Source organism: Centruroides vittatus, unplaced genomic scaffold (assembly GCF_030686945.1).
Source record: "Centruroides vittatus isolate TY-2023 unplaced genomic scaffold, ASM3068694v2 contig_927, whole genome shotgun sequence".
Classification (NCBI taxonomy): Eukaryota; Metazoa; Arthropoda; class Arachnida; order Scorpiones; family Buthidae; genus Centruroides; species Centruroides vittatus.
The window spans coordinates 2580814-2859938 of record NW_027122613.1 but is presented as its reverse complement, the minus strand read 5'-3'; the positions used below and the strand labels follow the sequence as shown (position 1 = coordinate 2859938).

The window sequence follows — 279125 nt, the reverse complement described above, 5'->3', positions numbered from 1 at the left end:
GAAATTTGTAATAAGATATATAATGCAATTAGAATGAAATATGCGGCCGGATGGTCGAGCGGTCAAGGTGGCAGCTTACCGCTCTGGGGGACCCGGGATCGAATAATCCCCAGGAATTTTTCGGGGGGTGGTCCGTTCGGATATGTCGGGCCCCGTCCCTTACCACCCGGTCGCCCCATTGTGGGTCTGGCCGAACCCATAATGGGCCTACTAAAAAAAAGGCCCTCTTAGTGCCCACAGGGCGGAAAGTTAAAAAAAAAAGAATAAAATATTAATTTTAATTATTTCAAACTACATTAAAATATGAAAATTTATACTGTATTTTAGAAAATTCCAATGATGAACAGCTTCCAATGATGGCACGCCACTGATAATCAATGCTTGTTTCGGGAGTAAGATGTATTTTTGAAATTATTGTACAGATGGCAACCTGACCCCTTGGCAGCCTATTTTCCTAAGTTTTATTTCGTACTTTCTATTTTTGCTAAGTTTTATTTCACGTGTTCGTCTTGATAAAACTTAGTAACACGCCTTGGTAATAACACAGCGTATATATTACATGTAAAAAAGTTTTAGTTTTTTAAATCTAAAAGTGGTTGGAGGAAGGGCTTCCCATGCATTATACATACCCAGCTGTTCAAATAATTATCCGCCCAAATATAAAATGGCAGCATTTAAGACCCTTATCAAAAGAGCATACACCCATACCAGACATAAGGGACACCATTAAAGAGTTAAACAGAATTAAAAACATCACAGTTATGCATGGATACAGCCATACCATGATTGATTATTTAATTAACACATACAACAACACCAATTCTCGCAAGAAATCTAAATACCTTCCGTTTGTAATCTCTCCTGTGACATATAATAAGTTATTAGATGACACCTATAGAAAAATCATTAGATCGAGCAGCAGAAGTATTACATATAAGCGCAACAAAACTATTTATAGCTGGTTGCGAAATGACCCAATAGACCTTGACACGACCCCTGGAGTATACGAGATACTGATTAATCTAGGTCTGGAAAACAAAACAAGCAAGTACTACATAGGATACACATCCAGAACCCTCCCTACAAGACTTAAAGAGCACCAAAATGACGTGCGTAAAGGAAAAACCACAACTGCCTTAGATATAATGGCCACTGTACCAGACAATACACCAAACTTTAACGAAGTTAAGCTTTTAAAAACAATAGGGAACCAACCGAGAAGGTATAACTCTTGAAAAAATATGCATATATATTCAGTGTTAAGAATTCGTGCATTAATCACAAAGATGCTGCTTGTTTATCAGCAGCTTGGAAATGCAGGGAATAGTGATACCAAAGACTAAAACAATTATCTCATCTATGCATTTATTTACATTATTTTTATTTTTAAATTTATTTATTTTATTCTGTGTATTTACGGCATACACATGTACTTGTATTCTTAATTTACCTATTTTTAAATTATTCTTGTTTAGAACATAATTTTTTAAACTTTAAAGAATACTATTTAAAAAATGTTCGATCCTGACAATGGCTACAAAGATAGCTGAAAACGTTAGATGAATAAAAAATAATTGCTGGAATAGGTTGTTTAAGTATTTACAGAAATGCAGTTCATGATCAATATATTTGCTGGAAACTGAAGTATTCCCAATTGTGCGATCTAGATGCTTCCTCCATTTGCATCCCAGATACGGAGCCATACCAAAAATTCAATAACCTTGTAAAAGTTTCATTTCTGTCTTTGAGTAATGAAGACTAATATTTTTTTCGGTTTCTCAAATGAGACGATGCAAATTCTAAATAAAAAAAACAATGCCAAATAGTATGAAGTAGCACTATCGGCTGAACAATCCGACTTTGGATTACAATAAAAATTAATCATAAATAATAATTCAATGTGTTATGAAGCAGCACTATCTGTGGAGAAAGAAAGACAACAAACTGACTGGTTATTACTGTATATTAACAACTTTGAAATGATTTTAGTGTTTTCCCCCTGCCCTGTAGACATTAAAGCCTTTTTCCATACTCTTCATGAGTTTAGTCAGGAACATAACTGGGTAGTAAGGGACAGACAGTCCATGAAAATTCCTATAGTTGTTCACCTGTCCTCAAGACGTAGGCTGATACCTTTATCAGCTGTCTTTAATATGAAGTATTGCTGTCAAGATGGATGAGGCAGTTAAGGCATCAACCTACCACTATACTTCAATCCTGGCTGCCTCATTGTGGGCCTGGCAAACTCACAATTGCCTTCTTAATGTCCACTGGGCAGAGAAAATAACTGAATTTCATTATAAATTATTAAGGATTTTATACTTCAATATTTTCTGACATTGTACAATTTTTATGATGTATGTTTCATCAGACAAACCACATTTATTTATTGCTTGTTTTGAATGGTAATTATTGTAAATTAGTCTTTTAAATTTACAAAAAAAGACTGTAGAAAAAAAATGTTTTAAACATTGAAATATTGAAAAGTGAACTGTTGTTTAAAATATTTTGAGAAGGGACTTTTTATTATTAAGATAATAATTTTTACTTTTTTCTTAATAAAATCATTGAAAAGATATTGAAACTCGGTAACTTAGGAAAAGTACCTCACTAAAGACAAAGTTCAAAATGTTCTACTGCTTCTGTAACTTGAAACTTCATCTTCAGGAGTAAACTCAATCTGAAATTGTAAAATTAGAATAAATTTTTTTTAAATTTTAATTTCAGATTGGATTTTTTCTTGAATATGAATTAAAGTAGTGTGAAAACATTTAAGTGTTGTGTTTTAAGATTCTTTTACATAATTTAATGGATTGTTGCTTATAATAGGACACATTGATATTTACAGTTGAAATTAAACAAAACTATGAAATAGAATGTAGTTATAATGAAAAACTAACAATTAATACAGTAGTGTATATTTTTCATGTTCTAATTTATTTCAAATTAAAACAATTTTATACTCATACATCATCATCTGACTCTTCATCTAAATCTAATTCCTTCATAATATCACAAAATACATGGTATTCTTCTAATGATATTCCACAAATTTCTGCAAAATCTTTATTTGTTGTATCAGTCATCATTTTCAATGAAATATTAGTTAATATTTTTTTCTTTGGAGATAATCTTTTAAATTTTCCACACATAGTGGCACACATATGCCTAGTTTTAATATGTAATAAAGTATGTTCTAAATACTTTCCTCTTACAATCTGCTTCTGAGTAAATCCCATAGCTTCGTGTAAATATTGAATTTTTTCAAGTATACTATTCCAATCTTCAATAAATATTAAAGGGTTTATTTCTAATAATTTATGTCTGTCCAAATTTGTAAACATCTTGTAAATATCTTTTATTCTTTCATCTATATATTTATCTTTTAATAACAACAACAAAGGGGTGTTATTAATAATCTTTAATAATTTTTCTTCACCTAATTTTTGCTCTCTCCACTTGTTAATCGTTTTATTTAAATCATGTGGTTTAATTTCCAAAATGCTTGGTTCATTCATTAAAATATTTTTGATGTCATTTATTGAAAATCCATGTTTATTTAATATTTCAATTGTGTTATTCCAATATGTAATTGGATAATTCAATAGTTGAGATTTGGTTTTCCACATGTCATCTAATTCTTCTTCAGTCAGTCCATGTGATAATAAAACAGTATTCAACTCTCTATTTTCTAAATATGTAGCATAATGTTGTTTCATTACAATCTTGAAGGTCAAATTAGAATATTTGCAAGGCACTTTTAATTGAGTTTGTAAACAGCTATATAATATATGTGTAGTATACAATCTTCTCATACACAAACTGGATCTTGCAAAATTAAAAAGGTGAGTGACAAGCTGCATCTTCATTTTTCTTTAAATATCCCTAGACGAAAATATTATTTCAATAAAAATAATTATTAATTTTAAATTAAACTGAAAAAAATATTCTTATTTGAGCAACTAACGCCCAAAACACATTAAAATCTATCAAAATATTAATTTAAAAAAGTTAATTTTGATAATGAAATTCTTAAAAATTCATGGATGAAATAAAATTGTTTGATAAAGTCTTTTGAAAAATCAACATTTTTTAGAGTCAGTAACAGTATCATTGGATCAGAGAATATTTTAAATAAAATAAATAAATTTTGATTTTTATTTACTTTAAATTTTTAGTTTAACAATTTTCAAAATAAAATTAAGCATTAAAATAATACAGCAAATCCTCGTTAGTCTAAAATTCAAGGGATGAAATAATCCCAACTTTGAATTAGCTGAGATTTACATATTTCTGTACAACATGTCTAATGCCATGTAAATGACGTAATTTAATAAGCAAACAGAATACAGCTACACATACAGAATGCTATTTTTGCTAATTAAATAATTAATAATAATGAGTAATTATTTATTTAAAAAATACTGTAAAAACTTATACATATTGTAGCCAGAATTTGGTTAGCATCATCATCAGACTGATTTGATTGATTGACGATTCAAAATGATCTGAATATAGTTTTGAGTTGTCTTTTCACACTGTCAAGCCTAATAAACATGATACAATGCAAATTGTATCAGGTTATTTTCATTCATTTTTTTGTTTGTGATACATCTTTCATGCAAAAGCAGTTCCATTTCTGTAATTCCTAAAATACATACTAAATTCTAAGCTCCTAATTTTATTATATTGTTTTATTCTAGCAGTCTCCAGAAATTGTTTAGAAACATTTACCAAGTAAAGATATCCTACTGAGGATTACTACATCATTGATTTCAAGACATTGTTTATATTTAAAATGAACACAAACAACAAAACTTTTTACGTTTTTTGCGTGTGTCTATGTCTATTTCAGCAGTTATATGATGGCATAACAGTTTATATTAGTGTTTGGTGTGTGTCAATACTATTACAATTTAAGAATCAAAAGCTAAATACAGAATTTTTCAATATGTAATTTAAAAAAAAAAATACCACACTTGTAATTCGGTATATCTATTTGATAACTGAAAAAGATATTAATCGATTCGTTATATACGTATAGCAAATATTACCTTTTGTGTGTGTCTACGTATATAAATTTTACTTATTTAAAACAAGTATTCTTAAACATGCTCCGTAAACAAGCCATGCTTATTTATATCAAGTTTAGTGTTGCCAGATTCTCGTAATTAAGTTGGCAACATTGTCCTCAGATAAAAATTTTATTTATATTCTAATAAATACTGGAGTTATCTTTTCTACTAAGTGTAAAAAATAAAAACATTTATTTACACAAATATAAAATTATATATTTTTAAAATACAGTATATATTATAGATTTAATACAGGCATATATCGCGTTTGAAGCTCACTTTTTTAAAAAGTTGATAATTGTACAGACGATATATGAACTTTATATATAATTTAAATCATTAAACGCATAAGTTCGTAAAATGTTTACATTGTACCTAATTTTGTGTAATTTGATTACATATAATTCAAATTATTGCACTGAGTGATACATTTATATAGGCGACATCATGTAAACTTGTCACACGTCCCGATCGGAAAATCTTTTCCGGAATGTCCCGATTTGTTCTTTTTTACCCGAACATATTCAGCTTTACATTAAAAACAGTCAAATAAAATTTTTTAGATGTTATCTGCAGATGTACTGTACAGTACACACATACACCGCCTTTCTTAACACATGTAACGCTTTCAGTAAATCTGTGGTGCTTCAAAATTCGTGCAATTATCGACGATGGATCAATGGTTACATCACGCCATAGTAAAAATAAAAATTAAACATTCTTTAAAATAATATTGGGCTGCAATTTGAAATAAATTGTGGACCTATAAATTCCAACTGTCGTCCGTCCGTCTGTCTTTCCTTAGTTAATTTTGTGAACGGAGTTAGATGAAAGACGAGACCAGATATGAAAACCTTTGGGGTAGTGGACCCGATTTATGAACTTCCGATATAAATCGGCAATCATGTTATTTCATTCAAAAATTTTTCTCTGAAAGGTGTTAAATGATCGGCATGACTATTGTTAAAGGAAAAGTGTGATGTACAGAACATTTATTTTAAATTAAAAATTGCAGCCCGGCACGCTGACAACGTTACAATAAATAATTGCTCGGTTTGAAAAGTAGTTATTTATTCACTCTTAAAATACAAATTAATAATACTTTTTAAAATCTGAATTTTTAAAATTATCCAATATTCTGCAACTACAACTCCATTTATAGTGGAAATGATATTTTTTATAGCATATTCTATCCTAAAACAACAGCAATTTTAAATATACATATAATTAAATACTATAAATACTTCCAATAAATAAAATTAAACCAGTTGTAACATCTATCATCATAAACAGGAAAGAATGATTTACAAAAAGAAATTCTTTTGGACATGTTTGGCAAACATTGTAAAAAGTAAGCTCTGTTATTGCTGCAGCTTCAGTAACTTCTTCATTAACTTCAATACATGCTTTATGTACTGTACAGCAGCAGACACATACAAATGATCTTGATCACTAATGCCAGACAAATCTGCATTATTATTGAAAGCATCAACCATCCCTAATTGCTTTAGAAGATTCTCCAGATGAAGATTTCCTTCTAATTTGTACTTTGGAAGGCGCAATAAAACACCATTCATTCGCATCATCTGAATTCCTTTGTTTATTCTTTCCGGGGGGGAGATATTATTCTCAAGACTAGTTAGTCCATTTTTTTCCTTTGGTAAAATAATTATCATGCTATATTGTTTTCCATAATATGAAATTTCCAGAAAAAAAGCATTTAATTCTTCTGAAAATGAATATTTATACTCATCTTCGTTAATCATCAACCATTTGTACCTTTTTTTAATTAATTGTATAAAAACGTTTCTTATTATTATTATCAATCAATTTCGATTATAAGATTAAAAAAAATCTAGGAGACGCTTTAAATATTCGTGGTCAAATTATTTTTGATAAGAAAGGCAAATTAAATTCCACGTTTCTAATAAGATTTGTGCGCGCCATTGTTGTTTATATAATTTAATTCATTGATATTGTCATAAAAATGACGATGTGTATTATTAAATTCGTACAGTCACACTTTTTTTTAAATATCATTTTTTGTCACACTATATTTTTAAATATAAAATCTTATATTGTGGTAGATTGCTTCGAAGAATTTTAATTTGATTTATTTGGAAGTAATCATCCCAAATTTTTATTTTGTTTCAAAATAAAATAAACCAGCAACGAGTTGCTCAACTTTCTCGGCAACATTTAAAATTTTGGTGGCACCATCTCTGTTATCATAATTTATTAAAACAACTTTTTGTATTTTTAACTATTATAAAGTGACAAAAAGTTTAATTTTGAGGGTAGGGATGGGTTTTATAAGAAATTGTAAATGCTAATAACGAGTAAAATCGTTATTAACTCCGACCCTATTGGAGATACACACGACCCCCATTATCTCCCTACTCACTCGACCTTTAACCACCGAAATTTAATAGCATCAATCCCCCAATAAACAAACCAACCTGCAAAATTTCAGAAATTTTCGGCAAAAAGAACAGGAGTTATTATTAAGCTTCAAAGAGAGTGAACAAAATCGTATCACGTATACGCACTCCAACATCAATACGTACAGAAAAAAACCCCAATTTTTTTTGCATTTCTTGACTTTTCAAGGTGTCCCATGTCCAAAAATGTAAAAATCTAGGGGGGGGGTCATTTTTGCCGAATCGCCATACTTTCCCTCTGTAATAACAACTGGGAAAGTAAAAATTAAAGAAATATCAAATTCGATTATTATTCTGAAAATTAAAACAACTTGCAAAACAAAAATTCTAATAGAATGATATTGAGAAAAATCTAGAATGGAAGGAATATGGGTACGTAGCACGGTCACATTATAGAGGCGCGTTTCTATGGCAAGCCAGTTAGTGGCGTAGCCAACATAACTGGCGCCCCTCTCCCCCTCCAGAAACACATATAGTTTGTTTTGGAGACCATTTGGACGCCCCTGTGCAAGTGGCGCCCAGTGCATGATACACCACCTTGCACCCCCTCGCTACGCCACTGTGGCAAGCAGCTAAGCAAGCCAATGACATGGCATGTTTCATACGGCACGAACACTCATTGGCTTGCGTACTTCCAAGGAAAGCATCATGTTGTATGCTGTATCTTGCCACTGTAGCAACTAGTGATTTTCAATGCGATCTGTTAAGCTTTAAGTTAGAAAATGCTTTAGTTTTCCCTTAATTAGGATGGTGCTGTTCAATTAATCGTAATTGAGAATTTTTAAAGCAATAATATCCGATTAACACGGACCTGTTAAATAATTTTAAAGGAAAAATTAAATAACTATTTAAAGCTATTTTTTGTATATTAGTCTTATTTATTTACGTTTTAATGATATTTCAGTTATTGGGCTGCAATTTGAAAGAAAAAAAATGTAGACCTATAAATTCCCATTGTTGACCGTCTGTCTTTCCTTAATCTCAAAAACGGAGTTAAATAGATGAAAATCTGGATAAGTATGGAAACTTTAGGGGCAGAGGCCCCGATTAACTATATACGAACATCCGATGAAAACCGGAAGTCATGTTATTTCAATTCAAAACTTTTCCCCCGAAACGTGTCAGATAGATGACCGGCACGACTGTATTGTTAAAGGAAAGGCATGATGTACAGAGGTAAGCCACTATTAATTTAAGGTAAAGAGCATATATTTTAACTTATATAAATTAAAAATTGCAGCTCGGCATTGTGACAATGTCACAATAAATAATTGCTCCTCACTTAATAAAACCTCTGGATCAAATCGCATATAATTAAATCTGACTTTCATTAGTTACATGATTTCTTTGATTCCCACGTAGAATCTTGAACATTTTCTTAACACTTTCTGCGCCATAGAAATACAAAAATAATAATTATTTCTATAATGAAGGCTAATTTTAATTATTCCATTAATAGTAGCGCAAATTGCTAATCTAACGGTTGAAGTGACAAAGACATCTGAAGGAAAGTATCCGCATTCAAATTTTCTTCATTCTCTTAGGATTTTTTCATGGATGGCAGGGCTCTATTTCTCACAATCTATTTAACCCACTTCAGATCTATTGCATTTGAAAGGAACAGAAAATAAAAACGTTACAATATATATATATATTAAAAAAAAAAAAAATATGCAAAATATGTGTTCTGTATGAACTGTTGCGTAATAGTAAAAACTCTTGTGGGTTAATGTAACCCTTGGTGTCATTGATTCCAGCAAGGAAACAGTGGGACGCACGTTCTAACCTAACCTAACCTATTCTAATAAATGACCATAATTATTACCAACAAAATTATTAGAATAGGTTAGGTTAGAACGTGCGTCCCACTGTTTCCTTGCTGGAATCAGAGACGAGCCGCCATCTTGGCACCAAGAGTTACATTAACCCTCTTGTGTTTTTAATTGGCATTGGGTGTGTTGCCCGGTAAAACAACTTTAATACAGCTGTACGAGCGAACCAACATTGTTACAAATGAAATGGGCTTACTGATCCGGTTGTATTGAAGCCGCTTTTCCACGCGTCCATTGTTTTAAATTTTTTCTATTTGACTGTTACATAAATCAAATTGTTCTAAATACTAAAATAAAACTATTAAATATATACACTTTAAATATTTCACATAAAAACAAATTGAAGATATTTTTATTAATTAGCCTTAAATAGATATTATTAAGTTTATGAAAAATTATTAATAATGCATTAATAAAAATAACCGTAAAAAACTTCTTTTATTAAATTTTTACGAACTTTAAATATAACAGGAAGATAAAATTTTAGAACCTGTAAATCAGTATTTTTCATTACATTCGGGAGTTGTGCAGTGAAGAAAACGTCCCCAATCGGCCATTAACGAAATTAAATAATGGTCGTTCGGTTGTGAATTGTTTTTATGAAAAAATTTAAATCGTGTTTATCGGTGTTTAAGTAAGTACATAATAGTAAATTAATAAATATTTTATATTTTATATACATTTAAACTGGATGCTTTTAATAATTAAACACGTAATCCAAATGTTTTAATAAAATTTATCAACAGATGGAAACAAAGTTACAAAATAAATAAATTAAAATTTGATTAAATTAATTGATGAATTTATAATTTAAAACAAAAATCATAATGTCTTTGAGCAAAATGCTAACAATTTGGTAAACTAAATTAAGGATATTTTATCCTTAATGATGTTTAAACTCTCATTTTTTAAATATTTATTCTACTTAATTAATCAACACATCATTAAGTTTAAATTATGATTAGAATTATTTAACCAACATAAAATAAATCCTAGTTATTGTGTGCTTTAATAAAACAAAATATTTTCCAAATTTTGTGAAAGTCGTAAAAAAAATTACATAAAGTTAAGATCAATGGAAAAAGCTGTGTTTATTATGATACAATCTAATATAATAAGTTAGGCTTTTTGTATTGAATTCTGATTTATGTCATAGTTACATAAATAAATCAAGTTTAATAACAATGAGATTACCAATATCAACTATTGCCTCATTATCTATATAAAATGGTTACTTTCATGTAACCAACTGTTTAAATTTTTCATGAAGGAATGTTTTCATCCCATTTTAGAACAGCTTCAACTTCTTAATGTACACAAGTCACTGTTTGAACTGAATTTGAACCAATGTCAAAATATAATAGATATTTAAGGGATGAAACAATATAAATCATAAAGGATAAATTTTGAGTAATTAAAATAGGTAATTTAGTAATGCTTAAAATTAAAACACAATAGTTGGCACTGCTATTAATACTAAATTTGGCCAGATATACTTCTTTTTGAAGTAATCCAGCCAATTAGTCTACTACTCAGCAATCCTGTCTTCTCTGTTTTGTTTGTCTTTTGTCTTCATTCAAATGAGTTTGTCATTCTTTAACTCTTTATAAGAGAATATATATATCTATCATCTTCCATTATCCTATTTCAGTGTCACTGCTACTATCAGGTAAAAATACTAGATCTGTATATGAAGCAATTTTGTTTTTGTTATATAAGATGTCCTCATTTAACATTTTTAAATTTTGGTCATCTTATTAAACGATATAAAAATTTTTTATGCACATTACTTTCGAACTAATTATCATTGACACTATTTTTGAAAATAATGCATATAATGAATTTTTTTATTAAATTTAAAGTTCTGAAATTATATTTATTATACAAAGCCCTCGGGGGTGTATAGCACTAACTCTCAGAATCATCTCTCTGAGGTAACCGAGTTTGAATGTTTGAAAAAGTCCTAAAATCGTATAAATAGTTGTGTATTAATATTGTTGCTCTCCGAACATTGCCTGTAGATGTGGCTGTCATCTCACTGTTTTGGGATTTTTCATTTTAGGACTTTTTTCAAACATTCAAGTTCAATTACCTCAGAAATGTAATTCTGAGGGTTAGCATTATATATCCCTTAGGGCTTCATATAGTAGAACCCCAATTATTTGAGGAAAATGTGGACTGATGCTATCTTGGATATCCAAAAACTTGGAAAATTGGATAGCCATGGCCACTTCAGATTAAAAATTACAAATATAAGGGATTTCTATTTTAGAGCCTGCATTATACCTTAGTGAATTTAGTCATATAAAAGAACTAAAATTTTTACATCACTTCTGTGTAATAACTGATAATAAATATACAATAATTTTAAGAATAAAAATGTGTATTATTAGAGTTATAATTTAATATCAACGATTTGTCTCACATTGAAGTTAAATGGTAAAAGGTAACAAAAACAAATTGCTTTGAAATACATGTTATCATTTTAAATTTTCTTTTATGAATTACAATAAAAGAAAAGTAGTGTACTGGGATAATGTAGAACTTTGGTTAATTGGAACTTGGATAATTAGAGTTTATGATTTATATTCCATAAATTATCAAATTTTACTTATAATTTCAAATACAGAAAAAAGTACTTATTGTAATTAATTTGGATCTTGTTTACATTGATGATGATAATTCACTAACAACATTAAGTGACATAAATAAATAAGAATGCATTTAGTGCATATTTTTGTTTTATTACTTGATATTAAAAATGCATGTTAAAACAATTATTATTTATTAGCAGTAATTTATTCAGTACTGTTTATCTATAACTTGTGTTTTTTGCAGTACCATCTTTAACAACAGTTAGCTTATAATTGAAGTAAAACATGCCAGCAATTTAAATTACTGTACTGTGAATAAATAATGATTAAAACAATTGACATTGACCATTTAAAGCACTGATTGAGACTGATAATAAATGCATGTTATCAGCCATCTGTTGAGGCTGATATCATGAAAAGAGCATAAAAATTGCTATTTATCTAAAGATAATTACTTATTTAATCAAAGTTCAGTAATAGTTAACTTTTATAAGTACTGTATATTTTTGACTTGCTTTTTTTAGACATGCTAAATCTTATAATATTAACCAACTGATAATAGTTTATAGTAAATGGATTCTATTATATATGAACACAATTTATATATTTTTAAATATTATATGATGTAACATAAATCTTATTTTATATCAAGGATAATTTTTAGTCAAACTTTCTAGTTAATAAAAAAACAAATTTAAATAATTATAACAGTGATAAATTACAATTTTTTTAATCTAATAAAGAACATTATTATTATTACTTGTTTCCATATTTCCTCAATTAAATCTGTCTTTGAATAAACCCTGGGAATAAAGATGCTGTTAAAAATGAACTCTGGGTTGAAAAGCATTGGAAAGACAAAATACTGCACTGTATAAGATAATGTAGTTTAGAGTGACAGCTCAGGTGTTTAACTAAAATTCTACCTCTTCAAATTATTTAGTGTCAGACAGCACTTTCTTCTATTCCAAGGTTCATACAAATGTTTTTGAAATAAAATTATTAATATTGTTGAGCTTGAGTTCATAACTTAACAGCTTATCAGCTTAAGGGTAATTAGGAAAACCCTGGTTTAAACTCACCATCTCTTTTGGAAAGAGACGGTGAATTTGAAGCAGAAGATGGTAGTCAAGATATTGATTCCAACAATGATACCAAAGCAGAAATGAACGACAACATAATAACTGAATTGAGTTAACGATGAAAACAGTAATTATTTTTAATGTTGTACTGTAACTCTGGCCAAATTCAAAACAAATTATTCTGTCCATGGAAAAAATAATGCATCATGCAGTAATTGCACAACCACTGTCTCACTCATCTGAATTGGGCCTTAAGGTACTTCCTTTGATTTTTACCCATCGTTTTGAGACGATGAATAAAAATCAAAGGAAATACCTTAAGACCCAGTTCAGATGTTGCAGTTGCAAAGTAATAAATCCCAGTCTTGAAAAAATCCAAGGATATGTATGTGTTAAAAATAAATTCCTCTAGGATTCAATTAAAGAAATACAGTATTTGCAGTGCCATGTATCTGTAGCCATAAATCTAATTGTGAATAAGAATTCTTAATTAGAATCTAAGAAACAATTATGTATAGCTGAATTAAGATTTGAAACCATGAAATGGTGAAGAGATTCAGAATAATATTTTAAATAACTTTGTCATATCAAAATTGCTGACTTTTTTTATTGTCTTTATTTTGTATATGTAATTGTGTTATAATTTCTGATTCTTGAGTTATTAAAAAGAAAAAGCCACTGAGTAAGTGCTTAACTGGAAATATCATTTGTTTTAGCTTTATAATAAATAATTACCAGCATAATGTAAAAATTCAAAGGAAACACAATTTAAATGACAGAAATTTTAAGTATATATAAAACTGAAAAAAAATGTGTTTTTAATGCAATGTTTGCAATAAATTTATATTTGCTAAAATTTTAAAGAAGTTACATCTTATTTTAAAATACTATCAGTAGAAGTTTGTTAATCTGGTACCCATGAGACCATAGTGGTGCTAGATTATTGAAAATGGCAGATGTTTTTATATTTTTGCAAAATTTGATAAGTTATGTGTGATCCAAACAGGGGTGCCTGTACAATGGGGCATGTGCCCCCTTTTTGTCTCAGTTGCCCTTTTCCTAATTCCCAAGAGGGACCCAAACAACAGAAAATTTGTGACTTCTAGGCTATTCTGCAAATATAAAAAAAACTAATGAATGATATTTGTCCAAAGACTGATGCAACATCGTCATATGTTGACGAAAATCCCAATCTTTGTTTTCAAGTTAGCCCCGAGTGCAACCAGTACCACCTTGTGCATCACTGATCTGACATTGAATCAGAGTTTGAAGCTTCTTGTGTGATGTATGATGCCTTTTTTTATAGCTTGTGCCCATCCCCTTTCTCATAGTCTGCAGGCACTGCTGGATCTAAACATTGCACATTGAAGACTATTATACAGATAACAATCTGAAATTATTTGTAATATTGATATTTATATTAAAATTTTGATGAGTAATTATTAAAAGCTGATCAGTATAACAATGATCTTAGGTTTGACTTTAAAACACTTTTAACTGCTAAAAATTGAATTGAAACTTGTTGTTTCCAGTTATTTACTCTACAATAACACAAAGTTTCTTCATAAAAATCTTTTGTTTTTTATTATAATTACACACTCACTCTCTCTGCGTGCTACATCAGAACATCCTGACATCGGCGGGCACCTGGCACAGGTTAATAAGTGGTTAGTAACGTGCTGAGGTGTATCCTGGAAAGTTATAACCAGAGTGGTTCCCTGTTGCCTTCTCTGGAACACAGTGTTACACGAGGGAAAATGCCTTCCAGGAGGTCTTGGAAGGGAAACTGGCCCCTATTCAGGTGTTACAGACGTGGAGAAAACCCGGAAAACTCCACATGGCCACCCGTCCGAGCGTGGCGCGAACCTGCGACCGAACTCCCAGTGTTTAGTGACAGAACCGCTTGGCCACTGGTGGGCATAATTACATTAAACACACATAGATGGTGCTTTATTTAATTTTTTATTGATATATAACAGTGTGAATCAGATTGTGTTGCAATGGTTATAGTAGAAAACTAAAGATGAATGCAAATCGTTTGATACACTGAAATAGTGTGATTAATAAACATAAGTATTTAATTGTAGGCCTATTCAAGCTTCTAAATCTTAAGAAGATTAAAAAAGAAAAAATATTAAAACAGGAAAAATCAAAATAATCATGCATCTGTTGATTAAAATATTTTCCAAAAGTTTAACAAATCAAACTAATTTAGTGTAAGATTTATGATTGAAACAGATTTATCATTAAATTTAAATAAAGATAATTAAATAATAAAGTAAAATAACTAGACAATTTAAATTATCTAACTCTTTAATAAAAGTTTAATATTAGAATAGTTCACACAAACCTAATTTGATATAGATAGAATATATACAGTAGTTATACTGTATATTTATTATATTTCATAAAGATATATTTTTATATATCAAATCTATATTTAGTTAGATACAGATAATACTGTACTATATTTTATATTCATACTTTATTTTATAAAATAATTTTATATAAATGAATGATATATTATATTATATTCAAAATGAAACTTTGAAAAATGTTTAATAAATCAATAATTAAAGCCAAACAATTGCTGTATTAAATTAGGCTATATTAATGCTACTAATTACTAATTAAATGTGAAATAATTTGGTCTCGAGGTAGTTGTTAGGTGCTATCTCTTGATACATTTAATAATTATAATTAAATAAATATTTAATAATTAATTTAGAATGTTCTGAAAGAAAAGAATTGGCCTGATGTGGGATGTAAACTAACACCTCCTGTTTGCCTTACAGATGTTTACATTTAATTAGTAATAAAGGGCTATATTAATGCTACTAAATATAGCACATTAAAAAAGAAAAAATATTAAATCAAGAAAAATCAAAATAATCATGCATCTGTTGGTTAGAATATTTATTCAAAAGTAATCTGGCAATTATTTGGCTTTCTTTAATCTGAGGCAGGTTTATAAATGTTTATATTTGTAAATCAATAACATAATATAAAATGCTTTTTATTAATTTGGTTTTTTTAAGCATAAAAAGAAATATATATAAATTATGAGTTTTCACAAAACAAGAACTCATTCTAGCAGCTTAGCTTTGTCCATGCTAAACAATAAGCAATGTATGGCATAAAATCAAAATTAACTGACACTGCAATCATGTATGATATACTAAAAATTATGTATAGGTAGAATGTATATAGATAACTTTGACATAAACATAAATATTGCATACAAATGCTAAAACAAGAATGAAAAAGTTCTTAATTATTAGAGAGTAATGCATTTAAATTGTTGATTAAGTATTATTTTCAGATCTTGAGTAGATTGAGCACGAATCTTGTATGTTAAGGCAAAAATTATTTTTGTGCTTATAAATGTAGAATAATTTAGAATGAATCCACAATGGTCTAATTTGGATCTTTTTCTAACCAAATTCTAGACATTTCAGTTTAAAAATCTCTCCTATTAGGAATTACTCAGAAAGAAAACTGACATCATCTCTGTAAGGCTTGCCGACTGTGTGCAATTGTTAGGATGGTCAAGAGGTTGAGACAATCGTGTGAAATTAGCACAGACCAGCTTACCATCTTTTCCTGTTTAATAAAATTTTAAAAGGTTTTCTTATAAACGTTTCTAAGTCTCCGTCGACACAATTTTCAAAGAGAGAATTCGGTAAAGTCCCAAATTCCGAAGAGTGTCTTCCTCACTTCCTTGCTGGTTGTCTGTAGAGTCGTTGGCCCCGGGGCACCTGGTAATACCTTGCAGAGAATGTTCCTCATAGTAGGAAAGAATCTTGAAGGATGCAAAACCTCCAGGAGAGCAATGCCACACAGAGAATGATGAAAAGACTGCTAGCAGTTTTTCACAGCAAAACAAAAGGTTTAAAGCAAAAAACCTCATGTTCTTGAAACACATTTTTATCAGTTTTTCCTCTCGATTCTGCTTTACGATTGGTCTCCCTTCATCACCTGGTGACAATTTAAACCTTTTGGGGTATGGGAGAGGTCAATTTTGCAACTAAACCCAATTTCCATTCATCTAAAATTCCTTTGACTTTGATATTCTCACAATTCAAACCCCTTGTTTTCTGTTTTGTAAGAAAGAACTTTTATTGTTTAAGATAGACTTTAAGTCTTGCTTCATTTAACTCTGAAAGGTGAGACCTTAACTAACTCACCGGATTTCATCATTTGAAACATAAAAGTTCAATTTCAGTCCGGGACCTCACATCTCTGAAGAATCTTCTTTCATTGTTATAGAATTCTCCCAATCCCCACAATACAGAAAAATCAGAGAGAATCTCTGACTTTCTTCAAAAACTGTAGTTTTTCTTTAATTTCTTTTTTTATTTTTACATATTTACATTTTTTTTTATTTTTTAAAACAATATGCATCAAATACAATTTGTATTTGATACACATTGTTTTATTGTAACCATAGCAACAGATTTTGAATTTTTCTATTTTGAAATAACTATTACCAGTACTATATTGAATATGTGGTTCTTAATGTATATTTAATACTAAAAAAAAACTAACTTTTATTTGTATTCTTTCTAATCTATTAAACCATTTTTTATGAAACTAATTTTTCTTTCTGACAGCAATTAAAAATTTGTTGATTTTTCTTTCTATTGTACCATTTATCAGTTTATGTGAAGTAAAACTCTCATGTAAAAGTGGGATGATAATATATATATTAATCAAATTAAAATATATCATGTAATTATCATATATCAGGGGTGGCGAACCTATGGTACGCGTGCCCAAAGTGGCACGTAAGAGAAATCATCTGGCACATAATGTATCATATGATTTCTGTCCTTTTCAATCATCCTTTCTGTTTATCACCTGATCATCCTTTTTTCAATCAGAGTTTTTACATTTATTCGAATTAAAGCATATACATTTAATTTCTTTAAATATCATTATTCAAAGTCTAAGACTTTGGCACGCATTAACATCTTTAAAGCTAAGTATGCTTACAATATGGCACGCGGACTCAAAAAGGTTTGCCATCCCTGTCATATATGATAATAAATGATATGTATTTATATATAAAATAAAAACAGATTATGTTAATATCATTTTGGTTTTTAAAACATAAAAGTTTATTTGTGTGATTATCAATATAAATAATAATAATAATAATAATTTGTTAAAATTTATTCTCATTAGATTACTGATATTTTAAAATCTAATAAACTTGTGTGTTCAGAGGCATATTATATTGTGAAGGAGTGTTTTTATGACTGAAAAGTTTATTCTGGTAACATCGGTACATACATCTAATTGTAAATCTTGCAAGTGTTTTTATTTATTGTATTAAGTCTATGCATGAAGATTGAGTGAAAACATTTGCAAAGTTACAAGATTTAAACTTTACAGTTAAAGTTTTCATTCCAATATCATTAGTGTAAGTGTTCATTTAAAAAAAATTTTATCTGTAAATAATGATGAATTTCAGTTGTCCTCTATATTTTCATTATTTATTTGAAAATAATAGATATGCAATAAATATATATTTTGTAAATGAAATTCACATATTACAGACTTATAGTAGGTGTATATAAATTAATTTATGTTCTTGTATAAGAGTAAATCTAGTGAAATAGTTAATATATTTAATCTTTTGATTTTTAAAACATATTTCTCTTTAATGAAAATAGTTTAAATTTCGGATGATCAAGTAATTCTAATGGACAGAATTTTTTTAAAGGAAATTGAAAAATGTCAGATTTAAATAATCTAGAGATAAAGAAACGATTATATTACAGTCTGACAGGTAATAAAATTTTATTTATTTCTTGTAATTCAGAAAAAAAACCATTGTATCTAATTATGGTAATACTGAATAATTATCAAAAGTTTATAAATTATTTTTTAATTTATTGACAGAAGGAGACAAATGAAGAAAATTCAATAAATGATGTCTTCATACAAAGATCATCTTGATTTCAATAATTTTGATGATGAAGAAGATTTGACAGATGATGAAGTATTCACACGAGGAGGAAAATCAATCCCTTTAGAAGAAAATGGAGTTAATAAACCTCTTATGGCTCCGAGACATAGGGGCCGAAATGATAATTTGCAGACTAAAGTAAGAAAGGTACCTCCGTGCCGTGTTTTGTGGGCTCCTCTTCTTTATGGATTTATTGCCTTGTCAGCAATTATTGGTGGGTGAAATGTATAAAAACCATAACAATTATAACATTTTATATTAATATATAAGAATATTATTTGTACAAAAAATTTCTCAAGTTGATGACAATGACATTGAAATCTAATTGTAATAAACTTATTAAATCCATCATGAGAAACGAAGCAATAATAAATATATTTATTCCAATAACCTTAAACAGCTTCGCAAAGTATAGTTAACCACAAACGTTTTCGGTCCCCTAGGACCTTCTTCAGGTGGGATCTGAGTTTAGAATGAAGGGTCACACTCTACTCAGATCCCACCTGAAGAAGATCCTAAAGGACCGAAAACGTTTGTGGTTAACTATACTTTGCAAAGCTGTTTAAGGTTATTGGAATAGATATAAATAAACTTATTCTTGTTCTGATCATGTAAAACCTAACCTAAATAATTAGGATAATTAATTTTTACTCTAAAAGTAATATGACAAAATAGGTAAAAAGCATCCTAATGAGAGTTTATTAACTGAAATGTCTTCACTTTTTTTAAAATAAGATTTTGTGATAAGTCAAATTAAATTAATCCTAATAATTAATCTTATTAAATGTTAACAAGAATATTTACTTATTGCCATTATTTTCCAGTTTATTGCCAATTAGATAACTACTTTAAAAAATTATAAAACCATCTTTCTTATATTTTCAGGAATTATCTGCTTAATAGTATTTCTTATCAACACTTTTATGATACCTTTGAGCTTACAAAATAAATTAGTACTGAATCATAAAAGAAAAATGACAGTCCCTTGTACCAATATTACAATTGAAGATGTATGGGTCCACACATTTCCAATGCTAACAACAGAAACTGCAGTGCGATTAAATGATGTTAATCTGGATGATGTTCCTGATGTTATCATGGGTTTTGGAACAGGTAGGAAAACTTTTTTCATACAATAATAACAACAGTAATAATATTCTTCTGCACCTTGTTCCAATTTACGTGGGCTGTTGCATTTGATGAGTTCTCTTCATTGTATACAATTTGCAGTCATATCCTTCCTCAATCCCTATTCCTTCATGTCCACTTTGACTATATCCATCCACCTCATCCTTGATCTTTCTCTATTTCACTTTTCTCCAATCTTCATATTCATAGCTAAGGTAACTTTCATCCCTTTTCGTGACATGCTCATACTATTCGTAGCCTTCCTTCTTGGGTTTTGTAGGCAGTATCAGTTAACTATACCTTGAACGTATTTCACATTCATGGTTATTGCATACATTATGTCTATCTAAAATATATCCAATATATTACATTTCTAAAAAACACTATGCAACACTGGAGAACACTTCAGACTTCACAACCCATACATCAAAACAAATAAAATACATACGATGTGAGGTGAAGCATTTCCAGGGAAATTCCTTAAGTTCATTCTGGTTGTCTTGCCTTAAACACACTATTCTATAGGTTAAACCAGTGGTTCTCAAAGCGGGTGCCGCGGCACCTTGGGGTGCCGCAAGTACGCCACAAGGGTGCCGCGAAATTTTTAAATAATTAAATTAAAATTACTTAAAATAATGGAATTAAAGTATTAAATTAAATAAATAATTAAAACAATTATAAAAAATGAATATTGGTTTTTTTCTACTAATCTTGTTACGTCGCCACTTGTCTCAGTGACTCGGTAATTGGCGATACGTAAATACTAGAAAAAAAACGAACTAGTTACTAGTTGTCTGTTCTTCTGTTCCTGCAGCGAGTAGAAGTGCAATATAAATGCGTTGAATGCAGTAATTGTTTTTATTATTGTTATATATTCAGACAATAACGAAAAAGCATCATATAAAAATATTTTTCTTCTTTACAACAAGAAAAAATAAATTATTAACGTGTAATTAAATTTTATAATAAAATATTGAAGTTAATTATGTCGTTCAATATCATGAATAATTTTTTCATTAAAAAAAGAAAACGTGAAGATTCTAATGATCAAGAAGTGGTTACTGGTAGCAAAGCTAAGGAATCAATTAGCACTAGTAAATCATAAAAAATTGAGAGCTCATTTTATCACCAGATACCTTTATAATAATAACTTTTGTTTTGAATGTTTTTGTGTTGTTTGGAAATAAACTTACTTACTTTAAAAAACTTTTATTTTTTTTCAAAGACTTTTCATCTTTCATATCTTTACTAACCGTAAAAAAGCAAAAAAAAAATAATAAAATAATAATAATAATAATAATAATAACTCTCCCGTGGTCACCACCTGGTCGTGGTGGGAGAGCCCAGTAATTTTACTGATCCATAGGGCAATGCAGGCTGGAGCATAAGCTCCTGGTAGGGACACCCATGCCAGTAAGGTCTATGGGGAGAAATGAAGCTAAGAGTGACCACGCCCACATTCTGTGGAGATATTCATCATGGTATAACTAGATCAAAGTGTGATACCGGCTCGGACGTCGCCCGGGTTAACAAGGTCCGCGTTCGTGGGTTAGGCAGAGGCTCACGTTCGAAAAATAGGCCACAGTCTCCCTTGGTTACCGGTGGCGAAAGCAGCACCGGCCCAAGCATGGCTACTGCAATGCCCTCAACAGATGTGAGGAACCAACCCAGCCTTGGTGTTTCTGTGGCAATGCATCCACAGACCACAAAGGCTGGAAAACCACGCCAACAGATGAAATGGACAGTAGAAATGAACGAGTTTATCATCCGTACTTATTACACCATCACAAAACTCGAAACAAACATGACAGCATACAGACAACAACTACACCATAAATTCACACAACAGTATCCTCATCTCACTGTCACCGAACAAAGGGTTGTTGATCAAAAAAGAACAATTATACACAACAACCTTATTCCACAAACAACACTTGAACTTATCAAACAACAGGTTGCTGATCAAATACATCAACAGACAGAAACATCTAACATTAATGAAGATCATGTAACCTGTCAGGATAATCCAGCAACAAGCATTGATAATAACACACATACAACAATTACCACTAATGATACTACAGACACTTCCTCATCCATCACTGATAACATAGACATGGATTTAGTTAATACGCTCTCACTTATATTTCAGGAAACACTCACTAAATATACAGGCACAGATCCCACACAACGACCACGAATACCAAAAATCAACACGTCAAAGGAAGTAGGAAAAACACTAAATTATGTAAACACTCACTTACTACCACACTACATTCATTCAATTTCTACACTCGCAGACATTCATACATTAGTTTATGCTGGGGCAGTCACAGTAGTGACACACCATGGACTGAAAGTACAATCACAGACAAATACACAGAAAACACAATTCTATCACAAGCCTGCCTGGCAGAGAAGAATAGAAACACAAATAAATGACATTAGACAGCAATTAGGCAGGCTGACACAATACACTAAAAACAACATAACACCCAAATTAAGGAAACAGCTCAAAAACATTTTCAAGAAAATAAAAACACACACAAAACATGAACATCACAACACACGCATTACAGAATACATTGATACACTAAAACAAAAACTTGCTGCCAAAGCACATAGACTCAAACGATACAAAACATGTACACTACGAAAACAACAAAATAAATTATTTACAAACAATGAAAAACTCTTTTACAGACAAATTAATAACAAAGCAAACACTGATACACAGCACAGTGGCACACCAACAGAAGAAGAACTCACAACATATTGGTCTTCTCTTTGGTCCAGTGCTGTCACGCATAATGCTGATGCATGCTGGATCGAGGAGGAGAACAGAAACTTGCACAACATACCAACTATGCCCTGTGTTGAAATAAACATACATGATTTCCAATACACTGTTAACAGAACACACAACTGGAAGACACCTGGTGTAGACAACATTCACAATTTCTGGTACAAAAAGTTTACATCACTGCACCAGGAACTAGCTAAACATCTAACACACATCATCATCAATCCACAAGACATGCCAAATTTTCTTACTCAGGGCATCACCTACATGAAACCTAAAAACAACAATACCACAGACCCCACACAATACAGACCAATTACATGTCTTCCAACACTCTACAAATTATTGACATCCTGTATTGCAAACAAAATATACAAACATGTTGAAGAACACGACATTCTAACAGAACAACAAAAAGGTTGTCGTAGAAACCACAAGGGATGCAAAGAACAGTTACTCATAGATTCAGTCATTCTACGGCAAGCACACAGACAACACAGAAACATACACATGGCATATATAGACTACAGAAAAGCATTCGACAGTGTTCCACACAGTTGGCTGCTACATATTCTACACATGTACAAAATACATCCATCACTCATTGCATTCTTTCAAAACACTATGCAGCACTGGAGAACAACACTACATCTCAGGGTTAGTAACACTTCCATACAAACAAACCAAATTTTTATTAGGCGAGGAATTTTTCAAGGAGATTCCTTGAGTCCTCTCTGGTTCTGCTTAGCCCTGAACCCATTATCCAACATGTTAAACAACACGCAATATGGTTACAATATCAGACACGAAAAAACAACACAGTTTACACTGTCACATCTCATGTACATGGATGACATAAAACTATATGCATCCACACAAAAACAACTTCATCAACTCCTACAAATCACACATTCATACACCAAGGACATACAAATGGAATTTGGCCTAGATAAATGCAAAACAGTTCACATAGAAAAAGGAATCCTGAAGAAAGAAGATTTTGCACTTGGAAATGGAGACATTATTGAATCCATGAAAGAGGGCGAGTTCTACAAGTATTTAGGATTCCAACAGGCCAAACTAACAGAACATACACAAATAAAGCAAAGATTAATTAAAGAATACCAAAGTAGGTTAAATGCTATTCTCAGAACACAATTAAATGCAAAACACGCAGTTAAAGCAATAAACACATATGTCATCCCAGTACTCACATATTCTTTTGGAGTTATACATTGGACTCACACAGATCTCGAGCAACTCCAAAGGAAAACAAGAACAACACTTACTAAGCATAAACAACATCATCCTAAATCCGCCACAGAAAGATTAACCCTTCCACGTAAAGATGGCGGACGTGGCCTGATTGACATAGTTAACCTTCACTACAAACAAATACAGTCACTGCGAGAGTTTTTCTACAAAAAACAAGAAACATCACAATTACATACATATCATACATATCATAAAGCAGTAACTCTAGCAGACTCGAATAACACACCATTAAACTTACACTCACATCATATGGACACAACACAACATATAAAAAGCATAGACACCATTAAGCAATCGTGGGCTCGAAAGGCACTCCATGGCAGGCATCCTTATGATCTGGCCCAGGATTTTGTTGACAAAACTGCGTCAAACAGCTGGTTAGCTCAGGGATGCCTCTTTGGGGAGACGGAAGGATTCATGATTGCCATACAGGATCAGGTCATAAATACTAAAAACTACAGAAAACACATACTCAAAGATGCAACACTCACAAATGACACATGCAGAAAATGTCACATCATGCCAGAAACTATACAACACATCACCTCTGGTTGCAAGCTCTTGGCACAGACAGATTATTTACACAGACATAACCAAGTAGCAAATATAATACACCAAGAGCTTGCAAAGAAACACAAATTAGCAGACATCCACGAACCATACTACAAATACATTCCACAGACAGTATTGGAAAACAACACGCACAAAATGTACTACGACAGAGCCATAATCACAGATAAAACAATTTACCACAACAGACCAGACATCACACTCATTGACAAACACAATAAAATCACATACATTATAGACATATCCATTCCAAACACTCACAATATACAAAACGCATGCACTGAAAAAATTAGCAAGTACACAGAACTCGCCCAGGAAATAAGGCATCTATGGAGGATGGATAGGGTGCTTATTGTACCTGTTGTTCTCTCCTCTACAGGTGTCATACCACACACACTACACAAAAGCCTGGGCACATTAGAATTGAATAGAAACACATACATCACACTACAGTAGGCTACTATATTGAATACATGTCATATTGTGAGAAAATTCCTGAATACAGACACACACACTGATACACTTCTTTAATTTCTGTTTTGGTTACTATGCCTTGACTTTGGTCCGGCATAGTACACAGCCACCGGTGTTAACCGAGTATATCTCACTTAACCCAATATAATAATAATAATAGGGGTGCCGTGAATTTTGTTTAATAATTTCAGTGTGCAACCAGACAAAAAAGTTTGAGAAACACTGGGTTAAACCAACGGTCGGCAACCAGTGGTCCACAGACCATTGATGGTCTATGAGAAACTTTGGGTGGTCCATTGAGAAATTTGGACATTGATCAACTGAAGGTTACACAAAGGATTACAAAAGAAATGCAAAATGCTTAGTTGCTTTTTTTCACTCATTGGGGGATTTTATTGAAATCTAAAACCAAATATGAAGTAACTATTATCAATAAATAATGAACAATAAACAATATTGTGAGTGCAATTGTCCTCCTTCATGGGAAAGTGCTAAGAATCCATTTCAAACAAGCAGCAATGAGCTTTAGGCTTGCATTAATTTGTTATAATTAAACACACGAGTTTCATATTAATATAGTAAATACATATCACTGACTCAACACTGGATTGTACTAACTAAAATGTTCTACCTGTTACCGGTGTGCACTCTCTAGACGACCAAAAACGAAATCAACACAAATAGTAAACACGTTAGTAACAAACTATTTGTGTTGATTTCATTTTTGGTCGTCTAGAGAGTGCACACCGGTAACAGGTAGAACATTTTAGTTAATATAGTAAAATTGAACTTTTATGATCATTGTTCTACAGATCTTGTATCATTTTAAAAAAATTCATGATAATGGTCCGCGGGATTCAAAATTGTGAGTTTAGTGGTCCGTGAGGTCAGAGAGGTTGCCGACCACTGGGTTAAACAATATTAGGGCTCAACAACAAGCACAACAGACCAACACAATACATTGCTTACTATCTTATCTTATGTACTGTACAGTACATGGACAATATAAAACTCTATGCTTCAACACAAACACAACTAAATCATCTTTCAGAAATTATACATACTATTTCCACTGACATTCAAATGGAGTTTAGCCTAAACAAATGCAAAGCTCCTCACATTGAAAGTATTCTTGAAGGATGAGGACTTTGAACTTGGAAATGGAGATATCATTGAATCCATGGATAAGACTGAGGTCTACAGATACCATGAGATCAAACTCTTAGAACAAGAACAAATTAAACTGAAACTAATAAAAGAATATAATAGAAGATTAAACTCAACACCACAAATAGTTAAATGCAAAATACATATCCAAAGCAATCAACATATACATCATCCTAGTATCCACATATTTGTTTAGAGTCCTCTGTGAAAAGATTGACCCTTTCTCAAAAAGAGGGAGGAAGAGACCTTACAGATATTTTAAATTTGCATTACAAACACAGACACTGAGTGTTTATTCTACAGGAAACAATACAATTACATAAAGCTGTAAATCTTGCAAACATAAACAATACAACATTAAACTTACACACACAACATTGACATGGGTATAATACAGTACAGAAATGGATAGACACTGTGAAGCAGTTCAGGATCTAGAAGGAGCTCTCCATCCTAATGATCTTGGACAAGATCTCATTGACAGAATGCATCAAAATGCTCAGAAAATTGCATCTTGTATGACAATTGTGAACACTTTTGTCTCTAGACAGACAAACAGATTTACAATTGCCATATAAGATCACGACAGAAATAAAAAAATAACTACAGAAAACACATTTTAAAAGATACGACACTGGATGGAAGTTGAAAGTGGAGATGTCTGAAGATGACCTGTCAATTGGGTTGAAACTAAAATTAGTGTTATTTAAACTTCATTCACTGTCAAAGGTGCATTGATTAATTCAGCTGAGTAACTGCAGTGGCTAGTTCATCCTTATTAATTATATATAGTATTTTAAAATGACATATTTATTTATATAATAATACATTCAAGATAAACATAACATTATATATTGTACTATGTTTTGAATTTTTAAAATAAAATTTTCATAACTAAAAATATTTCATATTACCAAAAGATTATATTCAAAAAATTTATTCTTTTTCTTTTTAAATTTTAGGTGCTGATTCTTTTAATTATCCAAAAGTTGTCTGTGATGTTTACTTTCCACCACACAAAGAATGTGGTGGAGGAATTCTAGCTTTAGATGGAAACAGTGGTCATGAACTTTGGAGACATTACACTTTACATGAAATATTTGCCATTAATTGTAATATTGATATTGATAAAGATGGAGTTAAGGATTGCTTAGGAGGAGGAAGAATGGCTGTGAGTTGATTAAATAATTTGATGAAATAGTTAAGAAACAATATAATTAGTAGGTAAATTCAATTTGTACTCTTCTGTTAGTCTTAGAAAAAGTAAAGTAGAATGTTTTAAAAGTTTAAACAGGGAAAAATGTAGATATAAAGCATCTGTCTTAAATACAGTTTATGTTAATTTGATTAAAAAGACAAAGAAAACTCAAGAAAAAACCCATCACAAGCCTTATATTTTTTATTACTGTTATAATGGAAGCAGTCATATTTAAATTTCCTACAAAAAGTAAGTTATGATTGTCCCACCATCTATTTTATTTTCTGTCTCTTCTAATGTAGATTTTTTGTTTCATGTGGATTTAGCCACATTTTCATTGGGAGTTGTAGTTGCAGTTTTACTTTTGTACTATACATGATTCCATTTTTATTTTATTTTAAAGCAAACATTTGTAAAAAGAAATTTGCCCTTTATAAAAAATGGAGATGATATTAATTACACAATAATGTTTATAGTATAGCATATGCAATTATAACAAGTCATAGAATTAAACTTTCACATGTTATCAAGTTTTAAAATAAATTTATCATTAATGTTATTTTTACTAACAAAAAACTAAAATATGTAGGTAAATCCAAAAAAGGTTACAAGCAGCAGCATTTGAAAAGTAATTAATGTGGAGGAAATATTTTTTCCCCAGAGTAGAGATGGTACTAGTTGTCTTACAGTGGTTGTGCAGATAGGTAGTGTAAGTTCGCTGACACGTCAGAGTGATTGAAATGGCAAGACACTTAGAAAAGTGGTCTTGCTTGGAGGTGCAAGCTAAGATTCATTTCTTATGGGTATCTGACGCAAACGCCCTGGCATGTTAAGTGATAGTGTCATCCTCCTGCATGACAATGCCAGGCCCTATACTGCTTGCAAAACTCAACAATTGCAGCAAAAGTTCAAGTGGGAAGTCTGGAGCCACCCCCCCCATACAGCCCAGATTTGGCACCCAGTGACTATTTCCTTTTTCCAAAAATGAAGGAACACTTATCTGGAACAAGGTTCTCTTCAGTGATGTGAAAACAGCTGCTGAGAACTGGCTCAATGGGCAGGGACGTGACTTCTACCAAGCTGGGTTATACAAGTTGGTCCTGCATTCAGATAAATGCCTAAATAGATTTGGTGATTATGTGGAAAAGTGATTGACAAGTATGCCTCTTAATTCCCTTTTTTATTTTCTGTCTATTATTAATAAATAATTTTTTATTACCCTTGTAACCTTTTTTTTGGATCCACTCTTGTATTTAAGACTAATTTTTTTATTAATAGCGAGGTTGGGGCCGAAGTTTTAAACGTAAAAACATGTACATCGGACATTCAGCGCCGCCTTCCTGTAAGCCTAGAAGTTTGACAATGGCATTTGGAATGTCAAGCATGATTCCACTGACTTTCCAAACACCACTGTCAAACTTCTAGGCTTACAGGAAAGCAATGCTGAACATCCAACGTACACATTTTCGTGTTTAAAACTTTGGCCTCAACCTCGCTAATAAAGAAATATTTTATGTATTTCATTTGTTCCGAGATAAATGGAAAAAGGGACTTACTCTACTCCCAGGCCTGATACAAGCTAAGATACACTGTCAGACCAAACCAACAGACTTTTACATAGGGGGAAAAGTTTGTCTCTAATGTACAGAGGTAGATACATGGGAGGTTACATGGACTTATAACCTCTCCATTGATACAAAAAAATACTAAAAATTTATTTGTTCAAACTTCAAAATGTTTCTAAAAACATTTATGATGACAAACATGGTTTATTGGATCATCTGAAATACTACCATCTTTCATACATTATTAAAAGATACTTATAATTTAAAATATTTTTTATTTTTTGAGTTAGTCCCCCCCTCTGGGTTCTTCTAGATCTGCCACTGCTAAGGTAATGCTTTTCTGCCTTCCCAAAATCTTTATATAAAAAAAGAAATTAGGTGACTCTAGCTGTAATCATGGCAACTGCTCTTCTTTTTTGTGCTAGATCACTTTCCTCTTTTTTCTACAGCCTTGAATTGATTATGCTTTCATAAATTTATAAATTAATTTTCTATACTAACATTTAGTCTCATTAAAAGCTTAGCTAGTTAGTTAGCTAGTTTACTTGGACCGAATACTCTTGCTGTGCAATAAGAATATTGATTTTACACAAAAATTTTTTTTACATAGATTATACAAATTATTCATTATATATTTTAATTTAACTGTATTTGAATATATATTATATATTCTTATTCCATTATAGTACATTATTATTTGCAGTAGTAGCTTTTAATTCATAGGGGGTAGTGAATCGTTATGGGTCTCTAAGTTTTCTCTGCGCCTGAGGAAAAATCTCCGGTTTCCCCCTCTCTCAATGAAACTGGACAATGTTTTATTTTATTTATTTATTTAGAGTAAAGTTTAAGAGAGCTGTCTGTCTTGCTGACAGACTTAGCCCTAAAGAAATGAAAGGAGCGAAGAATAAAAGTCGGAGAGTAAAGGAAAGGATAGAAGGTGAAGTCAGAGGGGATCACATGAGTCGCCTAAACCCGGCGATATTTAAAAAAAACAAAATAGCAAAATTAGAATACAAAAATCATAAAATTTACAATTGTGGCTACTTTGCCAACAACGCGATTATCAAGGTAAACATTTAAACAATTTAAGCTTAACATTTGATAGTATTTACATTATTTACACAATATCAATTCTGTTGTATTGATCCAGATGCTATTCTGAATGTCTGCCAGTCTCTTCTTGAGATGTCAGTGTCAGTCTACTGTTCATTGGGTTATCTTTTCGATGGTTTTCGCTTCTTCTTTCCTTTGGTGATGATAGCTTTCTGGTTGTTTTAATGAAATTGCAAAGATGCCTATATAGGGTTCTGTTTTGAGTCAGTTCACTCTCTTTTGGTGGCCAATTAGATCCAGCTATAACACACTGTCCTTGGAATTTCTCTCGTTGGTGTTCATATTTGCTACATTCATAGAGATAGTGGGAGACATCATCTATTTTGTCAGTATCGGTGTCGCACTTATCGTTGTTTTTTTTGCCGAAGCGGAAAAGATATGCGTTGAAATTTCCATGCACTGGACAATGTTGCATTATAGCAGGCAACCATGTACTGACCCTTTGAAAATTTGAGTTATCTTAATTAAATGCCTTTTCTATTCTCACCTTAGTGAGGCCTCCTAAGTTCCAACACATGGAAGTGATAATGATAAGTGATATGGACTGTATCCTTGAAAGTGTTAAACAAAACATTGATGAAGTATTTATAGCTTGACAGTGTCATAAATCGTTTCCATTTGATTTTTAAGCTCTTTCTAAATAAAATTTTGCCTTAATGTAATGAAAGCAATCAGTACAGGAAGTTTTATTACTTCAATAAACTTATGCAATCTGTGCAAGATGCATCTTTCAAACTTTTTGTTTTCCTCCTCAAAAAAAGAGCTGTATAGTAATCATGCTTATATATAAAAAGTTTATGCATGCCAAAGATTTAGAGTTTGAATGAAGATATTTAAATGAATAAAATGAATGCTTTTAAATAGAGTAAATATAAAGAAACTTATTAAAAAATAGGATGATCAGGTGATAAACTGAAAGGATTATTGAAAAAAATAAGTGATAAACCAAGATCGTATGATATATTACAAGCCAGATGATGTATTTCCCAACATGCCACTTCAGGCATGCGTGTCGTAGATTCACCACCTGTTCTAGAGACTTACTAATTATTTTAATAATTTCATTCATTTCCAGTATGTGAAAGGCCATTTTTAAAACTAAAAATGCTTAAAATAAGACTAAGGTCAATTTTTACTAAAGAAAATTTGATGTCCATCTTTCTTATATTTTAAGAATGAGAATTGACTCCACTATTCAGTAAAACTGCATTCATCATAAACTACAAAAAGCAACCATTCTATCTTTAAATGCAGTGCCAATTTTAGTTTTTCTAACATTTTCGGTCATTTTAAGCAGCCTTCCTACGATAAGAACACGGAAGTAATTAACTGCATGCATCAAATCCCAAAAAATCTTTGAAAAGTTGTGCACTAAAAACTCTGAAATGCAACATCTATAAGTGTTTTTACCTATAATTTTTGAAGTGGATGTGGCAGTACTGCCTCACAAATTCATTTTGAAAAATTCAGGATTAAAAGAAAAATTAAGTAAAAAGATTGAGATGTGAATTATAAAGGTCCTATAGACACCCAACAAGCATTGCACTTATGCTTGGCTGGGATTTGAACCTGTATTTCAGTCAGCTCAAGTTAAAACTTAACATGTTTGGTCTGCAATTTGAAAAACTGTACACCTATAAATTCCCACTGTCTATCCATCTATCTGTCTCAATGGTGTTAGATAGATGAAAGTCAAGACTAAATGTAGAAAGCTTATGAGCAGGAGGCCCTGATTACTATATAAAAACTTCAGGTCTAGATCGAAAGTCACATGATTTCAATTAAAAAATTTCCCCAGAACAGAGTTACATAGATGACTGGCATGACTCTTGTTTTCAGGAAAAGTATGATGTACAGGGGCAAGACACTACACATTTGAGATGAAGAACGTATACCATATTTACTTGCATATAATACGAGGTTTTTATTCATTTATCACAGCTTCAAATTACTAGGTCATCCTTTACGCATGAACAAAAGATTTTTTTGTGTTTTTTTGCAAATAATTTTTGTGAACCGTGTATTCGCATTTTTAATAAGTGAGAAAGAATAAAGTGAGAAAAAAGAATAAGTGAGAAGATAGCTGATATTAAGCTTTTAAATACAAGAGGGTAAGCATCTACCAGATGCTTACCAGATGCTCTTGTATTTAAAAGCTTAATATCAGCTATCTTCTCACTTATTCTTCTTCATATTCTCTTAAAATCATATTATATTACAGATGAACCTACAATAATTTTCTAATCTCAGAAATTTTGTTATTAAAACCACTCTCCAAGTTACATAAAATTTAATTGCTATTTTATCTGGGTCATTTGAATCATTCTTGTATATTGTCGGGAGTAAAGATGAATAGCAATAGAAAAAGCAAATCTTTTGAATTGAATTCCAGATTGAAATTCCAAAATCACATGGAAGCACAATATAAGTTTTATACTGCACTCTTAGAACCTATAGCCGGTGTGATATAAAAAAACAAAGGATGCTTATCACCACAAACGTTTTCGAACTGCTGAGAGTTATTCAGTCTCACACCTGAAGAAGAACTCTCAGCAGTTCGAAAACGTTTGTGGTGATAAGCATCCCTTGTTTTTTTATATCACACTGGTTATAGGTTCTAAGAGTGCAGTATTTTACACATCCCGGTGTTCTCCAGTGTAGTGTAGTATATAAGTTTTAATCCATTCCCATGTGAAAACAGATGATTACTCAGAAATCAGAATTCGGAGAAACTCATAAGTATAATTGACAGAGAGTGGATTCGACTGTTAAGAATTGGCAAAAAAAGGTTCCCGATTGTCCAGCTTTACATGAACAAATTACATTGTCGATTTTACAAGATTTTTTCTTAAAGTTTAAAATGCCAGTAATTTTTGTGGGACAATGTGTGCATTTACGTTCATTTGATATTTTATTTGTGATTAAACGAAATAAAATTAGAATTGTATTAATAAATCTAATTTCCTTTATTTTGATCTTTAAAGTAACACCTATATGCAAGGTTGTTTTATATGCAAGTAAATATGGTATTTTCAATTGAATGATAAAAAATTACAACCTGGGATTGTGATGACATCACAATAAATAATTGCTCATTATATTTTCATTACTTTTTAATATTTTATATTATCTTTTACCTTATATTTTTTCCTTATATATTACCCTATACTGTAAATAATCTTTTGTCTTGTTTTGGTATGATTTCTCCATCGTGGTTACTATTATGTCATGGTTAATTCCCCAGAGTTGCCCCTAAGTTACCAATTTCCCAGGTCCACTTAATGGTTGTCAGTATGCATCTGTTATCAAATGCTTTAAAATAAGAATTGTATTTGTAACATTGGTAGCAAAAAAATTGTCCGGCCATGGCCAGACATGTTCCTATAGGCTTGCAGCTCTATACCTAATAAAAATATCATATTATCAAAATATTTTCTGTTTGGTTTTCTTAATATCAGCTATCTTCTCACTTATTCTTCTTCATATTCTCTAAAAATCATATTATATTATAGATGAACCTACAATAATTTTCTAAACTCAGAAATTTTGTTATTAAAACCACTCTCCAAATTACATAAAATTTAATTGCTATCATTTTAAATATTAAAATTTTAAAATAAACATCATATGAAAAAAAAGCATGTGAAGTTGTTATATATTGATGGTTCCAATCAAGTTTAAAGATGGTTTTCTATCTATAGCAATTGATTATAGTTTTTCCAAATATGTTATAGCATTAATATGAAAATACTGCTTCAAATTAAGTTTTAATTATGTGAACATGAAATTTTAGAATAGGGACATCTACATATACAATGAAGCAAAACTACCACAAGTTCAAATATAATAACATATACAACACGATGTACAATATTGACGCACCAATGAGGTGCTGCAATAAAAAGCATTCGTGTCATCTGATTGATTTGATTTAAATCTGAGAAAATTATTGATAAAATAATTGATAGATAAACAAATAAAATACAATAGAGATAATAGTAGGAAAAGTTTTACATTATTGTAGTTGAAAAATTTTAAATTTCTATTGGATGGTTCTTTTGTGAAATAGTTGATAAGTTAAATTTAAAATCCTAAGATAGAATTATAAAAATAGTAAGAAATTTAAAATATTTTCAAAATATTATGTTTATGTTTTGTATTAATACAAGTAAAGACAAATTATTCATATAATTCATTTGAAATAATAATTAAATGAAAAATTATTATTATTTATAGGGATTTATTGCATTGAGTGGTAGAGATGGTAGTTTACTTTGGAAATTTAATGATACAAAAGTGAAAATTCCAACATCTAATTTTTATACTCCTATTTATATAAGAGATTTAGATCATGATACAATTCCAGATATTATTACTATTCATGGAGGAGATCCACTAAAAGAACCAGGTGAGTTTACATGTAATTTTTTATTGAAAAAAATTTGCTTATGTAATTTTAAATTACTAAATACTGAAAATTGATTTTATTTTATAATCAAAATGTTTTTATAATTTTTTCATAAGGCAGTGAAAAACGCTTGGTTGGAAGAATACTAGTTATAAGTAGTAAAACTGGTAAAGTATTGCAATGGGTTGAAGTTCCAGATGGTAAAGAAAGTTATTATTCACCTCAAATATATACTCAACCAGATGGTAATATATCTTTTTATAATAATTTTTAAAAATAAATTGTTATATTGCAGTTAGTCTTGTTATGTTAAATTTGATTTGATCAAAAACATGTTAATTATACAATATATATTTTATCATTTAAATCAAATGATAAAAAACATAATATATTACTATATATTAATAACTATTATGTACAATATTTATAATAACGATGTTTAATAATGCTTAAAAACCTTATTTATAATTTCTGAAATAAAAATATATTACAGTTATAAAATAATTTACAGGAAAAATGATGATAAGACTTAGGCTATCATTTTGGTTTACAATTATTTAGACTTGTTTTTTTTCTATAAAATGTTTTTAGAAAATTTAAGTTAAATATTCAACTTTTTTTTTCAAAATTTGAAAAAATTCCAAATATTCTGTTTGATTAATTTCCCATTACTAACAGCATTAAGAAAAGTACTGTTTTTTTTAAACCTTTTAAGAAATAATGAAATTTTAAAAGTTATAACTACAGTAAAACCTGCATGAACAAGAATTGCATGATTCTGAATATATTTTCTGGTTTGGCAGGTTTCTTTTAACATAGAAAATTGCTCCATTCCAAAAAATTTTTCTTGTTTATGCAGATTTCCTTTTTATTCGGGTTCTGTTTTTAACAAGTTTTACTGTATTACTATAAATATTTGATCTAATAATAACTTTATTTAGAAAATATTTTGAGAATGTTAAACTTCCAAGTTTTAATTTTGCTATATAATTTATTTACGTATATTTTAAAAAATTATATTTCTAGGTACTGAACTTTTATTATTTGGCACTGGAGGAGAAACTCATGGTGGCTCTTTGTGGTGTATTAAAGTTGAAGATTTATTAAAAGGAAATATTAGTATGGTAACAATTTCCCCTCTTATTTTAAAATTAAAAAATACTGATAATTTATAAGAATTTTAAAGAAAGTAAGAAATTCATTTTAAAGTAGTACAATTAAAATTTAGATCCAGAATTATTAAATGCAGTCATTTCCCAATTTATAATCTCTTGACTTAACAATCAGTACTTAAAATGGCTGAAACTGGTATATTGAAAAATCATTTAGGAGTCCGAACAATCAGTTGCACTCACTAAACAGCACATTCTAAACTTTCTGTGAAACCACTCTTTTTGAAATTATCATTCTAATTTCAAATTTGTAGTAAAGTTAAAGTGAATTACAGTAATAATAAGTTACCAGTAAATAAATAAAAATTGACATTGAAAATAAAATTCATTCTATATTAAAGCTGAAATACTTTCTAAATTTGATGGTGATTCATTTGAATGTGATAGTCTTCTTCATATTTTTGTGCATTTTTGTATTAATAAAATAACTTATCATATCTCATGTCTATTCCTATCATATTGCATCATTTGAATGTCGATTGATATTTTAATAGAGATAGAAAATAGGATAAGTGTGTTATAGTTTAGATAGTTATGTTACACTTGAAATTTATAAGATTTATGATATAATTGGTTACACTTAGTTACTTGAATAAAGAATGAAAGACAAATTATTCAATGGCATATCAATACTAGAAAGGGAAGAGTAAAAAGATTCCATGAAAGAATCTAAAATGTTCATAATTTAAAATGTATTTTACATTGTATTTGTTTATATTCCAGGCTAAACAAATTTACACTGATCATCAAAAGGGTATCATGACACCTCCTGTTTTAGTTGATATAACTGGTGATGGAATAATTGATATTGTTATGGCCATGTTCAATTCGAAAGTTATAGCATTTAATGGAATTGATTTCAAGCAGATCTGGTCATTTCATATTCCTTCTTCAGAGTCTTACAGGTAATTTATCTTATATATTATTATAGGTCTTATAATTTTAAAAAATCTTATTATTTGATATGAAAAATGTAATTTTTTTTCATAATTTCTCAATTTTAAATGTAGAATTAATTTTAATATATAATTGCTGATTTTATAAAAACATTTTAAAAGTTAAATTTAGTTATAATTAAATTAGTTTTTTTCTTTTGCAGTACTCCAGGTGTTGGATTTTTCAATAATGATGATATTCCTGATTTTATTATAAACTACCAAATAGGTCCAGGATTTCCTATTTATTATTATACTGAAGTAAGTTATAATATAATGATAAAAAAATATTTTAAGTACATTATTTTAAATTATTTAATACAAAAATTTATTTTAGCAATTTTTTTTGTATAGACAACAATTTTGGATGGAAGAAATGGAAAACCTTTATTAGATAATCCTATTAAAATGGTTGTTGGAACCCAAACATCTCCCCTTGTTATCAGTTTAGAAGGTTTTGGAAATGATATATTTCTATATTGGATATCTGACTGTAATGGAAAAAGAAAAAATCAGAATTTAGAATATGATTTTATTAAAGGTAAATTTTAGAAATGAAATTTAAAATTCATGTATGGTAACTATTTTAAGAAGAAGAAAAAATATTCAATTTCAGTACTGAATCAAATATCCAGCTTCCAGAAAACTGGCTATTTTTTGAAACTGATTAGTTTTCAATTTGGTGAGCTGTAGTATCGTGTAGATTGCCATGTGGCCACTTCATTTCAGTTTCCTTGGCATATGCTTTGCAAAACACTAGTTCCAGTTGCTGGCATACTGCTGTGTTAAATACAATTTTATTTACTTTCCATTGTTTATTTTGTATTTTAAGTATAAATTTAGCTTGTGTTCAGAAAACCAGAATATGTGGAAATCTGGACCACTTCCACTATCAAGCTTGCTGGCTGTTTGGTCCAGTTCTGTATTTCTCTAAAACTATTTTCAATTAATCTCAAATAGAAAAAATTTTTTTTTTCCTCGGTGTTTTATCTACAGCTTCTTTTTTCTGACACTTCTGGCAATCTTTTAGTTGTTATTTCATATGATTTGGCATTCCTGTTGAGAGTTATTTTTTATTTACATTTAAAGTTTCCTTTTCTTGTATCACCTATTAATCTTGTAGAACTGGTTATATAAACAAAGAACAAAACACATTACAGTTTGTTTAACAGAAAAGTTGGCACTAGAAAAAAAAAGGAGAATAAAAAGGTTATCATAACTAATGGTTCCCTAAGGGATTCTCATCAACTTTTTATTGATGTGATTGAAAAACATTCATTATAAAATCATACAAATGAAATCATACAGTCATAATAGATTATATAAGCAGATAAGGCCACCTTTCCTCCCAAACAGGTCATCTGTCCTCCTTCTGGAGGCTGAGGTGGTTGACAACACTGGTTGACAGTGCATCCTCCATGTGCCATGTCATGTCCTGTGAAAATGATCTCTTGCTAGCAAGCTCATTTTCAGTTGACAGTGTGTCAGGCTGTGGGAAGATGACAAGTGACTTGCTTTTCCTTTTTACCTACATTCCATTCCCTGCAATTCCAGATTGACAAACAAAAGTGCCTTCCTGTTAAGGCAGCTTAGTTGTGTAGTGTCTACAATAAACCATTATGATGGATAAGAGAAAATCAATTTTCATATCTGATATGGAAATACCTTTAAGTTCTTTAAGAAAGCATGAACCAATAATAAAGCAAGTATCTGGTGTGCAAATCTGGATCTACATTTGTATCTGTTGCAAACCATGGCAGTACTTCTCTTCACATAGAAAGATTTTCTCAGAAACAGATAGAAACCAACAAACATAAGACAAGTTTGAGAAAAACAGCAAGCTGTTCAAAAATGATTATTTTCTAAAATCTGGCTCTCAGGAGAATGAGAATGTGCATGCTGCAGAGGCAATATTCTGTTACCATATAGTTGCACATCATATTAATACTAGTTACAATACTATGGACTGTACATCATTAGTAAACTCATATATTTCTGAATCAGGTAAAATTTCTGAGAAGTCTGGAGGTTAACCCATTCTCCAACATTGAGACAGCAAGTCCGGCTCACTGGGTCAAAGAATGGTGGTCTTCTAGATAGAGAGTGGGAGGGTCAGCGAGGTCGTCGATAAGGTGTCGGCAATACATGAGTTACTACAACCATTTAAATAAACTTAACACATTTAATATAAACAATAAAAGAGATTACAGATGCAATGTAACAAGGTTTCATAGTAAGGCAACATAGTGTTAACACGAGTCTGTTTACCAGAGACAAAAACAGATAGCTACACGTGAGAACTATTTCCTTAAAGACTAAATCTAACTTAATTTCTAAGTCGATTGAGAGAGAGAGAGTTTACATAAAAACATTAAAGTCAATACCTTGTTTGGCACTGTTGCGAGAGAGATGTTTACTAATTGTATTTCTGTCGGCAAGGCGATGATTAGGTGCTCGGTCTTCTTTGGCACTCACCCCAACAATCAGGTGCAAGTTTTTTTTATATGCGTTGCATGTGAGAATTGACTCAGGTGGCTTTGATTTAATGTGGTCTAAGTTTGAGGTGTGTCCAGGTTTGGCTAATATGAGCTGTCTAGAACCGGAAAATTTGGCCGAATTATGGATACTTTCTAGCCATTATGGTGACTCATTTTACCTCATAATTCCATTCGTTTGACAGTTTCCTATCAATAATAATTAAATGTTTTGACTAAAGTTGGAAAATAAATCCAAACGTCAATATGATTGTTGATTCAGAAGGATATTTGATCGGTTTTATCTATCTGAGCATCGCGAGAGAAAAGGATGTTAGGTTTTTCCACTTCATCACTTTCCCCCACTTGACATTTCTGCTGCCCTCTGCCTCGATTTAAAAAATGTTATTATTTTACCTAATTAATTAAAAATCTGCCAAAATGTAGGTCAAATGAAAGTGGAAATGAAAAAAAGGTCAAAATCTCACAAATATCAAAAAAATTATGTGTGCTTGAACTAAAGCAGAATTATAAATCATTCAATTATAAATGATGTAATTGGCCCTCATTCCATTGATGAAGTGCTTTTTGTTAGACTAGATGTCGCTTGTCGGAGAGATTAGTAAAAACTAGTTAGACTCGCATAACTGGTTATATAACAAAGAAACAAATAATACACAAAGATTACACTGTCTTGACTCACGAAAGGTCAACACTGGAAAGGGGAGTGTGAAACGAGGGCACCAAGGAGGGAGTGTGAAACGAGGGCACCATCCCCAAGGAGTCAACAGCGCAATCTTTCATTACGTAATGGAAGAATGTTTACAAAACATTGCGACACAATTTGTTGTATATAATGATGTCATATAACATTTGACAATAATTTCAATTGTTGATTCCAACAGTTTTCTCAATTAGAAATGTTTCTTATGTGGGTTCTCTATAGATGGTTTGAATCATGCCAGTACCAAGATATTTCCCATAGACTCTGCTTTTTTCATTTCCCATAGTAGCACAGTACTTTAATTCCAAAGCTTGTTCAAAATTAGTTGATCTAAAGAGTATGAAAAATGAAAAAAGCAGAGACTATATCCACTGTAGTTAAAAATTGCCTCGAAAAGAAAGACATTATAAGTAAATGTATTGCCTTTGGAGGTGATGGCTGTAACACAAACTTTGGTGGACTTAGCAGACATGGAAAAGAAATATGTATGTTGTATATGTATGTTAAGTATTTAAAAAATAATTAAATAATTATTTTTAAAATACTTAATTTAAGTAAAGATAAGAGAGAAAGCTAAAAAAACTGTTAAACAGTGAATTGGTAGGGGATTGGCACCATATCTTACATAACTGTGTGCAGCTTGGTATGGATTTATTATCCTTTCATATTGAGAACTTTGTCTTAAAGATTTTCAACTACTTATACACTTACACTGTTTTTACTGAAGAGTTTTGCAACTTTGTAGATATAGGCTATGATACTTTGCTTTTGCATTTGAAAATATGCTGGTGTGGCTTTATTAAGTCTTGTTATTTATTTTTCTTTTCTTTATTTCCTTATACCATCTTCCTGTGGTAAAACTGTACTTCCAGCTTCTGTTTACCTAACCACACTGTAGTTAGTTGACCCATGTGGTCTGAACTGTAATAAAACAAAAGGGGGTGACACCCGATCAGTCAAGGGGTTACTGGCAGGAGAGAGGGAGATTGGAAGGAAAGGAAGGAAGATTTTTTGAGGAGAGAGGAAAGCAGGACGAGCACGTAACAAAGACAATTATTAAGGAATGGATCCAAGGTTTTTTTTTATTATTATTGCCAGTCACCCCCTTTGAACTTTTTCATTCTGACAATTCCTGTATAATTCTTATCAACCTTATCTTGCTCTAGGGCCCTTTACTTTGTAAATTTAGTTAAACTATAGTTAAGCTAGACATAAGTTAAAATAAGTCCTTTGTTTTGTCGGTACATGGGGACCAATTGGTGATATTGTTAAGGGTGGTCCCAAGTGTCTTTGTATTTTCTTAGTAAGTGTGTACAATTGTTTCTTTGGAAACTATCGGTAATAACTGTAATTAATAAACTTTTTTTTAATTTTTATCATAGCCGAGCGATTCTCAGGATTCTGTTATTTATTACTCGGCTACACTGGCTTTATCTCTTTCCAGCTATCTAGCAAATATTGAAAATTTACTGATTTAAATCATATTCCTTGCTACTATTCTGAAAAAAATTCTAACAAACAAACTGTGTGAAAGTTATCTCTGGTTTTACCATTCACTAATGTCTATATTTCACAGAGAATTCTTAAAGTTGAGAAAGAAGATAACAATGTGATAGAAGTAATTAATATTATGTAGGACAAAGTGAAAGTATTGGAAAGTCAAATTCTGTGTCCTGCATGAAATTTAAGGAAAATTTGAAACCATTAAAAAGTTAAAGAATTCCTCCAAGAAAGAACTGAGCAAGGCTTGGGGGACCATTTCAAAAGTGGCTGTATTTAAATGAAGTACCTAATTGGTTACAAGTAAAAGAGATGCTGTTTCTCTGCAGCAAAAGGAAGTGCCCATAAATGACAAAATTATTTGATCAGTTGCAAAACCTTCAAAATTATTTGGAAGAAAGTGAAAACCCACAGCTCTCCACCATACCTTGATATTTAAATTCCATTGTAGTTCAATCTTGATAGATGGAAACAATGACCGAAAATCCATACCATGAAGTAAATTTGCTCCTGTGTATAAGGTTGCAGTGTCTGGAGTAAAGCATTGTGACCAGTTATATTATCCCAACTGCTTTTATTATAATACAAGGGGGTTTCAATAAGTAACACCTTTTATTTTTTTAAGCAAAAGTGTTAATGCATATGGAAAATACAGAATATACAAAATGAAATATGTGGATTAGGCTACTTCTTGACATAACAACCATTCAGGTTCAAGCACTTTCCCAGCAGTATCCCTGCTTGAAGATGCCTGCATTGTAGAATGCTGTTTCCTGGCCATACAACCATCTGCAAATAGCCAATTTAACCTCCTCATCAGAATGGAACTTCTCTCTAGCCAGGAGTTTCTTCAAAGGACCAAACAGGACACTGAGCAATTTTTCCGATAGCATTTGAAAATGCTGTTGGAAATGCAGCGGTTACTTTGAATCGTTCAATCAACAGCAGCGACTGTTTGAGGCAAAGCTGCACTTACCGAACAATCTGACCTGTGCTTATCAATCACACACTGACAACCATTTTTAAACATTTTGCATCATCGATGGACGTTTGAATTGTCCATGTAATCATCACCATACACTTTCTACATTTCCACATGAATTTGTTCACATTTTTTGCCCCCTGCCCACAAAAAACAAATGACGCTTTGCTGCTCTTTTCTTTCAATTTGCCAGAAATGTCCAACAGGCAACACAAGTGTTCTTATCATGCAATAGCATTACCAGAAATTCAAACTTCATTTACTATATTTACATTTTTGCATACACATTAAAATGTTTGTTTAAAAAAATAAAAGGCGTTACTTATTGAAACACCTTCATATAAAGCATTTTAATATGAACATTATAAATTCAAGACAATATCCATTAAAAAATTTGTGACACACAAGCGATAGAGTAGATGAATATGAATTAGTTTTGCTTCTTAAAACTTATTAAAAAAGTTTTATGATTACATTTTTATCAACTAATAAGAACAACTAAATATGATTTGACTATTTTTATTGAAATATATAACTATAAATTTGAATTCTTTATCATCTGGCTGCTCCATTGTGAGCTAGTGAAATCTATAATGGGTGTAATTGAATATTCTGTATTTTCTTTATTCTTTGCTTAATTTTAAGAGTTTAAATTTGTAAAATATTAATTTGGGAGAAAAACAAAGCAATCTTGTGGCTTGTTAAATTGGACCCAGGTGTGGTCCAGTTTAACAAGCCTTAAAACTATTACAGCAGTATATCGTTTTTGTTTTTTATATTTATATAATTATTCAATTTTTTCTGCATAAAGATTTTGAAAACTTCAGAATTTTATTTTCTGATGATAAAGTCAAGAAAAAATATGAATAATTTTAGAAATAATTTACAATTTATATTGTTTCATTTAAAGACTTTCATTACAGGAACAAGTGTTCACGAACAGTCCAGAGCAGATTTCTGTAAAATACGTTTCAAAGAAAATTTATTTACAAAAATGTTTGGATTAACAAGCAAGATGAGTCCACCTGGAGTTAATATTTATGATTCAGGTAAGAATTTTTCAATTTTTAATGATAAAATTTAATTCAAATACAGTACTGGTACAATATATTTGAGAACACACTATAAATATTTCATATTTTTTAATGCAACAGAAATAACTGGTGGTAATTTGTGTCAGTTAATTTTTTAGAAAGCTATCACCAATTATTCCTGTAACATTAATAACGTAAGTTAAATCTCCCAAGGTAAAATATAAAAAAAATATTTCAAATTTGTTTAATTTTTTTTAATATAATATAAATATTATTTATTATTATTAAAATGATTAGTTATATTAAGCAGTTTGGTTGGTAATATTTTCCCTTGTTGTTTTTTCTCCTTTTTTTAAAAAAAATTCAGTATTAGCTAGTGTAACAGTCAATACATCATTCAAAATTGCAGACAAAAGCCATCAATTTTGAAACGTGTTTTTGAGTGTAAGAATTGAAATATATTTAAAATTTATGTTTAAATTTCACTTTTAATTTTGGTTTCGGTTTCAATATGTATGCAAATGGAATTATATATTAAATTTAAGTGTTATTTGATTTAATTTATAGTATTCTATTTGATTTCATAGATGTTCTTTTAAATTTTAATGTATGTTCTTCAATTTCATTAATATTTTATTCCATTCTCAGTTAATTTTGTTTATTGAAGACATCCCAGGAGTATAGGGTTCAAAATTGTTTCAATAGAATAAATACATTTGATTCCCAAGAAACTTTATAGTAATTTATTTAATTTTTAAAATATTTTTTTAATATTGTAGGAATTAAATTTTACTTTTGATATTTTACTTGGTATATTATATTTTAAGTTAATAACTTGTGCCTGTACATTGGGATAAATGTGTCCTTTTTTTGTTCCAAACGGGCCCTAAATTTCATTACAGTAGAGTCCCAGAAACTCAATTCTCAATAACTCAACATTCTGTAAAACTTGTCATGTCATTCAAAAAGAAAAAAATAATAATTTTTACCTCTATAACTTAACATCAGGTCAAATAAGTTATTGTTCTTTACTGGCAACCCTTTGACAATAGCACCAATTCCACATATTAACAAAGAATAGAACCCTTTTTCCAAGATGCCACTGCAAAATGCCACAATCCAAATGTCACTAACTTAAAAATACCCACTAAGTAGCCATTATTTTTTAAAATTAAAATTTAACTACAAATAGAATGGGCAATTATTTGTTGTGACATCATCAAAATGTAGGCTGCAAATTTTTGGCTCTCAATGTATAATACTCTTGATTTTAGTGATGTCTTGCACCTGTACATCATACTTTTCCTGTTAACAAGAGAGTCATGCCAATCATCTATTTAACTCTGTTCTGCAGAAAATTTTTGAATTGAAATAACATGACTTCTTGTCCAAACCAAAAGTTTGTATATAGTTAATTGGGGCCTCTGGCTTCTAAGCTTTCCATATCTTGTCTCAACTTTTATCTAACTAACTCTGTTCTCAAGATTAAGGAAGGACAGACTGCCAAACAGACAAACCAGTATGGATTTATAGGTCTGCAATTTTAAAATTGTAGCCCAAATAGTCATTTTTGGTACATAGTTAACATTTATATGAATTTGCACATATAATATATTTATGAAAATTCTGCTATTTAGAGTAGCGTCATTGCTAAGCCACAAAATTCATCATTTTCAGTACTCATCACCTTAAATAAATGTACACCTTTCACGGGTCCAACAGAACATTTAATTCTATAATAAAAATGTTTTCAATCCCTTTGAGAGATTTTCTTCAGTTATTCTTTGCAAATAAACAAATGAGAAAATTTGAATTTAAAAAGAACAAAAATTTCAAAAAAAGACAGTTATACATCTAACGGTAACAAAAACAAAAATCCGTTCTTAATAAGGTTATAACAAAATGCAAATAACAATCAATAATAATAATAGCAAGCGTGTACAAAAACACCCAAAATAAAAATAAAATTAAAACGGAAATAAATCAAAGTGGCGCTGCGGTGCCGTGGAAACTACATCAAACCCTTTTCATAAAAGGATTTCCAGGCTGTGGATAAACTGTCAGTATCTCTATGATTAATGCATTGTGTGGTGAGCTGCGCCTTGTGTATTTCGATTTTTTCTAGGTATCTCACTGCTTGTGCCAATCTTGTAGGTTTAATAATCACCGCCTTATCCCAATGAACCGTGACCTCCTGCTCCTTGGCGAATGCCGCTAGGATTATACTATCAATGTTTTTATTAACTGAGTATTTATGTTTCTCGATCCTTTTTTTTCAAATTTCTCATGGTAACGTCTACATATACGAGGTCGGAGTTGAACCAATTATCTTTCAAAGGTATAGAGTATACTCCTGTAAGGCTATTGGATTTATATCTTTCCTTATCATTTCTCAATAGCCTGTATACTGTAGGATTATGTCTATAAATAATCCTGAGGCCCCTCTTTCTGGCTACCTTCCTAGTCATTTGGTTTAAAAACGGTATGTAATTAAGCACGATTCTTTCTTTATGCTCAGATTCTTCCATCCGTGGGCTATGCTTTTGGAAGGCTTTTAAGACTGCGCTTTCTGTAACCTTGCTGTAGCACAATGTCCCATACATAATCTAACTTTCTATACGTATCATATATGCCGATGCAGTGTGTGTAAACCCTTTTTATCCACGACCTAAAGGCCGCTAACTTTATGTGTTCCGGATCCGATGAAATTCTAGGAATAATGTACGGCTGATAAACCGGCTTACGGTAAATACTCGTTATGATTTGCCCATCCTTACATATAATCTTTAAGTCAAGGAAATTAACTTGATTTTCGCTTTCCTGTTCTAGCTCCAACGTAAGGCCATAAGGGTTCCTGTTGACCAAGTTCATAAAGCGGTTTGTACTCTGCTTATTCCTCCACAAAACGAAGATGTCATAGACATACCTTGTGTAAACCAAAATATCTTCCCAGAAGAGGGGTAGGATATCGTTTTCCAATTTACGTAACACAAGCTCGCATATTAAAGCCGATGTGGGGCTATCCATCGGAACCCCACATTCCTGCAAGTATGTCTTTCCTTCAAAGCCAAAGAACGACGTATGGCAAATCAAATGAGCTAACTCTAATATGTGCTTATGATGCTTCAATGGATTCTCGATGTTATTGAATAAAAAATCCCTCAGTTCACAGAAACAAGGCAGTAATTTAATGGATGGGTACAAGGCCTTGTAATCCAACACAGTCATCCATTCATTATCCATGAACGCAATGTTCTCCAGCTTGTGCAGCAACTGTATAGAGTTCTTAATCAAAAAAGGGGAGTCGATGAAAGGTGTACATTTATTTAACTTGTTATTATACAGTTCCAGTAAGCATTTCTTTATATACTCATCACCTTCTCAGTCCACATTAAGTCAAGTTTGTGGGACTCTATTGTATCACCAAGCATCAGAAAATTTGTGACTTCTAGCTAGCCTATAAATATAAAAGAAAGTAATGAACAATATTTTGTCCATTGTTCCACGCAACTATTTTTATGTAGTTATTTCTTTCTTGTATGTGGACAAAAACCATAATCTCACAGATCAGTAAAAATTGCTATTAATTTTTATTAGTTTCTGTTGTTTTCCTAATAGGATAATAATAAAATATTTTAAAATTAATAGGCTATATTAAATTCTTAAATATATTAGTATTATATAGTAATTTATTTTGTAATTAAAAATTTTATTTTTGTACTAGATTCTAGAAAGGCTATAGAATTTGGTAATCAGCTAAATTACACAGCAATTGGTTTATCATTTAAACGGAAACAGCTGAATCATTATCGTAACCATCACATGTATAACAGTAACTCAAGATATAAGCAAACTAATAATGCTAAATATAAGTCATATGAACTTAATCATCATCCTGACTATTATCAACATCATTTACCAAATGATGAATATTTTAAAGACTCAAGATATCCATTAAACAGTTATGCAGAAGAACCTGTAGATAATGATGATTTAGAAAATATAAACCAAAGAATATTTAGTCCAGAAGATGAACAGACATATAATCAAAACCCAAGTGCATATTATCCAAAAAAGTATAACGATTATGATAAGAATGGACCAATAGATGATTATAGATATGAAGAAGAAAACAAGGAACCTGATAATGAAAATATGAAAAATTATTATAGTAAAGATGTATCAAGCAGATCTGAAAATAATTGGAAAGGATGGTATAATGAGGAACATCCAAAAATATACCATAGAGGACAAAATAGACACAATTATTGGAAAGAAAGACGACCTTATCGTAAAACAGAAGAAAACGTCAAAGAAAATTACAAAAATAATTCACCAAAGCAAAGGGCCAAAAATGGTTTGTCTTCTTCAAATATTTTTTACTTTTTATAGTGAAAGTTGTCTAGTTATTACAGTAATTTAATAAAAGTAAAATAAATATTGTATTTAATGGAATTAAAAAGATTTATAGTCAAATAATTTACTTCATAATAAATAAATAATTATTTTATATGAATGAACATACCTAAGTTATTTAACTTATTCAATATAAAATATTTTTAATTGCTTAATATTCAACTTATTATGTGAAATTTTGGTTTATATTTTTCCATTTTTGTAAATTTTAAACTTACAAAAAGAAAAAATAATATTCTTCATTAAGCTTTTATTTTTTATTTAATTATATCAGTAAGCATTAGTACAGGAAGTCAGACAGTCCTTGACTTTCAGATCTTTTCCTTCTTCATGGTCCCTTTGGCTATTGTTTTTTTGAACATAAAATATATAAACTTCTTTAATAAAATGCAGTCTTAAAGATTTTATTTTCAGTGGGTCTCTAAGTTTATCCAGGCTTAGGAAAAAATTCCCAGCTCACCCCTCTTTTCCAACAATTTTGGCTGAAATTATATGAAGGTACAAATTTAATGTACAAAAAGTAATTCAGGATATCAAAATGTGATGTATTGTGAAAAGTGCAATTGTGCCCGATTACCACTAAGGTGATAATACAACAATATTGAAACAGTAAAAAATGAAATAACAATAAATTTATTGAGATAACACAATACACAATAAAAGCGATTCAGATACCAACTCTAGGGCATTTGCCCAGCTCTGCCCAAGAACAAAAGGGTCAATCTGTACAACAAACAAAAATGTTCTCACGTTTACAATAATAAAAACAAGGGTACAATATTTATTACAAAAATTTACTTTTTTTTAAAACTAACTTATGCCTAAAAGTGTGGAATAGGAAATTAAGATAGGATCAACTTTCCTTTCTCTATTCTCTTCTTTTGTTTCTGAGATAACTATTTTATTTGATTCTCGGTGGGATTTCATTCTTTCTTTTTGGGGAAGTTATTATACACCTTTTTTTCTGGAGATAACAGAGAATAGATTATCTTAAGCCTTACAACTCTGGTGGCATGAAACTTTCAGAAAACGCCAAGATTCTTCACTATGGTCCAGATCAACCTTCTCTCCACCATCTCCCTCTTGTCTCAGTTCTCCTCTCCCTTCTCCAAAATACCGTTACTTCCCATTTTGGGCCCAGTTAGGCATTTACTCTCCCCACGGAACAGTTCAGAATGTCAATCAACAACCAAGTGAAGTAGAAATAAAGGGCAGGAAGAGTTCTAGAAACAGGAAATGATAAGAATTGAGGACAGAAACCACAATCTAGAATATTCTATAACTTAAAATTATGGTGTACAGCCACAGTATGAAAGAGTGAGCTGTCCAAAAGCCAAATAATGACTGTTTTCATATATATTGTATTTGCTGAAGTTTCCTTATTAAGGATAAAAGTGGTTTTTTTACAAAATTTATTATTTATACCAGTATATGGTAAGATAATGTTTCTTGTGAATATTTATTATTATAATAATACAACATGTAGGAATTTTCAATCATTTATTTTATTAAACATATACAACAATTAACTCTCTCATATCAAATTATTCACTCAAAAAACTCATGTATTTTAGTTTGATTTGGTATAACTCTTTGCAGAACAATTTTTTAATTTTGACTTTATTTCATTTTAAATATCTTTCTTTCCCTATTTCTGTGACAGTTTTAAGAAAATTTACTGATACATTTTGTAACCAGTGTTTACTGAATAAAAAGATTAACAGAAATCTTTAGTCTTCATATAAAATCATTTATATATATATCTGATATGACGATTCTAGAATGAAGATGAAAAATGCAGTTTCTTCCCTTGTTTTAACATATTTGAAAATGCACCATACATTATAAATTTATATAAAATAATTCTATTTTTTTGTTCTTCTAAAAGAAGACTAGACCAATGCTTAACTTGATGCAGTAACTTTATTTCATTTTTATAATGATATGCAATTTTGAGTGTCTATAGCACTCCTATTCAGTTTACAGACACTTGAAAAACATATCACCGTAAAAATAAAATATAGTTGTTGTATTAACTCAAGCATTTGTCCTGATTTCTTTTAGATAAATAAAGAAAGAAAGACAAACAGTGAAGTTCTTTATAATTAATAATAAAATAATTTTGTTTATATCATTTAATTACAAATTTTTAATAAAGTTTATTGAATAATCTTTTTCTAGGAAAAGTATGGAAACGATTTAAAAAACATGTGGGTCCTCATGATGCTGGAGGCATTCAAAGAACAATTTCCACAGGTATGTTGATCATTTATAAATATATAATCTTAATAAATGGTAGATTAGTATCATATGTTTAAAAAATGTATAATGAATTTCATATTTTATTATTAATACTATCTATTTGCAAACTTGAGATGATTATAATATTACTTATCTGTAAGGTTGAAACTCTAGATATCGTAACATTTCTCTGTTGATTATTTTATTGGTTTATACTATTAATTTTTTAAGCAAGGAATTTTAGTTTATCTAGTACTTTTAAGCTGTTTACATCTATGTAACAATGTTGCAAACAATGTACTGTTACCACTTGATTAAACAGTTTGAACAGGACAAAGACTGCTGCATGCCATTTGACTTTGCTTGAAGGTACACTAAATGGTTTTCCACTTACCTGTCACATGTTGGTTTTTTGACAAACCATCAAAGAATGATACAATAAGAAGTATGACTGTGTAATACACATGTGGACACACTTTAGGCAACTGCAGACAACTCCATGAATACTAGACAAAGTGATTCATTCAAATGTTGTACAAAATGTTATCACAGCATATGGCACAAAACAATGTCCAGTACATCAAAATGATTGTCTCCCTGTTTGCAACAATGGTACAGGCTGTGTGGTTCATAATAAAATTGAAAAATCCCATAAGTTACATAGATTTGGATATATCTCTGTGTATTTATCAAACTGTATATTGATATAGATTTTATTAGTGAGCAGCCTAATCTGATATTATTTAAGCCTCTCATTTCTGTTTTATTCTTTACAAACTTTTAAAAATTGATAGGAAAAATTTGCATTTTTAAAATGTTCAAGATTTTTTTATATTTCAATGAAATATTTTACTAAATTAGGAAAAATTAGAAAATATTTTCTTGTAAGAACATAATACTGGTAACTGAAGATTTCAATTAACTTATGTAAACATTATGAAAAGTATTTCTTAGTATGAAACCAATTCCAATACAAATAATTTATCAAAGTAATTTAAAGTTAGGTCTCCGCAAGCACGTGGTTTGCGGGTATGAAAGGAAGTGGAAATGAATAGTCGGTAGAAGCGTATAGATAAACAAACAAAGGTTTATTAATTACACACACAAAAAGGGGGAAATGATCGCCTGATTTAAACAGGCAAACAGCGTTCTTAACAAAATTAAGGATGACAATAACACTAGGATTACAACAGTAATTAATCGCGAGACTAAAACTAATACGCGATTAAACCTTAAAAAAACTATACAAACATTTACAAGATGGTAGATACCGTCGCCGTATTTCGTGGGACACGTAGTTACGAAATGAGATTCTTCTCGCTGGTTCTTGTCCTTTTTTTTTTCTTCCTGATCGGCTGCTCTGCTTCGAATCCTTTCTCTCGTATCTTCACCGCTCCAGATCCCCGATCCACGAAACAGAAGAATGAAAAATGCCTCGACACGTGGAAGTCATCCCTTTATATCTCCCACCATCCGGGAGCTTTTTCTTTTCCTCCCACGTGACCCTCCAAATAGCCAATCAAAAACCACGGCACAGCAATGACGACAACAGACGGTACGGTACACAACAAAATGGCCGTGCGTTACATCTAAAACCCGATACAACAACATATACGCGACGCGACATAAACGAAAAAACAAACATATAAATAGAACAATCGAACAAAAAAAAAATACATAAATATATACATATAATTAATAGCGGCGAAGCGCTACATATCTCCCCTCGGAGACGATTAACTACCGTAGTGTAGCCTACGGAAGTCAATCTCACGATGCCTTAGGTTGTACGGTCGCTTGCTTATGCCTTCGTCAGCGCTATTCCCCTGCGGAACGTCGTTACCAACACCCTTTACCCTAACATCACTGCTCCTCAATCTCCTGTTCCATCTCCCATCTTGACCCTCCTCTTCATCCTCTATTTCATGATCGCTAGGTTGCCTTTTTCCTCCCCTTTTTCTCTCCCCACGCCTAGTTTTTTCTACCGGTTCACCGTAGCACATCTTTATACGGTCAACATGGACAGTCTCCCTGTCTTTGAAGTTACACCCTTCTACGCAATACGTAGTCGGGTTCACGACTCTAATGATGCGGAAGGGTCCTTTGTATTTATCCGCGAATTTATTTTTCTTCCCCCCCTTCTTTCTCACCCAGACCTTTTGTCCTACTAAAAACTTCTCCAATTTTCGCCCCTTACTCCCGTATTCTCTTCTTTTCTCGTTAAATTTGGTAGCGCGTTTCCCTGCCGACTCCCTTAGAGCACGAAGTTTTGTGATGAGAAACGTCCTACGCTCGTCAGTCGTGCTTTCATCGACGTGTTGTTCGAAATTTGGAATGCGGGGATCTATTCCATATAACAGGAATGCAGGCGACTCGCCAATTGCCAAGTGGTGCGAATTATTATAAGCGAAGCAGGCCGGATAAATCATCTCATCCCATTCCGCCCCTCCTCTCTCCGAGGACTTTGATATCATCTCTATTAGCGACTTGTTAACTCTTTCACATAACCCGTTTGAACACGGTCTGTAGGCTGTAGTAATGTTTCTCTTGATCCCAAGCCACTTACAACAATCGGAGAACAGGGACGAAAGAAAATTCGTCCCCCTATCCGAGATAATAGTTTCGGGTGCACCATAACGACAGATTATTGAGTTAAAGATAGCATTGCTAACCGACCACGCAGTTTGATCTCTTAAGGGGTGAATCTCTACAAATCTCGTGAAAATATCGATCATCACAAGGATAAAGCTATTCCCTTGACTCGTCGTATTAAGGGGACCTATGATGTCGACGGCGATCTTCTGAAAAGGGGCATTAGCCACCTCATTCTCCTGAAATGGGGCCTTTCCCTTATGAATATTGTGCCTCTGACACTTTTCACAGGTCCTAACCACTTCCTCTACTTTATCCTTTAGGTTTCTGACATAATAATGCTTTTCGATGCTCATCATCGTCTTCCGTACTCCCCAATGCCCCGACAGATTATTATTATGAATAGCCTTGATTAACTCCTTGGAAATGTCTTCCCCCACGCAGACCTGGTTGTGATACTGATCGCGCGCCCTGAAATAACTTTGCCTATATAGGCATTCGTCCACTACTATATACTGTGGCATCTTACTCCTTATGCCGTTACCATCAGGAGTTCTCATTAAATCCCGTTTAATAGGTCCAAAAAATTCGTCTCTGTCTTGCGACAAACGTATATCGTACCTATCAGGGATAACAAATTTCGTGGCCCCTACCTCAACGTGATATACCCCATTAACGTTCCTTGACAAAAAGTCCGCCACATTATTATTCACGCCCTTAACGTGCTGCACCTCGATGTCATAATCCATGAGCTCCATCACCCATCTGATTAAGCGATTGCTTCCGTTTTTGATGTTACTAAGAAAGACCAACGGCTTGTGATCGGAGAGAATTATTGTCCTTTGCCCCAAGATTAAAAACTTAAAATGCCTCAGGGCCATGATTATGGCCAAACACTCCTTTTCTATGGTCGAGTAATTAAGTTCAGCCCCCTGAAACCTCTTACTGAAGTAGCCGATCGGTACTAAGCCCCCTTCTCTGCGTTGCTCTAGCACTGCAGCAGCCGCTATCTTAGAAGCATCGGTGTGTAAGAAAAAGGGTTCATTAAAATTAGGGTGTGCTAATAATGGCGGTGTGGCGATGGCTTCCTTCAACTTTTCGAACCCTTGCTGGCACTCCAGACCCCACACAAATTTTTTTCCCTTCTTTGTTAACTCGGTAAGCGGTGCGGCCAGGTCAGCAAAGGACGGTATAAAATTTCGAAAAAACCCTACCGCGCCAAGGAAACTGCGGACACCTTTCACGCTCTGGGGCGCCCTCACCATTCTTATGGATTCGATGTTACTCGGGTCCGGACGTACTCCCTCCCTACTAATTATGTGCCCTAGATAACTAACTTCTTCCGCTAATATCTGGCATTTTTTTGGGTTAAGTTTAAGGCCTTCGCTATTCAGGGTGCTGATGACGCGATCGAACAAATCAAGGTGGTCCTCTAATGTTTGGGAAAACAAAACGATGTCGTCTTGAAAGACGAAGCAAGAGTTCCCTACGAACTTAGCCAAGATTTTCGTCATGACATATTGAAAAAATCTCCCACTGTTCTTACCCCCTTGAGGCATCCGGCAAAGTTGGTATTTGCCCCAAGGTGTGGAGAACGCGAAAACATGCCTTACCCTGGGATCCAAGGGGATCTGAAAATAACCCGCCTTAAGGTCTAGAACCGAAAAATATTTATTCCCATTAAGCTGAGACAATATGTCATCGATCCTAGCCATCGGAAAAACCTGCGTTTTCGTTATTTCGTTTACCTTCCTCAGATCCAGAGTGACGCGGAGCTCGCCAGAGTCCTTCGGAACGACGTGTATCGGGGAGTTCCACTCTGACGTGCTCTCCTCGCAAATTCCCGCCTTCAGGAGATCATTAATTTGTCTTTTGAGGGCAGGCAAGTAGCTGTATGGGATACGGTATTGCTTAACTTTTATCGGACACTCAGACGTCAATTCAAGGGAGTGCACGTGATCTTTGGTCCCCGATAACTCTGAAACTTCGTTAGCCACAGCGTTTGGATACCTTTTTAACACATCAATCACCCTTTCCTTAACCTTCTCCTCAAGGTGATCCAACTTCCATAACTCCGTCTTATCACCTAGCTCAGTGTTTATATTAATGGAGAAATCCCCACTTCCCCTCAGGTTCGTACTATTCACAACTACTCTGATGCCAGTCAGCAGCTCTGGGTGTTGGCAAATAACATCCATGCCGAAAATTAAGTCATAGTCCGTCCCCTTTGGAAAACTCAAACTAGGAGCCTTAACACATACCCTACACCCGTTCTCGAATCTACAATCGATAATTACAGCCTCATCACTTCTCAGGAGAGCACCTGACATTCCGCTTATACAGGAATCATTAAACACAACCCAGTTTCTATTCTGTTTTCTTATATTTTCAGCTAGCTCGTCTCTAATAACGGTCCTTTCCGCGCCCGTGTCGACTAGGCAAGTAACCATGGTACCTAATATTAGACCTTCGATTGTCGGTAACCCGCGTCTGGATAATTGGATCCTCGTGGTCAGTTCCAATCTCACGCTCTGGCCATCTGTCTGACCTCCCAAATGGCCCTCCATTAGTTTAAATGCCTACGCTTATTGCACTGTCTAGCCAGGTGCCCCTTCTCCCCGCAAGCATAGCATCTTCTCTCATTGCTCCACTTTCTATCGGGATTCCCATTTCCCTTCATACATTCTGTTAACGATGCGACCGACTCCGTCAATGCCCGTATTTGACCCTCGAGCTCTGCAATACGGCTGTTCACGCCATCCTCTTTCTCAGAGGACGAAACCTTATGTTCTGAATTCGTGCACACCTCGCTCATTATTTTCCCTTTTCCGCAAGCCGCCTCAATCTCCTCCTCTTCCTCTGCCCTACATATCGCTTGGTCCAAGGTGTCCGGATGTTTTTGCATTACCTGCCTCCGGATGTCAGTGGCCAAACCTCTCAAAAAACACTCTTTCACAGCGTTATCCCGGAGCGTGGCCAAGTTGCTGTTATGAGCCACGGCGCGCGAGAACAAAGACCTTATGCGGATTCCGTACTCACAGACTTTCTCTCCTCTCTTTTGGGCTATTTTTAGGACTTGACTGAAAGGATCTTGTTCTTTGTCCCTCCGATCGAAGCATTTAATGAGACCCCTCTTTATTTCGTCGTAACTCGTGATGCCTTGGTCCCTTAGGTCAAAAAACACCGACAGTGGTTCACCCTTAAGCCTGGCCTGAACCACGGTTACTTTGACTTGCTCCTCCCAACCTGCGAGAGACGCCACGTTTTCCACCGTTTGAAAGAAGCGACATATATCCAAAACATCGCCTGGCGAATTCGTAAAGCATGGGATCATCCCCATGAACCCGGTAACAATAGGGACATTACTGATCCCCTCCATTGCCAATCCGGATGATACTACAGTATGGCTTTCCATAAGGAAAAGAAAAAATTTTCAAACCCGAAGATGTGCAGCGCAGCGACGAATACGTTACACAAATAGTAGGGCCTGGAATGTGCGACGGACTGAACGAAAATGAAATGAGGGGATGTACGCTAAACCGACTATTCACTATCCTGTCGCGGACGCCAATGTAGTCTCCGCAAGCACGTGGTTTGCGGGTATGAAAGGAAGTGGAAATGAATAGTCGGTAGAAGCGTATAGATAAACAAACAAAGGTTTATTAATTACACACACAAAAAGGGGGAAATGATCGCCTGATTTAAACAGGCAAACAGCGTTCTTAACAAAATTAAGGATGACAATAACACTAGGATTACAACAGTAATTAATCGCGAGACTAAAACTAATACGCGATTAAACCTTAAAAAAACTATACAAACATTTACAAGATGGTAGATACCGTCGCCGTATTTCGTGGGACACGTAGTTACGAAATGAGATTCTTCTCGCTGGTTCTTGTCCTTTTTTTTTTCTTCCTGATCGGCTGCTCTGCTTCGAATCCTTTCTCTCGTATCTTCACCGCTCCAGATCCCCGATCCACGAAACAGAAGAATGAAAAAATGCCTCGACACGTGGAAGTCATCCCTTTATATCTCCCACCATCCGGGAGCTTTTTCTTTTCCTCCCACGTGACCCTCCAAATAGCCAATCAAAAACCACGGCACAGCAATGACGACAACAGACGGTACGGTACACAACAAAATGGCCGTGCGTTACATCTAAAACCCGATACAACAACATATACGCGACGCGACATAAACGAAAAAACAAACATATAAATAGAACAATCGAACAAAAAAAAATACATAAATATATACATATAATTAATAGCGGCGAAGCGCTACAAAAGTTAGGTAATCAACTTTCAAATTTAAGCATGTTAGCATAGTGTTTAAGTAATAAATATTAATTTGCAATAGTTTGGTCAAACAAACTATTTACATGTTATAAATTTTGAGAGAACTGTTGGAAGAAATTTCACCTGTTAAAGGCCATTGCACCGATAATCATACACGTCAACAAAAATTATCTTTAGTTTTGATTACTGGTGATTTGGATTTTCAGATTGCTTTTCAATATTTTCGACTGTCAGTTGTGAAAGTTGTATCGGTAGTAAATTCAATGTTAAATAATCCTGATAATAAATGAATTATCCTAATTTTAAATCAAATTTTGATAGTAAGTTTTGTTATTACTTCCAAAATATTAATTAAATTCAAGAAAAAAGTTTATTTTTGTGCTTTTTTTCGAAGATTTTCATTTGGAAGAATGGCTGGTAATTAAATCACTGTCTCTGACCCAATTTATCATGTACAGTACTAACAATTTTTCATAATTATAAGATATCTTTTCTGTAGAAAGGAAGTACTATAAATTGGATTATGAGTAATTATAAAGATTCTTTGGCAAATTAGTCCAGAGAGGTGTGTAACTGAGTCAGTTGAACTGGTTGGGTAGAAGGTAGGAGCAATTCAGGTGCTAGCAAGCAAAAGGTCAAGTCTTCTGTTGATTACTGTGAATTGAATGCTTCGTAATATATCCAGATTTATATTAAACTTGTTTTTGAATTGGTGTTACAAAAATAATGTAGATTTATTAGTCTAATTTTAATTATAATTGTATCTATATACAGCAAAAATCCTACAATACTGCTTGTAAACAGTATGTATTTTTAGAATTTCAATCCATTTTGAGAAGTACCATATTTACTTGAATATAAGACGACCTTGCATATAGGACAAGGTGTGACTTTAAAGATAAAAATAAAGAAAATTAGTTTTATTAATACAATTCTAATTTTATTTCATTTAATCACAAGTAAAACATCAAATAAACATAAATGTACACATTGTCCCACAAAAATTACTAGTATTTTAAACTTTAACGAAAAATCTTGTAAAATCGACAATGTAATTTGTTCACGTAAAGCTGGACAATTGGGAACTTGTTTTTGCTAATTCTTAACAGTCGAATCCACTCTCCGTTGATTATACTTATGAGTTTCTCCGAATTCTGATTTCTGAATTCCACGTGAAAACAGATGATTAATGGATTAAAACTTATATCGTGCTCCCATGTGATTTTGGAATTTCAATCTGGAATTCAATTCAAAAGCTTTGCTTTTCTTATTGCTATTCATCTTTATTCCCGACAATATACAAGGATTCAAACAACCCAGATAAAATACTCATGCTTTTAAATACAAGAGGAAAAAAAGGACATCTTTGGCTGGTGTAGCAACATCTATCACGTACACCAGCCAAAGACGTCACAGCATTTTTGCTGTACTAAGAATAATAAACATGTTTTCTCACCCTGTTCGTGTCCTTCCTTTCTTGTGTTTTGTGTCGTCACTACCACTCCAGGAAAGCATTTCCGACCGTGCATTGCTATGTGATTTCCCATGTCTAGGTGTACTCTATCTCTCCTGAAAGTTTGTAATAGCTGTACTGATACACCCTGTATATTTAATACAAATGGTAAATCCTACCAGCATTCTAGCTCATTTTGGATGAATATCATATACACTATGCAATTTAGGTATATATTTTAACTTTAACATAACCAGTAGAAAAAAATACGTATAAAACTTTGAATCAGACAATTAATTACTGCACAAATATGGGATTTCCACTACACATTTTACATCCAGTTGCATGTTAGAATATGCCCTCGCCTGAAGTCAACATTCTACATGGACTCTCCTAATTCAAATTTGTCTGGGCCCCTTAAGGCTATAACATACCACTAAATACAATAAATAAAATATAGTTAATTGAAAATATAATTTTATAATGGTATCATCATCTATCAGAGAATGAACTTGTAAAAGCTTGTTAGAAGTATGCACAGACATGTCTTAGTAATTAAAAGCTTCTCAATTATTTATTAATCGTTTGTATGTCTTCAAACATATCTAATGAACATTAAATACGTTCATTGATTACATGTAAAAGCTTTAATGAGTTTCACTTCTGTATTTTTTTCTTTCTTCTCACTTAAATAGTTTCTTGTAGTTTAAAAAAAGAAAATGTTTATTTACTTTGCAGTTTCTCATCCACAAGATGTAGAATAATGATAGTATCTTGATTCTGTCAAAAGTTTTGAATTTGTTATGAAATGTCTTCAAAACGATGTATTATTTATTACTTTTGGTATTACTTTTCAAAATGGATTCAATTACTCAAAAAACATGTTTACCTGAAGTGTTGTAGGGCTTTTGCACCAAATTGTATATATGTAACTGCTTTTATTTATTATATAGATCAATAAAATTAAATTCATAAATAAAATAAAATAAAATTTAATTTATTTTATCTATGGTTAGGTGCACTGTTTCCCATAAGAAAAGGAATGCAAAGTGAAAACAGCATTGACATTGTTTTTGCCACTTTCTGGTTTTATCCTGCTCATACACAAGCTCTTCTTCCGGAAGATATTGAATGTATTAAAAACCGTTTAGCTCAAGAAAAAGAACGATTTCATCATCAAAGTAAGATTTTAATATAATATATTCAAAATTTTTATAATAATTTTCATATTATAACAATACTGAAATTATTTTAAAAATATTTAAGGTGATTATTATGGGATGGACCATGATGAATATGAAGCTGCAATCAGAACCGAATGTCTTCGAAAAAATAATCACTATGTGGATGCAAATAAATCCGTTTACGATAACTTTGAAGATTACGATCCCTTTGACCGTCGCATGGGTCAAATGACCGTTTACAGACTACGAATCTCTTGCCATTGCCTAAAACAAAATTTAACCTCAGATGCAAAATGCGCAAAAATTCTTCCATATGCACAACAAGGTTGGACAGCTTACATGGGAATGCATGGTAATTGTCTGTTTAACCCACATCAGTTTACATAAATTTTGAAAAAGAATCATATGTATAGAATACCATAAATGTTGCCTTCAAGTATGGATGATGATTTATTTTAAAATAAAAATGATGCAAGAATATTGATTTGTACAAAACAATTAATTTGACTTTTATCTCAGAACAGAAAAATATTTGTAGTAAAATGAAATAATAATTTAATTTTAAAATTCATCGTTTTAAAGTGAAATTCAAAGCATAGAATGTCAAAAGGGTAATTATGATAAACAGATCTTCCAACAATTTAAGAATTTAAGAATTGAAGAATTAGCTAAAAGAAAAATTTGCTAAATATTTTTTGAAAAAACTCATAGACAAATTATATAAATTTTCTAGAATAGTAAATATTCTCGATGAAATTCACTTAGCAGATAAAAAACACGAGTGGCTTATTCTGTAATATACAAAAATTTAATAAGACAACCATTTAAATATTAGCAGTTTAATAATTTAGACTTTGGTCAAAAATAATAAAAATCTGTTAACATATCAAGCGGAAAAAAATTAATTGATATTAGGTTTTTTGTATGTTCATTTTTAAAAACCGGCACAAAATTTTGTCACATTTTTTAATTAGAAAATATTTTATTAACCAGTTATATATATATATATGTCAAAAGAATATTTACTTATATTTATTTTTAGCATTTTATTTACATACAGTAATATATACATACTGTTTATTAATTACTTAAAAGAGTGTTAAAAAGTGCATTGAAAAGAAAAATGTAAATGCAAAGAATTAAAGATTGTGAAAATAAATTTATTTCAAAAGTACAAAAACTTGCTATTTATCTTTTAACAAAGTTTTTACAAAATATAAAATTTGTAATACAAAAACTGTAAAAAAGAAATTTGCTCTAATATGTGTGATAAAATTATTATTTTTAATGATGATTATCTAATAATTAATAAAAATTTGTCAATTTTATTATGTTTAAACAGATTAAAATTCTGGATTTGATTATTTTTTTCTAAATAATAAAATCTTAATCTACCCAAGATATACAAAGGTGTATATTTATGTATTAACTTAATAGATTTGACTTATTTCATGTATGGCAAACTGTTGAGGACAATCAACATATTTTCTTATATTTTCATTAATTAAAGAAATATATGTTTATTTCATTATTTAAATACGACGTATTAATATAGATTCGATATTTGGGCTATTTTTTATTTCCAGATGACATCTTCAATTTAGTGTCACATTTTCTAGGTTTCATCTAAGCCAATTATGCCCAAACCACATCCCCAAGACCAAATCGCGCAGTAAACAAATTTGACGCATCACTTATAAATTATTGCACCTATTTTTTGTATGTGAAATATTTGAAATATTTATGGTCTGCCTAATATTTACCTATGACTTATGTGCAATTTGACTGACCAATCAAAGAATTTGGGCACCATTGATCTAAATCAGTGGTTCTCAATTTTTTTTACCCATGGACTCCTTTCCTCTTGACTTTTTTTTGTGGATCTCCCAAAGACATTGCACAGAAAAAAAAAACCTTATATTTTTCACTAAAAAAAAAAAAAAGGAAAATGTTCAGAAATGTCACTGTTAAGTGAGATGATACTGATGGTATAAGATTCTCCTAACAAACCCCAGCTTTATAATCTCTGACCTTTGTCAATAAGATATATATGTCATATATGTACACTAAGAGAGCCTTTTATTAAATGTTTGTCAACATGGACATTAATCATTAATAGGACAATTATACTGGTGTTAAGCATTTACACAAGAATGAGGAAATGCTTAACACCAGTATAATTGTCCTATTAATGATTAATGTCCATGTTGACAAATATTTAATAAATTAAATAAGGACAGTAAGGCAATAATAATTACTAAGAGAGCCTCTTTTAGCAAGCCCATTATGGATTCAGCCAGGCACACAATGAGACCTGGTGGTGGCCAGGCCCAGACATATCTGGACGGACCACCCCCAAAAAATTCCCAGGGATTTATTGACCTGTCTGGATTCAAACCTGGGACCCCAGAGCAGTAGGTTGCCACCTTGACCACTCGGCCACGAGGGATAGGGTGATAAAGGAGTACGGTCGGACTTAATGACAATTTTACTCGTTATTAGCATTTACAATATTTTATAAAACCCACGTCTACCCTCAAAATTAAGCTTTTTGCCATTTTATAATAGTTAATATAAAAAGATTTAAAATAAAATATCATAACAGATGGCACCACCAAATGTTGCAGGGAAAGTTAAGCAACTGGTTGCTTGATTTTTTGCTTTCAAACCAAATAGTATGTGTATGTAAAGGGAGCACGAACTGTAGATTATAACTGCATTATGTATCTTTTACAAATTTCTATACTACATGTGAAAAAAACGATAAGATTGCTATTGTATATTCGAATAATTCGGTAGCGGAAGGAGTGTCGAAACCAGGTCAGTTTCCAATCAGCCAGATTATATAGGCATTGGCACATGCGGTTTACAGAGCACCAACCTCACCCGGTTTAGCTGGTAGAAGCGACACACGCATAAAGAGTCCTACTTTATATCCCGGAGCGGTTGTGGGCTGTTAGCCACCTGCCTGTCAACTTCCAAGCAGCCAGATTATAGGCATTGGCGCATGCACTTTACAGAGCACCAACATCACCGGTTTAGCTGGTAGAAGCGACACACGCATAAAGAGTCCGACTTTATATCCCGGAGTGGTTGTGGGCTGTTTATTATTATTTATTTATTTTAAGGTGCAAATGCACATACCCTGGCCCCGCTTTATAGCATTACCAGGGTTGTGGGCTGTTAGCCGCCTGCTAGATATTCGGCCACCCTCGCCCGATTATGTGAATCACGAGCAGACTAGATCAACGGCAGACAACCCCCGGCCCGTGGGCCAGCTACTGCTGGCGAAAAGTTTCTATCCGGCCCGCGAGATCTTTAATAGATTATTAAATTGGAAAAATAACTAATTAATAGTTATTTTTCCAATTCTTTGTAATTTTCGAAAACGATAAGAGAAATAAATGTAGTAATTAACTTTTTATTTATTTATTTCATATTTGCAGACTAAAAAAATTACGAGTCACAAGAAGGCGTCAATTAACTACTACGGCACACGGAAAAAAAAAACGTAAAATTTATTCTGGCCCACGTTATAAAAAAAGGTTGCCCACCGTAGACTAGATTTATAACTTAACCCAACCAATAGGAATTTACTGACGTGTTTTTATGATAGTTCTGTATAGTTGACAGGAGTTTTAAAAAAATCCATTAAAATATTTGATACATTTATTCCGCGTTTATTCTGCTCTCCCATCTTATATTACTTACGGATTTCAATGTTAAACCAGTGATATTACCGGTGATTTAGTATGTCCCATCTGTAAGGGGATGCAGAAAAAACGTGTACAATTCTAGTACAGTGATAAAAAATTAACTGTTACTTTGGTTGCATCATTTACAACCAAATTTAATGAATGAGACGTACAATGGTACAAAAAAAGCTCTAGAATTTATTTTCCTTAAATTTACAATTTATGTATCGGTTGTCATAAAAATTTCTTTCCACTTCTTTCCCAAGACTACAGATATTCGAGTACAAAGTAACCGGTTTCGACTTATTTCTATTTAAGAAGTAGTTAAATAATTAAACGACTAGGGAATTAGAAACATAAATAAAACCCCGATGAAAGAGCCGAGATTTTACTTCAACCAATCTCTTGCCGAGTACAGTGGGGTCTGATCTCTTCGTAATATTAGATGTAATAAAGACAGAAATTTCTCCAGTTCAATGACCGAAAAGTTGTAAATTTTGGAAATTTCCGTGAACACTCGATCCTAGAACGAATTAGTTAGAAAACAAACGACGGACAATCTGTTATGTTTAACATATTTAGATTTTTACAGCTATGGTGAGAAACGTTTAAAATCTACAACAACCCTGTCACGTCCTTTGATATATACTAGTGACACGACAAAAGAGGCATTTGACATTGACCGGTATCGGCACCCTCGGGATTTGGCACGGACACACCTACCTGGACCGTCTCTGATTCCATTCATTAGCCACTCGTAGGGAGCTACAGTATTTCACTAAGTGGATTGTTTTAAGATTTAAAAAGTAAAGAATATTTTGTTATTTTTATGTACGTTTCTTCGCAAAGTTATATTTAATAATAAGTTTCATTAAAAGTATATTCATACAATTGAAGAATTTTTTGTACTAGGTATGTATATTCGTAACACATTTTGTTTTACCAAGTAAGTTTTTCTGATAATTTTAATTTTAGTCCTTATATCGTGGCTAGTGATTCAAAAATTTATTTAAAAAAAGTTTTGGCTCGAGACCATATAATGAAAAAGAAAACATTATTAAAAGAGAAAGACCAATGCCTAAATTAAATATAAATACGTCAACAAAAAATTTCGACATTTTGACGATAAAATTTATGACGAATGACGATTCTTTCGTAAAATTGAAGCAATTTGGAAATCAAAGAGGAATAGAATTTAACATTGGTAGACAATATAGAATAAATATTGAAAATTATAACGAGATAATTACGATTAATAGATATAACTAAATTGATAGATGTTATATGTTTTTTCTCAAAGCGCGAATTGGCATTTAGAGGGCGTAGAGAATTTATTGAATCTAATAACGGAGGTAATTATATTGAATTTTTTTATTTATTAAGTACGTCAGATAATCTATTAAAAATACATTTAAAGAAGTATACGGTTTTTACTGGCTTATCGAACAAACGAATACGAACGGGCCCTGACGCGCAATTAATTGATTGCCCCTGAAAGTCGGCTTCTTACAGAAACAGCTTTCCTATCATCAAATGTCACGGCACGCCACTGGTATATATATATATATCCTTAATAACGTACAAATATTTTATATGTGTATCACTTGTTAAATGTGATACACACAAATCCCAAGTATTACGTCATTCGTTTATGGGGAAGTGGCATTCATTTGTAACTGCCTGGATTTTAAGATCTTTCTTACTTTCTAAAGAAATCGGACACGAACTTACCCTGTCGCTTCATTTTACTTTTTTACGGCTGTTATGTATACATAAGAAAGCAAAGTATAATCGTGGAAATTCGAATTCTACCGCCTACCTACTAACAGACGACATTTCTTATTTCCTCTTCTACGCATGTCTAATTTCCCGAGATTCCACGGGCGAATTAAGATCGTCTTATCGGTTGTCTTGACAACAAGAAAATACATTCAAAATTGTAAGCGTTGGCGAATTTATTGTAGCCCAATATATTTATTGCTTTAAGATAAATTAATTTAAGAAATTTATTAAAACTTGAAATGAATAAATCTAAAAAAAAAAATGAGCAAAGAATAAATCCCAAATTTTCATAATTAGAAATAACACGTTCTTGATCTAATGAACAATTTGGCGGCCTGATGGTCGAGAGGTCAAGGTAGCAGCCTCCCGCTCTGGTGGACCCGAAATCGAATCCGGACGGGTCGAAAAATCCCCAGGAATTTTTCGGGAGTGGTCCGTCCGGAAATGTCGGGCTCCATCTCTCACTACCCGGCCGCCCCACTGTGGGCCTGGCCGAATCCATGATGGGCTTGCTAAAAGAGACCCTCTTACAAGGGAACTGTCGGAATGTCATCTAATAGATTTTAATAAAATTTAGTTAATAATTACGTTAAAAGTATACAAACTCTATGACAAATTTCTAGTATTCACTAACCGTGTTAATCAGAGTTATTAGCAATCAAATGTCGTACTATTTTATAGTACTTAAACACAAATATGCAAATTTTTAAAAGTGAAAGGGTCGCGGAGGAAGACGGCGATATTACATTTATGAATGAATTCTAGTTTTCGAAAATGGGAGAATTAAATGTAAATATTCAAAACATTATAGCAGAATTTAAACGTTTATATGATAATGTTTGGCCTACAGAAAATATTTGTAGGCCTAATATTTCAGACGTTGATAAACAGGTAGCCAAACTGCTTTTTAATGCATTTAGCGATATTTTAAGTAGTTATGTAAGTAGAGATGACGAAGAGTTTTGTCAGATGGAAAATAATAATTTGATTATAGATAGGCCTATTTCAGATAATAAAATAACACGTCTGCTTCTAGAGAAAGAAACTGATAACGCAGACACTGACTGTGAATCGGGATATTCAGATGATGAAAAATTCGATAAGAATATAATCTCAACAAAACGAAAAGAAGAAATTCTTAACTTGCATAAGAAACACCCAAAATGGAAATTACACACATTACAGCGGAAAGGAGCTAAAGAATTAAAACGTTTTAGTGATTTATATAAATGGGAAAAACAATTTAAATCTCGAAAGCATAGAATTGAAACGTTAAAAATCATTAAAGAACATACTAAACAAATGTTTGACGAAGCTCGAGGCAGCTATAAAATTGTTAAAGGAAATCAATTAAAAATGTGGGCATTACAGAAATTTCTTCAACTGAATAGTTCAATTAAGTTTACCGCTAGTGATTCTTGGGTTGCAAAATTTAAAAAAGAATATAGATTAGTATCTCGAAAGATTACAAAACTTGTAAATAAAACAGAAATAGTGAACGAAAAGGATATATTAGTAAAAGCTGCGCAATTTCAAACAACAGTAAAAAATTTATTGCCGTCTTATTCACGTAACTTCATATTCAATACGGATCAGTGTGGTTTTTCATACGAAATGATTTCACCAAGAACACTTTCATATAAAGGAGAAAAAAACACTATTGGATTTGCACATTCTCCAAGTAATAAAGTAACGCATTCCTACACTGTTCAATATTTAATTAATGCTAACGGACAAGTTGTAGGTAATGTATTTATTTGCTTACAAGAGGGTCATGGAACCTTTGGACGTAGAGTTCAAGCGTCGCTGTTCAATGCCCCAAACATAACTGTTACAGCTAGCTCATCTGGCAAATTATCTACAGCAATTATTACAAACTATGTAAAAGACGTATTATCTCCAAATATAACAGAAAACTCTTTATTAATAATTGGCTCGTGGAGTGGACAAACAAATATTAATATTTATAATACAGTATTTCAAACATCTACAAATCAAAATTCATGCGAAATATTAATTATTCCACGAAAGTGTACGTCTATATGCCAACCTTTAGATGTCGGATTTCATAGACAATTAAAACTTTTAGCTAAAGAAATTTTAAATGCTATACAATTATTCTGTAACGATTCTTCGATGAAATTGTTTTGGACAACTAGAAATGGCATTATAAAATTACATTCGATTCTTCATCATCAATTATCTGCGCCAATATTTAATAATTTGATTAAACATGCATGGTTCGCTTCTGGACTCATAAATGAAAAGTGTCAATTCTTAAATGTAAAACAAGTTTGTTTTTCTTTTTTAAACACTGACAGTTTAAATTGTGTCGAGAGTAATTGCGAAAATCTTCGATTTGTTAAATGTGCACGATGCCAACAGATTCTTTGTTTATTTTGCTTTGTTGAAAAATATCATGTAAATAGTTGTCCATCTAATAATTTGTGAATATAATAACTTTTAAATATATCTATTAAAATGTATTTATTTATTACGTTTCGATTGTTTTCTTTATATTTATTCTATCAATACTTTTATATTAAATTTCATTGTTAAACTAGTATATATATCTAATCTTTTATAATATTTATTTGAGTTATTTCTTCTTCTACTCTGTAAATGTAATACAGTAATACCTCTGTTTTCGTAGTGTTTAATACTAAAAAAATTAAGAAATTAATATAAAATGAGTATAAAAAACTAATACAATGGTCTCCGAAACAGAATCACCATCTAACTGTTTTTGATTGATCGAAATTAATAATAACTGTTCGGCCTCTTCAATTGTTTGCGGTCTCTGTTTCATTAGCACATTTACGCCTTTCGCTACATTAGCCTCCTTTTTGCTTCCTTTTTCGCCACAACGAAACTTATCGTGGATGATGACTTCCCGAAAAGTACAGTACATGCGACCGATTTCAGCAATTTTAATGCCAGTCACGTATTTTTTAATGATTTCCTTCAACTCGATCGTGTTCCTGGCTTTGTTCGAAGGGCTACTGGCTCTGAAAACTTTCTTTGGTCCCACGATGGAACTAAAAAGAATGGAAGCAATGAGAATTGTTTGGCTAGACGCGCGGAGTAATGCTCGTACAGCAAAAAACACCGCCACGAGGACTTGTGAGCAGAAAAATGCGTTGGTCGCTCTTTGTTTTCGCAAAATTAGCAACGAGATCATGTGGCACGCCGACGAAATCCGAGGCAAATTTTTTGCAAAAAATCGACGAAAACCAAAGTCAACGAAAATCGAGGTATTACTGTATCTTCCTCCGCGACCCTTTCACTACTAAAAATTTTCATATTTGTGTTAAACTACTATAAAATAGTACGACATTTGATTGCTATTAATCCTGATTAACACTTTTAGTAAACATTACAAATTTAATATAGAGTTTGTATACTTTTAACGTAATTAAACTAAATTTTATTAATTCTTCTCCCATTTTCGAAAATTCCAGAATTTATTCTAAATGTAATATCGCCGTCTTCCTCCGCGACCCTTTCACTTCTAAAAATTTGCATATTTGTGTTTAAGTACTATAAAATAGTACGACATTTGATTGCTAATAACTCTGATTAACACTTTTAGTGAATACTAGAAATTTGTCATAAAGTTTGTATACTTTCAACGTAATTATTAACTAAATTTTATTAAAATCTATTAGATGACACTCCGACAGTTCCCTTGTTAGTGCTCACAGGGCGAAAAGAATTAAAAATAAGAAAATGTCGTCACCTTGAAATTCGATTACAATATTGTTATCAATATAACCATACTTTTTTCAAGATGGCTCATATTTTGGCAAGCATAATTGATTATAAATTAATGAGAGCATTCTAACCGAAAATTTTCCGGTGTAAACTTTTATGTCTCCAAAAGAATCTCCATAATTTGGCAAAGACAAATTTTAGAGTATGGAGTGGTTTGCGGTGTAAAAGACGAATTGGATAGCGTCCAAAATTTGTCTTTGTCTTCTAATTATAAAGATTTTTTTAGCAAATTGTCCAGGTTATACAATTAGGCCTATCATTAAAAACTGATATATTCAAAATATTTAATATTGTCACAATTAAACCGAATATTTTGTCTAAATTAATTAGTATAATAAAAGTATAGTAGGTTGTTATTGAAGATTTGTTCGTAATGTTGAAATTATTTAATAAATTGTACTTTTAGAAGAACAGTAAACAGAAGTCATACATAAATAAATAGTAGAAAAAGGTTTTATTGCATCAACACAAATTTTAGTGATGTACTCTGAAACTGCATGGGAGCAATTCAATGCCAAAAAGTGTAGCATCCGGCATTGTAATGCCTTTATTTACCCTTATTTATAAAACAATGTAACCTTTCTACCTTTGTTTTTCTATAAATGATTTATATTATCATTTTTATATATTCAAAATAGGTCATATTTATGTAGAAATCGTCTTTTACAATAGGATAACCCACTTTCAATGATAATTTACTGTTGTATATCTCCGGTTTTTAATTAAATAAATTCATATTTTCGTTATATCTCCATATACTTTCATACAAAATTTTATAAAGAATAGTCGCAAAAGTATCGTTTTCTAAATCTAAAATGGTCGGATTGCTTCAAATTACTATTATTGCCGAATTTTTTCTGTTGAGTTTCAGTACAAAACGTCTTGATTTCGGTAAGTAAAATTCTACTTTATGAAATAATTTAAATTTAAATTGTAATTGTAATAGATTACATTACAGGGAATGCGAATTACAGTGAAGAATTCGTAGTAAAAGAGAGAATTATTAGAGGCCATAATGCGAATGAAGGAGAGGTGCCTTGGATGGTAACAAACTAAAATTTTCATCTAGTGAATAGTTTCCGATATCTCTTAAAGTTGTACTTATTTCAGGCAAAGATTTTCATATACGACAGATTTATCTGTGGAGGATCCATTATTGCTGAGAAGTGGATTATCAGTGCGGCTCATTGTTTTTTAATGTATGTTAACACACCAGAATAATAAATCTCGGTGAATAATAACTCTGGTTATAAATTAATTATTTTCTTGTAGTTCGTCTGTACCTTATATTTACTTTGTACGAATTGGAAGCCGCTATGTTTACAGTGGAAACTTGGTTCGTATGAACTTGAAGAAAATATACATTCATCCAAACTTTGGCGATCCTTACATTTTCAGCAATGACATCGCTTTGCTGAAAGTTAATAACAGCATTAATTACAATGACTTTATTCGATTTATCTACTTGAATAAACAACTTATCGAACTGAACGATGAAATAGCTACTGTCGCTGGATGGGGTACATTAAATGAAAGTAATTATATAAAAAATTTAATATTTTTATATTATGAACATATTTACTGTGGTTACTGTGGTTAATATTGATGAATAAATCATACACAACTTTACTTTTTATATTTTAGGATATAGTATTTATCCGCGAGTATTACAAGTTGTAGATCTACCCATCATCGACAATCGAATGTGTGAAGATTGGTTTAATTATAGAGGAATCGATTTGAAAATCGAGGATAGTCAACTCTGTGCCGGTTTTAAAGACGGAGGAAAAGATTCTTGTCAGGTAATTTGGATAAAGTTTATTGTTAAAGTATTTTTTTTTTTTTTTACTTCTTTTCCAATTGTTTGTTATTATTTAAAGGGTGATTCTGGAGGACCTTTCTATCTCAAAGAGAATAATAATAGTGGTGTACTTATCGGAATCGTATCTAATGGTCTCGGATGTGCTCGACCTTATGCACCAGGCATATATACTCGAATTAGTTCTTACATACTCTGGATTGAAAAAATTATAAAATAGAATGTTTAAACTTTATTAGCAAGAAGTTTAGAGGATATATTTTAGTTCTGTTGGCAAAAGGGTATCGAATGGCTTAAATCTCGATTGCTTGTTAATCGGTAACACAAATTTATTAAATCTCTATTTATTTCATAGAAGTAATTCATAAGGTTAATAACACCGTTATATTTAATTATAAAAATCTACACATTTACTGAATAAAGTTAAAAAAAAAAAAAAAAAAATAGGGAATTACAACTTCTTGGAAAAATATAGGCCTAATGGAAACTGTTGACGAAGAATGCAGATTAAGAATTATTCTTTTACTTCCGTCATTATTAATGATTCTAATAAAAATAAAATATTAAAATAAGTTAAAAATTAAATAAATAATATAAAATAAGTTATGTAAAGTTTACTTATTTATTATTTGTTTATTTTAATTTAATTAATCTAAATTATTAATACGAATTTTCAGAAAAACTAAATACATAAACAATTTACTAATTTATATAATAAAGTTCAATCTTAAATTAGTTAGTTCATTTACAATTTTATCGAGATATAATTTCGTTTTAAGATAAATTATATTTAACAATATTTGATGACTAGATAGGATTTTTGTTGATGCTGGTAAATTCAATTGAACTAAACTTAATATCTTTAATAACTATCAGTTTAATTTAAATCAATTGGAATATTCCTGAAAATTGAGAAGAAATGGCCACATAAAATCATTTAGGAAAATCACAGAAAACAAAATGTTCGGCCGAAATCAAATCTGAATCTTACACTATATCTTTCCCAGCTCTGTTATACATAATAGAGCGAAAGTATGGCGATCGGTCAAAAGACCTCCAAAATTTTTACATTCTCGAGAAAACTTGATACGTCGAGAAATGCAAAAAAAAAAAAAAAAAAAAAAAAAAATCGGATTTTTTTCTGTATGTATGATGTTACTGTGTATGGAGAACGATTTTGTTCACCCCCTTTAAAGCTTAATAACTCCCGTGCTTTTTGTCGAAAATATCTGAAAATTGCAGAAAGATTTGTATATTAGTGATATTGACGCTATTAAATTTTGGTGCTTAAAGGTTTACGGGGTAGGCAGATAAAGGGAGATCGTGTATCATATCTCGAGTAGGATCGGATTTAATGACTATTTTACTCGTTATTAACATTTACAATTTTTTTTATAAAATCTGTCCCTACCCTCAAAATTAAGCTTATTGCTATTTTATAATAATTCAAAATATAAAAAGTTTTAAAATAAAATATCATAACAGGTAGCGTCACACACGCAATTTTAAATGTCGCCCGGAAAGTTAAGCAACTAGTCGCTGGATTTTTTTTTTTTTTGGTTTAAACTTATATAGCCTAATAAATATTAATGATTAAAAATCAATAAATTTATTACGTCAAATTTTATCTTCTGAATCTGTATACAATATGCTTAGAGTTCAGATTATTATTTATAAATAACTCGCAAATTATTTGAAAAATTTGAAAATCTATTAAAATCTGAAATTAATTGATACAGATTTAGTTTATATTAGAAATTACTTTTTAATAATTTGTTAATAATAACGAGAAAATATTTATTGTGACATCGTCACAATGCCGAGCTGCAATTTAATTTAAAATATATGCTCTCCACCTCAAATTAGTAGTGGCTTGCCCCTGTACATCATACTTTTCCTTTAACAGTAGACTCATGCCGGTTATCTATCTAACACCTCTCAGTAAAAAATTTTAAATTGAAACAGCGAGACTTTCCGGTTTACATTGAAAGTTCGTATATAGTTTGAGGAGGGCACAGAGGAGGGTACTCTTGAGAAGAAAATCGGTTGAGTCGGTCACCGATTACATCCACGAGTAGAGTCGTCGTTGTCGTGCCGGAGGACTGATATTGGACAGTGAAGGAGTCCAACAGTCGTTGTAACGAGTTCATTTTACATAAGTATATACAAGGGTTACAATTACATTGACCGTGGAAAGAATGTTCGGAGCGGGCGGTGAGGTGAAAGTCCGAACAGAAGTACAGTGATACCTTCGATAATCCGCATTAATAGCATTAATAGATTACAGCATTATTATTAGAAACAGTATTAATAGATAGTTGAGTTCAGACTGGAGCACTAGTGTGCGCTATGCCGTTCATGTTTTCATACACAAAGCTGACACGCCTTCAGGTTGACGCCATTTTGAAAGAACCGAGATTCATTTAAGTGCGATTTATGACGATCAGAGCACTACAGGGCGCACCTAATGTTCTAACCTGAACGCTACCTTTGGAGTTTTGCCGCGACTGCAGATATGTCGTTTTCTTGATATTACAGTACAATATACAGTAGATGTATTATACACGGTTTATTTAATACTTTAAGGAATAATACTCGCACTATAAGTTTCAATATTTTTGCATGTTACTCAGTTTCTGAATAGAGGAAAAATTCAACAACGAGTTGCATAACTTTCCCAGCATCACCACGAAAGTTTGCAACTGCTCTTTTGTCGGACTCCTTTCGCCAAAAGTTATGTTGCTCCCGGCTTCGATCCTTTGCAGAAAAATTTTCGAAGACAAAATCCAAATCTACTAGATGCATATTTTTATTTAGTTTTGTTTTTTATTTATTTATTTCAGCTAGTAATTATTTAAAGTAAAATTGCGTATGGGGCCATATGACCATCTATCTTCCTGTAAAGTATGCATTCGATGAACAACGCACTTGACGGCGGATTGTAATTGATGGGTGCAGTTGTCCCACAAGCAGAGAAATTCTATCTCTTGATATAGCTAAGTTGGGAACACTGCCTTCATAAATAAATTTCAAGTTTCCCCATGATCAAAAATCACACGGAGTCGAGTCTAACCATCGTAGTGGTCATCAGTGACGCGTTAGAGCTTGATGAAGCCCGGACGAATTTGAATTAGGGAGCGCATGTACAATGTTGACTTCAGACATTTTTTCGGGGGAATTTTTTGGGGCAAAACATTTGCTTAGAAAAGTTTGGTTTGGTTCCACTAATAGCGAGCCCCAGGCAATTGTCCTTTTTGCCCTTAGGTTAATATGCTACTGGGGCTATGCTATCGGAAATGATCGGCTAATCACTTTTATGTGTGAAATGCTGACGCAATAATTTTTACTTATTGACACCAATATGAGAGGGTGCTCGATCTTGAATAAAGATTGGATATCCAAACAATTTCGTTGCTAAAGCGCAGGATGACAACGTTTTGAAAATGTCTCCATACTTAGTAGCATTATCACAGAAGACGTCACTGGTTCAGATGGAGTCTTTTTCTAATATATACAGTCCAATAGTGACGGATGCCGTGAACTTGCACCACATTGTGATTTTTGGTTGATGAAACAGAATTTATTGACAAACGTGCGGGTTTCTCCAAGAGAAATAAAACGGAAGTTGTAAATGTTCTTCAAATCATTCAAACAAAAATGTGTTTCATCTGTCCATAGTATTTGCCAGGACCAGAAATCGTCGTTCATTATCCGAGCTATGAATGGCTTGGCAAATGATTTCTGTTGCAAATACGAACTTTTTCGCAAACACATTAAATTTTCCGACATTTCTTTTGTGCAGCACTAGCATTGCTACTATGAGAGGTCGGACTTGGCAAAAAAAATTTTATTCAAAAATTTTTCGAAAGAAAAAAAAGATCGCTACGGATATGATTATATCCTTTCCCACGGATTTGCTTTCTTGTTTGGGGGTGACACATCGAATGTGTCACCAGGAATCAAATGCAAAAATCGCCATTGGACGTGGAGAACGATTTTACCAAAAGAGGACAAGAGTTGCGTGGGGGAGGACCCCCAAATCAAAGAGAAGGCCCGATGACGCGACAGAGGAGTTCGCCGTTATCCAGTTATTGTTGAATTGTGTGTGTGACCAGCCGTTCGCCACCGCCGATCTTAGCCGTCGCCATTCAGGCGAATCCGTCCTCGTTAAAGAAAAGAAACTACCGCTCCAGAGGACAGCGACTCCATCAATCCAGAAAGTTCGGAACTTCAATCTCTACGAACTCTTAAGATATTTATCAACGCGCGAACGATTGTAAACTCTCTCTCTCGCAGTCAGGGTGGGTCGTGATAATAATGATAAGGTTTCTATATTTACAGCATCCGCTAAGCATCTGTATAACGATCTGTATAACGATATCCTTCTATATGTCCTATTGTTAGCATCTGCTAAGCATCTGAATTGTTATCATACAACTTGTAAATAATCTCGATTAATAAAGGGATATTTTTGGTAAATGTTAATTTGTGTACTTCTTCCAGTCGTTTCCATCCGCCTCCATTCCGGGTCCAGAAGCCCGCGAACGCGACCGCTTGCGTGATAACCGATTATCAATTTACCATAGGTTTGTATGAGAATTTGATTAATTCGTTCTGGAGACCCCCCAAAATAAAAAAATATATATAGTTTCTTACTACGTTTATTTATATGTAATAATAAAAATACTCATATACATAGTCTTGCATTTTTATTAGTTATGTTTTTTTCCGTTTGTGGGGGTTAAAGAATCTATCCAATGTCAACTGCTTTTCTCTCTTCTTCAGGATTTTCAGAAGTAATTAAAAGCATTGTAACTGTAGAAATCCCCAAGCCTATTAACCTCAACCTGGTTTGTATGCCATTCTAAGACTGTTGATCTGACCTCTACCACTTCTTCAAAAGATCTTTAATTAATAGCAGATATCGGCATTAATCCTCTTTTTCATAATAAAATATATCTTGCCGAGTTTCTTGATGTTCTTCATTCAAGAGTTCTTGGCGTTCTTTTGTCGTCAGATCCGTTTCGGGTTCCATTATGAGCTCTTCAATGTTCTTTATTTCTCAGATGTGATTTTTGTTACTCCTTTAGCTGCTTGAGTCTTCTTGATTATACTGTATCTTTCTTAGATAAGATTGAACTGCGCCCTACTGTAGATTTGTTCAAGCCATACTGCCCAGTAACATCAGACATCTTCTGCCCACTATCTACCTTTGCTATTATACTCTTACCTTTTGAAAATGAAAACCGACGTAAAACTTAACGAGTGCCCGCCCGACAGTCTCGCGAATACTATAAAAGAATTGTTTCTGTCAGAAAAATAAAAGGCTAGAATTACAAGGGAGTATTTTAAAGTTCGAAGAATACTATCCGATCAGTATATATCGGGTTGAGCGTCGATGCTGACGTCTCTCGTGCTCCGAAAAGTTTCGAATTGTTACCTGAAGACAAGGGAAAATCAATCGGTATTTGCTATTTTCGTCGCTTCTTTTTATGTTTGTTCAGTGAAGTGTTCGTTATCCGAACGTGTGTTTGTTGTCCGATCATAAAAATCTTTTGCGAAAGTGTTTGTTATCCGATTTGTTCGTTTACCGATCACCCACTGTATTTTGCAACCAGGGCCCTCGAGAGAGGGAGCTGGAGATGTTTATTCGAGTCCGGAGAAAACTTAGGGGTCATAGTAGTTCCTACTTCTATAAAATTAATATTTTTTTTAACAAAAAATAAAATGTCTCAGATTGTTTTTTATTAATAAACATCCGACGCATTTAAATTGTTCATAAAAAGAGCCCTCAAAAAAGAAAAAATCCCACTCTACCCCGAGTCCTATAGAAACTCTTGACGGCCCTGTTTGGAACCCTTTATAAACCCTTAAGTTGTGCTGTAACTTATGTAACTTACAGGGACATTAACGCCAAATTTCCCCATCGAAAAATTTTGGAACTAAACATTTTATTTGCGAATAGAAATCATGGCAAAATCAATATCCCATGGTCAAAAAGTGCGCACACCATACTTGGTCGAATCTGTATAATTATATTCTATATAATTATTTACTGTATAATAAAATTTTATTTTAATTTTATTGAATTTTTATTCTTTCATGCTACAATAAAGTAATTCAAAATATTTAAATGATAGAAATTAACATTTATTTTTATTCATTTATTTGAGAGAAATTTACAAAATATGCTACCATTATTTCAAATGTGTTGATCAGTGAGAAAATAATAATAGTAACACCAAAAAATAGCGATAAGAAGTTTAATTGAAAGTACATTACTCTGAAATCCGTTATTGCTTAAATTTTAAACTAAACAATTAGTCACAGGAAAACTCAGCGAATGTTTTAACAGAGAGTGAAATATATCTACGAATTTTCCTGAATATTTTCGTCAATCCAGTCAAGGAAGTAACCGATGCTAGCGTACACTCCAGGATAATTGGGTCGGGCGCATCCGATACCAAAAGATACAACTCCGCATAGAGAACGTTCATCTCCATTTTGGATATACAAGGGTCCACCTGAATCACCCTTCGTGTACAAAGAATTCAAAATTAAAAATATAAAACATCTAAATCATGAGAATTGTTACATTAATATTTACCTGGCAGGAATCTTTGCCTCCATCTTCATATCCGGCGCACAATTGATTCTCATTGATAACAATATCATCGCTATGGTACAATTCTTGACATGTTTCATTATCGATTATTGGAACTTCAACAATTTGTAAAATGTCTTTATAAATAGGTTTTCCTGTAATAAAATAATAAAATGAATAATTGCGGTACACGGTTTAATCATGATAAGAAATTATATAATAAGCATGATTAAAATGCTAACCTTCTTCTGTTGTTCCGAATCCGGCAACGATTCCAATTACGTCAGGTTTTTTACACATATCTTCAGTGCCTAAAGAAATGGGTGCTACAAATTCGTTAAATAGAAAATTGCTTTTGCTTTTCAGCAAAGCAATGTCGTTATCCAAGTTTTCAGTATTGTGATCTTCGTGATTTTTTATCGATTGCACTTCATAACTGTCTCCTCCTTCTCCATTTCTATTGATAGTACCAACTACCAATAAGTAATCCTCAGGTCTGTTTGAACTGGAAAAAAATTGATCAATATTTTAATGAGCATTGTATTTAATTCATGCTTATTTAAATATTGATTAAAGAGGTTTGTGATTGGCTTACTCAGAAAAACAATGCGCAGCACTAACAACCCATTGGTCATTAATAATTGATCCTCCGCAATGGTGTTTGTAACCTGACTTCATTACCGATACCTAGAACATATTTTAAAATAATTTTTAAAGAATTTGCTATCATTAATAAAACGCGACTTTAACAAACATTTACCATCCAAGAAACTTCTCCTTTCTTAGCATCATGGCCACAAATAATTTTTCCTTCATTAACAGACCCGTATATAGTTCCATTATCTAAAAAATTATTATTAGTTTATATTTTTATGTTTAGTTCAAAACATGTATTAGTTTTTATACTCGAATTTACCGCTCTGTAAGTTAACAAGGCCCTTTACATTTATGAGTGACGAGATAAAACTAAAAGATGATTTTATGATATTCCAAGATAATAAATCTAGAATTAATTGTTAATTTTTACGAGTAAATCAGTCTACACATTCACATGTATCGATTAATTTTCCAAAGTAAAATATTAACCAAATTTTTACTTACAATTACCAATTTCTTTCGCAAAAATTTCGACCAGAAAAAATTGAAGAAAGGCAAAATATGACAATTTAGCCATTTTCTTTTGATGAAGTGACGGAATTTTTGAAATTATATCTAAAATAAACATACGTGAAGATGATTTGTGCTTATATACTAGTCCATATCACAAACAGGAAGAATTATTTCGAGTTATCCCGCAGTTAGAACTTTAAGGATAATTTTCTAAAAACAATATTCTATTGATTTCATATGATTGGAAATATATCATTATCATTTATAAACTATTCACTTTTGTTAACAATTTTAAATAAAGGAAACAATTTATCAAATGCTCTATAGGATAGCATGAAGTAAAACTAAAAAGTTGTTCCACGCAGCTCGTTTTTTTTTCACTTCCTGCATCTAATCGAGCGTATCTTTATCTCATTAGATGAATGAAGAAAAGATATATCGATAGATCCTATATGTTGTTACTATATAAATACTTTTCTACGCTTAGAACTTTAACGTGAAATCAATGTTGATTAATGTAATTAAAAGTTAAATATATCTTATACGTTTCTTTTTATAATCTAGACATTTTTATGGGCTGTCCCGGATATGTCAGACTCCATCTACCCTCTTGATGTAATTATTAATGTGATATTACCAGCAGCGCCCACAGACTATAAAAAGATGGGACACAAGTTATAAAAATGGGCACCATAGGTATATTATGCAAAAAAAAAAATATCTGTGTATTTGAATAATTAATCCACATGGAAACATTTCTAAAGATGTATCGAAACATTGCAAAGCTAGAATTTGATTGCTGTAAAGAATGTTTATACCATTTTAATCTTAAAATTAACTTTTTACTTTTTACAATTTAAATTTAAACCATTTTTAAATTGAAATTTTTAATATTTTAATTAAACTTGTCAAAATTAGTATTGAATTAATTTTAAAAATTAAATTAGAAAATGAGCAAAGAGACAAATTTTAAAGATAAAAAACTACTAATTTCACAACTTTATTAAATTTGTTTAAAAAAACTTTTAATACAGTTTATAGAAATATTTATTTCTTTTTTACAAAAAATTTCTATAATGCATAATTTAAAATATTCAGTTTCTCGACTCTTACAATTAATTAGCATAAGTTAAAAAATCCAATTTAATTTCGGTAACACAATAGCAATTAATATAATATAAAAAACTAAAAACATTTTTCTCGGAAATTAAATAGAAACTACTACAGGATGAATCAGAAATACGGTAATTATATAAATAAATGGCTTCCGGATTTAAAATGTTTAACAGAATTCGTTAATTACTTTCTCTTCTTATATTAAATCATCAATCATCATCTGTAGAAATGAAGAAAGATGGATGAATCTTACCATCGAAAGATTCTTAAAAATTACAATTTACTAATTTTAAGAAGTCAAAAACTTTATTCGATTAAAGTTTAACCAGATTTCACAGAAGTAATTTTAATATTTTTTAAATTTTTAACGAGCAATTATTTATTGTGATTTTGTAACAATGCTGGGCTGCAATTTTTAATCATATTTTTAATTTTTAACATACTGCATATTCTCCACTTCAAATTAGTAGTGACTTACTCCTGTACATCATACTTTTCCATTAACAACGGAGTCGTACCGGTCATCTATCTAACACCTTTCAGGGAAAAATGTTTGAATCGAAACAACGAGGCTTCAGGTTTGCATCGGAAGTTCGTATATAGTAAATCGAGGCCTCCTGCCCCTAAGGTTTGTATCCGGTCTTATCTTTCATCTTTCTAACTCCTTTCTCGAAATTAAAAAAAAGACCGACGACAGTGGGAATTTATAGATCTACAATTTTTCCAAATTTCAAATCAACTACTAGAATAAAACATGTTATTTATATTAAAATAAAAAGTTAAAATTAAACAAAACGTTTATAAATTAAACCGCAGACCGAACAGAGACGGCCGACAGGGAATTTCCAGTTTCGATACCCGATGCCGACCGGTATCGATACTTTAAACTACTGATGATACTTCTGTGGTATCGGGACCTCCCTACTTATTACACTCGTTATATCTATCCTTATCAGCTTGACTCTCACTTCTCTTCCAAAGTTTAAAAGCTTTTTTTCCAGCTTTACCGCATCCTGTATTTCTCCATTCCACCATAGCTTTCTTCCTTTCCTCGTCTTGCCTTATCCCTCCTCCGTAGTTTCCTTTATGATATCTGTCATCTTATTTCACTCTTCACTAATCTCACTCTGCTCCTCAGCACTTCCTCCATATCCCCATTCAAGATCTGCTGGAACATTTGTTAACTTTTTCCCCTTTCAGTTTCCAGACCTTGAGTCTTGTGAAGTGTGTGTTATTTAACTACGTCTTCTCCTACAATCACCTTGCAGTTTCTTCATCGATATTATTCAATCTAATGGAAGGCAAACAAAATCGTAGACAGAAATTTTACTTTTTCATTACGTTTTCTTGAAATTTCACAAGCTGCCTCTAAACTTGTTTCCGGACGAATATGTTAGATCGAATTCTATTTTTGAAAATTCTTCAAACTAGAGTTGAAATCCTAATTGCTTATTTTTATAGTGTTATGTTTACTAGTAATAAATAATACATTAAAAAGAAATTGCCCAAAGAGCAGATAAAGCAAAAAATAAAAAAAAATAATAAAAAGAATAAGTTTTGTTCATCATATATAATATCTACGATAATTCTAGATAACCATTAAATAATCTTTACAGTACGCAAATTCTTTAACAGAAACAGCATTAATAGATAGTTGCGTTCAGACTGGAGCACTAGTGTGCACTAAGCCGTTCATGTTTTCATGCACAAAGCTGACGCGCCTTCAGGTTGACGCCATTTTGAAAGAACCGAGATTCATTTCAGTGCGATATATGACGATCAGAGCACTACACGGCGCACTAATGTTCTAACCTGAACGCTACCTTTGGAGTTTTGCCGCTACTGCAGATATGTCGTTTTCTTGATATTACAGTACAATATACAGTAGATGTATTATACACGGTTTATTTAATACTTTAAGGAATAATACTCGCACTATAAGTTTCAATAATTTTGCCTGTTACTCAGTTTCTGAATAGAGGAAAAATTCAACAACGAGTTGCATAACTTTCCCAGCATCACCACGAAAGTTTGCAACTGCTCTTTTGTCGGACTCCTTTCGCCAAAAGTTATGTTGCTCCCGGCTTCGATCCTTTGTAGAAAAATTTTCGAAGACAAAATCTAAATCTACTAGATGCATATTTTTATTTAGTTTTGTTTTCTTTTTATTTATTTCAGCTAGTAACTATTTAAAGTAAAATTGCGTATGGTGCTATATGACCATCTATCTTCCTGTAAAGTATGCATTCGATGAACAACGCACTTGACGGCGGATTGTAATTGATGGGTGCAGTTGTCCGACATGCAGAGAAATTCTATCTCTTGATACAGCTAAGTTGGAAACACGCCTTCATAAACAAATCTCTTCAAATTTCCCCATAACCAAAAATCACATGGAGTCGAGTCTGATGATCGTTTTGTCCATCAATGAAGCGGGAGAACTTGATGGAGCCCGGACGAATTTGAATTAGGGAGCGCATGTACAACGTTGACTTCAGACATTTTTTCGAGGGAATTTTTTGGGGAAAAATATTTGCTTAGAAAAGTTTGGTTTGGTTCCACTAATAGCGAGCCCCAGGCAATTGTCCTTTTTGCCCTTAGGTTAATATGCTACTGGGGCTATGCTATCGGAAATGATCGGCTAATCACTTTTATGTGTGAAATGCTGACGCAATAATTTTTACTTATTGACACCAATATGGGAGGATGCTCGATCTTGAATAAAGATTGGATATCCAAACAATTTCGTTGCTAAAGCGCAGGATGACAAAGTTTTGAAAATGTCTCCATACTTAGTAGCATTATCACAGAAGACGTCACTGGTTCAGATGGAGTCTTTTTCTAATATATACAGTCCAATAGTGACGGATGCCGTGAACTTGCACCACATTGTGATTTTTGGTTGATGCAACAGAATTTATTGACAAACGTGACAGTTTTCTCCAAGAGAAATAAAATGGAAGTTGTAAATGTTCTCCAAATCATTCAAATAAAAATGTGTTTCATCTGTCCATAGTATTTGCCAGGACCAGAAATCGTCGTTCATTATCCGAGTTATGAATGGCTTGGCAAATGATTTCTGTTGCGAATACGAAGTTTTTCGCAAATACTTTAAATTTCTCGAAATTTCTTTTGTGCAGAACTAGCATTGCTACTCTTTGATAGTAAACTTGAACGAGTAAGAAATGTAAGCAAAATGTCTTGTCGTTAACCTCATATTGGAGATATTTTGCAACTCTCGAGAGAGGGAGCTGGAGATGTTTTTCGGGTCCGGAGAAAACTTAGGGGTCATAGTGGTTCCCACTCCTGTAAAATTAATGTTATTTTTTTTAACAAAAAATAAAATGTCTTAGATTGTTTTTATTAATTTAATAAACATTCTACTCATTTAAATTGTTCAAAAAAAGATGATAATGTGGTCCTCAATAAAGAAAAAAACCCGTTCGACTCGAATCCCATATAAACTCTTGATGGCCGTGCTTGTAACTTTTTATAAACCCTTAAGTTGTTCTGCAACTTACGTAACGTGCAAATTACAGGGACATTAGCGCCAAATTTCCCGCATCGAGAAATTTTGGAACTAAACTTTTTATTTGAGAATGGAAAGTATGGTCAAAATCAATATCCCATGGTCAAAAAAGTGTGCACACCATAATTGGTCGAATCTCGTCTATTAGTTCTTTCTGTAAACTCCTGTTTAATTATAACCATTTACTGTATAATAAAATTTTATTTTAATTTCATTGAAGTTTTATTCTTTCATGCTACAATAAAGTAATTCAAAATATCTAAATGATAGAAATTAACATTTATTTTTATTCATTTATTTGAGAGAAATTTACAAAATATGCTACCATTATTTCAAATGTGTTGATCAGTGAGAAAATAATAATAGTAACACCAAAAAATAGCGATAAGAAGTTTAATTGAAAGTACATTACTCTGAAATCCATTAATGCTTAAATTTTGAACTAGACAATTAGCCACAGGAAAACTCAGCGAATGTTTTAGCAGAGAGTGAAATATATCTACGAATTATCCTGAATATTTTTGTCAATCCAGTCAAGGAAGTAACCGATGCTAGCGTACACTGTAGGACGATTGGGTCGGCCGCATCCGATACCATGTGATACAACTCCGCATAGAGAACGTTCATCTCCATTTTGGATATACAACGGTCCACCCGAATCACCCTTCGTGTAGAAATTATTCAAAATTAAAAATATAAAACATTTAAATCATGAGAATTGTCACATTAATATTTACCTTGCAGGAATTTTTGCCTCCATCTTTATATCCGGCGCATAATTTATTCTCATTGATAATATCATCATTCATGCTATCGTACCATTCTTGACATTCTTCATTACTGATTATTGGAATTTCAACAATTTGTAAAATGTCTTCATAAATAGGTTTTCCTGTAATAAAATAATAAAATGAATAATTGCAGTACACGGTTTAATCATGATAAGAAATTATATAATAAGCATGATTAATTAAAATGCTAACCGTCTTCTGTTCTTCCGAATCCGGCAACGATTCCCATTAAGCCAGGTTTTCTACACATATCTTCAGTGCCCAAAGAAATGGGTGCTACAAATTCGTTAAATAGAAAATTGCTTTTGCTTTTCAACAAAGCAATGTCGTTATCAAAGTTGCCAGGATTAAAACCTTCGTGATTTTTTATCGATTGCACTTCATAACTGTCTCCTCCTTCTCCATTTCTATTGATAGTACCAACTACCAATAAGTAATCCTCAGGTCTGTTTGAACTGGAAAAAATTGATCAATATTTTAATGAGCATTGTATTTAATTCATGCTTATTTAAATATTGTTTAAAGAGGTTTGTGATTGGCTTACTCGGAAAAACAATGCGCAGCACTAACAACCCATTGGTCATTAATAATTGATCCTCCGCAATAGGGTCCATAACTTCTACCCCCGTAACCTGACCTCATTACCGATACCTAGAACATATTTTAAAATAATTTTTAAAGAATTTGCTATCATTAATAAAACGCGACTTTAACAAACATTTACCATCCAAGGAACTTCTCCTTCCTTAGCATCATGGCCACCAATAACTTTTCCTTCATTAACAGACCCGTATATAGTTCCATTATCTAAAAAAACTATTATTAGTTTATATTCTTATGTTTAGTTCAAAACATGTATTAGTTTTTATACTCAAATTCATTACTCTGTAAGTTAACAAGACCCTTTACATTTATGCGAGATCTGGAAATCCCCTTGAACGAAAAATTATAACAAATTATATCCGAATTAATAATTTCCCCTTTCTTATATCCGGATATAATCCGAATTATAATAAATAGTTCCCTATATTGAATCGAAAATTTTCCTATTATAAACATCCTGCCTAAAAAAGGTCCTGGACGAGAAAATATGCGTCCCCGGCCGTATAACTGTGCAACTATCCATTGTTCTTACGCTGAGTACAGATCATCTTGCAACTTAAGTTTATAGTTAGCGCCCGAATTCGCCGTATTGTTTCCAATCCCGGGAACACCTTTGGCCTAAGCACATGCACGTGACCAACTTTCCCAGCAAAAAGCTATATAAGATGCTTCCTTCCCCCCTCTGAAGAGAGTCCATCATCGACCTAGATCAAGTCATGATCTAGTCCATTTTTGTCCTTTGTGCTTAAGGGAATATTTTACGTTGTGCCTCAAGAGTTACCGATCCTTCCCTTTAAAAGAATTATCGATCCTTGTGACCGACAGAATATTGGAAATACTGATTGTCTAAGAGGTATGGAACCCATTTATGTGAGCTCTCTCTCTCTCTCTTCGCGTGGTAGGGATATATAGCTTTTTATATGTCACGCCTTTTATGTCAGATTTTTGTAACGTATATTTTGTTTTCCATTAAATCGTTGTTATCCTGTTAAATGGTGTCTTGTTTGCTCGAATATTCGCTTATCGCCTTACCACGACTCCACCTTCCCTCCTACACTCGACCGGATGAAACGTAGTCCCGTCCCTACGGGATTCCTACCGACAAATAAGCCTTCTCTGACACGTGGGCAAGTCCCTCCGACTTGTTAGCCGAAATTAGACAGAGGTCTGACCTCGTCGTCCCTCCTCGGTACCCACATTTATGAGTAACGAGATAAAACTAAAAGATAATTTTATGATATTCCAACATAATAAATCTAGAATTAATTGTTAATTTTTACGAGTAAATCAGTCTACACATTCACCTGTATCGATTAATTTTCCAAAGTAAAATATTAACCAAATTTTTACTTACAATTACCAATTTCTTTCGCAAAAATTTCGACCAGTAAAAAATTGAAAAGAAAGGCAAAATATATCAATTTAGCCATTTTCTTTTGATGAAGTGACGGAATTTTTGAAACTATATCTAAAATAAACATACGTGAGGATAATTTGTGCTTATATACTAGTCCATATCACAAACAGGAAGAATTATTTCGAGCTATCCCGCAGTTAGAACCTTAAGGATAATTTTCTAAAAACAATATTCTATTGATTTCACATGATTGGAAATATATATTTATTTACATATCATTATTCACTTATCATTATTTACATATAAACTATTTACTTTTCTTAACGATTTCCAATAAAGGAAACAATTTATCAAATGCTCGATTGGATAGATGATGCTATCCTATAGAGCATTTGATAAATTGTTCAAGTAGATTCAAGCTACACTAAAAAGTTGTTTCACGCATCTCATTTTTTCACTTCCTGCATCTAATCGAGCGTATCTCTATCTCGTTAGATGAAGGAAGAAAATATATATCGATAGATTCTATATGTTGTTACTATATGAATACTTTTCTCTGCTCAGAAGTTTAACATGTAATCAATGTTGATTAATGTAAAAGTTAAATATATCTTATACGTTTCTTTTTATAATCTAGACATTTTTATGGGCCGTCCCGGATATGTCAGACTCCATCTACAAAGAATAATTTCAGCGTTCTGACTTCCTCTTGACGTAATTATTAATGTGATATTACCAGCAGCGCCCACAGACTATAAAAAGATGGGGCACAAGTTATAAAAATGGGCATCTTACATAGATACATTATGCAAGAAAATACCTGTATATATATTTTTATGTTAATTTTGTCATCAGTAAAAAAGTTTTCTGTGATAAAAATGAATAACTAATTTTCTATTATATCTATCAATGAGAATGTTTATTTGTTTGTTTGTTTGTTCGCAACACCCTGTTAGGCCGTTCGAGAAATTGCTACAAAACTCGCATTTCCTTAAATATACTACTAACTCAGATAATGCCGAACTTACTACCCCAAAATATTTATTGGACTTTACATATTAATTAATTTTTGTCTAAATTCGATTTGATGGATTTACATTTAGCGTCATATATCGGTAAATTTTTTTAAATAATAAATTAAACATAATTCATACAAAAAAAGGATATCATTAAAACACAAAACAAATAATATATTCACTTAAATTAATTACTGAGACAATAATTTAACGCAAAGTAGACTCGCTATATTATTACTTTGATGAGTAGCACAAAGCATTAACCTGCACGAAGTCAGAGCTGTTACACTGTGTTACACATCACCAACGGGCTGGCCACGTAAATAAAGGCCAGTTTTCTATAAACCTCCTCCTGGAAGGCATCGTTTACGTGTCGCAAACCAAACTAATTGTAATAATTTTTCTGTAAACTCGCTATTTACGAGAATAAACTTCTCACTTAGTTACAGGCATTCTTGATAATGTTCTTAAAATTGGTTTTACTACATATATTTTTGAAATTTACGTTTAATTACTACAGGAGTAATAATTACTGAGAAGGATAGGTCTACTTTATAAACCCTGGCTAAGCCAGGGGTTTATAAAGCTAGTTTAAAAATAAAATGAAATTTTAGAGTTCCCTTGGGAATTAAGAAAAGAGCAACACGATGACAAAGAAGGCCTTTTTTCCAAGCCCATTTTTGGTTCAGTCAGGCACCTCAAACTGGACGGTGAGGGCGGAAAGAAGGTTCCAACGTATTCAAGATAGACCACTCGCGAAATCTTAACCGCTCTGCTATACAACCAGCTGTATGCGATATTTAATGTATTTATTTATTGTCATTGTCTTTATTATAGGCAAAGAACCTCCTTGGCTCTCTTGCACCGGCCCTCTCTAGTGCCTTTGCATGGTATTTACAATACAAAACATTAATTTAAAATAAACGCATCGAAACTATTTAAAAACAGTTAAGAATGGCTCCCTTACGAAAAAATTGAAACAACTTAATAAAATATTATTTTTGGATTATTGGATTCTAAAATAATATCTATCACATGATTACTATATATTTAATATTTCTTATTAGAAAATGATGATTTACTCTATTTTCTAGTGTTATTGATTTTGAACACAATCAATCCTTGAATTTATTTTTATTTTTATGGCATTTCCATATTTTATGAATTAATTGAAATTTATTATATATTATATAATACAATATCTGTTTTCTAGGAACGAAAATTACGTCAGAGTTTTATAATTTATTTGTATCTATCATTTTAATTATTTATTTGTTCTGTATTTTTATTATTATTGTCAAAACAATTGAAGATTTTTGAAATCAATTCTTTAAAATATTGCGATATTTAATTATATTGTATAATTAATGACGTAAACTCAAAGAAATTACATAAAACTGATAATAATCAATCACAAATAACAAATTAATTGAAGTATAAAATTCTTGTAGAGTATATGAACTACATTTAACATCATTTTAAAACGTGTAATTGCTAATAAATATTCAAAAAGAATCTGTTTTTAGAATTTTAGTTTTTACATCATTTATTATAAGTTTTTAATATAAAAATCTGTTAAAATTTTCTTGAAAATAAACGAATTTATTGCCGATTTTAAAGCATTTTTCTTCTCTTTTAAAAATTCGATGACATACGAAGCAAGGTTAAAAAGGAAAGTGTGTTCGTTTTTTAAAATTATATAGATTGGGAGTATCTTTTCTATCATTAATAACAAAATAATTAAAATTTCATTAGTGATTTCTCATCAATGTTCAATAATATTTGAACCGTTATACTTGTTTCGAAAGTTTATTAAAATAATTTATTTTGTAGCCAAATAATGTGAGATTTATGTACGTTAAAATTTACATGATATCATTAAATATATACAAATATAACACTAATTTCCTTGACTGTTGTTGAAAAAACGGAGGGCAATAAATAAATGTCACAAGAATTAAATGAAAATACATTTTTTATTGTTAAAATAAAATGTCATACAAGTACAAATATAATTCTGGATTGCATTAAAGAGTTGAAAAATTCAGATAAACAGAAACATGTGAATGATTAATCCACATGGAAACATTTCTAAAGATTGTTGTATCGAACATTGCGAAACTAAAATCTGAATTGCTGTAAAGAAAGAAAATTCTGTTTTAATCTTAATATTAATTTTTAAATTTACAATTTAAATTTAAATCATTTTAACTTGAATTTTGAGTATTTTAATTAAACTTGTCAAAATTAATATTGAATTAATTTTAAAAATAAAATTAAAAAGTGAGCAAAGAGACAAATTTTAAAGAAAAAAAAAACCCATTAATTTCACAACTTTATTAAATTTATTTTAAAAACATTTTAATGCATTTTATAGAAATATTTATTTCTTATTTACAAAAAAATTTCTATAATGCATAATTTAAAATATTCAGTTTGACGACTCTTACGTTAATTAGCATAAGTTAAAAAATCCAATTTAATTTCGACAACACAATAACAATACATTAAAAACTAAAAACATTTTTCTCGGAAATCAAATAGAAACTACTACAGGATTAATCAGAAATACGGTAATTATATAAATAAATGGCTTCCGGATTTAAAATGTTTAACAGAATTCGTTAATTACTTTCTCTTCTTATATTAAATCATCAATCATCATCTGTAGAAATGAAGAAAGATGGATGAATCTTACCATCGAAAGATTCTTAAAAATTATAATTTACTAATTTTAAGAAGTCAAAAAGTTTATTCGATTAAAGTTTAACCAGATTTCACAGAAGTAATTTAATATATTTTTTTAAATTATTAACGAGCAATTATTTATTGTGATTTTGTAACAATGCCGGGCTGCAATTTTTAATCATATTTTTAATTTTAAACATACTGTATATTCTCCACTTCAAATTAGTAGTGACTTACCCCTGTACATCATACTTTTCCATTAACAACGGTCGTGCTGGTCATCTATCTAATACCTTATACGGGAAATTTTTGAATTGAAATAACGTGACTTTCGATTTTATCGGAAGCTTTTATATAATTAACCAAGGCATTCTACTCTTACGTTTTCCATATCTTATCTCGTCTTTCATATATGTAACTCCGTTCCAGAGGCCAAGGTAGGACAGACCGACGACAGTGGGAATTTATAGGTGTACAATTTTTTTAATGGAATTTTATTAAGTTTTTAATAAAAATTTTATGGGAAGAATTGTTGCAATTATAACTTGATGAATTACTTATTGTTCTGAATGCAAAAGTGTCCTTGTGGTTAGGAAGATTTAAGATCTATTGATACGTATCTCCATCCTGCATTTAATTAGATAGAGAGATATGGCTCATTGGATTCAGGAAGTTAAAAAATAGGAACTACATGAGGCAATTTTTTATTCTAATTACTTGAAGCCATTCTATAGTTCCATCAGTCATTTTCTTTATTCACTATAACAAATAGTTCATAAATTAAAATGATTTTGATATGAATAACTTAAGAACTGCGGGTGAATTCAAATAAATCTTCCTGTTTTATTGTTTTAGATGGAATATAAAGCCAGCCATACACATTTACTTTTACACGAAACGTTAAATTTCGTTCAACGATGATTAAATTCTTATGGTTTTTATTCTTCCTGCGATTTTTCCTGCTTGACATTCTCGCGCAAGAACTTTGTAATGGTAAAAAAATATTTATTTTTGAAAACATTTTGTATCATTTAACTATCACTGCATAATTTTACACATAAAAACTAATTTTATATTAGACTTAACCTTTGAATTCAATAAGCCTTATGTTAGATTTATAAAAATCATAGTTTACATTAATGTAAATGTTTAAATATAAGAAATTTAATTTGCGCATTTAGATAATGAAGCTAAATGCGGATTGCAATTTTTAAAAGACGAGAAGGTTGTAGAAGGCGAAAATGCTAAAGAAGGAGAAGTCTCTTGGATGGTATAACACGTTTTTATAAAATACAGGATTTTAAAATAGGAATTACGTGAATATTTGTTAAATTATTTTAGGCAATGCTTTTCATTCAAGACCAATTTATATGCGGGGCGTCAATTATTCATGACTATTGGTTGCTTTCTGCTGCTCATTGCTTTGTCTAGTAAGTCAGCTTAACGTCTTTTTGATAGCATTATGTCTTCATTGTCCACTAGCTGCTATTAAAATAAGCATTTATTTCAGTTCAATAAACCCCGAAGATTACCATTTAACAATTGGAACTAATAACAGAAATGGTGCAGGAGGTGTAAATGTAACTTTAGAAAAGATAATAATTCACGAAAATTATGAAAACCTTACGAATGACATTGCTTTATTAAAAAGTAATGAAGCTATTGAGTTCAATGAAAACATTCAGCCAATCCCTCTGAGTACCAAAACAGCGGATAGTGGCACACTTGCGACCGTTTCAGGATTCGGAACTATTTTTGAATGTTGGTATACGTTTTAAATACAAAATGCAGGATAAACTTTCTATTTATCCAAAAATATCGACAAATTTCTTTGAAATAATGCGTTTAAATTATTATTCTATACTACTTGTACTTACATATTTTATTATTTCTACTGTTTTGTCTTAATAGTTTTTCCGTTGTATAAAAAGAAGTTACAGGTTGCTAATTTAACAATCCTCGACAACGAGGAATGCCAGAAATCGTTCGATGAAATGGGTGTATCACTTGGAATCAAAGACAGTCACTTATGTGCCTGGGATAGAAAAGGAGGGAAAGGAGCCTGTTATGTAAATATTGATCTAATGCTTTATATATAATTTAAATATTTTATATTTTTAAAATATTATTTGCTTTTATTTACAGGGTGATTCTGGAGGACCTCTTTATATCAAACATAATGATGGTCTCGTTTTCCAATATGGAGTTGTATCTTTTGGCGTTGGATGTGCTCGACCTAATTTACCAGGAGTTTATGCAAATGTCAGTTTTTTCAATGACTGGATTGAAGAAAATAAACAGAACTGAAAATAATAAGTCTATTGGATCAAGAATATTTATAATTTTGCTATCGTTTATCGTATATTTCTAATTATTTAGCTGGAATCTTTAAGTTGAATATTCACTGTATATGAATAGTTTTAGATTGCAATATACAATAAATTACTTATTTGCAGATATACAAATGTATTTTGTTTTTATCTTATAAAACGTATAAATTTATAAAGTTTAAGCAACATTTTCACATAAGAGCTATTTCATACATGCATTATTTAATTTAACAATTTTTCTATAGTTAATCTTATGTTATCTTTAAGTATACTCGTGTTATCCTCCCATTGAATATGACGTTCATTTTAACTCTAACTCTGATTATTTTGAAACTTTATAACATTTGGTAGGTATTTGGTTTATTCGAATGGCATTTTAATAAAAGTTTTATTGAATTAGCATTTAAATAGCATTTGACTGATTTACTTATATATTTCATAAGACTCGTGAAGATATTAATGCCCGTAACGATAACACTTAATAAATAAACTCTGAAATCATGCTGATTCTCAAAATTAACTCGAGATTCTCCTGCTTTACCGTTGTACTTTAAGAATTAAGTAAATTTCGGCAATAACAAAGGAAATTATTATTATGATTTAGCTTAACTGATGGAGGTGGTATTTACTCCTAGATTAGCTTTGAATTTGCTTAACTCTGTTTTTAAGGTTTTAGTAAATAGCAATTTAAATTCAGTATTAGCGTAGTAAATTGGTGCAAAGAATTAATAAATATAATTTTTATAATAAATTAATAAGCGATAAAATTCAATGTACAGGGTGTATAAATATTTCGGGGGAGAAGAATTGAACACGAGAAGGTCTATGTGAATATATGGCGACTTTTTAATACAGTACACTATTAACAAATATACAGTGCAGTGGCGGCTTGTGGCATCTAATATTGAGGTGCTGCCGAAGAAGGGCGAGAAGACGAACCGTAATAAATTGCTTAGTTTTAATAAAAACATTAAATCTAACTTAAAATTAATCAAAACATTATACGAAATCAAATCGATTCTTTTAGGACTGCGTAATCGCGCCTCCTGAGGTGTCATCCCTTAAGTAAACGCCATGAGCCACTACTGATAGAGCGGCATGACTTTTTCGTTATTTGACATATCAAGCTTTAATGTAGCAGCTACGATTGCACTTACAGTCTGTTGCACCTGAAGATTAGCCATGACGAAATGAAATGGTGACATCAAAGAGGTTCTCAGTTTAAGCTACTTCTTTGAAGATCGTCCTTATATTCTTCTATAACTGCGGCAGTAATATTTATCCAGTCAATAAGTTTGTCACGGATGTCTACCTTCTCTCGATACATCTCACCTTTCGTCCAGCTCATATAGAGTAGTGCAGCAAAGTTAGATCCGAAAACCTAGGTATTCACGAATCGCGTGACGTTTGTGCATTTTGTCTGACACCATTCATTTCCGGAGACGAGACCTCGTGGACTTTTTTACTTCTCTTGTTATGAAGAATCACCTTTCTTCCTGATACACCCAATATATATATAGGGTAATGATAATTGATTAGCAAGTGTTCAGAGCTCTCTGTAGAAAGGATTATTGGAAAATCGTATCCAAATTTGGCAAACATTCTATCCTGAGTATGTTATTTCGAATTCGAGACAAATTTCATTTCAAAATTCAGCCGCTGGACGAAATATGGCGCTGATCTCCCTTTAATACGCAAATCACATATACATTAATTTTAAATATAATACGATAAATTAAATCACTATATTTAAATTAAGAATTACCAGTCGAAGCTGATTTTCCTGTAAATTCTAGACTGAGTCAAGAAAACATAAATCCATCCTCATTTCATTAACTTGCTTATTTTAACAATTAAATTATCCAATTAATTTTAATTTTAACTGCTTATAAATTATTGTAATCAGGTATTTTAAATATTTTTTAATACAAAATTTCGCAATCGCAGAGAAGGTGCCAGACACCTTTTCTAGGATTTACACAACTTAATAAGGGTATGTAGCAGCAAAAGACAACACAAAGAAGTTAAACGAGTGGGCTTATCCTTGAAAAATTTTCTTCTAGATAAAGTTCCATTTATAAGTGCGTTTAGATAAAAATGCGGAGAAACAAGTCGATAGCACGGACTGTTTCAATATGACGCATCCTATTTTTGCTATTAACGTTCAAGTGCGGCCATCTGTTATCTGTTTTAAAAATGATTTTATTTATTTTGCCTCAGATACTTGTATGTTCAATTATTACCGATAGTTTCTAAAATCATTAAGGAAACATTAGATCTATAGGCACGAATGGCAGGATATGTTAAAGAAACTTAAATAATCGAAAAACTTATATGGCATTGAAACACATCTTGAAATTTGAAAAACTCTTCAGAACCATTCTATGACCGCTTCTTTAATAGTATTTCATTAATAAGAAATTATCAGTAATAACATTTAAAACGTGTAAAGTATATTCTTTTAATGAAATTGTAACTTCTTTTATTGCTTTTTATTGAATAATTATATATTAAATTTTATTTCGTTTAATTTTTAGACACTTTATTACGCCTCCTAACTCATAAGTTATCTTCTAAACATACAGATAAATACATTTCTTTTTAGAATTATCTGTATACCATTTAGTTTTCATTAGTTTACATGCTTAAGGTATCTTGAAAGTAAGTAATAAAAATAAAAAGGTTTCATAACTATGTCTCCTTTTCTTTTCCTGCTATATTACTTCATGTCAATTTTGTGTAGCCTCAAAAACTATCTTTATAACTGTAGACCATTCCTGAGAATTTGAATGACCCATTGTATGCCGAGATGAAGTGAAGTATTGCACGGCGGGGTTACATAAAATGCCACAATGAGGAAAAATATCCAACGATTTGAGTGTGATAGATCGCACTCGCAGAGTTCCGTTTCAACGACTAGGTCACTAAGTCAATTAGGCCTATTTGTTAAACGAGGAGCTTAATCGTTATTTATTTATTATGGATAAGGAAAAGGTCTAAAGAAAACTCTAACTTGATAACTGTTTTAATTTGCATCTATTACATATTATAGAACATAAAAATACACTTAGCAAAAATTATAAAAATGATGTACCAAAAAAAATGGAGACGGTTCGGGACGAAAGGTTCAATATTAGCCTATTCTCCTAGCTGGATCTAGTAGTTGCCAGACCGTTGTTACGCAATAATGAACATTCGAGACATTCCGAATGTACTGTACAGTACATCCATGAAGCATGGAAAGGCATTGTGAAGCCGTTGGCAGGGGCGGATCTACATAGGGACTAATAGGGCTTAAGCCCTGGGCCCCCGAGCGTCAAGGGCCCACAAAAATTGAATTATCAGCATACATTTTTAATACTTTTTCATTAATTAACAATGAGCACTTATCGCATAGTAAAAAATAGTTAATAGATTAGGTTTCTTTTAACTCTCCGCCCTGTGGACACTATGAGGGTTTCTTTTAGTAGGCCCATTATGGGTTCGGCCAGGCCCACAATGGGGCAACCGGGTGGTGAGGGACGGGTCCCGACATATCCAAACGAACCACCCCCGAAAAATTCCTGGGTATTTATCGACCCGTTCGGATTCGATCCCGGGCCCCCTAGACAGTAGTCTGTCACCGTTGGTCATTAATAAAGATGATTTCTCACGGTACTTCCAAAAATTTGGGCTCTTCCTCAATACGGAAGTTGTTGATCCACCCAACTTCTAACGATAGTACAATTGTTAGACATTGGGTAGATCAACAACTTTCAGATTATAGATAGGTCGTTGCGTGTCGATTGAATGACCCGCGCGATGCCCAGACCTTACACCGTTTATCAGCAAAAACTTACCGACATTAATCACACAAAAAGGAGGATCGTTGAGGCCTATCACTCCATCACCAGACAAGTTGTTACGTGTCCGACATAAATGGGAAGAACGTCTCGACGTGTGAATAACATGAAACAGTGGACGTATCGAATATAAATTTGATATGTCTACCGTTTGGTGCCTATGTAATTTTAGTGCGTTTTTCCTATATATGGAAATTTTTGCAACACAATTTGTATTTTTTTCTTATGAAGTGGAAAGTTGAAATGAAAATATTGTTTTATATTTAAATAAAAAAACTTTTAAACTTAGGAAAAATTAATTCACTGATGATTACGAAAAATTAGTGAGTAAACTGAAGCCCACCAGTGGCCAAGCGGTTCCGTTCCCTAAACACTGGGAGTTCGAGCCTCGCTCGGACGGGCTGGCCACATGAAGTTTTCCGGGTTTTCTCCACGTCTGTAACACCTAAATAGGAGCCAGTTTCCTTTAAAAGACCTCAAAAAAGGCATTATTTCGCCACTCCATCTACGGCCGGCTACTCGGACGCATGCTTCCAATATAACGTTCATTCGGAGTCATAGCCTATATGAGCTGCGTATTCCATATAAACCAAAGAAAGAAACTGTGGAGTGTGTCTCATGCACTCATTGGGTAAAAATACAAGCATTTGTTTTATATATATAGCCTATATATACACAGGGTGATTCAAGTCAAAGAAATTTAAAAAAATTAATAACTCACAAACTGTTTACAGTAAGATGATACGGTTTTCACAGAAGCGGGATTTTCTCGTGTAATAAAACTTTTAGTACCAAAAGAGTTACATTTCTTGCCATAGATGGCGCTTGATAAGATTACATAATTCCTGTAGTTATTACTAGAGCTTACAGTAAGAAGATTTTTATTTTTTTATTATTTTAAGAAATTACAAATGCTTTCAATTTCTTACAGTGCTATCTATAGCAACAAATGTAATTATTTTGGTACTAAAATTTTTATTACACAAAAAAAATCCCGCTTCTAAGCATTTCTGTGAAAACCGCATTATATTAATCTTACTGTAAATAGTTTGTGAGTTATTAATTTTTTTTAAATTTCTGTGACTTTTGAATCACCTTGTATATAGATTTTACTCTCTATTTATATAAAAAAAATTATTTTTTGTTGTTATATATTGAAGGAGAGGGAAGCAAATATTAAGATAGTTCTAAGGAGGCGCGACTAAAAACGTTCGCGTGATTAAGCATGATAATTTTAAGTTATAATCTAGCAGATAAAGTCTGCTAAATTTTAATTTTCGATTAAATTATTCGACGTATTGAAAATTAATTTAATTTTTTTGTTTTTCTTTTTGCAGAGTGAAGAATTTTATATGCAAATGTAAGCATTTATTTGTTTCATTTGAAACTATTTTGGGCTATGCAACTGATTGATAGTAACACGATGTACAGTAAAACATTAAAAACAAGCAGCAATGTAATATCAAATGAATTTGTTTTTAACATAAATAATGACTCACCACTCTGGTTTTTTGACATTAGAGCGTTTCTAAACAATTCAACATCAAAGATAATCTGAAAAAATTAATTCAAAATATTAATTTGTTCGGATGTTTTAAAAAATTCTAACTACAAAGAATTTAGAGTAGGTTTCGTGATATTTTTGCCATATTAAAAAAAATCATCAATTTCATTAAATAAAATCCCTCAGTGGCTTACATGTACAGTACCATATATACACACTAAATACTTGTAAATATTTTTATCAATTGCTTTTTATAGTTGTAATCTTTTACTAATCATCATCGTGCGCTTATCTAATGGCATTTTATATTATCAAAACATTTGATTCTCTCATTTTCTGAACTCAATGAAGTATTTTCTAAATCGTTAACTAAAAATTTTCCATTTTTTATAACGAAAAATCCTAAGATATAGATGATTCTTTTTGAACTGGTTCTTTGGACATAACTATTTCCCCAGATGTCAGGAGCCTGCACTAGTGTTAAAAATTTTGGGAGGTTGTTGCAGCTATGATAATAATCACAAACTCGTGTTTGTGTTATTATTGTGATAGCTACAACAACCTCCCAAAATTTTATCAGTTTATCTGCAGTTTATCAGCTGTGTAATTGAGGATCTAAACTTGTGTTTAGATCCTCAATTACACAGCTGATAAACTGTAGTAATTATTTTTCCTATTGGAGTATAATGTGTAGATACAGTGCACCCAAATAAGTACAGTAAAAGTGTTCAAAAATAAGGAGCAAAAATTGCAATTCGATACTGAGCATATCATCTACCAGTAAATTATCGACAGTGCCTATTTATCATTTTCAACAAATGTTGATATTTATCGTTGACAATAAATACCAATATTTAACATTGTCGATAAAAGTCGTTACTTTATTGGTTTCGGTTTGATATATCGTTTATCGACACAGCACTACTGAACAGCTGAAACTGCAAATAAACTAGTAAACTCGAGTATAAATCCTGTACTGAAAAACGATATAATTATATATATATATTTATTTATTTATTTATTTATTTATTTAAACCCTAATGGGATCTGAACCCACATCTTTGTTAATATTTCGAATACTTTAATCGATTTAGTATACAAACATCTAGTACTGACATACGGGTCAAGGGAAACGGATATTGTAACAGAAACACTAAATATAGGCTAAAATTATTTAGTATGATTTATGATTATTTAATACTCTAGAAAACGTATTTGAATAAACAATATTTCATAAAAAGCGTGTGTCGTAAAAGCGGAAATAATAACAATTCAACGTTTATCAATATCGTTTCGATACAACTGAGAGAGAGGAAAAAAGGAAAGTAATTGCCGATTTATCTGATAGAAACCCTCATTTCCATTAATATTTATGCGTGGAAAACCTTTACCGTGAAAACTAAATGAAAAAATATAGGCCAAGGACGCATTTAATTCGCTTCGATTCACGAGATTCCTTTTTTATAATGATTAATAACAGGAAATTTCACTGTTTGATACGATTCGAGCACGCAATATTGTAAATACTTGACTGACAGATGCTAATAACAGTCGTGCCATTACATAATTTAATAACAAAACGTTTAATCAACACGTAATTATATTTAATTTCTAAAATTAAAAATTACCACGTGTACACATTACCGTCTTATGAGGTAGCCATGTTTATAGTCCCGCATCGAATTAAACAGTTTCGAAATATTTCAATTAAATCTTTACAGAAAATTAGATTAATTATATATTAACTTAATATTTATTATTCGTATAAATAATATTTTAAAACAATAAATATAAATTATTATTAATCAAGGTGTATATGATATTATGTTGTTACATTTCGAAGAATTATATTTTTAACAAACAATTATTTATAATTATAATTAATGTTAAATAATCTTTAAAAATAAATAATAAAATATTTTAAAAATTAATAAAAACATAAATATCAAAAAGGACGGTTCTTGTAAAAAAATTCGTTACTTCAAATTTAAAAAAAGGTGGCGCTCTATTTTTTAAATTTGAAAATTTGAATTTTTAATAGAAGGAAATAGATAATAAAATATTTTTATAGAATTTTTATTTTATAAGCGGACATTTTAATGTTAAATTCGTTTGAAATTTTATTACATCATTGCGCTATTGAGAAGTTCAGAGAATCGCTTCAAAACATTGGCATAAATCACACCCACATGATGAAGACATCGAAATCAGGTCGCGCGATGTTATTGTCGACAAGGTGATATGCCATCCTGTATTGCATTAGTCGAAAGTAAAGGACATAGAGGCATTTTATTGACATTCTTGTATCATTCTTATTGATTAAACGGGGTCAATGGGTCGCACCTGCTTCAGAAACCACCCTTTGCAAGGTCCGAACCGCGGAATAACCTAAATTGGAACCTTAATAGTTCCTCCCTATGCACTTGAAACATATATATAAGTAACGATTACCTTCAGTTTTCATTGTTTAATCGAGGGTATCTCATTTTGGTATCGTTTTCCACACAAAATGGCCCACGTACTACAGTTATTTCTCATCGCGGTCTTTTTCCTAATCGAATTTTCCATGCAAGAAGCTGATTTTGGTAAGTACATGTTTTATTTTAAACTCTAGACATTACTAAAGTTCACAAAAAGTTATTTTTACAGTAAATTTTTTATTGTTTAAGTTCTCTTTTAAACTTTTTAATCATTAATTTTATCAATATATCAAAACAGGCCTAATATTCCATATATGTAATACTATAACATGAGTTATTAAAGTTGTCTTTTGTCAATTTATATAATGTAATATCAAGTTCTATTATAGAAATATTAAATATTAATAAAAATAACAATAAAAGTTTTAAAAATTTATACTTTTATTGTTTTAGAGAATGGAACTCCCTGCGGAAAACAGTTTGTAAGAAATGGAAAGATTGTCGGAGGTAGAAATGCTGAAGAAGGAGAAGTTCCTTGGATCGTAAGTGGATTATGAATTTTTAATTTTGGCAGAATTGTTTATACTTTAAGCCGATTTTTATTGAATTAAAAAAAAAAAAAAATTTGTTCAGGCATCCATATATCTTCGTGGAATTTACAGTTGTGTGGGATCAATCATAGCAAAGAGATGGATTCTTACTGCAGCTCATTGTTTTATGAGGTAAATCAACTGAATATTAACCATTCAGATATTGATACAATATACATTATATCTATATTTTTGCAGCACGTCCAAACCTCGAAATTATTACATTCGTGTTGGGAATTTGTATATGAATGGTCAAGGAAACGATTTAGATATAGAAAGCATATACAAGCATCCAAATTATAGAAATCCTCGTCGTTATAATAATGACATAGCTTTGTTGAAGCTTAAAGACGATATAGTTTATAATAAATATACGTGGCCAATCTGTTTGGATAGGAATAATGTTACTCTAAATGATAAAATTGCTACCGTTGCAGGATGGGGAAAATTAGAAGAAGGTTAGTTTTTTATAATTGTTATCCTGTGTAGCGAGTCTTCTTATTTATTACTTTTCTTAACAATCTAATGATTATTATGAGAGGCAGAATGAAACCTTGAAACATATCATACATAAGAATATAAGTAGTACTTTCATTATCCGGCTTTTATAACGGTTGTTTCTAATTTAAGGTGGTGCATATCATCCTGAGATATTACAATTAGTTCGGTTACCAATTGTCAACAATGAAATGTGCCAACAGTGGTTTAGAAACAACGGTAAAAAATGGGTTATAGTCGAAGACAATCAGATATGTGCCGGTTATGAGGAAGGAGGGAAAGATGCCTGCCAGGTAAATTTAATGCAGTTTCCCGTAAACAAAAACCTGTAAATTCTTTAATTTCGTCTTTTTATTTTCATTTTTAGGGTGATTCCGGCGGACCCCAGTACGTTAAGCAAGGCAATAGCCACATTCTTATTGGGGTCGTTTCTTCTGGTATCGGTTGCGCTCGACCACAAACACCAGGTTTATATACTCGTGTTAGTTCTTATATAACTTGGATTGATGAAACTATAAAGAACAATTCTTAACTTATATTACTGTTATTTATTATGTAAATAGATATTTTTTTTCTACGGGTCATTTTTATACATATGTTAGTAGTTATTTAACAAGAATTCGAATGATGTAACGTATAAATATGTTATGAAATGTATACCAATTTCTGTTTACAGTAAACCCTCGATTTAACGGACTAATTGGGAAAATGGGAGTCCGTTAAATCGAATGTATTTTTAAAAAATATATTAACGCATTCTACTGGAGAATAAAGAAAAGAAAAGGTTCTTGTACAGTTGTTTCCTTCGTGGAAAAGAAGTTTTGTTCGTTAAACGGGGGTCTGATAAATCGAGTGTTTACTGTATTTATAAAGTTCTGTAGCATTTTTATAACTTTAATTTTGTTAAATTATGTACTACAAAGTCTCGGCATAATTGTTCTATTATTTTTATTTAATTTTTATAAAATTCTGATTGTACAATAAAATTCTATTAAAAATTAGGAATATTTATGTTTGATATACGCGGAATAAAATACTGTATAAAGTTTATTAAAATAAATAAATAAAATATATAAATACCAAAAAAAATTTTTTAATGATTTAAACATAAATTATATATTTAACTAATACGTTTTAAACGAGATATTTTATATTAATATTTAAAATTAATTTGAAAATTTTAAACTAGTTAGATTAAATAATAATAATGTTTTTTAAATATTTGATTTTTTACTCGGCAGATGGTAGTAAAATCGAATTTAAATAATTTAAATTCATTTTTCCCTTTTCCTGATAATATATAATCGATGTTTAAATAAACAAAAAATTAAAAATAATCGAAATAATTAAATGATTGAATAAATTTCAATTTTAGTATATTCAATTGTAAAGTATGTTTATTGTCATAAATTCAGAATTTAAATTATATTAAATTGTTATTCATATTTTTAAAATAAAGATAAATAATTAAAAACCGTTTAAGTAAATTTTATTTGAAGTAAAAGATACAATTTCATTAAATTAACAACAAAATTTAATTGATTTTACATATCGTTTTTCAAATAATTTAATTTTAAATTTTCATTTTCATAACTCAATTAAAATTTGTAATTTCTTTTAAAATGCAATTAAAATGTTAAACATTTAAACGTGTAATTTTCAAAAATGAAATAAAATTTCTTTTTCAATAATTTAAAATTTGTAGTTTTCAACAATGAAATCGGATTTTTATTTTATAAAAAAAAACACAATTAAATTTCTCAAAAATACAATTAAACTTTTCAATATTTAATTTCTCTAATTTTTTAACAATGAAATAAATTTTTAAAAAATACAATTGAAATTTATATTTTAAGATATTTTAAAATTAAGCACTTTTCGAACAACATAATTAAAACGTATTATTAAAAATCGTTGTTATTAAAATTAAAGTATGCATTTTTTTAAATACTTTTTCTTTCGCAAAATTTTCACGATATTTATCGCTGTGAAATTTTAAAAATTCAGGATAAAAATGACGGTTTTTTTAAAAAATCAATTTAATAATTAAAAAGGTGCATTAATTAAAACAATTTTTTAAAAAATTAATCGCAATTAACGACCTGTTTAAATTAATAGCTTTAGTTTAATTAAGGTTAAAAATTAATAAAACAATCTAAAAAATGTTATTTAATAATAAAAATTATCAGTTTTAACTTACCGAAAATGTATATATAGATAATTGTCGTGTAGAAGACTTATATTACGTTCGAACATAATGTAAATCAGAATTATTCTTTACTTTTAAGAATAATAATTTAAATAACTGAAATCTTATGTGATATTCTTAATAAATATTAATATTAAAAATTTAAATGTATGACAATATAATGCAAAATCGATTTATTGATAAAATAAACAAAGAAATAAAAGATTTTATTGACGAAAGGACAGAATATCAGCATTTGAATATAATACAAATCTTATAGAAATTTCAAAAAAAAAAATATGATAAAATCGAAAATTCCCTTTCGATTATTTTTTTAATCTTTTTGTTTTTTTATTTTAAATTTTTTAATAAAAAAAAATCGAATGTTTTGTAGATTGGTTATCGGCATATTGAGGACAAATTATATTATCTATTGAAGTAGAACGGAAGATATGATTATTCTGAATAATTATTTTATTCCATTCACGAAATTATAATGGATAAATTTTAAAATATGCAAATTTATAATAAAAATTCTATTTTTCATGTATATAAATTTTATACACGTAAAATGTCAATGGTTGAAATTATTATTATTATTTTTTAAATTTTACTTTTATTTGTGACATCAATTTAGTTAAAAATAATTCTTTAAATAAATAAATATATATATATATTTAAAACGTAAAAACATTAAAATTTATTTATAAAACTTGTTTTAATGTATACAGCATCTCAATTTTAAAATTGTATTTTATAGGACATAATGTTTTACATTTGCATATATTATTACATAATTTGTTTATTAAATTATATAAATATGTATTCTTTACTTATTCAATTTTTATATGTATATAAATATAATAATAATAATTATTATTATTTTTAAATGAAACATTTACATTATTTTATAAAATAAATAATAGAATAACAATATTGACAATATTATTTACAGTATAATAATGGATATAGAGGAACAAAATCTTGATACCAGCATTTAAATTAGTTAATAACTGACACTTTCTGTCTAATATACGCCATTTTCAGGTTTTCTACCATTCGAATAAATACGGACAATCAATGTTTGTTGTATTTTTTCAAAAATGCAAGGTGTTGTGTATTATTCTAATGATAGAAGTCAGTTCCAGCTTTATTGTGTAAGCTGTATTTTTGAAAAAATTCAGCTGACAATGTAGATTTTCTAGTGATAGATAGATTAATTCTTTCAGGTCTATTCTTATAAGTTGTATTTTTTCAAAAATGCAACCTACATATCAGGTAGAATGCATCCTGATCTCGTGGTAGAAAAACTAAAGATGACCTAGATCAAAACAGAAAATGTTCTTAATAAATTTAGATGATGATAGCAAAGTGTCTTTCTACATACATTAAACTTTAACCAGATGATTCCACATTATTAAAATATTGTTAAATACTTTAATAAAAAAACAAGTGCAACAAATATATAAATAATTTGGCAAAAATGTGCAAATATTTACAAGCAAAAGTTCTAAATAAAAATATCACAGTTATTTGACCATAGATACATTAATTTATAGGAAAAATTAGAAAATATAATCGACATAAAAACATATTTTTAACAATGAAATACACAAACGAACACACGAAACAAAATTATGTATAAATTAATAAAATATTCACAGTTTAAAATTTATCTTTAGAATAAATATAACAAGACAATAAACGATCTTTACAACATAATTTTATGTAACAAAATAAATATGAGATATGTAAATCATAAAAAAAAATAAAAAATAAATGCATTAACTAGAAATTCAATTAATTGTTTCTCATTGTAGATTCAATCCAAGTAAGATACGAAGCTACTTTTGTATAGATACCAGGCATTTTGGCATGGCCGCATTTAATTCCATGAGATACTATACCGACTATTGTATATCTATCGTTTATTTTCATAAACAGTGGTCCTCCCGAGTCTCCCTGCATAAAAAAAGAATTATTAAATTTATATATTTTCTTGAAATATTGAATGTAAACGTGAACTATTTGCAAATGACATACGTGGCATGAATCTTTCCTTTTATTTTCATATCCTGCACATAACTCTGTATTTCTTACTCTAACATAAGAATATCCCGAATCATTAAACCACGTTAGACATTTACTAATGCTTATTATTGGCAATTCAACTTTTCGAAGACTGAGAGACAATACGCTGGTATCACCTGAAAAGAAAATAAAAACACTATTTAAAAAGTTAAAATTTATACAGAAAATTAATTTATGATCATTTATATATTTAAAAGTAAAATTTAAAGCATTAACATTTATATTAAGCTAATATATAAAGAGTGAAGCGCAAGAGACGTGAAATTAGTTCTTATTGTGTATCGTGCAATTAATGTTTGATATCTGTAACAATAAGTGTTTACATTAATATTTTTCTTGCAGAAAGATTTAAAAACGTGCAATATTTTTAATATAATTAAAGCTTAGCGTATTAATTTCTAAATTTCTAAAAAATCTTTACCTTTAGTAACTCCCCATCCTGCCACTATTCCTGTCTTTCCAATAGCATCAAACGAACTCTCAGGAAGACAAATTGGAGAAGCAAATGCATCGAATTCAATGTCGTTTTCCACCTTCATCAATGCAATATCGTCATTGAAATCGTACGATTGATCAAAACCCTTATGTTTGATCACTTTAACCACTTTCTGAACGATCAGTTTACTTTCTTTTTCTGGATATACTTTGAAGCTTTTGATGCGAATTGAAAAGTCACTAGGTCCTTCACTGTAAGAGATTATTATTTAGATTTAAAATTGATAAATAAATTAATATTTATCCTATATAAAACTGTAACTTACTCAGGATGGATGCAATGCGCAGCCGTTAATATCCAACGTTTATTTAAAATAACAGCGCCACATCTATGTGCCAAGGCTGTCCTATTCTCATTTAGCCCAACAACTGAAATCTAAAACGTAATTATAATATTGTATCAGCTAAATTAAACTTAAAAAACAAGTAAATTAATACAAAAATAAGCCATACCATCCAAGGAAACTCTCCAAGATAACTTTCTTCTCCATCTATAATTTTCCTCTCCCTCACGAATCGTCTACCACAATCCATATTAATCGCTAAAAATTCAAATTCTATTGGTTAATATTATAGAAATTATATAAATTTTTTAAAAAAATTAAATAATAAAATAACTGACCAGCAGCGTTAGATTCTTCCCAAACAAACATACTGCACATTAATATAAAAGTAAAGCATTTACGAGAATATAGAGAATACATGGCCATTAATATGTTGAGAACTAAAGATATGTTCGACTGTTTATGTTGTTATGTTTATATATGTATTTATATACATACCTTTCAGTAGGCGGGGTGATTTATATGTGGGTTATCCGCTATAATGGAGAGCCAGGCCGAGATTTTGATCCAGGTGCTAACCTATTGATCCCAAAACACATCTTCAAGTTATATGGGATGTAACAGAAATCAGGTTAAATAGATGACAGTGAAAGCAATGTCATTGTTTACCAACAATCGACGATCCCTTTTATCTTCTTGGAATTTCTGACTGAAAAAAACTCATTTTGTGTGTACGTAAATTAAGAAAATAATAATTTCATTGTTCTGAATTTTTAATTTTTAATTGAAATATTTAAATATTAAATACAACGAATCGCACTTTTTACGTAATTTATTATTATTATTATTACTATTATTAATAATAATATTTTTATGTATTATAAAACTGGATTTTTAAGTTACGTAATTATGTTTCATAATATTTTCATATCATTCAGTGAAGTAAGAAGCAGTTTGCATAAATACATCCTATTCTGTTTTTTTATTTTTTTCATTATGACAATTCATAAAATCTGATGAAGTTAACAACAACAATTCTTAGAATTTTATATAACATTATAAATTATTTAATAATTTCAATGCAACTACGAGAAAAATAATGTTTATTTTAATATAATTGCCTCTATAATAATTATATCTAACTACTCTATTAATAATAAATCAGTTATTTTTAACCTGAATAAAACGGAAACCTGTCAAAACGGACCCGTTGCCATTCCGGTTTACACAAGTTTTGTTGTATTAAAGTACTTAGTCCCGTTACTTAGTTATACAAATTCATGACAATTTCGAGGTAGAATAACTCATTAAATCATTAAAATAAATAAATAAATATATATATATATATATTATTTTTTTTTATCAGTAGTTTTCTTATTGTGTTGTATTATTAACAGTTCGTGTTTGCTAGAGCTTGACGGGTGCTCTTGTAAGGTTTTCGAGGATGGCACAATTGACACTCTTCATTCTCCGAACACTCTACGTGATGAAGATCGATTATTTTGGCTTTTATGTTAAAGAATATCTACTCGAAAATCTGTCCTGCTACGCTTCAATCTTTCTAAATTGTCCGCTTCTTTCAGGTTCCTCGTAAGTTTTCAGCAATAAGGTTGATTCACGACCTGATTTTCATGTTTTTTTTTCCCCTTATTTTTCCATACGAAATTTGAATAATTCGCCTCTGAATTTTGTGAATTCATTAGCCATAATGATCAACGTACCGGGTTTTATTTATTTATTTAAACTATAAATTTTATAAAAAATTTAATTAATTCGAAAATATATTCAAGGATCTAATTACGCTTAACGAATGACAACAATTTTTTTTATTATAATTAAAAAATATTCTTTAAAATTTTGAAAAGTTCTTAGAAAAGAATTTTAGAATGTCAATTTTAATTGTGTAATAAAGTAGGATGTTTCGTTATTCAAAGTAACTCTTAGGAATTCATTTGAATAATAAAGAGAAATGAATAGGCTCACCCATATATATATATAACCAGATCAGGTCATAAAGATATGGGACAGGAGCAATTATCTGGGCTAATTTGACAATTAACTGATTGCACTTTCTATTAATAATGAAATGTTTACATTTTAACCACGAAAATTTTATTAATAATAAAATAAAACTAAATAATGACGTTTCTAATTCTGTACAATTTCGACCATTACATTTATCGTTGTCGCTTAACATATGCTTAAATTCACATTATTAAGCAATATTTATAACGCTGATTATTGAATTCTAGTAAAAATTTTCCATTTATTTATTCACTGTTTAGTATTGCTTTAAACAACGATAATGGTAAAGCGTTATCGTTGTACAAAGCGTATCAGCAAAGTTAATTACATTTAACTACAGTACACTAATTAATTTATTTCAGTTTTAACGGCTTTAACTTGCAGAAGTAATAAGAGAAATGTGAAGTGAATAAAAAGTTAGTTTGATATGATAGGAAGAATCACAAAAGAATCCCCCTTCATATAGTCAAGTTGTACGTGAAATGTAGAAACAAAGTTCGATTTTGTAACATAAAAAAAGGGAATATTTAATTTTTATAAGCTATTAAATGGAAGTAATGTGTACAAATTCTGTTAGAGTCTCGTTAATTTTACTTAAACACATTTAGGAACGAGACAAAAGATGTTGGAAAAATGATGTTGATAGCAGATAAAATGATATAGAAAATATAAGAGAAGTGTAATGAAATATTGGAAATCATAATAGAAAAAGTTATAGAGATAAAAGAAAAGAAAAATCACTTCCAAAGCAAAAAGAAAGAAGAAATGATAACAAGAAAAAATAGTGAGAGAGAGAGAGAGAGAGAGAGAGAGAGAGAGAAAAAGAGAGAAAATTTATAATGGCAACAAAGTTATGAAGTTCTAAAGAAAATAAAAAATAAGATAAATTAAGTGAAAGTACACTAGTATTTTATAATATATAAAATAAAGATGTGAATTTTACAATTTTGTAAGTATGCTGTGTAAGAAAAGAAAGTGCTTATTGAATTTTTGCGTTTTATACCGTGTAGAACAAGAGCTTTAAGTACGATCTACGTAAACAAAATACAGTGTTGTAATCTAGTACTGTCCATTTTCATGCTTGGTTGTATCTCAGTGTAAACAAGAACGTATAACAGGTCGGCGGAAACTAAGTTGGTGGGAAGCTATGTGTCAGGTGACAAGAATCGAAAGTGCTCAACTGGAAAGCATGACCCAGATACGAAACCGGATGTTTTCTATCTCTACATAATCAAAAATGTCGTGTTCTCTAAATTTGTAATTTAAAGTAAAATATTTATATATATATATATATAATTTATACCGGTTAATTAATTAATTATTTCGTGGAATTGATGTAAACATAACGATTGCTTTTAGTTTAATTTAAAAAAAAACACATAGTTAATTTTTAGTTAATACTATAAAAGATTTTCGCTATTTTTTAAACACTATTGCAAATTATAAAAATATTTTTAAATTCTTTGTTAAATTACACTATAAATAATGCTTATTTTCGTATCGTTGGATATTCGTGAGTTATAAAAAAAAAACCATTAGTTTAAAATTAATAAGAAAACCGAAAATAATAGAAAAAAAGTGTTGATAAAACATTGTTAAAGTTAGAATATTGTGTTCGGGGAGGAAGGAAAAAGTAAAGAAAAATAGTTTAAAAGAAAATGAAAAGTCAAAAATAATAGAAAAGGTGTAAAAGATAGAATTGCTAGAATGGATAAAAATAGACAAAAAGAAAAATAACAAAGACTTAGAAAACACGAGAAAGAAAGGAAAAAAAAAAGAAGAAGAATAGAAGAAAAGATCAGAATTTTTTTATTGCTCTCTTCTAAAATACTTCGATTTTTCTAGCAGTTTTTAAAAACAGAGAAAGAAGAATCAAAGCAGTAAATATCAGAAACAAAAAGAATTACACAATGTCAAAATTACGAAGGTGTCAAAAACCATCCTTTGTACATTAGAAGGCAATTCTTTTTTTGTATCAAGAAAATATATATATATATATATATATATAAACTCTAACTCGATATCTAAAATCGAATTCTGGAAGGAAGGGGAAAAAAACAACTTAAAATTGTGTAAAAGAGTGAACGGGAGTAAATCCCAATTAATCGAGTCGAAGAGCTTCACTTTATGAACTTTTCTGAATAAGTTGTGCATCAAGAAACTTAAGCGCAAGTTGTGTTAATTGACTTGCCGCTGTACATTGACGTCAAAGCTACAAGAGTTAACAGTTTATCTTTCCTTAATAGACTATTGATCTCATTACAACAGCTACAAACATCAATTGCTTTCTTCAGCCGAGCCGGTAGCCATTTTTATCAATGTCCTATTCCTCCGTATTACGAGATTTACGAAGTGTTTAGTATTTTATAACACTAAACATTCGTAAATATCCAAGCAAAAATTGTAGAGATTTCGTTAAATAAATTAATTGAATTTTGTCATAAAATTTAAAAGGAAAAAATTTGCATATCAATTGCTTAAATTCTCAAATAGAAGAGAAGATTGAAGGAGATAAATTTAAGACGAAATTTACAAAGTATATAAAAAATAAAGAGATTTTAATAAGTTTAAGTTTTACTTTTTTCGAATTTAAATACAATTTTTTAGTGTTTAAACACGGGAATTTTAAGTAAATATCTTCTGAGAATGATCGTCGAAGGGTAGATTTTGGTTTCTGTATCAAATTATCTCGACTCGACAAAAGTTACAAGATAAAAGCATTACAATTTTCGATTAGAAACAACATAAATCAAAATTGATGGAAGTTATTGGATAATCACATTTTTATACGATAATCATCACCCTTTTCTGTTGGATTTTCTCTTATCAGTTTTTGTTATCATAAACTGACAAAAGACATTTATTTTATTTCTGATATAACTCACGGTAATCTCAAAGAAAATAGAAATTTCCTTTGGATCTCTAATAAATATAGCTTGTGACAGTGGGGGAGAGGGAAAAGAGGAAGGAAAGAAAGATTTTCAGAGGCTTTATTCTCTGTATTTTCAATCATGTAGTTATATCTTTCTCATTTGCATCAAAATAACTTTGATGCCCCCTCCTTGAAAATCTGTTACTGGTTCCTCTTCCGTCCGTGATTGCATTATTCAAATAATGTGATTCGAGTATTGCTTTTATCGATATTGAAGATAGGACCATGTCTCAAATAACTTCTCAATAGTTTTCGCTCCAGTAAATGTCTTCAACAGTACAGTTTGACATGCGAAAGATATTCGGAAATTCCTTTGTTTCTTATTCTTGTGGATTCAATCGTGAGATGTTCCGTATATATTTGTATAAGAGATATATGGTACCGTGTGATATAAACAACTTCTACCAATATAGTTTTATATAAAATATGGTAAAAAGGTTGAGCGTATAACTTACCACGATAGTTGATACAGAATTTGTTGTATATTCGCATATTTTATGGCCTGTTCTTTACATTCCTCACTTATCCTTTTCGGATTGTAATAAAATTATTTAAAAAAAAAAAATACGGCCAAACCTCTGTACAACGGCCATTTCTATAATGGTCGTTGTTTAGAAACTATTCTGTGTTTCTATTCGAATTTCTGAAAAAGTGGCCGCTGTTTAGAGGTTGCCGTTATTGAAGGGTCGGCTGTATTTAAAATAAAATTATTTTTTGATAATATTTTAATATTATAAGTTATTGTGTAATATTATCAGTTAAACAGCTCAGTTATTGTGTGTTTTTTTAGCCTTCTGTAACGTAGATACGCCTTACACTCTGCTTTAAACACCTTTAAATTCGGACACATTTAATTGTTAACCACTTTTAAACATATTTTCTTTATTTAAGTGTATTATAAACAGATATGCTGTGTTAAATTTACAACAGAAGGCAGGTTAAAACGTTAAAAATTTCATTATAAATCACAATAAGCTCGGTTTTTTTTTTTCCTATTTGGTGTTATATTTGACACAATACTCGCATTATACACTCGAAGTGTTTCGAGTTTTGTGTTTACTCGTTACTTTAAATATAATTTTATTAATTTTCTTTGCTCGAATCCAGAATATACTTACACAATTGATCACAAATGTCAGAATAGAAATTACTAATTAAGATTTCCTAGTCTATTAATACGCTTACAACGTAAATGATTACAAGTTTGTATACTATCTAACACATATAAACTATTAAATTAAACAAACTTCAGAATTATCACAGCACTTCAATATGAATCCATATAAACTTGTATTTATCTCTTGTGTAATTTAATCAGTATCGTTTACCTAAAATTACATATATTTACCAATAACCCAACAATCTTTACTACCACCACAAATATCAAGCAATTAAAGTAGAAAATAGGATATAAATTTATTAAATGTTTACTTAAGAAATGAATGTACAATTAGAAGTCAACAATACACATAAGCTAAATGAGCTTCAGATTAAGGCCGCCAGTTATGAGTCTATAGATTAGGGCCTCACAGTTTTTTCATACGTTAGAAAGAGGCCTGTTATATGCTGCAAACAGAGCCATGTTGTGGCTCTAAACATGCGAAAAACTGTGAGGCCCTAATAAATATATACATATAGATAGAGAAAAATAATTGTAAGAAATTGTCTTAATTATTGAATTAAATTAATTATTTTAATTATAATAATTAAATTTATCGTGCAGGTAAAGTTATAAAATTACAAATTTATCACACGAGATGGCGATAGAAGTAATTTAACATTAATTTTTCTTTTTTAATTTATTAAATATACATTTTTTTCCCTTTATAATTAAATAAAATAAATGTAAGAAAAGTAATTTTAATTAGATTCTTTTTAAAAATAATTTTATAAAAGTTTTAAAGCGTTAAATTACAGAAAAAAAACTGCAAACACGTTTTACTTTATAAATTGTATTAAAGAGCGCTTTAATTGCTTCTACCCCTCTTACAAATTTAATTGTGTTAATTAATAATTAATTAACATTAATTGAAAATTAACAACAGTAGTTAAAGTGAACGTCGGTTAATTAATATTCTAATAGTGTTGTTATTCAAGTATCTCCAGGATAATTTAAATAAAATGAAGAAGAGAAATCTCTGAAAAGAAGGAAAAAAATTACTGAATTACATGTATAAAAGAATGAAGAAAAGGAGTAAAAAAATAATGAATAATATAATATAAAAATTTAGTTTTAAAAAGAGAATCTAGAATGAATATTTTTAGAAAAATTCCATCAACTAAAAATTCTGGAATTTCAAAAATAAACAAAGGAATTCGTGTATTATATGTATATATTTTGTGATTTTTTTAAAAATAAATTTATCACAGGAAAGAAAATATATTATAGCGAGAAAAATAACTTAGTTAAATATTTTTAAAACATATTTATACCCGGAAAGTCAAATAATATAAGCTGATATTCATTAAACACTAGGGAAATTAATCGATAAAAATCGATTTTATAAGATTAAAATAATAATATTTAATCAAGACAAAGAGATTAATTAATAAGATTTGCTTGTTTATTGTTCTTGTTATTGTGTGATTAAAGTATTTGAATATTATGAATCGCGTTATGTGTGTACGAATACACAAGAGTATTATCGAATAACACAATACATTTCTAGTGTTGTTAGAAGAAACACATCGTGCCATCTGTCGATTATATTTTTAATGGGTTTATTTTATTATAATAGGCTTATATATAAATTGTATTGTTATAAAGCTATAAAACTTCGATTCGGCGCCTGTGAAATTGGCGCTAAATCTAAACTGAACTACCCGAAACAATAAGAAGTAGACCTATTGAGATTTGTACACTAGTTCGGGGGGGGGTTTAAAAGTCACGTGAATTGACAAAATCGTACGCAGATACTGAAAGATTGTGTTTAAAGGGAAGATTCGTTTACGAATATTCACGAGAGTGGCACTACTTATAAGGGCGCTAAATCGAGATTAAGCGTACATAAAGTTGTAAAGTAGCATTGTTAGATAAAAATCTTTAATACATTTGTTAAATTAAATAATAATGATAATAATTAGAGCAATTTGACTTTGAAATGAAACAGTCGAGATTTATTACAAGATACAGAAAAGTATCAGAAAAGAATCTTTAACATAATTGAAAGAGGATAAAAGATATTAAATAAGTAATAGGATCTTTGAATATTGTCGATTGTACAATTGATAGAAATCTTAAACGAATTTATCAAGAGTAGAAAGAAGAATAAATCAAGGTTAGAAGTAGATTGATAGAAGTGGTACGGTACAATTACGTTAAAGTAAACGATCAAAGTATCTAAACGTCCATAATGGATCCAATCTATCACCGACAGGTACACTTGACATTGAGGAACACTTGGCTCTATTCTATGAACTACATTCGTCCGTTTGTCTTCTAGAACTGGAAAAAAAGGGAAAGAAATTTTACTTCTCTATTTGTATTTGATAGAATATAACACTTTAAATCATTCTAATAAGAATTATCCATCAAGATTTAATATAGAACTTTACATTGTAACGTTTGATGGATAGCAAAGGAGGACGAGCAGTTTCTTCTTTTTTTCCTATTGTTATGCTCTTTCTATTCTACTCCGCATCAATAATGTCCGGATATTTTAGAAGAGGTAAAAGATTCTAAAACTAGTAAAACGTGGAAAATGTAAAGATTAAAAATTTAGAACTATTTCTGTAAAAGAAAAAAATAAGAATAAAAATGTAATTCTTTCGTTTTCGATTCGAGTATTTTAAACGGAAGGAACGTTTTGTATTTTTGACTTATTTTTAAGGTAAATTCTTTCGAATTTTTTAAAATATTAAAAACGAAATATCAATTAAAGATTTTTGAGCTTAAACATTTAAAATTTAAAATTAATTTCTTAAAAAAAATTAGAAAAGTTGTGTGACTAAAGGATTAAAATATGCTTTTATTGTAAAATTTTCCTTTAAAAGAAATATTATAAAATTAACTAAATAAAAAATTAAACGATTAAAGGGTCAGTTAACTGTTGTAAAGACTAAAATTTGCTGTCTTATCAAACATTTTATTATTTATAAACTTTATAAACATAGCTTGATGTGTCATACTCCTTATTCAATACGCAAATTATGATCCTTTAATAGATTTTAATTAACTTTTCACATTCACTATTATATCTGGGGGGTATACAAATAAAAAAACATAGTTAACTGATGTATTTTTATACATGTTCAAAAGCACTGATTTATATGCTAACTTGCTGAAATGTGGAATGCGTTATAAACAATTTAGTAATTGTAATTTATTATTTATAATAAGAAAATCAATCAGAAATATGAAAAAAAAAAAAATTAGAAAATTGACTGCCAATCCTGTTGAACTTATGAGACGAGAATAGAGCAAGTTAAAGAAAAATCAAAAGATTAGATGCAAATGGAAGACATTCTTCATTCTTTCATCCACACATTCAGAAAAGAGGATAAATAAAACTTTTCTCTAGAATTGAATCTTTAATATTATAAAATGGTAAAAGATGTCGAAAAGTAACCAGAAAGGTTTCAAATAGATTTATGCATCCACTTTTCATCTGAATATTGCATTTCTTCATTTTCTATCAAGTAAAAAAGAAAAGAAAAAAACCCAGAAAACTCGAAGAAGAAGAGGAAGAAGAAGATGATGAAAGAGGGAAAAAAAATTCGCAGATGGAGTACGGATGAAAAACATTCTGAGATTTTATAAAAACTATAAAAAAATAACAAAGCTATCATAAATCAAAATGCTTCAATTATGGCTCGACACAAACTCCTATTAGTTTTTATAAACAGGATACAATCTTATGCATTTATAAATAAAAAATTAGTGTTTATTTTTATTTAAAGGCAAGACATTTTACTCTTTATTCATAATTATTAAGTAAATAAATTATTGTTTTTTAAGTAATTAATGGAGAAGTATGAACGTCGTACATACTTCAATTAGGATGAAGTCACCTTTTTGTTTTTTAAACATAAATTGGATATTCTTAATTAGAAAAGTAACATAACTTTTGATCTTTTCCTTTAAAAGATAAAAGGAAAAAATATCTAAATTTGCTTATAAACACGCAAAAAATAAATTTAAATATCTTATACTATAATTTTAAACTTGGTCTATGAAACGAGTTCCGTTTTAAACAGGTTTTAACTGTAATTATAATTTATGTTAATTAATTTGAATCTTTGATATATTTAGATATTTATATAAAACTTTTATTGGATTAATAATAAATATGGAATATTATAAAAGTATGATTGACAGATTTGATCCAAGTTTTCATTTGTTATGCTCTGCAAATCATGCATGAGACACGATATGGATAGACATGTCATACTTATCCTTCAAAAATATAGAATAACTTTAAGTTTTATCCAGTTATCTCGTATCTTTTTACCTTAAAAACTTTTAAAAGATACGATTTAACATAAATAAAATAATATATTCTAACATTTACATATGTTATTTATAAGGGTCGAGTAAATCTCGTAAATGCGGTCATTCTTTATTATTGTAAATGTTAATAATACATTAATAAGCAAATAAATCTCAACTTAAACATCAATAAGTTATTAATATATCTTTAATTAATTAATTCCATTTAGGATTTAATTAGATTAATTATATAAATTATATATTAATCACTTGATCTGAAGAGCATATTATGAGATTTAACCTATATTTATGATAATTATAATGAATTATGATTGTTTAATATATGTAATTTAATATTATTTTAACATTATTTTTAAAATTTAATTCTTTTTAAACGAATCATTGAATTTTATTGTCTTAATTTATAAAATTTGCTCACTTTTAACTTTAGTATTACTTCTTATTAAGAATTACGGGTTAATGTTACCTATGGTTCCAAAATGGCGACTCGTATCTCATTCAAGGGAACAGAAGAAAGAAAACAGTGGGGACGCACGTTCTAACCTAACCTAACCTATTCTAATAAATTACCATAATTATTACCAATTAAATTATTAGAATAGGTTAGGTTAGGTTAGAACGTGCATCCCCACTGTTTTCTTTCTTCTGTTCCCTTGAATCAGAGACGAGCCGCCATTTTGGAACCATAAGTAACATTAACTGAATTACGTTACTAGATACATTGATCAACTGACACCCCGTATAATATATTTAATAATTACACGTTTCATTTATTCAAACATTGTTCTAAGTTTAGTTTACGATTCGTATTCACGGGTGTAACTAAAACACAGGGGGAAAGACACCCCACACGAGACACGTTTGGTGACCTTTGGGCCACTATATATATTTTTAAAGCTCGAATGAACATTTTAAATTGCGTTATGTCGAAAATATTCTAAGAAAATTTGTAAAAATTGATGTAATAAAACGTAAAAGCACCGAATTAAAAAATAAATTTAGGTTAAATTCAGTTTGATCTTTACATAAAATATTTAAATGGAAGACGGTGGAAAACACTTAAAATAATGTTTCTAAAGTTTTTTAAAAATTATATATCCGTAAATATTCACTAAATATTCATAATTTTATATATTATTTTAAAACGAATTTTTAAAATAATTTCTTCGTTTCTGAGAGATTTTATCTCTCTTCGAATCTATTCTTAAGAAGTTAAAGTGATAAATTAGCTCCTTCTTAAAATATTTTTGCGTAAAAATAAATATTAATTAAAAATAAAAATATACCATTTTGGCTTTTAAAAGTTACGATATTGTTTTAGAGTCGTGTTTATATTTTATTCTCTTTAAATTTATTTAGTATATGTTGAAATATTCGTAAAGCGCTACTAGATTCTTGTTTTCGTCAAGATTTCTATTTGGTTAGGGAGATTTTCACTTAAATTATTCAGTAAATATTTAAAATATATTTTAATTCGAAGGTCAGTCGAGTAAAAATTTAAAAATCTTATTGAAGTATACTCAATGTAGCACTTAAGTAAGTTTAAAATAAATATTGAAACAATATTACACGTTAAATAAATTTAAAGCAAGTTAAATTTAAATAGGTTGACGAATATAAGTATTTTTCAAATATAAATATTTACAAAATTCTTTTTAGCTGCTTATTTTATAATATAAAAAAATATTTGAGTTTAAATTTTAAAGCACTTATTTCTTTATTTTTTATCGCTCTTAATAAATAACAATTAAACAAATTTTGAATTTTTCGTAACTTCTGATTCATTCAGAACTAGATTTATCTCGAGAGTCTATAGCTTAGGGCCTCACATTTTGTCGTATATCATTATTTAGTGGAAGGAAAGGGCCTGTTATATGTTATAGCTTAGGGCCATAACAAGTATAAGTCCGGATTCACCCTATCTGTTCAGCATCTTACTGAAATCTCTTCTTTTCCTAATCTTCTCACTCCTTTTTTTCCAGTCTAGATCCTTGAATAGATTCTCTCCCCTAATAATATCGAAATCTTAAGATTTAGATATATATTTATAAGATTTTAATACTTTTATTTGTTACTTAAAGTTTTAAAAAATCGATAATGCATTTTGTTGTAATTTAGAAAACTAGTTTAAAATATTTTTCGAAATGCTGTAGTAATTGCGTTTATTAAGAGTTCTGTTTTCAAGAAACAAAGCGTGTTACATCGCATCATGTTTCATTCTATCTGATTTTGCTCTTATCTTCCCTTATTTCATCTCTTCTTTGTTGATATATATTTTACGTCCTCTCTTCTTGGCACCGTTTTTGAAATTGTATAGTGTGAAAACACCACTCAAATCAGCACCCAACCATTAAGAATCAAGAATTCGATCGCTGGGTTGACGTTTCCTGCAAAAAAAAAAAAAAATCCCTTCCCATTCAAATTATAAAAGAAAAATTCATTTAGAAGTTATTTCTGTATGTCATCATGAATAATTGAGCTAAATATTACATGAATTGAACGAATATTTTTACTTAAAATACGAATATTTAGCATGCTCTAAAGATAAAAATCGAGAGAGTTTATCAAGTTTTATCGTAATGTAATTAAAATTATTACATGCCAAGCTGAAATTTTTAAATTAATCATATTTTTAATCTATTTAATTTAAAATATACGCTCTCGATCTCAAATTAGTAGTGCTTTGCCCCTGTACATCATACTTTTCCTGATAACAACAGAGACATGCCGGTCATCTATGTAACTACGTTCCAGAAAAAATTTTTGAATTAAAATCACGTGACTTCCGGTATAGACCAGAAGTTCGTGTATAGTTAATCAGGGCCTCCTGCCTCCGAGCTTTCTATATATGGTCTCGGCTTTCATCTATCTAACACCGTTCTCGAGATTAAGGAAGAATAGAGACACATAGTAGGAATATACAAGTCTACAAGTTTTTAAAATTTCAGCCCAATAATTTAATTGTTTTAATAAGTATTTTGAAACTGCAATGTTTTTTATATCAGCCAGTATACTATCTGATAGTAAATAACTTTATTTCTTCCGGAATTAACGAGTAAATTGCATACGATACGCAAAGAGTTAAGGAAATTTATTCGAATTGATGCGATAACATTTAGAAGCGACTGCTTGGAAAATAAAGAGATTTTTATTTTATTTAAATCTTGCAATACCGATTGTTTGAACTTTGTTGTATAACATTTAAATAACAGAAAACAACCTTATTAAAATTTATCATCCGAAATGATTGAAAATCATTTTTCGAAGAGAAAAATGATTTTTAATCAGATTTAAGAGACGTAAAGTTTAAGCTTGGCAACGAAATTACATAATTTATCTGTTGAAATTTAACTATTTCTATATTTTTTAACACTGTATATCTAGTAAACAATTTAATAATTTTTAAAAAAATAATTTATGGAATAAACCATTGTAGAACGATTCAATTCTCAAATTTTAATTGTTATTGACATCACTGCCGTGCCTGAGGATAGAATAATCAACTGTTTCACCTAGCAGCCATTTTGTTAAAATTTGATTTTTCTTTTTCTTTACAAATTAAATAAGTCTCAAAATTGGAATAAACTTAAAGAAAATTTAAATTAAATGTAGATCAATTTGAAAATTAATTGAGAATTAAGGAAGAGATAACTAAACATTTACTCAGAAAACTATGAAAGTTTCTTTGCACTCAAGATTCTGAGTACTTTTTAGCCAGTTTAATTTGTTTTAATATCCTTTTAATGGTATACAATTAATTTAGTATACGGAGTAATTCGAGTCTTCATACGAAACACTAACCATCCGAAAGGACAAGCTTGTGATGCGTTTGTGCACGTAATATCAGACGTGTTAACATGGTATTCACAACGAGTGAGAGGAAAGCAATCATACGTGCATTCGGTTAAATGGCATTCACACATATCATATTCTGTGTGACTTATAAGTAAATGCATGACGAGACGAATCCTTGCTTATGTGTAGAGACTTTAGAATCATCCAGTATTTTAATTACTTCGATTAATTTATTTGTAACTACCAAGGAACTTCATAAAAATGATTTTAGAATAAAATAATTCAGTTTATTGTATGCGAAAAGAATAATATGGTCGTGAATAACGAAAAAATTCGTAATGCAAAGCAATTATTAGAAATAACATTTAGATTTCCGATTGAAAACTAGCTTTGTTCTTCGGGGAGATTTATCATTATCGATGTTTTAAGTATGTGCCAAACGTTTCTTTAAAATGAAAGAAAGCACGAACTTTTATAGAAACAGTTATTGACAGAAAAATATAAAAGAAAAAGATTGAAAAACAAAACAAAAATTGCAAGGAATTGATCTTTGGCAGACTATAAAATGTATTACTTTTGATGAAATTCAATGTAAAGTACAAGAAAGTAGGGCATATGTTGTGAAAAGAACAGACGGAGTTATTCATGTAAGCAATATACAACAGGTATCAAAAGTTCCTCCAGAAATAATGTTTTGAGCTGTTTCAATGTGGCCAAACCTGAAATTCTAATATAGATCGAAGACAATGTGAATAATAACAGATAGAAAGAGCATTAAATAATACATTGCTATCAGTTTTTTGAATCAAACTAAAGAGTTTTTTTTAATAAGGAGTCTTGTTATAAGGTATAAATAAGAATAAAACGTCTTAAAGATAATTAAAGAATTGAAATATTTGATAATTTCTCTTGATATTAATACTATAAAAATTTGTTAAATATAATTAAAGCCACCTTTTGAGTGAATTAAACGAGTTCTTCCATTAAAAAAATATCAATTTCGGTTGTGTGTTAAAATTTGTTGTGAAATTGTATGAAAAAAAATACATTTTATTATAAATTTTTAATGCCAAAATATAATAAAGAAGTAATAAAATTAAAGAAAAATTTGTTGTCCAACTAGGAATGGCATTACAATGATAATTTTTCTACTTAATGATGCACACCTTTCAGTTCCATACATCATTTTTGTAGATCCTGAAGATTCATTACATCAGAAAAGAACCAAAAAATAGAGAATTTGGAATTTAAAACTGTCATTACCTTTAACATACTGTAGTAAGAAATGGATAGCAGGATTAAAGATGATCCATGTTCATGCTGATCAAATAATGTTAGATAGTAAGAAAGTTAAATGTATAAAAAAAAAATTCAGACTTAACAGCATCCCTGTATTGGAAAAATACCAATCTTCTTCTTTAGAAGAAAGCCAAACCTATTCTTCATAATATAAATTCGGTGGTTTTTTGGAATATAAAAAGGTAGTATTATCTACGAGAGTTATGCGATCGCTGGTAAGTATTATGTTAAATTAGATTCAACTTATTCCCAACTATAACTATCCTTTGACTATCTTTCAAAATCCGTGGTGCCCATTATCATTTTGATGGTAACATCATCAGTGCCATAGAGACTTATTTTGATTTATACGAAAGGTTTTTCTTTTGTGAGAGGATAAGAGTGATAACTCATTGCTTGAAACAGTGTATGAACTTGAGAACTATCAAGAAATAATCTTTGTATACTTACTTTCATCCATAGATTTATTCATAATTAATTGAGAACGAAATCTCTAGTTTATACGCAGATAAATCTAACATATATATATAGAAAAAAGAGTGTTTTACGGGAATAAAGTCAAAATTGGTGTCATGTTACCGAAGAAAGTGGGCCAAATATATTTATTTCTGTTTTCATCTAAAATTCTTTCATTAATACAGACATCTATTGGTTTATTTCTAATGGTTTATATATTGGAGTTTACTAACAATATTTACTAACATATTTATTCGTTTAGTTATTAAACGAACGTGATGTTTTATACACGATTATGCTCTATTATATATATATATATAATATATATATATATATATAGTTCACAACACATACGTATGTATTTACAACGAAGATACCAGTATATACTTTTGAAATTTTATCTTAAATATATATAAAAGAAACAAGAAGGTTTGGTTTGATGAGTTACGACAGTGCAACACATGGGCGATCTGCCAAGGGGGATGCCTCTCTGAAGGACTTTCAATGGGAAATTGACTCCTATTTAGGTGTCATACACACGACAGTGTTCATTGGTTTTATACACTTAGTTACTAGTGAGCAGAAACAAAAATATCAAAACTAAATGTAAAATTATTTTGTTATTTAAAACATAATAGATAATTCAGAAATACAAAGAATTAAAATTTTATACTAAACTCAATTTTTTTAATTTTCATTTTTAAAGGATTAAATTAAATTAAATTAAAATGAATATAACGATTTCAAAAGAATACAATTGATGTATATACAAATTCTTATTGTATGTGAACTAAAGTTTTCTCTTTATTAATTGTTAATTATTAACAAAGGATGAAAAGCAATTCTGCTTAACAAAGAGAATGACGTAAAATTATTTATTAGAACTGTAAATAAATCAGATATTTAAAATAATTAATTATGAATTATTTACTACAAATAGAATAAACAAAAATACAAGTAATAACTTTATATATTCTACCAATTAGCCACTTTTCATATTAAAACTAAAAATAATTAAAATTAAATAGTTTTCCCCCTTTAAATTAATTTTTAATTTGTTTAGATATTGAACATTATTGTTATTTACATGTGTATATTTTATAACTGTCTTCTCCCTGTGAGCATTAAAAGAGCATTTTTCCATACTCGTCATGGGTTTGGTTAGTCCCTGAATGGTGAGGAATGGGACCTGTCAGATTTCCTATGAAAAATTCCTAGGGATTTTCTACCAATGCGGATTCGGTCCGTATCCCCACAGCGTTATCCCCTCGGCAACCTGGTTCTATCCAAAAAAAGTATATTAAAGTGAACATCATGTATACAGAGTGGAACCTATGTTTGTCCCGGAGGAAACATTAAATTATTCAAAAAGTACAAATGCAATTCAATTAAAATTAAATGAAATTATTTTATTAGTATAAGGACTACGAAATAAAAATTTCAAAATGTTTGTCCTCAGACATAATAAAATTCTGTAGGCGTTGATAAAATTGGTCAATAGTACGGTGTCTGACCACTCCTGGAGATCTTTAGGTTAAGTCTCTGATCTTCATATTCATCAAGAGAAAAATATGTAGATTCTCTATTGAAGACAAACTTTATCACTAGTTACTCCACATTGTAAAATCTAGGGGGTTTAAATTGGGGCTACATATTGACCATTTGACACCACTTCCAGCCTTTTCCGTTGCCTCTAGAGTTATCAATCTGAACAAAATAACATGTTTATTCTTTTGAATAAGCGTAAGAAGTGTTCCAACTATCCCAAAAACATCCAAACACAACTGTAGGGTTTGAAATCGCCTAGGCGTGCGATTTCCGCCCTGTTTTAATATAACGAACTTTCGTAACGGAAGAACCGTTAGAAGGACCGTTAGGAAGATCCGTTAGAAGAACTGTTGAGTTTTAAATCGAAGATAGACGGACGATTGGCCGGCCGTTGTGGAAACATTCGAATCTGATTGGAGTAGGGTTCGAACGCCGTCGACTATTTAAGATCGGATCGGATCAAGGGAGATCGTCGTCATCGAAGTGCTAACTAACTTTCTCTCGTTGGACGCTACGGAAATCTGGGGAAAGTAAACTCCAGTGGTTTAGTACGAACTTGTTCCTGACTCGGAGGTGTTGTTAATTATAAGTCTGTTTGGTCGTAAGCAGTTCTTTCGACGAACTTGTACGGATATAGTCGGTTGTTGCTTGGACTAGTGTTTGTGCATAATTAATTGTAACGCTACTTTGTATCATTTTGTACAATTGTATTGTAAATGTAAACTTTGTGTTTCGTCAAACCGACTGAGTGGTTATTTTGAACATTACTACAACTTTTTTCTAACAAATCTGTTCGAAAAATTACAGTATTATCCCGCCAGAACATACATGTGTCTCACCCTGTACGTGAAACTATAGGCGTATTCTGAAGAGGAAGAAAAGGTGCATGCAACCACTTATAAGACCAGTAATTAAAAATGAATGTATAAAATACACAAATAACGTGTATTTTATACATTCATATTTTATAAAATTTTAAATTTCTTACCATTTTCTATAATTTTTTTTTTTTTCTAGAAATAAATACAATTTATTGATGTAATTCAAAAGTAGTAAATCAAATTTAAACCATAAAGAATTTTCTTCTTTTTGGCAAAAGCCGAATTTCTAAATTAATTTTAAAAGCTAATATTTTATGATAAGAGTAAAATGATCATGATTTAAAAGTTTTTCAAATAATAAATTACAAAATTAATTTTCTTTCAAGATTGACTGAATTCATTTCTATCTTCTCGTTTATTCCAAATCGAAAGTACTTTCGAATTTTTTATTAAAAACTACATAAAATTCAATTTTACGAATATTTTAATGTAGAAAACTATATAAAAATTTTTTCCTTTTATAATATTTAATAAAACAGAAAATATTCTTCAACATCGGAAAAATATATTAAGATTTTTTTTTTTACTACGAATAGCTGGACAATGTCAAATTTAAGTTATTATTTGATCCAATATAAGATTTTAATCCGGTTTTTTTCCTAATATGAAAAATATTTACATTATTCTACATTATATATACAAATTTTAGTATTATTTCTACTTAAAAAAGTAAAAAAAATACCATATTTTGCGTCTATATTATAAATAAAAAAGCAGTTTTAATAATGATGCAAATGACTGTTTAATAAAGAATTTTTGAGCACTTTCACAAGTAAAATGTTTTTTAAAAAAAATCTTTACATTTTACATCTTTATATTCTTACAATATTAAAACAATTTACATTTTTATAATCTTATAAATTTTATAACTTTTTCCATAAAAAAAGGATTTTAAATTCGAATTTTTTCTCGTTCAAGCATTGCAAATATTTTCTACGAATTTTCAGCTGTTGAGTAAGGAAAAAACGCAATAAAATTTAATATTTTTAAATATAATTACGAATATAAAAGGAAATAAAGTTTTTCCGTATTTAATATATTTTTTAATATTTAAAAAAAATTTCACTTTTCTTTATTAGAAGGAAGTCATTTTCACATGATAAAGGAAGGTTACAAATTCTTCAAGTTTTACTACTCGTCAACATCCGCATCATCATCTACGAAATGAAAGGAGAAGAAACCCATAATAAATAAAATAAATAGAAAAACAATTTTAAGTGAATTATACTACGGTTCCTTCGATTTTTTTTCCCTTCAAAAGGCTTTAGTAGAAAGACACTTGACATCAAGCAGAACTGCCATTCATGACAGTTTCGACATATTCTGTAGAGTGGACTCTATTGATTATAGAAATCAACTAAAGGAAGAAAAGGTGCTTCTGTATTTCGAATAAATCAGGAGGAGGGATTGCATTCTTCAATGCTCTTGATTGATAATAGACGGTTGATGATCTTCTTTGAGTGTGATGCCAAACACAGCTGAAGCAGTAATGTTTTAAAAATAGAAAGGAGGAAATTACTCTCGCTATACTTTTTTTTTTCCTCTCCATGTTTTCTATAGTAGTTCTACCGAATTTCACCTCCCAATCACTTTAAAGTGAATACATGTTTATCACGCCTTCCATTTTCTAGTCATGTTTTAAGAGTTTTTTAAAAAATAAAACTAAGTGAAATATTATGAAGATAGGAAGAAGACAAGCTGATGCTTTGCATTTTGAAAAATTAAGTTGAATAAACATCATGAATAAAAAGGAACATCTACATTTACATGAGAAATTTTTAATTTATCCAGTTTTGATTAATTGTAAGACTACGAGAATTTCGTAAGTTAGTAAAATGGCTGCTATCAGTTTTAAGCGAATGACACTTAAAAATTGCTTTTTAACATGTAAGAATAATATATGTTATTTCTCTGTTTTACATAATTGTTTCTATTTTTCTATTTATAAAATTTTGTTCTTGATATATTTTTCTTTTCTTGTATAAAATTGCTTTTGTTGTAGGAACAAATCATTCAAACATCCTGACTAAAAACAAGAAGATGAAATTGATTTATAGCATTTTTCTCACTAGTTTCTTAAAAATTTGATGATGAATTTTTTCGAATAATATAAGAATTTAAGACTTTATCAAACATTAAATTTTAAGAAACGTCTTACTAATTAACAGCATCTTATATGTTTCTTATAATTAAAAACAAAATGTTTAATCTATAATACTGTTTTTTATGGTTACAGCGAATTAAAGATTATTACTTGATAAGCAGATAATTATTTTGTGTAAAAGAAAAGAAAATATAATTAACAGAATCTTTGATTTATTTTCTTTTATATTGCAGATAAATATAAAATAAAATTAGTTTCATGTTTATGTGCCAATAAAATAAGTACATTAAACAACGATACTTCTCTTGTGATTATTTTCCTTCATTGTCTACTTGGATTGTTCGATTAAAAAAGTTGTAAACTGATAAATATCAATTGTACACTTTCATTCGAAAATCTTCAAATATAAAGTTTCTTTTCCCCCTTCTTTTTTCTTTGGAAATAAAAGGAGATATATAAATTTGCTGTAAAGCTATTTTATATCTTTTCTTTTGTTTCGAATTTACAAAAAAAACAGGTAAATAGTATTGATTCTATGGCATTTAGGCACTTACCCAAATCATCTCTAGGCTAAAATCCAAAATTCAAGAATTGGACACAATTTCTATACTTTATTTCTCTTGTTTTCTTAACATAGTTTTGGAAAGAATCCAAATAAAAAATATTTAAAAAATAAAAATTTGATAAACTTCAGGTCCATCACAGACATCAAAAATGACTCCCTTTCTTAGAAAAATATATATTGTTCGTTTTCTTCCCCATCCTTCTTCAGATTCAATTCTAGTTCTTTTTTTAATGATATATGAATTATCTAATTTTTTGATTCTGTTTTAAATGCTAATTTTGAACAGTAGCCATTTTATTTTTATTTGATTATTTTTTTTTATTTAAACTTTGAGACGTTATTCTTTCAGCTGTATTTGACATTGATACGAAAGAAGATCAACAACCTTCTATTATCAGTCAATTCCTCCTCCCGGATTATTCAAAAAACTGGAGCACCTTTTCCTTCTCTGACTGATTTCTACAATCAATAGAATTCTTCTGAAGAAAATGTCGAAAGTGTCATGAATGGCAATTCTGCTTGAATCGTTGTGTCAAGTGCTTTTCCTATGGAATTTTTAATAAAAACTGACAGAAGAGTTACATTATAATTCAGTTCAAATTGTTTTATTACATTTTCTTCCTCTCTCATAGGATTTTTTTCCCCTTTTCTCTTTTTTTTTAAAATTCTAGTGCATTAAAAATGATAATAATTTACTTTAAAACTTAAAATTTAATCTCGGTATTGGTCAATGTTTAAAATTCCTTCCAGCACTCTTTTAAAGTACAAATCTCTTGATATTTAAACAGAAAAGCTTTATGCACGTTTTAATGGAAATTTACGTCTTAGAAAACACTTCGACGTTTGTGAAAAGTTTAAGAAGATGCAAGGAAAATGTTAAAATCAATCGATTTTTAGTAGAAATTAATTTGATTACTTGGCTTTTAAAAAATTTTTGTACTTAAGTAAGATGGTTTTATTACTTTTACAAAGAATCGCTTTATGAATTAGCTAAATTGATCCAAGCTTTCTTTTCTTGACATTTCTGTATTAAGAAAATATGCCTTGAATAAATTTTTCTAAACTTTATATAATTTGATTCAAAAATTAGCTTTTTCACATTGATTTTTTTTTACACCTTTTAACAACACAACCAATTAAAAATTCTAAAAACATTTTCATAAATAATTTTTAACACATTAAAATAAATTTATTTCACTTTAAACTTAATAAATTTTTAATTTATATATATATGTCTATAATTATTTAGTCATCAGATTTAGTTACAGGCATGAGGATATGTTGAAACCTACCCCAGGCAATTTTAATTATAGATATAGTTACAATACTTAAGCAAGTTGAATCTAGTATAGAAAGACCTTCAACCTCTTAAAACATAAATCAATTAATCTAAAAGTCACTGACATTCATTGTTCATAATTATAATTGTAATGCAATTAATGATATTGTAGTGGAAGTCGATAAGGAGTAACATTGATTAAGTTATAACATGTCATTCTAATAAAATATTAATAAATAAATATAAATTTTAAGTAGAAAATTATATTGTATTTTAAAATTTTCAAAAAATTTATAGCATAAATGTGATTTATGAACTTGTCATTTTATATATTTTTATGCATATAAATTGTAAATTTATTTGTCAGAAAAATTAAATTTTAGTACATTTTTGATTAAAATAACATAATAAATTGATATTTAAGAGCTTTAATATTAAATTTTTTCCTCCAAAGCATTTGAATGTAGAGAATATTCCAAATTTATAAACTAAAATTACCTTTATATTACATAATTATTGTATTATGATATACATATATATATATATAAATGATATTATTTATTGATAACTTTATATATTTTGAATCAACTTGATTTAAGCATAAGTGATTTAACATAATAAACATACTATAATAAATTATCATTATCATTGTGAGTTGCTATGAAATGAATTGTTATAATTAATGATGTGTTAGAAATTAATTACTGCCAGAAGTTATACAACTCTATTAATATGGTTGTTTAAATCATCATCTGTACTGTTCGGTTATGTTCAATTCCATTTTACAACAAAATTTAAATTTTTATAACTAAAATTATATAAGAGATATTAAAAAAATTATCTGAATAGATGAATAAAGTTCATTAAAGTTTCATAAAATATTTTTATTTTTTTTTTAAATCAACTTTAATCTGTTTATTTATATTTTACATACTCTTTTGTTTGTTTAATTGTTTTTATTAATAATTAATATAATATTTGTTTGTTATATTTAAAAAGGTAGTCTTGTTTACAGTATTAAAATCCAATTTACTTTAAGATTTCCATTAAATTACCTTGATGAAATTATAAAAAAATATATAAAAAAAGAAATGTTACATATAGTTTAAATGATTTTACATTTTATCAAATTTATAGTAATAAAATATTTATATTGTAGTTGTAGTAGTGCTTTAAAGCTTTAAAGAGAGATCTGATAAATGCATTTTTCATAAGAAAAACCTGTATACTTTCTTCAGGTTTTTGAGTGTGGATGTGAAGAGGAAAACATTACTTTATTTTTTTTAATTGTTAAAATTGTCAAAATCAAATATTAAAAGTAAGAGTGTATGTAATCTTTGGCAATACTTTTGCTATTGCTTCATTAATTACTTATCATCTTCCAGTATTTTCTATATAAATATATAAAATATCACCTGTGTTTGTTTATTTTTTTTTATCAATTATCAATCTGGAAGCCCTGTTACCAGGTTACAATTATTAAAAAGAAAATATACATTTTACAAATAGAAAATCATAGGTCACTTGATGAAATTTTATTCTTTAATCCCTGGCAATTCCAGTTTATCACTGCTAACATTTTTGATTATTCATGGAATTTATTGTAGGATCGATTCTTTGCAATTTATCGGAATTGATAAAAAATTTTCCACGTTTACTAATTGTTTTGTTCCTATACGGTATGTTATCTTATCTTATCCTAATACCAAAATATCATTACGACGTTTAACCTGACGATTTTGCTTTTTAATTTGATGTAGAAGGAAGAAGATTATTTCGTCTTGTACGAGAACCTTTTGTGAGATCAGCTGAAATTTGCATACATTTTGCCATTCACCGAGTAATTTTTCTTGTTTTCGTTTGATGAAAGAAGTGAAAAAAAGATTGTGAATTTGATTATTCTTTAACGATAATTCTATAACAGAGTTTTTTCTATTAGTTAATTGAGTTATGTCTAGGATATCTTCTAAAAGTACTAAATCTAGATTCAAAGTGTATTTTATAAAATTCCATATATCTTGTTTGGAAATATTTTTCGAACTAGAATATTTATATAAAATTACGACTCAATTCAAGCTCCGAATGAGACGATTGGGACCTTAACAGAGCTAAAGAGCATACTCATAGGAACAAAAAAGTCAAAGGAACGACCTTCCGAGAGATACAACCCCAAAAATCACTCTATACGACATATTCCAATGCTTTTTCTCCTATCTCCAAACCCTCATCTTTATTTTTATATCAATTTCTGATGTTTTAAATCATTTCTATTTATTTAAATACTCTTTCATTTTTAATGAATTACTTTACTTTAATTTGCAATTTATCAAAAATTTCATCTCTTACATAACATTTTCTTCATTAATTTTAAATACTTCTAACATATTTAATTTTTTATTTAATTAAAATTACAAACTTGAAATAAATAAAATATTCAATAAGAAAGTTAATAAAATATAGAAATGTAAATAAAAGTCTTTATATATAAGATTAAATTAGAATTTAATAAAATAAAATACATTAATAATATGAAAAATTTATTTTAACTAAAAAGGTTTTCATCATTTAAAATCAATATTAAAAGATTCAATTTATATAATTAGTTTCTTTTTAAAATTTAGCTTTTATTTTCTTATAAATTATTTATTTCTTCTACAAAATTAAAGAAAATCTCATTCTTCATTTATTAATACAGAATAAATAAATAAAATAATTTATAAAATAATTTGAAATAAAGTATTTAAAATAAATACTTTAAATAAATAAATTATAAACTTTTAAATTAAATTAAGTATTTTTATTTAAAAATCTTAAAATCCTCGTAATTATAATTATATATTGTTCTGTTAATTATAATTATCTTTTCTGTGGTAAATGACATTTTCTAAACTATTATTAATTTAACTATGTAATTGTAAATAAAACCATCAGATTAAGAATAATTTACTGATTAATTCATTGTCATTAATTAATAAAAGCCTCATTATTAATTTATTAATACTCAGTGGATAAATAAACAATTTATAATTTGAAATTTAATTAATTTAATTTTTAATATAGATTATAACATAAATCTCAAATTTAAAGAAAGAAAAAAATTTATCTATCCAGTTTTTTAATTCTAAAAAACTTAAAATTCTTATAATTATACTTATATACAGATCTGTTAATTAACATTATCTTTTATGGAATTGAAGACAATTTCTAAATTAGTATACATTTTCAATTGTAAAAAATGTTATGTATTAATTAATAAGTAAATTATTCTTATTTTAAGGATAATTTACTCATTAATTCATTGCCATCAATCAAAGAAAATTTGTTATTAATTTATTAATTCAGTAACTAACCAAACAATCTACAAAGTAATTTTAAATATAATATATGGAAATAATTAAATTATACAAAAAATTTCATTAAAAACAATGTGCTTAATTTAAAGAAAAATAAATATATTTTTTAAATTTTAATTTTAAAAATATTTAAGATTGTAATTGCAATTATAATTATATACAGATCTATTAATTATTATCTTGTATAATAATAGAAGCTATTTTCCTAAGAGTATTATAAGTTGTGCAATTGTAAAAGAATGCAATTATCAGATTAAATATAATTTGCTGGTTAATTTGTTGCTAGAAATTGATGACATTTTAATTAATCCAGTGACATGTGTATGAGTTTTAATCAAAAATTTACTACATAAATTTTTATGTAGTAATAAAATTTAATCCAGTGGAATTTATTCTTTCAGATAAATAAACATAAAATATTTTAATAGTTAAAATGTTTTTTTTTATATATACTTTTTTTTAAAATAATAATATTTATTTCTATAAAAAGAAAATCAAAGGCTATTCTTATGCTATTAAAAAAATATTTTTATTTTTAGTTGTTGAAATTATTTCTTAAGGTAGAAAATCAAATTTATGATATATTTTTATAGTTATTATTTAGGGCATAGTAAAAAAGAGAGAACAAGTATCAATAAAGCTACAGAATTTATTAACTAAACTATAAAAAAACACATAAAAAGTGATGAAGAAAATGCTACTATGTAACCAATGTTATGTAAACTTTCTGATGTTTCAATTTTATCATCAATCATTGATTACATATGATTTATTATGGTTAAATTCACCAATAAGTTAAAGAAATTTATTTAAATATTCCAAAAAGTATTGATAATTAAGAAATATTTATCTAATTTCAGTAATTAAACAGTAAAGGTATAAGTAATCATTACTCACTAATTTAAGTTTCAGATTACCAAAGTAATTCAGATAAGATATTGTTTATATTTTAAATATATTTAATAATAATAATAATAATAATAATAATAATAATTAGAAAGAATATTATAAATTCAAGTTTAAGATTAATGTAGAATTTTTAACAATAAAAGTAGTTAACAGTTCCAGCTCCTTAACCTGTATCCAAATTTTTTAGATTGAGTGATGCCAGAATTTTGTGAAAAGATTTATAACTAAAATTTTGACAACAGAAGAATTTCAATTGTAGAAATATTAAATAAAATAAAATTTTAAAAGATATTTATTATGCAAGAATAATCAATTAATTCTTGTTGTAAGTATTCATTTAATTCTCTGTCATAAACAGGAATATTCCTTACCTGTTCTGGACAGAATGAATTATTGTGGTCCTTTAGTTATTTTAGAAATAATTAAAGATTAATTTTATAAAAGATTAAACTATTATTGATCTTTTTATTATTATAAAATTTATACATTTAATAATTGCTGTTAAATACATGATCATTGTTTTACCATTTCTTTAAATAAATAATATAATAATTTAAATAATTTAATTATAATAATGCATCTCATCCTTTGATTAGGTTTAAAAATACGAAAATGTAGGAGTTTGAAGATAAACTTATAATTTATTATAAGTAAAATAAACAATTTCTCATTGTATATATGACAAAGTTGTGATAGAGAATGTACTTTTTTAGTAAAATAAACGCATTTATATAATGTATTGTATAAATAAATTATTTTAATGTGATCTAACTCCAGAAAAAGATAGAGTTTTTTAACATTTTCAATTTTAAAAATTAGGCAATAGTCTAGATTAATACTTGGCTGTGTTATTTGATAAATTTAATTATAATTTTAAATTTAGCACCAGAAAAAACTTTTATAAATCTTCTAGACTTAAAAAATATATATAAATTTTATAACTAACATTTTCTTTGCATAGAATATCTCAACAAAAAAAATTGTTTAGTAAAAATATTATCATCATTTTAAACAGTAAACAATTTTAAATCCAAAAGAAGAATGAAAAAATATCAATTCATTTTTTAAATGATTCTTTTTAATTAAAAGTTAATTAATTTTTTCTTATAAATATTTACATCAATATAAAGTAATATTTACTCAGTAAATGCAAACTACTAATGAAATATTTAACAAGCTTGGTGTTTTTATTGTGATTATATTAAATTAAAATTTTTTATTAATAATATGTATACATGAAATGTATTTACTTTTTAAAGATTTAAAAATGTTTTTAATCTCATTAATAGTATATATAAGAAACTTTTTGCTGTTCTTATATATTAAAAAAAACTTTATAAAACTTATTGAATTTAATTTCGAAATAAATATAATTGATTAAAGTTGTAATGTATAGAATATGTTAAAATGTTAAGTTATATTGCAATTTAAAGATGGCAACAAGTCTCCAACATCACGGTGTATAAATCAATAACAGGATCTATGAAACTTGGATCGATTCTAAAATAGAAATAGTGGAGATGCAGATTTAATAACAATCAATACTGAAGTGATAACTTTTGTGCATTTCAATTTTATGGCTTAAAATTTACTGCACTGTCACTTAACAAAATACTTTTTTTCCCCCTCCCTTTTCACATGACATTTTATTTTTATTTTGTTATTTTTAAAGATTAAAAATATTCAATTCTGTGTAAAGAAAACAAAGAAACAGAAAAGAATTTTGAAGAAAACGAATTTTTCTTTTTTTTCTTTTTTTTTTAAGATAATAATTTTAAAAATTAAAAAATAAAAATAATTATTTTCCAATGAAAATTTCTTGAAGTTTTGACAAAAAGTGCACGGTATAAATCACGAAAATAAAGAAGAAAATATTAATTCTTTCGAGTTTATTCAAAGTTAACTAAAGCTATAACTTTATTTTTCTCCTCTTTCTGTTTGCAAGATTTATTAATGTAAAATCTTTATAAAATTTTATATAAAAATTAAATTTATTACTTTATTTTTTGATTAATAATTTTTTTAAATGTATAAATATTAACTTATAAAGATTTATTAATATTTATTTTATCAGATATTCGATTCTGTGTTTTTTTTATATTGAATATAAAAGAATATTCAACACAAAACATTCTAAAATAAAATTTTAATGCGTAAAATCATAACCGGAAAGAATATCGGATAAAAAGAATTGAAACAGTTTGCATATCCGCAAAATTCGTCTTGTTATTCTGGTATAAATTTGAAACTTTATCCTGCATGGAAGCTAACTGACAAGATAATCAGATCATGCAGGATAACCTGCTTTCAGGGGTGAAAAAAATCCTATATAAAACAGAAGGAAAGCTAAAATGGTTCTACATACATTATCAGACTAAATTCATTCTTTCGTCATGAATTTAAATCATGAAATATCCATAATGACTAGTAATTTTAGAACTAATTACAATATATTAATACATTAAATTATGAATTTTTCTAAAAATGATATCATTTGAATGAAAACATTTTCGTGGTTAAAATTTATTTATAATTTCATTTAATTTTATTATTAAATATTTATAAAATATACATTCTTAATACACTATAATGAATATTAATGAATTATTTTACTTTTCAAAAAATTAATATAAATTATTATTATTATTTCTAAAGCAGTTTTAGAGTATTTATTGATGAGCAAAGTTTTAAGTAATTTATCAATTTTCATTTTAATTGTATAATATTAAATTATCATTTCGTGCGTTACAAAATAATGATTGTATTTGTTATTATTATGGATTTGATAATAAATTTAAATGATAATGATGATTATTGTAAGCACAAAAAATAATAATAGTGGAAAAAAAATGCAATTGCTTGTATAATGGGAAGATAATTAAAATATAATATATTATTTAATTTAAGCATTAAATTAACTTTTTTTTATTAGATACTTTCAAGACAACAATCTTCATTTGATGACAATAAGGAACCTTTCTCAAGTTCCTTATGAAATATGACTTATTGACATATTATTATTATGAAATTTTTCATTATTCATGCCAAATTAACACATTATTAGAATAATTAAAAATTAAATAATATTTTAATAAGCATTATAATTCCAGAAATATGAATTATAGGATTAATTTAACTGTTTGGAACAGAACAAATTATATTATTATTTTTTCTTTGTTAAAATATTAAACATCATAATGAAAAATATGGATAAATTAACAAGTGTAATAAAAAAGTTATAGATAATATAATTTTATTTTTTCGTGTAATAACCGTTCATACAGGTTGTAGAGTTATTTTTATGGCACAAGAATTATTCAGATTTTTAATGAATATATTAATATATATGTATATTTTTTTTCTTATCTGCCTTTAATTAAAGGGCGAAAAAATGAAAAGAATTTTCTTAATGAAATACCCAGAGGAAAAAAAATGAGTAAATGTAATTACAAATATATAAAAAACATTCTTTCTAGATTGCAATATCATGACTTCTGCAGAAATCAAATGAATAGAAATAAAAGTGAACAAATGATTACACCATAAAGCAAAAGGTAGTTATGAAAGAACAAAAAAAAATCGAAAATACATAAGGTGAGAGTGTGAAGAGAAAGAAGAGGAAGGGAGAGAGAGGGAGAGAGTGAAGAGAATTTTTCAAAAGAGTTGGAAAAATCAAAGAAATGTAGTGTAGCGAAAGAAAAGTTTCTTCAAGAAAAAGCATTTGTCAAGATAATGCAGACAAAGCATCGAATGGAAGGAAAGCCTTCTCTATGGAGATTTCGGTGGCACCGAAGAGAAACATTGAACGAATCTGACGATGATTCTGCAGAATAGACTGTCTAAATAATACAGAACAAGAAATGTGAAAAAGGCAACGCTTCCCTAATCTTCCAAGTTATGGCTCTGGTTCCAGTAGGGAATTTACCCTATATATTATACAGAAAGGGAAATTACACCTTCAGGAGCGAATTTTTATTAAAGTTATCGCTGCGTTAAATGATATGGGCATATTCATATATTAAATAATAAATTTTTCCAACTTTTCATTTTTGACGTCTAATATAAATTTTTCTTTTTTAGTTGTATTTTTTATTTTTAAAATTGTAAAAGAAAAATATTAAATTGTATTTTGAATTATATTAACTACTATAAAAATTTTAATTATTCTTATTATATTGTAGTTATTTTCCAAATATCGACAGATCATTCGATCCATTTAACGTTAAGAAAATAAATTGAATAATAATGGAATTATAATGCACTTCGAGAGCATCAAAAATATTTAATATACCATCATAATATACTTAAGATTAAAGATGATAATAATTCTGTAACTAAATTTTAATGCTTTAATTACAGCAACAGCATAAAATTTATAAAATTTGAGTAACGTGTAACGGGAGAACATTCTTTATTGTTAATGTTAATCTATAAAATTCAAAATAGAGCAACTATATATTTACAATGCTCAGTTTTCTAACAAATTAGTTAAAAAATGGAGTATCTATTCATAAAAATTCCTGAGAGCACCAGGAATTCTCATGGATTTATGTGTAGATTTATTAGCTTATAAAAAAGCTTGTTTTTCAGCTCTTCGACTTCAATATCTAGTGTTTTATAAGCTCATACTCGAACAAATTAAAACACAATTAAAACGGTAATCAGATTTATGGGAAAGCTTTTTAGGTGCATTATTATTATTATTAACATAATTTATCATCATAAATCTTCTCTTGGATGATGGATATAAAGGTTTGCTTTATATTCATAACCTTACATCCATTAATTCTCAGCTCTTTACTAAGTTTTTATATTAATTTTATTTAGACATTTATAAGTTAACGATGCTACTTTGTTTTACATTTCGAATTTTTTAAATTATACATTTCTATTACAATTAACTTATAGAAATATAACTATATATTTATTAATAAAATTTTTAAGTATTAGAAATTCTACAAAATTAATTAACAAAGCTAAAAGTATTTCCTATTTGATTAATAAAATTTAATTCTCAACAGGATATTCATATATACAAGATTTACATTTGAAATTTTTATTAGTAAAGTTTTAAAATTTATAGAAGCTTAGTAAAGTTTGATTTAATGGAATTAAAATTTATGGTATTCGCGTTTATCTTCGTTACCAAATTCTTATTTAGATTTATGAAACGTACTCAACAATTATTTGTAATTATCAACTTCTTTACATAAGTAGCTTTAAGTAATAGAAGTTTGCTTGTCTAAATCTATTTACAGGAGAAGAAAAGGATTTGCATAGATCTAAACAAACGAGTCATTTCCAAGACTATTCATTGATCCGTAAGGAAAACTAAGCTAATAGAGCTTCAGAACAGTAAGATTCTAATGAGAATTCCGTACTTCGTTAATTATAGTTTACAATATCTAAACACAGCTTTCATGTCAAAATTACATTTTCTCCAGAAAGTTATAACGATCGTTTGAAGTCACAAAATTTCAACTTTTAAAATATATATAATATAGTTGTAAAGGTGTGTTTAAATAACATTTTTAATATATAAAACTTTACACCTTTAGCAAATAATTTTTCTTTTAAAAATGTTTTGTAATTGTTTATTTTGTAAAATACTTTTAGAAATTTTAGAAAAAATTTTGAAATTTCGCTAGTTTTAAAAGTTTGTTTACGAATTTTACTTGTTTAAAATTTTAATACTTAATGATGAAAATATAAATAAAACTTATTTAAACTTTTTTTAATAAATAAAATTTGTTGAGTTTGTGTCTATTGATTTTTAAATTTTTTTTTCCTGTTCTTAATATTTAATTTTATAAATTAAAAGAAATGTAAATTTAGCGTTGTTTAATGTTGTCTTTTTCATTCTTTAAATTAGTAAATTTAAAAAAAAAATTGTAAAAATTAAATATTTAAATTATATATATTATTTTTTTTGAAAAAATAGTTTTTCAAATTGTTATAAATTATACAATATTTGCATTTTTAACTCGTTATTAAATATAAATTAATTACATTTTTCGTGTTTTAAAAATCACAAAAATTAATTTTTATATATTTATAATTTATATTTAATTCTTTACCCTAAGTCAATGAAAGAATCGAATTGAATATTTTTTAATGCTTAAAATTATAAAATATGAATTATTAAATTAAATAAGTTTAAAATTAAAATATTTTAATTATTTATATTCGATAATAAATAATTAAAAATTGAAAAGTTTTATTTATTTTTTAATCATTTATTATGTAAAAAATTAAAGTTTTAATTTAAAATTTTTACTTAATTATAAATATTTTTAGATAAATCAATTAAAATATTAATTTAATTACTAATATATATATATAGAATTACAAAAATATAAAAAAGATAATCCAAAATAAACTGTAGAGGATGATAAATTGGTCTCATGACACAGATACTGTTAATGATGTTATTTTCCAAACAGAATATCATGAATATTAACATTAATTTACTGCTTCTGTTGTGAAAACTGATAAGATAATAGTAATAAGCAAAAAAATATATAAATGTTTGCTTATTCTCCTGATAAATTACACAATGTTTCATATCAGCAGCCATCAGCAGTTTAGCCACCTATAAACTTAATTACAATCATGACTCATAAGATTGCTAATTAAACTAAACATTTTAATTGCACAAATTATCACTAAATTGGGTGTTTAAAGTATTATTATAAAGCTCTTACTCTACTAATAGTTCCCAGAGTGGTAAAATATAAAAAAAATAGTTAATTTATTTATAAAGTAGTAAATTTATATGATAAGTTTGTGTTAAATGACTTTATTTAAAAGTAAAGAACAAGAAACAAAGAAGTAACAAACAGCTTTATTGCTAAAACTCAATAATTTCCATAAAGTTTGATTTTAATTCGGTATTTTTATAAATATATATATATGTGTGTGTGTGTGTATGTTTATGTTTATTTACAATGTTTATAAATATAAATTATCCATATAAACAAAAACTTATATTAAAATTTGCTTTTTAAATTATTATTTTAAAGAAATTTATTATTATTACTATTATAATTACTACTTCGTGGAAACTAAAAGATGAAAAAACATTTACACTGTATTTTTATAAAAATAATACAAATTAGTACAAGTTTTATAAAAATTGACTTTTTTTAATATATATATAAATGAAAAGAACAGTCTTGTTGTAAACCAGCAATTTTTCTATGTCTTTTTATTAATGAAGTGCTAAATATTCTGTATATAATGTTAAGGAGATCATCAAAAAACTACAAAAAATTTTCATGTCAGACAAGTTGAATGCATTGTAAGTGAACAATAACAGTTCTCAATAAATTCCTTTTTTTTTCTTTGTCAAGTTGAGTTAAATAATTTATTTTTTTTAAATATTTTTCTTCATTCTTTCTTTAACTTCTTATTAAAATTTCCATTTTTAATTCTAAAAAAAATGCAAAAAAAATTTTTTTATTTTTACAAAGTTAAATGTTACTTTTTATATAGTAAAAAAATGTGGACTATATTACTTTTGGTATTCTTTATCATTTAATTAATTAATTAATGATGATATATAAGTTAAAGATTAATATCTAATCAATTAATTAGTGATAATATAAAGTAAATTAATACTACATTAAAATTTAATCTATAAAATTCAATAACTGATATCAAAGTGAAGTAATTAGCAAAAATTATAGATAATTATCAGCTAAGATAAGAACTAATAAATTAAATTTATCTTTTAATTGATTTTCATTAAAATATTTTTAAGAATTAGTTTAAGATATTAACTTACTTGGCACTTATTTGCTTCCATAGGAAGACGTAGATAATATATACTACAAAACATTTTTTTGACTATAGAGTCATCAAATATTTATTCTCCATGTTGTGCCAACATGTTGCCTTACAGTTGCTAATATGCAATATTTTGATAAAATGAGGCAATTTATGCATTGCCACAAAGGTCATAGAGGTGTGGTTGCTGTGGGATTAAGTAAACTATCTGATCTTTTCTATAAAAAGTAAAATAATAAAATGAATTTATTTTAAAAATATAAATTAAATATAAAAAAGTAAAAATTTTTTAAAATATTTTTTTGTTATAGAAAATAGTAAAAAAAACTATATAAAATGATTAAATTAAATTTATTTATAATAATTTTTTTCTTCAATTTCTAATGTTGTGTTTAATTTCTATTATATTATTTTTCTTTTATTAAAATAATTTTTATAAAAATTGATTATATTTAATTCACGAATCAATCAATTTTATACAGTTTCTTTTTTCCCTATAAATTTTGTAATGTAACAATGAAATATTTATTTTTATTCTTAAAAAAATATGAAAATAAAAAGTAAAATAAAATAAAATGCAAATATTTATAAGACATAAATTTTTGATAAATTGAATTTTATCAAAATTTGGCAAAATGTTCAAAGTTTTATTTTTTATTTTGATTTATATATATATATATATATATATATATATAGTTTTGCAATAGAATTTCAAAGAATAGAACTGAATGTGACTTATGAAAAATGTTTATATATTTTTCATTTCATGGTATAGAATGCAAAAAGAAAAAAAATTGTATAACAATAAATATATAGTAAACTTATAATATATAATTTTAGCCTCTTTTACAAAATAAAAATCAATATAAATAAAGAAAGAAATAAAAATTATATTAATATTTAATTTAAAAATTTTTTTATTTGTTTAAGTGACTAAAACAAGAACAAATGAGATCAAATTTTGGTGAGCTTCAATTTAAAAAAAAAGGTATTATATTGTTAATTGAAAGAATAAAAATAAAATAATTTTTTTTTATTGGTATAAATGTTATTATCCAGTTGTGAAAATCTTTTTTATAGGTACATTTTTTGAAGGATAATAAAAAAAATTCAAAGGTTATATTGAATAGAAGAAATATTCATAGCTTATATCGGTTCTCAATAAGAAAATTCACTAAATGGTTACCAATAATACATGGTTTACAAAGTGGATTCGGCGATACTTTCGCCTGAAAGGATATCTAGGAAGAATGCTTTCAACTGGAACAAAATTCAATGTTGCGAAATAGAAAGACTAGTAAAAAAAAATAAAATAAAAAGTAAAAAAAATAGTAGAGCCTCAATATAAGAAATTTTTATACTGGTGTGTGTGCATGATGTGGAGGACTCTATCAGGCAAACTTTTAATATTGATCTGACCTATTTTAGTAATATTACTCTATAAAAATAAAAGAAAAACGGAATATAGATAATGTAATTAATAAGTAAAAAAAATTTAAATAAAAATTTACATACCCATTGTTTTCTTTTTAAATTATTAACTAATGGACTTTCGCACGTTACTTCGATGGTGTCATCTTCACTTCCCAACGAAGTGGGTGAAGTAATGGTAGATTGTTTACTGAAGTCTATCGACGCGTATTCTGAAGGAGAAAACTTGCTAATGACTTCTGATTGAGGAACATTAGTTAAGGATAATTCCGCATAGATGATATCGTCGTTATTCTAGAAGATAAAAATTGATAAATGTTGAGATATATACTGTAATAATATATATATATATATATATATTATTTAAATTTTGATATCGTATCATTAGTTAATGCTGTTTAAAGTTACTCTATATTTTTCTCTTCTGACGTTTGACATTTTTATGTCCGAGCTTAATCCTGTTCCTAGGGAGGAAAATATTGTTTCTAGAGGTTTTTGCCTTTCTAATCCTTCCGATCTTCCACTTATTGTAGAAATATCTTTAAAAAAAATTTATTTATATAAACAAGATTAGATCGTTTTGCATATTTTATAACGTAAAATCTTTCATTTGAATACATTTTGAAAGTAAATATATTTGAATAATATAATATTTTATAATCGTGTTTATCACTTTTTTACACGCATTTTATGTCAAATTCGCTTTGCATATATTATTATTAAAAATAATACTTTATGAAATTTAAGTTCAAGCATTTTTTTTTACTTTATTAAGAGTTTACTTGAATTTTATATTATGTAAACACTCATTTTATATAAAAGAATAACTGAAATTTTAATATCTTTATAATTTCATTTTTTAAAATAAAATTATTATTATAAATTTTTTTTATTATATTTAACAACAAGTTTTAATTAGTTGCAATAAGTAACTTTACAACAAAAGACTTTAATGCATTTCACTCTAAACAGATAATTTTTAGAGATTAAAATAATCTCCTGTTATAAAAAATTTATTTTATGAAGAAAAATCGATTTGAAGTACTTTCTTAAATATATTTTTAATGATTTTATAATGAGATAATTATTAAAATTAAAAACAAAAAGTAGATTTTAATTTTTTTTAAATATATATATATTTTTTTACTTACATTGAGATTCATTATTTGGGGGGATAATATCGGGTCCCTTAACTGTTCTTTCTATAAATTCGTCTGTGTCTTTTTTAAGTGGGGTATTACAACTATAAAAATAAAAATTATGTTATTTAAAGTGAAATTTCTTTTTTAAAGATATAAATTTTTCCTTACAATATATATATATATATTTAAATTAAATTAATATATATATATATATATTTAAATTAAATTAAACGAATTGTACCTACCCATTTCCATTTTCTTGATTGTTAGATTCTGTATATAAAAATTGAATGTTTTATTTATAAATTAAATATATTATATAAACAAATTGAATTAAAGAAATGTATTTTTTTAAAGTGGAAAATCTTTCATTATATAATTTTTTTCTCTAAATATATACATATATATAACAATGATTTAAAGAACTTAAAATGTAATTTTTAAAGATGCTTTTAAAGAATATATTGAAAGGTCATATTTATTTAATAATAAAAACAAAGTTAAGCGTTACTTTGTAATGTAAATGTCATAGTAAATATATATTCAACATACGCTTTTAACATCTTAAAATTTCTTTCTGAAAATATTAAAATATGAATTCAATGTTTTATAGTATTATAACTTCTACACAGACCAAGGGAGGAAAAAAAATCACATTTTAGAGAGACGGCAGAGAATTCGAAATTGGTAGCAAACAAAAGGATGCTTCAGCTGTGTTTGTCCTCTTTCCCAGGTGGTGATATTGATGCCAAGCAATTCAGGAAAAGGCTTTCTTGATTCCGTTTTAAGTAAATACAGAACCAGTAGAGAAATCCAAGTATAGTTGGATATATGCTGTCAAAGGACTTGCATTCTGATTTGTTGGTTTGTACTAAATCCTATTTTCAGAGTTAAGGCGAGAGAAACGAAAGTACCGCATTTATCTCCTGTTACCAACTTTCTTGTAAATCTCTAAAGAAACAATTGTTCGAAAGAGTGACTTAAAGTCATTCAGACTATTTTGGATCAGAAGCTACAGATTTCTTGATCTAAAACGTCCGAAAACAAAGAAAAAAAATGGATTTGATTTATATATTATTCTTTTCTTTATTCTTTCTCGCAAATAAACAGCACATATTGTTGTAACGGATTCAGAATAATCTCTTATAGTTAAAAGTTTACCAAGAGGATTATGGCATTAGTATTTATAAATAAAATAATAACAAAAAAACATTTGTTTTCCCTGGGATAAGATCAAATCCTGTAGAAATTTTGCTCTAAATAAATATATCCATCAACGGAAAGACACGAAAAAATAGTTTTATATAATAAAAAAATAAAAATTATGTGAAAGAATTTTTATAAATGGATTTTTTTCTGCTTAAAAATACATTAAATCTACTTAAATATGATATGATAAACATTATTTTAATAATATTTTATTGAATAAAAGATATAATAAGAAAGAGATAAACTTCTATCATAAAAGTAGCTGAAAATATAACATTTCATTTATTTTTCTTATTAGAATCTTACAAATAAAATAATCTTCTTTTATAACCATACTAGAAATTGATACGAGTTGGTAAGAAGTCTTGTTAGCTCGTTAGAAGCAAACCGACAAGACTTTTATATACAAGCATGAAATAGTGAATTGATCTCTGAATAAATAAAAACTAGCGAAATAAATCATTTATTGGATTTACTCGGATACATTACCTGGATCGGAATCCTTTCCTTGAACTTTCATCACAACTACTACAGCTATAGCAACCAATACTAGAGCACCAACAACTCCAATTAACAATCCCAATATCGGACTAACAGTAGGATGTTCTCTATCGGCTAGAAGAAATAAAGAAGTAGAATAAAGTGAAAATTATATATTATCGATAATAATTCGTATCCAATATCCTAGAAATAAATAAAAATATTTATTTTTCTACTCTTCAATTTAGTAATGCGATACAGGCGTGTTAATATTAAGTTAGAGCAGTAATAATGGAATCAAATTTTTGTCACCTGTTCTTCTTTCTGCCGGATGTAATGTACTAGTCATCAATGCTACCGAATTGCTTCTACCCTTGGCATTATTGGAATAAACCATCAAAAGAAATGCTGTACCCGATGGTAAATTCGATACATCGAAAAGTGGGACGTCTGCAGATGTTAAATTAGTCAGAAGATGTTTGTCAGCCGAAGTATATACTTCTAAGTAAAACTGTTGTTTAAGTCCTCCATCGTATCCTGGTTCGCAAATAATCGTGAAAGAAGTGGTTGTTTGATTGGTTATTCGACAACTCTTCACTAGCTCTGGAGGACCTGAAAAGATATCAAATTGGAATTATGTCTTTGGTGGAAAAGCTTTTCTAGCAATTTTCTCTCCTTCGATTGCCTTTAGCTACGGTTATGCAGTTTATTATTGTGATTTTTATGACGTGTAATTTTTTTAAAACATTGGAAAATAGATTTCTCTTCGTAGAAAAATATTTTTATTTTTTGTTTCTTGTTTTCCCGACTTTACAGCAATGTAAAAAAAGAAAAAACTACCAAATTTTCAAATGCCATAAAATAAAAATGTGTAAAATGCATTTTACTAACATCTTAAAGTATGTAAATTTTGCGATGTAAACATTATAATATCGTTAAAAGTTTTAAAACTATTTATTACGCGCCATTAGGATGTATATTAGAAGAAAAATAAATTCATTCGTGTGTTATGATTTGATTATATTAAGTTTTAAAGATGAATATTTAACTATTCCGTTCAAATACTCAGACTAAATCGACTTAAACTGTCGAACTCTACACATGCCAAACTAAAATTCCCTAGCGAATTTAAATTGCTTTAGTAGACTACCGCAATGGTGGCCATTTTAGAAGAATCAAACCCAAATTTTTGCTGGATAAGAAAGATGAACGACTGTATTTTATTGAATATTGCATTTTTTTATATTTATTTCTATTTGAAATAGTACACTTGCTTTTATTTTTAAACTCATTGTAAAACAGTAAAATATTGATGTAAAGTTCATGTTTTCTGTATAAAAGTTGAACTTCATTAATAAAATTTTAACATGAATATAGTATTACAAGTTTCGATATAACGAATACATTTATTACGGTGATATAAAATTTAAATATAAAAAATTCAAAATTTTATTTTAATTTTAAAAACATTTTTAAATATATAAATACAGTCAAGCCTATAATAACGGACACCTCTAAACGACGGACATTTCTTTATGAAGTGCATACAAAACGAGTAAAAATTATTATGACATCGTCACAATGCCGGGCTGCAATTTTAATCATATTTTTAATTTATTTAATTTAAAAATGGGCGATCTTGATATCAAATTACTAGTGTCTTGCCCCTTTACATCATACTTTTCCACACAACAACAAAGTCATGCCGGTTATCTATGTAACTCCGTTCTGGGGAAAATTTTTGAATTGAAATCACGTGACTTCCGGTCTACAATAGAAGTTAGTATATTGTTAATCGGAACCTACTGCCCCAAAATTGTCATATCTGGTCTCGATTATCATCTATCTAACACCGTTCTCCAGATTAAGGAAGGGTAGACAGGCACACAGTACGATTTTATAGATCTACACTTTTTTCATATTGCTGCTTAATAATTTCCAAACAACCTTCAATAGTAACTTTTTGTTTCCATCAGTAGCCATCGTTCAGAAGTTTCACATTAAAAATATATATATATATATATATATATATATATATATATGTATGTATATATATATATAGAAACTTTTATTTATTAAATTAAGCTATACTTTAATACAGATTTAAAATATATATATATATTATAGAATATCGTGGAATTTTTTTATATATAGATCCATAAAGTATTTTTTTTTATATATTTAAAAAAGAATTGCAAATTTTTTTTCTATTGAAAAATATTTTATTTTTTTATATAGAAACGATTTAGGAAAACCTCCAGAGAATTTATAAGCATGGAAGTGTAGTTCAAAATTTCTTATTTATAAACTTTTATCGATAAATTTTGGAATGTTTTTAACATCTAGAGAGACGATACAATTGCTTTAAAAAAATAAATACTGTCGAATGGATGCAGTGGAAAAAATCCTAGAGATTTCAAATGTGTGGAAATTCCGTTTATTCTTCTACTCTATTCTACCTGAACAAGAGTAAAGTGTAAATGTAGTTTCTCTTACATAGGAAAAGGTTGATCCACTAGAGATTGCCATACTTGATTTCTCATGCGAAAAGCACATGAACGCTTAGTTTGACACATTGACCGACCGGATTTCAATTGCATACAGACAAACAGGTATATATTTAGTATATTATTATTATTATTATTACTACTACTATTTGTTCCTGATTATAAAAATTTATACAAAAGAAGACAAAGTTAAAACAAGACTTTGATTAATATTTTATAAACTTTTACAAATAAATAATTTTAATTTTTAATCAGTGACAATAGAATTTAATGAATCGTTAATTGTGTTGTTTCGTGTGCATCTATAACACTGCTTCGACATAAAAGACGACAATTGTAGAAATAAGATAAAAGATAAAATAATAACAATAGGAAGATTCGACGTTTAAAAACTTATTTACATTAAAATAACTTTAAAAATTCTTTCTTAATTAAAATTTTAATTAATTTTATTATTATTATTTTTAATTTCGTGTGTTTTTGGTAAATATATATATATATTTTATAATACATTTTTACTAATTAATCATGCATTATTTAAGTATAAAATAATATTTTATATCACTTAAATTAATTTCTCTTACTTTATTTTAATAATTTACTTTATGATAAACATAATGTTAATTGTATTAATGTATTATCAGACAATTAAACAATACTATAGTCAACTACAAGTACACTAAACATGTCGGGCCGTAACTTTTAATCATATTTTTAATTAATTTAATTTAAAATATATGCTCTCCACCTCAAATCAGTAATGTTTTGCCCCTGTAAATCATACTTTTCCTGCTAGCAACAGAGTCGTGCCGGTCATCTCACTCCGTTCTCGAGATTAAGGAAGAACAGACAAACGGACGGACGACAGTAGGAATTTATAGGTCTACAACTTTTTCAAATTGCAGCCCAAAAATTCAAATTTGATTTATGAAAAGCGATTTAGAGGCATTAACGTATTATGTACGAATGAGCAAAGAGCATGTTGCCTTGTTTGTTTACAAAATTTATATATACTGTACATATATAAATTTTGTAAAGATAAACAAGGCAATTTGTTCTTTATATATAATTATATTTGAAAACAATGATTTAACTAAAGAAGAATAAATATAATATGATAAATATTATATAAATAAAAGGTTTTTTAAAAAAAATTCTTCTTCTTTAAGAATTATAATAATTTTGATTTTATACACATATATATTAAAGAGTAATCGATTTAAAATAATATTTTATCATATTTTATAATCAATAATATGATAAATCTGCCTACAGAATACTTAAAAAAAGATATATGCAGTTCTTCTATTAATAGATACTCCACTTTCTTATTCAATAACTTAAACATTTTAAAAAAAAAAAGTAAATATATTCTTCAAGATCTTAAAAAAATTCTAAATATATTATGCATATTTTTTCTAAATTTTAAGAAAGAAAAAGTAAATTTTTAACTATTTTTTATAAATATTATTTTAAAGTCTTCTTAAGTCTATTAACTTTTAGGAAAAATTTAACTGTAGAAAAATAAGTTTTATTTAAATGTTTGCAAAAATGTTCTTTTGATCAGAAAAAAGTATATGTATATAAATATAATTATAATTTTTAAAATGTCAACTTTTTGAATTTTATTTTATTTTTTTAATTTTTTTTAATACAAAAATTCAAAAAGGAATATAACATAGAAAATGACTTTTTTATGTCTCTGGGCAAAATAATAAACATCTGAAATGTTTCTGTTTATGATTTGTTTACAGAGTTGACAAAATTTCTTTGAAATTTCCTGTGGTAAAAAAATATAACTCTTGGGAAAATAATAATAATAAAAAAAATATGTATATAAATTTTGTATTTTAATCTTAAAAAATAAGATTCCTGGCAAACTACAAATCTTATAAAATCGTTAAAATAATGTTCTTAATCTGCATTATAATTATTCAAATTTAAAGATGGTTTTACATCATACAAATTATCATAAAAATAATTTAATTCAAATATAATTTTTTTTTCTTGAAACTATATTTATTGTCGAAGTTATATGTGTATTCTATGCATAGCTACAATCACTCTTCTACTCTTTCATAAAAATAAAGTAGAATTTTTTTGTACTTTATCTTGAAGTTACATGATACATTTCTAGATTTAATGTCAACACCTCTAGGGAAAGTTTAACAAGATGCAATGTCTCATACATGAAAGAATTGAAACAAAAATTTTTTTATGTTGTACAAACCTCAGTACAGGACATATATAACTTATATATAAAGTAATACAAAGCCAAGAAAATAAAAAAATAAAAGTTTGTTATATGTAAATTAAAGTAACTTAATTCATGTTATTAGTGAGTAATAATTTTACTGTTTTTTAATCCATTTTATTTAAATGTTAGTTGTTTTTTTTAATGTTATTCTGTGGAGAATAATTCAAAAGATGTTTCATTAAAGTGCATTAAGTCAATGATAATGCTTCTTCTCTGTTTTCTAAATTGCTCGTTGTAAAATATAAATTATACCTTAAATTATCTTTGCTGTTAATAAGCTTAATGTTGTTAGATATATCTTTTGTCATTTTTCTTGAATTATAATTGCAAAAAATTAAAAGCTTTACTTTCCTATTTTTATTTTCTACTTTTTATTATTACAATTTCTGTATTTTTTCCTCATCGCAATAATTTATATATTTTTCTTTGTATTTTCCTTACAAAAATATTTACTTTTCTTTTACAAACTGTAAAAATTCTGAAAATTAACTTTCTATTTTTGTTTTTTGAACATTTAAAAAAAACAATTTTTACCACGCGAAAATCGTTGTATTTTATAATTAATTCATTTAAAAATTTATATATTATTTTGAAACTTTTTATATTTTTTAAATAATTTTATCGTTATCTTCTGTTTTACGAATAGATGCTGCATCCTCGTTACACTAAGATGTAATCACATTGCCACTCGTGTTTCATTGATGAAATAGGGCAACCCAACACGTGAGTGCCAAGAGGGATGCCACCCAAAAGGAAGGCATTCCCATGGCCATCCTCAGGGGGCATTTTTCTATGGAAAAGTGGCTCCTATTTAGACACGTAAAACTGCACTAACTGTACAGGCGTGAAACCTCGCCCAAACTACAAGTATTTAGCAAAATACTACTGTTTTATTCATTTTTTTAATATAGAAAGTGAAAAAAGAATTTAAAAATTAGTATTTTTAATGTTTAAAAAGTAATAATATAATATGGGCATTTTTTTCTCTAAAGACGTTTCCAATAACCCTCATCCCACAGCAGTACAGGATACTTAATGTAAGAATAATACTTGTTCTAACAAAGTCTGGCCAATTTTCTTTTTAAAAAGTAGTTTACTCGACTTCCAATTATTTAAAATAAACATGATGTATATTGATTTCGTATTGAAGTCAACTTTTCCTACCTCTATTCAATGGTCTCTATCTTTCCATTTATTTTTCAATGGTTTGAAAACATGAAAGTAGTTTCTCTAAGACTCGTCATATATAGAACTTTTATATGAATGAATCTTTATTTTCTTTTCTCATTGAAATCTTTTCTTTGTAACCAGTGAAAGACAGATACAATTCAGAAATTAAATAAATAAAATTAAACAAATTAATTTCTTTAAAACATTACCTGAATTCTAATGAATTTTACAAATATTTAGATGTATTTATTAATTAATATAAAGTAGAAAACATAAGAAATTTCTTAATAAATTATATTATTACAGGAAATATTATTAAAATAAATTATAATTAAATTAAAATATTTATAAATTTTTTTGTGTATAATAATTCTTTATTCATTAATTTTGTGATAGTAATTATAATAAAAAAAATTAAAATGAGTGAGTATATTTAAATTAATATTGTAAATTTTTTATTGTTTACATTAATATTTTTTTTTCGTTTACTGTTGTACAGGAACATATAACATGCAGTTTATTTGCAATATAAACATAGTTTTTAAAAAAATAAAATTATAAAACTGCAACTTGTTTATTTAATTTTTCTGCTTTAAAATTGTGCTGAGAATTATATTAAAGGTTGACGAAAATACAAAACTCTTAAAAATAAAAAAAATCAAATAAAACATGAAAGAATTTCTTTAACTTAATATACTTTAAATATTTTATTCAATCATAACTAGATGCAGTGATTTATAGTTCAATCTCATTAAAGTTAACACCTTTCTTTTTATATATTACTTGAATTTAAGAAGATTTTATATATAAATTTATTTTACTTAAAATTATTTTTAATATAAACAAAACTTAAAAAATTAAGTGATGGTAAAATAAACAAAATATATTAAAATAAAATTTAAAATGACTTTTTTCTGACATCAAAATGAATTATTTATAGTTTAAAAATTGAAATTTTATTACTTTTATTAATATTTTATATATATATATATATAAAACAAATAATTTATTTTAACAATATTTTATTGTTTATTGCTTGAATTATAATTTAATAAATTAATATTTTTGTAGGTTCTATGTGGTTGTTTTATAGATACAAGAAATAATATGTTTTTAATATAATTATCTTATGAAAAAGAGTAAAAGTGCACTTATATAATAATGAAGATTATTTTTCAACAACTAATTAAAGAAAATTACAAGAAAGATTTCCAGTAACTTGTAATAATCAGTACAGTTAATTACTGTACTTATTGTTTTCTGGTTCAATAGACAATTCTCTCATTGCTTTTTAAATTAGACCAGTAATTTAAATCTTTAACAGAAACTTACTTTAATATTTCTTTAGTAAATTATAAAGAACAAAATAGTTTATCACAAACAATTTCCCATGCATAAAATGCTTATATCAGGTGTTTTTGCTTTTCCTAAAGAAGGAAGAAAAGCAAAAACACCTGATATAAAAGGCACTTTATTTTATTATTTAGACGTAGAAAAGATATAATTGTTGAAAAATAACATCTTTATTATATTATTATCTTTGATTATTTACACGATAAAATTTTTCCAAAGATAATTTTAGAAATTTACTTGATTTAAAAATCATAAACAAAATTTATTTCCTTCATTTATCAATTAGAATGCAAACTTTAAACTTTCCTTCCTCATCTGCAACTAATGCAAATGGCAATATTAATGTAAATCTTACAGTAAAGTATGAAAAACTAAAATGTAGTCAAAAAATAACATTAAATTTATTGCTATAAAAAATTTTAATTATGATTATTGGAAAAATGTTCTCAATAAAAGAGGATATTGTCTGCCAGAACTGATTGAAAGCATGTTCAGGAACAGTAAACAACAGAAATTTCCAAGAAAATGAGCTTTAATGTGTTTCCCTCTTACTAAGTTCCTCTATGCAGAAGTTCTTTGTTCAACATCTTTGTAATCTAATTTTTTCATAAAAGAGTTCTATTTATTTGCAGCTTAATCAGCCATTATTTACAGGATGTAATCTTTTCTTTCTTAAAATTTCAGAAAAGTAAGAGAAGAGGGGAAGGAAAAAAAAAGATTTTCATTTAGAGAGTTTCTTTATAAAAGAAGAACTTTTATAAGAAAGAAAAACTTATTAATCCGAAATTCTACATCATTAAAACTTTCTTAAAATAAATAAATCTCTATAAAAATGTGGAATAAAAATAGCTATTTTACTTTCATTTTAAAAACTTGTATTTATCCATTTAGCAAATATTTATTTTTCCATATAACATATTTATTTTAGCATAACTCTACAATTTTGTTATTTTGTTCAGAAAATTCTTAATAATTAAAATATAAAACAAATAGTAAATTTAGAAACAAACTAATTCTTCTAGCATCTGTATAAATTTTATCATTTTTTTTAATATAAAAAAAACTACATTTACAAAATTATCATATGGTATAAAGGATATTGCAAGTTCAAGTACAATTTTTGATAGACAGACAAACAAGCAGACTCTAATAAATTTTGTGAAGTATCTTCTTATCTTTACTAAGTTATATTTTTATATAAAAACAGTTAATTTATTTAAAAAAATAGATTATTTTTCCATGATAAATTTGATGAAAAATTACAGGAGGTTCCAGTGTATCAACTCAAATTTATTTATATTAAATAAAATCGATAATACAATTTTAAACTTTAAATTTTATCTTATCAAATAGATTTTTATCAACAAGAAAGTTATAGTTTATCTTTGATTTGCATTAAAATTTTTAACAGATCCTTTTAAAATTCGACTCGTGGCACGATGAAAAAATTCGTTAGAAGTTCTTTATTATTATTATTATTATTATTATTTTTTAAAATTTGTTAACGTTAAGCCGAAAATGTATATATAAAATGTTGTAAAATAAAACCATTTTACTACATAAAAAACAATATCTGACTTATCAAACTAACTTAAGTAAATACATTTAATAATTTAGTATACAGATCAAGAGTATTGGGTCATTTGGGGATGTGTGAAAGGGTAATAATTAGGACAGAACATTTAATGTAGGTTATAATTTGTAACGATTTCTTCCAGACAGACGTTATCCTCTTTACATATTATGCTATAGCGATAGTACTTTATACCGAGATGCGAGCAAGATTTGTCGTAATTACCCCTGAAAATTGGCTTCTCTGTCGATGCTGTGTGCACGTAGAAGAAGCCGAACACTGATTTCCTTGACTCATAAATCGTGATTTTTTTTTTTTTAAATTTAAATCACGATATACTTTTCGAGAAGAATTCGAGACATTTTTTTAATCTAAGCAAACGAATTCATAATATTTTTTAAAGAAAATTTAATCGTATTTATTTTAAATTGTTATACTATACTATACATTCCTATTTGTTTATTAAGTAACATAAGTTTAAATTTTCTTATTAAGATATTCGTGAAATAAGTTTTGGATAAAGTGATGCCATGAATTCAAAAATAAATAAGAAAAATAAGATTTCTACGGTATTTTTTACGTGTAATTGATACTATATCTAGATTTCTTTGCCAAAAATCTTTAGAAAATCCTATTTAAAAATATATATTCTACAACAAAGAGAAATAGTCTTTAAAATATTTAAAATAAAGCAAGAAACTTTGTATATTTTTGACATTATACATCTTATTCTTACCACTGAAGATACAATTTATCTTTATCTTAGAATACCACTATTGTAACATATCTTTTCTACAATGACGTCTACTGGGATAATCAAGAGAATAGAAGTGAATAAAACTGAATTTTAAAGGAGAAAAAAATAGATTTATTTCAAAATTGAAATATATTTTAAATTTTTCCTATTTTAAAACATATAAACACAAAAATTTTATTTTACAAACATCTTATTATAAAAGACTTATCGAATTTTAAGTTATAGAAACTATTAAAAAAACTGTTTATACATTATGTATTGAAAAAGTCATCAATAAAATATTTAAATAAAATTTTTTTTAATATTTATAGATTATTTAAATCTTTAAATACGTTATAACTTTATTAAATTTAATATTTTCCTACAGAAGAAGAAATATTAAAATAGGTGTAACGAATAATCAGTTGTATTTTGTTAGTTATTAATGATAGAAATTAAGCTTTTAAATATATTTATAAAAAAAAATAATTTATAACTTACTGGCTGGAAGCATCCTAAATATACACGGCTCTTTCTGAACTCCAATTTCGTTTCTTGCCCAGCAGTATAAACCACCATATCCAATCATGGATTTAGGATTATACTTGACAGTACTCATAGTTCCATTAGTGGTAAATTTTCTAATTTCTACAGTCTCTGCCGTGTTATTTAATAACCACCTGAAGCTGACTTCATCTGGATCAGCTTCCACTTCACACGACACATTTACAGTTTCATCTCTACCAATTCCGTAAAGTATCTTTTGTCCTTCTTTGCAGACGGGCGCATCTACAAAAGAAAGGAAATACAAATAAAAATTATTTTATTTTATCACTTAATGACGTTTAGAAACATTTTACGGATAAATAAAACATTTTTTAAACGCCACGATAATGTAGAAAGCTAATTTTAATTAAGTTCTTAAGTGTTGACGTATGTTGATTGTTGCTTCAGAAGAAGGGGACGAAGAGAAAAATTAATATGATATGAAGCGGAAATGAAGACATTCCTAAGGAAGTAATTATGTAAAAAATGTAGCTTTTATACGTAATATTTTAGATGCTTTTTGTGTTCATTATACCGTCTGAAGTAACATTAATAATAATAATATTTTTTTTAAGTACAAGAGAAAAAGTCGGAATAGAAATAATTAAAAAGTAAACCTACGAGGAGAATAATTTGTTTTCTTTACAAAATGCAAAAATTGGACTTCTAAAAACTAGATCTGAATTTCTTTTTTTTTTTTTCCTATTTTGTCGTCTTCTTCATTTCTATTTAATTTTTTTTCCTTTTACAAGAATGACGGATCTCTCCATCTGAGGTAATGGTGAAATAATGAAGGCATATATACTGTAGATGAAAAACGAAAAGTTAAATCGCAGTCACAAACAGAACTTAAACGAATTTTTCTCTTTTATATTGAATTTGCTTAACGAAAACGAATTTTTATAAGAAAGAAAGAAACATTATTCATTTTATATCTAATTTTAAGTTACAAAAAGCTTCTCTCCTTTTTCTATTTTTTTGTTTTTTACATTGTTGAATGAATTTATTAATAAATAAAACACATATTTTACATTTATATAATATACAAATGTACAGTACGTGCTTATGTGATTTTTAAAGATATTCAAGAAGAAAAATATGCGCTAAATTGGATAAACTGTAGTGTGTATGTAATATTTTAATGGTTATTTTAATAAATTGTGAATATTTTTCATTGATAAAGTTTAAAAATTATATATAAATGCATTGATATTATTATTTTATGTGCTGGAAGTGCTTTGTAACTGTAATAAATTAATGTAAACTTCTATAATTTGTGAGAAGAAATATTTTCTATAGATATAATAATTATATAGCACACTTTCTATGAATGATGTGATGGAGTTCTGGATAACTAAGACGAGTTATTATTGTACAATTATGATTTAATTTGTTTTAAATTATTCTGTGCCTACTTGGGCCTTTTTTTAATCAAGACTTATGTAATATGGAAGGAATTCCTCCCATACTACAGGTGTAATAAGAGCCCTCTGCCTACTGGAGCCTTTTTAAATCAGGCCCCAGTAGGCATATAATACTTTAATACGAATTAATTAAAGGCAGGAAGATAACTTCACAAAAAATATGATTTAATTTGTTATATTTTGCATAAATAATGTACTTATTTTAAAGTGAATTTAAAATTATATTCAGAATCTTACAATATAAGTTAAACAGACTTTTTTTTTTTTTTTTACTGAAAACTCCCAAATTAACTGAAATATTTTACGGGTCATTAGTAAAATATAGAGTTCGCTGAATATTTTTGCTGTTATAGAAAAAAATAACCATAGCTTTTGTTATAAAAACTATAGAAACTGTCTGTTTGCCATGTTTGAAAATGACCCATTCATCAAATAGGCGAGGATACCTTAGAGGCCTATAAGAAGTGTCCGGTATATTATACTGTCGCCTGACCCGAATTTATGACACAGTAAACTTCAGTTTCATAAAATTGATCAAGGTAAAGTTGCACATAAATCAAAACTGTCAACCATTTACAGCAAATTTCTTCTTTTTTTCGTGCATGCCCTCCTGTAACTGTGTCTATCAATGTATATCTATCAATGTAAAAGAATGAATTATTGCAAAAAAGTTTTCTTATCACGTATACATTATTTACTTACACTGAACTTCCAGTTGTACATCTTTACTCTTTCCTTCACCTTCTGAATTGGATGCGATGCATCTATAATGACCGCGATGATCCTTCTTCACCTTTTGTAATACAAGTGACTGATTAATCATTATTATTCCGGGATTCGTATTGCTGAAGAGTGGTTTACCATCGAAAATCCATCCCAATTCTGTTACTCTAGGATTTGCTTTAATGTTGCACTCGAAGTAAACGTCGCTACCTTCTTTAATTTTCGATCTCAATATATTTGCTCCAAGTGCTAAATTCAATATGGGCGCATCTGGAATACACAATTATGGTCAATATTTTCGCTGTGAGATAGTTAAATTCCTTTTTTTTAAATAGAAATATTGTGGAAATGTTTTTAAAACTTGTAAATTTAATATTAAACCTTGAACATCATTAAAAAAAAGTTCTATTCCTTAAATTAATATACGGAATAGAACGTTTTTAAAATGATGTTCAAGGTTTAAGATGTGTATTTAATAAATATTTTTTACATTTCTTCTCGTGTATATTATATTTGGCAATCTTTCTTCAGCGAGAATTTGTCTTTTGTTTTAAATAAACAGGATCGAACTGTATTTTTGTGTGTGTTTTGGATTTTCGAGACACCCTTTCGTTTCGGTTAAAGTGGTAAAAAGAGAAACGACAGGGAAAACCCATTTCTTCAAATATTGTTGTTGAAATGTGACGTTTAGACACGAACTAAGTAGAAAAGTCATTTATATCAATAAAAAGTCTCGGGTGGTGTATCTGATATCGTCACGAGCTTGTCGTGAAGAAAATTCAGATAGATTAGTAGAAATTTATTATTTTGACACTATAAGACTCACAGTGTACATTGAGCAACCATCTATCAGCAATTCCACTATTTGGCAACGACGGATGGTCTGCTCTGCAAGACAAAGATTTCCCGTTGTCGTCCACAGAAGGTGTGAATGTTAGCAAACTGGTGGTGATGTTTCCATCATCCGAAACGCTCTCCTTGTACGATTCTAGCTTCTTGCCGTCTTTCCACCACGATAAATGTGCGGGAGGCCTCGAACCGGTACTTTCACAAACTAATTTTACTTCCTGTCCAGCTGATACGGGTCGATTCGATTCGATGATGTAAACTTCGAGTGGCTTCACTGTAACATATAGAACAAACGGATTATCACATATAAACATCGTCATTTTTCTTTTTCCTTTTTCATTTTCTATCTACCTTAACAGTAAAAGGTAGTGAGGAAGTCAAAAATGGCTTAAGTCCAAAAGAATTCAGGGCAAAATGCCAAGTATTCTAGAAATTCTATCAATGTGATTCTTCTTCCTCACATTTATTACACCAAAAATATCTTTAGAAGTAGAAAGGTATTAAGATTAAATTGATTATTTTTTAATATATTAATTTATAAAATTATATGGAGCGGATGAAAGTAATGATTATTTAATGATTTTCTTTATGATTAACTTACAGTTAAGATCTAGGATGACAGAACTAGTCTTTGGAACCGTTAAGTTTGTGTTGGATGCTTGACAAGAGAAAACTTCCATAAGAAAAGATCTTTGTAAATTCTTAAGAGTCAGTTCGTTCCTGACGACACCTTTGACTGTTGGTTTGTAACTGTCATCTAGTAATGTAGACCCTCTCCACCAGGTAACTGAAGGAGGTGGTGAACCTGTAACAGATGTTCCGTGTAAGTACACTAAATGGATTTGTCCGTTGTCCGTCTGTTATTGACAGATGTTACAGAATTACAAAAACTAAGTAGCTATAACGGATAATGTTGTTTGTGAGTTTTTAGAAAATATTACTTTCCTCCCCTCCTCTTATTTTTTCTAATCATAAATTACGAGAACATTACTTATAACTCAAGTAACTTAGCAATAAGTAAAGCTATAAAAGTAAAGAATGTATTTTGTTTAAAAGATTTTTACAGTGCAATTTCTAAAGGCAATTTATATTTTTACTCCCATTAAATTGTCCTATTAAATAAATAAGTAAAACTTTGATAATTTTTAAATAAATAATCGTTATTTCAACAAACTTTAATTCAATTTAAAAGAATTAAATATAATTAATGTAATTATTAATTGAATATTTAATTAAAATAAAACTTTTTTTAAAATACTTACCACCTTCAGCTTCGCATATTAATATTAAATAAAACCCTTCATCGTAAGGGCCTATGATATCTCGCATCCTCTGCCCGTGTTCATCCTTGATGATAACATCATTTGGTGGTACTAAATATTTTATAAAGTTAAAATTAACATTATTTTAATGATTTTCTAATTAAATTATGTATTAAAATTATAAAATAATCATTTATATTATTAAAAATATAATGTCTTATAACGTAAATACACGAAATAAATCATCAAAACTTGTCATTTTTTATTCTCTCACATAAAAAATATATATATATATATATATTAATTTATTTTCAGAAATTCGATTAATATGTATTAAAAATCATACTAAATAGTATATAAATTAAAATTTTTACTTAATATTGAATATAAAATTAATTTTTTTCCCTCGATTTCTTGACATTTTAATTACGGTTTTTAATTTATCATTGGTAAAAACTTTGACTTTTAACTTATCCACCAGACCATAAACAAAATTAAAACTTATAATACATTTTAAAAAATCTAATTTAAATATCGTTCACTTTATAAAATTAGAAAAAAAAATTCAATTTGAAAAATTAATAGAGTAAAAGAAGAAGAAGAAGAAGAAAAAAACAAGTTTCAGTTGCTAAGTTGCGCATTATATAGGAACTGGATAAAAATATTTATTTAAATTATGTTTTTTTTACTTTTTTTTCGTTTAATAACAAATCTTTGAAGTAGAAAATTAATAGAAAAGGATATTTAGATCGAAAGTTATTTTCGAAAAATATCAAACAGAAATTGTTTCATTAAAAGCGCGTTAACATTAAGAAGAATATTGGAAGCATAAAACAACTTTGCAAGTTTTATAACACAGAAAGATGGAGCCATTCGAGGAAAGTCTGTAAGATTTTAATAACAGTCGAGACTCTCGTTTCTTCCCACAATTTACCATAATTAATTAAGACACAAACATTAAATCGATGATAGGAAAGTTTTATTAAAATGCGAAGTACAAGATAATAAATTTTTTTTTTTCTTTCTTAAAAGTTCCGTACAACACACAACATATTGTGTTTTCGTTAAAGTATCGATCGAATAATAAATTTTACAATTATTTCTTAATTAAATATCATTTGTATATTATAATTTAATGAGGAATTTTTTACGCTGGGAGATAGCCAAACTTAGCAGTGCATTTTTTTTTAAAGGAATTTATTTATATATCTTAACTGTTTAAGAAAATATTAAAGTGATGGATATGCATATTTTCCAGATAGGAGGCAACAAAATACGATTTTTTTTAAAAAGAATATTCTTATCAGTCTCATACGATAAGCGGGGCGTACATATCCAGATGCACATTTTTAACGACTTTTTCAGAAATCTTACTGTTACATATTTACCAAGGATACCTCAAATACGAAATTCGTCGACGATTGAAGAGAAGAAACCAATATTCTAAAAGTAGTAAAAATCTACAAGAGAAAAACCATAAATTGTTGAACAACCGAAAATTTTGCTGATCCTAGATAAAAAAATAAAAAGAATAAAAGAAAAAAATTACTTCTTTTCGCATCGATGATAAGGAGAACAAGAGCTCCTTTACAAAAGCTAACATACAATTGTTTCCTTCATTTTGTATTCCATTCTATCTCTGGTGCTTAAAAAGCACTCTTGGAAAACTTTACTTAAAAACTAAAAAAAAAAAAAAAATAAAATATGACGGTTGACCCTTCTAAACCGATACCCAGTATACAAGTTTTATACTGTAAGTAAACTCTAGGTGAATTTTAACATTAAACATAAACCACAATCGACAGAGGAATACAAAATTGATGAAAAATATATGTATACGTTACCTATGACTCGAAGTCTTAGACGCCTGAGTACTGTCCTCGATCGCCTGTAATCTACCCTACACTTGTATTCACCGGCATCTTCTATTTTGACCGGGTCTAGAACCAATCTAGGAATTTTTGAAGTCACGTCGAAATGTGCCCTGGAATCCAATTCCGTACTTGGAAAATGTTTGGCATTTTGAAGTGTACTCTTTCTGGAATCTAAGGTGTAGATTGGTACTCCGAAGTCGCCTTTATACCAAAGGATGATGGAAATATCTTCTTCGACTGTACGGATACTGACGTTGCATGGTAGTACTACTTTTCCACCGAAAACGGCTTGGTATTCTGGAATGACTGAAAATACGAGAATGTTTTAGCTATTTCTTTCTATTATGTGGAACGTATGTCTTATCTGATCGATTCTGTCAACCTATCTGTTTTGATCTTATTGAAAATTTTATTGGTACTTTACCGAAAAGGAGGAAACAAACTTGGTGATTTAGTTCGAAATAATTGGAATGTCTTATTTTTCTTTTCGTTACTTTTATTTATTTATTTATGTTCATATTTTGTGAAAAATATAAGAATGATGAAGTTTATATTTCATTTAAAGAGTAAACCTTGTTACTCCTTGCAACAAGGAGTAACAAGGTTTACTAATAAGGAGTAATTACAAAAATAAGAATTTGTCTTCTTGTTTAAACTGTTTAGACAAGTCGACAAATTCCTATTTTTCTCATATGTATACAGCTCAATTAAGACGATAAATACATAAATAAACAATGATTAATCAAGTTATTTTTCTTATATCTATTAAAAGTTTTAATACTTAATCAAGAGATAAATAAGCTATTATTATGTATAATTTTCTAGAATATTTTAAAATAATATACTTAAAAAATTATTAATATATACTTTATATTCTTAAAGATGTTTAGACATTATAGAATAATAATAGAAGAATTAAAGAATTCATAAACATTTTATTTTCTTCTTTAATTTTTTTTTAATTTACTTCCTAACATATTTTTGCTTTACACAGATTTAAATTCGATATAAAAATATATTTTAAAATTATAATTAATTTTACTTCTTGTTTTTACAAATTTACGCATTAAATACACTTAATTGAATATCTTCATTTAACTTAGATTAATTTCGAAAGTTATTATTATTATTATATCTAACAGATTTAATAAATTAAAGAATTATATTTACTAAGATCTTTGAATAATTAGAAATTTGAACATTTTAAAGAGATTTTTCAGTATTTTAAATTAATCCAAATTTTAAAATTTAATTAATTTCAATAAGTTAAAACAATTCTCATGATGATATTATCGGCTTTATACTTATTCGAAGTTTTATTGTAAATAATTAAAGAAAAAAAAGTGTATATTATTTTCCTTAAATTAATCCTGTTTATAATTATAAATATTCGATCGATTTAACTTAAAATTTTATAAAATTATACGATCGAAAACTAAATTTAATTTTTGACTATTCATGCCAACTTCCTAATTCTATAATTAGAGGAAACTAAGAAAATTAATAATGCAAATTTAATTATCTTTTCCTCTAAATTATCTAAAGTTAGTTTATTTAGTTCTTGTTATTATTGTGAGCCTTTGTTTCGATTATCTAATCATTAATATTGAGCAGAATTATTCATCTAGAACATTGCATCTCAACCTTTATCACATTGGAAGAGAACATCGTTAAGAAACAATACAGTTAGAGATTACAAAGTGGATCGCGAGATACCGGTTGGTAAACCGGTATAAACTTAATTTCCTAATTTAACGAAGAGAGAGAGGGGTGGGGAGAAAAAATGAATTTATTTAAATACCTTTAAAAATACCAAAAGTTTATCTCATTATCAAAAGAGAAAATAATAATAAAAGATATCAAGTTTTAAAAAGAAGAAGAGATAAAACCATTTCTATATATAAAAAAAAAAAAAAAAAAAATGGTAGTAGGAAATTTTTCAGTCAATCGTTATCTGAGAAAGTAAATGCAAAGCAGTCTCTTCTTTGTTATGATGTTTGCCTCAGGCATCTTTACGCACCAAGAGGGACCACAGAGTTTCCAACTTCCATCATTTGTTAAGTAGAAAAGAATTTTAACAATCTCTGCCAAATATATAATCTACCAGGATAATATTTAAAAAAAGAAAAGAAAAAAAAACATACAATTCTTCCTTTTTTTAAGATAAAAGGATAATTATTTTATTACCATAATTTGTAATTTCCTTTTGTTTAACTATTATTATTAATTGGTTAAGTAAAAACGATATTTTTAAGCATTTTTCTTGTAGTCGAAATTAATGGTTTAGTAGTGCACACGTACACTGTACGTCAGAAGAATATAATATTTTTGATTAGTTGTTGTAAATGAATTAATTCCCTTGTAAATTGGGTCTTTTGCTTTCAATTACGTTTTGCTTAATGAGTTATTTGTTTGGATTTTTCCTTTAAAAGATGGCGAATACAAGGAGGTTGTTAGATAATTACAATGTCAAGAGTAATTTTCTTTTGGATGGACTCGATTATCGTTCGGTAAGAAAGAGAAGTCGGAGATTCACCAAAACAAAGAAATTGGATAAACATCAAGAAAATAAACAAAATTTCCCTTCCTAGATAGAGAAAAAGCAAACGTTTCTCGTTAATTCTTTTTCCTCTTCTTTATTTTATATATATATATTTAAAAGTCTAGAAGAAAGATGAAACTTGAAGAAAATTTAAACCGATTGCGAACTAGATTTCAGAATTTAACATGGAAATTGAATAAAGAAGATATATGCGATGATGTCAATTGACCATTTGAAATTTTTTACTAAATATAAAAAAAGGGATGTAAATTGAGTGTAAAAAAGCAAAAAAGAATTTTATTTTTGAAGAAGAAGAATCTATCAAACGTATAAATAAATTGACATATTTATTGAAAATGTGAAGAATTTCAGGGATGAAATTGTAAAATGTTCGAATATAATTTAACGAATTTAAATCTAAACGAAGTAATATAACTTATAAAAATGTAAACGAATTGAAGTAAAATATAAAAAAATAAATAATAATAATAATAATGTAAATATATTTCTAGTAAAAGAACGTGTATATATGTATATATATTTTTGGTAGAAGAATATGCAGAATTATGAAAATTTATTTCTGATAAAATTTCAAGACGAAATAATATAAAAGAGAAAATTGATATAAAAAAAATTTCCAAGTAAAATGTAAATTGATATAAAAACAATTACAAAAATTCCAAACTATTTTCGAAATATTCTTGAAGAAAAATTCTTAATCAATTCCGTACAAAAGTTCAAAACTTTAGTACAAAAATCTTATAAAAAAAATTAATACATTTTTTTTCTTATATTATTAAATATATTTTACTGAATTTCACAAAGTTTTATAAAAGATTTTCTTAAGTTTTTATAACTGTCATTAGAATTTGAATTAAATCTTTCTTCCTTTAAATGAAATCTTTCCTTATACAGACGTGAATAATCTTTACCATAGCGCTTTTATAGAATACTAATAGAATAATGAACCTTTTATTACGTTTATACAACGAATATCATGTGTAAATGCATCTTGGTCATGTGTTTATGCGTTTTCTTTGTCGGAAATGCAATTAACTTTGCTGTTATCTAATTTAATGGTGACATGTTTAATGAAAGATTAAAAAGAGTACCGAAAAGGTAATTAATTTATCATTAATTTCATTATAACTAATGTTTCGATATTAGAGAATGCAGACTGACAATCGTACTTCTCTGTTTATGACTAGAAAATACAATATAAGGAATATATAAAATTGATATATGACACGGTTTTGAATGTTGAAAAGATAAGATTCTGGAAAAGATAATATATATTTTAAAATAAACTATTTATGAGAATATCAAAATTTATGACGGTTTGTAAACATAGAAACAAAGATTTACAGTGAAAAACTAAAGTGTTTTTTTTAAATTTTCATTGTTTTTTCTCTTATATTTCTGACATTTTATAAGAAATTTTGCATTTGTCAAGCCTGAACTATGATTATTATTCACGGGTTATCTTTTGTATAACATAACTTTAATAAATGGAAACTATTTATCATTTCAATGTGCTTCATCCTTTTATATGTGGTGAATTAAGTTAATATTTTTTATGTTAAAAACTATTAAAAATAGTTTATGAAGTAATTCCGGAAACATCTAGGAGAGATTCCACTTGAATAATGAGATGATTTCGGTAATATAATAATGATAAAAGACTTACAACAGATTAAACTAACAAACTCTAGGTTGATACGATGATAACTTAGATTTTACCGTGGATTATGACTGTTAAAAATGACTGTACAGGTCAAAGGTTATTCAATACAACCAAAAATAGCAAAAGAGGAAAAAGAATTGCGGCTTGTACACCATAACTCTTATACAATTGTCTCGCCTGGATGAAAGTTTTACTCATCTTCTTATATTACTTATTAAGCTTTAAAAAAAAGGATAGAAAATTTGTTTAAATTCCTGAAGGCTTTAATAAAAAATAATAAATTAAAACTTTTGCACATTTTTTTCTTTAAATTTTGGTTAATTTCTTCAAGAAGGAATCATCTCGTTTCGTTAGAAACTCTTCATTGCAATGGAAGATCATAAACAGCAATACTTAATTAATATTATTTTCATGCTCGATGCTTTCGTAACAGTAAAACTATTTTCCCAAAGCTAAAATAAAGGAGTTCTTTTTACTTTTGAACTCGTAAAACATAAAAAAATTTCAAAGAAGAGAGAGAGTGGAGAGAAGAAGAAGAGGAAGAAGAGGAGTCAAACTTTAAGAAATAAAAAAAGAATTAATTTATAATTACTAAACTTTCTTAAAAATTTTTCGCTTATTTTTTCGAGTAACTTATTTTATTATCGTAGTAGTAAACTCAACCTTTCAGTTATAAAACGATGAACGTCGTTGTAAACTGCGAATAAAACTATCTTTCCAAACTCCCAGGGTGTAACTTTACAGCAATCAATAAAAATCACCATTTACACTTTAAGTTTAGACTTTTATGAAAAATTTATAAAGATATAATTTAATTATTGAATTTCATAAAAATATCGTTGTAATAGTACTTAAATCGTATAAAATTAATAAAGTGAAAAATCCCCTTGCGTGTATATAATTACTCAATTGCTGCAAGACACAAGTACTTAATGGTTCATAAAAATTGCTAGTTGTTTTAAATATCACCCTTGATACCACTACTGCTTGTCTGTCCTCTGATTGTTTTTTTTTCTGCCATTAAATTTGACATGTCTTAAGCATTAACAGCTTTAAAAAAATTGATAAAATGATTATAAAGTTCAATGCTTATCTTATTCAAAAATGATAAGTTTATATCGAAATAACTGACAATTTTGTAGTTCCTATACAATGTTTTTATAAAATTAATCATACTTTATGTTCCTAAAACATTTTAGAGTATGGAAAGTATACAATTTTTTATCTCGATATGCTCTTTTTGGTAAAGTAAGCAATGAGAATTCTCTTTTAAAATGTTATTTTTGAGAGATAAACTATGCTAAACTTCATCAAAAATTCTTTCATCAAGGAAAATAAACGAGGCTTAATTTCACTAAAATTCTTTTTTTAAGGTAAAATAAACATAGCTAATTAATTACAATGGAATTTTTTTCGAAGAATAAACTTCAAACTATCTGAAGAAAATCAAAGTACACTTAACATTTAACATTCAATAAGCTAATTTAATATATATATATATTTTATTAAACTTGGCATCCACTAAAGGGAAAAAAACATTTAAAAAAATGAATGCATTCACTCCGATATTTGACCGAAGTTTTTGAAGATTAAAAACGGTCTGATCGATATTTTAAAACTCGATTTTAAGATATTTTAAAACGATAAATCAAGCAAAATTTTGATAGAATCGATTAAGTCACCGCATCGATCGCCGAAGAATTAAACGTAGAATTTAAATATTTTATCATTTTTCCTATTATTTTACTAGTAGATATTTTAATTAATTTTATAATTTATCGAAATTAGGAAGCCGTTAAAAGAACGAAGCGTAACTTAGATTTAATATAATAACAAATAGTAATATTGTGGTTTCGAAAGTGAAACAGGTTGATTACTGTTTTCTCAAACCAATTAAAGTCGATCGATCGGAAAAGACATTAAGGAGGTGATAGAAAAGAATATACTTCATGTTCCACTATTGTCAATCTACTATAACGGTGTCGTTGCTCTAATCGAAGAGCGTGTACATAGTTGAGTGGTGTGTAGGATTAGGATGTTGACCATTCAGAAAAGTTGACTATTAAGCTTCGTGAATTCTCACCGAATAAGTTGTAAGAGAAGCAATAGCTTACATTTGCTCAGGAATCGCTATAAACTCCAAATTGTTGTACTAAAATTTTCTTGCTGTTTACACTCTGATGAACCGGAGAAATGGAAGGGGAGGTGGTAAGCACTTTACTCCCGTTTTCGGATCGATAGGGAAGAGATCCCTTTAATCTCTTTTGTCCCCATTTTAGGGGGTGGAGTAGACACTCCCGCAGGCACCGACAGTCAACCCATTTCATTTCTTCTGTGAAATTGTTGTCTCTGTTGGAGAAAGTTTCCGTAACTGTCTCATAAACCTTATATAACTGGACATGACTTTCTGTCCACTGATATAACTCGATCCTGACGGCTGGAAGATAAACCGTCCAAAAAAGGAGAAGGGGGAAATGAAGAAAAAAAAACAACAATAATAAAAAAAGAAAACAAAGAATATAGTTGGATGCAAGCGTCGAGTATTATCTTCTAGTGGAGACGTTTGGCTTGTCTATCCATTTACGAATGGATGACGCACAATTCTCCATTTTTCATAAAGACAACTATCTTCTTTGATACATTGTTTTCTGTTCTTAATCGTGATACGAATAAAATCGTTTTTAAATAAATAAACTCTCGTAGAATATAAATTTATTATTTTATTTTTTAAGAAGACATTAGAAAAAATTTTTTCGAAATAATTTTAAAATAATTTAATAATATTAAAGAAAACAATTCATCTACAAAAGCAAATTAATAAGTTAATATAATTAAATTTAATTGATCAATTATTTATTTAAATGATATTATAAAAATTGTAATTAAGATTTAATTTTTACGTTAATTTAAAGCTCTGTTGTACATTAAGAGTGTCTTTAATTACGAATCCTTTTTTTTTTCGTAAGGGAAGAAAAACAACGAAGAAATAACGATTAACGAAGAAAATAGCAATAAAAAACAATTAATCTTAATTGTTTTGTATAATGCAAATTGAAACTCTGATGATTATATTGTGGAAAATTTCAGTAAACTATTACAACACTAAAGGCTAACACATTAACAACACCAGAGTTTTCTAATCACATTAATCTAAACGCGTACAGTATTGACAGTACAGAGATGTGTCTGTACACTACAGTCTTTGTGTCTACAGCTTTAGATCGCGGTCATAAATTAACTGAAGTGTTTCTATCCTAAAAAAAAACATAGAAAAAATACAACTTTTTTCGCGAGAGCAATCAATATTTATATTGTTTGCACTTCGAATAATACTGTTAACATCAGATGTTTAGAATTGCTAAAGTGGCATTTGGTATTTTGTGTACCTCAATTTTATATTCCACTCGATTTAACTCTTATGGTTGTTCTCAAATTAGTATAAGTACATAAACGAAGAAATTGCACATTTAAGAATGTCGTGTTAATAGGCCCCATTCTTGGAAAGTGATACAAATGCGATAATACAAGTTAAAAAATTGTTTTCTATATATTTTTACAGACAGCACATAAATTCTCGGCTCTAACAAACTAAAGAACAAAAAAAGGGAGGGAAAAAAATTAAACCCATCTCAATTTTTCTCTCAAATCTCCGTTTCCAATGAGAGATGAAAGAGAATCTCTAATATAATAAATCAGTTATTGGTATCCTTTAAAGGGATTGGTGTGCTGTTATCCGAAGCCAAAAGACTGTCCACGTGTTCAAATGTTAAGTTATGGTGCATTTATCAGGAGCTAAAACGAAAAAAAGAAAAAAATACATCATATCCCATCTTTCAAGTGTAGCAAAGGATAGGAAAAGAAATAGACCGAGAAAATATGTCACCTAGATATAATGGACATGAAAAGGATACGTGACAAAATAGCTGATTCTCGAAACCAATAAAATCTTATTTTGGATAAAAAAATATAGATTTCTTTACTGTTTTTATAGATATTTATCATAAGTGGTAAATTCTTTAAGATTTATATGAATTTAGGATGCACGCTCGAATGCATACAAGGAAGAGTTTCTCTTGAAGGATGAAGATTTGTTTACAACCGTAAACAAATCTTCATCCTTCCATTGTAAATATTGCATCAAATGCATCCTTAAAGCTACAGTTACATAACCAGGATTTGTTGGTAAAATATGTATAAATCTGTTTTAAAAAAAGGTAATTTATAATCTGTAAAAGTAATTTTTCACTCGGAAATAATCGATCGAAAACGGTGACTAGATTCACCAATGGGTTATAAAATAGGATGAGGCTTTAAGAGTTAGCAGTTTGGAAAATGGATAAAAAAACGTTACAAAAAATTCAATATGTTATGTATTAAATCATTTATATACCATTTCACATCGATATAGGGGTCATCAATAGTAATTATGCTCCTAGAAAAGGCTCTTAACATATATATATTATTCGGTGTCATTACTCTTGGTTAAGCATTCTATGCTTATAGAATACTCTTAATGGTCTACAAATTTTTAATGGTCTTCTGCATATTTTATATTATATAGCAATACTGGTGTTCTCAATGCAGTATGGATAGCGAAATTATGGTATAGATAATAATTAGGCAGTGAAAAATAGAGTTAAACAATATACATTCGTTTTATAATTTATAATAATAATTAACAAGGAAGGATAAGATTTTAAAGGCCATCATTTGCATAATTTATATATTAAAATAGATAGCGAAGGGTTGTACCTGGTACGGCAATATTAGATAATTCATTTGTTATACAATATCGGAAATAATGTACATTAATAGTCGATGCTTAAACGTTAATAGCAAGTAACGTCGACTAAATTCGTTTGTTTAGCAAAAGTAGATAAAATAAATTTTCAATGTCATAACCTAGAGCAAAATTCGTCATACGTATCGATCAATAAAATCCATATTTTCTAAAGCTTCCAAACATTTCGGTAAGTGATGCACGTAGGTAAGAGTTGTGTTTAATTAAAGAGTGATTTAAGTAGCCCATAATGCTAAGTCGTAAATAACTTAAAGGCTAAGTTAAAGGAGGCGAGACCTTTTCGCATTTCGTTACTGTGTATCCTAGAATCCATAAAACTGTTTGATCTCCTTCGTTCATCACTCTTAAGGTTAATTAAACTTGCATATTACTCTATACTAAACGTTCTTAATGTTCTACTTTGGTAGCGATTTGCGTGCCATCGTCATTCAATGTATAAAGATCAAGTTGTTTGTGTGCAGATTTTTGGCATTTAAAATTGATTTACGACTGGAATTTTTTTAAAAAACTCGTCATTCTTGTAAACAACTATTCATTAGAATTGTTATTTTTATAGACTTAATTGGATTTCGCTTAATCATTCGATAGTTAATGGAACTCTCTACTGGGCATCTTTATTTTTCCTGTCTATATATACAGTCATTAGTATCGGATAAAATAACAGTTCGATGCTTCTACAGTAGTAGTTAATTAACAACAGGTTATACAAGAGTATACATTTACAATATTAAAATGTTCCGGATAAGAAAAATGATCTTTTATACACTATTTTAACGTTTTAGAATTATTTATAATCAAATTAAACGAGACAATGTAGTTTATTGTACAGTATACAGCTTGTTTATTGTTAAACTTTGTAAAATAAGTAGAAATATTGGCTTGTCTCAAAATACGAAATGAGATACTGTAAAAGTTTTAATGGAAATCTATATTCAAAACTTACGTGAACAGAATAAGAAAGAACTATAAAAGTTACTAAAGATCAATACAACGATGCAGTTAAGTCTTGTAGGTTGTATGTGTGTGTGTGTGTGTGTGTGTGTGTGTGTGTGTGTGCGCGCGTAACAAAACAAAAATTTCTTCCAGAAAACCAACATAACGTCTCTCTTTTCTATGTATATATGTATGTAGAATATACATATATTTTAATAAAATATATTTAAAATAAAAAAAAGAAGAGAAAATGTCTTACGGTAGATCAGTCTAATCTGTTTCCAAAATCCATCTCCGTATACAAGTATGCTACTTTTTCTTGCATAGTTTTACTTGCACGATATTTACAGCTATGTTTCTTTTTACATTTTCACAATATACTTTATTAAATTACAAGTAAAAATTAAATTAAATTTGTTAAATAAAAACTTAATTTACAATCAAAAGTTTAATTTAAAAATTTAGTTAAAATCTTATTTAAAAAATAATAAAGACTTTATTACTTAAAATGTTCAATAATAAAGAGACTGCGCCTATAAATTATAATAAAAACAAAAAAATATACATTCAAAACAACGTATTCAATACTAAAAAGTTAGAATTGAAAAGTTCAATACTGAGGACATTCACTAAGAAAAGTTGAATACTTAGAAAAACTACAAACTTTTTAAGATCTTTTTAAAAATTTGAAGAATATTGAAACGGTATTGTGAGTCGAAAACATAAAATAGCATCTTGACCACATTATACGGTTAAAGGAGCTTGTTACAATAAAACAAATAGCCTAAAGTTTAATGCGAAGATTGGTGAGCTGAAGATAGAAGCTGGACGACTCGTACGAAACAAAGAAATATAAGGAAATATCTCTTATAAATGGAAAATTTATGAAAATTATTCATCAAAAAAGACTTAAAAAGAGTATTCAGTTGTAAAAAAAATAGAAACATTTCCCATTAAATTGTTCCTTCTTATATATTTGTGAAACGTACGAAGAAGAAAAGCAATATAGAAAAAGTGAAGCGTGATGGTTGGACCAAGGCTTTTGAGTATTTGTGAGGATCGTATTATTCGTGGCCGAGTCAAAACAATCGATCCGCAACATCGCAAGTAGTGGCAAATGAATGGAAAGCATAAACCTCTCCCTATGTCAAGAAGTGCTCTTATACTTCCTAGTCGATTGCTTGGAATGCGAATCGACGAAAAAATTCCACTGGAAAAATCGCGTTAACTGCTTTCACCATAGCAGAAAGAAATCAACTAACTTAAGAACATAGATTCTTGACAAGGCCTTAATGGAAAAATGTAATATTTTAAGAACTAAAGTAAAAAAAAAATTTTTTTTTGCTTATTTCTTCGAAAATTGGTCTGATTGACAGACCGAAATTCCATCAAAAATGAGTATAATATCCTTTAAAAAAAATGCTTTTTAACGAAGAGGGCGGTCCAAAACCGAGAACAACGATTTACAATGAAGCCATTGAATCAAGAATTAACTGACTTTGGGCCACCCTGCGTAGTTTGTAGAATTTAACAGAAGAAATAGTTTTAAAAAAGTCTGCACAGTACATGTTACTATCAATTCGAACTTAACTATGAAACTGCTGTTCACGCATCGTAGTGCTTGAACCCTATCCAGATCTCTCTTATATTTTTCAAGAAGATTTGGCATTGTTCCCATACACCAATACATTATAAGTAGGAATTTTATTCAATTTTTATACATTCATTTTACTGATTATTTAATTTTCTTTTTCCTCTCTCTCTCTCTCTCTCTCTCTCGTTTAGACACACGGTATCAAAAATACCGCATTTAATGAACTCGATGCATCAAGAAATGAATATTTATAAGGTAAAATTAACCGTAAATATGTAATAAAATAAATTTACGAAGATGTGTTTGTGAAGAATGTAAAGGTATAGCAACTTGTATGGATTTGACACGCGATTACACCAGATTTTTGTTGTTGATAGCTTGTTGATTCAGCAAAACTACTGAATTAGCAAACATTCTGCAAACAAACAACAGAAATAAATATTTTGAAACATTTTCGTCGCTTTTCTAATGTTAAAATTGATGTATGAAACTATTAACATAGCATTTTTCATAAAAATAAACGTGTTGCGAATTAAACCGCAAATTTTATTAGATCCAGCGTGTTAAAAATTAATTGAAATTGTTTTTCCAACTTCTGTACATTATTTACAAGGAAGAATTTTATATTTTATTGATTTTTATGGCTTAAAATATTTTTAATCACGACCACAACATGCAATAATTTTATGCAAAAATACGACAAAAAATAATATAAAATTAAAGTTTATTCTGATAATTAGTGAAATACCTGTGTTTTATTTGTTTTACAGAATTTATTGTATATTTTTATAGCTTCAGGAGGGATATCTCTTCATATTTGTAACATATTCCACATCCTATCTAGCCTCTCTCACCTCTTAATAAGTAAGATTTATAATTAAAATAATTTATTTATCATCATTTTCCTTATCCTCTTTCTTCTCCACATCATTATCAACCTTCCCTCCTAAATAATTATATTTAAAATGTATTTATAAAAGTATATAATAAAAGTCAACTAATGTACTAAATTTTATCACGAATAAATATCTCAAAATGTGTATATAGCTTATAAATTAAAAAAGAATTTAACGAAGTGTATAGGCCTATGTTGTACAGTAAGAGTCTGATAAATCTGAAATTTTAAGAGTGATGCTTAAGAGGGTTAGATAAGTCTGAGATGCCTTCATAACAAGTATGAGATGTGCTATGATAACAAGTATTATTAGAGAGCTTGATGCCTCATTTATCTATGGTATATTGATAATAATTATCTATTAATCTCATAAAGTGCTAACTTAAACACGCCTTTCAATCAAATATGCTTCAGAATTTGCTTAAAATAACTTTCGAATATATTAATAAACATTATTTTACTTTATTTTAAATAAAGAAAATAATATTTTAAAAATTCCATTATTTCAACATCCTTTTATTTTTTAATATAATTATATTTAAAAAATAATTTTACAAAAAATAATTATATAATTTTATATTTTAGTAAATTCTATTAAATTTTTTCTACTTATTTATATATTCTAAAGTAATTAGTTTATATATTTATATTTTAATAAATAAAATTGATTTACTTATTTATTTATTATTTATTAGTATTATTTATTTATTTTAATAATAAAATCATGTCAAAAATTTGGAGATAAATTTTAAATATAAAATTATCCAAATTAAAAATTCTGAAGATAAAAATATATTTATGAGTTTCATCCTCTTCCTGTTCGTTCATTATTATTATTCGTATTCACTTTCTCTTCCTCTTTCTCCTCATTATTCTTTTTTATCCTCTTTCTACTCCTTCTCCTCATAATTATTTTTTCGTCCTTCCTCTATCTTAACATTATCTTTATCCTCTTCTCTCATTTTCCTCTTCCTTCTCCTCTTCATCATAATTTATCCTTGTTTCTTTTCTCCATCATAATTTATCCTTTCCTCTTCTCTTCTTCCCCTTCATCATTATCTTTATCATCTCTCATTTTCCTCTTTCTTCCCCTCTTTTTCACAATTTAACCTCACCTCTCCCTTTCTTTTCTTAATTATTATCTTTATCCTCTTCTCTCATTTTCCTCTTCCTTTTCCTCCTCATCATAATTTATCCTTGCCTCTTCTCTTCCTCCTTTTCATCATTATCTTTATCATCTCTCATTTTCCTCTTTCTTCCCCTCTTTATTACAATTTACTCTCTTTTCATTCTTATTATTAATATCTTTATTCCCCCTTTTCAGGATTACTCTCTCCTTATCATCATCATCATCATCGTCCCCGTCCTCGTCGTCAATACAGAATAAAATAAATGTTTTAAGCGAAGTAACGAAATTAAAATAATTTTAATACACGTCATTCATCACATGAAAAAAAAATTATATACTAAAAATTCATTTACTAAAATGAATAAAATGTATTATTTAAATAATTCATTTTTTAAATGATAAATTAATTAATAACAGAAAAAAAAAGAAAATGTATCTACACAATAAAAGATAATTAAGTTTGAAAACATAATAATTTCTTTCTGTTGATGCTAATTAAGAAAAAAAAAATTATGATTTTAAAAAGAGAATTTATAGAATTCGAAATAAATTGCGTGATTAGCAGAATTAATGAGTCGATATAAATTATATAAATTTTAAATTATAAAATGGACTATAATTATTAAAATAATTTGTTTTTAAAAAATTTGTCTGCGTGATAAATTTTCTTTTTAATTCTTCTCTAAATTATAATTTCGCACGAATAATAATCATAATAACGATAAAATAAACATTAAAATAAACTTTTAAACGTGAAATTCTTGTAAATATTCATTCATGACATGCAAAAGTCACTTTTTAAAAAATAGTTTACCATTTAAAATAATGTAAGAATTAAAATTAAAAAAAATTCTAAAATTATTTTTACTTATTTATTCTTATATAAAATTTAAGTTTTAAGTCTGTCAAATTTATAAAAATTCTGGTACAATTTAAGAAATTTTTATACAATAAAAAAATGAGGAGAAAAAAATGATATAAATTTATAATTTAATTTAATAAATTTTCAGTAATTTAAACCTTATAAATTCATTTTATAAATGAAAAATTTATATATATATATATATATATATATACATTTATTTTTAAAGCTCAGCTCAATAAAGATATATCAAATAAAATTCTAAAATTTCTGAAATAATTTGTGAAATTTATAATATATTTAATACTTTTTTTTTCCTTATATTAAATGTATTTTTAAGGCTAAGAGATCTTCAAAATCACATAAAAGAGAAAATGAGGCATCATTATAGAAAATTTTAGGAAATAAATTTTTAAAACTCGTCGTTAAAATTCCATCTTAAAACTTCTGATGAAGTTAAAGGCATAAAATATTTCCAGAAAAATTTTCTAGATTTCTCGTATCATAATTAAATGACGTAATTTATGAGCGTAAATCGTATAGTTTACGAACGTAAATTGTATTGTTTACGAAGGTAAATTGTATAGTTTACGAACGTAAATCGTATAATTTACAATATGGGTTACATTATCAAGTTTTGTAACGTAAATTGTTTAATTTATGAACACAAATTAAATTATTAGTTCTAAAATTATACAGTTTACGAGTGTATATACAGTATCTTCTAATTTAAACTCAATTTTTAGTGTATTAAATTACTTTCTACACTGGCTACTGTGTTGTAAGCTTGATGAAAAAGAGGAAAAGCATTTCTATAATTGAAATATATATATATATATGTGTAAATTTAAATTCAATTTATGGAGATTTTTCTATAAGAAAATTAAGAAAAAAAAAACAAACAATCTAACTTACGTACGAAATTTTAAATGCATTAAAAGATAAAAATGCCAATAGAAAGAGCGAACAATCAGCAGTTACAACACTTTAAGGGGATTGAAGACGATTTATCTACATCCTATGCCAATGCAAGTGCCGTATAGTTGTTAATGCCATGAAGAAGAAAAAAATAGATGGAACAGTCAAATTTAAGTCTTTAACCTAACAGTTGGGAGCCCTCTCTAATGGTCGAAGTCTGACTCATTGTATTTGTTCTTTATGAGTCATTCCAGCAGCTACAATAACTAAAAGCTGTTAGAGATTATTTTAGAATTACATGTTTAACTTTTATGGAAGGGTAAAATATTCAATTAAATTAGATTTTTAAAAATATATAAATAAATTTTATATATGTAAAATTTGTTTAAATGCCATAAAATAAATGTTAAATTCGATATAGATTTGGCATAAACTACATCAATGTCGCCTGTGATTGAATCGCCACTTTAACTTTTAACAACTACATCTTCACTTTGCAAAATTCTAAATAAGTTTTGCAGGGTTTTCAATTTTGTAGGACATAAGTAATCCATCTTTCAAATTGAATTTTTTTTTCCTAATAATTTTGTAGATTCGCTCGCAGCGTTTAAAAAGTATCAAATTTTTTTTCAATGCCTTCCCTAACATACTAAAGATTTATTTATTTAAAAATATATTTTAATCTCCTTTACCTTAATCATGGTGTAAAAAGTTTCCGAATAAAATAATCGAATTTCTTTAATTTAATTTAACAAAACTGAAAAATAACTCTTTATTTTTTCACGAGTTTTAAAGCATGAATGCTTTAAAGTAACGTATAATTAAATCATAATTAAATTTTATTTATAATTGGAATTCGTTTAACTTGTTTTAAAAATTTTAATTTTTAATCGAATTATTTTGATTTTGATAAATTTTTATTGTAGCTTTTCATTACGTGATTTAAAATCTTCATCTTACTAAATGATGCTGAATTAGATAAAAGGATGCAGGATAAGAATCTCTAGATTCTTAATGTATTTAAATCGAATTCAAATCTTTTGTGACAATCTATGGTATCTTTATTATAATCTTTAAACATATATTTACCCATTTAACATCAAACTTTCATCATTGGTATACGTGATTAATCACTGCCAAATTTCCTAAATCATCACGTTAACATCAATAAATTTATCCTATTAAATAGATCCTTAAGCTATTTTCATCCTACTTAAATAACAAATTTAGTTTAAACCCGTACTATCTAACGATTACTAAATTTGCTCCACATCTTAACCATCCTTCTTCGAATATCAATCTAGTAAAGTCAGATTCGACCATCCTCATCAACATTACCAAACACATACCCTTCCCTTGGGCATCGCTAAACTTTATTCTCGCGAGAATTACTAAACGTAGATCCTTTCTAGAGTATCCTCATGAATATTAGTTTCTTCAACTATTCTCCTGAGCATTATCAAGGTTTTCCTTTAGCAATGCTCATTGGTATCATTATTCTCGCGAGTCTTGCTAAACTTGATAATATCCTTTACTAGAATAGAGTTAAGACAAGATTAAGATGCTTAAATTAATGTTTAAAAATTGAATTAAAGTGTAACGAACAGACGTAGAGAGTGTTACACATTCTATCCTTCGAATCAATATCTTAAAATGGAAAGTCGGAGAAGAGAAAAATGCATATAAAACTACCAGTTATTACTAAAGCTCGTGTCTACGCAACGTAAACATTAGAAAATTTAATTAAGTAGTTTATATTATGCCAAATAACATGGTGCTATAATCATCTAACACGAAGAAGAGCGAGAGAGATGGCAATAAGAGAAAGAAGCAAACTACTACTAAAAATAACTTATATAATTACAAAGTTTGGAATTTTTCCAGGAGAAAAGAATTAATTCCTAAACTATTTAGCTTATACGAAACACATATAACACCTTACATTATGTGATATATATAAGGTTTTTGTGTGTGTTTTTTTTTATGTGAATTGCTGTATCGAATCGAAATTTCGTTTTTCTTGTAAGATCGAATTACCAAGTTGGATTTTCGATTTCTCTTTGGGGGCTTCTAATGTTCCAGAGAACAATGAAGCCAGGGAATGAAGCATTGGGGTAAAATGATTTCTCATTTATATCGTACTGCTGGAGAGAATTATCGACGTTTTAGCTAACTACCGTTGTTTGTGTTACGGAGAAGCAGGTGGTTAATGACGTAACTTATACAAATCTATCTGTCCAACAGGAGTAATTAAGTTCTGTAGCCAAAATGCTAATCCTTTATTTACATTTAAAATTTTCTTAAAGTTTATTATTAAAATGTTTCGCAACTCTTCAAAGATTTCTAATTGTAGAAGGGCGATGAATAGTTTTATTAAAATCTTTCTTTTCTTGTGTTTCATTCCTTATAAATTATAATTTTTTAATTATATTTCATGCTTTACGGTAGATTTTTTTTTAACTGGAGAATTATTTAGTGATGCGATTTTTTTACATTAAACAATTATTTTATTGAAAAATTTGTTAAAAATTTTATTAAAAAGTCTTGAAATTTAAAAGCAATTCTTAAAAACATATTTCAGAACTTTGGATTGGATTGATGCAGAGCTAGATTTATGTATAAGCTAATCAAGCAATGGCTTGGGGCTTTACGTTACGAGGACCCTAGTTCTATTCTCAAAGACAATTTATTATACATCGCCCATTATTATTTGAAGATTGGAGGACCTCTTGTGTGTTGTAGCGCAGGGCCACGGGAAATCTAAATCCTGTTCTGAATTGATGAGATAAGGTAATTCAACACATGGGCGATCTTCCGAAGGGTAGATCTATCCAGACAGGACTTTCTATGGGAAAGTGGCTCCTATTTGGGTGTTAGACACGTGAATATAAAACGAAAACTCCACGTAACCAGCCCGTAGGTCAGAACAACCTACCAGTGTTCACTAGTTTTCACTATTCACTGGGCTTCAGAATTTTGAAGTGAAAATAATATTACTTCATTAGCATGTAGATACAACTAAGAAAAATTAATTTTGCATCTCTTACCAGAAAAATTGTAGAAAATAATAATAATAATATCACATTCAAATCGAGTATAGTACTTTTACTAAATAACATCATAACTATTGTTTAAACATTTTCACAAGTAACTTTAGTGAACGATACAAAAACATATTATTTAAGAGCACTTCAAAAAATACATACTTCTAAAAATCTATTAAAACATGTAATTTTTAATATATTTAAGCAAAAAATTCTCCAATGAAAGGGGGGGGAATATAACTATCAGCTCAACTGCAGTGTGATCTTATCTACTCTTTTCCATGAAGTAACCATAACCATGTTTCGTAAATCAATCCCTCTAGAGATGAGGAGAAGAAATATGCGTGAACTAAAAACTACATAAAATAACCATAAAAATCTTTAGAAACCTTCAATAAAAAAACGTAGAAGCTGCTTTTAAACATCAACATTTTGTAAAAGATATTTAACAGGAATTTAATATTTAATAATCCATTTATAGAAGATGGATAATGTAATCATAATTATGGCTACCGATAGAGATAATAGATCCTTTGATGTATCAGTGCAACTTATTCACTGTATTACTGCAATTATAACTTCTGTAAGTTTATTCCACTAGTAATTATAACCGATTATAAATTGCTAAATTATAGTGTAAGAGGACTTTCAGAGAGAATGTTTCGAATTTTCTAAATCCGAGAATTTTAATGATTAAATTCGTATTATTTTGTTAATTTAACGAGAATTTTTGTGTCAATTGGATTACTTGTATTAGAAAAAAATAAAATAAAATAAAAAATAAATAAATAAAAGAGATAACCAGAGTTGACACCACAACTGCGTTGTATAAGATGCGATGATACATTAAGGGGAACAAAAGGGGGGGTATAGTTTTTCCGTTTACGGTGGTTGTTGTGTAAAAAGAAAGATGTATGACCGGTATCCATCATTTTCTGTGGCGGAAAAAAAACTAAAAAGAGAAAATCCAAGGAGGGGTATAAGCGAAGGAAAGAACTTTCTTGTCTTCAGCCGCCGGGTGAGATGACCTCTTCTACAGAATCCGATAAGTTGAACCACGTTGTGTCAGTGGCGAATCGAAAGTTGAGACGTACTTTGTTTATTTTCTCCAGAATTTTGGAAGAAAAAATATTATTACATCAACAAAATAACGTTGTGAAACATTAAAAGAGTTTGTTGCTCCTTAGCAGGAAACAGAACTAAGCTTTTATCTTCTGTTCGCGTTTTAAAAGTGATGATGGATAATTCGCTCTGTTTTATTGGATTTTTAAATAAATATATGTTTTCTTCTAGAAGAGATTTTAAATAATTTTATTACTTTTTTTCCTCCTTAAAGTATATGTTTTAACGACGTTTACTTGCTGCGTGATAAAGAATAGCAACTGAAAATAAAATATTAATTAACTTGACATTAAACAGAATTAAATTGAAGAAAACGAACAAAAAGAGAAAGGAATTATCATTATCTTACGAAAAATATAATTAATTTATAGTCGTAAATGCTATTATAATTAAATTTATACTTTTTAAAATCAACAAAGGAAAACAACTTTAAACTTAGTATAGAAATTAATTAAGTTAATATAAAACCTGATAGAAAAATAAAGCTGAAAAAAATATAAGTTTCCGAAGTTTATATTGTTAGAAGCAATCTGTTAATAATGACGAGTGCTTTTAAATCCGAGTTTTCTAAACAACCAACAAATCACTTTCTTAAGACTGAGTGTGCAGATGCCATTCATCAATGTCTACTGCTGATATTAATGACTCATATGTCAACTAATTGGATGGTGGGACCTATAGTTATCGCTAACCTTTAACATCTGTCAACCGACACAAAAACTATTTGTTTGCAAAGGAATTCGATTTCTAACTGAGAAGGGAGAGAGAGAGAGAGAACCATTTTTGGAAATCCGTTATTGGAAGATTGCTTCAGAAACTAATATATATCCAATAAATCGTCAAACAAATGCTTCTGAATAGAATCTTTTCCTGTTTCAAAGAAAACTCTGCTTTAAAAATCATTTCTTTAAATTTTGTTCGCGTAAAAGTTATGTTGTCAGAAAATCGTTTATTGTCAGGACGACGTTAACTCACTTGTCTAGATTCTCTTCCTTGTTTGATATTTTACTGTTATTTTTACACTTAAGGAAAAAAATAACCGTAGAAATCGTAAAATTTATACATTTACCGTGCACATATGAATGAATCTTCAATAAAGCAAAGACATAAAGTTGTACAGAGAAAATGTCGATGACCGCATTGGCAGTTAGTTTCGCGAAACAAACATTTCTTTTCTTATTTTATTTGCTTATTTTTTCGATTGTTCTCCTCGTATAAATTGTTTTATCTTCGAAAACAAATCTTTTTTTGTTATATTTCTTAAGGGCTCTTCAAAGATTTCTTATAGATCATCACAATAACAATTCATTACAGTATCTAGAAATGTTTTCGAACGTTACCATTATCAAACTTCTTCATTCGGTAATCGACTTAACATTAGATAAATACAATTTATTTTATTGTATAAGGCCAATTTTAGCCTATGAAAAACAAAATTCCAATTTGGTATGGATATTTTCAATCAGAACTTGTTAAGTCGTATTATTTTTGCCATTGTTATAGTCTGAAAAAAGCATACCCTCTTATACTTACTTTTGGAAGATAGGAGTTAAGATAATGAAGAAAGTTGATTACAGTAAACGGTGAAAGGATATTTATTAGATGTGCAATAAATTAAGTGTTATTTTCTTTTAAATTGAGATAAATAAAGAGATAAGAAATGTACTACTCTTCTTTTAACCATTAACATCAATGTTTCTCTCGAGTGTATTAGTCATTAGCTGACATTTACCAGGATTCTCAACAATGCACTCGAACCTCTTAACCAATTTCTAACATTTCCAATGGAGAAATGACATCATTCTTTCTTTATCAAATCAAAGAAACATCACTTAATGAAGTCTCTAAGCGAATTATTATTTACTCTTTTTTTATCATATTTCTCGCCGTTATAAACTGGAAAAATTTATTTCGTTATTAACTATAGATATAAAGATGCGATTTTACTTGTAGCGTGTTCAAAAAAGTAGAGAAAAGTATTATAAAGTGAAAGTTATCATCCATAACGGATATCATCCGTACAACTTATCAAGCATCAATCACAATATGAAAGACAGGATTACCATTATTGAATGGAACATCTGTTTCAACATGGATCTTGCGTGATGACAAGGAGGCATAATGTCTCTGAAGAAGAAGGAAACTACACGAGTGAAGCATAACTTTTGATTGAAGACGTTTACTTTCTTATAAATGTATCTTATAAGAAAAACTTCACTTGAAGTTCATGTCTGGTTCGTATCATATTAATGGCCATTGTTGAAAATTTAATTTAATTTAATTGAATATTATTAGAATTTGATGTGTTATTTATTTATTTTCACTTAAATAACACATTAAATACATTCAGCACGAAAACAAGATGGCGTATCCACTTTAAATGATCTTCTTAGTTAAAACGAGATGCTCGTTCTTCAATGAGAGAATTTAAATTCAAAGAAATTCGTGCTTATTTTTTTTCCATTTATTTATTTTAATTTTATTACTAAAAATTTGGTATCTTCTTTTAATTAAAAGATATAAATTCAAAGAGAAGATCGTCGGTTTGAATAATCATTAAAAGCATTTTCATGTATTAATTTTCTGCTTAACTTTGCATTTTCATTAACATTCCTCCTTGATTTTCTAAATTATGCAACATGTTCTTGCTGCCTTTTTTTAATTTCATTTTTTTTTGTAATACAAAAATCGATATCACGATTAAAAAATTAAATATCAAGAATATTATTTTATCTTCTTTACTTTCATCTCTTGAATTAATTTAACATAATTTTGTCTCCTCCTTTACATTAAGGTTTAAATCTTTGAAATAATTATTTGAATATTTTTAAAAATTAATTAAAATACTTTTTAACAAATAATATTCTTTTATATAATTACTTCGATGGAATTTAAGTAATAATTTTTTTATTGATTTGAAAGAAAAATAAAGAAAATATTGAGATATTCTTAATAACATTCTGGATATTCAAGAAAATATATATATAATAAGAGAAAGGAAATTTAAAATTTATAGTTTTGAAGTAGAGATTTTCTTTGTTTCTCTAGCAGTATTATGTAAGCATTTCTACTGTTTCATCATTTTTGAATTTACGAAAAAATAATTCAATCGAACCTCCAATAACGTCCACCTCTCAACAACAGATACCTCTATACAGCGACCATTTCTTCAGGAACTTTTTAAACCAAAAATCCATACAAAATAACCTCCAAACAACAGACAATTTTTACGTTCCCTTCGGTGTCCGTCGTTCACAGGTTCGATTGTATTAAATAAAGTATTTTCTTATTAGAGTTTCTAACTGATTTATTATGATCTTTCCTCACCAGTTATAGCAGATTTATATAACAACAATACTTCAATTTTATTAAAATAATAATAATAATATCTCTTATTTAATCGTGTTAATAATTTCGTAATTTTGGTTAAGAATTAATAAATTAATCTTAATTGCACTTGAAAGTATTCTTAAAACTAAGAAACGAAGCCATAGAAAGTAATAGTAAATGACAGATTATACGTGTTCTATGTCTAATAAAATTATATTTTAATTTAAATACTACATAATTAATTTAAAAAGATATAAAGATTTAGAAAAAAAATAACGCTTTTAAAACTTATAAACTTCTTAAATATTAAATTTAATATAATAAAATGGGATATCAACACTGAAAATAGACAAGATACGAGCATCTCTATCATTCATCATCTACATCGATGAGATTATCAATCACAAAAAATCTAATTAAAAGAATATTTTAACAATTTAAAAAAATATAAAATAAATTATTATTAAAATTTATATTTTTTTATAAAATAAAATATATATGAGAAAATAATTATTTGATATTTTTTTTTAAAATATAAGTATCATCTAAAAGCTGCTTCGTTTTCTATAGTAAAATTTAAAATCTCATTCAAAGGGAAATAAATTTAAATTATTGCTATTATTTAAATAAAAGAAATATTTTAATATTCGGGCAAAAGAATTCTTAAAGAGAAATATATATTTGATTAGGTATTGCAGGAATATCACATAAAAGAATAAAAAAAGAAAAAGAATTGGGATATAAAATCGGTAAGCCAAAAAGTCATTATTTGATATTGTAGCTGCACTAAACACGATATTTTTCCTATTTTTATTCCTGTTTCCGGAAATATACCGCAATGTTCATATGCATTAAAATGAGTATAAATATTAGCACATGAAAAAGGAAGATTCACTTAGAAATTCGAAATGAAAGACGATGCACTCCTTTCAACAAAACTGAAATTCTACTGAAGGAAGGGGGGAAAAATAGGATAAATGCAACTGTAATGAATATAAAAAATTACTAAAAAAATTATTTAGAAAGTTCAATTATTAATTTTAATTTATTTTGAATATTAAAAAGTAGCATTTATTAAAATATATTTTTTAAAAAAATAATAATAATTTTTGTACTTTTTTTTCCTGATTAATTTAATAAGTTTTTTGATGAAATATCATGCAAGGAATATTTTAAAGATAATTGAACATTATTATTATTATAGTAATTTTTTTTAAGAAAATATATTTTAAAAAAATTCTATAAAACTCACAAAACACTACTTAATATTCATTTTAGGACGTTGGAATTAAGTAAAGATATTTTTACTATCAGATATTTATTACAACACTTCATCTTTTATGCAGATTTTCATCCATTGAAAACTTTAATTTGTTTCCTCTGTTGGTTATCCTTCAATACATTTATTGATTTTGATGTTGAATAAAAATTCAACTTATTAAACTAATTTTTTTTTTTTTGTTTTTGTGTGTGTGTGTGATTTTTCTTAGAAGATATCCAAGAAAAACACCAACAAAAAAAAATATACTTAACTAAGTGAAGAGAGTGCGTAAATTTTTTTAATACATCATAAAAATTTATGGTTATTTAGATTAATATATATAAAAAAATTACTTACAGAAATGTTCTAAAAAATTATTTATTTTATGTTCTAAAAATAATGTCATAAACTTTAAAAATTTTATTAAAATTCAATAAATTATAAGGGTTTTCTCTTCTTCTTCACCTCACTATCAACTTAACATGATTAATTTTTTTCTTTTCTTTTCTACTTTTCTTTGTCAGTTTAAAAATTAATCCGGATATTGGAAATCCAGAACAATAAAAATGTTCAAATTTGACACATACAAACACTATTATATATATATAATCTTTACTCTTGATAAAGAATTTTATAGAAGAGACATTATTTTTAAGAAAAAAATATTGGAAATATGATATGTATTTCCATTGCTACAAATATTGTGTAGAAATTGCTGAAAGGAATGTATCAGTATCAAAAGAATACATTAAATTTATATATATATATATATAGCTATAATATTATATCGATAGAATTTTAATTATCCTTAAAGTATAGAGTTTAATGATAATGATAATCATTTTCTGTACGTTTAAGTGACACTATGAAGATTATAAAATTAATGACGCCCGATAAACATGGTCAATTTGACGTGTATAAACATTGTAAAAAAATGTTTATAGTGTTTTTTAAACTTGTTTTAATGATCGATTGTTACAAAAATATCATGCTAAGTAATTAAGGTTGAGATGAAGTATTAGAGCTTCACATGCACCTGTTTTCGTCAAAATATAGGAAAAATTGGAAAATATCATATCGATTATTGAAGCTTCCATTGAAAAATTGACAATTTTTAATCGTGTAATTATTAAAAAAACAATTTTTAATATTTAATTTACGAAATATCACATTTCTTCATGGATAATTTATTTATCTTTTACCACTTCTTCAATCTATAAACATGTGTGCACATAGCAAAAATGTAATTTCTTGGATGAACTTCTGCTAAATTGTTTTACTGCCACAAGCTATATATATATATCTTATGTCGACATAAAAAAACAAAAAGTTATGTGTCAAAAAACATAGTTATGTCATAACTGTATGAATGTTTCCAGCTACATTTGAGCCCTGGGCTAAGGACACAGACAATACTGGCTGATTAGGTCTCATCAGAAAGGACATGTTGCAATCAGTATTGTCATGTTTTGTTCTTTCCAATATCGGAATTTTCTTTCTAGATAAGAAAGGTTTGCTTAGCTTTGAGTTAATCAAGAAATCTTTCTGATATTTTTATATCTTTATATATAATTTTTTTTCCCTTATATTAACCCGAATTTTCATTAATTCTAGCTTTATAAACATAATCCAAACTAAGTGTATGAGCGTATAGATTAGTTTTTAATAAGTTGGAATGTTAAAATATGTTAATATAGTAGAATTATTCTCTGAGTTTTTCCATTGGAAATAAGGGGAAAAAGTAGTTTAGTGTAAAAAAAATACAGTCCAAGTTTGTTCACTTTACTTCAATAAAATGAACAAAGTAGTTTGTTCCAATGAAGCGTTCAACTCTGTTTTGTCCATTTCTTTGGAATGAAGTAAACAAAATAAAATACTCGAGTATTTTGTTTTCGTTTCATTCGTCTCATTTTAGAAAATAAATAAATATAATATATATATATATATATATATTAATACTTTTATAAATTTTATGCAAATTTGATTATCTCTATCACTCCTCTTCGGAGCTAAAATTACGAACAAAAAAAAACAAATATTTTTATAAGATAAAATTTTAAATCGATAAATATATTACAAAATAATCTAATTTTTAAAACATTTTAAGATTATTAAAAGTCTACTTTCACGCATTTACTTAATAAAGTTTAAAAAGTGTATTAAAAACTAGTCGGAAGAGTGGTTTAAAAAATGATTTAACAGCAAGAAAACTTTTTAATTAAACCGAGAAAATGTTTAAAAATTAATTTTTGAAATATATTCAGTCAAAATGTAATTTATAATTTAATCTTTCTCCAAGAAAATAAGTAAAGAAAGCAAACTTTTTTCAGTCTGTTACTTTTTTTCTCCTGCTTCCTCTTCTTCACATATGTATGTATGTGTGTATGTATGTATATATATATATGTGTGTGTGTGTTCATTTTCTGAGGAAAATTTGCAAAGTTTCGAGTAAAAAGCCATTATTTATATTGACTTAATAAATATTTTCAATATACTATCAACTGTCAGAGAGACTTTTTAATATTCTTCTCAGCTTGCCAATGATGCCAGCAGGAAAAATGAATCTTTCATTATAGCATCCCGCTATTTTCACAGTTTGATGAATATTTTTCGCTGTGGTTATTAAGGAGATGCTCATCTGGAGCCCGCATCACAGCAAACATAGATTTAGCAATGTTATTCGGTGTGACCGACAACAAGTTCTGATGTCATTATTTGGCATTATCTAATTCCAACATCTACGTGTGCTAAGTGGTGCGGGTGCACCATTACCTCTGTTACGTCATAGTTCCGTAATGATGGTAGTTAATGAGCTCGGATAACGTTTTACAATCTGCAACAGAGCGACTTAAGTTAAAGCCATTGATAAAGAGAAAAGAACAAGAGAGGAAAAAAGAAAAATCATCCATAAATTTATTTTTCTCTTCGACTTAACTGACTTTAATCATCATTTTAATAATAATAATTATTATTAAAAATGTGTACGAGAGTTACACTAGGGGGATTAGTTAGTGATTTCAACAAGCTGAAATGTTGTCCTCTCTTTTATCTTTCCTTTTTCTTTATTGCTTGATAGGTTATTTAGATGGAATTATTCAAACAGCTGTTGATGTTTAATTAAAGAAGATTATACTGTCCAGTTTTAAATGGATATGTCGAACGTAAATGTTCGTAAAATGAGCGTGTAAATGAAAATTTTAGTGATAAGTAGAGGCTTGTAAATGAAAAGTTTAGCATTAAAGTATAAGCGTGTGTGAATGTTAATATTTTCTCGAGTGTAGAAAGGTGTAGAAACGTGCATTAAGATAGAGAACAGATATTCAATTTATTAATTCAGTTCACCTCTAAAAAATCTTCCTCAAACTTTATTAATATTTAACTTTTGCAAATTAAATTATCGAATATTTTTAAATGTTATACTTTAACAAATTTGCCTATTTGATATATTTATAACAAAATTGGTGCCGTGAAAAATTTTCCTCGCCATCTTTCGCTTCGATGAATATTAAAATTTTAATATAAAAATCTATTATCGAAGGTTAAATGAAATTTTCATTAATATCGATAATTTTAACTGGCGAAAATTCAATCTCCAACATTGTTATTGAGAGACGTTTTGTGTTAACCCTGTTTAAATTAATTAATTCTAACCCAATATTTTCTAAATATATTTAAAGAAGGGAAAGTTCACCTTTTGACAAGATTCTATTAATGTCTACAAAGAGAAATGTATGTGAAATCTTAATAGAAACTGTCTTGGATATTTACTCTGTCGATGGTGGATGTTATGTGAAAGGAGTAGGAAGTGTTTCTCGCTGTATAAAGTTTCCCAGTGTGCAGATCGTAGCTCAACAGCAGAGTAAATACAGTTGTGTATGGAATTAGAACTTTCGCTTTCCGATATCAGATGCTATGTAAGGTAAATAGTACGTAAATCTAATGTCAGATGGTACAAGTGACCATTGGGAGCGTGCATTCACAAACACTACCTAACCATAACCGTAATGCAGTTAAGTACTTTCTGTGTATTTTATCGATATAAACATGCACAAATATTAATTATTTTTTAATTTAAATAAAAATCATTTTTATAAAATTTTCTTGAAAATTAAACAACTAATAAAAGTTGTGTTACATAAATTTGTTTAACTCTTCTAAAGGAGAAAACGAAATTAGATTTGAGATATTTTTCTTTATCAAGTAACTTTCTTCTTCTTTTTATCTATTTTTGTGAATTCTTCTGGCTTATTTCTTATGCCAAATTTTAACTTTTATCTCTTACAATGGAGCGAAGAAGCTTTTTATGGCTGGTTTAAAGCCAAATTTTGGAGGGGGGAACTTATAGGTGAATTGGTTTAGTTATTCTAAATGGGTAGGTACCAAATTTAACTTTTGGATTCTTGCCACTTCGATACTACAGACAAATATTCTACAATAGTTTTAAGTTCAGGTTAGTCATGTAGAATAGTGCTATTTTTCGCCATTTTATCCATACGAGAACTTTCAATATGCTTCTTTGAACATATCGATTTTAAATGCCTCATCCCAAATATATATATATATATATTTTTCTCTTGAAGAATGCGAATAACTTTACATGCAAGAAAATCGTTTCAGAAATCTGAGCAAACATTCGATAGTAGTATTAACATACACGAATCATTAATTCACTCTTTAAACTGCTTTATCAAACATCAGTAGAATGTATCATTATATAATTATGCGAATAAATTCGTAGGAAATTATTCAAACGATAAAATTGAGAGCTTAATTGAATCGAAACGATTTGTCATCTCGAGAGATTTTTATATGTTTAAGAAAGGCCAAAAAAACAACATCTATGTAGTTTAATTACAGGCGATAAATTTAAAAGATATAGCTTAAGTAATTGCCTGCCAAGTAGAGTTTTAAAAAATAAAAAGAAAACATCAGACACATTAAGGTCACGAATAGTTTGTATCTTATCGAAATCGCGAGGCAATTTTCTGAATTGCTTCAAGTTTTTACTTTTTTACTATTTTTTCCCCTTCTCTTTCCTTCCTTAAGGTAGGGATATTAATAAAACAAAACTGATCGATTGAAACACGTTTTGTCTCTTGTCTCCATGTCCTAGATTTGTTACTGTTATTGTTTCCTTTTTCTTAAAAAATAATATTTATGTAAAATTTTAAAAAATAAATAGTACAATTCACATTTTTTAATCAGTCGAATTGAGATAATCTATAATCTAATCAAGTAATATACATATAAAGTTGATTAAATATATCTCCCCTACTTCAACATTCATTTTTCATTCATAAACGTCAGATTATGAATTATTAATTAATTTAAGCGATATTTCTTGTTAAAAGTGAGTTTTTTTTTCTCTTTTTATGACAAGGTGAGTCAAAAAATATGTCACATAAAAATAAAATAATTATATAAAATTTAAGTACTTAGATAAAGTATGTATATTATTCTACTCGAAGTTAGCGATTTTCATGCATTTAATTATGACAAAAATCTTCATTTTCTAAAATATTTATTATAAATTACTTTAAAAATATATTTTAAAATTATTATAAATTTTAAATATAATGTTTTCATAACAAAGACACGATTATAATAAATTTATGGCTTATTTTCTATGCAAGATTTTTAATCATTTATTAATTATTCATATTTATTTTCTTTATGGACGATTAATTATACAAATTGTTTATTTTATCGGCTATTTTAATTATTTTTAACTCTCAATAAAAGGATAATTTAACGCGCTTTAAATATCTTATTCCTTACTCTATTCACATGTTAAGTATACATCAACGAGATGAACATAAGCTTTAAATTTTCATTAAAATTTATTTACAGAGTAAAATAGGTCACAAAATGTTATGATTATCAGATTTCTAGATAAGCATTCTCCTATTGATTTAATTTTTATAAGTACAGGTTTTGAAGTTTAGTTGTGTTTCTCTTTCTTCTTTCCTTTCCTACCTCTCTCCTCTCCTCTCCTCTCTCTCTCTCTTCCTATATGATGTATATACAAGAAGAAAGGAAAGAAAGAAGAGAAAGCATCACATTCAACCATATATATAAATATATATTAAATTTTACTGTCTATAAATAATTCAAATTCGTTTTTGAATATTTAAATTTTCAATCAATTCAATTTTATTTCAGTGTTTACCTTACTTTTACGCATTTTTTAGATAATAAATTTATTTTAAAAATGTATTAATAAATATAAAGAGATTTTTTTACTTAAAAATTCTTTAAAATATTTAATTATAATTTTTGTTTTCCTGTTGTTTTTACAGGAAAAAAATAATAATACTTCCTCTTTTCTCTATGAGTCTATACAAATAAGCTATAACTTACTTAAATAACTTAATTGTTTATAGAGATGAATACACTTCGAATAAAAAAAAATTATTCTCTATTTTTTAATAAAGAAAAATTACAATTTATAAGTTTTTAATATTAATTTAAGAGCATAAAATTAAGAATAATGTCATAATATTGTAAGAGTAATTTATCTCTCTCTTCTCATAAAACTCAAGCGAAAAAAAATCGCTTAAAAAATCAGATATTGACCTTATTTAAAGTTCACTCCAAACAAAAATACAAAAATTAATATTTACAAAAATGTTATCTGCGTGTTTTAAAAAGATTTCTAATAACCTTTACCAATTTTATGGATTGTAATAAAATTTCCAAGCTGATATCATGCTTCTATGTTTTACATTCACTTATTAAAATTTATTATTTCTTTCAGATTATAATTTACGATAATTCGGCATTCTGTCTATTAATAATTTGTTAATAGAAAAATACATATTAAATTGAATTAAGTGTAGATGAAAGCTCATAAACAAATCGTAAACTGACTCTCCTACGAATTTTTTTATATAAATTAAATATATTTAAATGGAGTAACAAGATATTTCGGAGAAAATAGGACCCGGTTTAACTTCCGTTTCATTAATTTTAAGCAAGTTTTATGCGCCTAACATTGAAACAATTGAATAATTTTTACGAGCTGAGTGAGTATTCATTTATATATTACAGTAGATAAAAGTATAGATTTAGATCATTCTAAGTGATGACCTTTAAACAAAAATGGCGAATTTTAATTAGAATGTAGTCAATTTTGTTTCTAGAAACTAGGCCTTATCGCAGAGATAATCAATAGGGGAATTCGACTCGGTCTCATATTTACGAGGGGCCTCAAAAATTTGTTTAAAATTATTCATTCCATTGCATTTTTAAGAAAAGAAAGCGCTGTTTTGTGTTTTTTACATATATACTGGGGCCTTAAAACATTTGTAGTAGGCCTCTCTGGATTTCTGAGAGGCCATAAAAATCACAAATATACTTTCAATTAGTAAATTTATATTATAAAAATAAATTAATTAAACTGTAGATTAAGTTTAGAATTAAATTTTATAAGATATTTCAGTAAAATTAATTTTTTACATGTTCTAAAATATATGTTTAATTTATAAGTTTATATTTTAAAATTAGCTGATAGAATATAAGATTATTATTCTTATTTTGTTATTTATAAAATTTTAAAAGTTTTTAAAGTATTATATCAGCTTATTCTATTTTTAATTTATTAAAATTAATTTTATAATAACTTGGATTTTAGATGATGCTATTAAAAGGGTACATTAGAAAGATAATAAAAATAATAATTTTATAGTAATTTTAATGTAAAAATTTTAATAATTATAATCATTAAAACTTTATAACAACAACGAATTATTTAAATTATAAAATTCACATTAAAAAATTTGAAATTTTAAAAATTAAAATTGGTGTTTTAATATTTTGTAGCATTTTAAGGATAGATTTATAAAGGAAAAAACTATTAAAATTACTAGAAAATTAAGCTATAGAAACTCTAACAGATCAGTAAATTATATTTTACTTAATTTATTTTTATAAATACATATTTTTTTAAAAATATTTTTAAAATCTATAATACGTATACCATGTTTCCATTAATTACTCCGTTGATGAATACATATTAATCTTAGTATCGAATTTATCATCTTTACAAAAAGTCGTCAGAAAACATTTGTGAATTTTCTTATTTTTGTAGAATTAAATAATAATTCTTGTTAAAATTAATCGATCATATTTGAACATACGAAGTAAATAATAATTTCACTTAAAAGTAATTATTTTTAAATGCAATTAACTCCATTTTGCATTGTTCTCTTAGATGGTGCCATAAATATTGTTTAAAATTTTATTTATTTCTCAAGTTAAAGAATGATTATTTATAAATTTTAACTTTAAAAATGTTATAAAACTTTATAAGAATTTTTTTTAATGCTCTTAAATTAATGAATCCTCTTCATAAATATTGAAGATCTTGGGATAAGAGCACGTTAACTCATTGTTTCAAGTTTCTGAAAAATCACTATAAAGTTCCGAATATTCACTATATTTTGGGATAGTTCACAAGTGATTAATGATAGGCCAGGTCTATGAGAAATCACAGGTGATGAATTTGGAAGTTGTAGTCTGCCCTACGTTTGTAGAGATTCAACAATGCTTAACAAAGAAACTGAATTAACACATTCTTTCCCCAATTGGAAGCGGATAAAAATTCATCAAAAACATAGAAGAAACTGAAAATTTGAGTATTTAATGTGTTTTAAAAAGTATTTTTTTATATTTTAATTACATTTTCAATTCGTATTTTTACAATATTTAAGATCTGTTTACACGTTTCTCGTGTTTACAAATTAAATTTTTATACGACATTATAAATTATATAAGAAATACTAAAATAGAGTTAATTAAAAGAATGAGAAAATATTTTATAAATATCCATCACGTAGAGGACACGAATATAGAGAAGTTTGTCAACATATAACTTTCAACATAATACATTTAAGCTAACTTGATAGAAAATTCAAATCAAAGTTTCCATCATCTCAAAACTTTAGAGTATTTGATATCAAATGTTGTCACTGGGGAAATTCATTAAGTTGATGCGATTTACTTTTCCTAAGGTAACATCCAAAGTCAAGAGTCGATTCTACAAAATAAAATAAGAATGCCATCTTTCATTTAAACGATCTATAATATAAAAGTAGCTCTTCAGCCGTACTAAGTTATAGTGTTGAAGCAATTGTGGTTAAAGCGAATGAAATGGAAATATTTGCAATTCTGATGATATATACTATTCAATAAAAACACTTCATCTAGAATTTTTTTTATTTATTTTTATTTTTATTTTTTGCTTTATCTTTGTTTCTCTGAACTGATTTAGTATGATGAGGAGACCATGTTAGCAGTGTGAAAAGTGTGGTCAGCACTTAACTAAAGCTGTAGTTTGCTTTCTTTTTTTTTCGAAAGCATTTTTCGTTAATTGAATCAACTGTTAGGATCAATCTATAGTTGTAGATAGGTAAAGCTGCGAGGCAAAACCCTTCAAATGATTAGTCAGCGGTATCCCGCCTTCTCCGTGTTTACTTAGCCACAAAGGGAATTGAATCTTTGTGAGAGTGATCACGTTTACATGTTGCAATAGTACCGAGGGTGGACCTCTTGTTAGTAAATGACACCATTTAGCGGGTTACTCTTATAAATAATATATATATATAAGATGACATATACATATTATTCACGTTGACAGTAATATTGAAAACTTAAAAAACATCATTGACGAATGGAAAACTTTAAAGAGTTTCTTGAATAGCAATTTAAAAATCGATATTTTGTTCGACTTAACATTATTCAAATGTCTTTTAGAAATTTTAAAGTAGATTTATAAGAAAAAAAAATTTTTTTTTCGTTCTTTTCTCGAAGCATTATGGTGCTTGATAGAAATTCAAATCTTTCATATTATTAACTCAATATTATTGATTAAATATCGGAGGTTAGGGTAGCCTTTAAAAAAACAATTTCTATCTTTCAGTCTTCTAGAGATTAGATATATAAGGTAGCATTCCTTTGGTTGCCATGTAATGTTTGAAAATAGCTCAAAAGCCTTACAGAACAGCTTTATGGTGAAAAGAAAATGTCGTGCGTGGACTTGTAAGATTAAATTTACTCATTTTGTTGTGTAAAAATACTCTTGAAAAAAGGTAAAATTTAATGGAATCAAAAAGACAAAAAACAAACATTTTTCAAAGTTTCAAACACTTCAAAGTTTCTTCTAATGATCTGTATTTATGTGCATCAAATTAATGCATTTTTGTACATAACAATGGAATTGATGAGAGATAAAACCATCCAATTACGTGCAAAAAATCATTTCGTTAATAATAAATTTACTGTGATAGAACTCGAAAATGCTCGTGACTACGTTTTTCTCGTTGATTATAAAATTCTAAAATAACAATCCGATTATTACAGTAATATTTTTTTCTTGATAATAATAATAATGACATAGTAGTTTTCACTTTTTAAAGATTTTGCCAATATTAATTTTTCATATTTGATCACTTCCATTTGCAACAAATCAACAGCATTAACTTTCTCAAAGGATCAATAACGTTTTCAACAATTCTCATTCGAGAACTCGCTGCTTAATAATCGATAAACACTTCAATAATCAACAATATGGAAACTTTCGATAATAACCGACATCTTTCTGACATTTTTTTTTTATGGTCTTCAATAGGCTCGCTAATCTCTACGGTGTTCGATGAATATATATTCATAAACTATTCTGTATTAATCTACACGCTTCTTTCGTCAATCGATACACACTTCAACATAGAGAAATTTCGTATTTCCATCGATATTTCTCTAAATAATTCTTATATTGACACATGTTTACAATAGAATGAATACGGGCAAGATATTTTGAAAAAATTTTAAATTACAAACCTCTCGAAAGATAAAGATGGGAGATCGTAGCAAGCCTTGAGGCCTTATACTTGTTAAAGATGATGATGATTTACACTATTGAAACGATGAGATTTTACTGTATTACCTCACTAATTAGAATATTGAACATGTTTTCATTTCGAACACAACTCGATCATGTCAAATTTTCTAATGGTATATTGAACATGTCTAATATAACTAAACAACATTGTTCAATACTGGCTTTACCTAATTAACGCATCAGTTTTGTACCCGTTACCTCAAAAGACATCATTAATTTGAATCCCCTTGTAAATACAAAAGGGGGGCTAAACAATGTCTCCTATTCTGAGATTAATTGTTCATCAACACATATTATTCACTTTCTTAACTTACACTATGCAATATTAATCATTTATCCTTTAACAAATTCGCTCAAATGACTTTGATAAGAATGATGGACACCCCAAATTGCATTAGAATATTTTGTGCTAAATTAGTTTTGTTCGTGAATATCTTTGAAAATTTATAATAAATGAGACTATTGTCTTTTCCTAAAGGAAAACATTAATTTAAAAGTTTTCGAACGGGAAAATATATTATTAAATTATATAAAATATTATTTTAAAAATGATTTGAATATAACAAAGTATAATGATTATTCATTAAAATTATATTAATGGTCTAATCTGTTGAGAATTTTAAGCAAATTAAATCGTCGATGTTTACACGAGATTGAAAATATTTTACATTAAATTTCATTTTACCTAGAAAATGTAACATAATTAATATAAATACCTTAGAAAATTGAAATTCGTTCCATTAATTCAAAAAATTGTATTAAGTAATTAAAATGTAGAAGAGAATTCAAAATTTTATGCTTAAAAATTGAAAAATTTTAATTCTTTGTATAAAAAATTAAAAATTTTAAATATAATTTTATGTTAAAAATAATAAAACTATCAGCATCAACTACTCCTATAAATATTGTTTACTACAACATTTGATTTAATGTAAAAATATTTACAAAACAATTAATAATTCTATGGGAAAAAATTCATTTCATCCCTTTCGATTCTACATAGAGAATTTCAAAGAAATCTTAATTGATTTTATATTATAAAATTAAAAATTTTATCGTTAGTTTTATGCAGAAGATTAAAAATTCTATCATCTTCTTAGTACATAAAAACTAAAAAATTTTGTATAAATTCAATGTAATAAAATTCAAAATCACGAATTAACTCGAAGAAAATTGAAATTTTAAAAATTAATTTAATATAAAAAGATATAAAATTCATATCATTAACTTCGTGTAGAGATATTAAAATGCAAGAAATTATGTTAAAAACAAAATTAAGTTATAACATTATCATTTAATATTTACTTTTCTGTAAAAAAAATAAACTGTTTAGATAATGAGATATAATTTTTTTTATTTCATAAATTATTCAACAAGCTTGCTTTCATTTAACTTAACCTTGTAGAAAAAATAATAATAAAAGCAGAATTGGATGATGATTCATCTTTATGTTCAGTATGGAACCATAAATAGATGTGCAATCTATTTATCATAATAATAAGCTCCGTAAATTTACGCTTTGTTGTTTGATGAGTCAGTTATCGGTTAGCCTCAATTATAATCATTATACATTGGTAGATAGCACATATATACTGTATGTATAACACATTTAGATCGTATATTATTGCCTGTATTTTAATTAAAACGAGAAATTTTTAATAAGTTAACCTTGCCTAGAGGCAAGAGAATGAAGTTTGGAATCTCGAGATCTCAGGAAATTGCAATAAGTAAACAAAAATAATAATTTAACGAACTATATTTAAGCTTGTATCTTATATTTTGGATGACCATTAATATTTTAGAAAGCAATCATATGAAGGAGCGAAATTTGATGTATTTATATATAAATAATATATATACCGAGATCTCTGGTAGAATTTCAAATATTTATTTAGAAAGTATCGAAAACTTCTAAAATTACAGCTTATACTTATAATAATTACTTTAGAATTCGTTGAAAAATATAAGATATATGTATATACACCGTTACATTTTATTAAAAGTTATTATTAATGAAGAAAATTAACGATTAAAAATAAAGAAAGATAAGACTAATGGATTTTCATTTATCTTCTACAATGTTCACGCTTATAATTAATTAAATTTTATAAAAGATCAATAAATATTTTTGTACGAATCGATCGCTATTGTTGATGACTAATAACACGGTACAAGGCACCCTAACAAAGAAGATAGTAAAATACAAGTTAAACTAGACACGTGCGAGTTTCGAGTAATATACACGCGCTAAATAAGCATCTGGAGTACCATCTGATGGAGTAATAATTAGATAAAAATACTCACCATCCATTTTAACCATACCCAAAATAAGAAGACACGTGACACATTGAAAAGTCGTCTTATATTTCTGCTTTGTCATCACTAGTTTTGTGTAGCGCTGAAGAGGTAATTATCTTACAGAATTAGCACAGTTGTTCCTTTAACAATATTTTTGTGACATTTGAAGATGATCAGTGAAGGATCAGCAACCACGCTAGACAACGTGGATGGAAGAGCAAAGCAACCATAGTGGAGTGTTGACCGTGAAGCCAGACGTAGTGATCTGGTCGTAAGAATCATCCCATACTCTGACTGGTGTTTCATTGATCGAACTGTCTGAGTCATGTCCACTATTACTAAGGGGTGTACTGTACAGGCTCCAATCAACACCAACGTATAACGCTTTTATATATTCGCCAACAATGATGAATTTGTTTAAGCGTACTTAATGCATATTAATATGAAATTTTTCTATTCAGTACATCTTCGTTCTATAAACATTTATACCTGGTTATTATAATTTATAAATTATTTTCATATTAGAATATTTCCTCTTATATAAAACATTTAAAAAAAATACTTTAAGAAAGTTAATAAGGTGCTCAAATTCATAAACTCTCTAAATATTTGAATTTCTGATAATAATATTTTTAGAAATTTATATAATAGAAGATAGGAAAATATTTACTTTTTCTACATTTAAAAAAATTAAATTATATTTTATATCTGTGTTAACAATTTTTTATTATAATTATAAAAGATTTTTATATTTATAATTCTTCAGTTTAAATTATATTAACATTTTATATTTAAAAAATATAATTTATTTAATATATTTTATAACATAATAAATATTTAAAAATTTACATTTCAGCACGTCATATTTATATTTATTATTTTATATCTGTCATTAAATATAAAGAATAATTTTTAAATTATTTATTTTCAATCTCAATGTTCGTCTTTAGTAATAATATATATTTTGTATAGAATATATATTTTAAAATATAAACAAATATCCAGAAAAAATAAATATAAAATTTGTTTATTTAGGAAGAGATTAAATTTTATTTATATATAAATTCTTTTTTTATTTTTTTTTTCTTCTGTATATCTGAATTCACATTATTTTCTTGTAGAAAAATATTTAAATGGATAATGTTGAAATGAAGGAATATTTTGAAAGATTAATGATCATAAGCTACATACGTCAAATGATAATTATTATGATTACGAAAGGAAATCATTAAATATCATGTTGTATATGCACATATATGCAACACTAATTTAACAAATATAATGGTTATCTTTTGATAAATTTCATAATTTATTTTACTAAATGAGTTTAATTATTTTACATATTATAATTTATAACACGCAATTAAATCTTGTGAAGAAATTAATAAATTTTATATCATTTTCTCCAATTATTTAAATTGTATTTTACTTTAAACTAAATTTTAAAATATTGAGGAAAAAAAAATTTTTTTGAAATGTAGTCAGAGGAATATAAATCTTTGGAATTTAAAAAGTTTTAAAATAAAGTATTGCCATTGGAAAGAAGATAGATGAAGAATAGAGTAGTTAATGAAGCATATTCACATGTGAAGTATGAGCTATATAAATTTATATGTTGGTAGCCTTGATATAGGTTCAATAAGGAATTGAACTCCTGGGATAAACAATTTGACAAAACGTGCATCTACCGTGACTGCTGTACTTGTATTACCGTAAAGATTAAACGATTAGAGGAAAAAAACTGGTTTTATATATCATTGTTAACGTCGCGATAAACTATCTACAACTTGTACTTAATATTTCATAATCTTTAAAAAAAAAATGCTCAATTTTCATCATAAAATCTTCTTTATTCTCACCGAATCACATAATGTACTTATGTATATTTGGTCTAAAAATTATCTCATAAATCACGGATCATTAATTATATTTATGTGGAATCGATATAAAAAAATATAATAATAAAAAAAATGAAATAAAGTATTAAAAATTTCAATTTACTAATGAAATGTATTAATCATTTAAACAGGAGAAACGTGGTTAAATTTCATTTAGTTAATTAAATTCTATATTTATACATATTTCCATTTAAATATAATAACTTTAAACGTATAAATATAGTTTTAATTTTAAATAATGATTATTTAAACTCTGTATACATTAATTATATTTATGTATATTTTTTTATTATTATTATTATTGTTACGTATTAATGTTAATTAGTTGTCGCAACTTATAATTTAAGAATATTTTCATGCACTAATAAACAAGGAATAAATATATTCTTATCTTATTTTCTCCTAATCTTAATTTATATATGGAGGATAAATTGTTGGTTGACCTGACTTCATACTTATTTATTCTTCTGATCAATCCTCCATTCAATCAAAAGCACATGCGCTATGGGATCAAATTAGGTCAAATCCCATATTTGATTAAAAAGGAAAATTTAATTTAAAAATTAAAAAAAGTATATATATACTTTATTTATGATAAATCCTGTAGCATAAGATTTATCCATTCTCGGATATAATCCCAATTACGCTTCGCATAAAAAATACGTTTAAAAAACTAAATTCTAATTTATTATATTATTATCATTATTATTATTACTATTATTACTCTATGACACAAAAAAAGACATCGTTTAACAAATTCTTAATTCTGCTAGATAAAATATGACAGAAGGAATTAAATAAGATGCAGAAATTCAAAGCAATATTCAACAAAACAGATTGCTGCAGTAAATAGAAAACTGAATGTAGAGAAAAAAATATATAGATATTACTAAAATAAAGATTAAAGTTTGGCAATAAAATAGATTTTTTATATATATGTATATATATAAAGACAAAAAAAAAGAAAAAGTTTTGTCATATCAGAGGCAAGATTAAATGACAGCTGCTACTAAATTGAATCAATAGTGAAAAGCAGCTACCATGAATTATGGACATTAACATGCCTAAAAATTATGATTTCAGGAGTGAAGTAATATTGAAAATAGTCAAGTTTGTGTGACAGAGAATAAAAAAGGAACAGATCTTAGAAGGTGTCATCTTAAGAGATCGATAAACAACAAATGAACTCAGATGGAATAAGAGCCAGAGAGGATCGAAGTTGTTAGGAAAAACTAAAAAAAGAAAAAAGAAAAAACAGAAAAATGAAAGAAAATAATCCTGTTTTTTTCTTTCTTCTTTCACATTACTGTATATAGCGTAGCAATGTCGTTGCAAGTTTTATAAACAGAATATTTATGTACTGAAAATGGGGAGGGGGAAAGAAATCGTGAAACGAATTTAAATTTTAAAAAATAAGCAAATTACAGATAAATATAAAATCTTTGATGTCATTTTGTTTACTTTTAAATAAATTAAGGCTTTATCTATCTTTATTAATAATAAAAATTGACTGATACCTATTCATTACCATTCTAATTACTCAATTAATATTGCATCGAAACTATTTTAAATTCATGACATTTATAAATATTTTTCATAAACTTTACTAGTTTTTCCTGTAAAAATTTTCAAACCAATTCGAAGAAATTATCTAAATTAATTGCTGTGAATAAATATATCAATAATTAGATTTTTAAACCTTGTTTTTAAGTAATTAAAATTTTAATGAGTCCAGAAATCAATAGCTAGTCTCCTAGATGATATTTTTGATAATATAAACGTGTAATTTGATACTGAAATACTATTCATTATAATAAAAATAATTCGAGTTAAACATATTAAATTATTTTGCTAAAATTTGTAAAAAAAATATTAAACAAACAGAATATTTTTCCTGTTCTAAGTAAGTTACTAAATTGATTTTAATGAGTAAAATCAACATGGATACAGAAATTAACTGTTTTAAAAAATGGAAGTAATAGGAGAATTATTGATTAAAATTTTATTTAATCAAAAAGATCATTTTAAATTTTATTTAAAATTTATTATTATTATTTTTTTAATACAATGACTAATGATGCTATTGAAACTTTGTAAAGTATTATTTGTAAGAAGGAAAAAAGTATTTCCATAAAAGTAAAAGAAAATTTGCTCATCCATCATAAAGATAACATTATGTTCATCACGATTGAATGGACTTCAATGAAAGTAGATAATAAAAATTTATTGTAAAAGCTAGGTTAAATCTAGATTTAGTCTATCATGATATGAACAAATAAAATATTCTGTTAAAATATATCTTATAAGTATAACTGATCAACAATTTGGGAATTTGAGAGGTTTTTTTACACTGTATAACCATTTATTCTAGAGAAATTATATTGAAAACTTCTTTAGATTTCTTCCTTCATTGATTAAAAGTGCGCTTTTTAATAATATAAAATTAATAAGTGATTCTGCATAAGAACTCTTTAAATTTAATAAAAACTAATGTATTTAATATAAATATATTTGGTATTTATTTCTTATTAATGTGAGGAAAATAGTTCAAATATCTTAAAATAAATTATTTATACACACAACATTATGATACACACAAAATTTAACTGGGTTTTTATTGTTTAATTATAGACACTAATCGTCTGAACTTTATTAAAAAATATAAAACAATTAAAATTAATTATTTAAAGATAATTAAATAAATTGAATCGTTTGTCTTTAAAAAAATATATTTTTACAATAATTATTATTTTTTTATAAAGTTATTCTATTAAAATAATAAATTTAATTAATATGAAGTGTTCTTTATCAGCAAATAAATCAACAAAATTATATATATATATATATATATATATTACACACACACAACAAACATTTATTTTATTATTATTTTTAAACATAAATTTATTTCCTGATTAAAAAATTATTAAAATAGTAAATCTTTAAACTAAATAAATATTTCAAATACTTTAACACAACACAACACACAACACAAATTAAACTTAATATTTTTTATAATAAAATGTATTATATTACATAAAACATTTACTTAATTTTTTATAATAAATATAGCGAATATATTTATAAACAAATATACAACAAAAAAACTTTTATAATTTTCAATATGCAACGTTAAGAATTTCCTATGAATAATTTATCATTTCTTCATAGCTATGATGGCACGCTAAATTCTTCCAACTAGAAAATTAAATATTCTATTATTTTAAAAAATATATATATTGAAAAATGTGAAAAACTCATTTTAGAATATAAACTATTTTCATTTTATATATTTTCACTATATATTTCCCCCCCTCTCCTAGATTTATTCTCTCATCTCTTACACGAAAAATGATTTAGGTAATGATATTGAAAATAGGACATTTAAAATACTTATATTAAAATTTAAAATTAGAAAATTATAATAAATACCATTAAAGACGAATTTTTCTTTTAAATTTGAAAAAAAGTATTTTGATATTATATTTATAAAAATTAAAGCTTTAATATAGAGTTGTGTACGTAATGTAGTTTAATATATTCTCATACATAATAGGTGTGATAATACATAAATAGTAAGAATGTTTATGGAAATGGCAAGATTAAATCGTGCTTTAGAGTAAATGTAGCATATAAGATGAATCGCTATGTAGTTCAAATAAAAGTGAATTTTTTTTTGTTGGCAAATTTTTAATCCTCTAGAAAATTGGTTATAAAAAAATATAGCGGAAAAAATTGCTAAATTTTGATAAAGTTTGTTATAAAGTTATGACTAGAAAGATATAAAAAAGCAGGGGTTTTTTTTGTATACAACTCTATAAAGAGATTAACATGGTGTAATATAATTATAACTAATTGTAGTGTTAAAAATTTTAAATAACTCCATATTAATTCACTGTAATTAAGTAAAATTGCTTTAATATAAAATAATTGTTTCATTTTAATGTATATTAGAATAGAATAGATAAGTGAAATAAGGTGACGTAACACAAGGGTGATCTGGCCTATCGAAGGGCTTTCTATAGAAAACTGGTTCCTATTTAAGTGTCTATCACCTGAATAGAGCCAGTTTCCCATAGAGGCTATTTAAGTGTTAGACGTGAAGAAAACCCGGTAAACTACACGTGGCCAGCTCGTTGATCAGCGAGAACCTCGTGTTCAGTGGTTTTTATCCACTAGACCGCTGGTGTGCACTTTACTGTATATTAACTTTATTACATTAGTAACAATATATAAAGTTTATACGTTCAATTCATTGATTTTTTTCTCCTCCCTCTAAAGACCTAGAATAATTTTATTGCTTAATATTACCATTAGAAAATTCAAATTTTGATAAACAAATTAAATATATTCGAAATTCTTATTTTAAAGGTTTTAAAATGTGTGACAATATACAATTAAATATCAATAGATTAATGAAAAATTTATAATATTTAAGAATATAATAATATATATATATATTTTTTTGTATTTAAAAGCACGCGATACATGAATTATCAATCTGTTAAATAAATATAAACTATATATTAAAAAATTAATAAAAAATAATAAGTTATAACTATAGTTATAACATTAATACAAAACAATATAAAATATAAGAAAAAAATTATTGAAAATAGTACCCGTATATTTTATACTGCAACAAAAGTATACATAGAATTTATATATTTGAAGAATTTTGCTTAGATTTTTAATAGTTATAATTCTTTATTATATATTTAGATTTAAAGAAAAATTTCGTATAATATTTGGCATGTGTTTTTGGCAATAAATAAATAAACTTTGAGAGTGATTCTGAATACCCAAATCGTTTTGTTTATAAAATTTGTAGCAATTTAATAATGCTTTCTTTCATATATCGTTTACAAGCAAACAATATCGTTTACATCCAATGCAAATCTTATGAAAACATCCTCGAGATGTCGTTTAATAGATGAATTAAAGTGGCGAGTCATTTGAAAACTCGATTCTATTCAAGCTGCATGACTTGACGAGTCGTTCTCTAATCCATAGAATTTGGTAAATAATTCAGCACAAATATAAATATTCCAAAAATTTAACGAAATTTTTACTGCAAGAGCTAATTGATACCTCATTTAATTGTTAGAGGATTAACGTCAATCTCAATTCAAGTACGGTACTGTACATTAAGATCTCTTAGCAACGGAAGCATTAATATGTATTCCCTTAACAATTATATCACTGATACATTATTATTTATGGCATAAGTTTTTGTCAATTAGATTCAAGATGAAAAGAATTCTGCATTCTTTATAAATGAATTCAGATTTCTTCTTTAATAAGCAGTATCTCGAGGTTAACAGCATCATCGTACGAAGCGATCAACTCATTCCTCTGACATCAGTCCAACTGAACACACTTATATACTTTAGAAAGATGTTTTTCTATTACTTTGTTATCTTTTCTTGGAAAGTTATATGCATCTGAAACTAGACCCTAGAGCATTATAATCAAGATACATTCTGAACAGTCTCTTAAACATTGTGAACAGGGACACAACATAAATCGTTGAGGCATTGTTATATCAGAGATGACCACGTATGATATTGATTTATTTTTGTAAAATCACTTTAGATATAAATTTTTCTTATTTTATTATTCTTCTTTCTTGCTTTAGATCTCATTTTTATTTAAACCAGTTTTTCTTAAGTACTCTTTAAATTGTTCGAGTACAAATTTCCATACAGTGCAAATGCAAACTTCCTTTATCGAATATCATTATTTCATTATATCATTATTAACATCATATTTTAAGAAATCTCTTAATTCATTTCCTTTGAAGATCATATAAATCTTCTTTTATAAAATAACATTTTTCTTTAAAAAAATAAATAAATTTTCCTCAAGTTCCTACGACATAAATTAACTATCAACGATATTGCGGTATGTATATTTTTCACTTCTATACATTCATTAGGTTATTTTCCCCATAAAAATATATACAAATATACCGATTTAATGTTTCCATCTGTTAAAGAAAACTCAAATATACTTTCAGTTAAATAATAAGTACTATCAGTGCTAGAGTTAGATTTGTTATGGCCCTAAATATAACATATAATAGGCTCTTTCCTTCTACTAAATAGTGATACAAGGCCCTAAGCTAGAAACTCATAAGAGGATCTAAACTGCAGCTTATTTAGCTTATGTACAAGTCTGTCTTGAGTAATTGTTCTCATTTAATTAAACAATTTTAAATTTATTATTACTAAAATCAAGAAATACGAGAATATTTTATTTTATAAATGGCATGCCTATTATGTATATATATATACATACATATGATTTAACAGAGAAATACCTTTTGTCCCATCAAACTGCGATAAATATGCAATTTGATAGAACAAAGAGGAGTGAAATCCGAAACGCGAATAGAACTGAATATTTATTGTTACATACACTGAATAAAACAAATCAAGTTTGACGTATAAATAAAAGCTAAACCTCTTTTTAAATAATAGTAGTATTTTCCGAATGCTATAATATTTTATTTTACAGACCACATATATTGAATTATTCACGTTTCCACGTATATTGTTCACATTTATTGCCGTGTGTACAAGCAAATATGTGCTGGAAAAACTTGTGTTTAAGAAGGATTTTACTTAAAAATACCTCGTGTTATACGTTAAAGCTTTCGATATATTTTAAAGAATGATTATTATATAAAATTTCTTTAAAACATTGTATAATAATAGCTCTAATAGAAGTAGAGATTCGCAATAAACCAAATCAATAATTATATAAAAATTGAGATTAAAAATATCTAAAAACATGGCTGAACAATTTCAAAATACAAAAATATTTTAATAAAACTTAAACTTTAAGTAAATATTTATAAGTAAAACGTATTTTTTATTCTAGAAAAGTAATCGACGTTAAATAAATATTAGTTTATCGCGGAAAATCTTTGAAAATTTTGTAAACATTCTCGTAAACATTAAATCCTTAATCGTTTATATTAAAAATTTACATATTTTAAATCAAATTATTAATTAATAGGTATAGAATTGAATAGAATTTAACATTTCCTGACGTTTTAAAGATTTCTTTTAAATGAAATAAGCTAAATTTTTTGAGATTCTGCAGAAATGTGATTCGATTCTATACATGACTCTGAATCTAGTAAAGGTCGTATCAAACGATGTGATGAAACTTAGTTCGATTTAGTTTCACCATTTTAGTATGATACGTGAGTACACAGAGACGACAAACATATTTACACAAAGAATATTCAATGAACACTTTCATAAGAACAATACATTAACTGGTTTGAAATAATATAAACTTATTATTATACATATTTTTAAATGTATTATTTTAGTTTGTATAAGTCTATAAAACATTAAAAATATATATATAATGCTAACATATGCAGATATTTTATTAAATATACCATCCAAATTTACTTATACATCTACATATATTCTAAGGTATATATTTAGGAAACTATATATAATGTATATATTTAACTATGTATCTATATATAAATGTATATAGCATACATACCTATATATCTAGCTAGTATTTCTAGATATATATACAAAGATTTATGTAAAAAATTATTATAATATATCTGAAATTGTTGTAACGTCAAACTATTCTTCTCCACCCTCTAAAAAGACCTTAAAGATACAAAATATTACTGAAAAATTCGAATTATTCGATTACTTTTCTCATGAAAACATCTTTTATATCTCTTGAATGAGTTTCTTGCTCTTCAAAATTTCTTCAATTTACAATTACGTGTAAATTAAGTATCGTTTCTTATTACTTTATGCATTACAAAAAGATATTTTAGGTTTATAACTAATATTAAAAATTCTAAATGACTAAACCGATCTATGTTAGAAGCTTATATAATATGGAAATAAAATTAATAAAAAGGTATATAAAAGTATTTTATTGACTTCAATGGACTATAAAAATTTCATTTATAAAAATTCTTCTTGGAGTAGAATTCATAAATCTCTTATTGTTCGGTAAAGTAATCTAAGAAAAACAATTTTTTAAATATAAATATATTAATGTTAAATGTTAGAAATTTATAAATATTATAAAAATATGTTTTAAAAACTGTATTAAAAATATACAGTATAGGTACTCTTTGTTGTGTATTGTTAAAGTATTTATTCAATTAAAACATTTATTTAAAAAGTTAATAACTCCTCTTATAGGAAACTAGATTAAAAATTTATTAATTTTATATAAATCTTATTTTTTCGAACTAAATTTTGTAAATAAATAATAAAAAATATATCGAAAATATATTTATTATATCGAATTATAAATCATTTCCTTTTGATCTCTATTATTTTCTTAATTAATAATTTTTTAAATAAATAATTGTCATTAAAAATTTTTTAATTTTAATGTTATAAAATTGATATTAACAAATATTAAATTTTAATAAGGTTTTATACAAGCTTTAAACGTTATTTTTTTTTTAAGTTTAGCATTTATTTAATGTTTATTTGTGCAAAAAGTATTTAAGTTGTAAAAAAATGATTAAAAACAGATTTATAAACATTTAAAAAATAGAATTATTTATATTAAAATCATTATTTGATTTAAAGTAAAGCTACAATTGAATATATAAAGTATTCATTTCTCTTTAGTTTCCTAATACAATACAAATACTAAAGACAAAGGAAAATAAACAATTAAAAAGATATTTATACAGAATTAACACTGTTTATCTATTTGCATTACATCTTTAAATCTATTAGATTTTTAAAAATGCTATTAATTTAAATTAATTAACTAAAATACTTTTAAATAGCAATTTAAATAGCAATGTTTATCATGTTTTTAAGAATAAAATTTCATTAATTTTCTTTTTAATTTAATTCTTTTGTTTTTGTTTAATTTCCTTTCAATTCATTTACATAAAAATAAATATTCTAGCAACGATAATAAAATGATAAAATTGCCTTTTGCTGTTTCATAATACCTTAAAATATATTTGTTTAGCCAAAATAATGTACAATATCACGTCAATTTGACGTCATTGTACGCTTTTTCATCATAATTAAAGCATAAGAATGAGGTCATAAAAGTGTGTGCACTATTCTGACAAAACGAATGCACCTAAATACATAGATACACTGCACTCTCGATAATACGAACTCCACTTAACCTAAACCGAAAGGCAATTCGTTTTGTCTGAAAAGTGCAGTGGCGCTTATAGCTTCATGGACACCCAGGAAAATTTGAATTAGGAGGCCCCATGTACAGTGTTGACTGTAGACATTTTTCTGTGGAAATATTTTCTTATAAAAGATTTGTTTGGTGCCTCCTGTTGATGGGGGATCCAGGAAATTGCTCTTTTTTGCCCATATAACAATGTAACATTAAGTATAACAATGACGTTATCATTGACGTTAAAGTATACACTATTATGACAAGACAAATACACTTCAATTTTGTTTGTGTTGCAACTAAATATCCCATCCAAGAAATTGTTTATTTAAAAATGTAAAAAAGTCCTAAAGTTAATAATAATACTACACATTTTAAAATAAATATACGGCCAAATACAGTATAAAAATCTTTTAAGATACAGCAAAACCTCTGAACAACGGCCAATGCCGGAAACACGAAAAATATCTGGTTTGTTGGGAGGTTGCTTTGTACGCATTTTTATTTAACGTTCCTAAAAAATTTGGCCGCCGTTTAGAGGTGGCCGTTATTGGAGGTTCGATCTGTCTGTAATTCTTTCTTCTGTTTCTTCATATATTACTCCATTAATCCAAACTTTTCACTAACACATTCTGGTACAGTAATTAGTTACCATTACGTGAATGCATTGTATCCGTTACTGTAATCGAAATATAGGTAGAAAATTTCATCAAATTTCATCCATTGTTTTAGTTAGTGTTATGTAATGACGAAATTACATTTCGTGAAAGTGACGTATTACAAATACAATAAATATTCTAAACAATGAAAAGATAGAACTCGGCCGTTTTTACAGGTGGCCGTCATTAGAGGTTCTATTGATTTTCGAAACAAGTTAACAATTGTAAACACTAGAGAACTTTATTCTAATATTTGTCAAAGTTTTAAATTTTTAAAGAAGAAATCTAAGATTTTTTATTTTCATTTCAGCAAAAATTTGTTCTTGTTTTCTTCTTTGGCTTTGGTATTTTTTTAAAGAAAAAATGACATTAAAGTAGAAATAATTATCTAAAAAAAGAGTGATTTTTAAGAAAATTAATTAATAATCTCATTAAGGAAACGTCCTTTTTTGAATTTATTTTTATTTTTTCTTCTTTTAAAATAAAAACTTTTAAATAATTATTATCATAAAAAGATCAAAATTGTAATGAACTTAAAGAAGATTCGATTTCATTATTTGGCAACGAAAATAAATAAAAATGATTAAAAGATAATGGTGTAATCGCAGCATTTAAAAGCATTGCAGAATAAACGATGGAATTTCATACTCATTCTTTACTCTTCCATCAATTCGGATCACATATCGTTGCTTCGCCACCCGTTAGAATACAGTAACAATGGGTGGGTAATTCCTGATACAGGAATAGGATGTAGTACAGAGCCTGCTACAGAAAATAGGGTTTACGCCCGACTTATTCTTCCAATTTGTTCGGAGAGTCACGTGTGATCAGATCACGTGGTATTGGTAGAACACAATCCCTCGTTACGGCGTCACTTCCATCTGTTTCAGCATAGGATGAGTGGTTGAAAGGTTTTTCAACAGTAGACGCCCCTTGGCTACCTTTAACCTCGTGATGATTACTTTCTGGCGCCATTCGAAACGATGGGGAGGAGAAAGAGATCTTCTATTGTATTTCTGTAATGCAGCTAACGTTTTTTTTTTATATATACACAAACCTCTTACAGACGTTTTACTCCTCTGTAATGTAAATAGATTAATCAAGAACAAACACACTTTCTGTTCCGAGATAATATCTGTTTGGAAAGTGCGAGATTTGTTCTGGAGATTAGTTGATAATGTCATTCAAGTTGCATGTGGGTCTTCAATAGGATTTGAAAATTACAGTAAAGCAACAACGATTATAATTTAAATAATTTCTTGAAAATTCTAGGAATATAAATGATTGCTATTTTAAAGTTAATAATAATAATAATAATAATGTTATTATTAATCTCACATTTAATTGAGATAAATTTTTGTGGGTGTTTCTTGTGCGAAATGTTTTCACATCAACGCTAAAGTACTTTAATACGCGTTTTATATAAAATCTAATGGATTAAAAAATGGAATTTTTACCTAATTAGTAAAGCTTTATGCTTATAATTTGTAACTATATAAGATTTTTTTAATGCAATTTAACTTTAATAACTTCAATCACTAATTGCAATACGTTTGCATCTCTCGAAGATCGGTCATCCTTCTTTCCTTAAATCACTATATACATTGCTGAAAATATGTTTTAAATTTAACATAAAATATCTAAAAAACAATTGATTTTATATTAAAAGTGAAAGAAAATTATCTGTAGCAACCAAAGAAAGATTTTCTGTTGTTACGAATAGTTTTATCAATAATCGTTTTATTTAAAACAAGATTACAGTAAGCGTATCCTTTCACGAAAAGGTATGATTACAATACATTATATATATTAAAGCACCTGAACTTTGTAGACTCATTAAATTATTGCACTTCCAAAACATAATAACCAAAAGCGAGATCATTTGCAATAAGCATATAGAAGTGGAGACAGAATGATAAATGAATAGCAAGGGAAACAATTAAGCAAAGATCAATTTCGCTATCGAGAAAACAATTTTGTACATTTTTATAGTTTTAAATGGTTCCTGCAGAGAAGAATAGCTTTGAACAATGTAAAATTTATCTTTTATATATATATACATATATAATTTAATTTAATAATACAATTAAAAACAGCCGTTAAATAAAAACTAAAATTACTCTAGGATATTGAAAGATGAAAATTATACAAGGTTGAATTAAAATTTAAAATTAACTCTTATATAATAATAAATAAAATAAAAGAAGGTATAGAAGGAAAATTATCGATTATTTTTTTTATGCTGGAACTTTATAAAGATCAATAATTTTTGGTAAAGTAATGCGAGCACAACGTAGTTCTTTGTTAGAAGATAAGGATAAGTTCATGCGATTCGAATAGATTTTTATAATTGAAGAGTCACAAACAGAATCGTGTTTAGTGGGAACGAGCTGACACATTTCGAAGCTATTTTCTGCTTCAACACAACCATCTGTCACCCAGAGATATTTAATTGGTGGTGCTGACAAGACAGGATTTGGTGTGTAAAGAGTATCTAGACGTTAACGATTTCAAATGTCTCGACTTATTTTTTAAAGCAATTTCTTGATACTTGGAAGAAAAATTGAGTGTTGATGCGTTTATTAATGAAATTTTAAAAGCACTTATCTGATTTTATTTTCCTCGACTTAAATTTTTAGTGCCTTCCCTTTTTTTAATAAAGTTTGTTGCTTTCATAAGTGAATTTTTATTCGGAAGATGGAGATAAGAAAAGTTATTTGAAAATTAAAAATTTTTTCGTAATTACGAAATTATCAATAAATTTAATATTTTGAAAGTTTTTTTAAAGTAAAAAGTAAAGAAATATTTTAAAATTTAATATACATTTTAAAATTACTTAGCAATAATGGCGTTTGGATAAATGTAATATATTCAAACAATTCACTAAAAAACCTCGTTTAAAATATAAAGTTTAAAAGAGAATTATATTTAAAAAAACCAATTTATTTACAGTAAATAATAGAATTTAAAATAAGTTTTAAATTATTATTATTATTTTTTTATATAAATTTATGTAAAGTATAAATTAAAAAATAAATTACACACTGAAAATATATAAAAATTTAATTTTAAATTTTATAAATTTATAGAAAAACATGATAAAACTTTAATTCAAAAAATTGTAAAGATAATTTTACAGTTTTATTTAATAAATTTAAATTAAAAATACTTTGGTAGATTACTTTATTCATTAGTTTTTTTAAGGAAAGGATTTTAAGATGGTTCTTTGTTCAATCTTTTATATACACGATATGAATTTCAAGTATAATTTAACATATTCCTCTTCAGTACACAAAAGTATTATAATTATACATTAATGATTAAAAAAAACATTATAATGTATAATTATAATACTGAAAAGGAATATATTAAATCATACTTGAAATGCATATCGTGTATACAAAGATTTAACAAAGAATCCTCTTGAAATCTGTCTTGTAGAAAACTTATGAATAGAAATAATCTTTCCAAGTATCTTTAATATAAAGGAATATAAAAGTTATTTTATACAATATTCTGAGATGAAACGTAAATAATTATTTTCTCAGATAAATTATCTTTTTTTAATTACGTTTTCATTTTAAGTATATATAACATTACAGAAAGTTACTGGCATAATAACTTTTTACATGAAAAGAATGTAAAAATATGCAAAAATTAAATATATGTAACTAAGGAAAAATGATATAATTATATTTTAAAATGTTTTAAAAAGATAACGAAGATAAATAAGAAGAAACATTAAAGTTTTTTTAGTAATATAAACCGACAAATGTTAAACTTTATGTTCCAGATTTAAGCATTGAATCAATTAACTAATAGAGTTTTGCTGTCGAAAAAAGTAAATTATAAAATCTGTAGCATAGAAAAGAATTTCTAAAAATTAATATAAATATTTTAAAGAACTTTTTTTTAAAGTTACAAACGTTTTAAATGTCGCTTAAACAATAACTTTAATATAAACTGTAAGAAGAAATCTTAAACGTATTACTCATTACTCATTTAAGATTCAAGTTTATAGAAAACTTTAATATATATATTTATTATTTTCTTTAAAAAATAAAAAAACTTTAATAAAAAATTTTCCTCTTAACTTAATACCAACGATTCATTTAAACTTAAATTTTCTTAACTTATTGCACCGAAGTCATAATACTGAATAAAAGAAATATTCTAGTTTAATCCATCAAATAATAATCTTAAAAATGGACTCGTACAGCATAAAGACATCCATTCTGTTCCTCAGAAAAAAAAGTTATACAATATACAGAAAATCAAGTTTAAAAAAAGAAGAAGAAAGAATTAACTTAAGCTGGATTTGTCAAATATGAAGCAAGAGATCGTTTTATATCTAGAAAGATTCACTGGTCTCATATTTGAAAGCATGTATTGCTGGATATCTTCGAGGGAATATTGGTATCGCTTACCAGATATCTGGTGCATTTAAATCGAACAGTAAAGAGATTAATATCGTTAAAATATAAATGGTTTTTGCAATTCACTTCAAAGTCGTTCTCTAGCTATTTCGGTATAATAGCCATAGATTCAAATAGAATTTCTTAAAGATTGATATAATCGATATTAAACAAACAAATCCTTCAAACTGTCCAAAGATTTTTCAAAATTTATCTATTTTTAATTCCATTTTCTCTAATGAAACATTAAAGTTTTTCTTTTCTTTCTTTCCTTTTTATCCAATTTGCATATTTTAAATTGTTTTTTATTATTATTTTTAACTGATTCTTTAATTATATTTACAAAAACTTACAGGTGTACGTTTGTACTACAAGATAAAAATTTTATTAGGATTAGTGATGTAGTAAGAGAATACACGAAACAAGAAAGAGAATGTGTGATTAGAATTGATTAAAAGAAAGTTTAAAAAAAATATACAGAGGAAAAATATCATTTGCATAAGAAACTATCAGGATAGACAAGCTCCCGGAGGACAAAGTATCAACTGATTGATGAAGAAGCAAAGAGAACATCCCTTTTGTATAAAACCGTGTAACGGTGTAATTGATGGGAATCTGTTCTTCCGCATGTTTTGTCATTAGGTCAAAGGTTGATGTTCTGTTAGAGTTTAGAGAGTAGAAGTCGCGTTAACTGTTACTGACGACTTTGCTGCATCAATATTCGTCATTATTGCCGGAGATATAATTAATCTCCGTGTACCAGAGTGTCATCCTTCAAGTAAAGACTTTACATGACACTAAAGTAAAGTTTTATCGTTGCAGATGGCTTTTAATCCAGAAATTACTTTTAATGTCTTTATTTTGTAGATAAAACTTATTGATTTTCATTTTAAACCATTCGCCGTTATGCAGTTTTTTTTTAAATAGAAAATTATCTTTTGAGATAGAAGATTTCGAGGTATATCGAGTAACTACTCGATTGTTTAAGAGAAGTAGTTAAAGAAAATTTATATTTAGTCCCTATAATTTACAGCAAATTACTTAATTATAGAAACTTATCAACATGATCGACATTATTGCAACAATCGCTTAGATATTTTCTTATAAAAATCGATAAAAACTTTAAAGATTTTTCAGTTTAACCTTTGAAATTCCTTTATAAATCAACAATAATCGATTAAAAGTCGGAAATTTTTACAACACTCGATATATATCGACAATTCATGTAGCAATGAATTAATGTTTGCAATTCTTGTAACAATCAATCGAGCTTGGCAATTTCCGTATCACTCAATTAATCTTTGCAATTCGTGTATCATTCAATTGATACTTGGCAATTCTTAAGCAATCAATCGAAGCTCGGGAGTTCTGATAACACTCGACTTATCTTGATAATTCTTGTAGCAATCAATTGATGTTTCTAATTCTTATAACAATCAATTGACAGTTGGTAATTGTAAATCAATCAATTGATGTTCGGAAATTCTTATATTACTCGATAGATCTTGACAATTCTTATAAGTTTTAATTAATATACAGTATTTGTCAATTGTAACGATCAATTGATGGTGTTTTACAACTCCTGATTAGTTAAATCTTCACAATTTTCTAATGATAAGCGATTTATAATTGATGCAAAATGATCGAAAGTTTTTCAAATCTCTTATCCAAAAACTCACGTTTGTATGATTTATTCTAATCAATTCAATAGTCTACTTAAAATAATGTTTTAAAAAGCAATATTCTCTAATTTATGACAATTTTAAACAATTATTCATTACTTACACCATAAAATGCTTCGTCGAAATTGTACTTTTAAGTAGTGCTTTGTATACGAAATTGCTAGTTACAGCATAGCTTTAGTTGTAAAATTACAGAAACATATACAAATTACCTATATTACTAAAGGTATGTTATATACAACAATTTACTAAATTTACTCTAAATATAATTTTAAATTAGCAAGCTTAACTCGCTCGCGGTTTTAAGCAATTGTCATAATAATGATTTTACATAATAACTTCAAGTAATGTACTGTAATATGAGATACCTTCAAGGTAAAATACATGAGATAAAAATGAGATTTCATAATTTCTATTGTAGAAACAAAGGTTATTAATGTATATATTATACAGTAATTTAGCAAATTATAGCCTATACTTGTACATTTCTTTTTATGCTTATAAAAATGAGGGATAATAATTGAAAAGTTTTCTAAACAAAGTTCTGACAGAATTGTAATTTTTACAGTAATGGAATCAATTTGTCCACAATCTCAATACGTAATTTACTTTTTGGTATTGCTTTACATTTTCCTTTTTTTCGATTTAGTATTCGTATAGTTGCAAAGGATATCCAATTCAGGTAGTTTCAATCTTCTAGACGACCAATTCTATTATATTATTCTAGCGTATATAATACGAACACTAGAAAATGTTTTATTTCCTCACATCATTTGCCTTTCTGCATTCTTTTCCATAAAAATTTCTCGATATTCTATTTCTTATAGTATTTCGCCCATCTCTTTCTTGTATACCTTTGACTAGATCCACCCATTTCATGAATTTCTTTGCAGTAAACTCTACCGGTAGCTTTATATTTGTATATAGAAGAATAAAATATTTGATAAAAATACGAGATCTAGTTGATAAAAACTGTTGCAACTTTCTCAAATGACAAGAAAAAAGAAAAAAAGAAATTAAAAGTAATTAAATCAATTTTTATTATTTTTCTTCCCTTCTAGAAATTTTCAGCGGTACAAAAAGAAGAAGATTTACTCTAATAAACAGCACAATTGGAAGAAATGATTGGATTTGTGTGACTTTTTTTCGGTCCAAATGGAAGTTTTAATGGAAAGGTTGTTGACAGATCCAGACAGGATGAAGAATCCATAACTGTGGTCGCGGTAGACAGAAACATAGAAGATCAAACTGTATATCTTCTAAGTGATAAACTTTCTCTATTTCTCATGATGTCATTGGAGGAACAGAACAAAAGGGCAATCAAAAAAATAAAAATAAAATAGAAAAACGGCGAAGGAAAAAAATGGCGCTGAAAAAAATGTATCCGGAGATGGTGTGAAGTAAATGACAAAGTTTGTTATGAAATATTGAAGTTAAAGGTATATTAATATTTATTTTATTATACTTTTTTTTAAAAAAAAATTAACCTTTGACTCAATATAAAACTAAAACAAGCAGAAACTTTCCGCTCAAATTTTTTGCTAACCGGTCACGATTTTACTTTAAAAGCCGACTTTTAAAATAAAAATTAAATAAATAAATAAATGAAGTTTTCACAAAGTTAAAAAATATATATATTTCAAATTATTAATGTTTTATCTTATCAAAAAATTTATGACTAGTGAATTATTTTTTCATATCTTTTTTTTTTCACTCGAAAAAAATAATAATAATAATTTAAAATTAAAATTCGAATTTTTCAAATCTAAATTGATTTTTTACATTAAAAAAATTTAATATTAATTATTTTCCAAATTATAAAACAATTAAGTTAATGAGAATAAAATTATTTTTAGAGTTATAAAACGATTTTTCTTAGATGCTTAATTAAGAAACTTCTATTATTTGATTAATAAACTTGTCATTTTATATATGTATATGATTTGAATTTTTATTTTAAAGTAAAATATTATTTTTTATATATATAAAAACTTGGTTTAAATTTATATATAATATGTAATAACCTTGTTATGAAGAGGTATAGCATCACAGGTATGTGCCTTTCTTAGTCCACATTCCTCTCTCTTAGAGATGGCTTCAAACCATTTTTTAATGGGATTGGTCGGTCGTATCAAGCACATTCCAGAACAGGTATCTTCCCTGTTCAGAGCATCTTTTTTTTGTTGGAGGATTTAGTGAAGTACCATCATCTCTCTGTTGAACGAGTTTCATCTCAAAGGCCGTAACTAAATTCCATCCAATATTGGAAAGGTTATAATACAAAAACTGAACTTTTTCGTAAGTTTTTATAATTATTTAAAGTTGTCGCTCTTTTGAGTGTCTAATACTTAAAAAAATAAAAATCTATAAATGTACGCATCGTAACATATCAATTATCAAGGGATTTGTTTAATAATTAATTAATTATTAAATATTAAAAAATATATATATTTACTGAAATTTAGCAGAGATATAAAATAATTTAATAATGCTTACAGATGTAACTTTGGATAAGAAAAAATACGAAAATCGAATAGTAAACTTCGCTACTTTTCTCTTCTAGTCACGTACGTTAAAGTATAGATAGAATTTAGGTAGTTATATGTCTAGAACTTTTGCTGTTTAACTCGTGTAATTCTAAATAATTGTCAGAAGGTTGAGATAAAACTCTTGTAGCTATTCACTCTCGATGTTATATATAAATAGTAAAAATTCTAAAAGATTTTTAACCGAGAAGTTGATAAATTGCAGCGATATTATTTAAAATGATTTGTTTTGAAGAGCTTTTAATATTAAAACTAATCTAAAAATATACTTCTAATGATTTTACATCAAAAGTTTGGAACAGAAGTTAAGAATAACATCTTCAAGATAAATGAGATGCATTTGTAAAGGACAATGAGAAGAGAAATTTTCACTCGTATCGGATTTTAAATCGGTTTAAAAATTTATAAATTAAAAAATTTAAAATTAGAAAAATAAAGTTTAAAACATTTTTAACATCTTAAAAAGTTTTTAAAATCGTATAAAATTTTGGAATCATTTTATATAATCCTCTCCTTTTTTTTCCACGAAATGTAATTTCTATAAAAGTGATAAGTGTATCTATCTAGAAAGTTTTTCCGACACGTTGAAAAGGAAGAGAATAATCGCCATCAGAGCAATATTGAACCTAAATGGAAGCTCGATATCGAAGATGTCATCAAGTAAAGCATCTCAAAAATCCGAAGTCATAAGAATCCATGTTTGATATTTTAATCCACCAAAATCTTTTCTTGGCATCAACACAAGTAAACACACCAAAAATGCAGTCTTAAATCCCTAGTGATTTTGAAAATAGTTTATTTAGTATTTTTAGAATTTCTCAATGGCTCGCAATTTAACTCCACATTCCATCTACACCCGTAGAAAACACCAAGAAGTTTAATAGATAATTACCCATTATATATTTTTAAAAAAATCAATATTAAGGCATTAAAATATTTATTATTTTGTGTTTAAACAATATTGTTCGCTTTCATTACTCTAGTTACTTTTTACTGTTTTGTACATTGTTTTTTTTTTCCAGTATGCAATGCAACTGCCTTTGCATCACATATTTCTAACAGCTTTGGAGATAAAAGCTTAGAAGAGCTGTCATTTCTCATATAAACCATCAACATTGTTGTCCAAATTACCCAATTCCTCATGCACTCTTTTTTCCCCTTCTTTCCTTACTTTAGTCATCTCATAATGTCGTTCTGGGATGACTAAAACTATTTACTGCTACATATTATATAAAATATTGTACCATCTGGCTTAATTAATGATACATTTTTTTTGTTATAAATACAAAGAAGAAACCCACAAAATTTTTATTAAAAATTTATAAACATTTCGATTAAAAAAAAATAATAATAAAATAAATTATGGCATTAATTACATTAAAATATTTAAAGAATTTTATTTTTTTAAAAAATATATTTATTTATTTATTCTTTAAAGAAAATTAAAAATTTCTTTTCTTAATTTATTATAAAATTAGTTAATATTTAATTTTGTTTTTTTTTAATTTTAAATGTAAATAATTAAAATATTTTCTGATTTGAAGAATTTATTATTTAAAATTTTAAAAGTCATAACTGTTAAATTAATTTTTTTAAAAATGTTATATTTATATTTTGGAAATGTAATTAAATCATTATCATGTTTATAAAAAAATGAATTATTAAAATATTTCTCTTAATTATTTAATTATAAATTTAATTTTTAATGTAGTAAGAAAAATCTAAAGAATTACATATATATATATATATATATATATATTTATTACATTAAATAAAAAGTATATGATATTATGTAGGTTTATAAACACTTATAGCACAAAATATGTTAATTAAATATATATTTAATTTATTTATTTTATGCATAATATACTTTTATCATCTTAATTAAAAATTTTATAAGGTTAAAGAGGATAATATTCCATAAAGTCAACATAAATAAACCAAATGGAAAGTCTGGATTTTATAGTTTTTAAATTGGTCAACATATTAAATAATATACTTCTAAATTATTTTATATTTAATATAATAAAGATATATACACAGTATACATTTATGAATGTTGTGTACACACACTTCTACATACAAATGGAATTTTTGTATAAGTACTTTTGTATGATTTTTAAAGTTTTTAATTAAACAAAATTAAACAAAAATTAATTATAGAATTAATATTTAATTAATTTAAATATTATATATATGTATATGTAGTAGTATGTTATATACGTGTATACATTATACCATATAAATATGATATGTACCATGTTTGTGCATATATATATATATATGTTCAAAGGATGGTTAGTAAATACTGTATAAATCTTTTTATTACATATATATGTATAACAGAAAGATTTATATTTACTAGTACATGACCATGCTTTGATAAAGTAAATGACATTAGAGGATGGCATCACGATATTTATGCATTTACTCAGGAAAATGATTTCTTGCTATCTAATTCGTTTTCTTTTTTTATTAAATTCTGTTTAGATAATAAACATCCTGCTCATATAGACTTAAGAATGTGATAATGATAAACTCTCTTTTCTTCCATCATCTCTGTTGAGAGATTGATGAGAATCTCTCTGACAGATAATGAACACTTCTCTTCTAAGATCAAATCCTAGAATTTAATTGAATTCTTGTACCAAATCCTAGTTTTGAAAACCATCTTTATATATATATATACATCAATTAATTATAATAATAAATTAATTATTGATTATATAATTAAAAATTTTAAATGTTTTCTAAATATGTTCATTTATTATCATTTGATTCTGGCATCCTCTCAAAAATTGTAGTTGATTTCTTAGAAGAAAAATGAATATTATAAATTTATCATGGAGGAAATATTATTAAAATTTTATTTAATGAAAACTTTATAGCTGTATCAAATTTATTTATTTATGAACAAGCTTCTATTAATTGAAACATTAAGTATTAAAATATAAAAATTAAAGATAATTGCAAAATATTTAGTAAATTAAAGCAATGTCAATTCTCTTGAAAATTTACTTTTACACACTGTTTATTGCTTTTTTATATATATATATAAGATTAAATTATATTTAATTAGGAAATATTTTTGTCATTTAATTAGTTTTATACACTTATGTATAAATTAAATATAAAATAATGGGAATTATATAAATAATTCCATTATAAATTAATCTGCTGTATTTCTATCTGTTTAACAAAGTAACTTTATTAAAAATTTTACTACATTATAAATTAATAAATATTAAGGTTCACAGAATTTATTAAATTTTTTCATTTTTTATTATTATTTTATATCTTTTAAGGTACAAAAAAACACAAGAACTTGTTAAAATGAATAAGTATTTTGTTTAAATAAAGAAATAATTATAAAATGCTTCCAATAATTTAATTGTTTACTATGGTAAATTTTATTATAATAACATCTTAAATTACAATTAAATTATTCTACTTAATTACAATAAATGTTCGGAGAGTATTAAAAGGATTTAAAAATAATTACTTCCTTGTTTCTTTTTCTAATGATATTAGAAGTTATTATATGAATTATAAATTAATCTTTAATTAATCATTATGCATACTATTTACATAAAAATCACATAAATGGTCATTAAAAATTTTAAAGCTAAGAACTTAATTAACTCTAATCATTTACTACTGTAAAATCATTTATATACAAATATAATTAATAAACTATTATAATATATTTTTAAGAATTTAATAAGAAATTAATTTAATTACTGGAAAGCAATTGAAGCCACGTTCATCTCCAGAATATTAATTAAGTAATTAACGTTAAAATAAATTGATATTTTGGATATTGTACTGTTTACACGAACAATATACGTCAATGTTGTGTGTGTCCATGATTGAAATTTACGTGTAAAGGAAGCAAAGAAACAAATGATGCTGTATACGACTGGATACCGAAAGTAAGAAAGAGCAATAAGAGTGTAGGGGGGGGAGAGAGTTAACTTCCGAAGTTTGGATATATGGATAAAGATGACGTCATGAATAATACAACAGCCGTAACTGTCAACTAAAAGATTAAAGGCAAACAAAAAGCCGGAAGGAAGTACGATGCTTGGGGCGGAGATTCCTGATCACAATACATTGATCGTTTTATCTATTTCTTGGTTGACGTCGAGAAAGCTTTCTCTTGACCAAATACGGTGCAAAGAGCGGTTTTGGGTTAATACTACCGAACAAATACAATGAAACCGAGAATAACAACGTACCAAGACCTACATTGTTCGACTTTTGTCTGCTCAACAGTTAATCAAACTTTATCTCTACTGCCTACCTCTTTCCTTAGCCGTTAGAAAAATATCGATTATCTAACATCACTGCCAAAACCTCCCTTTGTTCCACTTTTTGAAGAACCGATACTTCAATAATACAAAATAGAAAAAAAACACCCCCTTTAATTACTTAATTAAATATTAAATTTATTCTGTTTTCCGTATTAATTTAAAACAGAAAATGCTTTTAAAAATATAAATATATTATTATAAAAAAAACTACTTATTTTATTACTTATTTATTTACGTTTTATCCATAATTAAAGTGTATTTAATTAAAAATTATTATAATACTTTAATGCGCTTATGAGATTGGTCGTTTTTAATGTAAGCTTTGAAAATTTACTCCGAAGTTATCGATAAATTTTAATTATAAGTCGAGAGATGGTTTTTTTTTATAATACATTTTTAAAATATATTTTAAAAAATTCAGAGATAAATCATTTTTAAAAATCTTACCTGGCTGGTACGAAGATGATGATATTTCTAATAAAATGTAAAATATCAGAATTGTAGAAAATTCCATTTTATTAACTTCCACTTAATTATCCACTTTTTGACAAACTCCATATATAAATCCTGAATTTTTCCTAGAAATAAAATAAAGAAAATGAATAAATTAAGCAATTAATACAACAAGGTACTTTCATCGCTAATCCCATTTTATTTTGTAGTTAAGATGTTAAGAAGAAAATAAGTAAATTAAAAAAAACTTTCTAACTAAATAAAACAAAGTCAGACTTTACTAATTACTTTAATTTCATTTCCAAGATTTGATTGAAACATCAATACATAAAAAATTAATTAAATAAACTAGAAGAGAAACTGTTTCTCTACGTATAAAATGTTTTTATATATGTATAAAATTCTTTTCTAAATCTTCCAAGAAAAAAAAAAAAGAGAATTACGTTAGAAAAACTGATAATGATAAAAATCCATTAAAACTTAAAAAGTCATCAAATTAATTTAGAAACGGATTTTTGAATATATAGCCTATTAAAAGAAAGATAGAGAATTTGGAGGAAGGAAAAAAGAAATGGAAGGAGGGTTGTTCCGAATTAATTTTATTCAGTTACCAAACCGTTATTTGCAAATGTAATGAAACGTAACTTGCTGATTGGTTAGTAACAATTTACGTTACTCGAAATGTCATTTATCAAACTGATTTGTCTAATTTCTTTTCTTTGCTAGTTGTTCGAGTATAGAACTTAATGTATTGGGTATGCTGTAGAATACAGTTGTCAAATATTAGGAAGTGGCATTGGTTCCAAGAAGAATAAAAGAAATTCTTGGTAATTGTGTTCACAAATCACTTAACGGTTTTTAAAATTGCATTTTTTAACTTTCTTTTTTATCTATTAAATTGTAATTTATAATAGAATCTTTCACTATATAATAAATTTTATGATATTTTCTTGTTCAGAGTTGACATTGATGAATACGAATGTTTTATTACTCTATTTTTCTATGGTTTTTTTTTTCTTTCTAAAATACATTTAAAAAAATCAAAGTTTTAGAAATAATATAGCGAAAAGATGAATTTTCATTTGTTTCTTGTTGATGGAATTTCGTCTTTAATATTAATATAACGAGAATAAAGAGCTCTCTTTGTGTATTTGTATAGTTGTGATGTATTCTAAATTATATTAAAGCTAAGTATTGAATGGGATATGCTTTTGTCTTATGTTAAATACGTTACGCTTATTAGTTTGAAGAGAATTCATTTTTGAATGGGATAAACTTGATTAATGAACGTACAAATGAATAATGTGGATGAATATATAAAGAACATCGTTCGAATGTAAATTAAATAATAAAGATACGTAATTAAAACTGGTGAAAACTATCCAATTTTACACAATAATTACATTGATAATATGTTATTTATGTAACAAGTTCTATTATTAGTATAATAATATAATTAATTATTATATAGGTTGGTAATGATAATAAATAAATAATTTTAAGTAAGTTTTACGCAGAAATCAATACGAAATTATTTAATTTCTACTATAAAATTTTTAGAAAATTTAGAAAAATTTCGTTTTAAATAAACTTCATTAAAGTTTAAATAGAAAATATTTCACTTTGTTATCAATTGTGTAAACTTAGAAATATAACGAACAAAAGCCCCTAAAGCCAAAATGTCACGTTCTAACTGACATGGACCCATCCACGTACACTCATTTTACCAATCATACTCCTAGGAATTGCGGGAGAAGAGAACATCTTTAAGACTCCTGTCAATATCTAGTAGAATTCTTAAAATTTATTGCCCCCAAGCATATCAGAAATTTCTATATTGTTACCAAAACGTTGATTTTACAGTAAACCTTCCGATATTTTTGATCGAAAAATTACATTAATCCGAACATTTCATAGCTTATAACTTAATTTAGAAGTATCCATTTTTAAATTAATCCCATAAATTTGAAAACTTTATACAAAGAATAAATAATATTTTAAGTTTAAACATTAGAAAAATTCGAGGGATAAAATAAAAAATAAAATAAAATAAATTCTTGGAGAGAATAAAACTTTTAAACGAGATTAACTTTTAAAATTAATAGCAAAGGCCACTTTAAATAGTCGTTTTGACATTAAACAATCGTTTTAGTTTTCTAAGGTTATCCTGTCGAATTTTGTTTTCTTTAGAAAGGGGGTGGAAGAAAAGAAAAATACAGAAGAGACGTATTATTTTTCGATTACACAAAGTTTGGTGATGCAATAGCGACGTAGAAGATCATTATACAAAATAGTGTTCTGTGTAGTGGGCTTGGTCAAAATCGATCATACAGGCTAGAGAATAGAAAAGAAGTGATAAGACTTAAATGATAAAGGACCTTCTATTTCTTTATTTTTACAAATAAACTATTCATGAGAGATTGTAAGAAGGAATGCTAAAGTATTAACATCTTAACTTGACAAAGTAGTTTAAAATTCTATAGTTTCCTTTTAAATAAAGCTTTAAACCCTTTATTTAAAAGAATGGATTGTATCGTTGTTCTAATCGCATATTTATATTTGGTTTTTTGTTAAAATTTTATCCAAGTTCTTCAACTTATACTTCGCTACTCTAATGGTTATCGTGAAAGTAGATGCTACACTCTAATTGTTTAATATTTTATTAATGTAAAGCGAAATATAAATATTTGGCTAGATGTACCCGATTTTATATTAAATTTACTTTCTTAAAGGTAATTTGAATAATTTCTTCCTGTATAAATGTGCTTACACAATCAATCAAGTAAGAGAATTTCTTCGTACTAACGACTGAATGTTCTCTTTTATGGTTTTCTTTCTCTGTATTAGAGCCTGACTTAAGTAACAATATTTATCTAGGATTACTCTCAATCCTTTGTTATCTACTTGGCTAATGTTTAGCTAAATATCTCATTAAATAAATGAGCCAGCAGTTGAATAAATCTTGATAAAGTTACACATATTTCATAAAGTTAAAAATATATATATAAGTATAAATTATAGAGACGAAATATTAAGACAGTCATAGAGATAAATAAATAAAAAAAGGAGAATTTATTCAGTACTTTAAATATATGATGATGATTAATCAGGGAGGAAACTATTAACGATTTTTTTTTTTAAACCAAATTTTAAAAATAAATATTGATCGTATTTAAATTATAACGTTAAAATTGAAGAAAGATGTTAAGATGAAACTAAAAGTAATAAAAGCAGATTAAAAATCATTAAAGTTCATTTATTTCCAATTTTATTCCTTACATTTTGTTCATAAATTATCCACAAAATACTTTTATAAAAATGATAAATGATTATCAGAAAGTTACTGATGATCAAGAAATTCTCATCCATCTAAATATTTTTTTTTCTTCTTCTTCTTCTTCTTCCTTTTTTTGTTTTTTTTTTTTTTCCTTAAATGCATTTCTAGCAAATAACGAAAATGTAATATTGCAACTAATCACCAAGCTAATATAGATATTCATCTTTCTTAGCAAAATGTCGTTTTTTTTCCTGAACAAAATTATTATGAATAGGAATTAAAAGCGGAAATTACAAAACTCGTTTAAAAATAATTTGAATTTTAATAGTCTATCGTATAAATTAAATAATTTTTTTTAACATAAATATATAAAATTGATTTTTGAATCTTTTTAATTGATGAAAATTTAAGAAAAATGTGCGATTTCTCTAAATTTTCTTCTATCTATCAATAAAAAGCATTCATTTCGCATCATTTCAAATCACTTAACTTATTTATAATTTTATAAATAAGTAATTAAGATGTTTGAATTAATTTTAATAAATTTTTTAAAGAATTTATTTAATTAAGAAATTACATTTAAAAAATTGTAATTTACGAATGTGTAAATTTTTACATCGATAAGTTATTTCCTTATCGATAGAGTAAAATAGGAAAAAAATAATGAAAAAAATTAGAGTATGTGTAGTTGGAAAAAAAATAACTGTAAAACAGATTGAAATCAATTTTTATCTACATATATAAACCATTATTTTATCACGATTTTTATATTTAAAAAAAGGAGTAAAAAAAAATATATAAATTTAAATCGATTTCACATAATGTATTTGTATACTTTAAACTAGGTCATAATATATTTGCATTCTATCTTCTAAATAAAATGAAATTTGGAAATTTAAATCAATTTTTAGATATTTTTGAAATTATTATTATTATTATTATTTATATTTTTATTTAAATAAATGAAAAATAAATTATGTTAAATACAGAGAGAGTAAATACTCAAGTTCCAGCAGTAGACTTTAAAAAGAGATCTGTTGTGTGCACCATTTCGGGGCCTTTAAACGTATTGTTTTTTTAATAAATTAGTTAATTTTATATTTTATTTAAAATGCTTATAAAATTAAAGTATATAGAAATAAAAAGCATATAATTACGAGGGTGAATACTCCATTTCCAACAGTAGCCTTTAAGTAAGCCTATTCACCAGTGTCCATGTAGATAAAAACCACTGAAGTTGGTGGTAGTTTTTTAGTTTTCAGTGTTTTCTTCACGTGTAACATTTAAATGGATGTCAGTTTTAAATTCACTCCTGTACCATTGTAGATATAGCCACTAGCTCTATGAACGAAGAGTAAACTCTAAGATATTATATGTAGTGTACAGGTACAGTACATGTTTAGGTGCGTTTGTCACATTCAAATATTTATTTTTTCTTAATTTATTTACAAAGCTAAAGCTAAGGGACCCTTCCTGATCACTCTACTGTCTACTTGTTGAGTTGCCTTATTCCATTAATCAAATCCAGCAGCCTTTAAGAAAAGGTCTGCGTGTTAGTAATTTTCTACGTTTTTAGAAATTAAAAAGAAAATGCAAGCATGATTTTTAGAAAATAAATTAGTTTAATAAATTCTTACAAAAGTAATTTAAATTACGAATTGTTATATTTTAATTATATGCAAATAAACCGTTCACGTTGAAGCAAAAATATAAACACATATTGCAATTAAGAAGAAAGATATCAAACAAAAATGTTCGTTTTTTTAAATCTAAACTAACTTTCCAGTTGTTTATTTTTCTTGAAATGAATATATTATACGTGTACAAGAAGTTAGATAATAATTTATAATATAGAAGAAAGTTTACATTTCAGTGTAAGATAAAACAAGGAAAACAAATTCTTATCTGTCTAAAGCCTAGTATTATAAATATATATAACATTTATATAAGTTTATAAATCGCTAAAAACATTAAAAAATATATAGAATTAATATCATATTAATCAGATGAAACAGCAATTAAAATGTTTGTACAAAGTCTCGTTACGTGTACTTAATCCATGTCATCAATGTTAAGCTTTAACGATTGAGTCATCAAACAGATTAATGAAAGTTGCATAAAGATTTTAGAGTCGAATTTCGATCTCCTATTTGGATAATCTCTCGTTGATGGAACCATTTGATATCTCATCTATCATTAAATCTACTATTTAATGATTTATTCAACATTTAAGTTAAAGAATAGTCAACAAAAATTGAAAGATACAAGCATACAAACATTAGAAAAATTAAAAAATTAAATATGCAAAACCTTAAAACTCTAAAAATAAATAAATCCTGAATTATAAATTTGTTAAAATAAACTCTTTTTTTATATTATTTATCGAGCTAAAAACAAAAAGAAAAACAGGAAAAAGAAATTCAAAGTTTAGATTTTTATGTGTAAGTGAATGCATTGTGTGTAATGTTACTCGAAGAGATTTATCGTTTATAACTTTTTCTCTAAATAGTTTGGGTGTTTTTATAAAATTAAATATATTATATATATTAAAAGAATTTTTTTAAAAAAATATCAGAAAACTACATTTATTTTTTTTAAATATTTTAATAAAAATACATTTGTGACATGTTTCGACAATATATTATATTAGGAAAAGTAGTAAAGTCGAGACAAGCAAGATTGTGAACATTTGGAAGAGGTCGACAGTCTGTCCATTCAAGTAGATATATTCTGTTTTAAGTTATGTCACCTGTCATTCTGTTCATGCTGGAACTGGTTTTTCGAAGAAATGGCAGTTGAAAGCATAGGAGAAAAAAACAAACTAAAATTCTTACAAAATTTAGATTCTATCAATTTTCATGTCTTACCTTTTGTTATTTTTTTTCTTTATAAAAAAACTGTTTTTACTATTTAAAAAAATATATTTTTGGTATTTACAATGTTAAAAAAATTCTTAAAATTATCTTTATTACATATATATATATATATATATTATAATATAAATTTAATTTCCTTTTAGTTTAATTAATAATTAATTATGTTACTCACTTACCAAAAATTTATGCAGATTTTTATTCTTATTTTTTAAGAGTTTAAAAAAGACTATTATCTTAAATGGCATATTTTTTACTATTTTATCAAATAAAATAAATAATAAATCTTTCTCATATTATTATTATTATTATTTATGATTAGGGACAAGGTATCAAAATTGCATTTCTCGCAATTAGTAAAACAAAAAACGTATCATATATACACGTAGTAATGATATATTAGGGTAATAACACGCTATTATTATCTACAGATATATATATATATATATAGATTTCCACATATTTTATCATAGCTTATAGGAGACAGACATACAAACAGTCGCATTAATATAGCACAGAATATTTTCTCGTTAAAACAAAACGTAAACGATTAAAAAATAATAATAATAATTATTATTATTATCGATTTACATAATTTTAATTAAAATTTTATTATTTTATCATAATTTTTAAGCTTTATAAAGTAAAGATATTTATAATAAGTAATAAAGTCATCGATAAGAAAATTCTACTTAATCATTTTAATTTTTGACGCATTTTTATTAAAATAAACTAAAATTAAAAAATAATAATAATAATAATAATTAATAATTTATGCGAAAGCTCATTTTTTCCGAAGAAAAAGTTTAAAAAAATATGAAAGATTCTTCTTAAATATCTGTTGACCACAAATATAAGCTTATAAAATGCATTCTGAAACTCAGAAATGTTCTCTATGGAAGTATATAAAAACTATGATTGATATCGTGATACTTCGTTTACTAAAGATCCTTATCTTTTACAGAAAAAGTTGCTTATGATGGAGCTGAGGGATGAAGGTTTGCTGTCGTTATATTACTGCCTTTTCCACTTTAGCGAACGAGAAAAGCTTTCCAATATATTAAAGATTCGATGGTGAAAAATCGAATGCCATAAATACTAAGAGATGAATCTTAGCCGTGGATATTATCAGTATATATATATATATATATATATATAATTTTTTTTTAAATTTTTAAAGAGTGTTATATATATATACTTTCTTTATAAACTTGTTGAGAAAGTTTGCATTATTGATTTATATATATATATATACATATGTTATATAGATATGTTTTTATTTAATAAAATAAAAACAATCTGTATATCCTATTGTTTAATTTACTTTTATTTTTAATCTAAAATTGCTTTATTTATAATGCATTTTTAAAAAAACAAAAACAAAAATATTTATCTGTTACGTCTTTGTTTACTTATTTTCTTTAATAAAAAAAAATGTTTTATGTATAAACAGGGTGGTCCAAAGGTCACCGTGTGAACCGTTCGAACGACCTAGCGAATATGTTTATTTTTTTTTTTAAAAGTTATAATTTAATTTGCTAAAAGCATTGTAATTTATGTATAGAACAAAGTTTGAAAGTAAAAACAGTACTTTAAAATGTCAGCAATTTAGATAAATTTAGATATTACGACAGTTAACTGACATTTGAGCTACCTTTCTATATATATATATATTAGAAGGAAAATTTTAATTATTTTGCTAATTATAGCCGCAATCTTTACATAAATCCAAACTTTCACGATTTATTACGAACATAAAAATATAAAAGAATGGAAGAAAAAAGGAAGAAATTGGTTAAGTTTTGATGTATAACAATTTATCTCTTTTTTTTTTCTTTATAAAAATATCCATTAAGAAAATAGCAGAAATATCTTTTGGGAAAATATTCATTAACCTGAAATATCAGAAATATTTTCTGAGAGAAATATTCCAAAAAATGAAGAGAATAAATACGACAAGACAACCATAAGAGAAAAACGTCAAACATAATCAGAAAACAGCTTTGTCTTATTACTATTCTTCTCCTCTTTATACATGTATATATACACTTTTATACCAGATTTTATATAAGGTCTAAGTAAATAATTTCTTAAAATTTAAAGAAAGAAAAAAAAACATGTAAGATTTTCTTATTTATATATTTATAAATTCCGATTTTGCAGTAAGACATATATAATTATTTTAACTTCTTTTAAAATGTAATTATATGTGACAAGTTACATAAAGTAAAGCACCATCTTCTACCTTACGACAATCAACTTGACATTTTTGATAATTAAAAATGACATCAGCTGATAAGTAAACTGATATTTTTAAATGAGAAAGGGTCTCGTTTTATATATTTATTTACTTTATTTAATTTAATATTAATAAATTAACAAACGAATGATCTTTAGCTTCCATGCTTGTTTGTGAAAATATCCAACGGGATTTTATACACATATATATATACTTATTTTAGTTCTATTTTCTGTTTCTTGTCAGGAGGAATCATCGAAGTAAACCTCACATTAAATTCCAAATGGAAATAAATAAATAAATAAATAAAGTGCTAACGTATTTACATGAGGCTATATATTTTCTCTTTTCATTTTTCTGATAGCTTTAGTCAACAGAATTTTCTATTAAGAGAAGCGAAACTACCGAATTTAGGTTTCTCGATTTTTTTTCTTATTTATTTTTTCTAATACTAAATGTGATCAATAACTTAACCCATTTGCATGTAAAAGTTTTCATAGTCCCTATGCATTTTAATATAATTTGAATGAATAAAAGTAATAAAATACATTTTAGAAATAATCTGAGTTTTTTTTTGTTTCGATTTTTAAAAAAATTATAAATTAAAATGTTAAAAAATGCAATTATAATATTTAAAATAGAGTTTATATTATTGTGATATAGTCACAATGCCGGCTGCCATTTTTAATCGTGTTTTAATTTTTGAAAATCACGTGATTTCCGCTTTAGACCGGATGTTCATATAGTTAATGGGCCTCCAACCCCTAAGCGTAACATACCTGGTTTCGATTTTTTAACTATAACTCCGTTCTGGAGATTAACGAAGGACAGACAAGCGTACGGACGAATCAGATCTGCAATCTAAAAATTGCAACCCATTTATTTTGTATTATTCACGAAATTAATTTTACATGAACTTAATTTATTTTACATTGCAACAAATTAATTATTTTTTAAAAGAATATTTTCATACTTATACATTTAAAAAGAATATTAAATAAACCTATTTTATAATTTCGTCCCGACAGCATAAAAATTACTTTCTCGCCTTTTATAATAATAATAATAATAATAATAATAAATAATAATTAATAAATAAAGAATTTTTTCTACCTTATTGTTTTTATTAAACATTTTAAAAAAAGTAAAATAAATTATTCCTTAATTTATTTTCTTTTAAATAAAAGCACTTTATTAAAATAATAATAATAATAATAATAATAATAATGACAATATAGAAAAATAAATAATTACTTGAATAAATAATAATGAAAAATACTTCTTTATTAATTAAATTAGAAATAAATAAATAATCATTTCTTTTTTCGTTACTTTTTCTAATTAGGAAAATAACTTATAAATCTTACATTTAAAATAAAAACGAATTTATATTATTTATAAATATAAATTATATTTAATTTAAAAATAATTTTTCAATTTATTTAATCGTCTGAGAGGAATTTTTCTGCATTTTTTTTTAATTTTTAATTTTTTTATTTTTATACAGAAGAAGAACGGGGGGGAATGTTATATATTTATTGGAAAACCATTAACCTGCTTGGAAATGAGCCATAAATGTCACAAGTTACAATAACCTTGTTCATCAAAAATATGTTGGAAAAAATAAGGAACCGAAAAAACAAAAAAAATTGGATAGATTAATTACTTTCGATATAAAAACAAGGGATTACTTTTTCCCCAATTCTAAGTTGAAATTAATATTTCTTTAAACTGAATCTTTACTTGACTCATGCTTCAAATATCGATACAACTTTATTAACATAAAACAGATTTCAGGAAAGATTTTATTTTTTTTGGAATAAAATGAAATTAAAAACAAACAAAAAAATCAAGAAGACGGTTGATTGTTAAATTCAATTTGAATAATTCGATAGAAACAATTTTGAATAATCATTATTCGCGTGAAATATTTACAATAAAGTTTATTCATTTCTTTTTATTTAATTAAATTAATAAATTATTTCGATTTTACGTGTGTATTTTTCCTTGTTTTGTATGTCAAAAATTAATTATACACTTCACCTTTTAACTTTTATGTAAAATGAGTTCAAAGTTCAAAAGTCAAAGTTTGACATCCTCTAACGCATGTTTATTGTCGGAAATTTTATTGATTTATTTTTAAGTAGTTTAATACATTATTAAATACTATTTTTATTACAACTGAAGTGTATTTAGAATAAATAAATCAGGAGGAAATTCTCCGACTGATATTTTTCTGACAGACACTTAGTTTATATCTTGTTCACCCTTAATTTTTAAACATTCTTGCTAATAAATTTAATATTTAGATCATAAATAACTGACTTTGTTAAACAAGTTGTAAGATTTAACATGATGTAGGACTACTTAGATTTTATTATCGGGTACAAAATAATAATAAAGATCAGAAAATAAGTATATACAGTGGTGCCTCGTATAACGTACTTAATTCGTTCCAGGTGCACGTCCTTTAAGTGAAACGTCCGTTATACGAAACGCGTTTTCCCATAGAAATACATGTTAAAACATCTAATTCGTTCCGCAGCATAAAATAACCGTACTGTATCATAAAAAATGAACATGGAATGCGTTCTTTTATTCCTCCGCGTAACTCTGCGCGAGCGACATCCGTTTAAAAATTCCTGCAGAACGCGTTCCTAAATTCCGGTGGGAGAGCGCGCCGTCGAACGGCAAAAACGGCCGCTTGTAGCAGTAGTTTACGGTGGAAAGCAAAATGGCATCCCCATGGTTCAGATAGTTTCGTTTCCGGGTCCATTATGTGGTTTTATGAATGAGAATTTAGAAATTGTGAAAGCGCGAGTTAGCGCAGGCGGTGATGTAAGTGTCTTTACGAATTTTTTTTTTTTTTCGAGGCTATTTTGAATGCTTTTTTAACAAAAAATCCATTTTATGGTTAAATTTTACAATTGAAACTCTTCTTTTGCCTTTTAAAGCTCATATTTTAGAATTATAGATTCCTACATCGCGATACTATCGATAGTGCGGGCGCCGCCATCTTTCTTTCTTTCGCCGTCGTTCCTAAATGCCTACAAACAGCAGCGCACTCCCATAGCAGCGGAGACTCCCGCTATTAAAGAACGCACCCATGGAGCAGTCATCAATTATGCTGGAAAGTCCGTTGTTCGCAGCCAGTCCATTGCCCGAGTCACATAACGGCCAAACAGAAAGTCCGTTGTTCGCAGCGTCCGTTATTCGAGGAGTACGTTATACGAGTCACCACTGTATATATATATCAAAAATGTATTATAAGAACTATTGTAGATTAATTGTAAACTGTGTAGAGTAAGTATTTAACCAATTAAATTACAATTCGAAGTATAAACAGGTGCTACAACTTTCTCAAAACAAAATTAAATTAACATTTTTTTAAAAAAAAATTGAACTATTTATGTTTATCCATAAGATCTAATTAGATTTATCAGAAAAAATGATTAATTAACAAGGCAGCGTGTTCTAATCACTTGAAGTTAAATGACATTGAAGTTTGGGAATTAAAAAATGAAGTATCGCTTCACACTTATGCACTGCCAGTTGCTTATCTTTTTATACAATCTTTGAATTAAGCTACTTTAATCAGGATTAAATAATTAATTTCTATTAGTGTAAAGAACAATGGGAGATTAAATTATCAATTTAACAATTTCAACTTTAGTGAAATTATCTTTTAAAAGAGAAAAGATAAGATAAATCCGATAATCATCAATTGTACCCTTTAATAATTCCCAAATAGCTCCAAATACCTTCATTAAAAGTGACTAATAATGCGATTTCGATGTTTCTATCGAACACTTTCTAACTTGAAACCATAGATTAATGACCACTTTCACTTGGAATTGAACTACACTTTTCAATTTCCATGGATGTAACTTACGTATTGATGCGAAACAATTTAATTAATAAATACTTTTTTCGGTATCTCCAGTAGTTAAAAGAAAAATAAATCCAAAGAATAATGGAAATTTGTAAAAATTTTCAAAGTTTCTAATACGATAAACCGATCAAGTGCATCATCTAAAGCTACACGTTCTATTTTAATTATAATCACTTGCTACTAATTTAATTCATAAATTTAAAATTAAAAAATTCAAGAATTAAAGTTAAACATTTTTATTTTATTCTTAAGAAACAAAAGAAAAATAAAATTATTCTGAAAAAACAGATAATATTTGGAAGGATGACTGATTGTTTGCTAAAGAGAATCGTCACTCGCTCATTTTTTATCATCAATCTGATCCCCAGTCTCATCTATAATCAATTCTTATCAGTATTGAATTTCGTATTATTGCAATTGAACACCGATATATTTTCATAAAAAAAATTGTAATTAATAAAGATCTTAACTTATTGAAATGCCAAGTGACAGCCTTTTTCCTTGGCTTTATTTATCAATGGAAACGTGTTTTATCTCTACATTCTCGTGTGACCGAAACTTTAATTCTTGATCTAACACTTTAGGGGATTCTGTTCAAGTGTTACGTGTTTCCTCAACCTGGATTTTGGTTGTCTGAAATAATGAAAAATCTATACAATTCTGTGATTTTCTTTAGAGAAATTTTAGGAATATTTCAGATTTATTTTATTTTTTCATAAAAATTAAAATTTATAAGAAAAATACAATATTTTACGTTCACTTCACACTGATATTGTGTTCGATTTGGCAACGAATCTTGGAATATATGAATTTGCTAACAGAAAATTTTGTTATAAAATAATAAAAATTTGATGTAGTTCAGTAAATTAACAAAATACACATAAATTACTCAGTTACTCAATTATTAATTATAATTAATTAATTAATTAATTATTTGGTAACGTTCGTGAAGTTTCCTGACTGAAGATTGCTCATGTGATCACTTACATTACCTAAAAAATTATAAGAGAACTTTAAAAATATCAAGAAATTTAGCATAGAAATTAGAACGGTATCGACTCCTTTTAATCCTGCAATAAGCAATTTAATCAACTTTTCTCTCACCTGAAATGAAAAGTTGATTAAATTGCTTATTCTATAAAAGTCACCACCCAATGAAAGTCCATTCCTCCTTTTCCATCAAGAAATTTCAGAAGATGAATTGTCACTAATGATGCTCGAGTTAAATCTAAATCAGTCCTTGGCATTAATGGATTTTTGGTTGCTCTCCGCAAAACAAACGAAAATTGTTCGAAGTGATGAACTTCTAGATGCGTTGTCTTTAGTTAAATTGTTTTAACTACTGCAAAGTGAGAATGTTTGATGATTTATTAATTAATAGAGATTCTTTTATCATTCACTGATGAAATAGTCTAATTAAAAATGACTCAGACACATAAAACAACATAGTTGATGCCACAGTAGTTTCAAAATTTACATAGATTTGTACTTAAAATTACATACTTATGTTAATTTTTTCTTATCTGTTACTAAAATTGACAATTTCAATTAATGTTATCTAATGCCAATACAAAACATTTAGTTTCGAAGTGGTTGCTTATCATCGTAATGATAATACTAAAGAATCTAATCAAGTGTTTTTCCAAGATCAAGAAGCTACAGACATAATGATGTTGTTTGTATCGTATACAAGTTTCAGCAATTAAGTTTTAGAACTGAATTCATTGAGGCCATGTAGTAGCATCCAGAAACATGATTCAGGGTGTCTGCAACGGCAGATCAATTAATTTACTCATCTCTCTATGAATTTTACTATGTATATCATTCGTCATTTACATAATTACATTAGAGACTTCGTTGTCATTGTTTTTTAGTAATCGAACAGAGTAAAATTTATAATTTGTTGTAAATTAAGTAAAATATGTGACTAATATCTAGGATTTGTTAAGTTCAAAGTAACGATTTGTCGGTTTTGCTAGACTTGAGATGGCTATGAAGACCTTGATAACGACAAACATCATGAACGACCGGCAAGGGAATCATTTACAAGGAGTTTGTTCCGCCAAGTCAGACAGTGAATGAAGATTATTATGTACAATTTTTTGGCTCATTGGATAAACGAGATTACTCGAATGAGGTTTAATTTCGAAAAAAGAAGCCATATCCTACTGCATTTAAATGAAAAACCTCATTCGGTTATAATAATGATTTAGGAATATTCTCAAATCACGAGATTCGGAATTGAACTCTTTCCCTATCATTCTCTTCTCAAACTATTTCTTCTATTCCTAAATCAAATCAACGAAGAGAAAAACACATAAAATATAAAAGTAGTGTGACGAAGGAACTAAGTGTTTCCAGCAGTTCTATAAATGAACATAAAGTGAGTGGTTCTTAGAGAACATTACTTTGAAACGATACCAAGTTACCAATTATTTTTCATTCTAACATCTGGTTTACATTAAGTTTATATAAAAATTATTTTAAAAACTTTATAATAATAGTTTCTATGTATTAAGAAGACACGAGAGGAATTAACGCTTGGTTATTTCGATTTGTCTAATGCAAACATATCTGTTACTGGATATTCCATTATATGCGAAATCTTTGATTTGCCAAGTAAAATTCAATTGTTATATACTGATAAATAAAGATAAATATTTCAAGTTTAAAAACCTTATAACTTTTTCATGTAAGGTGTGTATAGAAGTCATGTGTACTGGATTGTAATTATACTTTGAAAGAAAGAAATTATTATCAGAGTATCACGTTAATAATAATTGAATAATAATAAATGACATGACATAATGATAATAATCCTAAATTCGTTAAAAATTTAAGAATCCAATATATTATTATTATTATTAATTTAAAATGTATAACTGCATAATATAAAGCATCTGTTCCTATTCGTCCTATAAGATCAAGAATATTACTTTAAACTAATAAAGTAAATTTAGAAACAAGATATTTATTAAACATTTGTCTAAGAAATAACCGAAATTTTTATTCAATTTGGAATTTTTATATGTAATTATAAACTATTATGTATTAATACACGCCAAAAGTCAAGAAAGGATATTCTTACAAATGTAAGAACATTGTTCAAAATTCTTGAAGTATCATAGTAATCTATTGGTAATTCATCACTAAACATCTTTGGCTGCTGAGAAACATTTATTTGTTATGCACTAACGTCTTCAGCCTAATGCATAGGCCATCTTCAGGTGACTGATTTTGGAACATATGTTACAAACTGTTCCAAAATAGAATACATTATGTATAGAACATTAGGACATCAAACCTTAAACATCTGAATAGAATATTGGAACATTAAACTATAAATATTTGAATATAAAGAACATGAAAATAAAATTCTAACATAAAAGTTTTAAATTCTAACAAAATTATAAAAGAATACTCTTTAGAATGTTCTATTATTATTTAATTAAAAAGAAAAATTAACAAAGTAATTTCGTAAATTTACTAACGGTTAATAATAAAATTGTTATATATAACATAATAAATGAATCTGATTATTCGGAATAATTGCCAAATTCTTCCAACGTAAAATAATTTCGATATGTTTTTTATATAATATATTTTGCTACAGTTTTAAAATGATGCTTTGTATAATTTATGAGAGATTTAAGTCAATTGTGTGATGATGGAGATGTTACAATGCTCTAGATAAATAGATTAATACGCAAAATAAAATGATCAGAGAGATAAAACATTAAAATTGGATTGGGACTTGGGAATCTGCTAAAGTTGGTCCTGGCTCCGTATTTGTGTATTAGACACGTGAAGAAAATCCGGAAAACTCCGCGTGCCAGCTCCTGGTAAGGCGAATATACTCGATCAACTAACTACCAGTGTTCATTGGTTTCATTCGGCCATTGGTGGGTCTAAACATTACGATAATGTTATATATTATAGTCAAAAAGTTAGTTTAGTATATTTTTTCGTTTGGTTAATGAACAGCATCCGGTTCAAACTAGAAAATGGTAGGTCGAGCGGGTCGAAAACTAGCTATTTTGTACTTCTGTAATGTTTGTTCTGCAATAATGGAGCACACTAAGTAGTCATTATTGCACTGTTTTTTTATATAAAAAATGTAGAATGACACCAAATTAACCATAAAGTATGTCACAGCATTATTACTCGTACTTGAACACATACGTCATTATTACTCGTACTTAATTTGTAATAGTAATTTTCAGTATTTTCAATCCAGATTAAATAAATATAAAATTTTTTCTGTTTTATTATTTATACAATTATCATTTAAATATATTAAAATTGTTTGGTTTAAATAACATCATTATTTACTACAAAGATATTGAGAAAACATTAAGTTTATTGCTCTTATATCATCATATGTATTTTCTATGGAATAATTTTTATAAAAAGTCATTAAAAATTGCTTTAGATACTCTTTATACATTATACTAGCGTTAAAATTTATTCATTTGTTTTTGATCTATCATTCAAATTCATTTATATTCTTTGGTATTATATTCAACCATGCAGTTAAAACCTGGTCATTTCTGAGAGAATAAATGATGGAATTCTTATTTTGACATTCAAGAATGCCCATAAGAATTAACACATATTGAATAATATTTGACAAATTTTGTTCTTACAGTAAAGAGGCTCTGCTATGGTCCTCGAGGATATCTAGTGAGGACTCTTTACAGAAGGTTTATAATCTCTAGTATGACTTTCAAATTATGGTTCCTACCTGCAGGCGACTATGTTAACGCTAATACACAAAGCAAATGTTTTCTTGTACCTATTATAACCGAGTCTACGTTACCTTAAATTTTATAATAAATTATATTAGAAATGTATAAAAATTAATAATTAAATATTTATTTTTTAAAGTTTTTATTTACTTTATACCTAAAATTATATTTAAGCGCGTTTTGTAATATATTTCGTGTAAAATATTCTTATGAGTTGATAGAGAATTAAATTTCACGTAAATATGTTGGAGTGAAGTTCAAAAAAATGAAAAGTAATTCAATCAGTAGAATGTGGTTTAGTTCTTACGTATTAATTGATATTTAAAAAAATTAATAAGATTGTTATGAAGAATAAGAGAGAACTGAAATCTCCACGTGATAATTACTTCAATCCGATGAAAGAAAGATCATAAAGATCGAATTATATAGATTTGATCTACCATAAATAATACATCTGATCAGAAATACCTGAGGAATCGCAAGAGAAAATAAAAAGGATAAATTATCATCACATCAATTTGATTTTCTTTTTCGTCTGAAGAGATTATTAAAATATGTTGATTACAATTTAACTAATTAAATTTAAGTATGCGAATTAAAAGACATTCACCAGAAACAAGAATTCTATAATTTTTCAAGAATGTTGACTCTATACTTTTTCCATCGCCTTACCTATCTGATATTATTCACTTGGCGACGGATTATAGCCAAGTGAATAATTTAAGATTGCCCAATTTAACATTTCACGACTTTCATAAAATTTATTATCACATAAATCGACAGCTTTGTTTATCCATTCATCCAAACTAATATGATACTCGAGAGCAAAACACTCGAACAAATAGAAAAATATAAACTTTATATATATATATATATCGATATTTTCGAACATTAAAATTGATTTCAAAATACTTCAGAAACGATATTAAAACTTTACTTTCGCTTCGATAATCGTTCACGACCCATTTTACGTTCAGCGACGTGTATACGTGAAGAAAGCCACTGACCAACAGAAGGAGAGAAATCAAAGTTTAGACCTTTGGCAGGTTCTGATCATTTTTCTACATGTCCAGCTGTTCGATAGAAGGTTAGAAATCTCTAGGCACATATTTGTCAATGTAGGAACAGACGGTTCTCAGTTTGCACTTCACATTATCGGGCTACTCGACTATATAAAGCCACACAGAATGTCCTACAGATTTTCCTTTGCAAGTTTAGAAGTATAGAAGAAGGAGAAAGAGAAGTCGATAGCGTGTTGGAAAAAAGCTATCTTGGTAGATGACGTTATACTGGGAACCTAGAAAATCCGTGAAAATAAATGGCATTTCATGCGGGTGCTTCTCTTGTCGCCAATCGTGTTTTACAAGAAGAAAAGCTTTCTGGTTCCTTTGCTGACGTTATCAGGAATGAAATATCTCAAAACTTCCAGCGAATTAACGGAGTCATTAGCTTTGTGATGCAACTTAGATTGTATAAGAGTTTCCTGTTTGATATCTCTCTGTAAATACGCCTCATTCGTTTACAATGATAGATGCGATACTGTTTAATGAATGCATTTTTCTTTTCTTTTTTCTTTTACATTTTTAGCTTCAAACAGTGATAAGTTTGTTAGTAGCTGCTACGTCTTCTAACAAAAACCGTTATTACTTTTAAAGTAGAAGATTTTTATCAGTTAATTTAAGAGTGGAATACGAAAATAAGAGTTATATTCGTCTTAATTAGTGTAATTCTTGTGGTTAATGCATAATTAAATTATATCAAATTCGATGATGATTAAATCAAAGTATAAAATTTAATATAAACAATAGCTAAATTGTTTTTATTATTAATTTTTGGCGTATAAAAGTTTGAAAACTTAATATAAACAATTTCTCGACTCAATTTCTCCTGAAAATATATTATAAAAATTTGTGTAATTTTTCATATTTTTCATTCTCTCTCCTTTAAAACATTTAAATATTTTCCCCCAAAGATTTTTAGTATTAGAATCTTTATAAAATAAAAATAAATATAAATTTATGTAGTTTTGTTGTCATTTTTATTGTTTTGACTGCAATTTAATGTTTACTGGTCTGTAATATTTTGTAAATAAAAAAAGCTTAACTCCAGCTGAATTATTAGTTCAGTGAAAATTTCTCATTGCCTACCTGATTTTAATTTAATCATAAATCAACGTCTGAAAATTTCGAAAAAATCATAAAAAAACTCTACTAAATCAAACCATTACTTCCACTGGGGGTAATAACTGGTTAAAATACTGTCACCACACGTGACAAATGAAACATTTACCTGTCTACACATCATTTGTTTTACGATAACAGTAACAAGATATTATTCTGTTCTTGTAGACAAGTGAAGTAAATTTATATATTTTTTAATGAAAGGAAAAAAAAGTACGTACACAACAAACATCAATTTCTCATCGAAACCATTACTCAAGCTGACAGTTGTCAATAGCAGGGTTACATATCACTTGACATGAGGTAATAGATGAACAATAGATTATTTCAGCCATTAACGAGATATTAAGATAAAAGCAAATAAAACTGCTTCGAGTTAGACCAAACATAGTTTCAAAAAGTGGAAGTTACAAAACGATTCATTAAATCTTGTGTTCAATGTACAGTTATGCTTGCTCCATCACTGACACGTCTTCGCATGGATAGATCGACATTCTTTCAATCATTGCACATCTAGAAACTACTACTGCTACTCCTCTTCTCTTAAAGAATTGAAATATCATAAATCTTCTGCAAAAAAATCTTTTCTTCTTATTATTTTATTTTATTACTTTCTTTTTTCCTTTCCTTGTGAAATTTCCAAGCAGAAAATACAGTTACTGAACTTTCATTCATTATTCATTACGTCGAGTTATAGTTTTCTTCTTTATTCTGACTTGGAATACATTCGGATGCATGAAATAATAAAAAGTTTAAAGTTGGCCACGCAGAATGATTCCTACTTTTCTTTACCATAACGAAAAATAGCCTATTACAGAATAGGCTGTCTGTCTTACAAGAATAACGATAACAGATGTACAGTATGTATATGTGTGTATGTATATATACATATATATAAGTACATTATATACAATAAAAGATACAATTACTTTTAAAATATGCGTAGAAAAATAAAGATAAATCGGCTGAATAAATTCTACTTAAAATTATTTTCGTAACTTACATTTAAAATGCTTAAGAAGTAAATGTTACTTATATATTAAGAAATCAATTAAATTAATTTAAAGTTTGTAAAAAATTTTTTATCAGATTATTACAATTTTTTAAATTAAAAATTACGTTAATTTACACTGTGATATTTAAGAAAGTAGCAAAAAAATAAAGCTTTTTTTTAATGTAATTTTTTTGCTTGGATAAATTCTAAACCTAATGCCAATTATGTAGAAGTTTTTTCTGTATCAGAAAAAAATATCGTATAATTCAATTAATCTCAATAATAATTTATTTTTTCCCCTTTAAGATAAAGAATTTCTGTAGCATTGATTGTTGTTGTAACATAAGTATATACACCTGTTAAATGTATCTATTGAAAATGCTGCCATAACAACAGCTTTTAATTGTAAATATTAAAGTAATTCAATACAAAAACCAAAAAAAACTGTTGAAAATATTTATTTAATTAAATAAATATTTTTTTATACTCATACAATTTATACACACAATTTTTCTTCCTCCCAATCATGATATAATTCAACATTTTAACTAACATATCTACATATAATAATTTTAATTAATTTTTTAAACAATAAAATATTCAATAACAACATTATTAGAATTGAATTTCTAAATAAATATTTAAATTAATATTAAAACTTTATGTGATTATTTTAAAAAATTAGCCAATGTTTGAATTATAGATTAATTAAAGATAATTTTAAAAAAATTTGTTTTCTTTGCAATTATCCAGCTTTTATGTACCTAAATTAATCAGAGAATACACAAAAAACTAATTACAAAAAAATAATTATAATCATTTTTGCAATGTTTCCTGCATACAATGATCTGTATCGATCCTTTCCACTCAAGCAATGGGGATCAATGCATTTCTCTTAATATAAAGCTATCCATTGGAGAAATCTTTGACTAGTTATTAAACATGAATAGTTATTATTAAGCTATCTATGCTGATAGGATTATTAAACGTTGCATGAGAGATCAAGCAAAGAAAGTTCTGCTTGCTGCATGCAATCAATTATCATGGAAAAAAATATATATATCTTGATTAAAAGATATAACAGTTTAACCTATTAAATTCATATTTGTTATTATCAATAATTGTAAGAAAAAATTATTTTTTAAATTAAATGACTAATTTTTTCACATTTTTCTTGTTAAATTATATATTTTTTTCATTATTTTCATTGATTAAATAAATTATTTTTAAACCAGTTTTTGTAGATTACAAAAAAAAATTAATGTAAAAATTCAATTATAATCATTAAAAACTTTAATTATTTTAAAGAAATGTTATGCATTATTAATGAAGATAAAGCTGAATATCATTAATTATTTAGATATAACAGAATTTTTATTTTAAAATTAAAAATATTGAGATTTTACACTTGTTTTAGAATAATTAATTTTTACAAATGAAATTAGAAAAAAAAATAATTAAAAATTAAATTAAATAAAAATTATATGCAATTAAAACTTATAAATACCTAAAAAATTAAACATAATTAAATTTTGAATAAGCTAATTATATGTTATTATTAAATTGATATTATCTATAAAATGAATAATTAAATAAATGAAAATTTAAATGTTTTAAAATCAAATTTAAAAAAATCATTTAAATAAGATCTTTTGCATATACAAATTTAATTAATTAATTAATTAATTTACAAGTAGTTTTATTATATTTTTAATTTAATTATATTACAATAAAGAAAAATAAATATTTGAGGATAATTATTTACCAAATTTTTTCCAGAATTAATAAAAAAAAATTATGTAAATTATATATTAAAAATTAATAAAAATCAATAATTAATTAGAAAGAAAATGTATACTTTATAAAAAAAATTAATTAAATGTTTTTCAAAATAAATATTTAATAAAATCAGAATTAAATTTTGTTTTATTGGTGGAAATTATGCAGGATTTTTGTATATTCTTCTTTAGTAATTTATTATTTTTTATTAATAAAAGTTGCTCCTTAGAGATTAGAAAAGAATTTTTCTCCTATTACATATGATTAATATAACTTATTAAAAGTATTTTTAAAAATTTAATCTACTGGCATTAAATATATATATATATATAAAAATTCAATAAACTAAACTGAAAATTCTAATTTATATATATACATACATATATAAAATTTTATGTAGATTATATAAAAAAGTATTGGATTATTATATATTTAAAATCAATATACACTTGTTAATTCTTTTAAAAAATCCTTTGTTTTTATTTCATATCTATGAAGAAATTTTTTTTAAATAAATCGTTTTGTTCAATTTAATATTAAAATCTATAGACTAAAACGAAAATAATTCAAGAAACTTGTTATAGATTATAAAAATCTTGATAAAAATACCTGAAAAATCAATAGAAGTATTATGTTTTCTTCCTCAGTTTTTTGGGGAAATTACTTAATTAATTAATTTAAAATAAATTTTGTAATAAAATAAATGAATCTTAAAACATTAAAACACAGAAAAGTAGAAGTGTCTTCTATTCTCTTGATTATTGTTATTAAATATAAGGAAAATGTAGAATTATCAATAATTTTCTTATTTATAAACGTTTCCTGTTATTCAGGATGTTTTCAATGTCAAATAGAAAATAAATTATAGACTAACTCTGATATAAATTTAATTAAAAAATATAAAAAAATAATAATAATTATTTAAGAATGTAGCAATTCTATAAACATAAAAGTTAAGCCATTAAATTAGATTTGTCTTTATTTCGTTGTGCTATTTAATAAATTATAAATAAATATATATATATAACATTGTTTATGATGAAAATAAATTTGATATTTCGGTTTTCTATTATAAAAATAATTAATATTTTATACCTGTTCTGCTATGTACAATTGTAACGGATGATGCCAATCAATAATAGACTATGGAGTCACTTTCTACAGGACTAGAGCTTTATTTAGAAAGAATGGTCGCTGTAGGATACAGAAAAAGGAAAAAAAGATAAAAGAAATTGAACGAGTTAAGGCAATTCAGCAAGCGTTTTACTTTCAGGAAGAGTGAAACGATTGATGATAGTTTTCAATTGGACAAATATAAGTTAGCTACATTGTGCAATTAGTGGTACTTAACCTTATTCCCAAACCACTGGAAGGATTGCTTCATTCTCAGCACGGAATGCCATTCATTATGGCAATCGGCAGTGTATTCACCAAAAAGACTCACCGAGGAATTTCACTCGGTATCCTACCTTACCATTAGAGGCAGACACTTCTTCCAGACGGTCTAAGGTGTGTCATTAAGGGTGAATCTCGCACATTATCTGATATAAAAGAAAAGAGAGGTCTAGACTTGCTTCGCACCAAAGGTTTCGCTTAAGCGCTGAAAACTAACAATCCTCATAGGGGTATGGCTTGTTTACGCCTCAGTGGAAATTGTCTTTCGTCGAAGAAATATTACAGAACTTTAGACAGTACTTTTCTCTTGTTACTATCGTTGATTGCTTTAGATAGTCTTTTCTCACAAGGAGAAGGTTAGATCGAAGAAATCGGAAGTAGAAAATCACTAGGTTCTTATAGTGGTGTTGATGGAATTCGTTACCTTTTCTGTCTATCTTGTCTTATATGCTTTTTTCGCTTTGATCTCTTATAAAACAATTTACTAAGACTGTTTGGGTGGTTCGCTGATAGAATAGACGCCACTCAATTCTATTTTTTTTTTTTATTTTTTTGATAACATCCGACTTGGTTTAACTAACTCAGAATTGTTTTACTTTCGATCACGCTTCTTGTTGTCTCTAGATTAATTGCATTATTTAATTTATTACACAATAGAAGAATTGTATTTAATTAAACTATTTGTTTATAGTCTTGGACAGTTTTCTAATTAAATATATATAGAAAGAAAAATCACAAATAGAAAAGGTGATAATATTTACAGTGATTCAAGAGGAAGATATAATCAACACACGTGGTCAAGAAACTGATTATTTACTTTTACACGTGTTTAAATATTTTTTTAAATATTTATTTATTTATTTCGAATTTAAGAAACTAATTTATTATCCAGGATGTTGTGAATTAACGGTATTAAATGTAAATTTTTATAGAGTTTCTTAAAAACTTTCACCGTGTTTCAAGTTTAACTGTATATTAACATATATAAAAATTAAAATAGTGAATAAAAGATTGACTGAAAATCAATATTGTTTTATTATGTAAGAAGCTTGTCAGAGAAAGGTATTTACTTATCGACAAAGAATATAAATTTTTTTTTATATGAAGTAAAGAAAGAAAATGTTTTATTGATTTGCAAAGAAAAAATGCATCATTCGTGCCCTGGAGAATATATTTTAAACTAACTCAGAAAGTTTGTGTGTAAATAATGAAGTAAACGGACCGTCACTATGTAAAGAAGAGTGGTGAACACGGATTACTAAATCGTTTTTCTTTGCTTTTAGCTAAAAAATATTTCTTCTAAGCTCAACTCTCAGCTAATTTCCTTTATGACTTACAAATATACATAAGAATTAATATTTACGTAACATTATAATACAAATTAAGTAAACATACTTTAATATAATTTTTAGTAATATTGTATTTATAGAAAAAATTTAAATTTTTCTTGATAGTGTTATAAACGTCTAAATAAAGCATTTAAAAAAAAGTTGTGCTGTGCCATAAATCTGTAGATGAGATCAGATAAACACTTCACTATACACTTTATTATTATATTTTTTTTCTAAAAAAATTGCTGTATAATGTATATAAATTTTGTGGAAAGGTTAAAAGATTTATATGTTTTAAAGCATTAAGCCAAGAATTTTATTTAAAGATTAGAATTTTTGAAAATAAAAAATTGTATATATCAGTAAACGTTAATTATAACCAAGAAAATTTCATAAATTTATTTGAATTTTTATAATAATCGTTCCTTTTTTTCAAATTGTCTTTTTAATTTAGAAAAGATAAAACTTTCGAGATAAGAATTTTTAATAATCCTTGTAATAATTTCCCAAATCACAAACGATTTGATAAATTGTCATTAGTAACTTTTCACTTTCTAATTACAATGGGGGAAAAAGAAAAATACTCTAAACAAACCTGATACATGTTATCTACATAAACCGATTAAAGCAATTTCAATAACATTAACACCTGTTTTGATTAGACTCGGTATTAATCTGACAATGGATAGAAAGTATAAATTCTGCAGAAGATATTATTCGATTAAATTAAGTTATTCGTATACATTTTATGGAGTATGACGACGGAAAGCTCATTAACTGCCTATTCCTGTCTACTTGCTAGAAGGGATTAGGGGTTAGTTATAATCTCGTTTGTACTAGAACTGTACAGAAATTTCCTGCCAAACTAGAACACAGTCATCTATGTTTATCAAGCTTATTGTAAAATTCTGTCGTCTAAGTTTTCATACTACATTAAATCACTTCCATCAACGTAAACACTTGACAAGTATATTATCGTCGTAGAATGAATCAGGGAAATTAATACTAATTAGACTTATGTAGTCTGTATGAAGTTGTTCTGACAACATGTAATATAAAGTTAATTTAAATCTTATACCCAAGCCCAGAAATGTCTTCGAAGATTAATATAAACACACAGTAAATTAAATTTTTGATATATAGGCCTCACTTATGATATTAAATGATACGAAGGGTTATATTTATACAAACGTTATTAGTGTATTTATTATATAAATGATATTATACAATATGTAATTTTCGTAAATATGTGTGTATATTTATATATATTAACTGATAATTCCGAACATTATGGGATTTTACAAGAGGAAGTGTTGGAAGACAAATGACGGGGTGAAGGTGAACAACAGTTTCTGATGAGAAAATTATGATAATTTATTCAAGTCAATGACAAACTACGTATACTAATGAAAGAAATTCTAATGAAATTCACTTACGTTATGAAAAATCTACTTAATGAATGAATTTATTAATAGAATTTCAACCAAAATAATTACGTCATCAACGCCGTATCTTAAACCATTACGGATTTTCAGAAAGAAATTTCTACTTTTATAAACACCAAATTGACGTAATAATTTCCTCAAAGATTCGAATATTTTTTATTCTATTTTCTTTAGAGATTTATTTTAAATAAAATATATTTTTTTTAAATGTAGTTTATATTTATTTATCTCAATATTTATCTAGTTTAAAATAAACATAAGTGATGACTCCATTCATATTCATTCAACAGATTGGAGATGAAAATATCAAAAGTAAAGTAGCCTAAAGGTACAAGACACGTCATACATTGACAAGCCCCTTCAGTGTCAACAGGTATCATGCAACGAAAGAGAATTTAAAGAGATAGTGTTCTTTTTACCGATCATATAGAATAAAAATCGATACACCAGCCCCCAGGGATAGGAAATATAACCTAGAAAAATACTTTATTCACTGATTTTTATCGATCAATACGATTTTTAAGTCTTTTGATTCACAAAAATATTCAGTATCGAAAAATATACCTTAGTAAATATTTTATCACTCTTATAAAAATTTCAACTTTATATCGAAGTTTGCTTTATATAAAATTTTATATATGTTAAAGGGCACGATATACCTTTAAAATTGTTATAGTAATGGTTATAGGCTGTCTGTTTGTCTGTCATCAATCTTGCGAGTTATAAAGGGGCATAAGTATTGATTAAATATTTTTTTAATATTTAAAAAAAATGGTACATTTTTTATATAACACTTTTGAATCGATAAAGATGATGCGTGAAATAATATTGAATTTTTACTGATTTATCAGAAATAGAAAATAAGTTTTTCCTTTCAAAAAAATAAAGGTTGATTAATTGTAACTATTATCATTACAATTGTGATTAACGTGTTTCTTTATTTGATTTTGAATTTTCTTGTCAGTTTGATATATGTTGGAAGTTCAGTACATTTGTCATTTTAAGTCAATTTATAAAAGCTCCTTACTTACTTTTATCACTTTAATATATAAAATAAAACTTGTTTTTATTCTTTTTTTATCATAAAATAAATTAGAATTATTAATTTTAAAACTGTTTATATATATATATATATATATATATATATATATATTTTTTTTTTTCAATTTACAAAAGTCAATTTTACTTAAAAAACAACTTTTAAAAAATTCAGTTTCTAAAGCCAATTTCATCATGCAAACTTAAATATATTTCTATTAATGTTTTAAAAATGTTGTTTTTTTTCTATTTATAAATATATTTAATGAATTTTTATTTTTATTTTTTTAAGTAAAAAGTAACAAAATTTAAAAAAAAACTTTAGAAAATAAGATATTTTCTCATTTATAACTGAAAGAAACGAAGAAAAACTGTAAAAATTCTTCTTTCACGTGAGTAAGAATAGATTAAATAAGAAAAGTAAGAAAAGAAATTTTTAAAAAAAAGTAATAAAAAAAAACCAAATAAAACAAATTTTTTAGATTTAGAAACCAGAAAATAATCTAAAACTACATAAAAAAAGATTAAAACTTTTACCTATATATATTGTAATTTTATTTTATTTTATTTTTATTTACTTGATCAGTATCTTTTTAATATAATTTTTTAATCCTAGTTTCATTCGGATTATCTACTTACATTTCTTGTCGGTAACATTGTATTTTTTTTTTAATTTTATTACTGTAATTTTTTTTAGTTTTTAGTTTTATTTCTCTTGTCAAGATATAAAATTTTAAAAATAAAAATAGATTTTGTAAAAAATAAAAATAACAATCGATGGAGAAAATATCTTTTTAATAATACACAAAAGAGAGTTACTTCATAAGATTTTAATGGCACGTTATAAAGAAAAGTAAAATTTAAAAAAGAAAATACATCTTTTTTTCTGTTAGATTAGTTTTAAATTTAAGAGAAAAATCGAATTTTGGCAATTATCAAAACGACTAAATTTGATAAATCGCATTATGAATGTAATTATTATCTTAAAAACGTATAGAATGTGCCAAACACATGGTGAGATAATGTGCCGCCTGCAGCGATTCGTTACACATTTTTTTGTAATTTTTAATCAATTTTTTATGTTTTTTTTATAAATATATCTTACTAAATACAGCTTTGATTCGGATAATGACAACTATGTATAATTACCACGTAGATGAGGAAACTTTTCTCTTCGCCTTATTAGCTAGGAGAAATGTCTTAACAAGATTTTAAGAGAGTACAAACCACATTAATCAATTTATAAAAAGTTTCTTCTATTCATTATAATTTGAATTTTTCCTGTTTTTTTTATTTTCTTAAAAAAATTAAAGTATTATCTCAACTTCTTTCACACAAAAGACCATTAAAGTAAATATAAAAAAGGAGGGGGGAGTATAATTTTGAAAGAATAATCGCAATGGAAGAAAGAAATGCACGATTAATTACTTACTAAAAAACTAAATCTTCCTATGTAACACTTTTTATATATTTTTTATATCAATCTCTTCCACCCATCAGTGGTTCCAAGGATGTAAAACCATGGAGTGTAGCAACGTAACACAAATTAGTGTCACCAAAAGAAAAGCCTAAGAGATAAATGTAGCGACACTAATTATCATATAATACCATTTAGTCCCAAGCAAATATTTGAAGAAGTTGGTTACAAACTGATTAACAGCTTTGAACGTTATACAAAGGAACGACAGACGAGTTAGTGGTTGGAATTTAAGAAAGATTTATTAGTCAGTTTGGCCAAACAATTAAAACTGTATCGAGGTGCAGTGATGGCGTCTAGCTTCTAAATCCTTTACACCGAAATGATCGATAGAGTAAGAAAGATTAGCAAATATATAAAGTGTTGGCTGGACAAAGTCTTTTAATAGATGAATGGACAGGGAAACTAATGAATTTTGTATAATCTTTTAACGGGTATGGGTCAATTTAGTTGTAAATCTTACGGAATTAGGGCAATAAAACCGACTGAACGAAAACATTTGCTTCATTTACTTGACGTGATTTACTTCAATAAAACTTCGATTTAATCGTCGTGATTTGAATTTCCTGTTTTATAAATAGAAAAATATATCTGTTTTTGGTGTTCTGTTGTTGCCGATCGAAAAGTTTCGTTTGATTAACATAAAAGATTATTATTCGTAACGTCATAAAACGCGTATTATGTGATCGATACAACACGCGACAATGCTTAAATTTCTTTTATTTTTCGAAATAAAAATTTATGTTATACGTCAAATAATCTACTCGAATTAAAAATAGATTAATTAGCCTTTTTTTAAAACAAGGCAATTAATAACTGTTGAGGGGGGAAACGAAATAAATTAATTGCGAAAAAAACTTATTGTGTTTCTAACAATCAATGAGTACGCTAAACACAATTAAGCCATTGTTTAAAAATTAAAAGAAGACTAAATTGATATTTAATTTTAAAAAAATAAATAAATAAAATTAATTTTAATAAAAAAAAAATTAGAGGAAAAATTCCAGACAATTTTTAGTGTATCTTGATAAAGTACGTGAATAGGTCCTTAACAGTTGGGTCAAAAGAGGTCAAAGAATCTATATTTATTTTCAGTGTTTAATTAAACAAACAGAACAGAAAAAAACTCAATAAATTTAGGTATTAAAGTAGTTCTTGACCCGCTTAATCTCTTCACAAATTTGATGATTTCGACTTTAAAAGATCGAGCCAGGAACTTGCATATTATTAAGACTCTTTTCTTAATTAAAAACGGTATTAAAGAAGTTTTCCTATCTCTTTTAGTTCTTTTAATAAAATAATTGACAAGTGACAAATTCAAATGTTAATTTATCTTTAGTTCCCTTCTTTCCCCCCCCCACTTGCTAATGAAAAGAAATATATTTGTTACAGTACAATGGATCTTTTAAAATAAAAATCTTCACTAAACAAGAATAAATTTAATTCTGTAAAAGATTTTTAAATGTTTTTTCTTTATTTTTAATGAATTTTTATTATTAAACATCGAAAATAAATTTGTAAAAAAATAAAATAAAATAAAGAAAGAAAGAAAAAGCGATTTAAAATTAGAAAACCGAAACGTAATTTGCTGAAGCGAATCGCATAATAAATAAAGATTCCTAATTAAAAATTATAATTAAAACAAAATTTATTTATTTAAATATATATATATATATATTAACATAACTTAAAACTTTATAACACTCAAAAATATTTTTTTTTTATAAATAATTTTATTAACTACATTATTATTATTATTATTATTATTATTATTCTTTTGTAAATAAAATTTTAAAGTTATCTAACACTACATATTAATATTAAAAATAGTTTTTTTTTAAAGAAAATTTACTTTTTTTTTAATAAAAAAAATTTAATTATGCTTCAAACGAAAATTTTAAAAAAAGGGTCGAAAATATTTTAGGACTTAACTAATAAAAATTGGAATTTTGCGCTACTCGACTTAATTTAAGATGAAAACACGTTTTTAAAAATCTATTTAATGAGGTTAAATATGGTTTTCTTTAAATAGAATGTTATAATTAAAAAGTAGTTATAGTCTTTTAAAATAAAGGGTGGCTCAAAACCATTGTAAATCATTGCATTCTTATTTTGCAGCATCGATTTTGATTCATACTCATTAGTGCAACGTAAAACATGGTTGATTTTTTTAATATAATTTTTAAGATAACATTTTAATTATTTTATTTTAAGTTAACGAAATAAAAACTTAACAATTTTAAACATTTAAAGTTTTTATATATTAATGAATTTAGACAAATAAACAAATTGTCGATGTGTTATTTATGGAAATTTCATTAATAATATTTAATTATATGCTATAATAATTATAAGAAAAAGACATTGTTGATATATTTATTTATTTATTTATTTACATTTTTTAATAAAAATAAAGAAATTTTAAATATTTAAAATTGCTAAAAAGTTAAATTTTTTTATCATCTTTATTTTTAAGATTAAAAAAAAGAGGAAATTTTATTTAATTTAAAGTCATGTTTTAAATATTAAAAAATAAATAAAATAATGAAATTTAAAAATTTTAGCTTGAATTAATAGTAAATTCGTGTTTATTTATTCAAAAGAAAGATAGAAAAGAAAATTATAAATCACGCTATATTTTAACTAGAAATGTACGAAAAAAAATTAATTTTTCTTAATAATTATAATACAAAATATTAATTTATAATTAAAAGAATATATTCAAAATTTATCTTTTAAGCTTCTTAAATACATATATTATTTAATTAATTAAGCGTAAAATTATTCTTAACGAGCAATTAATTTGTATAAAATACCTTATTTTAATGTTGAAAGTGCCTTATGTGTTAATAGGTGTAGAAGAATTTTGCACTGCACCTGCCATGTATGGAATTAGGAAGCCACGACATCATGAACTCTGACTGCAATGTCATAATTTGAAGGAGGATAAAGGGGGAGGAATAATAAAAAAAATAAAAAATAAAACTGGTTGTTGAAGAGACGAAATACTTCTGTTGAAGGTGAATGAGTTTTGATCATCTTGATGATCATTCCTACGTCTTATTTCGTGGAAATTGCATCCGTGCACGCGCATATATTGTATATCCAAATATAAGGGAAACCGAATTTGCACGTAAGCTAAACAAGCTGCAGCTTAGGGCCTCAAATTCTTACATATATCATTATTTAGTGGAGGAGAAGGGCCTGTTATACGTTAAACCTTAGGGTAATAACAAGTCTAAGTCCAGCCCTGAGGATATTTTACCTAATTTAAATATTTAAATCTACTCATGGCGAATATTCGATTACATTTTATCATATTTTATAAATTATCTTCGGTTTCGATTAATCTTTTGCATGGTTAAACATTCTGTTGATAACTTATTCGTTTGATGTAAATCATGTTTAAAGTAATTATTTAAATTAATTATATATTCCCTAAATTTAATGGTTCTTTTGTGTTTATATAGTAGAAATTAATATAAAGTTATACGCTACATCAGTTTATGTTAAGTTTATATTAATTTTGTAGTAAAAATTGAATTATTTCTTTAATTATTTGATTTTAAATTGAATGTTTATTTTATTAATTGTATTACGTCACGTTTGATATATTTACTCGTTCAGAAAACGTTCATTTGTATTATATATACCGTAAGCGACTTAGAGCTTTATCTTTTAAATAATTTATTTTTTAAATTAAAAATAATAAGTAATATAAATGTAAAGATATACAGAAATTCTTGATATGACAAATTAATTTATTAAATTATTTAAAGATTTGAATTATCACGTCGCCTGTACGAATACGTTATTTAATTAATAAATTAGAAAAAATAAAATAAATAATGCTTAAAAAATATTGGTAATAAAGATAAAAAATTTATATTTATATTATATTATATTATATTATATTACAGTCAAACCTCTAAACAGGGGTATTAAAAATGGCCTTTGTTCGGATTGGACTCTATATTAATATTTCTACTATAAAGCTATTATTTTGAATTTAATTTAAAAAAAACTTTTATAATAAATATATAAGGGGAAAAGAACGTAAAATAATTACAATATATCCTATTTATTTTATTAATTTTATAAATACATTAAAAAATTCCAAAAGAAAATCAAACTTTAATTAATTGCTTAAAACATATTTATTTTACTTAATTGTTTAGTACTTTGAAATTTTCATACTAAATCTAATTAAAGTTAATATTTAAATTTCGATCAGTAAAATGATCTTGTATAGTAAAAGAATTTTTATTAAAAATAATTAATTTTTATTTTTATCAAATTACATTTTCACTTCCATTTTACTTCAAACAACGAACACTTCAATACTTAATTAAGAAAGATACTTTCAGAGTTTATTCATTAATCGTCTGATGTTTACCCAAATGTTAACTTGTGCAAACCAACTTTGTTTACTTTTCCTCTATAAACATTATAAGCGTCCTAAAATAGGAGTAATTCTGAAGATAATTTAAAGAATAGCCTATAAAAATAACAATTGTTCAGGTAGAAATTAACTATGGTAACATATTCAAGTAGTAAGGCAGAGTAGGGTGAAGAACTTACACACACACATACACACACAAAAAAGAAAGAAAATAAATATTAAAAAAAAACCTTTAATAGAATTTTATTAATTTTTGAAATTTAATTAATGTCGCTATTATGTTTTCTAATCTTGCTCTTAATCTAAGCTTTACTCTTGCTGATACATATCGACATCTTTATAATATAATATGCTAATGAATGGGGAAGGATAGTAAAGACGTTAATTTAAAGTAAATCCCGTTACTTTATTACAACACAGGACTTTATACATTCTATCAGCGTACAAAATGGAAAAAGGGGAGATCGAAAGTAGCTCGACTTGGTTAAAAATAACCTCTTGAAGTTTCGATTACTTCACCAAATAATAGTTGTTTGCTTCTTCTTAACGTAAGGTATAAAGTGCCAAACTTAAGATTTCTTTATCGATTGAAAATGCTTCCAAAAAAAAAGAAGGTAAGAGAACTTATGATATACTTCAGTACAGTCTAGTTTTTGATGTATACAATACTTAGCAAAGATCATATTTCACTCTTTATAAAGTTATTCGCATCAAACTAATGATCTCTATAACCCGACTGACGATACAGAGAATGCTACACACAGTAACAAAGGAATGATATCTGATTATGGAGATGGAAGTGATGAGAGAAGAAAGTTGTAATATAATATATAGAGCCAGTAATTTAATAAAATCGTACCGAAAAGGAGAATGGAGTAAGAAAAATTCGAGAAAGTTAAGTCATTGCAGCTGCTTTCCTTATAAAAACTGTTTGTTTGTTCAGCTTTATAGGCCTCATATTCATTACTATTAGATAAAATTCCTAAAGAGTAATCGGTGTCGTGACCTCTGACATGTGACCATTGATAATACTTATCGAAAATCTTGACATTGTCAAGCTGAGATTAACGGTCTTTCACGTTATAAGAGGCAAAAGTAGAATGATAAGAATGGATTTTTTAATGGTTACAAATGTTTAAAATACATCACAAGAGCCACTTGTCACAATGATTCTAAGATATCCGACCGAAAACTATTATTAGTACGAAATTTAAAACTTTCGACACCTTCGCTAAATTTAGGAAAGTTGGATAATTTATGAAAGAGAAGGTCAATTTTACTATAAAATTAAATTTTAAATATAATTTTTTATTTGCATAAGAGAGTGTCTGCGTGTTTTTTAAAGTACATCAATTACAGTAGCGCATAAAAATACTAGTAGCAAATATTCTTAACATTAAATTTGATATAAATTATAAATAAATGTTAAAGATTATTAAGTTTTCTAAATATAAACAAGAAAAAACTCTTTGTTAAATAAGATAAATTACACTCTTTAAAATATCGACTCCGGACATCAATAACGTGATGTTTTTTAATGTTTCTTTTCATCTAGAATTTTATAATTGATAACTCTCTAAACATTTGAATAATTATTGATAAATATTTATTACTAAAAAACGGAAAACTTGAAGTGAAAAGTCATAAAACACGCTAATTAATGCAAGAGGCGGTACGCATAACAACACCTGCCAGTTATTTAATTGAAGTAGGAGTCATGTAAAGTAGATATTGGTAATTGGTTGGTAAAACCAGTTCATTAACTTGTGCATCGGATCTTTAGAACATCGTTTCAGTAAAGTGACAGGTTTAGGTTGAAGGGAGAAATGTCCTCTTAAGATAACGCACAAAGAAGTGTAATGAAGCAGATATTTGACTCGTTATCTTCCAACCAGACGTGGTTAAATCACCCACCAATCTTTCTACTCGGTATAACAAATGTGTTTGTTACTAGCAATCAAATTTTCTCTGTTACACACGTATGAATTTGAAAAGTATAAGAAAGAACAGATCAAACAATTTCTAGTTTCAATAGATTTCTTCCTACTTTATGACAAAAGAAATAAAGAAGAAGAAGAAAAAAAAAAGACGAATTTTTTAATGGGCTATTTTTAGCTAAAACCTGTAGACGTTAAACGATTTACTCAAAAATTTTACTGTAAGTTCTGAGATTTAACTCACACCAAATGATCTTCTTCATATGTGAAGGTAAAAGTATCGTAAAGCGCAGAAAGAAATGGCTAGATCAGAATTGTTGAGCCGTTCAAGGATTCTTCCATGCAGAAAATCGATAATAAAAACTTAAAAAAATTAAAAAAATATTAAAAAAATATATTCACCAGTTTTGTTATATGAGGGTATAAGAAAAATTTCTTGGCATCACTTCTAGATATGGGATATATTATTTGCATAATTTCATTTCTCTGTGGAGATTTTTGGTTTATCGAAAAGTTTATCCATTGCGGTTTTATTAAGAGTTGAATAATTTAAGAATATTTTACATAAAAAACATTAAACATAAAGCTTACGAAAGTAATAATAAAACTTGTGATGTAAAATGGTCTCGCGTTATAGATAAATAACAAATTTTCTTGTTCATTATAGTCGAATGGTGAATGGACAAGGATCTACCTGATACTTTTTAGATGAAAAAATTAGATAAAAATTTCATTTGCAGAAGAAAAAAAAACATTTACTTCAGATATAACTTCGTTTGAAAGATTTAGTAGAAATTCAATGAAAAGTGGGAAAAACGAGAGTTCATAATCGTAAAAAAAATTCACAAAGGGGTATAAATAAAAGAAATATAGCTTAAAGAGGTTCCACGATCGAGGATATTCAACTTAAAGGAATAAAGAAGAGTCTCGTAATCGAGGGAATCTGTGAAAGAACGAAGCTCGTAATCAAAATAGATTCTGAAGAAATGAATCTAGTGATCACTCTCGGTATTAGTTTTTTAAAAAATCACAAAAACAATTAAAGTTACATAATAAAAAGGAAAATTAATAAACTAACAATAACAACAATATAAAGAATAAATATACATTCGACATATAATCATTTAATATGTTATATATATAAAAAAAATAATAATAATTCAATTATTCGAAATATCATTATATGATAATTAAATATGCATTAGGTCAATTAATTTTCTTACTTACGATTCTTAAACAGAATTATTAAAATTAGAAATTAAAATAGAAACAGCTGCAATTGATTGCTATGAGTCACATAAAAATTGCGTATTTAATATTTCGAATACATCCCTTTTCCATACATATTTTTTTTTCCAGTAGAAATACAAACCGGTTATTCTGATAAATAAAACTAAAAAAGGAAGAATATTTATGTGGCAATAACTTTGTTTTCAAAATTTATTACTTTTACTATACTGCACGAATACTATTTGTAAACATGTGCTTATAAATTACTATTATATTGCTTGAGTGCTATTAATAAACATATGGCAATACAATACTACTTGCAAACACGTGACTGTATAGTGCTACTATTTTGTAAACATGTAGCTGTACGGTATTACTAGTAAACACGCGGCTGTACTGTACAGTACTGTACATCCCTGCAGCACTTGTTAAGCATTAGGTTGTGTATTACACATGCAAACTCATGCAAAATAATAGTAAACACATGACTATAAATTGCGGCTAAACAGTATTACTAGTAAATATATGATTATATATTTTCAATACACACAAAATTAAATATCGTATTTAATATTTATAGAATTATTTTAAACAAAAATTGTGAATAATCAGTCGAAACTTAGCAATTATAAATGAGTAAAACAATTATTTTCTTTAAAAACCGAGTAAAAGTTTGTTCTTGTTTTATGTTACAGAATAATTAGAATTGCATTTTTTAATTAAAATTTCGACTTTTGAAAGAAATTGAGATAGAGATAATTAGCAGCCAACCATTGAATATTTATATATAAAAAATATATATTAAAAAAATGTTAAATAAGTTTACAATAATTAAATTTTGTAATTAAGCTTTCAAATATTTTAAAATAATTTATTTTTTTTAAAGTAAAACTGTAATGTTTAATGTATAAAATTATGTAAAATATTACACTTTTTTGTGTATTTAAATCAGTATATTAAGCTAACTTATATTGATTTATATGAATCAATATAATCTATGGGTTACTATAATTAGATTATACACACACAGATCGTTATTATACGGATATTAATAGTTAGATTTTATGAATAATATAAATTATGATAATATAATATTTTAAATTTTATTCTTGACGTTTTCTCATATCAATTTATGCAGACGAATTTTCAATTTTGAGTTGCTTAAATTGATATATTTTCGAAAAATTTTATCATACAAAAATATTGATCTTACTTTTATGTGATTTTCTAGAGAAAAATTACATATAAAATCTATATGACCTAAATATATATAATAAAGTATTTCATTATATATAGGCCTATATTTATTATTTTATAGTGAGACATAACGTGTAAAACCCTATGTAAATTTGCAAATAGAAAGTAAAAGTAATATGTAATAAAAAAACACACACACACAAAAAGAAACATGCTCTTAGAAAAACCCTACATTTTTATACAATTATTTTGGCCCTGTATAAAACGTAGACTGATCAAAAGATCTATGTGTAGAGCTTTCTATAAAAGTATGGAGTTTTATATCAGTCTGGTTTATCAGATCAGTCTAGTTTCGTATAAGGTCGGTGTAATTGAATAAAAGTATACGGTTATTCTAAGCTATAAAAAGAATTTTTTGCAATTTATCATATTACTTTATGTATAAAGTTTTGCAAAAAAAATTATAAAGTAAAAGTAATACACAATAAAACTACAAAGACTGCCATCTGATACTAGAACAACCCTACACTTTAATTCAACTAGATTGACCTTACAGAAGTAATTTTTTAAACTAGACTAAAGTAAACTTCATACAGAATATTGTACAGAAAGTAAAAGAAATATATACGTTAAAAAACACAAAAAATGAATGCCTTTTGGCACCTAGAAAAACTTTACCCTTTTACACAACAAGGCTGACCCTACGCAAACCAGACTGTTCCTATACTTTTACACAGAAAGTAAAAGTAATACATAGTAAAAAACAAACAAAAAAATGCCTTTTGGCACCTAGTTAATCTTTAAGAATTGTTGACCTATAAACAATAAACATCCTTGAATGTAAACTAGTTCAGAACAGTAAATTTGACTCCTCTCCTTGAATACGAATAAACAGTAAAGATATATATGTATATACGATTTCTATTTGGTATATAAATATTAATTTCGATGTTTACTTAACACATATAGAAAAGTAATGATATACAGAGTTAGAAATAAATTAAAAAACATCTAAAGTAATTTGTTACAAAATGTATATCGATCGTCAACGAAACAGCTGCGATACATTTATCCAATGTGAAGGAATGCAAATTATCTTTTTCTACATAAACTTTTTGCTTATTCCTTTTCGTGCCTTTACAGCTTATGACCTAACCTTTAATCTTACGTAATGTAAGATATGTTTGGAACTAAATATGCAAAAGAATTATAGAATTAAACTATTCTCTTGATGGATCACGAATCATTTTAAATATCGAGTTTTAGTAGTTAGAAATTAAGATAAATTTACTCACGTTCTGCCCTATACGAACCAAGGAAGAATGTAAATGAAATTGTATAGAAGGTACGTCCCGTGTTACTAGTAAACCGGATCCCAAAACTGATCAAGGACAGCGAGTCGAACACGTGTCTTGGGACTATTAAATAAAAAACAAATTATATAAAAAATATTTAAAAATTTTTAAATTTATATTTTATATTCGCCCATGAAAATACGTAGCAATAACCTCTTTCTATAATGAATTCAATCACGCGATATAACGTAAAACCCGTGTTTAAAAAATTCTAATTTAATTGTGTTTTTTTTTAATTAAAAAAAAGGGGGTGCTCACGTGAAAGATTAATTATAATTTGTAGTTTCCTGATAATGATTTAAGTAAGGAAAGTGTTTAGTATGCAAATTTATGCTAACAGAACTCAAAATTAATAGAATAAATCCACAAGAATGACAAAATTTTCGAGAGTTTATTGCTTATTTAATTAAAATGTTTACATATCGCTTGCTGTAACTTATTGTTTATTGTTAAATTCGTGAAATCATTGTAATAATTACTATAAATGAAAGGAAGATCATATTAAAATAATACAATATTGTGATATCGCCAACTGTATTTTTTTATTTATTTATTCTTTTACTTGTTAATAAGAATGGGAAGTAGAAAATTTGAATATATGCAGAGTCATAATTCATAAAAAAAATATTATAAATTCTTTAGAAAAATTTATTATTTAGAACGCTTGTAAAATGTACTCGTAGATATTTCTAAAAAATTTTTAATATGAGAGGGACAATATTTGTTGATCCCTTCGAGAAACTAATAAAGAATAATGATAATTAAATGATAAAATATGCATTCTTTAAAACAAAATTCATATAAAAATAAACCTGCAAGTAAAGGCAAAGCCACCGAACAACGTTTCCATCTTCAAAGGTTTGACTGTATTAAAAAGTAATCAAAACAAATAAATAAATAAAAATTGTATAAAAATAAATAAACGAATTTTAAAAATCATTTTAATCCAATTTTACTAAAATGTTTTCAATTGGAGATTATTCCCCCCCCCCTTCTTAAGAAAAAAAATTTATTTATTTTATGTAATCTTTACACGTTTTGATTTTTTGACTTTTTCCGTGTTTAAAAAATAATATTACAACAATTTTAAAATGCAGACAGTGAAATTAAGATAAGAGCATTGGGTGGAACTTAGATTCAATCTGAATATTAAAACATAGAGAATGTGTTGCCAGAATGAGTTTAGATACATAAAAAAAAAACAGGGATGAAGGTAGAGACTTTATGACTGTACATTATCAAAGTATAGATATTCAAACAATGTTTTCCTTCTTATTATCCCATATATTTTTTTTTTCGTTTTCTATTGTTTTCTTATTGATTGCCACTCATTACGCTATATGATACTACATTTTATTTTTATTTTATTGTAAAATTGTTACATGTAAAGGAGTAAAGTCTCATTTCTTTTAAGTTATTTGTATTCATTACTTGTGTTGATATAAAGTCTCATAAATGTAAAAAAACGACCCATATCTGTCTAAAGATTTTTAAATTAAATTATACTGAAAGGATAACGAGTTTAAACTGTAAAAATGAATACATATGACTTTATTAATGCTGTAGAATAAAATGTAAATGTTCGTATAACTCGGGAATTTTTTTTTTTTTTTAAATAATATTTATAAATTTTAAATACAGTCAAACCTGTAAACAACGGACACTGATGGGAACATAAAAAGTATTGACGTCGTTCGGAGGCTATTTTAAAAATTTACTGACAAATTTTCCGCTATTTAGAGGTGGCCTTTGTTGCAAGTTCGATTGGAATTAGATTATGTTTATAAGCTTTTTACACGCGTAATAAACGTTTTATTAATACTTTTTATTCTAAGCACATTAAATTATAGTAATATAATTAAAAAAAGCGTATAAAATAGATTTATAATATATTTCCCACGCTATAAAATAGGATAAAGGATCTTCTTTATCAAGATTACGCCCATGTTTAAAGGTAATTAGAGTTATATTAACAATAATACGTGAAGTACATGCTGTTGTCTGTCCTTGCAGAAAATGTTTATTAAGTATAGTATATTAGAAAGTGTAAACATTAAACTGTAAAAATGAATATATATAACTTTATTAATGCTGTAGGATAAAATGTAAATGGTGGTATAACTCGTGATTTTTTAATGTTTATAAGTTTTAAGTACTTAGAGTTATATTTATGAACTTTTTATGCGTATAATAAAGGTTTATTAATACTTTTTAACACATAATAAAAGGTATAATATGTAATTTTTTCGGCAAATTTTTGATAAAGTAGTAAATTTATGGTTATAATTTTTATCTTTAGAACATTAAATTATAATAATATAATTAAAAACGTGCATTAACCATGTATATAAAATAGATTTATTATGTGTTTCTCATATCATAAAAGGGTTTTCTTTATCAATATTATTTCCATTTTTAAGATAATTAAGCTTTTATATAGAAATCTTATAAAGTTACGCTAACAAATCTCATAAGTACAGGTACTGTACAGTACATGCTGTTTGTCTGTCCTTATAAAACAATGTTCAGTAGGTTTAGAAAGTATTTACTTGAAACTATACATGTTAAATTACATAAACCTATAATTTTAGGATGGTAAAAAGGTCCTGTATATCTGTCCTTGCAGAAAAAAAGGAAATATTTACACGAATTTTCTTGTTTGCAAGAAACCTTACATGTTAACCTGTAATTTTAAGAGAAGTTTAAACACACAATACACGAAAGTATAATTATAAAGTAAAGCAAACTGTGTACATCGTGTAAATGTTCTCTTATATTAAAACAAAAAAAAAATCTATGAATGAAATATGACTTGGAGGCATCACACGTGACTAAACTGTGACTATAATATTAATTCTTATAGCTAATATCGTTAACGTATGTAAAACTAGTTCCAAAATACGTCAAGATATAAGTAATTAAATAGAAAGATTAGCTAGAAAATACATTTACAGAATTAAATTGCATGAAACCGCATGGAAAAGGTAAGGTGTAACATTACTTTAGCTGCATAATTGAGCCCTTTTTTAATCACAATTACGGAAATTATAGTATTTAAATATTAAAGAAGATCACTTTTGATGAAAATTATCCTATTTGCTACAGTAATCACGTTTTTACCCTGTAATTTTATCAATTGCTTTTCTGCTATAAAATAACTTTAACTCATTTAAAAATAAATATAATAATTATAAAATTCTTATTTAAGTAAAATAATTTTGGATTTTACTAAAAAGATTATTAAAGATTTAAAAAATGAAGTAAAGTTAACTAAATATGAAAATTTTTATATAAAAATATAAGAAATTTTTCCTCGATAGCCTTTTGATGAACTTTAACTGCTTATTATGCAACACCTGCTTTAAATATATCCGGGAAATTTGAATAAATTTAACATAAAACAATAATTTAATGCTTTTTTAACAAGAAAATGGAAACTAAGCTGATGTTAAATTGATAAAAATGTCATTCTAAATGTTAATTGAGATCTGTTATCATTCGTTCGATTTTAATTATTTTTAGAAGAAAATGAAGATAAAATTTTTTAATTCTTCTAAAATAATATATTAAAAATATCTTTTAAACATTTATATATAATAATTTTAAAGAGATTTATTTACAATTTCAAGATATATATATTTTTTTTATATTAAACAATTTAATCACACACATCTCTATTATTTTCTTGCTAAAATGCCAGACAAATGACCATGAGGATCAAAATATGAAGCTCAAGCTCACTTGATCTTTCATGATATTTGGTCCGTTGAGGTACCCTGATCCTGATTGAAGGTCAGGAATCCTTGTTTTCCTGATCCTGATTCGCAGGATCATCGAATTTCCTTGACCTCAAAGATATTTGATCCCTGATCCGAATCAGATTCATACATCATTTATTATAGGTTCTACGAGTTGGGGCGTCGTTCCTGTCCCTCACTTATACTGGTCGACCCCATTGCGGATCGGGCACGCCCATAATGGGTGTATTTTTGGACAGTCACACAGCCTTAATGTATAAGTATCTTGCATTAATGAATCAATGTTGAAAATGTTTGATTTTTACGTTCTAAAACCTCAATTTTATAAAAAAAAATCAAATTAAAATATGATAGATAATTAAAACCATAAGAAAATAAAAGAAAAACATTTATATTTTTCCAAAATTTACAAGTAATCGAAGCTGTTTTCTAAGTTTTACTCGTAAAGTTCCATTAGTATAAACCACCGCACAGACTTTAATGTAACTTGCCATACTGACGATTAATCAAGTCACATCAATAAACTTTTCCATTTAGCAATTAACTAATTACAACTGAACGTTTATTCAATATTTAAAAGTTCTATTGAATGATTTCGTAACTTAGTAAAAGTTCCAAGAAGCATATGTGTTGAGAAACAACGTTATGTTACAAAATCCATTCTACTCAACCTAGGAAAAAATAAAAAAAATAAATGTATAAACAAATTCGATACTACGAAAAATAGATGTACAAATAGTATATTTTCCCTTGAACTTATTAGCCTTGACAAACTGTTTAACTTTCTGCTGCTGATATGCTTCTCCTATTTGGTATTCAAGAGCATAGTGACCTTGTCACACGAGTTTATACGGTTAAAGGACAAAGGAATCCGTATCCGAAAAAAAAAAAAAAAACACACGAGGGTATTGTCTCTTGTATAGATATTTAAAATCGCATCCATTTAAAAATAGAATTAATAAATGACAGCTTCCATTCACCATACTAGAAACGTTATTGTCTTGGAAGGACTAATTGTACGCGTCGTATGTCAAAACAGGGATTCGACCATTCTCCTAGATTTGAGGAATGAAAGAGGATTTTCTCTTATGTTCCTGATTTCATAGTGTGCCACATCATATTTGACATGTCAAGATAATTACAACTTGTCAACTTGTCATCACGCTTGAAATGGTAGCAAACAGATTAATTAATAACCTCTATATTTAGTAAAGTTTTAACTGTTAGAATGGTGGATTTTCTGTATTGGTGTTTGGATGATTTTTGACAATAATTTTCTATCTTGAAGAGAAAGAGAATAATTATGAGGGAAGACCGTTCCACAAACGATGAAGGGTGATTAATGAGGTAGATACGAAAGATTTCACTCCTTAAAAAATTACGGTACGCTCTTAATACATTCAGGCAATCCTTTTGTGTAGTGCATTCAACCATTTTATCTCTCATACTTGATATATATAGAAGCAAAAGCATCTGCTCCATTCAACTTACTCTTAGGATATCATCTATTTTGATAAAGTTGCTCGACTTTTATACTCAAGGCAATGAGATAATAGATACGTAGGGTTTATTAGATATAATTAGCCTTTAAAATATTTATAAAATTAATATATATATATATTTTTTATAATTAAAAACCTCGATTTTAAGCATTAATAACCGAATTTTAAAGTAAAATAAATAATTTATTTATATAAAAAAAGTATATAAGTAATTATTAAGTCTAAGTTTTGGCAGCATGCCACCTTTACTAGGAAGTCGATTCGTAAATTAGATAACATGGAAGCCATTTTGAATCTAAGAAAAATAAGTCACGAAAATTAATAATGCAAACTTTGTTTAACTAAGTTTAAAATAAATTTAACTTTTAAAGAAATTATAATAGTTTTTCTAACTCACACTATTTTTTTCCTGCTGTTAAAAATAATTCTACATAAATTCTTAATGTTTCGGCACACTCTAAACTCACTTTTATCATACTTCTAATTAGTGGAACAAAGAAATACTAGCGTTATAACCTTTGTTCTTTAGACTATAAAAAGTAATTTTATTAAATTAACTAACTAGACATTATTTAATACACATTTATGAAGTCTTGAGATGCTTAGTATCATATATGTTATCATTATTTTTTTAATTAAAACTAAATTTAGTTTATCATGTAGTTTTCTTTACAGAAAACTGTACGTAGCCTTCTTTTCATGTTGAAATTTTAGAAAAAAAAGGCTCCCATTAATAGTTTTAACTCATATAATGCTTCTTCTATTACATTTTCTTTATTTTTAATTATGATATCGTTAAATAAAAACGTTTTTTAAGGGGGAAAAAAAGGGTAAAAAATTGAGAGGTTTAACACGATATCTATTTTTATTTCTAAAGAAAAATATAGGATTTATATGTCCAACCGCAGGCAACGGCTTAGAGAAAGATTGAGTTATTTAATACTTTAAGATAAGAGACAAAAATAGATAAAAAAAAAAATTAGATTTTTTTAAAGGTTACAGACAATAACTTAACTTAAAATAAAAACAGAGAAACTGGTTATTTATTTTTAAATTTAATCCTCAAATTTATTTATAAATAAGGAATTATCTGCGAATTGTTCGTATCCTGTATATAAATACGCGAAGTGGAATTGCGTGCAGAGGGATTGAAATATATATATATATATAAACCTATTATATTCTTAGATAAATCTGGTAGTATTAAGTTAATATAAGTATTAATTTGATAAATGAAAGAGATTTTCGTTCTAGGAAGAAGATAAAAGACAAGTACTAAAGTTGCAATCTTTGAGTTTTATCTTCTTATCCTATACATCATGTCGAAAAATATGATTTATCAGCGATTTCGCCTGTAGGATATCCAAATATTCCCCATCAAGAGACCCATTGCAAACGAAAGATCCCTTCTTTACACCAACTTAACTCGCTCGTTTTAGGAAACTCAGATAAGAAGAAAGGGGAGGAATTTACAACGTATATAACGTATAACGCGCAATTAATTTGGTTTACCTTTTACTCAATCGTTGATATTTAAACAAAAGATAAAGGAAAAATATAAATTTTTAAAGGATAAATAGCATTTTCGACCCGTCAATAACTGCAGATGTTGCCCTATCGTTCCTACACATGTGTTTGGTTGCGTTATCTCAACGGATGTCGTAACTATTGGTAGTTTGTAAATGTATAAATCGATCGATCAATGTATATCCTTCAGTTCCGCTTTAATTATCATACGAACGGTTCAATGCAGAACCGATATACAATAGATAGCAATATAATAGAAAACAAACTGAAACACTCCATAACCTTCTTAATGATAAGACCATTCAATGAATGCTTGAATTTATTCCTTTACAGTAACATTAAGATACGGAAGCTTAGATATTCGTTACGACTGGATGAAAATAGTACATTAATTCAGAAAATACAATTGTCTTCATGTTTTTTGATGCATTTACAAAGGACACTGACTTTAATGTTATATATATATATATATATATATATAAAAGGGAGGAGGACAGATTGATATAAACGATCCATCTAAACTATCGAGACAGTAAAATTGTTTCTACATTTAAATGGTCCTGTTCGATCCGACGTCTTGGAAACTGTAAGTATAGATTTTTATACGTTAGAAGAAAGAAAAGAAGAGGGAAAAAAAGTCAGATTGAAAACCTTAAAGCATTTGCTGAAAGATAGTTGTGTCATAAGGCCTTCCAGTTTTTAAGGAGTCGAATATCATCCTTTCGTTTCTTAGAACGAATATTTTCTATAATCTAATCTGTTCTAAATGTGGTTTTAAATATTTAAATAGGTCATCTAGACAATTTCCAGAGACCTTGTCCATCAAACTAGGCGTGTAATTTATTTGTTTTTTAAATTTTTTTTAAATTATAGTATCCATATTACGTGTTAATATCGAATTACATAATCGTTTGATAACTTCCTGTAGTTTTTATATAATTAATTTTATTTTATAATTACTGTTAACTAGACTATATATAGAATTATTTGTTAAAATATATAAAAGTAATATTAACTTTTTTTTAGATAATTTTAAACGTTAAAGATGTTGTATGTATATATATATACGTATAAGTATGTTTATTTAAGATTAAAACTAGTAGATTTATAAATAGTAACGAAAATATCTAAACGACCGAACCAAAAAGAAAATCTAAAAATAGAAACAAATTCTCTCAAGTATTTTTTTTTCCTTACTAAAAAATTGATTTATCAAAAAAATTTTTTAAAAATTTTTCTTCATAAACTTCAACTTAAAATTGTTAATATTTTTAGAATTTGGACAAAAATAATTTCCGGTAATTTTTTTAAACCTTAATTTTAGAGTAAATGGAACCTTAAATCGATATAAATGTATGTACAGTACATTTTATTTTATTTTATTTTATTTTTTTGTTTCCAGTCTGGAAAATGTACAATTGCTTTTCCAACTCACTTTTCACTCAGTTGACATACTAACATCAAAAATTGGATTCGAACATAAAACAATGGGTCCTTTCTCTTTCTCTGTGTAAATCCATCTAAAATGATATACGTTGCAACCTTATGATAGTGTTAACGTTATGGATCTTGACAGTTTCAAGTAACATAGATATTATCTACTAGTTTCTTGGGAATTTCTTGTAAAGTATCCAGAACTGTTGAAGGTGTGATTTTTATCAGTGGTATCAGCTCCCCAACGCAATTTGTTTGTGATCATACAAGTAAAATTACTTCCTTGAAATGTAATCTATTGAACAAGTGCTATATAATATGAATGACCTTGCTTTAAAATTCATAAATCACGTTTATAATTTTCGAGAAGTAACGGTTTACGTTAACGTATTTTAAAATTTTATAATTTTCTGTACTTTATAAAAGAGTTTAATGCATTTTAAATTACACAAAAATCGATTTATTTACGTTGTACGGTCGTACAAGAGCTGGTATCAATGGCTTCGGGCACTCTTTAGACATACGTAGCGTAAATCATTGTGTAACATCTTACGTAATAAGGAAAAATCTTCAAGATTTGATTAATATACAAGCCAAACAATGAATACTAATACAACAAATGGGTGCAATGCCTTTATTAATCGTAAATATATGCAAAATTGCATGCAAAAATTCGTGATACAGTATTTATAATGAGAGAGGTTCCATACGGCAAGGTGTTATAATTAATGTAGAAACATTTATATAAATAGTTTTATGCAATGAATATGATACTGTCAGAATGTAAATTCTATAGCGAATAGTTTCAGTCAACAGACTTGATATATTGCAGGTAGTTTTATGCAAAATGTGATATAATTAATACAGAATTTCTATTATGTATATCACTAATGAATAGTATTGAATATGTTCATGCAACAAACGTGTTATAATTAATAGAGAAGCTGTAGGATTAGTTGATTCGTATAATAAATGCGATATAATTAATAATTAAGTTATAAAGTCGCGTATAGAAAGATTTTACAAGATAAATTGAGAAGAAAGTTTCTATAAAAATTTTTATTTTGACTTAATACAGATTGATTGCATTTTAAAGATAAGCCACATTTTCTTACACATTTCGTGCCTAACTTTTCGAAAATTTAACCAAGTAGAAGCAGAAAATAGGGGAAAATTATATTAGTGAACTGTCAAATTCAATGGTGGAGAAGAAGTAATCAAATTATTTTGATTGTTCAACAACTCTTCGAGTTTTAAACGTTAGAAATCCGAAAAGATTCGAAATCTGATGCTACCACATTAACAAAAGTTTAACTTAAATGAATAAATTTAATTCGTTTCGATTTACCAATTAGAAATTTCGTTGAAATAAATTATTAAATTAATATCTAACCAATATTTTTATAAAGTTTTAAATGTAATACGTTCTATATTTAAATTTTAAATTCAATTATAACTTACGTAACTCGAGAAATAGATATTAATCAATATTAAATGATGTTTATTAGATCTTTATAATTCATATAAATTAATGTATAAAGCAAAATTATTAACCTAAGGCAATATTGTACTCGTGAAAGTGCTTGAACTAGAAATTCTGGTTCTGAATCAATTTAAGAGGAAAACAAACAAACAAATAGAGGATGGTAGAGATTATTGTAGGAATAAGGTCTTTATAATAATTAGTAGACAATAGTTAAACATTCAAATCTATAAATTACAAGCTTAAAATATTATTTACAATAGACAATTTACTTTAAAATCTATTATTTATGTTTGTTTGTTTAAATGATAATGGCATTCTTTGTATCAGGAAGTAGAAACTTGTTTATTTTTATGAGCGCTTCATTTGTAAATAACAAGTGGGAATATCGTTAAAAGTATCAATTAGACCGCACGAAAAAAAAATTTAAATAAGTTTTACCTTCCTTTAATTAGTTAAATTAAAAATAATTGTACAAAGAATAGGCTAATATTTTTTTAAAATTAAATTTATCAGTTTAATTGAGATAATATTAGCTTCACCGCATCATTAATATATGTTTATTTATTTATTTATTAAAATAAATTAAAAATTACAGTTAAAATTAAAGCAATAAAAATTTATTTCAAATATTTTTCTTTTAATTAAAATTAATTATTGACAATTTTATAATAAATTTACTCGCCACATAAATATATAATTTAATTATTTTATTAAACTGTATCAAGCTAGAAATTTATATATAATTATTAAAAAAATTTTTTTCCTATATTTGATTACGTTGAAAAAATTTAATTTAACAGCAATTTAAATCATAATTAGACACGTTAAATTGATATAAAATATTTATAATCAAGTTTACTTAGAAATAAGATTAATTTTAAAAGCAAAAATGTTCTTTAATTAGTAAAATGAAAGATAGTCTCTCGACATATTGCTTAAGAATTAATAATTTTAATTCCTTTTAATTCCTGAAATAAATAAGAATTTTTTTTTCTTTTTTAACTTTTATTTTTGGGTAATTACTTAAATCGTTTTATCAATATCTTCGGAGAGTAATTCTTGAGAAAAGATATATAATTCCTCTATCCTCAGCTCTCATTAACGGTAAATAGTGTTTGTAACAGTTCAGGCACTTCAGAAAAAAATAAGATTGAGGAAAAAAAAATCTTTTGGTAATAGTGGTCATTATTGTCCCGATGTAAGAAATTAGATGAACATTAAGTATAGAAAAAGTGGCAAACTACTTTTCTACCTTTTAAACTATCCAAAAACGCTAAGTCGAATTCTTGACTGTTGCTGCTTAAGTATCACTAGATTAGCTAAGCTTTTTAGTCCAAACTAAAAAGATAATAGCCACCCTTAACCCCCGTATTTTGCTGCCTACTCGTAGCAATTTTAGAGGCACAATATACTTCAGAGAATAACAGTTAGATTTCCCAAGAGAATACTTAAAAAATACCATTTAAGAGTTTTTATTCCGAGAAACACCTTCGGGTATAAAATGTCACCTATGACAGTGAACAGCGAATGCTTTCATTACTTTTGCGTGCACTTTCATTACTACACAAGGTCATGTACCAGATATAGCGACTGAAACTATGCAATAAACTGCACTAACTAAAAAATAGGGGGGAGAAAAAAATGGAGGTTTATATAAATACTTTTTACAATGACTCGCAGTTTAAGAGAACGGGTTTATAATCTTATCGTATAGTCATATTTTATTTAGTTGTTTATTAAATAGAGAATGGCTGAAAACTTGTATCTTTTCTTGTTTTTCTTCCCCATTACAAATTGTAAATCTATGTTTTGAAAGTCTAATTTTAATTAATTAATTATTTCTCTAGCTATTTAATTTTTAATTACACGTTTTTCGGTTTCTAATTTATAATTAAATAATGTTTTTATTTTTATTGTTGTAAATTATTAAATTATCTTTAAATTAAAATAATTAAAATTCTATTTAGGAGTTTTAATTATTTAAAATTAATGTTTAAGTATATTGCGATTTATTAATAAATTAATAATTAATTTTTGTATAGATCTTACGAAAACTATGAATAAACGAATGATTATATCTTATAAAAATCATCAAATTAATTGAAAGTTTTTGTTATGGATTTTGTAATCTAGAAAACTTTCTATTGAATTAACTTTATTTAAATAGGGTGAGATCGATTTTTGTTTTTATTTTATTATTTATTTTTTTTAATTGACACCATCTTTGATTACACAGCAGGAGTTAAACCCTTGGGCCGATTATCATCACCTTGGCTACAGAAACGAATAAAGTATAATAAAGCAAGTTGTTTGCGGCCGAGAGAGAGAAAAATTTCACGCCATTTCTTTCTTTAAAGTGTGTCTGGAGAATTTTATGTCGTTATATTTTCACTCTAGTATTGCTTTTCGTTCATCTGGGACACATTTGCAAGCTGAACACGTAAGAGTTCAGTGGACACAACACCTAAAGAACTGAGGTGGGGGGAAAACTGATAATAGAACTTAAAAATCTCCTATCGATTTATAAGTAACGTTTACCATATTTAAATATGTTTCCAGAGGAAGTTAACACATTTAATATTTAAAAATAATAATAAAAATATTAAGTGTTTGAAACAAGTTAAAGGAGATTAAAATGTCTTTTGGCAGAATTCTACAAACCCTCCCTTTTTTTAAAACTGCAATTAGCATATTTATACGGATTAAAAGAGTAAAAAGAATATAATTTAAAGGTTTAAATTTTTTTTAAAGATTTAAACACATAAAAAATGGCTGTAAAAGAAAGGAAGATTAAATTATCGATTCGAATGTGTCAAGACGGAGGAAATAAATAAATAAATTAATTAACTAATCGTAAAAATAGTTATAAAAGACGAAACGAACGTAAAATCAATTAATTGTCCTCTTGAACGTAATTAAAAGAAAGTAGCACACACTTACACGCTAATTTATTTTGTTATTGTAGTAGTACTCACCGGTAGTAAAGGCGTTACCCCCAAGAGGAGCAACGAGGTGGACAACAGACGAAGAACCAGGGCTATTGAACGTCGACTGTACTTGCGCCACACAGTCGCCTTTAGTAACAACACGAAACGAGCCAGACTACTTGCGTATCCGCACCCTCCATACTTAAAAACAGCGGAAAGGTCTAAGGGTAAACTCTTCAAGTGGGATTTTTTTCCTTCCTTTATGTATGTATATATATATATATATAGTTTAGGGGTTCTTTCATCCGCTGCTATGTCTACCGCTGATCGACCAATTAATGGATAAGGGAGGAGGAAGAAAGAAAGATGAAGAGAGTGGGAAAATAGCAGACGGAATATGATTTATTATTCGGTTTGTTTTAGTAAACTTCTCTTAGTCGTTGCTTTGTGAATTAATAACATCTGTCTTACAGCAATTGTTATTTTCGCTCGCCTTGGGCGATGAACTTAAGTGATGCTACTGTAGTGTGATCGGTGTTTCGACAGCAAATTTCACTTGTAATTTTTTTTTTTTTTTTTTTTTTTTTGTTTATTTTTTAAATTCTTCTTCCAATCCACGTAAAGTAAATTTAGTTAATTATAAGATAATTAATTCTACTGTTTAAAGATAATGAAATTAATAGGTTTTGATAAAATTTTTGTTCTCTTTTGTTTGTTGTTGTTTGATTAAATCAGTTTTTAATTTGCTCGTTTAAGATAAAGTGCAGCAGCATCCCACCGTTATCTGCGACGGTGGAAAATTAATGTTACTGATTTATTTTTTATTAAATATTTGGATGTAAACGAAACTTTTATTTATTATAAAGTAATTAAAGAATTGATACGCGTGTAAAACGAATGAAAATTTAATAATTTATTCATTATATAAATTAAATTTTTCTGATTTTAAAATTGAGTTTTCTGATGTGTAAAAATAAAAATTCTTTAGGGAATTTTTGAGAAATTGAAAATTTCGTTTTCCAAGTTATATATACTTAAAATTGAAAGAAGAAAAATATAAATTAAATTAATTTTCGTGAGAAATTTATCTATCGATACTTTAGGGAAAAGAAGATGATGATTGAATTATCATCGCTTTTAAAAGTTAAGGACCTTCGGGGTATGTTCATGTTTCAGAGACCTAATATAGGGCCTCTCGTTGAAATTTCGCTTCATGCTTAATAAATAATTAAAATTTTAATTATAAATTTCTAAAATAGAATAAATTATCTAATGGTTTATAAAGATTTCAGTAAAATAAGAACACATCTAAGCACGGATATTTCAAGATTCGTTAGATATAAATTTTAATCCACCCCCACCTTTATACCAAAAAGAAATGTTGCATGACTTGTTTCCTTTACAAAAAATAAAGGAAAAAAAAAACATCGAGAATAAACTGGAATTGAAAAAGGACATAAACCGCAAATCCTCTTACATCAAAACGTCAAGGCAAAAATAAATAAATAAATAAATATAATTTAAAACGTTAAAATTTCATTCCAATAAAAATAAAAATATTTAATTAAATCTGGTGTAAACTTCACTCTTTTGATCGATCGAATTTATCAAAAATATCGATTTATATTTAATGATTGATAAAGTTTGTGTAACACGATACCGTTAGCTGCAAGTTAACTTTTTACAAACCTAACAAACACACTCTTCTAAGTAAATAGAGAAGGTCTGTTAAGAAATTAAGTATTAAATATCCCGCACGAAGCAATGATTAATTTTTCTTCAATAAATTAACGAGTTATTTAGTTTATAAAGTTTAAAATACGTTTTTAAAAAAAATGCATTAAAATTACCACTCGTGTACAATTTAAACAATGCTCGTGACTTTTATCACAAATCAAAATCTTTATACCCGAGGCGTGTAGTAAATATATTCAAGTTGTTTTTTTTACACTACAATTTAATAAAATTATAAATAACTAATTAAATTACAAGTTTAAATTGTGTATAAATAAAATAACGACGTTTTAAACTGTAAATTTTGTGATTTAAATTGCATTATCGAGATTACTTTTACAGATTTTAATTTATTTTCTAATTAATTAAAAAAGGCGACTTTTTTAAAAAAATTTTAAGCTTAAAAAATTTAATTTGTTTTCTAGAATCTAACACAGAAAATTCATATAAAAAACCCCTTACAAATCCGTGAGAAACCAATAAGTACTTAGACCTCTTAAGCTTAAGTAAACATTAGTGTATAAATAAAACATAGTGACTCAGTTAGGTATAGAGGCAATTTATGTCATATTTTGATATAGGCCCTAGAAATCCTTGCTCTATGTTTGTAGATAACTGCAGGGTGTTTGTCCCAACTGCATCAATAAAGAAATGAGATAGATCATGCGCCTTCTCTGTATATTGCCTTACAGACAGTATAAGAATGCATATAGCATGATATAAGTGCAGACATCGAAAGAAAAGTAAATCAAATTTATTTCTTTTATTGCATTCATGGGATGCAAAATGTTTTTGTCTAAAAAAAAAAACAAAAAAGGAAAAAAATCAAGTTACAAGCCTTGTACAGACGGCAAAAATAGGATATCATAACCGAAAAAAGGGCATTATTTATGAAAATCTGAAGAAAGCATTTCAAGTTTTTATATATAAATAAAAAATATATTATAAAAGAAAAAAAAGGAAATAAATTTTATAGTAAATAAATATTTTTTTCCCACTTTAATATATTAAATAATTCTTTTGTAAAATTATTTTATTACGTTTACACGGTCAGTTTTTGATAAACAATTAAGTAAATTACTTTATAAGTAGTTTGTACATTTAACAATTTAAATAAATAAATAAATAAATAAATATAAATATATAAATATATATTCACTTATAACGATTTAAAACTTAAAAAAAGTTCCTTTCACTTGTAAATTTTTAACGTTTTATATAAAAAAAATTTAATTTATTTATGAGCAAATAAAATTCTGTTAAAAATATTTACTTAATAAGTTACAGCAGTTATCACCACGCCGAATCGCCTCATTTTTATGTAAATATGTTAGAATTTTTATGAATTGTCAAATTTTTTTTTTTATTACTGTATTATTATTAGTATAAATACTCGCGAGTATACAAAAATTTACATTTACACTTATAATTTATACGACTGTTTATGAATTCCGAGAAGATTTTAACTCATTCATACCCGTAACATCTTCTCTAATTCCAAATCACGTAGTGTTTAACTATTTGCTAATTTTTCTTCTCGCGTTAGATTATGCAGTTATATTGTTCCCGATAAAAGGAAATGGGGAAAAGGAAAGAAGAATGGTGGATGTGGAAAAAGAAAAAAAGAAAAAAGCAAAGACAATAGCAAGGAAATAATGAAACCGGGTACAAATTTAGTAGATATTTTCTCATCCTTAATATCAATCCTGGGAGAGAAGTTTGTAAAAAGTACTTTACTTCTAAAAGAATTTTCTGGTGTTTTATATCACTTCATCTGTTCAAAAGCAGCTTTGTACTTCAGTATCGTTATCGGTTCTTACAATTCCGTTCCTATCAAATTTACGGTTGTTCGCTCCTATTGCCATTTGTCAGAGATGCTCTATTTTATAGAACATACCCTATAACTGACATTTAGAACATCTCGATTTTTCTTTGGTTATTCTTTCTATAGAATATCCATTCTATTCTTCTAACTTTCCTTTTTTTCCCCTATCTTGTATACTTTAAGATAATCAACTTCCTGGAATGGTATGGCCTCACAGGCGTGCATTTCTTCTATCCAAGGTCAGCCTATGTTCGAGTAATAAACATTTAACAGGTGCAACTATTTAAAGAAGGGGGAAAAAGTATAATGAAGTTTGGTAGATAATAAAGTATTATCTAAAATAAATTCATAAAAATATTTTAAGAATTTAAATTAGAACTCGTGTATAAAATGTTATCAAAGTAACACGCTCGTGCTAGTTTTATTTTGTTTAAAATGCTCTTAAAGTAGTGAGACACGTCACGCACCTTTTAGAATAATTTCAGTATAAGTTTTAAAAATTTTAAAGTATTTTGATAAGGGAAATAAAGTAGTAGTAACGCATGATAATATTATAAACGTGCTTAATCTTTACCAAATTCTTAAAAATTGCTACTTTCTATAATCAGTTTTCAATTCGTTAAAGTGTTATTAAACTTCAATTCTTCTCTTAATGTGAATTTATATACAATATTTTCAAAATTTTAGTACATTTTAGTATAAATTAAATCACCGAATTTCTCAAAATCTACAGTTTTTTTTTTTCAGCATCGTCATTACTAATTCATTGTTACCTTCGAGTGTGGAATGAGGAAAACTATCAATTTGGGGATTTTTCTGTAAGCAACTCACATATTCTTTAAGACAAAAATGCATGATTAAATATCCGGCCCCACTAGAGTTAACTGGAATAGATTCATCCCGCCCATCTCATAATTCTTCAACCCACTGGAGTAGTCATTAACAACCTCGCT

The 279125-nt window shown here is 27.4% G+C and overlaps 7 protein-coding genes across 12 annotated transcripts; 3 read left to right on the top strand and 4 right to left on the bottom strand.

Moving 5' to 3' along the window:
- Positions 1-2916: 2916 nt before the first annotated feature.
- Positions 2917-65270, bottom strand: LOC136984761 (transcription termination factor 4, mitochondrial). 3 transcript variants are annotated; one of them, XM_067281874.1, is made up of 2 exons: positions 65134-65270; positions 2917-3885 (listed from the first exon to the last, which is right to left on the bottom strand). In XM_067281874.1, exon 2 carries the CDS (start codon positions 3867-3869, stop codon positions 2964-2966), a length of 906 nt encoding a protein of 301 aa, XP_067137975.1. In that variant the 5' UTR covers positions 3870-3885; positions 65134-65270; the 3' UTR covers positions 2917-2963. The 3 variants fall into 3 exon arrangements, with proteins under 3 accessions (XP_067137975.1, XP_067137974.1, XP_067137976.1); XM_067281873.1 differs by lacking the exon at positions 65134-65270 and adding an exon at positions 5055-5121; XM_067281875.1 differs by lacking the exon at positions 65134-65270 and adding an exon at positions 4735-4755.
- LOC136984760 (uncharacterized) lies at positions 9866-60187 on the top strand. The gene is made up of 16 exons (XM_067281872.1): positions 9866-9982; positions 18753-18818; positions 18932-19212; positions 19884-20111; positions 27378-27586; positions 34528-34699; positions 34816-34944; positions 35726-35823; positions 36595-36776; positions 36971-37067; positions 37161-37347; positions 43410-43535; positions 47245-47877; positions 50118-50192; positions 59540-59704; positions 59790-60187. Exons 3-16 carry the CDS (start codon positions 18960-18962, stop codon positions 60092-60094), a joined length of 2859 nt encoding a protein of 952 aa, XP_067137973.1. The 5' UTR covers positions 9866-9982; positions 18753-18818; positions 18932-18959; the 3' UTR covers positions 60095-60187.
- Positions 65271-69505: 4235 nt separating the features above from the next.
- On the top strand, positions 69506-71170 carry LOC136984762 (trypsin-like). Its single transcript, XM_067281876.1, has 6 exons — positions 69506-69849; positions 69917-70002; positions 70069-70157; positions 70231-70493; positions 70603-70760; positions 70839-71170. The coding sequence occupies exons 1-6, from the start codon at positions 69774-69776 to the stop codon at positions 70995-70997; spliced, it is 831 nt and encodes a 276-aa protein (XP_067137977.1). The 5' UTR covers positions 69506-69773; the 3' UTR covers positions 70998-71170.
- A 5976-nt stretch (positions 71171-77146) lies between these two features.
- Positions 77147-90318, bottom strand: LOC136984773 (transmembrane protease serine 9-like). Its single transcript, XM_067281899.1, has 12 exons — positions 90309-90318; positions 84652-84734; positions 84472-84578; positions 84120-84382; positions 83874-84028; positions 83731-83800; positions 78483-78593; positions 78142-78224; positions 77977-78068; positions 77624-77886; positions 77385-77536; positions 77147-77311 (listed from the first exon to the last, which is right to left on the bottom strand). Exons 1-12 carry the CDS (start codon positions 90316-90318, stop codon positions 77147-77149), a joined length of 1554 nt encoding a protein of 517 aa, XP_067138000.1.
- A 178-nt stretch (positions 90319-90496) lies between these two features.
- Positions 90497-101603, top strand: LOC136984772 (transmembrane protease serine 9-like). The gene is made up of 12 exons (XM_067281898.1): positions 90497-90584; positions 90773-90861; positions 90933-91021; positions 91102-91352; positions 91503-91660; positions 91737-91886; positions 99708-99852; positions 100141-100229; positions 100321-100409; positions 100476-100735; positions 100908-101068; positions 101143-101603. Exons 1-12 carry the CDS (start codon positions 90509-90511, stop codon positions 101305-101307), a joined length of 1722 nt encoding a protein of 573 aa, XP_067137999.1. The 5' UTR covers positions 90497-90508; the 3' UTR covers positions 101308-101603.
- A 3149-nt stretch (positions 101604-104752) lies between these two features.
- On the bottom strand, positions 104753-116692 carry LOC136984764 (venom peptide isomerase heavy chain-like). Of its 2 annotated transcripts, XM_067281877.1 has the most exons (8): positions 116658-116692; positions 106332-106542; positions 106172-106203; positions 106003-106091; positions 105816-105925; positions 105476-105741; positions 105007-105170; positions 104753-104925 (listed from the first exon to the last, which is right to left on the bottom strand). In XM_067281877.1, exons 3-8 carry the CDS (start codon positions 106200-106202, stop codon positions 104764-104766), a joined length of 822 nt encoding a protein of 273 aa, XP_067137978.1. In that variant the 5' UTR covers position 106203; positions 106332-106542; positions 116658-116692; the 3' UTR covers positions 104753-104763. The 2 variants fall into 2 exon arrangements, with proteins under 2 accessions (XP_067137978.1, XP_067137979.1); XM_067281878.1 differs by lacking the exons at positions 106172-106203; positions 116658-116692 and having other exon boundaries at positions 106332-106412; positions 106503-106547.
- A 22926-nt stretch (positions 116693-139618) lies between these two features.
- Positions 139619-274793, bottom strand: LOC136984774 (neural cell adhesion molecule 2-like). Of its 3 annotated transcripts, none has more exons than XM_067281904.1 (17): positions 274662-274793; positions 261920-262042; positions 223185-223314; positions 160723-161058; positions 158879-158989; positions 158218-158421; positions 157594-157890; positions 156747-157037; positions 154576-154863; positions 144791-145090; positions 144488-144613; positions 143035-143062; positions 142799-142890; positions 142056-142186; positions 141732-141941; positions 140215-140434; positions 139619-139860 (listed from the first exon to the last, which is right to left on the bottom strand). In XM_067281904.1, the coding sequence occupies exons 3-16, from the start codon at positions 223249-223251 to the stop codon at positions 140387-140389; spliced, it is 2529 nt and encodes an 842-aa protein (XP_067138005.1). In that variant the 5' UTR covers positions 223252-223314; positions 261920-262042; positions 274662-274793; the 3' UTR covers positions 139619-139860; positions 140215-140386. The 3 variants fall into 3 exon arrangements, with proteins under 3 accessions (XP_067138005.1, XP_067138004.1, XP_067138001.1); XM_067281903.1 differs by lacking the exon at positions 274662-274793 and adding an exon at positions 272939-273348; XM_067281900.1 differs by lacking the exons at positions 223185-223314; positions 261920-262042; positions 274662-274793 and adding an exon at positions 198069-198311.
- Between the last annotated feature and the right edge of the window lie 4332 nt (positions 274794-279125).

Coding starts and splice junctions, on each gene's coding strand:
- LOC136984764 (XM_067281877.1), bottom strand. CDS start 106,202: ATGTTTGTTTGGGAAGAATCTAACGCTGCTG. Junction 105,926..106,002: donor TTGGAGAGTTTCCTTGGATG/GTATGGCTTATT, acceptor ATTACGTTTTAG/ATTTCAGTTGTTGGGCTAAA. Junction 105,742..105,815: donor GCGCATTGCATCCATCCTGA/GTAAGTTACAGT, acceptor AATCTCTTACAG/TGAAGGACCTAGTGACTTTT.
- LOC136984761 (XM_067281874.1), bottom strand. CDS start 3,869: ATGAAGATGCAGCTTGTCACTCACCTTTTTAATTTTGCAAGATCCAGT.
- LOC136984772 (XM_067281898.1), top strand. CDS start 90,509: ATGATTAAATTCTTATGGTTTTTATTCTTCCTGCGATTTTTCCTGCTT. Junction 91,022..91,101: donor GCTGCTCATTGCTTTGTCTA/GTAAGTCAGCTT, acceptor CATTTATTTCAG/TTCAATAAACCCCGAAGATT. Junction 91,353..91,502: donor ATTCGGAACTATTTTTGAAT/GTTGGTATACGT, acceptor TTGTCTTAATAG/TTTTTCCGTTGTATAAAAAG.
- LOC136984762 (XM_067281876.1), top strand. CDS start 69,774: ATGGTCGGATTGCTTCAAATTACTATTATTGCCGAATTTTTTCTGTTG. Junction 70,158..70,230: donor GCGGCTCATTGTTTTTTAAT/GTATGTTAACAC, acceptor ATTTTCTTGTAG/TTCGTCTGTACCTTATATTT. Junction 70,761..70,838: donor GAGGAAAAGATTCTTGTCAG/GTAATTTGGATA, acceptor TATTATTTAAAG/GGTGATTCTGGAGGACCTTT.
- LOC136984773 (XM_067281899.1), bottom strand. Junction 84,029..84,119: donor ATTCGGAAGAACAGAAGACG/GTTAGCATTTTA, acceptor ATTTTATTACAG/GAAAACCTATTTATGAAGAC. Junction 78,225..78,482: donor TGCGAAAGAAATTGGTAATT/GTAAGTAAAAAT, acceptor ATAATTTTTTAG/ATAATGGAACTATATACGGG.
- LOC136984774 (XM_067281900.1), bottom strand. CDS start 198,144: ATGACAAAGCAGAAATATAAGACGACTTTTCAATGTGTCACGTGTCTT. Junction 157,038..157,593: donor ATGGTTGCTCAATGTACACT/GTGAGTCTTATA, acceptor TGTGTATTCCAG/ATGCGCCCATATTGAATTTA. Junction 144,614..144,790: donor TCCGGCAGAAAGAAGAACAG/GTGACAAAAATT, acceptor TATTTCTTCTAG/CCGATAGAGAACATCCTACT.
- LOC136984760 (XM_067281872.1), top strand. CDS start 18,960: ATGATGTCTTCATACAAAGATCATCTTGATTTCAATAATTTTGATGAT. Junction 43,536..47,244: donor AGTTAATATTTATGATTCAG/GTAAGAATTTTT, acceptor TTTTTGTACTAG/ATTCTAGAAAGGCTATAGAA. Junction 50,193..59,539: donor TCAAAGAACAATTTCCACAG/GTATGTTGATCA, acceptor ATCTATGGTTAG/GTGCACTGTTTCCCATAAGA.